This window comes from Microcaecilia unicolor, chromosome 5, assembly GCF_901765095.1.
Source record: "Microcaecilia unicolor chromosome 5, aMicUni1.1, whole genome shotgun sequence".
In the NCBI taxonomy this organism is placed as follows: Eukaryota; Metazoa; Chordata; class Amphibia; order Gymnophiona; family Siphonopidae; genus Microcaecilia; species Microcaecilia unicolor.
The window spans coordinates 106,319,210-106,607,567 of record NC_044035.1 but is presented as its reverse complement, the minus strand read 5'-3'; the positions used below and the strand labels follow the sequence as shown (position 1 = coordinate 106,607,567).

General features: G+C 43.1%; 2 protein-coding genes across 3 annotated transcripts in view; both read left to right on the top strand.

Moving 5' to 3' along the window:
• GDF2 (growth differentiation factor 2) overlaps positions 1–9,437 on the top strand; it is a 21,836-nt gene extending 12,399 nt beyond the window's left edge. Inside the window, exons 2-4 of one of the 2 annotated variants that reach the window (XM_030204852.1) lie at positions 3,082–3,474; positions 7,958–8,900; positions 9,123–9,437. In XM_030204852.1, coding sequence (XP_030060712.1) covers positions 3,129–3,474; positions 7,958–8,900; positions 9,123–9,171 — 1,338 coding nt within the window. In that variant the 5' untranslated portion in view covers positions 3,082–3,128 and the 3' untranslated portion in view covers positions 9,172–9,437. Of the gene's footprint in view, positions 1–3,027; positions 3,475–7,957; positions 8,901–9,122 lie in introns of those variants that run through there. The other variant, XM_030204851.1, reaches the window with a different exon arrangement.
• Positions 9,438–94,247: 84,810 nt separating this feature from the next.
• LOC115470194 (anthrax toxin receptor 1-like) lies at positions 94,248–232,251 on the top strand. The gene is made up of 18 exons (XM_030203156.1): positions 94,248–94,469; positions 131,663–131,734; positions 133,219–133,290; positions 142,994–143,075; positions 143,179–143,212; positions 147,774–147,853; positions 151,696–151,764; positions 153,652–153,732; positions 153,838–153,898; positions 167,185–167,283; positions 168,095–168,164; positions 185,092–185,170; positions 189,527–189,622; positions 191,651–191,686; positions 197,433–197,531; positions 200,138–200,305; positions 200,718–200,798; positions 230,583–232,251. Exons 1-18 carry the CDS (start codon positions 94,312–94,314, stop codon positions 230,811–230,813), a joined length of 1,668 nt encoding a protein of 555 aa, XP_030059016.1. The 5' UTR covers positions 94,248–94,311; the 3' UTR covers positions 230,814–232,251.
• Positions 232,252–288,358: the final 56,107 nt, after the last annotated feature.

The window sequence follows — 288,358 nt, the reverse complement described above, 5'->3', positions numbered from 1 at the left end:
GGTTGATATTGTGCATCTGGATTTTCATAAGGCATTTGACAAAGTACCTAATGAACAACTCCTGAGGAAATTAAAAAGTAATGGGATAGGAGGCAGTGTCCTATAGTGGATTAAGAACTGGTTAAAAGATAGAAAACAGATATTAGGGTTAAATGGTCAATATCCTTAGTAAAGGTAAACAGAAAGTAGTACAGTGGGCACCAAGAACTGGTATGGAGAAATAAATTTTATTGGAAGGCCCGACACAGGCTGTGTTTTGGCGATATGCCTATGTCAGGGTCTACAATAAAAAAACATAAAATATTTATATTTATATTTATATTTAAGCAATTGGCGCACTTATTTAGCTGGTTATGCTCACTAATTGCACACTGCTTCAGGTAGAACAACTGAATGTATGATGTCATCACTATTACATTTATATGATGGATTCTCTTTTTGTCATTTTACAATCTGTTTTATTTAATATTTTTAGTCACTTTCAGTACTTTTAATTTTTTAAGTTATTTTTGCATTACGTGCTTTGATGTTTTTATTATTTTTTATAAGTATGAATATAAATATTTGAATGTTATTTTATTGTAGACGATGCAGGCATATCGCTGAAACATGGCCTGTGTTAGGTCTTCCAATTAAATGTGTTCCTCCACACCAATTCCTGGGACCCATTGTGCTATTTTCTGTTGTGCTTTGTAAATTGGCTTCCAATTCCCTCTTTCCTGTTCCTTCCTTAAATGGTAAGGTTCCCCTGGGATCTGTGCTGAGACTGCTGCTTTTAATATATTAATAAATGACCTGAAAACAGGAATATGGAGTGAGGTGATCAGATTTGCTGATGACACAAAGTTATTCAAAGTTGTTAAATCACAAGAGTATTATGTGAAATTGCAAGAAAACCTTACAATTACTGGGAGACTGGGCATCCAAATGGCTGGTGACATTTAGGGAGAAATTCTATAAATGGCACTCAAAAATCAGAAAAAAAATCAGTGGTCAATGCTGATGAGCTCCCATTATAGAATAGCAGGGAGTGCCAATTTCCACAGCCAAATTTGGACTACGCCAGCTGAAAGCAGGTTTAATTCACGGTGGCACATCTCTGATATTCTATAATACTACGCACGGATTTTAGGAATGCCCTGACCCCCCATGTACCTACCATGGCCATGCTCCCTTTTAGGATGCATGCTATCCTTTCTCTAGTACTGATCTTGCTTCCATCTCTTACTGATACCAGTACATCTCCATACTTTTTTTTTGTTCTGTTCTTAATTTTGGTATGTTTGACTACCAATGTAAAGGATCTTCCTACTATTTAAGCACTCATTTTTATTTATGTATTTATTTATTTATTGGGATATATTAACTGCCTTTATAAAGGCTGTATACAGCAGGTACAGGTTAACATAAAAACTTACAATTTTGTTAACAGCATAACAATAGTAAATGACCAAATATAAACATAAATATATCAATTATGTAAACTTGGAAACAGAGAATTGAAACCTAGTAATAGGACTAAAATGAAATGGAAATATGCACATTTAACAGCACTGTAGAACAATCATATAACAGAAATATCATATAACAGAAATATGATAAACGTCAGTACAGTACAAACAGTAGTATTCTATTCGATTCTATTCCAATACTTCTATACTGCATTTAACAAGTCCACTTCTATACTGCATTATGGTACTGTGAACCGCGCTGAAGTCTTCAGCGCAGTTCACAGTACCATAACAGACAATGGAATAACATTCAAATAACATAGATATAATATGAGTTACCAAACTAGCAATGGAACACTTAATAAGCACACGTTAGAACATTCAAATAACATAGCTAGATGAGTATGATTTTCATTTGGCCTTGTATTTCCTCCTTTTCCCTGTTTTTTCTTCCAGTTCATCTGAAACAAGTATTTCACTATTCTGAGTCTGTCCGTTGCAGCAGTGGTCCTGGAACAAGGAGAGCATACACTAAGGGCCCTGTTTACTAAGCCGTGCTATAGGCGCACTGCCGTTTCAAGTGCATGCTAACGCTAGAGACACTCATATATTCCTGAGTGTCTCTAGCATTAGTGTACACTAATTGTTAGTGTATGCTAAAAACACTAGTGCACCTTAGAAAACAGGGCCCTAAGGCTCCTTCCAGAATCTTGTATTATGGATTCTAAGTCCAACCACCAGGTGTCACTGATGACCATGATGCCCTCCGCCTCTCTCCCCCTAGACGCATACACAGCATCTCCATCCCTTGCTGATCCAGAGTGCCAAAACCTGATCTGGACATCAAACTGAAGACGTTCTACGTGGCAAAGTGTAGGTCAGTCTTTGGACTGCCTTGGAGTATGTCTGTCTAACATGTATTCCCTAAAGTGCAGTAGTCAATAAAAGGCACATTTACCATCTTCTACTGAGAGATATGGATCAATCAGTGAACAATTCATGCCATCATCTCTGATTAATAAGGATAGTCTACTATGTACAAATAGCTCTGAAATGATAAACTTTTGGGGGAGGTATGAGAATGACGATTGTTTACAGTGTCATGATATCATGCCAATCAAAAGGACAGTATTCTTTCTGCAGATGGTCTAATCCTACAAGAAATCAGGGAAATTGGATGGTTCTTTATAATATAACCGAATCCAATCAGGACTGAATAAAACATCTCATTTGGCTTTATTATACACTTTTCCTTGTGGGAAAAAAGAAGCTTGGCAAATTCTGGTCTTTGAAAACCCAAATTCCTGTCATTGTTTGCAAGGAAATGATAGAAAGCATAATTAGTAATGACCTTTGTGTGAAATGTGAGTTCTTTACAGTATACAATGTCCTTCCTACTAGCCATATGTGTTTCATAATGTTTACAGAATCTTCATTAACTAGAAGACTTTTGAGATAACAAAAGGCCCGTGCATGGCAACAATGGCCGAGATAAGGAGAAGTGTCCAATCAACTGGCCCTGACAACTGACAGGAGGCTGAGACTTGAAACAGAGGGTGAAAGAACTTAGATAGTTACCATAACTGAGTCTCTTTTTCTCATTTTAAATTTCCTTTTAATCTCTTTTCAGCACAGCAGTAATTCTACTTACCTCCCTTATTTTAATCAACACAAAAAATGAACTGTATAACTTTATTTGCTGCCTTAACCGCTTTAAACTTCAGCCCTTTTTTTACACGAGGGAAACCACTGGAAAACTGGAGTACTTTATCTATCACAGAAAAATCACAGAAGTTCACTGGATATGAAGGGCACACCGAAGAGCACATAGAATTTGACTTTAACGCTTTCGTAGAGAATATGAAAGGAGATTTTTTACGTAGCCTGAATTTATCTGAAGTCCCTTCTCATGATAAGACTAAACTGAACCCCCCACAGTTCATGATTGATTTGTATAACAGATATGCCACAGACAAATCCTCCATCCCAGCCTCAAACATTGTCCGCAGCTTCAACACTGAAGGTAAGAGACTTTCCTCATAGTTAATGCATATTGCTAACTGTGCAAATCATCTGTTTATGTTGTTTGTTGATGTTCTGCTTTTATGTCCTCGCTGATTTTAAATTTTACTCCCAGAGACGGATTCCTGATATATCTAAATCTGTTTTCATGGTTGCCCAGGAGATGTCAAAAACATGTGCCTGCTATAAAATCATATACAATTAATATTATGAAAAGATAGAGGTTATACTTAGAATGGCAACAGGTATGTGCTAATCTAAATTCAGATGCATGTGATTTATTTATGTATGACATTTGTATCCCACATTATCCCAAACAAGTTCAGGTTCTATGTGGCTCACAGTTGAACAGAACATTTAGGGGTCCTTTTACGAAGCTGCAGCAAAAGGGAGACTGTGTTGGTGTCAGTGCATGTTTTTGATGCGCGCCAAAGCCCCCTTTTACTAAAGCAGGTAAAAGGCAAGGTTTTTTTTTTTTTTTTTTAAAGAAATGGACGTGCAGCAAGTGAAGCACTTGCCGTGCACCCATTTTGGGTGGGAGCACTTACCGCCATCCATTGAGTGCCGGAAATGGTGCGTGCTGGGGGTGGGAACTTCCCTTTTAGCAAACGGTAAGCCCGTGTTGGGCTTACTGCCGCTTTATAAAAGGGCCCCTTAATAACCACTCCTAGATACCTTGAACATATAGTATCAAATCTAAATAACATCAATAGTACAGTCAAATTATGAGAAAAAGAAATTGCAATGAACAGGGATAGAATACAATGTAGTCATGATTAATTGCAAACTGTAGATTAGATATTGGATTGTTGGCTGCCGTCAGTGATAAATGATCTAACCAAGTATGTTTTTAGCATTTTGCAAAATATGAAATATTTTGTTATGTGGCGATAGTTACTTAGGCAGGTAATTCCATCTCTTTATACATTGGTAGGTGAATCCAGTATGCTTTGATGTGCAATTCTGCCTATTAGGAATGTGCCCACAGAATGTTTTCAGGTCATTTTTTGACTTCTTTCCTTAATTTATGGACATTATTTCACTTTGCTTCACATATTTTAATAAAATTGTTTAAACTTATGCTAGAACATTACAATGCATGTTAATTCATAGATACATTTATTTATTTATCACATTTATACCCCACCATTTTCCCACATGTTCCCAAATGTGTGCTACATTCATTTACTGTGCTCTAAGGGACCCTTTTACTAAAACTTAGCGCATGCTAATAGACATTAACACACATTAAAGGCTAGATTCTATATATATGGCAACTAAAGAATCAGCAGTAGAAAACTGTGCTTAGCGCTATTCTATAAACCTTACCCAGTGTTAGGTGTGGTTTATGGAATACATGTAGCAGCGTCCTGCGACTAAAATTTAGGTGTAGGCATTTATGCCAACTAAAACCTGGTGTAAATGCCCACGTCTTATTTAGGCACAGTCAAGCATGCTCTGTAAAAGTTTCTGATAATTTTCAGAATGCCCATGACCCCCTCTATACCCCTCCCATGGACCTGCCCCCTTTTGAGATCCACGCGGTCTGATTTACGTGCATCACTTTATAGAATATGCTTAGCGAGTTATGTGTGTAAATCCTAATTAGTCCCAATTAGTAGCAATAATTGCTTGTTAACATCCAATTATTAGCACTGATTGGCTTGTTAACTAATTTTGTTCCACGTGCAAATTGGCTAAGCATGCTGATTTGCACACAGAACGTTAGTCACCATTTATAGAATCTGGGGGCAAATACTGTGCATTCATTTTGGGGCCCTTTTACTAAGCTGCAGTAGGGCCAACATATGAGTAGCGCGCACTAAATCGACACTACTGCCAGGGTAGCACAGTTGCCATGCAGTAGTTTCAAAGTTAGCACGCTGTTTCCCGCAGTAGAAATTTATTTTCTATGTTCTACTGCAGGGGCTTTCCTGGCGGCAATTGGCAACATGGCCACATTGCCGTTCACTGTCTGATTACCTCAGGAGTAGCATGTGAGCCCTTACCGCCAAGTAAATAGGTGGTGTTAGGGGCTCAAGCAGTAAATAGTGGCGTGCTACTTTTAATATTAGTGCATGGCCATTTACTGCCCCATTAAGAAGAGGCCTTTTTACATGCCATGGTAAAAAATTGCCCAGGGTACACTAATTTCACACATCCAAACTAGCTCAGGACACTTTTTACCGCAGCTTAGTAAAAGGGCCCTTTTATATACTAACTTATTTGGACTTTGCTCCTGAACCTTTTTCAGTAGTAGCTCAAGGTGAGTTACACTGGGTATTTCCCTGGCCCTAGAGGACTCATTATCTAAGTTTGTACCTGAAGCAATGGAGGGTTAGGTGACTTACTCAGGATCACAAGGAGCAGCAGTGGGATTTGAACTGGCCACCCCTGGATATCAAGACCAGTGCTCTAACCACTAGGCCACTCCTCCATGTCCGTTAGTGTATGTTAAACTATAGTAAAAGAGCCCCTAAATTTTTTTAAGGTGTGCTAATCAATGATTGTGTACTAATAAGTAAATATCCCTACTGCCTGAAAGGGAGACATTTTGATAAAGTTTTTCGAAGAGTGTTGTAAATGTAACATGCCTAATACAACTGATGTTATGTAACTAGCAAAGTTCTGAAAATCTATAAGGTTAACAGGGGCATTTTTGATATGTCAACTAAATCCAATTTTGAACGTTTTGCTAAAAATGTCCAAAAATCAAGAGACAAACATAGCGATTTTTGAACCAGAAAAAGTCTATCTTTTTGTTTTGAAAACGACCATTTGCTAGATGTTTTTTGTGCTCAGTGCACAAAAGCAAGCCATTGGGATACACGGGGGGGGGGGGGGGGGGGTAGCATTCTTAGTAGACTGGTCACACAGACATCCCAGCAGAGCAGTGCAGCACCCTAGGGGGCACTGCAGTGGACTTCACATAAGGTCCCAGGTACACATCTCATCGTTACCCTCTTATATCGTATGGTGAGCCCTCCAAAGCCTACCAAAAACCTACTGCACCCAACAGCTCACCACTACAATAGCCCTTATATCTGCAGGTGTCACCTATATGTGGGTATGGTAGGGTTTTTTTTTGGGGGGGGGGGTAGCTAACACTTTCCTCTATAAGTGTAACAGTTAGAGTGGAATATGGGCATGGGCTCCCTTCTCTACAGTGCGCTGTGCCAACCACTGGGCAATTCCATGGAACTGCTTGCTACTCTAATAGGCCTAGCCATAATATCTGAAGCTGTCATAGAGGCTGGCATGTACTGTTTCTTTCACATCTTTAAAGAATGGAAGGGGGTCAGTCACCACTGGAGAAATAAAGGGGGTCATGCCTTATTCCTTCCAGTGATGATTTGGTCATGCACCTTTTTGTGCCTTAGTCATGACTGAAACAGGTTCAGACCAAAACGTCTAACTTTTATCCTTGGACATTTTTGCTTTGTTTCATTATGGCAGAAAAATGTTCAAGTTTTGGGAACGCCCAAATCGCGCCCCCAATATGCTCTTGACACATCCCCATGTGATTTGGATGTACTTTAAATGAACTGCATAGAAAAGCATCTTAAAATGGGTTTTGCCAGCATTTACACCAGGTTTCAGCAGGCATAAGTCTGGCACCAAAAGTTAAGTGTGGGAATCACCGCTAAGAGCGATTCTATAAAGGGTGCATGCACTTTATAGAACTACACTTAGTGCTGATTTTTTTTCCAATGCTGAATTTTGAGCACCATTTACAGAATTCCCCCCTAAGTGACTGCAATACAAATGTGTGTTGTAATTTACTGAATATTCTTGAACATCTCACATAGGGCTGATGTGCTAACCTGTGGAAGATTTTGCAGGAATGGCCCAATGTCACATGATGTTTTTCTCGCTTTGGTGGTCTATTTGCATAATATGCATAGTTTTTTAATTTAACTTGAGCTGAATTGCCAGTGAGCTGATTTTGCATAAGTACTGCAAATGAGTGTGCATGTAAAAAAAATATCACTGCTAAAACTTCAGATAGTATATGCTAAAATGTGCAAATTTGATATCCCTTTTATGAACTTATTTGCCCTGTAGTACCTTGTCTCTTACACAATATGGTCAAATCTTTTTTTAACAGGAACAACACAAAAGTAGAGGATGCTAGAAATGACCAGCCAAGAGAGATATGATAAAAATCATATAATAAAAGCACTGGAGGTTGGACCCTTGGTGCTTTTATAAAATGATTTTTTTATCATATTTCCTTTGACTGGTCATCGTTTGTGGCATCTTCTTCTTTTGTGTTGTTCCTGTCGACTTTATGTAGAAGCATCTATCTGTTTGTGTGTTTAAAATCTTTTTTAAAACTTCTAATAGGGCTGTGCTACAGTAAATTAAAGCAACAATGAGTACCAAGGTTAACTTTGAAACAGATCACAAGTAAGTTTTGTATAGCTAGAAACAAAAGATCTTCTTTTTCTATCTCTTTTATATTCTCTCCTTTCATGTTACAGAGATAATTTCAATGATTCCTCCAGAAGAAACTACTATTGAGAAATATATTTTACTCTTCAATGTTTCTATCCCAAGATATGAAGAGACCACCAGGGCTGAACTGAGACTCCATATCTCCTGTCCAAGTGATGTTGGTGGAGTTCCTGGACTGAAAAGTAAAATAACCATTTATGATGTCATGAATGAAGACTTCTGGGACACTCAGAAAAGACCAAGGCCTTTCCTTGCTTCTGCTGAAATCAAGAGAAATGGTTGGGAGATGTTCGAAGTAACAGATGCCATCAAGCGATGGGCTAGGTTCAGCAATGGAAAAACTAAGAATAAACTGGAAGTGATTGTTGAAAGAAACATACCAAATCATTTTGACCATTCAAAACTGAGTAGGTGTGTTACTCCTGAAACCAAAAATCTGCCGCTCTTAATAGTGTTTTCTGATGACCAGAGTAATGGAACGAAAGAAAGTAGAGTGGAACTGAGGGAGATGATTGTCCATGAGCAGGAAATTGTCCTGAAAAACATGGTTAAAAATAGCACTGCTAATGAGAAGGAAGATAAAAGAGACATTGAGGAAATCTCTAGTTCTGGCATCCATCAGTCTTCATCCAGAAGTAAAAGGAGTGTTGCAACCAACCATTGCCAGAAAACATCTCTTCGTGTGAATTTTAAGGATATTGGATGGGATTCATGGATCATTGCACCAAAGGATTATGATGCTTTTGAGTGTAAAGGAGTTTGTTTTTTCCCATTAACAGACGTGGTCACCCCAACAAAACATGCTATTGTTCAGACCCTCATGCACCTCAAAAATCCCAAGAAAGCTGCCAAGGCCTGCTGTGTTCCAACCAAACTTGATTCCATATCCATTCTGTACAAAGATGATGCTGGGATACCCACTTTAAAGTATCATTATGAAGGGATGAAAGTAGCCGAATGTGGATGCAGGTAGTGTGATAAATCAGGATGAAATGTGTCAGTGCAAGACTGGAATAAAACAATTCTTGTCATTTTGGTAAATCTATACAGTATATTACTGATGTAAATGAACACAAGACTGTGATGGCTAAAAATCAAGCTCCTGAATCTAGTGGCACAAAGCATTATATGTTCAGTATTTGACTAGTATACCATAAAATGGTAAACAAAAGCATCTTGTTCTTTCCACAGTGAAGGTTGTGTCAATGATCCCCATGATGATGAACAAATGTGTGATTAATCCCACCTGTGGGTAACTGAAGTTTATAGCTAATTGATATCTACATACTAAAGAGCCATGAACAGCAAGTTAAAATTTGTAAATGCTTGTACAGTGCTATATCAAAACCTGTTTAATATTAAAAGCCAAGGTCATGCATAGGTATGCTTTAATATCTTATTTTTAACATCTTAAGTTTTAACATCTTATTTATTGTAAACTAGGCAAATTAAAATGCCCTTCTTCTGAAATTTACAGTACTATGGAATTAAATTCTATGTGCTATGGAATAGTGTTTCTCTAATTGGTTCCAGAGTATCCCCTACTCAATGTAGTTTTAGGATGCAAACATACATAATATACATATACATGCAAATCTGTCTCATCCATATTCATTGCAGATATCCTGAAAACCAGACTGGCACACCCTCTTATTTGGCAGCTTGACCCCTAGTGGTAATACCATGAGATGACAGCTAAGGGTTTACCAGTCCATTTTGAATGCAAATGCTGTCCAGGAAGTAACATTCAGCAATTGTTTCTGCTCACCACTAAACACCAGGGAAACTCCTGTTGTGGGGATGGGGGGTTGTGCTTTGTGTGAGAAGTGGCGTTTAGGGGGTGGAAGGGTTATGTTGTATGTGAGGGGGATTGGGGGATGGGAGGGCTAGTCTTTATGTCAGGAAGATTCAGAGGGGTGAAGGTGGGTAACTTTCTCTCACTAGTGGCCTCTATTAAGAGATAGTGAACCAAGAATGTACGATCTCCCCAGCTACAGCAATGCAAATTTATATTTACTATGGGAGTTAATAACCTGCAAAACTAAGGTACAGCAGCTTAGTGATTTCCATTACTGTGTTGTAAGTGATAGCATCACTTATTCTATAAAATCAGATGAGGGACTATGGAGGCAGTTCTGCAACTGTGTTACCTCCATTTAGATGCCCCGAGGCTAAGCAGTACGAGCTTGTTCTATAATGGAACCTGGGTGCCTAGATTCCATTATGAAATTCTAGCATAACCTGGTATTGGCGTGGCCAACATGTAGGCACCTGCACTTATGCCAGCCTAGACACTCATAACAAACAATATTCTGTCACATACTCACGTAAGTGGGAGACCCTCTATGACCTGCCCATACTGTTCCCTGTGTACATGCACCCCCTCCCCATTGAAAATAGCCACTATCCTGCTTATTTTCGAAGGAGATTGCCGGCCATCTTCCGACACAAATCGGGAGATGGCCGGCCATCTCCTAAACCTGGCCAAATCGGTATAATCGAAAGCCAGTTTTGGCCAGTTTCAACTGCTTTCCATCACAGAGCCGGCCAAACTTCAAGGGGGCGTTTCAGCAGGGTACAGAAGGCGGGACATGGGGTGTGGTTACGAGATGGCTGGCTTCAGCCCATAATGGAAAAAGAAGGCTGGCTCTGACGAGCATTTCACCGGCTTCACTTGGTCCCTTTTTTTTCGGGACCAAGCTTCAAAAAGGTACTCCAACTGACCAGATGACCACCAAAGGGAATCAAGGATCACCTGTCCTTACTCCCCCAGTGGTCACCAACCCCTCCCACCCAAAAAAATAAATTAAAAAGGTTTTATTTTTTGCCAGCCTCTATGCCAGCCTCAAATGTCATACCCAGCTCCCTGACAGCAGTATGTAGGTCCCTGGAGCAGTATTTAGTGGGTGCAGTACACTTCAGGCAGGTGGACCCAGGCCCATCCCCCCCTACCTGTTACACTTGTGGTGGTAAATGTTGAGCCCATCCAAACGCCCCCCAAAACCCATTGTACCCACATGTAGGTGCCCCCCTTCATCCCTAAGGACTATGGTAGTGGTGTAGAGTTGTGGGGAGTGGGGTTTTTTTTGGGGGGGGGATTTGGGGGGCTCAGCACACAAGATAAGGGAGTTATGTACCTGGGAGCAATTTTTGAAGTCCACTGCAGTGCCCCCTAGGGTGCCCGGTTGGTGTCCTGGCATGTGAGGGGGAACAGTGCACTACAAATGCTGGCTCCTCCCACAACCAAAGGGCTTGCATTTGGCCGGGTTTGAGATGGCTGGGCCCGGTTCCCATTATTGCCAAAAAACGAAGCCGGCCATCTCTGAATCCAGCGATATCTAAATCCGGCGATCTCAACATTTGACCTAAATGTTGAGGTTTGGCCGGCCCGACCGTATTATCGAAAGAAAAGATGGCCGGCCATCTTTTTCGATAATACTTGTTGGCTCCGCCCCTTTAAGGAGCAGGCCCCGGAAATGGCCGCCCCTGGAGATGGCCGGCCCCGTTCAATTATGCCCCTCCACGTAAGTTACATGGCTATCTGCAGAATAGCTCGTAGGCTTATTATCGACAATTACATGTGTATGTGTGCACACATGCAGGGCCGGTCTTAAGGCGAGGCGGCCGCATAGGGCCCCGCGCTTAGTGGGGCCCCGTGCGCGCCTCAGCTCGCCCCGCCCGAGCTCCAGTCCGTCCTTCCGTCCTTCCGTTCTCCCTCCCTCCCAACAAATCCGATGCGCGATGGCAGCGTGGTGGGGTGGTCCGCCCCGCCAGATGTCAGCGGGTGGGGGGGTGCTCCGAGTCGCTGCTCTCCTGTCACTCCTGCCTTTAAAAATGCAATTTGGAAGCGCCAAAGACAGTGACAGGCAGCACCTTGCGTCTGCCCGCCCTGCTACTAAAATCTGTTCGACGTCATTGGGCCGTCCCACATTGAGTCCCGCCCTCCTCTGAGGTAACTTCCAATTACCGCGAGGGCGGGCGGGACTCAATGTGGGGAAGGCCTGAACGACGTCGAAGAGATTTTTAGTAGCAGGGCAGACGCGAGGCGCTGCCTGTCACTGTCTCTCCGACGCTTCCAAATTGTTTTTTTTTTAAGGCAGTGAGGGTGGTGGGTGGCAGAATGGAGCTCAGCTGGTAGGTGGGTCGGGGGGGGGAGGGACTCAGATGGGAGAAGGGTGGGGGGTGGGGGTTCTCAGGTGGGGGAAGGGTAGGGTGGGGGTTCTCAAATGGCGAGGTGGAGAGGGGCTTCACGGATGGGAGAAGAGGGTGGGGAGGGGGTTCTTGGATGGTTGAAGGGGACTGGGGTTGGGGAGGGGATTCTCGGATGGGAGAAGGGGGCGGTGGGGACGGGTGGGGAGGGGACTGGGGTTCTTGAATGGGAGAAGGGGTGGGAGGGGGTTCTTGGATGGTTGAAGGGGACTGGATTTGGGGAGGGGATTCTCGGATGGGAGAAGAGGACAGGTGGGGAGGGGACTGGGGTTCTTGAATGGGATAAGGGGACTGAGGTGGGAGGGGTATTCACGGATGGGAGAAGGGGGTGGGGAGGGGTTATTGGATGGTTGAAGGGGACTGGGGTTGGGGAGGGGGTCACGGATGGGAGAAGGGGATGGGTGGGGAGGGGACTGGGGTTCTTGGATGGGATAAGGGGACTGAGGTGGGAGGGGTATTCACGGATGGGAGAAGGGGGTGGGGTGGGCTGGAACTGGGGGTTCTTGGATGGTTGAAGGGGACTGGGGTTGGGGAGGGGATCACGGATGGGAGAAGGGGGCGGGGAGGGGGTTCTTGGATGGTTGAACGGGACAGGTGGGGAGGGGACTGGGGTTCTTGGATGGGAGAAGGGGACTGTCACTGGGGTCTGAGAAGGGGCCATATGGGGCCATATGGGGCCTGGGACTGGTGGGAAAATGGGGCATGCGTGGGTCAGGTGGGAGAATGGTTCTTAAAAGGGGGCCCTAATACAAGGCATGTGGATGAAGGGGGCTGGAACTGGGGGCTGAAAAGGAGGGTAGGTGGGATAAGGGGGCTAGTACTGGGACTGGAGTCTGAAACTGGGGACTGGGGGCTGAAAAGGGGACAGGGAGAAGTGGCTGGGGGGCTGAAGCTCGGGACTGGTGGGAGAAAAGGGCTGGGGCTGAAATGGGGGACTGGTGGGATAGTGGGGCTGGAACTGGGGGCTGAAAAAAGGGGCGGAGAGAGGGGCAGATCCTGGATGGGGGAGCGAGAGGGAGGGCAAACCCTGGATGGATGGCAGAGGGAGGACAAATGGTGGATTGAAGGGGCAGAGAGAGAGAGGGCAGACAGTGGATGGAAGGGATAGAAAGGGCAGATAGTGAATGGATGGGGGGGAGAGAGAGGGCAGACAGGGGCAGATGGTGGATGGATCATGGAAGGGGCAGAGATAGAGGGCAGATGTGGATGGAAGGGCCAGGGAGAGAGGGCAGACATTGGATGGAGGGCACAGCAGAGAGGGCAGACACTGGATGGCAGAGAGAGACCGAAGACAGATGCTGGATGGAAGGAAGACAGTGAAAAGAAGATGAGGAAAGGAGAAACCTGAGACAACAAACTGTAAATAAAATATATATTTTTATTTTTTTGCTTTAGGATAAAGTAGTAATGTAGATGTGTTACTAAATGTTTATAATATAGAACATGTAAACAAGGTAATCTTTTGATTGGACTAATTTTAATACATTTTTAATACATTTTGTCTAACTTTCGGAGAACAAAACCCTCTTCCTCAGGTCAGGATAGGATACTGTAACAGTACTATACTATATTGACCTGAGGAAGGATATTTTGGCCTCTGAAAGCTAAATCTATTAGTCCAATAAAATGGTATTATTTTATTTTCTATATTTGTTTTATTTCTATTTGTTAATTTGTAAAGTGGTGATTGGTATTTGTTAGGTTTTTTTTCAAATTTAAATCTGCTGTCTTTATATTTTGCACAGTACTAGGGGACATTTTCTGTTTCTGTGGTGTTGCATTGTATGCAGAGTCTGGCATCTTGGGGGTTCAGTTTAATTTTTGTCTAAATAGAAAGTTTTAATATTACTACTTATTCTATAGTGGATTAGGGTGTATCTGTGTTTGTGAAAAAGACATGGCTTTCACTTGGCATTGACTGTGCAGGATCGACGACGATCTGTACTATTCTGTCTGGTTTCATTTTACAATAGGTGAATTGATGCTCTAGTGCTCACTGTAGTGTTTTAAGATGTTTTCCTTTTCTTTGTGTGATTAGTAGAAATGACTGCTTATGGTATGGTAGAATTGCTCTATAGGTCCTGAGTGTTTTGTATTCTCGGCATACCTAGTACTGGATTTTGGAGGGGGATGTTAAAAAATGACTGGGAGGGAGGGAGGAGGGCCTTGGAGCTGGGAGGGAGGGAGGCCCTGGAGCTGGGGGCCTTGGAGCTGGGAGAGAGCGGTCTGGGAGCTTGGAGGGAGGGGTGGCCGGCCCTGGAGCTAGGGAGGGGCGGGGCTAGGGTGGGGCCCCATCAAATTGGTCTTCATAGGGCCCCGCACTTGCTAAGACCGGCCCTGCACACATGAGTCTGATTTAGCTTGAGATCAGCAAGGGGACACAAAGAAATATTGACTTGACCTATGTTAGCTCATATGACTTTCCCCAGTATGTATCTCATGTTTGTGTAGGACATAACCACTAGTCATTAAAGACTTAATCCCGACTATAAATGTTTTGATTCCTGTTTTAATATATTTAACAATGTCGGTGCTAGGTAATGCTAGAAAATCCAAATATTATGCATTGCTGTTGATCAAATTTCCTATTTCTAATAATAGCTGAGCTTTTAAATTGTGGATGGCAGGTGCTTGCGCTTTTCATGTTCTTATCCATATTGTCCCTATTTTTACCTCTTTCTGACACATACTTGAATGATAAGAGGCGCAGTCTTCTGCCTGCAAGACATTGCTCTCTCTGAATCATTTTCTCCCCCTATCTGCTCTCATAGATAAGGAACTTCAGTGGGCTGCTGTCTTATATTTCTTCAAGGGAATCTGTGAGTAGATAATGTGAGGCCACTTTGCATTGCATGGGACAGAGCAACATTTTCAGCATAGTCAACACAGTAAATGACGACAGAGAAAGGCCAACTAATCCCATCCAGTCTGCACAATTAGATTCTTCCACTTCGGATAGATAAGCATAGAAATTCCCATGATCAAGCCAACACCAGATCCTCAGCCCCACTTGTCTTTTCTTGACCTTTGAACCTATTTCCTACTGCAACCCTCAATATCAAGCCTAAGTGTAGCCAGATTTGGTAATGCACTGGCCCAGCTTCCATCACTGGTAGACCATTTCAGGCCTTGTCATTTTCCTCTGTGATTCTTGCAAGACCAATGCTCAGTACCAGGGCTGGATTAACACTATACTGGGCCCTAGGCAAATATATATAGGTGAGACCCTCTACCATGGAGCCCCATTTCTTCTTTCCTCACTCCCATATCGAGTCACCTTCACTCCCCCCCCCCTCCCTACTCAGATCTTCTTTCATGGCCTTTCCCCCACATTTCATCTCTCCAGAAGTAGCAGAGAAAAATGTAGAGCTTAGCTGTGGGTGTGGCAGCAGTAATAGTTTGTGAATGGGCAGGGGAATAGGCAAGGGCATACATCTAAGGAAAGTAAATAAAAGCAAGAGGAAAAGGAGGTCATGTTGGTTCTCAAAAGCAGTAGCTGAAAAGATAAGGAAAAAGAGCCTTTATAACTTTACAAAAGATTGCTAAAATCTCAATCTGATCATCACCTTTTCAAGAAGATGTTGAAAACGTTCCTTTTTGAAAAAACTTACTCCATTAGTAATTCTGCTTATTAGTCACCCTAATTGTTGTTAGTGTTCTCTCCTTATTCTGCTGTAAAATTCATGTGTTGTACTTCTCTACTTTTGTAATTCATGCAAGCCACATTGTGCCTGCAATTGTGGGAAACTGTGGGGTATAAATGAACCATAAATAAATAAATTGCTGAAAGAGGAAGACAGGTGATAATATCTGGAAACGCTAAGAAAAGCTGGTAGAGTAGTCAGGAAAGCAATGATGCAAGTGGAAGAACAAATTGCCAATACAGTAAAATGGGGGGACAATACATTTTTTTTAGATATGTTAGCGATAGGAGGAACTGCAAAAGTGGCATTGTGAGACTCAGAGATGAAGGGAAGGAATATGTAGAAGCTGATAAAGATAAGACAGAATTGCTTAACAAATATTTCTGTTCTGTGTTCACAACTGAAGGTCCAGGAGCAGGATCGCAAAAGACAAACACAAATATGAAAGGAGGGGTGGTAGTCCCTCAACGATTTTCAGAGGACTATGTTCATGAGGAACTGGCTAAACTATAGCCATCGGATATAACCAGCTAAGTGCTAATTTAGTGCAAGATAGCCCATTATCTCTGCTGAATATTAGCACTTAGCACATAGCGGCTAACCGGTTATATCGCATAATATAACTGGCTATCTGTGAATATTCAATTCTTCACTGGCTAAGTTAAGCAGCCAAATTGGACCACCTAAATAGCACATCTAATCTTTGGCCGCTATAAACTTAACCAGCCAGTGCTGAGTAACAACTTGGCTGGTTAAGTTTAAGCTGGCCCCCCAAAAATGCCTGTCACCAGAAATGACCCGGAATTGAATATCCGGGCTCAGCGCTGATTGCAGGACTTAGCCGGCATGCCTCCCATGGACTGAATATCGGCTGGAAGGTGGACAAAGTGATGAGGCCAGATGGCATAAATCCAAGGGTACTGAAGGAACTTAGGGAAGTTCTTTTTTTTTATAACTTTGTTTATTCAATTTAAATGTCATACACAATTATATCACTTTGAACTACAGAATATAATCCCAACTCTTCCCTTCTTTCCCTATCCTCCCCCCTCCCTGCTCTCACCATCTCTTCCCTTTGTTCCCCCCTCCCTCCTTCACTCGTTCTTCTTTCTCTTAGAGTTATTCCGATACTAGGGTCCCAATGTACGCTTTTGTTACATACAACAGTCCTTTTATATTCTTGGTACTGTTCACATTTGTGGTATCAACAATTGGGGTGCGTCTAACTCAATCCCTGCTCGAAGTCTCCATCCTCTGTAATTATCCCAGATTTTATGGAATTGAGTTATTTGTCCATTCTTAATCGCCGTCATCTTTGACATTTGGTACAGATAGTCCATTTTGTGAAGCACCTTCACTGCCGGGGGAGAGCTTAGGGAAGTTCTAGCAGCTCCGCTGGCTGACCTTTTCAATGCTTCTCTAGAGTTGGGAGTGGTCCCAGAGGACTGGAGAAGAGCAGATTTGGTCCCTCTTCACAAAAGCGGAAGTAAAGAAGAGGTTGGGAACTAAGGCTGATAAATCTGACTTCTGTGGTAAGTAAATTAATAGAAATGCTTTTAAAACAGTGAATAGTAAAGATTTTGGAATACAATGGATTACAGGACCCAAGGCAGCATGGTTTTACTAGAGGCAGGTCAGACAAATCTGATTAATTTATTTGACTGGGTGACCAGAGAGTTGGATTGAGGGAGAGCACTAGATGTGGTGTTTATGTTTGTTTATTTAAAACTTCATATACCGCTTTTACTCAATGGAGGTCAAAGCGGTTTACAGATAAAATAAGGAATTTGTACATAAAATCTCAGAAAATGGAATGTCAATACAAAATAGGAAAGAACACAACTCAGTCATTCGTGGTGATAACAGGGGAAAGGAGAGGGGAAGGGGTGGAAATAATAGGGATACTACTTCTCTGGTCAGCTAAGTTTTTAGCAGTCAAAGAAAGGCCTGCTAATTGGGCAGCCCAATTAGGCTGCCAAACGTAGACGGCGATGTGCTGAATATTCATGGCTAGCCAGTTATATTGTGTGATATGGCCAGTTAGCCGCTAAGTGCTAAGTGGTAATATTCAACGGAGATAACTGGCTGTGTCGAGCTCAATATTAGTACTGAGCCGATTAAGTGCTATTTAACCGGCCAGGAACAGCTCCTGGACTGTTAAATAGCGTTGAATATCGGCCGGTTTATTAAATAGAGAAGCTTAATGGTTAAAGCTGGGGATGCAAGCTACCCAGTCCCAGAAGCAAAATTTTAGGCCAGTCCTGGATTTTTGACAACCCTGTTCTGATGCATTGCGGGATGTGTAGCACCAATTTCAATGGGTAGAATCAGGGACCATAAATACTACACTGAATTGAGATATAAGTTTAAAAACAGGACTGCCCAAAAATTGTCCCTCCTGAACCTGGGTAGTTTGGCAGCTCTGCAGAAGTGGGTTGAGTACCAGGGCAGTTGGGCAAGTTATTTTTATTCTCCGTTGTCGAAGGAATTCAAGATGCCAAGAGTAAACTTCCCCAATGAGTGAGATTTACTGTAGATGTGTCTGAGATATACATTTACAAAGTTTTACCTGTGAAAAAGCTATACAAATGGAAAAAGCTAATGAAAATGATACTTAGCTTTCTTTGGTGCTTGTTAAAGGATACAGACAGGGCAAAGGCAGTACTAAGACAGATTTCAAAGGAATTTTCCCCAAGTAAATTAATAGTTAGCTGGGTTAATTCCCTGGGCTGAAAACTTCCCTTCACTTAGTTTGCGCACAAAAAGCTTTATTTATATGAGACTGTCCCCACCACTTACACACATGCAAGCACTCTCGCACTTCAGGCACATGCACATGCATGCACTCTAACTGTTCAGGCACACACAGCTTCTGCTGCTCACATTCTCATTCAGTTATTTTTCCCCCCTAACCAGTTCTGCCCATCATCATATAAAGTTCTTGCATTTGTTGCCAGCTTTTTCTCAGCCTACAACAGTCCCCTCACAACTTTTCCCAATCCTTGTATGTTCCTAATGCTTCTCAACACCACTCCCTCCAAGACTTACTGGTTTCACTGGCTATCTTCCAGGTCCAATACAGAGCTGAGTTTCACCCTCCCCAGCACAGTGCAGCACTTACTATCTGTGACTAGAAGTCTTCCGACAGTCTCTGCACTGGAAGGGGGAGTTTTGAAGAAATATAGAGGGCTAACAACTACCCAGAAATGTTAAGCTATCCTTCTGGCTTCGAGACAGTTACAAATCAATATTCAGCTAGTGGCAGTCAGCGATTTTTAAAATGCTGACTATCTCCGGCTACATTAGCCCTCGGCCTCTTGATATTTGCAGGGCCACATCCAGGCATCAGCTTTGAATATCTGTCTCTCACCAAACATGCGATACCCATGGAGGGTTATGTGGAACCCATATGAGGGGATTCTTCATTCTCTCCTCCCCCAACAAAGTCTGATCCCCCCCTCACCCTCCCACCAGAGGGCCCTCTACATGCTTGACTCTACTCCCAAACACTTCACCCTGCAAAGCCCCTCCCCTCCCCATTCCCAGCAGACCCCCCCCCCCCCCCGAGCCTATTGTGCCAGGCTGGGTGGTCTAGTGGTCATTGGGACAGGAGTGAATCGCATTTCTTTCTGCCTCTAGCTACTACAGATTTTCAAAATGGTCACTGCAAACTCTAGTGGTAGTCTTGTGGTGGTCTCAGGTTTAGCTTCTACTGGTAGAAGTCACAATGTTCATTTTTACTCTAGAACTGCTAGGGGCAGGAGAGATTGAGGCCTGGCACAGTAGACTCGGGGAAGGCTTTTGTAGGATGAGGGGTGAGGGAAGGGAGTTGGTATTCTAGAGTTGGGGGGCAGAAAGGGGATCAGAATCAGTTGGGGGGAGGGAGAGAAGATCAAGTGCAGGCTGGTACCCGGAAATTATGCAGGTGTTGGCCAATATTCAGTTCTGACACTCACATAGTTAACTGGGAAAAATTAGGACTGCTATTTATGCATTCCTATATGGTTGGTTAGCTATGCAGGCATACGAACATAAGAACATAAGAGTCAGACCAATGGTCCATCTAGCCCAGTATCCTGTTTTCCAAACAGTGGCCAAGCCAGGTCACAAGTACCTGCAGAAACCTAGATCATGGCAACACTACATATAACAAATCCCAGGGCAAGCAGTTGCTTCCCATGTCTGTCTCAATAGCAGATTATGGACTTTTCCTCCTTAATTCCGCTTTATCTTTTTTGAGATACGGCAACCAGAACTGAATGCAATACATGCAAACACCAGCACTGAATATTTTCTGCACCTGCATAACTCCCAGCTCCTCCCTGACTCCACCCCTGGACCACCCTTTTTCGAGCCAGCTTTCAAAAGGTTGGTTAGTGACGGTATTCAGCTGCACTAGCCGGTTAAGTGCCACTGAATATTGGTAACTTGTCCACTCAGCTTGGGTTAAACGAGTAAGAGCTTTCCCCGCCTGGCTTAAACCATGATGAATATTGACCCCTTAATTTAGAATCTGTAGAATCCTGAAAATGTCCAGACAGTTGACAATCCTAGTCTCCTAAATCTTGAGCACATCTGACAAGGCCCCCTTAAATTTTGTGCCCTAGGCACGGGCCTAGTTTACCTATGCCTTAATCGGGACCTGCTCAGTGCAGCACTCAGACCCCCTGACATCTTTGCTATCTGTACGGGGGTTTTTTCATCAATAAGCTGTAACATAACAATGCTTTGTTATAGTTTAATTTAAAATATGTGATTTTTAAAATATTATTATTATTATTATGTACAAAGTCTTTGGTTTATGCAATATTTGCCATTTGCGTACTGTCACAATAGTATGTAGAGACTGTCTTGCACTCAAAAACACCCAGCATCTAAAGCAACATATAAGAGAGCAGTGTGTGTAGAGGCCTGTGCTAAGAACAAGACATACGCGAATGAGAGGATTTTGAAAATCCCTGTCCTTTAAATATTGTGATAGAAATATGGACAGAAAAGGTTATGCTGGGCATCAAATTGAATCTGTAGGGGAGGTGCTATTGTAGCAGGGCATAGGGAGGTGCAGATAAGAAGGCTGACTGACAGGACAGAGAGATGACAAACTTCAGAAAGAAGTCATTTTTTGAGATGACACTTGCACTAAGGGAATTCTGGAGTCTCATATACAATAACAGACTTCCAGAGGTACAAAAGAGAGAAAAGAACACTGGAACGAGTTGAACAAGAATACAGGTTAGGTCCAAGCAGAAGTGAGGAGGAAGGATAGTCTGGACAGAGAAATGGATAATGAAAATGATGCGATAAAAAATGAAAACATAGATATGAGGGGAATTGACAGACTTCGAAGGCAGGGAAAAGAATTTGAAATGGAATGAATGAGTCCTTAAAAAGTGCCACTGCAGGGGCAAACTTACAGACAGGAAAATGCTTGCAAACAATAACTTACATCTATTTGACGTCAGAATCAGATTTTTGTTTTTTTTTCAGCAAATAAGAATTTGGTATAAAATGTATGAAGAAATAAATTCCTTGTTTCAAAATTGTAAAATGAAAAATGATTGCATATTTGACTGCAGCTCAAATATTGTGGATAATTCTGGTCACTGCATCTCAAAAAAGATACATAGTAATTAGAAAAAGGTATAGAGAAGGGTGACAAAAATGATAAAGGGGATGGGACGACTTTCCTATCAGGAAAGTCTAAAATAGCCAGGGTTCTTAAGCCTGAAGAAGCTACGGCTGAGGGGAGATATGAGAGAGGTCTACAAAATCCTGAGTAGAGTGGCATGGATAGACGTGAATCACTTGTTTACTCTGTCCAAAAATACAAGGACTAGGGGGCACACAATGAAGCTACTATGCAGTAAATTTGAAACAAATCAGATAAAATATTTCTTCATTCAACATGTAATTAAGATCTGGAATTCATCACCAGAGAATATTGTAAAAGTAGTTAGCTTAGCAGGGTTTTAAAAAAAGGTTTGGGCACATTCCTAAAAGTCCATAAACCATTATTAAGATGGACTTGAGAAAATCCACTGGGATAAGTATAAAATCTCTTCTACTCTTTTGAATTCTTGCCAGGTACTTGTTTATTTATTTATTTATTTATTTGTAGCATTTGTATCCCACATTTTCCCACCAATTTGCAGGCTCAATGTGGCTTGCGTTTGCCTTAATGGTCACTGTTGGAAACAGGATACTGGGTTTGATGAACCTTCAGTCTGTCCCAATATGTCAACGCTTCTGTTCTTATGCATGGTCTTGAAAGCAATGCATACAGTGTTAATGGGTAAAGCTGAATGGCTGCCATGTTAGTCCACATGAATGCAGAGAAATTACTCCTGGGGGAATTCTGCACAAATAAAATGAAAATTCTGTGCAAAAAATTTGAAAACTCTGCAAAATTCTGCATGCTTTATTAGTAATATTTTGTGCAGACTTCCCATTAAAAGGGCTGGAATATCCTACCAGGCATGAAATCCTTCCCCCCCCCCTCCCACCCCAAATCATCACCACCACCACCACAGCAGTTTCCCATGCACCTTCCTGCAGCCCGCCACCCTATTCCCATGGCATGCACTACATCCACCTTTTTTCTAGACCCCCCACTCTTAGGCGGTCGGTGGCCCAACTGTTTGGGGAGGCTAAAGGGGGTAGGGTTAGGGGTGTGGCCAGGGGTGGAGCTTAAATCCATACTTGTCTGATAACACACAGAAAAAAAAAATAAAAGTCACAATATCTTTTATTAAATTTAGATAGATATTAGATATGTATCATATGTCAAAGAATAAAGTGGTTGCTCAAAGCATATACTAACCACAATCGCTCAACTGCAAAACACTACGCACAACTTTGTGCAAAAATACACTCAGAACCTTACTGTACCATAAATATTACACTGGGCAGAACCTAATACACTAATATACCACCCATACGGAAAATACAGACCGTCAACACTCATACGGAAAATACAGACCGTCAACAATATGAAACAAGGGATCATAATATCATGATACCTGTAGAGCCACAAAACACCCTAATTCATGTTTAATGTAGGATAAAATGCCATAAATAAGTAAATAAATATAAACTTTTAGTGTTGAGCACCTAATTCTCAAAGTAGACATATTTCAAACACTATAATGAAAATAAAATGATTTTTTTCTACCTTTGTTGTATGGTGACTTTGTTTTTCTGATCATGCTGGCCCAGTATCCGATTCTGCTGCTATCTGTCCTCTTAACTCTGTTTCCAGGGCTTCCTTTCCATTTATTTCTTTACTTTCTGCCTTTCTTCTTCATTTCTTGCCCTACATCCTTAAGTAAAAGCTGGGTCCTCCACAGACTTGACTGTCCAGTGGATCCAGCTTCTGCCTCTTTTCTTCCTCCATGTGCAGTTTTTCTCTCTTTGAATCAAATATTACCACCATGGCTGAATATCAGCTCTCCCCCGCAGGTTCAGCAAGCTCTCTTTCCCCCTCCGCCCCCCAGTCCACATCTATAATTTGTCTCCCCCTCCAGGGTCTTACATATTTTTTTCTTCCTCCTGCCTGTCTGCCCTCCTTCCCTACCCCACCCAGGACTATCAGAGCAGCACTTTCAGCTCTCTTTCTCTCCCAAAGGTTCAAGCTGAACCTTTGTGAGAGAGGTGAAGGCCTCATCTCTCTCTCTCCACCAAAGATTCAGCAAGCAAGCTCTCTTCTGCCACCCCCCTCCAGTCTCTCCCTCTAAGTCCCACTATAATTTCTGTAGCCCTGCCATTAAACGAGCCCACCCACCCCCCTGATGCACCGTTTATCCCTCGCACTCCCTCTCTTCAGTCCCTATAATTAGCGTCTCTCTCTCTCTCTCTATCCCTCTCACTCCCTCCAATGTGCTTTAGATCGCCCATCGCTGCCGGTAGCAGCACACCAACCTTATTACAGCTTGCTTCAGGCCTTCGTCCTGACGCTGATGGCATGACGTGCCACGCCTCCTCTGACCAGCCTTCCTGCTTCCGTGAGGGCTGGACGCATCATAAGGAAGGCTGGTCAGAGGAGGCGGGGCACGTCATGCCGTCAGCGTGAGGATGAAGGCCTGAAGCAAGCTGTAATAAGGTTGGTGTGCCGCTACCGGCAGCGATGGGCGATCTAAAGCACATTGGAGGGAGTGAGAGGGATAGAGAGAGACGCTAATTATAGGGACTGCAGGAAGGGAGTGCGAGGGATAAATGGTGCATCGGGGGGGGGGCGGGGAGATGAGAGAGAGAGGCGCTTGGGGCTTGCGGCTGGGGAGGCTTAGCCTCCCCAAGCCTCTTATACCGGGCACCTTTGCCCCCACTCCATCTAACCCCCCTCACTCCATCCATATTTTTCAGCCCCCATACACACTCCATCCACCTTTTTTCTGGCCCCCCACACTCCCCATCCACCCCCCCCCCCCCACACACACACACACTCCCCATCATAGGCGCCCGGTATAAGAGGCTTGGAGAGGCTAAGCCTCTCCCTGCTGCAGCAGAATGGATCAGCTGTGGAGTCCAGCTGCTCTGAGGGGATTAAATTGTTGATTTACCTCCATACTCACAGCTGGAGCTGCAGTGAAAGCCCTCTAGCAGTTGTAGAAATTGGTTTATGGTTTGTTTACCTTACTGGTGGGAAAGCAGGGGGGGGGTTGGCTGGAGGTGTCATGGGTTGCCAGGGAGATATTTAACGAGGATGACTTCCTGACCTGCACCGAGGACAGATAGCAGCAGAACGGATACTGGGCCAGCATGATCAGAAAAAGTCACCAGACAACAAAGGTAGAAAAGATCATTTTATTTTCATTATAGTGTTTGGAATATGTCCACTTTGAGAATCAGGTGCTCAACATTAAAAGTTTATATTTATTTATTTACTTATGTATGGCATTTTATCCCACATTAAACATGAATTAGGGTGTTTTGTGGCTCTACATGAGAATTGTGATATTATGATCCCTTGTTTCATATTGTTGACGGTCTGCATTTTCCGTATGGGTGGTATATTGGTGTATTAGGTTCTGCCCAGTGTAATATTTATGGTACAGTAAGGTTCTGAGTGTGTTTTTGCACAAAGTTGTGCGTAGTGTTTTGCAGTTGAGCGATTGTGGTTAGTATATGCTTTGAGCAACCACTTTATTCTTTGACATATGATACATATCTAATATCTAAATTTAATAAAAGGTATTAATTGTGACTTTTATTTTTATTTATTTATTTTTTTCTGTTTGTTATCAGACAATTATGGATTTAAGCTCCACCCTTGGCCCCACCCCTAACCCCGCCCCCTTTAGCCTCCCCAAACAGTTGGGCCACCGACCGCCTATGCTCCCCATCCAACCTTTCTTTCAGCCGCTCCCCACTCTATATTTTTTCCAGATCCCCTCCCCCACTCCGTCCCTCCCTCCCTGCACACTCACCGCTCCAGCACAGTAAGAGGAGGAGCTGCACAGTCACACATTGGGCTGCTTCCTGCTGCTCTGCTCCTCTGGGCCCGACTGCTCCTTTGAGCCTCGCGGACTTCATACAGCCACATGGCTCAAACAGGGTTGCCAGGTCTGCGGGTTTCCCGCCCAATTGGGCGGCTTTCCGTGACTCGTTGCGGGCAATTTTTGCTGGCTGCAGGCTGCGGGAAATTGGACGGCTTTTAAAAAGCCGCGTTTCGGATTTGGGTGGTTTTCAATTTGGTCCAATAGAAGCCCCGCTGAGGCTGGGTTAACACCGTCGGGGGCGGGGTTAGTGACGTCGGCGGCTACGTCGGGGCGGGGTTAAAGACGTCGGAGGCGGGGTTGATGACGTTGAGGGTATGTCGAGGGCGGGGGTTGATGACGTCGGGGGCGGGGTTTAACTTTGTGTGGGTTTTGGCGGGGAAAATTTTTTCAACCTGGCAACCCTGGGCTCAAAGGAACCATCAAGGCGGCAGAGGAGGAAGCAGCTCGACCTGTGGCTGTGCAGCTCCTCCTCTTGCCACGCTGGAGCGGTGAGTGTGCATGGAGAGAGAGAGGCAGCCAGAAACATACAGCACAGATGCTCCAACAGCAGACTGCACAGAATTCTGGATGGGAAAGGCAGATTCTGCACAGTCCATACGAGCCGACTCTGTGGGTGCTGTGGGTGCTTGAGCACCCCCAATATTGAGAAAATTCCTTGTATGTATCCAGGGAGGGGTTATTTCCATTGGGCTTAGCACCTCCAATAATTTTAAAAAGTTGGCTCCTATGGCACAGTCTGTGTCGGTGGGGAAGTCTCAGCAAATTCTGCATTGCCAGTAACACAGAATTCCCCCAGGAGTAAGATCAACAAATGAAAACAACATAATATAAGGTGATCCCTAATACTAACAGTACATTTCTTGAGTAATTTAGCAGGAGAAAATAAAACTCTCCACTTACGTTTTTCTTGTAATGTCATCTTCTGCTCTGTTCTGACTTTACAAAGGAAGCAGTGTGCTAAGTTAATCTAAAAAGGGTATCACTTTATACTGTTTTTCTTTGTTAACCTTTTTATCTGAAAGCACTACTTCGGTGGTTCTCAGCCTTGCCCTGGAGGCACAGCTAACCAGTCTAGTTTTCAGAATATCATAGGAATGTGCATGAAATTGATTTCCATATATTGGAGACCCAGTGTGTGCAAATCTAGCTCACGCATACTCATTGTGGTTATCCTGAACACCAGATTAGTGCAGGTGTGCCTCCAGGACAAGGCTGACAGCCACTTGCTGGCTATAAGCGAGCAGTTAAGTAAATACCAAGCCACATTTACCAGTCTGAGATAGTCATTCCATGTTTGTGGGAGGTAAGTTAAATTATTTTTTCACAAATATTTCATTCTAAAACAAAGGGTGATATACTACTACTACTATTTATCATTTCTATAGCGCTACAAGGCATACGCAGCATTAATTACTGCTTGATTGTAGGTAACTTGGACTAATTGCATACTCAGATTAGTTATTAACCCCTGGATTCTGTACAGGTTGCTCAAATTTGGCCATGAATCCCACATCTGTGCATAAACTAATTATTAATTAGACACTAACAATTAACAAGCATTTAATTGGCAGTAATTAGGAGTTGCATGTGGATCTCGAATCTGCTCTACACCCTATTCTATAACACGCGCCTGTATTTTATAGCATACAAATCCAAAGGGGGTGTGGCCATGGAAGAGGCAAGTGTAAAGGCTCACACTCAAAGAGGCCCTTTTACTAAAGGGTTGGTTTGTGGCAATGGGCTTGCTGTACGCCAATCTGGAACTACCTCTGGCTACCACACGACCCCGGCAGTAGTTCCCACCCCTAATGTGTGCCATTTCCGGTGCTACAAAGATTTTTTCTATTTTTGTAGTGCTGGCGCTTACCTTTGGGTAATCGATCAACACTGTGCACTGCCTGGTTACCTCCGGGTTAGCGTGGGAGCCCTTACCGCCACCGCAATGGGTGGCGGTATGTGCTCCCCCCTCCCACAGCCTCCCCTGTCGCCACCACCGCCGCCGCTTCCAGGTACCTTTGCTGGTGGGGGTACACAACCACCACCAGCCGGAGTCTTCTTCAGCGCCAGTCGACTGCGGCGCCTTCGCTGATGATCTATTTCTGACTCCTGACTCCTGCGTGCATATCCTGGCATGCAAAGGTACCTGGTGGTGGCGGTGACAGGGGAGTGTCAGCGGCATGAGGGGGTCCAAAGTGGCGGGCGGGGGGTCGGCGGGCTAAACTGTGTCCCCCCCACCTTGGGCTCTAGACCCCCCTCCCGCCGAGGTCTGGCTACGCCCCTGGCATAGCCATTTCTTTTTGAGAAAAGAAACAGCCTTTTACCCATTACAGTAAAAGGGGGCCTCAGCGCGAGTCAAAAACACGCATTGACACTAGCGCAGGCTCCTTTTTAGCACAGCATAGTAAAAGGGGCCTAAAGTTAGGTGTGAAATTTGTATCAAGATCTGCGCAGAGCATCATTTACTAGTTTAGCATGTATCATCCCAGCGCCTAACTCTGTGCACCATATATTGAATCCATCCCTAAAAGTTCCCTGTAGCAGCATACCCCAGTGGTTTTCTGAGCTGACAGCTACACCTTCTTCCAGGGTATTCCCAGCTCCTTGGTTCAGTATGACCAGAATTTATAAGGGACCAATTTTCAAAGAGCTCATATGATTACAAAATACGCAGGTCCTTTTATCATGTCTAGTTACAACAAACTTTCAAAGAGAATCTGTCTAGGTAGGTCTTTAAAAATGAGCTGGTATAAAGTATACACATTAAAATGCCCTCTTACAAAGCAGTGGTAAGCCCAACGCAGGCTACCGCATGCCAGTCTGCAGCTATCACTGGCCCAATGCAGGTGCCTGCAGTAGTTCCAGCCCCGGTGCACACCATTCCCCATGCTTGGGAAAACCGGCCCATGCTTTTTAACACAGCGCTAACCTGGCAGTAATCAGGCAGCACTGCACACTACCCAGTTACCGCCAGATTAGCACAGGAACCCTTACCGCCACCTCAATAAGTGCTGCCAATCGCATGGCCACGCGGTAAAAGCAATCTTACCGCGTGACTATGGCTATTTTCAGCCTTTTTTTCCTGCTGCAGTAAAAAGGGCCTCAGTGCATGGCAAAAACAGCCCCTGCCACTAGCGCATGGCCCTTTTTACTGCAGCTTCTTAAAGGACCCTTTAAAGCTCTCTCATACCTTTTGACTTCTATTCATGTGGGCAGCCAAGTTGGAGTGTGGAAAGTAAAATAATGTGCTTGATTTTGGAAAGTCCATCTATGCACTATTTTACATCATCAACATAAACATCCCCCAGAAATGCCTTTTTTTAACCCAGCTAAAAATGCATGCTGTGCATATTTTTAGAGGAAGTTGTCTCAGCCAGCCCACTGATTCTGGTAAATGGTTTGGTACAGTGTCCTTTAAAGGCACAAAAGAGTCTTGGCTGCATCTTATGCTACCAAGCAGTAAACCAGAGCTAAGTCCTCAACTCAGTGTCATGCCAACTGGAACTAGGAATCATGCAAAGCTAACAAAGGAAAGGAAGCCCCACAAACAGTTGTAACAGTGACACCCGCAGGAAGGCTTCAAACAGGATTCTAGAGGAAGTCCTGGAATGGTTTCTTGATTAAAGAGCGTTATTAAGATTTCCAGCTTGCATGACAATCACTTGCATGTCTTTGCCATCAGTGATTAAGCCAGGCTGTCTGGATGGTGCACAGGACCTTCCTTCTGCTGTGTCCCGCTCATGCAGTAAAAGGAAGTTCTGGCAGCAGAAGGCGACTGGAGTTGGCTGTATAGCGTAGCTTAATCATTGCTGGCAAAGACATGCAAATGGTTGGCTGTCCGCAAGAGGGGGTGTTGGAGAAGGGAGGTAGGGAGAGATTCTGGACAGTGGGGAAGGGGGAGAATGAGAGGGGGAGTGATGCTGGACCCACAAAGGGAGAGAGTGAATGAGCAATGCTGGTCCACAGAGGGAGGGAGGAGAGGAGAGAGAGATATGCTGGAAATGAAAAAAGAAAGATGTGAGATGTTGGACATGACTGGAGGGAAGGGAAAGGGAAGAGAGAGGGAGAAGTGCTACACATGGATGATGATGAAGAGAAGAGGTAGAAGGGAGGAGATGTTGCACAGGGATGGAGAACAGAAAAGATGGGAAACTAGAAAGATTTGAGAAGGAAGTAGAAAATGGAATATAGAGTTGAGCATGAAAGATCATTGTCAAAGATGGATTTAGGGAAGGGAGGAAAAAAAGAGGAGAAAAAATAAATATCAAAAAGATAGTAGGCCCTGGAAACATTCAGAGCGCAGACAGAGGGAAGCAGAACCAAAATCTGGTGGCAAGATGATTAGAAAAATAAAATCACCCAACAACAAAGGTAGGAACATGATGTTATTTTCAGTTTACTGATTGAAATGTGTCAGTTTTGAGAATGTATATCTACTGTCTTTATATTTTGCACTGTACTGGAAGAAATTCATTTCTTTCTATTTCTCTGGTGTTACACTGTGTGGAGAATTTGGCATCCTAGTGTTTCAGTTTAATTTTTATTTGTATTACTACAGTAGAGTCTTGATTATCAAATCTTCACTAATCCGACCATCCGGTATATCTGACAGACCTCCAGGGGATGTCATTGTGTCTCTTTCCATTTTCCAGCATAGCACAGAGGGAAGTTTCATACCCGAGACAATTTGTTTCAGACCCAGGACCCTGCTTTTACAGTAAAACAGCACCATTGTAACCTAGGACCCTGCTTTTATAGCCTTTGTATATACATTGTTTGAGGGGTTACCATTATTTTCCATATTATCCCACTTTTCACTTATCTGACAATGAGTCAGTGCCATTTATGTCGGATAATTGAGACTTCACTGCACTTCTAGTTTGTGGTCACATCTCAAAGCTCGACAATTTGAGCACCTAAAAATGTTATTCTGGTGCCTGGGATTCCTTGCTCCTAAATGGTGTATTTGATTACAGTGGCGTAGCCAGACTTCTGCTTGGGGGGAGGGGGTCTAGAGCCCAAAGTGGGGGGCACATTTTGGCCTGCTGCTCCTCCCACTGCCACTTCACATACCTTGGCTGTTAGAGGTCCCCAACACCTGCCAGCTAAAACATTTATCCAGTGCTGGTCTTCGCCATATTGCCTGCCCTGCTCTTCCCCTCATATCACATACTCACCCTTTTTTAATGAAATTGAGCATGTGCAAAGTGTCACATACGCTCAGTTTCACTAAAATGAGCATGCACGTGACATGAGGGCAAGAACAGGGCAGGCAATGTGGCGGAGAGCCGGAGATCAGACCTAGACAAATGCCAAACCAGGGGCCCCAGAGCCAATTTGGGGGGCCCAGGCCCCCATATCCCCCCATAGCTATGCCACTGTTTGATTATGTTGCTTCAGAAAACAGCATGTTTCCTACTTCTCTGCTGCAATTGAACTCTCTGGAAGCTTGAGCAGTGTGAGGCAGGAAGTTCAGGAACTATTGCAGTTTCAAGTCTCGCAAGACTAGAAATCACAAGACCACTGGCATTCTGCTTTCCATCCTCGCTATCCAGCATCTCTCTATCTCCCTCTTCCACTCCCCCCCCCCCCTCCATGACAGTCCTCCTAACTCTTGCTGACAGTAACAGTGATGTAAACAGGTAGCTTCCAGCCTCACCAGAGCCTTTCCTGTGCCGCAGCCCACCTCCTTTAATATATCTTCCTGTAGGCATCATATACTGTAACACAGGAAACCCCTCTATGGGGCTGGCCAACTCTACCTATTTTCATCGCTGCCACTGCCACTGTGAGCTTGCCTATATACAATTACACTTGCTCTCAAGCTATTAAACTTGTCAATGGAGCTAGAAAGTTGATCATGAAATTCCATTACTTAACAGTACACTGGCTACCCCTCTCTCCCAGGGTCACGTATAAAATTCTACTCCTAGTTTTCCACTCTTTCTCTTATGTCTCTTATTGCTCAACCCTTGCACGTAGATCCTCCCAACAGAGTGGCTTAGTGATCCCCACTTATAGACAGATAAGATATAATACCATCCAAAGCTCCATATTCACTACTACCAGCCCCACCTGATGGAATGCACTGCCTCTCCACTTATGATTGGAGACTTCTCTTGCAAAATGTAAATCTCTTCAGTGATGCTTTATCTTAGTATATTGTTCCACCTGGTCAACTAGCAGTGCTTTGACATGTTATGACTGGCATGAGACTGCAATACCCCCCCCCCCCCCCCATTATTTTCTGTGCTTTGCCGTACATTTCCGTTTAATGGTCGTATCTCCTTTTTCTTTCTGTTTATCTGGCCTTTCCTATGATGTATCACACTCATCTCTTTCTCTTTCACTCTGCTCTAATTCACCTTTCTCGTTCACTTTACCTATAGAATTGAACTTTGTAAGCCATTCAGATAGTTCCTCAATGAAAGGGGTAACAAAATACCTACTGTACCTCTCAGCTTTGGTTATAAAATTATTCTCATAATGTATAGTCTCTCCTCTTCGGAGCTTACTATCTAGTCAGCATAACCATGGCATGCAACAAAAAACAATCCAGATGCTTTGAGTTCAGAAAATGTCCATGACTGAAAAAGTGTAAGATAGCTGGTTACAAGCAGGGTTCAATGAAGGATTGATAAGTATCAAATGTGATACTGGAGCTGTAAATAAATATTTAAAAACTCTGGTTATTGTATCATTACTGCTGTTAAGTAAGGAGAAAGAAGAGGGGAGCAGAGAGGGAAGCAACCAAGGTGGTGGTGGTGGTGGTATAAAGAGCTAGGAGCAGAGAGTGAGAGTTGTACCTTCTGAGAAGAAGGGAGATCAAGCATAGGAAGGAGTTCAAGCTAAGTACAGAATAGAGAGAGAGAGAGAGCTGGGAAGGATTGACCCTGAGGAGTTAGAATCTTGGGGGGGGGGGGGGGTCAGGGATATCCAGGCCTTCTGAGGTGGAAATTCAGCACAAAAAATTCTAAATAAAGCATGCAGAATTTAAAAATATTGTATGCAAAATTTTCAAAAAATGTGCAAAATTTCCTCGGGAGTAAGAGTTTGCTGGTGTTCTCTAGCTTGCTAAAGGTTCTTCCTCTTAGTCTGGAACCACTAGGCAGGGCCCATGTGGGTAGATGTCTTTTTATGAGTGTGATGACTGTTGCTCAGCTGCCAATCACGGCATCACAGGGGCAGAGTGGCTTACTTTTATCTGCATGTTGTACATTTTTATTTTAGTATACGGATACGTTTTTGTATTTCCTAGAAATGTCCAGCTTCTTTGCTGATGTGATCCGCACTGAACCAAAAGGTATATGACAGAATACAAGTTTTATTGTTAATGTTCATGTTACCATCTGAATTCAAAGGTGATTTAATTTCTGTTTTTGGTATGTGACACAGCAAAAGGTAAAGCCAAGGCCTTCTGGCAGCCAGTCCTGATTCTTCTTGAAATTCCTGAGGATACAGCAGCTGTTCTTTGCTCCTCTGTATAAACTATTAGACAGTGCACTTGCGTTCACCACCACTCATCATTTCTATAGCACTACTCAGTGGCGTTCCTTGGGGGGCTGACACCCGGGGCAGATCACCGATTCGCCCTCATTCCCCGAGTGCAGCGCCCCCCTGGATGCAGCTCGACCCCCCCCCCCCCCCGGCGAAAGGACCCCCCGCAAAGGAACCCCCCCCCCGGGTGCATGCTGCTGGGGGGGTGCTGTGCGCGCCTGTCCTTCGTTCGTTCCATGCTCCCTCTGCCCAGGAACAGGAACCCACTGCCTCCCCCCCTAGGAACGCCACTGGCACTACTAGATGCTTGCAGCGCTGAACACAATATATGTAGGTACTTTCTCTGTCTCGAGAAGGCTCACAATCTAAGTTTATGTACCTGGGGCAATGGAGGGTTAAGTGACTTACCCAAAGTCACAAGGAGCTGCAGTGGGAATTGAACCCAGGTTGCGAGGAGCAACGCCCGCTGCATTAACCATTAGGCCACTCCTCCACTATACCAGTAGTCTTCGCTATTTTTCCAATGGAGACCACATTGTCAAAAAAAGAAGTTTTAGTGTGAGAGTCAAGATCATTGCCGGAGAGAACAGATAGCACATTGGGGGGAGGGGGGGGGAATTGTCCTTCTCCAATGATACAGCTGTCCTGAGATATTCTCCTTCAATTCAGTCAATCTGGCTGCTCAGGTACATTCTAAGTATTTTGTATAACTAAAATAAAGTCTACCCACCCCACCCCACACACATTTTTTATCCCTGTTCCCCAGCTCTTCTGCCTAGCATGCTGTCCTCCAACTCTGTCTCAGCTAGACCCCTACCAGTCAGTCTTCACCATCCTGTCTCCACTTCCACCCTCTACAAGCTGGCTCTCACTCCAGTTTTTTTAATCCTCCTATAATTGCTGTCTAAAATTGTTGGCAGTGCCACCTCTGGAACAGATATTCTATTTTTTTCTGGCACCATATGAGCTGCTCAGGGCCCAGTCTCCTGCACGGACCTCTCAGTCTTAAGCAACATGTGGCTCAAACAGAGGGCTGATGAAAACAGAACAATTGATGTGGATGTAGTGCCACTAGCAAGACTTAGAGGGAAGGGAGAAGGAAGAGTCAGGGGACCACAGGTAAGATTCATGTGGTCATCACTGGCCCCTATGTGGTCTGTATAGCCCAGGCCTTGCAATGCTCAGTCTGTCTCATAAAGCGCTGCTGGAAACGGTTTGCAATACTACAGCATCCTCTATGTCTATTTTATCATGTACCATACTATACTGCTTTGTGATCCTATCACAAAACATGAATTTATTACTACACACTGAAACTCATTTATTAGAACTCACAAATTTCCAATACATTCTATAATATAAAAACATGTATTTTGCTTATTTAGTCAAGGAGGTTTTTTTTTTTTTTAATTTCTTGGACTCACTTATTCCTTTGTTTCTTGACAAACAATATTTTTATGTCCTAGCTCCAGGAGATGCTATTTTCCTGTTATTTCCTATAAGCATGAAACAAACCTGATGAACAATTTCAAAAGAATTTTGGAAGTGCTGAAGTGCAACATTTTATTAATATAGTTATAGCTCCTCCTGCTGGCAGAAAAAGGTTTTGTCCCTGAAGTTTACAAGAAAGGCACAGAAGTTTCATGAGAGTACTGTGATTATAGACTATGGGGAAAAGGGTAGAGCACAGAGTAGCTGACACAGGCTAAGCTATTCCATATATTTTACTAATTACATGCGTAGTCTGCAATAGTCTCACTCAGAAAACTAGGGGCCCTGTTTACTAAACCGCACTGTATGCAAGCAAATGTTTTACTGTGCACTAATAATAGAAACACCCATGGGTGTCTCTATCGTTAGTGCAAGCTAATTTTTAGCGTGCACTAAAAAGTTAGCGTGCCTATAGCGCGGCTTAGTAAACAGGACCCTAGGGCTTAACTGCTGAGGACTTTCTTAACCTCACACTGTTAGACTAGACTGTTAGACATTTTCTAAATTAATTTTGTGCAAGTTATGTGATTCTAGCAAGCTTTTTGTACCATTATGTGTTAAAGGGCAGCGTATGTATAAGGAATTTTCATAGTTATACTTTTTGTTGCATATCTTTAACTAACAATCTGTTTTATTCATATATAATAGATGTTATTTCAGGATGATGTGAGTTTTCCTCCTCAATCTTAATTCATTTGCGTCACAAATACACTCTTCAGTCTGCAAGATTTAAATAAGAACATAAGAATAGCCATAGTGGGTCAGACCAATGGTCCATCTAGCCCAGTATCCTGTTTCAAACAGTGACCAATCCAGGTCACAAGTACCTGGAAGAAACCCAAATAGTAACAACGTTTTATATTACTGATCCCAGGGCATGCAGTGGCTTCCCCATGTCTATCTCAATAGGAGACTATGGACTTTTCTTTCAGGAACTTGTCCAAACCTTTTTAAAACCGAGATATGCTAACCGCTAACATCCTCCAGCACAGAGTTTCAGAGCTTAATTATTTGTTGAGTGAAAAAATATTTCCTTCTATTTGTTTTAAAAGTATTTCCATGTAACTTCATTGAGAGTCCCCTAGTCTTTGTACTTTTTGAAAGAGTAAAAAATTGATTCACGTTTACATATTCTATTCCACTCCAGGATTTTCTACACCTCATATCCCCTCTCAGCCATCTCTTTTCCAAGCTGAAGAGCCCTAACCTCTTTAACCTTTTGTCATATGAGAGGAGTTCCATCCTCTTTATCATTTTGGTTGCTCTTTTTTGAACCTTTTCTTATTTCGCTATATCTTTTTTAAGATATGGAGACCAGAATTGAACACAATACTCAAGGTGAGGTCGCCCCATGGAGCGATACAGAGACATTATAGTATTCTTGGTCTTATTTACCATCCCTTTCCTAACAATTGCTTTTTTGGGCACTGCCACACACTGGGCAGATTTTAGTGTATCGTCTAGAATAACACCTCAATCTTTTTCTTGGTTGCTGACTCCCAAGGTGGACCCTAGCACCTAGTAACTATTTATTTAGTATGATAATTGCAAAAAAAATAAAAAGGTATCTGAATAAATCAGAGCAGTGATGAAAGGTTACTGGGAACTGCTAGTTACAAAAAAGAAAGAAAGAGGGCTTCAGTGAATGGACTATGGCAAGAGATTGATAGCACAGTATAGTGGCATGGAACTAGTTTCATGCCACCGCCACCATGGTTGAGGAGGAACACAGTAGGAGATTCTCTCATAATATGTAGACTTCGGAGCTGTTTTTAGAGCACCAGTACATCATAGTTGATCAAACTTGAGTGACACTTGGATCGATCTTTTTTTTTTCATCCCTTAGTTCAGATAACGAAGCCAGTTCATTTTTTTTCTTAATTTTTCCATGTAATTAGTAGGAAAATACTTCTAGTTCACCTCTCACTAAGGGGATTAGAGTAGCCCTGGAAGTATTGACAAAGGAAATACATATGGGCACCAGTCACTCTAGAAGGAAGAAAATGGAAAGGCAAGTTCTTATATAAAAGCTACAAAGAAGGGCGATGAAAATGATAAATGGGATGGGATGACTTCCCTATGAGGAAAGGCTAAAGCAGCTAGGGCTCTTCAGCTTGGCGAAGAGCTAGCTGAGGGGAGATATGATGGAGGTATGTAAAATACTGAGTGGAGTGGTAAAAGCAGTTAGCTTAGTGGGTTACCTAGGAGGCAGCACCCAGGCTATGTGTGTCCTAGCTATGGCTCAGAGAACCTCTCCTACTTCTTTGGACGCCTTGAGAAAGAAACACCCAGGGCTCTTCGAAGCGAAGCCTGTTTATAGTTCCCCAGTTTGGTGAGGGGTCTCCTCCTATCCTATGAGTGACAGGAATGTCTAGAATCTGGTTTATTTGATTTCAGCTTAGAAGCAGGGACGCCAGAATTTTCCTCTATGTGGGCCTGGGGGCACATATCTGAGTCCTCTGCTACATACTTTAAAGGATCGCATCTGAGGACCGAGTTTGTATTTAAAGGCTCACAACTGAGAATTCAGTTTATATATGGCCTCTTCCTGTTGGCAACACTTCCTTTCCTTCTCTGAGTGCCTTTTGGCTAACCAAAAAAGATGAATAGAGAGGTCTGAGGGATATTTTGTAAGAACTCAGCAGAAACAGAGAAATCTGAGAATAGAAGACTGAACAAATCAACAAAGATATTATAAAACTAAAAAATCATAGAAAGAAATACAAAATGCATTTTTTTGGAACTGAGGACAGATGTTCTAGCAATTTATTTAGAATGCCTCAGGAACTCTTGTCATAGCAATGCTCCTTTCCCATTTCTATACTTTAATATCCTAAAACTCTTTATATTTAGGAAAGACACTGAATGGGGTATGATAGAGAGCCCATAGATATCACAAGACTTCACTCATCTTTCTTCATTCTGATAAAGATCTCAGGGGTCCTTTTACCTCAGGGATCCATTTTTAATGTGTGCTGAGGCCCTTTTTTACCAAAGCAGATAAAAAAGGCTGAAAATAGACATGGCCATGCGGTATGATTGCTCTTACCGCATGGCCATGCGAGGGGGAGCACTTACTGCCACCTATTCAGGTGGCAAGGGCTCCTGCGCTAACCTAGCGGTAACCGGGTAGCATGTGGTTACCCAATTACCGCCGGGACAGCACTGTGATAAAATATATGGGCCGATTTTCCCTAGTAGTACGGGAAATGGTGTGTGCTGGGGCTGGAACTACTGCTGACGCCCTTGTTGGGCTGGCAGTAGCACCAGATTAGCGTGCGGTAAGCTCGCTTTTGGCTTACCGCCGCTTTCTAAAAGGGCCTTCAGGAAAGCAAAATGTGGTCACAGATGGGGGGAAAAATTCTGAATTTATTTTAAAATGGGACTTGTCACTGATCATCAAACAATAAGTCGATCTAGTTTATGATAACATTAAAGGGTTTTTGGAGTCATCGTGGGCCTTGTCCCCTGTGTTCTTGGGTCAGGAGAGATTGGCTTTCTGCTTTTTGGACTTAGGTCAGGAGAACCTGAATTGAAAAGCTGTGTATTTCTAGGTTTCAAGGAATACATCTCTGTGTTTAAATTGGAACATTTTTACTTAAATAGGTATTTTGTAGTATATGGTTTTCAACTGTAACAGCTTCTGAGATAAAGGTAACCGTAAGGTCTATAGTGGTTTTTAAAACATTAAGGGCTGATTCATTCTATTTATACTGGAATCAAATTGGCTTACTTTCCAGTAAATGGTGCCAAACATGTATTGGCCACAAAACCTTCTTGTGGAGAGTGTAGCTCAAGTTTAGTCAGATGGGAACTGCAGAAATGGCTGCTGTTAAATACCCATTTTGTTGAGATTTATTGCTTTCTTGTTATTAATGATGCTATCACTGTCATTACTAGAATATAACTGCCTAAAATCCTTGAAAATAATGTTGGCCCACTTTGCATTTACAGTGAAGTTCTTGCAATTGGCCTGCTATCATGTGTCAATCTTGTTCTCTGTCAGGTTTGTCAAATACATTAAACAGTGGGGAGCCAGTGGGCAGGCACCAAGATGGCCACATAGAGTGGAAGCTCTTGAGAAGAAGCTATGAAATCAAATCGTAAACCATGTCATTTCCTTCACTTCCAGCCACCATAAGAAGCAGTGATATAATAATGGCACCAACTAAATCAGCAAAGTTGGACTTCTCAACAGCTACCACATCAGGGTGAAATGCTCCAAACAAGAATCTCCGTGCCTACAGAAAAAAAGGAGATAGTGGATGCCTTTCAAAGTGCTCTGCTCAGACAAATGGTGATGAATCCCATGAGAAAAGGAACAATGCTGGAAATGGTGATCAAATGGGGGAATTGTGTCTAATATCAGAGTAGGTGCCCACCTGGGCAGTAGTGATCATCAAACAATTTGGTCTGATATAACGGCTAGAGCGAAGGGCAGCCACTTAAAACTCAAAGTCCTGGATTTCAAACATGCTGACTTTAACAAAATAGGGGTGTACTGTACCTGAAGAAAGAGCTGAGGAAATGGGAAGACATATGAGAAGTGGAAAGAGAGTGGTCTAAGCTGAAAGGAGCTATTAAAATGGCTGCTGACTTTTACGTGAGGAGAGTAAATAAAAGTAAAAAGAAAAGGAAACTGATATGGTTCTCCAAACAAGTGGCTGAGAAAATAAAGGGAAAAAGGTGGCTTTCATGAACTACAGGAAAACTCAAGGAGAGGAACACAGGAAAATGTACCAGGAGAAGCTGAAAGAAGCCAAGAGGGAGATACGTCTAGCAAAAGCAGAGGCAGAAGAACAAATGGCTAGGAATGCAAGGAAGGGAGACAAATTTTTCTTAGGTATGTTAGTGAAAGAAGGAAGGCCAGAAATGGAATTGTGAGACTGAAAGATGCAGTTTGGGGTGATTTCATATGGAGCAAGTAAAATAGAAGGCAGTGGCACAAATGGAATTTCTCTCTGTTTTGTGAAAGCAAGCAAAGCAGGTCCCAATCCTGCAGAGAGATTTGCAAGACAGTAATAGCCACAGCTCCGAAACAATATTAGAGTGCTTGGTAAAAGCAGCAAATAGAGTCCAAATGTACTAGGATGTAACCTAATACTAAACAATAAAGTCATTTCCCCTTTCAGACCATAGTATTCAACTTATCTTTAAATACGTATCCCCTAGTTGACTCCATGTGGGGAGCAGGCATCCAATTGCCTCTCTAATATACTGTATGCAAATAACCAGTTTTTTAAAGCTTTTCCAAAATCCCATATAAAGATCTAATTTGTAGAGATCCCTGAGCTAATTTTGTTGTTATATACTATCTTTAGATTATGTTTAGTGCTGTTGATTAATAACCATTAGCACACAAATGGCAATTAAAATAATTAGTGCATTAACAAAATTGTAAGGTTTATACCAAGTTGTGCCTGCTGTACACAACCTTGGTGAATCTCTTCATAAAGATGGTTAATGTTTTTCTGAACAAAGTTGTATAGTATCATTGTAAAATGATAAATATTTGCATTTTTTAAAAAATGGTTAATAGTGTTTTGGTTGTTACAGTACCTGCAGGCCCTATAAATGTTGCAAATGGCAAAGGCCATGAAGGGAAGCAAATTCTAATTTGAGTAAATCGATGATAAATCACAGGAAGCAGTTGTTGGCATTGAGAAGTCAGCTCAGAAAGTTAAAGGCATGATCTATTGTGGACTAATAGGGAGCTTGTTGTTAAATTTAATTTGTAATAAGAAATAAGAGTTAGAGGGGCGTTTTCAATATGATGTCTAAATCCAAGTTTGAACATTTTGCTGAAAACATCTAAAAATCATGGTGAACATGGCCATTTTCAAACCTGAAAATCGGCTATCTTTTTTGTTTCGAAAATGGTCATTTCATAGATGTTTTGTGCTCGGTGCATTTTTCTTATGTGACCATTTAAAAACAAAGTCCAAGGGAAAAACACACAAAAACAAGCCATTGGGACATACAGGGGGGGCCAGCATTCTTAGTGGGTTGGCCACACAGACATCCCAGCAGAATAGTGGGGCACCCTAGGGGGCACTGCAGTGGACTTCATATAAAAGGTCCCAGGTGCACATCTCACTGTTACCCCCTTATATTGTATGGGAAGCCCTCCAAAATACACCAAAATCCTACTGTACCCAACAGTATACCACAACAATAGCCCTTATGGCTGCAGGTGTCACCTATATTATTATTGTATCCCACATTTTCCCACCTTTTGCAGGCTCAATGTGGCTTACATATAACCGTTATCGGCGTTAGCCGGTTACGGTTTGAACAAATACATAGTATGAATGAATACAAAGTGATATATGTGGGTACAGTGGGTTTTTGGTGGGTTTTGGAGAGCTCACACTTTCCACCACAAGTGTAACAGTTAGAGTGGGATATGGGCCTGGGTCCCCTTCTCTATAGTGCACTGCACCGACCACTAGACTACTCCAGGATTGCTCTGATAGGACTGGCTATAATATCTGAAGCTGTTGTAGATGCTGCAATGTACTATTTCTTTCACATCTTTGGGGGGGGGGGGAGGAGGTCAGTGACCACTGGGTGACTAAAGGGGGTCATGCCTTACTCCTTCCAGTGGTCATCTGGCCATTTAAGGTACCTTTATATGACTTAGAGGGGAATAATCGAACGTCGCCGGCGAAATAGGTCGCCGGCGATCTATTTTGGCGGCGGCGCAACAGCTGGCCGGAACCGTATTTTCAAAAAAGATGGCCAGCCATCTTTTTTTTCGATAATACGGTGTGGGCCGGTGAAATACCTTGGATTTCGCCGGGTTTGAGATCGCCACTTTTGTTTTTCCGCAATAATGGAAAAAACTGCCGGCGATCTCAAACCCGGCGAAATCCAAGGCATTTGGCCGTGGGAGGAGCCAGCATTTGTAGTGCAATGGTCCCCCTCACATGCCAGGACACCAACCGGGCACCCTAGGGGGCACTTCAAACATCTTTTATAAACAACCAAATTAGCTTCCAGGTGCATAGCACCCTTCCCTTGTGTGCTGAGTCCCCCCCAAAACCCACTGCCCTCAAGTGTGCACCATTACCCTAGCCCTAAGAGCTGAAGGGGGGCACCTACATGTGGGTACAGTGGGTTTTGGGGGGTTTGGGAGGGCTCAACATTATCCACCACAAGTGGAACAGGTAGGGGGGGGGGGTGGGCCTGGCTCTGCCTTTCTGCAGTCCACTGCAACCAACAACAACTGTTCCAGGGACCTGCATACTGCTGTCTGGGTGCTGGGTATGACATTTGAGGCTGGCATACAGGCTGGCAAAAAAGGTTTGTATTTTAATAATTTTAGTGTGGAAGGGGGTTGGCGACCACAGGGGGAGTAAGGGGAGGTCATCCCTCATGTCCCTCCGGTGGTCATCTGGTCAGTTGGGGCACCTTTTTGAGGCTTGGTCGTGAAAATAAAAGGACCAAGTAAACCCGGCGAAATACTGCTTATCGCCGGGTTTTATTTTTCCATTATCCGCGAAAGCCGGCCATCTGGTAGCCACGCCCAAGACTGCCCATGTCCCGCCTTCGCTTCGCCGCCAACACACCCCTTTGAACTTTCGCCGGCGAGGCGAAGGGAAAGCGGCGAAGCTATCACAAATGTAGCTTTCGAATATATGCTTTTCGCCGCTTTTGCGAAATCGCCGGCCATATCCCGATTTGTGTCGGGAAATAGCCGGCGATTACTTTCGATTATAAGCTGGCTAGTCATTATTGAATCAGTCCAGACCAAAACGTCCAACTTTTAGCCCTCAACATTTTTGCATTGTTCCATTACGGCATAAAAATGTCCATGTTGTGGGAATGCCCAAATCCTGCTCTGACATGCCTCCTTGTGATTTGCATGCACTGCAGACAAATTGTGTAAAAAAACGTATTAAACATGTGTTTTCAAAATAGTAATATGGATATTTTATAATATGGATATTTTTACAAGAAAAATGTCCATCTGCCAGTTTGTGTTGCTTTTTGGATGTTTTTCTGTTTCAAAAATGTTCTCTTATATTTTCTTTCTTAATATGTCTTTCAGCTTTGCTTTATTCCTCATGCATGGTTATGTGCATGCACATTTATAAATGCAAATAAATAAATAAATAACGCATGATCTGGGCTACTATTTCCTGAACACAGTAGGATTACAATAAACAACCAAACACAATTATTTTAAGATCTGGCCATGCTGCAGGTCCTTACTGAAGAACAAACAGGAGTATGGATGGAATAATGACTCTTGTAGCAATATCAGGCTATGGTGAGTGTGATTGTTGCAGTATATGTATTTGCACTGTTGACGTGACGAGGAGGGGCATAATTGAATGGGGCGCCCAAGTTTTTCTGAGGACGTCCTCGATGTCCCCCTAAAGGGGCGGGGCAACCCGTATTATCGAAACAAGATGGGCGGCCATCTTTCGCTTCAATAATACGTTCGGGGACTCCCAAATCTCAACATTTAGATCGATCTTAAAGATGGTCGTCCCCGATTTTCAGCGATAATGGAAACCGAGGATGCCCATCTCAGAAACGACCAAATCCAAGTCATTTGGTCGTGGGAGGAGCCAGCATTCATAATGCACTGGTCCCCCTGACATGCCAGGACATCAATCGGGCACCCTAGGGGGCACTGAAGTGGACTTCAGAAAAAGCTCCCAGGTGCATAGCTCCCTAACCTTGTGTGCTAAGCCCCCCAAAACCCACTCCCCACAGCTGTACACCACTACCATAGCCCTTAGGGATGAAGGGGGGCACCTAGATGTGGGTACAGTGGGTTTGTGGTGGGTTTTGGATGACTCACATTTACCATCACAAGTATAACAGGTAGGGGGTGATGGGCCTGGATCCGCCTGCCTGAAGTGTACTGCAGTACCCACTAAAACTGCTCCAGAGACCTGCATACTGCTCTCATGGAGCTGGGTATGAAATTTGAGGCTGGCATAGAGGCTGGAAAAAATATTTAATTTTTTTTTAGGGTGGGAGGGAGTTAGTGACCACCGGAGGAATAAGGAGAGGTAATCCCCGATTCCCTCCGTTGGCCATCTGGTCATTTAGTGCACATTTTTGTGGCTTGCTCGTAAAAAAAAAGTAAAGTCGCCAAGTGTTCGTCAGGGACGCCCTTCTTTTTTCTATTATCGGCCGAGGACACCCATGTGTTAAGCACGCCCCAGTCCCTCCTTCGCTAAGCTTCCGACATGCCCGCATGAACTTTGGTTGTCCTTGCGACGGAAAGCAGTTAAGGACGCCCAAAATCGGCTTTAGATTATGCCAATATGAGCGACCCTGGGAGAAGGACGCCCATCTCCCGATTTGTGTCAAAAAATGGGAGCCCTTCTCTTTCGAAAATAAACCTGACATTGAGTCACAGGATAGTAAATAAGAATAGATTTGCAAAGAGTCAAGAAGGATTAACCCAGTGGCAATGTGGCACAGCACAGGCCAAATTCTGGAAAACCACAGCTCCATGAAGAGACTGAAAAGACAGAACAATCAGCATGTATTAATATGAAAGAGTTCTAAGTAAGGCAAAATTGAGGAAAGTTTTCAGTTACTGCTTCTGTGTTGGTGTGGGTAAAGTACATATTTAGCTAAGGGCCTTCATCCTAAAAAGAGGCCACTGAAAACCGGTGCTAAATGAAAGAATCAAAGGGAGACGGAGTGCTGAGTGACTAGGAATGTTGAGCGGAAGGTCACTAAGGACAAGCGAAGGGGAAAACAAGTGGATGAGAGAAATATCAGCTGGCTAAATGAATATTAATGCAAGAATATGTGTAAAAACAGATGAGGAGAGCGAAATGTAAGTAGAGAGCAGAGTGACTGGATGATTGTGGTTTGTGTGGCTGGGAGGGGAAAGGGAGACATGCCAATAAGGAGGGAAACAAGAATGGGGAGGGAAAGAGTTACCAACGAGTTTATATGCATTTTTTGTTATCAAAATAAACTCTCCCGCCAATTACTTAAACACACCAAGTGCAGCAGCGAGTGAAGATAAAATATTGTAATGCATCTTCCTGTGTCAGTGGTTCCCAAACCTGGTCCTGAAGGTACCCCAACCAGTCAGGGTTTTGGGATATCCACAGTGAATATTCATGAGAAATATTTGCATACACTGCCTCCACTGCATGCAAATCTCTCTCATGAATATTGATTGTGGATATCCCGAAAACCTAACTGGCTGGGGTGCCTCCAGGATTACGTTTGTAAATCACTGCTCTATGTGGTGGCTCTCGAGGGCAGGCAAGTATATGGTTTGCATAATATAAGCATGTGCAGATTGTTGGTGGTGATCATCTTTTTATCAGCTTTTAACAATAGAGTAAAATAAAAGAAATCTTGTACAGTGAAGTGAATCTAGTACATATTCCAAGGGGGAAAAAAACTCAAACAAGATACTAGAAACACTCAAGTCCATCAATACTGCAGCTCCTGTTCAAGTAAAGGAGGAAAACTAAGAAAGAAAATACACAGGAAATCTTGCTAAAACACACACAGGGGTCGATACTCAAAGTGATTTAAAGTGCTTGTGCCTTCCCAGCTGCCGGTATTTAACGGCACTTAACTGGACAGCTGAATGTCAGCATTCACCAGCCATGTTCTAAGTGGCCATGTCAGGGGCATTACAGGGGGCAGAGTCAGGGAGGAGCCAGGAGATATGCAGGTGCTGGCAGTATTAATTGTCTGTACCTGCATACCTAACCAGGCATGTAGGACCACCTGTAAAGTAGTTCTAACTTTGCCTGGTTATCTATACAGGTGCTAGCACTGAATACTAACTGACACCCCCAAAATGTTTGGTATTGACCAACATATGGTTCAATGTCCTCCCCAACCTTCTACTCCGCTGGCAAGTTCTGATTACTGTCCCCCCCCCCCCCCCCCGACACACACACACACACACCCCAACAAGCCAACAGTCCCCTTTCACCCCCCAAAAATGCCCCCTCTCATCCCCCCCCAAGATGTAAATGCCCCCTCTCACCCACTCCCAGTCAGAACAGACCCCTTCCTGGGCTTACATAAATTTGCTAGTAGTCCAGCAGGATAATGGAGGCAGGAGCAAGCATCAAGCAGCTCCTGGTAAAAATGGCCACCATGACCTCTAGCAGTAGACTAGATACTGCCTCTGGTCCTATAATTTATTGGATTCCAGAAACCTCACTATTCTCTGTTTTAGAAGCGTTTCCATTAATTTATGTACCACCGAGGTCAGACTAACTGGCCTATAGTTCCCAACTTCCTTTTTACTTCTGCTTTAGTTGAGAGGGACACATTTGCCCTTCTTCAGCCCTCCTGGAAGCATTGAAAAGGTCAGACAGAGGAACCACCAGAACTTCCCTAAGTTCCATCAGTATGCTTGGATGTATGCCATCTGACCCAATTGCTTGGAACGAAATTCGAGACATGAGAAATCTGACTGCTGAAAGGTTCCTGAAGGCCTTGTTCTACTCTATATGTATAAAAAAATGACTACAGTATCTAATAGGCTGACATCTGAAATGCACACTTAGTGACGGCCGTAGAAACATGGCCCTATACACCCAAATGCTCTCCTTGGTTCTCTCCAGAACTTCGTATCAAGGACAAACTTGAAAGAAAATGGCACAAATCTCACCTAAACTAAGACATGTTCAACTGTAGAATATACATGGCAATGTAACACAAGGCTTTAACAGTAGTCAAAAACAATATTTCAACACATTGAACATGCTGTAAACTCAGCTAAGCAGCTATTTAAAATTGTAAATGGTCTATGCCAACCCCCACATCAGAACCAGCCTTCCCAGTCACAACTAACTGGCAGTAATTTTGCTGTATATTTGCCAGTAACATTAAAGGTCATTATCAGGACCTAAAGGTAGTTCCATCAAGCTTCCCACCATATCAGGAGATCATTTCCCCTCCCCCCCCCATCCAAAGTCACCTGGAATTCATTCAACCAGATAAGAGAGACAGGTCTCAAGAATATCTTGAAAGGCCTATAGCTGACATCCTGCCCTATTGACCCCTGCCCCACAAACATTGTACAGTGAGCGAGCATAGACCTCATTGAAGGGCCGCTATAATTGTTAACTCCTCTCTAGTGGAAGGACAGCTGCCAATGACACTAAAAAAAAAAAAAGGCTGTGATGCTTCCTACTGAAATACAGCTCAAAAACTACTGATCTTCTTTCTAGCTTCCCTTTCCTGGCAAAACGTACAGAACCGACAGCCTGCATTCAACTCAACAACTGGCTAAATGAATGTAACTGGATAGACCCATGCCAATCTGGTTTTCTGACCTTGGTATAGAATGGAGGCAGTTTTTATATCCCTTCTTGATCTCCACAGAAATCATGCTGGTGATCCACCTCAATACTAGTGCTGCTGGTTTTCTTGGGAGCTTTCAACACTCCATATCATAGTATCATGCTTACATGGCTGGTAGAAACAGATATTAGTGGCATAGTATTTGCATGGTTCAAATCCTATTTGTCAAACAGACAACAATCAGTTCTGTTCAGCAGCAGCACATCATCACCTTGGGCATTGCACTGCGGAGTACCATAACAATACTATAACCTATTTTATTTAATATCTACCTCAAGCTTTTAGCTGAGCTGCTTTGGTTCATGGACACAAAATTCTATTGGTATATCTATGCCATTGATGTGCAGCTACTCATGTCCACTGAACCAGATCTACCCATATCTCTGAGTAAATTGACTGCCTATCTAACAGCCACTCAGGAATAGGCAAATAAATAAATAAATAAAAATAAACTCTGCTTGAACCCAAGTAAAACAGAGATTCCGTGAGTTCTTTTTTTTTTTTCCAAATATTTTATTAATTTCCAAGAATACAAATAACAGGAAAACAATGATGGAAAAACATAGGAAGCAAGAAACGCAACAGGTGGGAAAGGGAAAAAGAGAAAGGAAAGAAGAGAAAAAAGGAGGGGAAAGCATCCAGGTGTTTAACAAATAAGTCCTTCGTACTGGTTTAAGGTGAGTTCTTAACATAAGTGGACAGGTATTTGACTTCAAATACCATTTAGGAAGTATGAACTCCTCCTAAAATCACAGCTCAGGAGTCTTGGGATACTGCTAGGCTCACTACTTGTTCACCTGCGGCAACTATAAAATCTCTCTATATATATTGAAAAGATTAATCTCTCCACAGTGGTCCATGCCATCGTCCTGTACATTGCTCAAACCAAAAAGATTTTGCACCAGCTGCTAACAGTTCAGAATGCTGTAGCACAATTGATAAAGGACTACAAGCAGCATGACCACATCACACCCTTCCTGCAAGAATTGTACTGGCTACCAGTACCTTACAGGACAAAATTTGAAACTCTATCTTTTGATTTTCATAGGCCAGAGTACCTAAAGAACAAGTTAGCCCTCTACATGCCTTTGAGACCTCTAAGGTCCTTTCAAGGAGCATCACTACCTGTACCTTCATCAAAATAAATCATACAATGTGATACCTGCCATCAAGTCTTCTCAGGCATAGCTCCCACACTCTGGAACTCTTTCCCAGAGGGGCTACACCTAACTCAACACCAGCTCTAGTTCAGGAAGCAGCTGAGAGCCTGACTTTTTTTTCTCAAGCCATTAATACATGTGGTTACTGACTATCCACTCATTCTGCATCTATAATAGATATAATCAAGATCAGGTCCTTCTATCTCATTCAACTGCACATATAAGTTGTGTTTAATTCAGCCTCCCATCTATTTATCCTAATGATTTTGTCCTACTCAGCTTCTCCATCTATATGTCTTACCTGCACTTGTCCCATCGGCTGCCTATTAAGACGTTTCATTGTATCATACTGACATCATGAACATCTTATCTATCTTATTTAATAGTTCTAGTGTGCCTATTGAGGTCTTTCATTTGTATTGTACTGATATAGTGAATATCATATGTATGTTATATGAATGTGCTTTCCATGCTGCCTATTATGATATATCATTTCTACTAAGCTATCATTTATCATATTTTAATTACATGATTGTTCTACTGTGCTGCTTAATTGTGTATATTTCTGATACTATTTTGTTACTCCCATTTCTAGGATTCGATTTACTATCTCCAAGTTTGCTTCATTGATTGTATTTATGTTTATGTTTGATCATTTCACTATTGTCAAATTGTTAAAATTGTAAGTTTCATGCCACAAAGTACCTGCTGTTGTGGCCATGGGCGAAGCTCTTCATAAAGGTGATAAATAATAATAAATAAATAATGTTAATAAAATTATGAGAATAAAAAAAAAACAGTGAGTTCCTCACTGTTGAAGAAACAAAGAAGTTGAAGTAAAGGCTTAAAGGAAACAGTTGCAACACAAAAAATTAAAGCATCTGAATCAAGCTCACAGAAGATTGTGTATAAAACAAAGAAGCATGGCTTGGACCTGTGAAAGCAATGTTTTGAATCCTGTAAGTTAAAGGAATGTTTTCACTTACAAACGCATGTAAATACGTGCAAATATGAATGTAGGGAACGGTTTGAATTCCACTTGTACATGAAGTACTTGGTGGTCAAGTGAATACTATAATGCTGAATGAAATGAATGACCTCTGAAGACAGAGAAAGAAAATCACTCACCACTAGAGGGACCAGCAAACTACAGTAAGCATCCTACGAGTTAGGAAAGAGCAGAAGTCTTTTGTACAGTACAGTGATAATCTTTCTTTTGTTGTGACACACTGGACAGACAATGCTTACTTGCATGACACACTGATCACTAAAATTTGAAGCTATGTAAAAATAAAAACCAACAACCCTACAAGTTATTTCAATTTTGATAAAAGTGATGCAAGGAAAATATAAAATATTGACCTCTACCTCCTAGTATCATCCATTGCCGTTTCCTATAATGTTTTTGGTCTCTTGCATTACACCAATGGTCTCTAATTGTTCTCATACCTCACACTAACATTATTGGCTTTTGTCTTACCTAGAATGTAAACTACACTGAACCCTGGAAAGGGTGGAGTGGAGTGGAGGAGTGGCCTAGTGGTTAGGGTGGTGGACTTTGGTCCTGGGGAACTGAGTTCAATTCCCACTTCAGACACAGGCAGCTCCTTGTGACTATGGGCAAGTCACTTAACCCTCCATTGCCCCATGTAAGCCGCATTGAGCCTGCCATGAGTGGGAAAGCGTGGGGTACAAATGTAACAACAACAACAAAAAATATTAACGGTATACAAGAATTGATTTGGTTTGATATACTTCCCATCGCAAAAATAGTGCTGCTAGGTGGTTTACAAATTCAAATTTAAAAAAAGAGGAAAAAAAGCAGGAGGCAAAGAAGGAAAAAGAAAAGATGAAGAAAATGGGAGGGTTAGAGAGTGGTGGTCTCATGATTAGATCAATGGCAGGAAAAAGGAGAGGTTAGGATTGATAGTAAGCATCCTGGAATAGCCAGGTTTTGATTTTCATTTTTAGTGTTCCTTAACCCAGTCAGTAAATCTTGAAAACCTGACTGGATTGTGGACCTCAAAGACCATGGTTGCCCAACCCTGTCTAGACACTGCAAGATACCAGAATATCACCCATTGCAAGTTGTGTAGTTTGACATGTTTTCAACAACTATATAACATGTGTAATCTCTATAACCAGTGGAACAAAACAGTGGTGATTACCACAAGTTACAATGCACTACCGCGGGGCATACTCAAGCATCCTGTGGTAGTTTTTATATGTGCGTGTGCTATTCATGCAGTAAAAAATAGTTTTATTTGCTTAGCACTGGGGCGGGTTTGGGGTGGAGAGTAGACATGTTCTGCTCTAATTGTTTAGTGTAACTACATTGCAGCACGCTAATCAATTAGCACATGAGCCCTTACCACCTAAAAAATAGGTGTTGGTAAGTGCTCACATACTAATGGGAAAATTAGCACATGGCCATTATTGCCAACATAGAAAAATTGGTCAAATCCCAACAGTACTAAGAGTGGCCTTACCACGCTGGGAATAGGGCAGGTCGATTTTTAGCGCTGCTTAGCAAAAGGGCCCCTAAGTGACTCGCCAAAAACCACAAAGTGGGGCATAATCGAAAGGGGCACCCATGTTTTCCTGAGGACATCATCGCAGGATGTCCCAGTGAAGGGGCGGGGAAACCCGTATAATCAAAACAAGATGGGCGTCCATCTTTCATTTCAATAATACGGTCGGGGATGCACAAATCTTGACATTTAGGTCATCCCTAGAGATGGTCGTCCTTAGACTTGGTTGTTTCTGATTTTCGGCGATAATGGAAACTAAGGACGCCCATCTCAGAAACGACCAAATGCAAGCCCTTAGGTTGTGGGAGGAGCCAGCATTCGTAGTGCACTGGTCCCCCTGACATGCCAGGACACCAACCGGGCACCTTAAAGGGCACTGCATTGGACTTCAGAAAAAGCTCCCAGGTACATAGCTCCCTTACCTTGTGTGCTGAGACCCCCAAACCCGCCCCCCAAACCCACTACCCACAACTGTACACCACTACCATAGCCCTTACGGGTGAAGGGGGCACCTAGATGTGGGTATAGTGGGTTTCTGGTGGGTTTTGGAGGGCTCACATTTACCACCACAAGTGTAACAGGTAGGGGTCAAAAGCCAATTTTGGGCATCCTCAACTGCAGTCCATCGTGGGGACGACGAAAGTTCAAGGGGCCGTGTCGGCACCGTAGCAAAGGCGGGACTGGGGCGTGCATAACAGATGGGCGTCCTCGGCCGATAATGGAAAAAAGAAGGGCGTCCCTGATGAGCATTTGGTCGACTTTACTTGGTCCATTATTTTTTCACGACCAAGCCTCAAAAAGGTGCCCACACTGAACAGATTACCACCGGAGGGAATTGGGGATGACCTCCCCTTACTCCTCCAGTGGTCACCAACCCCCTCCCACCCTAAAAAAAATTTTTTTTTATTTTTTGCCAGCCTCTAATGTCATACCCAGCTCCATCACAGCAGTATGCAGGTCCCTGGAGCAGTTTTAGTGGGTGCAGTGCACTTCAGGCAGGCGGACCCAGTCCCATCCCCCCTACCTGTTACACTTGTGCTGGTAAATGTGAGCCCTTCAAAACCCACCCGAAACCCACTGTAGCCACATGTAGGTGCCCCCTTCAGCCCTTAGGGCTATGGTAGTGGTGTACAGTTGTTGGGAGTGGGTTTGGGGGGGGGGGGTTGGGGGGCTCAGCACACAAGGTAAGGGAGCTATGCACCTGGGAGCAATTTGTGAAGCCCACTGTAGTGCCCCCTAGGGTGCCCGATTGGTGTCCTGGCATGTGAGGGGGACCAGTGAACTACGAATGCTGGCTCCTCCCACAACCAAATGCCTTCGATTTGGTCATTTTTGAGATGGGCGTCCTTGGTTTCCATTATCGCCGAAAACCGGGGACGACCATCTCAAAAACGACTATCTCTAAGGTCGACCTAAATTTCATGATTTGGGTGTCCCCGACCGTATTATCGACACAAAAGATGCACGTCCATCTTGTTTCGATAATATGGGTTGCCCCGCCCCTTTATGGGGCCATCCTGCGAGGACGCCCTCATGAAAACTTGGGCGCCCCGTTCAATTATGCCCCTCTAAGTGGACCGCCTAGTCAGTGATATATCAAATAAAATCAAACTTGAAACATGACTTTGGATGTTTTGCTGAACATGTCCAAAAATCAATTAGTAAAAATGACAATTTTCAAAACAGAAAAATGTCTATCTTTTTTGAGAATGACTTTTTCCTAGATGTTGTTGTTCTTAATACATGTATCTTTTGCTACAAACTGCCCATGTATGTTCCCCATCCTTATAAATATTCAACAAAAGGATCTGTGTTCAGCAAGTCTTTTATAAAATATTCTGAGAACTGTACATGTCCAGACTTGGATGTCCCTTTTCCTATCTAGATGACGTTTATTTAATTGTGTTTCATATCAACCAGCTTACCATTATCCAACTGTTTATTCACATTTTCAAATCCCAACCATTCTCTAATGGTGGCAACTACTGGTCAGGTGAAGGGACCACGGTTGCAAAGCTCCAGAAGGAGTCTCGATGGATGATTCTTGGCCTAGAATTGTAGCAATAGTCGTACAAGGTAAGTGGAAGTGAGATAACACAATAGGACACAAATACTAGGAAGGTGTGAATAAAGACTCATGGTACTCTAGCCCAATGGAAGCAATCTGAGTAAGTTTTAAATCCACAAGAAATAAACTGCTAAGCCATGAAACTTATTCTTTCATGCTGCAAAAAAGAAGGGAGGGGCCGATTCAGAGAATATGCATGTCTGGCCTGTAATGATTGCCCGCAGAAGTAAATCTTCATTGAAGAATAATGAGTATTCTCTGAATCTGCCCTACCCAGGGTGTAGCCAGAATTTGATTTTTTGGGACACTCAGGGGTGGACTGGGTGGGGGGGGGGGGCAAGCATTTCCTCTCAGTTCTCTCCCCCCCCCCTCCACCGCCGTTGCAGAATTATACCTTTGCTGGCAGGGATGCTGAAGCAGTGGCATACCAAGGGGGGGGAGGCGGTGGGGGCGGTCCGCCCCGGGTGCACGCCGCTGGGGGGTGCCGCGGCGCGCGCCTGGAATCGCTATGCTAAATTCTCTTGTTCGCTGCAGCTCAGCGAACAAGAGAATTTAGCGTAGCGATTCGAACTCGCAGCCGACAGGCGCGCGCCACGGCACCCCCCGTAGCGGCGTGCACCTGGGGGGTGTCATTTCACCTGGGGGGAGGGCGTGCTGCACCCGGGGGGGGCGCATCGGCGAGCCACCCCGGGTGTCGTCGACGCTAGGAACGCCACTGTGCTGAAGCCCCGCCTACTGAAGAGGTTTTCTGCCAGAGCTCCTGCTCATGCTGTCTGAGCAGCAAGGAAGTCAGCAAAGTGCTCCAGCCTCTGACGTTGGCACTTCTGCACATGCTCAGTTCAGTGCATGAACTGGTTTGCTGAGCATGTGCATAAGTTCCAGCACTGGCAGCTGGAGCACACAACTAACTTCCTGCTGCTCAGGCAGCACAGGCGGGGGCTTGGGCGACAAACCTTTTTGACTGGAGGTGCTTGAGCATCTGCACCAGCCAGGCATCCAGTGCCACAATTTTGAAGGTGGCCTAAGCGTGAAGTGAGGCCCCACTTCCCTGTGGCTATGTCCTTGGCCCTACCATCTTTTCTGCAGCACAAATATCTTCAGATATTCAGCCATTGAAGCTGCTCAGGCAGTTTGCAGAGTGGAAGCCTCATTAACTGTTTATCTCGCTTGAAAAGAAGAAAACAGCACCAAAATACAAGTTTGATGATAAACGTTCCAAAGATGACTTAATAACCAATGGCAATGTGGCCATGTTTCAACTAAATAGGTTGCATCGGGGTCATTAAACATTGAACTAGCTACTGTTTGCTAATAGATTGTAAGGCTGTGATTTCTGACAGCTGCTTATGTTGAACAAGCACGTTTTGTGATGATAGCTGTTTCCACAAAAGGAACATCAACAGTATGATTTTGAGTGCAACAACATTTCAATGCAGCATCTGTTTTAGCAGGGAGCTGCTGGTGCGACTAAAGCATGACCCTACAATCTTTTAGCAAATAGCAGTCAGTTTGATGTTTTATGACCCCTGATGCAACTTATTTAGGTGAAACATGGCCACATCGGGTGTTGGTTTCTAATAAAACTTTGGAGCTTTTATTTTCGGACTTGCTGTTTTTTGGTACCATTTTCTTGTCTCCATTGCTGGTGCTGTAGCACCTGTTTCTGCTTATCTTGCTTGGCATAAAACACTAACGCATCTCCTCATGCCTTTTACATGGTGGTCAGCTAGTACTATAACTCACACTTCTACTTAACCAACTAAAACACATACTAATGTTAATAAGAAGAAACGACTACAGCTGTGCCAGAGATAAATCATTATGCAGCTTATATCTCTAAGAACAGTGCTAGTTGTAGAACCAATAAATCTTCCAAGATTTACTAACTGATATTGAGTAAAATTCCAAGAATAAACTGGGTATATGCATGCTCGTTCGTGTACATGTGCAAGGATTGTATAGATATATCTGAAAATAACTAGATGTAAACTGTGATAGCAAAGTAGTTGGAAAGTTACACTACGATAGTATTTCATATTATAGTTCTCTAAATATAGTTTAAGGACCTGGTAGTTATTTTTCAAAGTTAAAACCTACAGTGAATGTTTCTACACATAGTTCTTTCATAAGGTGTATAAATTATTGCAAATTGGTGTTCATCTGAGAAATGACTTGAAACACAAAAGGAAATGAATCTTCCGTTACTGTGTTCTTAATTATGAGATGTCATGTGTCGCGACAAGTGGTGGCGTTCCCTAAAATACTCATGACAGATTGGACAGGTCAGCTTTTCCTCCCGCCGCCTCTTAAACTGAGGTTCAATGGTGTATTCTTTCTTGTGGTGGGATCGCATGTGTAGAACCAAATCTGAAGTCATTCGGAAGGAAAGATTGCATTTAGCACACCAGTTCTGAGCCGATACACCAAGAGATCTGTATGTGGGTGGTAGGAGAGTTAATGAAGGTGGATTCTGTGATCGGATGCCGGTTTTGCTTGACCATAGCTCAACAGGATATAGGAACGAATGACCTCTGCTCATATTTGCCTGCAACAGCTGAGAGTTACACACATCGCTGACAAAGCACTTGGAACCGAGAAGATTTCCATAAGACATAATATTAGTGCTGGTAATTAAGCCAGGAAGATCCCCAGGTCTTTTTCCTGAGTCAGACATTGAATGGGAGGAGCTTGTTTCAGGTCGGTCTCCTGGACTCTTGGCTGGTTTGCTAAAAGCACTTCTTTGCTCTCTGTCAGCTCGCGCTGACCACACAAAAGAGAAAGCACTGCCTGTAGAATTCACAGTTGAGTCCTTGATACTCCCTTCTTTTCCAGGCTGAAGACCTCCAACTTCTTGCTCAAAGTTCTTGGCTTTCTCATGCTTCAGTTTGTCCTTAGCCCTCCAGACCTCACTAAAAGCACTATGTGTTGGATCTGAAGAATCCTTATTAAACTGTTTCACTGAGCCAAGCCTCCAAATCGATGCAGCCAGTACATGTTCTGCAACAAATTTGTCTTTGTTGCCATGACTCTGCTCAACTCCTAGGTTGTTGGTCTTCTCCAGCAGCACCATTTTTCTGCTTTTAGCGATCTCTCCCGTTTCAGGTTTCAATGTCTTCTCTGCTGAGTAATCCAAAGCATCTTTTACAGCAGCCATTTTCACTTCAAGGTCCCTGGCAAGGCTATGAAAGTTTGTTGACTGTTGAATTAAACTGCCTCTGGCCATCCTTCTGTCCTGAGGATTTGTCCAGAGAAGGAAACTTTGCTCAGGGACACAGAGAAAGCGGATGTGGGACAGATAGGGGTTTTCCCACTTGAATTCTTGGACACATTCTGGGCATCGGAATTCTGTGGAAAGAAAAGATATTTGATCTGCTCCTGTCACATACAAAGAGGTTTTACATAAAGCAGTGCACAACTACTTCTTATTTAGAGATCAGAAGTGAATGACTACTGAAAGATAACATGGTGGCATCATAATCCATCATGGGGGCAAGTTAGGCACCAAAATGTAGTGCACTAAGCTCTAATTCCATAACAGCATTTGGGGTCACCAGATTCCTTTAGAGAATGTTAGCACATCGGCATTTATGTGTCAATATTTAGGCCCGCACACTTATGCCATGTCAATAATAGGTGTAAATGCACACATCTAAATGCAGCACTTTAGTGCGTAACTTCCGTAAGTTACACATGTAAATATGGGCCCAACCCACTCCCTGCTCATGCCCCGCCCATGTGTGCCCTCTTGCATTTACATACTAAGCGGGTTGTGTTCCTATGTTATGGAATATTGCTAGTGTGCATCTTGCACTTACACACATAACTGTAACAAACACACACACACGCAATTGCTAGGATTCTAGAACTTATATGCACAATTGGCGCCTATCTTTAGGCAACCTGTTATAGAAAGAAAGGGTATGAGTGCAGTTTTCACACTGCTTGTATTGTTGCAAGCTCACTGGATACCATTTATCTGTGGGTTTTGCTTCAGTTTTGAAAGTGAAAGCATGCACATACTTTCATTTTGAAAACTGTTTAAATAAAAAGGACCTGCAGATTTTCTGCAGGTGCTTTATCCAACTAAACGAATGTGTATACTTTGGGCAATACAAAACGATGTATAGTACAATTTCTGCCCTAACTCCATGTCGAGGAATACCTCTACTACAACAGTTCCCAAATTGTGTGCTGTGGCACCTCCGTGGTGCCGTGGCAAATTGTAAGACCCCCTACATAATTGTGACATCCATGGAATGGCTGGTGGGAATGCCCAAGCCCCGTCAGCTAAAGTGATCCATTGCCTGAGCCCTAAGCTCCATGCTGCCTGAGCAGTGAGGAAGTTGCTAATATGCTTCAGCCACCAATGTGGGCATTACTACTCATGCTCAGTTCATGTTGAACTGAGCATGCACAGAAGTGCCAGTGTCAGCGGCTGAAGCATGCCACCAACTTCCTCGCTGCTCAGGCAGCATGGAGCTTAGGGCTCAGGCAATGGATCACTTCAGCTGCCAGGCTGTAAGCTTCAGGAAGCAACGGGACATGAGAGAAGACAGTGGATGCATAATATTTGAGAGAAATTGATTGGAATTAACCCCTGACGCAGCAACGGCGAAACGGGGGATCCCCTGTCGGGTTATGTATTAAGCATTGAGAAGCGCCATTTGGAATGGACACTGCAGCATGAATATGAGCTAAGTGTTTTGGGGCTGACTTCTCTGCGAAGTAATTGTCATTTGTGCATTCAATTGATACAGTACAGATTTATAGACATAGTGGGTGGACAGACACTAATACGGGACAGTACACCTTAGAAAAATTGGTGGCTGATAAGTGATGTGGAGTTTTTTCACAGCCATATGATGGTATGCCGAGTCTAAGCCTTATAGTCCTCTGAGGGGGACTGGCTGGGCGGCGATTCTGAGGCTGTTTTTCTCTACAATTAATATAGTGTGTCCACAACAGTAACACACTGGTAGTGTGAGCCGGCTTTGGGAATTTCTATTTTGGATATATTGAGATTGAGCTTGAGTGTAAACATTGTCTTTATGTACCCAGACTTCTATGGTCTATGTCCCAGAAATGCTGAAGACCATGATCAAGTATTTTATATCACATTCATTGTTGGTTTAATCATGAATTGATAATCAGTGTGACTGTTGGGTAGACTAGATAGACCATTCAGGTCTTTATCTGCTGTCATTTACTATGTTACAGAGGGATCCTTTTGCAAAGCCACACTAGAGTTTCCGTCATGGCAAATGCGATGAAGCCCATTTAACTCCTATGGGTTTTGTCGAATTTGCCGCACCAGAATCGCTTGCACAGCTTTGTAAAAAGAGCCCTATGTTACTATATAAATCACTTAATGATTTAAGTGGTCCTTTTATAAAGCTGCGGTAAGTACTAAAACATGCTTACCTCAACAAAAAATGGCGTACTGCTGAGGCATCCCACGGAACTTTTGGGATGTAGATGTGCTACCCACATGCTAAAAAATACAATTTGGTTTTTGGCACTGGGGGCTTTTATCTTGTATGATGCTACAAGACCCTACAAGAGTCTGATAAATAATTCATGAAATTAATTATATGTGGTCAGAAAAATTGTCACGTTTTAAAATCACCATTTTGAGATGAAGGGCAGCCATCTAAATCATCACACATTAATTTAAGATTACCAAACACAAATGTAATTTCAAATTGTCATGACATGCCTAGCCACCTGCCTGGGGCTACCATGCAGCCACTTAGAGGGTCTATCCCCAGCACAGCTCAAGTCTGCCTGCACCTGCTGCTTGTGCTCTACACTAGCACCCTCCTCTCACCAACTGGGTCACAACTACCTCTGGGTGAGTCTCCTGCTCTCATGGTGTTCCGCAGTAATTTCTAGGTTACTGGGGCCAGACTCCCAGTGGTCCCACAATTTCTAGAAAGCACCAACAGACCCAACACACAAACCACCAGGTTTCTTAATCAGTCCAGACAAGCAAAGGCAATAAACTAAAATGTTTATTGCCGTGAAAAATTAGAACAATGAACAGAAAAGGTGCAATCAGCAAACAATAACAGATAATTGAAATATGGATCAGTTATAAAACTATTACTATTTAAATAGTACCTGGGGAGATCAGGAGATATTGCTGCTCACAGGTTATCAAATTCAACTGTTCACAGGGCCTCAGCAAAGAGATCTTTCTCTCTTTTCTCCCTGTCTAAGACAGGAAAAAAGCAAGTACATCCTAGCTGAATTTTGAGCTCCTGGGCCAATCAGATGCCAGAACAATAAGTTTTAAAAATAGCTGGCCACATCCCTGCAAGTTACCTCTTAACTGTGTTAACTAAAGAGGGAACAGTCATTTGTCTATAACAGCTTTAAACATAAGCATGCACCACCTGCTGGCCAAACTAGAGAAATACACTTCAAGAACTAATTGTCACGTCTGTGGCCGTGACCACCCTCATACTCACCCTGTTTCTGGGAGTCAGTGGCTGTGCTGGCTTCTGCGTGTCTCTGTGTCTGTCTCTGTCTTAGTTTCTCTCTGGCTCTGTGTGCTGATTGCCCTACTGAATCTCACCTGTGTGGGCTTTGCCTCTTCCAAGATGGCTGCCGCCTCTTCGTCTCTGCCAGTATCCAAGATGGCTCCCGCTGTTACTTTCTATGGGATGCCTGCTCTGAGTGTCAAGCCTCTGTTTGGTTGCAAGGTGATTGCTGCACCTGTGGCTCTGGTGTTGAGGGGCTTTATTAGTGATTTGGAAACTACAGTCCTGGCCTTTGCATTGCCATTTCCTCCGCAGTGCCTTAGGTCCCGAGGTTAGTGTGCTGTTAGCACCGTTTGCTTTCCTTGTCTTTTGCTCTGTGGGTTTTCTGCCCTTCTGTGTTTATTGTTCTGTGGGCTTCCAGCCCTTCTGTGTTATTTGCTCTGTGGGTCTCCTACCCTTCTGTGGGTTTTCAGCCCTTCTGTGTTTATCGCTTGTGGGTTTCCAGCCCTTCTGTGTTTATAGCTCTGTAGGGTTTCAGCCCTTCTGTGTTTATTGCTCTGTGGGTCTCCTACCCTTCTGTGGGTTTTCAGCCCTTCTGTGTTTATCGCTTGTGGGTTTCCAGCCCTTCTGTGTTTATGGCTCTGTAGGGTTTCAGCCCTTCTGTGTTTATTGCTCTATGGGTTTCCTATCCTTCTGTGTCTAGCTCTGCTAGTTCTCTGTGTTTGTTTCCTGTGTATGACTTGTTAGCTTGGGCACAGCTTTGTTGTTAGCTGGTGTATAGCTTTACTAAGTCTTCTGAGTTTGCTCTGTGTCTGTTTCCAGTGCATGACTTGTTAGCTTGGGCACAGCTTTGTTGTTAGCTGGTGTATAGCTTTACTAAGTCTCCTGAGTTTGCTCTGTGTATGTTTCCAGTGCATGACTTGTTAGCTTGGGCACAGCTTTGTTGTTAGCTGGTGTATAGCTTTTCTAAGTCTCCTGAGTTTGCTCTGTGTATGTTCCTGTGTATGACTGGTTGCCTGGGTATAGCGTTCCTATTAGCCTGGGTACAGTCTACTAGTCGTTGTGTTGATTCCTGCTGACTGCCAGAACCCGGACAGTTCCTGCTTGTCTGCCTTGCCTTCACCTCGGTGCCAGGGGGCACTCCTGGATCTTCATTCCTGCTGTTCCTGTAAGTCCTACCGGCTGCCAGAACCTGAGGGCTCAACCCGAGGGGGAAGGCAGTCAAGTGTAGGTGAAGCCTAGGTCCAGGGTGTTCCAGTTCCGCTCCAGTGTGTTCCAGTCCAGCGGGTTTCACTCCTGTATGTTCCTGTCCAGTAGGGCCACTCCAGTGTGTCCAGTCCAGCGGGCCCCACTCCAGTGCGCACCTGTCCGGTGCGTTCCAGTTCCGAGTATTCCAGTGTAGAACTCCAGTCCGGAGTTCCGGTCCAGTCTTGTCTTATCTCTACCTTGTAGGTGATCTTGCCTGCCACTGCCGCTCCACGGTAGTGGTCCAAGGACTCACGAAACCAGTGCTCCCGGGGAAGAAGCCTGACAGTGTGCCAAGGTCCTCGTGCACGTGACACTAATACAGTTTTACAGGCTTAAAACCCACTGTTTTGTCACACAAATATTACTTATTTTGCATAGATTCTTCATTTAAATTAGATGAATGCTACTGTTTGACACTGTTTGGTAATCTTAGATTAATGTGTCATGATTAAGAAGGTTGCCTGTCACGCCAAAATGGTGATTCTTAAGGCACATGACACTTTCTCTAAGCACATATATGATTGTGTGAACGAAGGCAAGGCATGAAGCCCTCATAAAATACAGACTGATGCCAGTGCAGTGTCAAAAGGAAAGGCTTTATTCTGTACAAAAAGGGGAATAAGCAAGCCTGTTTTCCTCAAAGGCTTTTCACTCTCGAGGAAGTCTGTTAAACATAACCTTGTCCCTGACAGGTTCTACACTTCAGTAAAGACTACTTTTCTTGGTTCAGGGGTCCTGCACCTTGTTCCAGAGATAGGCTAAATATACAGTCACTCCTTCTTATCTCCGAAGTTCAAGAAAACTTCTCCTACCTCCTGTAGCAATTACAGGATTCTGGGAGTCCTCTGCATTCTGATTTGGGACCTGGGTTGCCAGATGGTGAAAACTTTTACAGCTCAAGTCATATCCAAATAGCTATGTGAGGAGTGGAGGATCTCCCGATCTTTCCCTCCTCACATAGCTATTTTGGTGTTAAAAATTGTGGAGCTACTTTTGAGCATGACTTGGGCTGTAACCTTGCTTGTGTGCTGCTCAGCTTGCTCTACCTGCCTCCATCCTCCAGTCCTTGCTCCACCATATGTTGCAGTTCTCACTGTGAGCTCCTCCATGACATGCTGCTCTCTCTGCCTTGGGCTCACTCCTTGTCTTCCAGACTGTGATCAGTCATCATCAGCTGATGAATTTATACTCACCTCACCCTCCTATTGGTCAAATTTGGAACCGGAATGAGGCTTGAGATGAATCAAGCCTCATTCCGGCTCCAAATTTGACCAATACAGTGACAGTACAGAGAGCCAGAAAGAACCAGTCTTAATGGCCACCCAAAAAAAAAAAGTCCAAAAAGTCACAACCCATGACTGTCGGAAAATGCCCACAGGTAGCTCAAAAAACCGCCCAATTCAACGGGAAAACTGCTGAGTTAGCAACCCTGATCGGGACCTTCCTGATCTATTCAGCCTCAAGGTTTTTATCTGCAACCTGATCCGAGCCCCACCCCTCTGTCTCAGCATCAGACTCAGCTTCTGCCTCAGTAGACTAGCGCCACATGCCAATAGGTGGCTGAACTGCACCAGTGAGGCAGCGTGTCTAAGGAAAACCTGCCTTGTACCATCCAGTCCCTCACAACATATAAAATTAATTTCATTATTTATCAGACTCTTGTAGGGTCTTGTAGGGTCATACGGTTATGTATAATTGATCACTTAAAATATATATATATAACCCAAATCTTATTGATATTTAGATTTACTATTTTTTCCCCACAGATCGTTTTTCCCATCTGCAAACTTTGCACTTACAAAGAAGCTTAAACATCTTAACTTGATCATGAACCCCTTTATGCCAGTCATGGTATCTCTCTTAAATGGCTATTCATATGGTACACAAAGCATTCACAGTGCTCTGCCTACTCATATTCAGAGCTTGTCCTTAGCACGCCTCAGATCTGTGTCAGCAGTGTGTCTCACCATGTGATGGAGCCTTCGCCTTAATGTCTGCAAAGCCCAGGAGTCGGGACAGCTCTTCATCATACCAGACTAGGAGCTCATCATTTTTGTTGATTTTCCTAGTACTTCGAAAGTACATCTGGCTGTCTTTCAAATAAGCTTCCACGTTCTGCTCCTTGCTGTTGTGCGCTGCCTGTACAAGTCTTGCCCATGCTAATCCAGCAGAACTATGTGCTGACGCTGCATCTACCTGTTGTTGAAAACCAAGATGGAAAGACTGATTTGTTGTCATGACAGCTGAATCCTGCCTGTGTTTTCAGTAGGGAGGATGGAAGAGTTCTTGTAGGGATGTTCAAAGGCTAGACCGTTTGGTTCATTTTCAGAAAAATATGTCTTTTGTCCCCAATTTTCATAGATATTTTTAGGGCCCTGTATGCTATAGACATGCTAGTGTTTTTAGCGAGTGCTAACGCTAGAGACGCCCATAGGAATATATGGGTGTCTTTAGTGATTAGCGGGAGCTAGCGAATCTTAGTAAATAGGGTCCTAAGGGGCCTGTTTATAAAAGTGCGTGAGGGGTAATACGCGGGTAGAGTGCACCCAATCAGCACTACCACTGGGTTAGCATATGCGCCCAGTGGTAATTCTGAGTTTGGTGCACTCTGAATACAGCAGTAGAAAATAATTTTCTATTTTCTACCACGGGGGGGGGGCATTCCCAGCAGTAACTGGCAGCGTGCCCACGTTCGCACGTACTGCATGGTTACCACCATGGGTAGCACTTCAGCCCTTAACGCTAGGTCAATGAGTGGTGGTAAGGGTTCAGGCCGTAATTAGGTGCACTAGTTTTAATATTAGCACATGCCCATTTCCCAGCCCATTAAAAAATAGACTTTTCCCATGTTGCAGTAAAAAAAATGGCCCAGCGCACACCTCAAAGATGCACCCACACTACCGAAGGCTACGTTTTACCGCAACTTTATAAAAGGACCCCTTAGTTTGGTGCAGACATTCATTTTAATAACATGCTTTAGAGCAATTTAATTTGTGCAAACTGATTGTGTATGTGTTTATTCATAGGTTCACCAAAATTAAACTAATTTTCCATGCCTTAATTTTCAAAGCCTTGCTAACAAACTGAATGCAAGCTAGTGATTGCATATTCCTAGTTTCTTGCCATTGGTTATCAGCCAGTTAGTAGGGATGAGCATGTCATTTCCAGGAATGTTTATTTTATTTGTTTTCATCGGGCCATTTTTTCATCATGGGAGTAAAGCTCTTCAGTGTGCACTCTTTCTCAAACAATGCATACTATGCACACATGCACAGTGGTCCGCGCATGTGCAATAATAGGTGCCCTTTTTGCAAATAGTGTGCACTCTTTTAAAAGAGTGCGCACTATTATCGTTGAACAATAAAACATTATTTTAAAACTTATTTTCATTTGATAATGACATGCAACAACAACATGGAATATGTCATTGACATTTCCTGTACATTACATAAAAACATAAGAACAGTCAGATTTTCTTATCCACTCCTACTGTAGCCAGGATCATTTTCATGTACTTTTCTGACTCTGTGCAATTTATCCTTGTTTGGCACCCTTATTTTCTTTCTAACTCCTGCTACTCTAACTTATCTGTCTATATATTCCACCCTTCCTTACACCCTATGCTGTTTATTAAGATGTATTAATGTGTCTTGAGTTGACACTATAAGTAGCATACGATGCCATAATAATTTTCAATATTTTTACTGCTGTAACTGTTTATTGCCTATGTCCAGCATATTTTTCTGTAAAACACCTTGGATGAATTTCTTCAAAAGGTGGTAAATAAATTCTAATAAATAAACAAATGTATTGAATTTAATAACCACCTCCAACAATAACAACAAAGCAATTTATACAATCAATAGTACAACTGCATAAACAGTAAATCAATATCAGTTATGGTAATAAAGAAAAAAAGACTTCAAATTTCCCTTAGTTCCCATAAATACTGGAAAACATGTTTTAATTTTTTTAGCCAATATGACAGAGCTATTCTCCTCCCTCAGATGGTAACTGGTAGCAAAGTTTAGGCCCAATATAACTGAACAGAGATGACCATGTAGGGGTCGATATTCAACGCAATTTAACTGGCCAGAAATGACTTCTAGCTGGCTAAATTGCCTGTTTGGGGCTAACCGGTCATTTTTAGTGGCACTTAAACAGTTAATGCCACTCAAAATAAATGGTTAGTGCCAAATTCAAAACCAGCTATTTTAGGGTTGTTCCAGGGTCAGCGTAAGCACTTGATTGGTTAAGTGCTGAATCTCATTTAATCGGCTTTGTGATCAGTGACGCTCCTAAGTCGGCTGCCACCCGGGGTGGATCGCCACTGCGCATCCCCCCCCCCCGGGTGCAGCACGACACCCCCCCCCCCCCCCCCGGCGCATCAAGCCCCCCTCCCCGGGTGCATTCTTGGCTGCTGGAGGGTGCAGAGAGCAGCCGCGCACCTGTTGGCTCCACTGGAAGTAACCTGTTCCGGAGCAGAGGGAGCAGGGAACCAGCGGAGCCGACAGGCGCGCAGCTGTTCTCTGCACCCTCCAGCAGCGTGCACCTGGGGCAGACTGCCCTCACCGCCCCACCCTTGCTACGCCACTGTTTGTGATAACTGACTCCGCAAACTCAGAAGTTCCTGCCAGTGCCCAGACATGACCCGGCATTGAATTTCTGGATTTAGCGCCAGCGGGGGTCGCAAAATGCTGATCGCCGCCATCTGAATATTAACCTGTTGATAACAGCTGAACTTTCATCAAAGTGGGTAAAACCAACCAAATGTTTTGCAGGCCCATGATACTGTAAATAACCCCTACCCTAGCTAATATTTAACCATCTCTCTGGCCTCATGTGCACTTTTCTTTAGTCATCTTATTTTCAAACTCCTCTTACTCTCTTACCTATCTATGGGGTCCTTTTATAAAGGTGTGCTGAAAAATGGCTTGCGGTAGTGTAGGCATGGGTTTTGGGTGCGCGCAGAATCATTTTTTAGTGTGCCTGTGAAAAAGGCCTCTTTTTTTTGCCGAAAATGGATGTGTGGCAAAATCAAAAATGCTGCGCATCCATTTTGGGTCTGAGACCTTACCGCCAGCCCTTGACCTAGCGGTAAAGAATCTGGGTGGTAATGACCTATGCACATCAAATACCACTTGGCACGTGTCCATTACGTGCGCCTGAAAATAAAAAAAATATTTTTCAGACGCGCGTATCGTATGCATGCCAAAAATGAAATTACCGCAAGAGCCACATGGTAGTCGAGTGGTAACTCCATTTTGGAGCAAGTTGGGTACACGTAGACGCTTAAGGGCCCCTAAATGTTAACAGATATTTTATAATAGAAAACAACCAAAAATTAATGAACATCTGAAAATATAGCAATTGCCAATGAATATTAATAAGAGTAATATAAATTGTAATAGCCATCAAGAGATGAGGCTTTTTTTTTTGCATCTGTAGGTAAATCAAACACACACACACACAAAGAAAAAAAAGATGCTGAGGGTGATACATTTGGGAAGCTCAGTAGTTCTGTATATCTCTCCTACCTTAAACACATAATGGATATTTCTTTTGTCAGAGCACTTGAGAGCAATAGAAGTTATGGTATCCAAAAAGGTGCACTGAAGCATGCAGGGTCCTAAAGTAGTTCCCTCAGGAATATCATGAGTAGTATGAACAGTAGCAAACATTTCCTGAACCTGGTGGGGAAAGAATTTGTTGTCACTGCTCCAGAGAAACTTCGGGAAAGATGCAAAATCCATCATAAGCCTAGAAAAGGTAAAATATATAAAAGATTGACCCACTATACTTATTAGGATGTATAAATTCTGCATATATCTGTAATTCAGAACATTAAAAAGAAATGTACAAGTGCCATAATGGACCTGTAAATATTACAGAAGAGTATATTTACATTACCCAAGACTTAGGCCTGTATGAGGTCCAAATCATACATCTGTAAATAAGGAAGTGTGCATTTATACTAAAACATACTTTTTTAATGTTTATACCATCTTTCCACCAGCCAGGTTGTACAGTGCAGTTCATGCAATCATTACAAATAAAAAGATTTATAATCAGTAAGATCTAATTAAAACAAACCCACTTAAACCTCCTTCCCCCTCTTAACCTCCCAAGAGAGAAATTAAACTCACAGTCCTCCCATTAACTCCCCTAACATACCCCACCTTTAACAGAAGTGAGATCTCCCCCTCCACCCCTTTTTCTATCTTTTACCCATTACTCAATGGCGTCTTTGTCCCCTTCCACCTCCCCCCACCCCCAAGCCTAGAGCTCATAAGTGTCAACTGCACCATCCCTATCTGGGAAAAAGCCATGGTTGGATCCATTTCTGGTCTACTCCTGTTTCCTGAGGTAATCTGTTCCACAATTCAGGCCCTGAAATTGAAAAAGCACATCTTCTTGACTGCTAATAATAACTGTACCACAGCCTTATAAAGTAGGCAAGAGAAAATGTTTACACTAGGCACACGCATTGTAGAAATCACTACAATCTAAAGATTTTATAAATGTCACGTTTGTGACTGCTTTCCATGTGGGTACTCTCCTCGCCCGCTGGTGGCCAGAACTGGTGGCTGCTATGGACTGTTTTCTGCTGTCTTCCATGTTCCAGACTTCAGAGAGTCCGGTCCGGATTTTCCAGGTTGCCAGACTTGCTCTGCTGGTTTGTCCTTGAACAGCAACCTTACTTGGCTGGTGATTGCTGCAGCTGAATGTCAGCTACTGATGGGCTTATTAGCTTCTGTGAGCCTTGCTTGCTTTGCCTTGGTATCAAAGGTCTTCCATGAGTTCCTGTTGGTTTGTTCTAGTTTCTGCTCTGAAAGTTTGACCCTGCCTGTTCCTGGACATCTCTTGATTTCTGCCTGCCTAAAGACTCTGGTTAGTTTATGGATTACCCTTGTTTGCCGCCTGCCTAGAGACTTTGCCTGGACCTGATTATTGCTTTTGTTAGCCACTTGCCTAGAGACTTTGCCTGGATGTGATTGTTTGCTGCCTACTATTACAGTCTCTTCTAGTTATCCTGTGGTTCCTGCCTGTTATGTTCAACCTTGCTTTTTGCTTGGGTGATTTGCCTGCCACTGCTGCTCCTCGGCAGTGGTCCAAGGGCTTACAAACCTAGTTGCTGCGTTGAGAACGTGACAATAAATAAGATTATGGCTGTCTCATTTCATAGTAATATACATTACAACTGACTCCAACTGCATATGAGAACACCCCCACTTTTTTCCCATTTTAACCCACTGTTAGGCTTATTTTTGAAAGAGAAGGGTGCACATCTTTTGACACAAATCAGAAGATGGGCGTCCTTCTCCCAGCATCACCCAAAATCAGCATAATCGAAAGCCGATTTTGGGCGACCTCAACTGTTTCCCATTGTGGGGACGACCAAAGTTCACGAGGGCGTGTTGGAAGCATAGTGAAGGCGGGACTGGGGCGTGCCTAACACATGGGCATCCTTGACCAATAATGGAAAAAAGAAGGGCGTCTCTGATGAGCACTTGCTCGACTTTACTTGGCTCATTTTTTCTTACGAACAAGCCTCAAAAAGGTGCCCGAACTGACCAGATGACCACCAGAGGGAATCGTGGATGACCTCCCATTACTCCCCCAGTGGTCACTAACCTGCTCCCACCCTAAAAAAAACTTAAAAAATATTTTTTCCAGCCTCTATGCCAGCCTCAAATATCATACCAAGCTCCAGTATGCAGGTCCCTGGAGCAGTTTTAGTGGGTACTGCAGTGCACTTCAGGCAGGCGTACCCAGGCCCATCCCCCCCTACCTGTTACACTTGTGGTGGTAAATGTGAGCTCTCCAAAACCCACTGTAAACACATGTAGGTGCCCCCCTTCATCCCTAAGGGCTATGGTAGTGGTGTACAGTTGTGGGGAGTGGGGGTTGGGGGGTTTGGAAGCTCAGCACACAAGGTAAGGGAGCATATGCACCTGGGAGCTTTTTCTGAAGTCCACTGCAGTGCCCCCTAGGGTGCCCGGTTGGTGTCCTGGCATGTGAGGGGGACCAGTGCACTATGAATGCTGGCTCCTCCCAAAACCAAATGGCTTGAATTTGGTCGTTTCTGAGACAGGTGTCCTTGGTTTCCATTATCACCGAAATCAGGGACAAGATTGTTGAGATTTGGGCATCCCCGATCATATTATCGAAATGAAAGATGGCCGCCCATCTTGTTTTGATAATACGGGTTTCCCTGCCCCTTGGGTGCCCCGTTCGATTATGCCCCTCCACGGCACCTTAGGAAGAGGCCTCACAAAGCAGCAGGTTTTTCTAGTCAACCCTCATCTTTCCTAAAAGTGCTTATCATCACTAGATGTGGAACAGGGTAAGGTGCTTCATAGTCTTAGTCCTGCATCTCCTTCCATACAGGTCTACAAGATCCTGCTGTATCCAGCTACAGGTGCCTCAATGACAACACTTGTTGGGTTCTAGCCAGCACTGATGTCTAGAACCTCATCCTAGTTGGGACTGTTCTACCGTCTGGTACAATGTGTATTTCCTAAGGGATATCTCAGTAGGATAGAAACTACATGGAGAATTTACAGGAAGCATGTCTCCTTTACTGCAAAGTAGTTGAAAGCCCAAGAGGAGAAGAATAAGACATGGATTTTGTTTATTTTTAGAATATCTAATCTTTTTTTTATCCTTGTCCAGTTAACTGTGGCTTTTTTTGTTTGTTTGTTTGTTTGTTTTGTACTTTAAGATTTTATTTTTGTTGTAAGAAGAAAAATTGAAGTAATTTATTAACAGAGCGGCTGCTGGCATATAAGGTTATTTGGCCTATCCAGTGTATTCTGCCTATATTACTCGACTTCTAGTCATCCCCCTTCCTTGCCCTTATCACCACTCTTGATATTAAATTAGATCTCCCCGCTGCAAGGATATCTGATTTATACAAGCTTCTCTACCTTCAGAACCCTACTCTATTCTTTTAACTGAAGGGTATAGACAAACCCTACTGCCACCTAGCTAGACAACCTTACACCTTCCCTAGTTACCCATAAGAGTGGAATCCCTACTGCCATTACATGCTGAGTGATCATGTTATAGCTCCCTAGGAATTTGGAAGGCTCAAAGCACTAATTCCTGTAAGTCAGTTTTGTTTCATATTTTTAGCTCTACATTAACTTAAAACTCAACACCCTCCTCCCAATTTTTTCCCTACCTCTCCTCCATCTTGACCTCACTACATCTCTCTTGAAATGTATCTCAGCTCTGGTTATTTATTGTCATGGGCTGCCAGTGAGGGTGCTGTGCTGCTCAGGGGGAGGGAAGACATCTTGACTGGTAAGTTGAATACCGTCAACAATACTTGGGGGTTATATGTGATTATTACCAAGACTCTATCATGTTTGGCTGCCTATATGGTTGGCATGATGGAGACTAGACAACCAGCGTTTAAGCATGGATCACTGCAGCCGAACAGTGTGGTGGGTACGGCTCTGGCTAGTCTGGATGGATTGTGCAAGTCTTTGTCATTATTTACTATGTTACTGTGTTTTATCATCACTGCTGGTAGGCGATTTCAGGAGTCTACCACTCTCTCAAACAGGGAAACATAATGATAGATAAAGACCACCCAGCCCATCTAGCAAAGTCTATTATCCATTCCAGCTGCACACAGCATCTATTAGCTTTAGTTCCATTGCTTATCAGATAAGAATTCTCTGTGCTTTTCCCCATGCTGTCTTGAATTCTGTTACTGTTTTTGCATTCATAAGCACTACTAAAAGGCTGTTCTGTACATTCAGGATCCTTTCACTGAAGAAAGCTTCTTACAGAGTACTTTAGTAACTGTATCCCCTTGAATTTCATACTGTGATCTGTTGTTCTAGAACTTCTTTTACACTGAAAATTAATTTCTTCTAAAAAGTTACACAAACTTTAAGGAGTTCACAAAAAGTTTTTATCATGTCCCTTTTCTCATATTTTATAGAAAGCAGAGACGCAAGTATAAAGATTTAAAAAAAGGATATTAGTGTTCTGCTAGAAGGGTCCATTACATTCTTAGTATTCTTTCTAAACAATGACTGATAGAAAGAAATTATACACAGGGGGTTGAGCATGGATGGAAACAGTGAAAAGACATCAAGTGGGCTAGATGGGAATTGGGATTTTCAGAGAAATGGCCTAATGCTTTTCTATATAAGCAGCAGCTCCGCAGCATAGAAACTTTGATACAGTGAAACATAACAGTTAAGGACAGCCTCTTCCAAAAATAGACTCACATACAGTAACACACACACACGACAAACACACACATGAAGACACAAACAGGACGGATGGAAAGAAATGCCCTTTTCTGTTCCTTCTGTCTCCTGTATCTGCAACCACATATTGTACCTATCTCTTTTCTAAATAAAGTATGTGGTTCCGCAGCAGTCGATCACAATCATAGTCCTAAACGTATCTCCTCATGTCCTTTTCCACACATAAGAACTGCAGTTACGTTATTGTTCTACTGGAACACTGTTGAGATATGTATCCATCTGGATGTGAATTGTTATCACTTTTAAAATCTTCAATAAAAATTTAAAGCATTGCTGGAAGTCAGGTTTTCCCACTTTTTTCTTGTGATTTACATTTAAAAAAATCTAAGGAGGAAAAATTGGCAAGTGTATAACCATTTTGTTGAGTTTAACCATATTCACTGTAATAAACCCATTATCTAAAAATGCTAATTTGCTACTGGTTTGAGCCAATTGCAAGGACTGTCCCTTATGTACATTGTATAGCACTGGAAAGTAGAGATATGCACAGGAAAAAAGGTTTCAGGTCATTTTTGTACTTTCTGATCTCATATCCTGAGTGTATGGCCTATTTCCTGATTTTTGGACTTATTTGGTTCTTTTAATACATTCTTATGAATAAAAATGTTTAACTGTGTATTAGAAAGTAACACTCAAAAATCAAATTTAAGTACATTAATTCATAGGCTAATGCATGTTAAATTGATTTTGTTTGCACTAAACATTTAAGATACACTAACAAAATGAATGTATGATAACAAATACACATTAAACAAAAAACAACACAAAAAGGAAAGTGGAGAAAACTTGTTCAATAAAATTTAAAAAAACCTACAACACTAACTGTGCATGAACAATGTACATGTGAAATTATCACCAACTGTGATGACAAATAAGTTATTTCTTGGAAGGAAAAAAGCCTCAAAATCCAAATTGAGAGTAAATCACAACTACCCAAATGAGAGGGATGTGGGATGTTTACCGCATTGATTTAAAAAAAACTTTCCCCAAATATTATAATTCAAACAACTTGAAAACAATCTTAAACTTTAAATAATAAAATAATTTTCAACTTAACTGTGCTTCAAAGCAATTATACATAAAAAGGAAACCGAAGCGGTCTTGCTGACACTGGCCAGCGTTTCACCAGAAAGCTGAATCACGGTTTATAGGATCAACAACTGAATTTTATTTCATTTCACTGTGCTCATCAGCTGTGCCGCAAGCTAATCGATTAGTGTGTGAGCCCTTAACACCTACAAAATAAGTGTTGGTAAGTGTTCATGAGCTAATGGCCAGACGCTAATGCAAAAATTAGCACATGGCCTTTAATGCAATAAAATTGAAAAAGCAGCCACTTTACCCATGCAGAAAAATGGTCTTAGCATGCAGGAATGACTCACAGAAGGGAAAGGGAATGGGACTTGATATACTGCCTTTCTGTGGTTTTTGCAACTGCATTCAAAGCTGTTTACATAGTATAGACATGTACGGTACTTATTTGTACCTGGGGCAATGGAGGGTTAATGACCCATTTTACCAAGCTGTGGCAAAAGGGGGACTGCGCTGGCATCGGCACGTGTTTTTCACGCACCGAGGCCCCCTTTTACCACAACGGGTAAAAGGGAAGTCTTTCTTTCTTGCAGGAAATGGCCGTATGGCAAATAAAGCACTTGCCACGTGGCCATTTTGGGGGGGAGCCCTTAATGCCACCCATTGAGGTGGCGGTAAGGGCTCCTGTGCTAACAATGTGGTAACCGATTACCACCGGGTACATCCCGGCGCTACAAAAATAAATATATTTTTGTAGCACCGGTTATGACGGCTCGCTAGGGGTGGGAAGTACCGCCGGGCTGCTGCAGTAGCCCAGCAGTGCTTCCTGTTTAGTGAGTGGTAAGCCCACGTTGTGCTTACTGCCACTTAGTAAAAGGGGTCCTAAGTGACTTGCTCAGAGTCACAAGGAGCTGCAGTGGAAATCGAACCCAGTTTCCCATCAAAGTCCACTGCACTAACCACTAGGTTACTCCTCCACTCCGCACGTGCTAAAGCCACTTACTGCAGTTTGGTAAAAGGGCCTCTTAGTGAATAAACCCCTTAAAACACAGGTGTATTTTAAAGCATAAATTCTTTCTCAATGGTATATATGACTGAAGGTGTGCTACAAGAGATCCTAAATATTTAGAGTCCCTTTTGCTAAGGTGCGGTAAAAGGACCCCTGCGTTAGCCATTGAGGCACTGAGACCATCTTTACCACAGCGGGTAAAAAGGCTGAAAAAAGAAATGGCCATGAAGTTAGATTGCTTTTAACGTGTGGCCATTTGGGGGGAGCATTTCCACCATCCATTGAGGTGGCGGTTAGGGCTCCTGTGCTAACCTGGAGGAAACTGCTGCAGTGAAAAATAGGGACCTATTTTCCCTAGCGCCGGAAATGGCGAATGCTGATGGTGAAACTACCACCAGTGCCCCTGTTAGGCTGGTGGTAGTTCCGTATTTCTGCATGGTAAGCCCAGGGTGGGCTTACTGATGCTTAGTAAAAGGCTCCCTTAGTGCCTAACAAGATTTAGTACCCAGACTTAAAAGGTCTAGACTGGGTGTATTCTTTAACAATGCGCATAGATTTCAGAAATGCCCATGACCTGCCCATTCCAAGCCCATGGCCACGCCCCCTTTCTAACTATGTGACTTAGAGTTTGCGCACATCACGTTACAGAATACACTTAGACAGCTCTTCCTGTAATTAATGACAGTGTCAATAATTGCTTGTTAAGTGGCAATTATCGGCGCTGATTGGCTTGTTAACTAATGAAGTTGCGCGTGCAAATATAGAATATGAATTAGTGCTATATACAATCTGGGTGATAGTGCATAACTGCAAGCAGGGTATACACATGGGAGAGGTATGGGTGGGACATGGCTGTGTCTCCCACTTACGCATGTAGATCACAGCATACTATCATTTACATACATCCCTGTTGTATTGACACACCTGCAGTTACACCAGGTCTATGGCTGATGTGTACATTTTAGGCACGCTGATGCTAACTTACACTAGTAATTTATAATCAAATCAGCCCCCCCCCCCCCCCGATGCCATTAATGAATAGACACTCCTCATGCTTATAGAATTACCTCATAAGTGCCGGTGCTTTGAGTCTATTCATTGCACTAGGGTTTAATGAATGTCATTATTTTAGCTCTGGATAATAAATCCTTCCTGTTACTAAAATATTCAACCCAGAGCAGCACAGGGAGAAAAAACCTAGTAGAATCCATATCCTACTTTGGCCTCCAGTGTTTCTATTTGGTACAGGTAAAATTTATTATAAAAAAGGGTAGTTATAAGGATAGACTGAAAAAAAAATCTGTTTTAACTTTTCAGTTTATTCAGGAAGTGAGGAGATGTATATAGCTGTGTTGGAAGTTTGCAATACCCTGAACCAATTCCCCAAATCTAGGCTACCTCTTCATATTTTTCTCTACAATGATATTTTCAACCAACAAGAGCACTAGCCTGTACAATGCATGTTGGCCATAAAGAAAAAATACTTAAAAATGGCTAAATACATTTAAAAAGAGACAAAGCAAGAATGCAGAGGGTGAGATTTTTTTTAATTGCCGTATTTTAGCCTTGCCCTGAAGGATGTGGAAACAGTTTTTAATCTGATCCTGCCAACAGGACAATTCCAGAAACCAAGTCTAAAGACGGAGAAGAATCCAAATACCGATAGCATCAGAAGTTATTCGTGATCCAACATCTAATTCTAATCACATTACAGACAGACTTCATAGTGCTGAACACAAATTTACACAGATGCACTTCAATCCTGTGCAGAAGTAACATAATGTTCACATAAACCAACTATGACTTTTTAAATATTTTGCCTCAATGATATTCCCTCACTCTTCCACAGCAGCACCTCATTTGCACAAGCCGCATCTTACACAATATACTCACGTGCTTTGTATCTCCGTCCTTTCTTTAAACTGTAAGGAGAAAAAAAAACAAGCTATAAATGAGAAAATGTTACTTGTTATGTTGTGAGCTCTTGATGGTATCTGTATCAAAAATTAATAAAAGAAATTAAACTTCAGAGAAATAAGACATCTTTTGCCAGTAATTACACATAGCAAGCATCATTCTGGCCCAAATATATAAACAGAAATAAAGGTTAACAAATAAAACCACATATACATACATACATATCGAAATAACAATACATTTCTTGACTAGGTTTTGTGGATTTTGGCAGCTAGCGCTCACATCCTCAGGTTAGAAGAGAATGAGCAAAACAAAGCATCACCAGAAAAGATTGGTGAATCAAAATTATTCTATTGACAGACCAAAAAGGAAAAGTGGAAGGGAGCATGACCCTTAAGCTTAAATTATTAAACACATACAATCTTCTTTTTTTGAACGAACAGGATGGAATCCAATACTACTACTACTACTACTTAGCATTTCTATAGCGCTGCCAGGGTTACGCAGCGCTGTACAAGTTTAAACATGGGGAAGGATGGTCCCTGCTCAAGAGAGCTTACAATCTAAAGGTAACAAACTATGTAGTACACAATTCCATTAGAAAAAGTTTGTTGTAACAACATAGGAGGGAAGTTACAAGCACGGGCTACTGTTAAGACATATTACAGTATTTTACTGTTAACCCTCGTTATTAGTAACTAGGTCTCATTGTATAAAATGGGACCTGTGGTAAAATAGCACAAATTAGTGGTACAATAACACATGGTTAGCCACATTGATAACTATCCCTCTTAGTACTGCTACTGTAAGTACTGTATAAAATGTGCAGTAGCAGACAAAACATTACTTTGTATTAGAGCTTGACCATCTAATAAAAATATTTATTTCTATCGTCCACTCAATAACTACATTTCTATACAAGGCAATCAGAGAGTACCAGAGTCTTTCACCCAAAGGGCTTAAGCCCATCACTATTTTGTTCACACCTCTAAGGCTTGGCCTATGATGCATTCATCTGAAAGACATCAGTGTTTACTGGGTCCTCCAGCCCTCGAAATGCTTTAAACTATGGTCTATAAGATCAACATTTCCACTTGTTCCTGCCTTTTATTGGCAGAGGATCCAAATACCCAGATCCTTCTATTGTCTGTGCATCTGTTAGCCAACTGCCTTTTCTTTCTGTTTTTTTTTTAACCATTAAACAGTAGCTCTTTGGGAGAACGATAAAAAGAAGCATCGGCAGAACTAGAAGAAAGAATAAGAATGTTGTATGCTTTCGCCACTGAAAGGAGCAGTCCTCAAACACACCAGAAACTTCATCCTGTGAACTACCGATCCCATTCAAAAAGCCAGAAAAAAAACATTATCCCGCTTACATCAATGGTCAATGATTTGGGTATGAAGTAAAACTCTGCATGCATGAAGAAACTAGGATTCCTTCAGCAGTTATGTCTAAAATATGAAACAACCATAGCCACAGAAATGTAACCTTCCCATTGTGCTCCCAGTCTCTGGTGATAAATTCAGCCTTGTACTTTTGATGCCTGATTCTACTATAAACTGATGAAAGAAATCTTACCAGCTGACTTGGCTGCTGTGTTTCCAGAGGCGGTGCAGAGCAGAGCCCTTAGGAGATCATTGCTGTCAGCTGCAGAGTTAAAGAGAGAATGACACCAGGAGAATGGGAGCCACGTATTGCAAGCCTTGAGACAGAGGGTGGGAAGTGAAGGAGGATGAAAGGGCGGAGAGAGAAAAAAGGGGGTGAGATTCATTTGACTGCAACTACAGGCAAGTTTTTCGATATTTCTGACCCTAATTGTGGAATGCTATCCCTTTTGAGGTTAGGTAGGAATCAAATTATCTTTGAATTGGAGGAAACTGAAGGCTATAGGTTTGCTGAAATGTATGGGTGTGTGCGTGTGTGTGTGTGTGGGGGGGGGGGGGGGGTATTTTTATTATTTTAAGTGGCTTTATTTCATAAGCTTACATGTATACAATCATCATCCAAGACATGCACTATACAGTGAAAGCTACAGCATCATCATACAAGTTTAGAAAACTATATCTTTTCCAATATTTTGTCACAAAACATTAATTTTCTAAGCCCAAACCCATACAAAACTCCCAAACCAACCTTTCCGAGCACTACAGAACCATCCATTCTCCCTCCCCCTCTCCAGATCAACATGGCCCTAAACAAAGCCTCACCACACACAGTAGGAAGCAAATTTGGAGTCTGAAATCTCAATTTATTGTGATGCTCCAGATTATATATGCCCCACATTCTGGTTAACCAAGAACCAAATGTGTGTGTGTGTGTGGGGGGGGGGGGGGGGGGAGGAGTTTGTTGGGTCTTTCCAAAGGTAGGCAGATTTAGCTTAGCTGCACTTAGGGGCCCTTTTACTGAAGCGTGGAAAGCCCACCATGGGCTTGCCGTGCACAACCTGGAACTACTGCCAGCCCAACACGGGTGGTGGCAGTAGTTCCGCCCCCCCCACCCCAGTTTATGGCATTTCTGGTGCCCATGGAAACATCTGACAAATATTTCTGCAGGGGGTTACTCAGCAGTAATCGGGCAGTGCTGCATACTGCCTGGTTACTGTCGGGTTAGCACGGAAGCCCATACCGCTACCTCAGTGGGTGGCGCTAAGTGCACCCTCTGAAATGGCCATGTGGCAAGTGCAAACTTACTGCATGGCCATTTTGGGGGACTTTTTACCCACTGTAGTAAAAAGGGCCCTGGCATATAGCAAAAACGGCCACTGCTGTTGCACTGGGTCCCTTTTGCCGCAGCTTATTCAAAGGGCCCCTTAGCTAATGCTTAATTAGCACCCTTTAATTCTCTGTGGTACCCGGAACCCTCAAGTGGAACAAGTAACAACCTGGGTCACAGGAAACCTCCACCTCCAACCCCATATTCCATCTAATCCATAACTAACAAAATCCATCTATCTAAATCAAAATTGTATCACCCTCCAAATTTATGTTTAATTATTTTTTTGTTCTTATTTGTTTTGTATTATTTTTATTGTATGTTCCATTTTTCAAATTATGTTCTGCTTTGATACAACTGGTTTGTTGAAAGGAGAATATCAAAAGTAATCAAATCAAATCAATCAAACCAAAAGAGAAAAGAAAAGGGCGAAAGACAATGGCACAGGGAGAAGACTAGGGACAAAGTGAAATCATGAGACATGAGGGAGAAGGAGCAGATGTGATGAAGTGTATTGAAAGAGAGTCAGCAAAAGAGTGTCACAGAGAGTTAAGGGAATGAGAGGAGGGTGATAAAGACAGAAAGAAAGCGGCAAAGCGGAGGGGGGAGTGAAGAAGAGAAGCAGAATGAGATGTGGTAGTCATACACACAGATGTTGCCGGACAGTTTGGCAGTACATAGTACAAGTTCAAACCCTACAAAGAACAAAAAGGAAGAAAGCTTTTCCTATTTGAATTCATATAAGAAATGCACTCATGTTAGAAACTTGTTATGTAACAGCAGGCAGCCACCTAGCACCCTGACACTGCAGTGGATCTACCTCTTGAATCCATCCAGTCATGGACCATCATGGAATGCCCTTTCCATCCTCCTAAATCTAGTCATAGTGGACTCCTGGATGTCACAGCTAGTTGTGACAGGTCTAAGGCCCCATTGACCACTGAATCCTCCCCCTTTGCTATGAAATGGATTATATCCTAATATGGCAATTATAATAACTTAGGAACATAGTAAATGTTGGCAGATAAAAACTTGTACGGTCCATCCAGTCTGGCCAACAAGATGCCCAGAGTTGTATCTGGCACTCAGCAAAAGTTTCACTTCATCATGATAAAGCAGTGGCATCATAAACAGGGCAGTCGGCAACTTGTCTTGCTAACAACATATGGGCAGTAATATGATACAATCTTGGAACGTAATACCAAGATACTATTGCTTTCAGCCATAAGAATGTCTTCCCCTTCTCCTCCACCACTGACTAACATCATTTATTCGCCAATATCTACTTTATGATTCTACCTCTTCCCCCAAAGAGATAAGCAGCACCTCCAATCATAGCCTAAACTCTGAATGTGAGAGATTAAGTAAGCATATGTAATGTATCTCTCCCTGTCAATTTTGGGGCATAGACCATAGATGTCTGCCCTGCATCGGTTCTACTTCCAAACCAGTCGCCACTGAAGTGCTGTGAGCCATTTCGGAAAGAAGAGCTGGCATTTCCGTATACAAAAATGTAGTGTACAGACCCCTGATAGAGGAAATGCATAGATAGATGGTTGAGAACATCCAATAGGAGGGAATGAAAGATATACATGGGGTGGGAGGAGGGGGGGTTGTAGGTGGCAGCCACTAAGCATATAGGTGCTTTTGAATATTGATGTAGCTTCCCCCATAGATACAGAGGACCCGATATTCAGACTGCGGGAGGTAGCCAGGCTACCTCCAGCAGTCAGTGCTGAGCCTGGATATTCAATGTCAGCCCATTTCCGTTGACTGGCATTGAATATCATTGTATATTTTGGCCAGTTTAAATGTAACTGGCCAAGCCAATATTCAGCACTGGCCGGTTAAATTTAACAACAATTAAAATAAATAGGAATCTCACAGTCTAAGTGAGTTTTCTGTGATTTTTTGACTTTGTATAACTGATGGATGATAAATGTGGTTAGTTGGTGATTCTATGTACACAGAGTAACAGCTCCTGAGGATGCCAATTGAGCGAAACACATTGTTTGTGTCGAGCTGAAAATAAGCTGAAGCTACATGATAAACAACAAGGATTTTGAGCTGGATTAAGAGTTGAAGTTATTGGATGTGAAGAGTCCTGTTGAACTAGCTACTTGATTTCAGACTGTTGGAGCTCAGTCTTGTCCCGTGGAGGATCTAATTCCCTACAGCTGGGCAGCATCGGATGTTGAATGCCGCTGAATCATTAAGGGTTTGAACACTACGATGTTTTCCTACGGGATGATTTGACTGTTTGATGCCTTTTTGGTTTTTTGGCCTTTTGGCTTTTTATGGGCAATGAATGTATGAATGAAGTATGAATGGTTATTTTAATATGAGATTTTGATATGTGTAGTATAGAACAATAAGTTAGGTAATTAATTATTGTGTTTATATTTGTTTAATACTAATAAAGATGATATGCTAATTATATATAAAAAATATTTATATTTTCCTAATTCGTAGCCGGTTAAGTTTAAACCAGCTGAAGACATGCCTTCTTTTTTTCTGGTGATGCGCTGAATATTACTGGATAGCCAGTTAATATCATGTGATATAACCAGCTATCTGCTAAGCGCTAACTGACGATATTCAGCGGGAGATAGCTGGCTATCTCCCGCTGAATATCACCAGATAGCTGGTGTAAGTATCATTTAACCGGTCAGGTGCTGTTCCTGGCTGGCTAAATGGGGGGGGGGGGGAGTACAATTTTCAGACGTTTAGGGGGGGGGGGGGGAAGTTATGAACATAGGCTAACTCATACTATTTTAGCACAGGTCCCGTTTTATGCAATGAGACCTAGTTACTAATAACCCGGGTTAACAGTAAAATAGCCTATCTTATTGGTAACCCATGTTGATAACTTCCCCCCTTTGCTAAAACAGGCCCTTACAATGACTAGATTGCCTTAGTGGAAAACTGGCCCCCTCAGAGCAGCTACAATTATACATGCACTTCCACAACACGCCTGTTTTGGGGCAGGATTAAAAAGAGGTTTTTTTCTGGGGAATTAATAGTCTGGGGGGGGGGGGGGAGAATGTACATTTGGATTTTCAATTATGGTGTTTTGACCAAGCTCTGCCACCTATATTAAAGTATGTAGAGGCAAAGCCAGCGGTTTTCAAAGGGAAATTACAGGGGGGTTCTTACTAAATATTAGCTCATGTTATCTGCCATAGGACTCATCTTATTCCTATGGGTCCTACTGCAGATAACAAGTGTTAATCTTTAGTAAAAGACCCCCTACATCAATACTCTCCCTTTGCAAATTTGTTATGAGGTCCAAATGCACAAAAGCACCTGTCCTGCACACTTGGCTTTGATGTAGGAAATTGAAAACTATCCCTAAAGTAGACTAAAACCTTTAATGGCTAAGGGTTTAAAATATATTTTGATATGATAAGAACACTACTTTTTAGTGCAATATCTGCACTATTTATTTACATTATTAAAAAAAACTGGCAGGTTGCTAAAACAGCCTTTCTCTGCAGGATATATTTTGCAGGTACAGGGTGCAAACAGCTAGGCATTAATGCACCTAACATTTAGGCGTGATCACTTATGCCAGCCATACAATCGGTGTAAGTGTAAGTGCCTCACAGATGCACATAACTTGCAGTATTCTACCCTGCCTATGTCCCAACATAGGCGCGCGGGGCATTTTTCTCTTTACAGCTAATCTTCTTCCCAGTTGCTAAAGTACCTCAGTCATTTATGGCCCCTATTCACATTCTCTTCCTAGCCCTGTCCCTTCCTAATCTTTTCCCTCACCCCCTACCTCTCTCCGCTACAGGAACTCACTGCCCATCCATCAACTTCATCACCTCACCTTCTCTCCTACCCTCTTCCTCCCTCTTGGCTTTTAATCTCCGCCTCTTTCTTCCGTCCATTTTGCCTTCCCCATTCCACCTAAATACCTCTCGCCTTCGTGGCCACACCTCTCCTACTCTCCTCCGCTCTCTTCTACTCCTTCTCTTACTCTCAGCCGGTGACATCAATCCCAATCCTGGCCCCCCTCACCAACTATTATCCCAACTCTACAGATCTCACCGCAACCTCTCTAACCTCATCTCTATTTCTCTACTCCCCTCCTTTTCTCTGCCCTTCTCTTGCGCCCTATGGAATGCCCGCTCTATCTGTAACAAACTCGCCTATATCCAGGACCTCTTTATCTCGCGTCACCTCCATCTGCTCGCCATAACAGAAACCTGGCTCTGCCCTGATGACTCTGCTTCAGTTGCAGCCCTGTGCCATGGCAGTTATCTATTTTCACATACTCGTCGCCCTGCTGGCCGTGGGGGCGGTGTTGGACTACTTCTCTCTCCCTCCTCCAGATTTCAACCCCTTCTTCCACCTCAATCTCACTGTTTTTCCTCCTTTGAAGTCCACTCTATCCGCCTTTTCTCTCCTCTGCCTCTTCGAATAGCGGTCATTTATCGTCCCCCTGATAAGTCCCTTTCATCCTTTCTCAGTGACTTTGACGCCTGGCTTGCCTTCTTCCATGATCCTTCCTCCCCCTCTCTCATCCTTGGTGACTTTAATATTCCTGCTAATGATCCTTCCAACTCTTATATTTCCAAATTACTCGCTTTAACGTCCTCCTTTAATCTCCAACTATGCTCCACCTCCCCCACTCATCAAAATGGTCACTGTCTTGATCTCATCTTCTCCTCCAACTGTTCACCTTCTAGTTTCCTTGCCTCTGATCTTCCCTCCTCTGATCACCATCTTATAACTTTCACACTTAAATCTCCTCCCTCCCAGTTCTGTCCTATCTTATCTAATTTATCTAGGAATCTTCACGATATTGACCCTTCATCTCTATCCTCCCATGTTTCAAACCTCCTCTCTACTGTGGCACCATCCACGTCTGTCAACGAGGCTGTTTCTTCTTACAACAATACTCTATCCTCTGCCTTAGACACTCTTGCACCTTTGATGACCCGCCCTGTAAGGCGTACAAAACCCCAACCTTGGCTGACTTCTAATATCCGCTACCTACGTTCCTGTACCCGCTCCGCTGAACGCCTCTGGCGGAAATCTCGGGCCCTTGCTGATTTCTTACACTTTAAGTTCATGCTGACCTCCTTCCAATCTGCTCTTTTACGTGTCAAACAGGATTATTATATCCAACTGACCAACTCTCTTGGCTCTAATCCTCGACTTCTCTTCACCTCATTGAACTCTCGCCTCAAGGTGCCCCCTCCCCCAACTCCCCCTTCATTATCTCCTCAGACCCTTGCTGAATTCTTTCACAACAAGGTTCAAAAGATAAACCTTGCTTTCTCTACCTCACCACCTCTCCCTCCACTAATCCATTCCCCTCTCTCTCCTTCCCCTCATTCCCTTTCCTCCTTTCCTGAAGTTACTATTGAGGAAACTACACTTCTCCTTTCTTCCTCAAAATGTACCACCTGTTCCTCTGATCCCATTCCCACCCACCTTCTTAATGCCATCTCTCCTGCTCTTATTCCTTTTATCTGTCACATTCTCAACATCTCACTTTCCACTGCGACTGTCCCTGCTGCCTTTAAACATGCTGTGGTCACACCTCTCCTTAAGAAGCCTTTACTCGACCCTACTTGTCCCTCTAATTACCGACCCATCTCCCTCCTTCCTTTTCTCTCCAAATTACTTGAGCGTGCTGTTCACCGCCGCTGCCTTGATTTTCTCTCCTCACATGCTATTCTTGACCCACTACAATCTGGTTTTCGCCCTCTCCACTCAACCGAAACTGCGCTTACTAAAGTCTCCAATGACCTATTACTGGCTAAATCCAGAGGTCAATATTCCATCCTCATTCTTCTTGATCTTTCCGCTGCTTTTGACACTGTCGATCACAGCATACTTCTCGATACCCTGTCCTCACTTGGATTCCAGGGCTCTGTCCTTTCCTGGTTCTCTTCCTACCTCTCCCTCCGCACCTTTAGTGTTCACTCTGGTGGATCCTCTTCTACTTCTATCCCTCTGCCTGTCGGCGTACCTCAGGGTTCTGTTCTTGGTCCCCTCCTCTTTTCTATCTACACTTCTTCCCTTGGTTCATTAATCTCATCCCATGGCTTTTCCTACCATCTCTATGCTGATGACTCCCAAATCTACCTTTCTACCCCTGATATCTCACCTTGCATCCAAACCAAAGTTTCAGCGTGCTTGTCTGACATTGCTGTCTGGATGTCTCAACGCCACCTGAAATTAAACATGACCAGAACCGAGCTTCTCATTTTCCCCCCCAAACCCACCTCCCTGCTCCCCCCATTTTCTATTTCTGTTGATGGCTCTCTCATTCTTCCTGTCTCCTCAGCTCGAAACCTTGGGGTCATCTTTGACTCTTCTCTCTCCTTCTCTGCTCATATCCAGCAGATTACCAAGACCTGTCGTTTCTTTCTTTACAACATCCGTAAAATCCGCCCCTTTCTTTCCGAACACTCTACCAAAACCCTCATCCACACCCTTGTCACCTCTCGTTTAGACTACTGCAGTCTGCTTCTTGCTGGCCTCCCACTTAGTCACCTCTCCCCTCTCCAGTCGGTTCAAAACTCTGCTGCCCATCTCATCTTCCGTCAGGGTCGCTTTACTCATACTACCCCTCTCCTCAAGACCCTTCACTGGCTCCCTATCCATTTTCGCATCCTGTTCAAACTTCTTCTACTAACCTATAAATGTACTCACTCTGCTGCTCCCCAGTATCTCTCAACACTCGTCCTGCCCTACACCCCTTCCCGTGCACTCCGCTCCATGGATAAATCCTTCTTATCTGTTCCCTTCTCCACTACTGCCAACTCCAGACTTCGCGCCTTCTGTCTCGCTGCACCCTACGCCTGGAATAAACTTCCTGAGCCCCTACGTCTTGCCCCATCCTTGGCCACCTTTAAATCTAGACTGAAAGCCCACCTCTTTAACATTGCTTTTGACTCGTAGCCACTTGTAACCACTCGCCTCCACCTACCCTCCTCTCTTCCTTCCCGTTCACATTAATTGATTTGATTTGCTTACTTTATTTATTTTTTGTCTATTAGATTGTAAGCTCTTTGAGCAGGGACTGTCTTTCTTCTATGTTTGTGCAGCGCTGCGTACACCTTGTAGCGCTATAGAAATGCTGAATAGTAGTAGTAGTAACATATACAAAAACAGGAAAAAAAACAACCTACATAAAAATAACATATATAAAAAAAACAGAGCGTAGGGATGGGCCAAAAGACTCCAGCAGATGAACTGTAAATCACAAGTTTATTTCTGTTCTCAAGGAATAGACCTGACATAGCACCATGTTTCGGCAATGAAACACCTGCCTCAGGGGTCTTGCAAACTATAAATATAGGAACATACAAAAACATAAATCAATATAAAAAAATATAGCATAAAAACTAAACACAGGAAAGGTAAGCAACAAGAAAACTACATATCATTAAAAATTATGACATAAAACTAAAAAAAAACTGTGTGAATGACGTGTGAGGCAGGTATTTCATCTCTGAAACATGGTGCCATGTCGGGTCTATTTCTTGAGAAGCAAAAATAAACTTCTTGTGATTTACATTTTATCCGCTGGAGTCTTTTGGCCCACCCATACTCTGTTGTTTGGTTTTTTTATATATACTGCCTCTGTGTATGGTCCCTTTTAAATACATACTATCCCCTGGATTCTATAAAGGGAACTCAAGTATCCATGCCCAAATTTGGGCACAGTCCAGAGAAGCCCATTAACATCAATAATTGGCCACTGACAATCAATTATTGATGTTAATGGACACCAATTAGTGGTTACGCACGCATCTGGCTGCACACTATTCAATAAATCTGGGTGCCTAAATCCCATAATGCGCAACCCAGAAGGGGGGTGTGGCTATGGAAGGGGCATGGGCAGGTTAGGGGAACTCTCAAAAGATGTGCGCTGTGTAACTGAATTCTGGAGATCTGTGTCCAGCTTGCACGCTGGTGTAAGTCCTTGTGCTCAAAGTTGGGCACGGAAATCCCTGCTAGGTGCTATTCTATAAAGAGCGCTCCTCCTGGAGCACCCTTTATAGAATAGCGCCAAATACTGATTTTTCCTGGCATCTATTTTTTAGCACCATTTACAGAATCTGGCCCTATGTATGTTACAGTGAGAGGATATTTGCAGCATAGTGTTTAAGCTGTGTACTGGTCTGTAAGTATGCATACCCAAGCATATCTTACCGTTCTAAACTTATATGTACATAACATGCACATAAATGTTTGACCCTAGTTTATAGAATGACTTCAATAATGGCAGTGATAAGGGTTGATGTAAGTGCCATGAGTTACTGAAAGGTTCTTTATATTGCAGATTTAATTGGCACAAATGTTAGCACTGAATGTTCCTTTTTTTATCCAAACTCCCATTAATTTGAATATCATTGAGTCAAATAAACTCCTTTTTCTGTTGGCATTCTGTTTCCTCCAAAATCAGTCCTCGGCATTTCATTCACTGCCTTCAGTACTCTCAGCTTTTCCGTAACAGAACTTCCTAAACCACAAACTTTCAGCAGAACCCTGTAAGAGGACTTCCCAAATCACAAACATTCAGCAAAACCTTGAAACAGGACTTACCAAACCACAGCCATTCAGCAAAACCCTGTAACAGGATTCCCATACACGAACAAAGTGAAGGTGACTACAAATAATAGTCAGACGATGTGAAGATATCAAATGTTTATTAGCATTCAAGACTTGACACGAGCTGTGTTTCGGCCTAATAGGCCTGCATCAGGAGACTTAAGAGAATGTAAAGAAGAAAATCTGTCTGGTATTAAACACCACAATGCTTAAAAGCACACTGCCGAAAATCTATAGACACAGCGTGCAGATTGTCCCGCAATAGTCAAAGCAAATGTCGGTCGTCCCGCTATGCACACAGTAAACATCGATATGATAGTGAAAGGCACATAAGCTCTCTGACAACTTCAAAGCAGCCAAATGCTACAACCAAAATGCTACAGTTTTTATTTCGGTTGTAGTGTTTGCCTGCATTGAAGTTGTTAGAGTTTTTTATGTGCCTTTCACTGTCATATTGACGTTTACTTTGTACATAGCAGGACAACTGGCATTTGCTTTGAGCATAGCAGGACAACATGAGTGCCATGTCTATAGATTTTCAGCAGTGTGTTTTTAAACACTGCAGTGCTTAATACCAAACAGATTTTCTTCTTTACATCCTCTTAATACTCCTGATGCAGGCCTGTTAGGCCGAAACATGGCTCGTTTTGAGTCTTGGATGCTAATAAACCTTTGATATCTTCACATCATCCAGCTATTGTTTTTAGTCACCTTCGTTGTGTTCGTGTTTGTCTTTTTGGTTGCGAGGGTCTGTTCTTCTGTTTCTATGTCGATAGGACTTCCCAAACAACAGCCATTCAGCAAAACCCTGTAATGGGATGCCCAAATCACAATTCAACAAAACCCTTTAACGGGACTTCCTAGACCATAACAATTGAGCAAAACCCTGGAACAGGACTTTCCAAACCACAACCATTCAGCAAAACCTTGTAACAGGACTTCCCAGACCTTTCCTGGGTGACTCATATCCAAATGGATTCTCATGCTATCCACTATGAATAAGAAAAAATGTCATAATTCAATGACTCATTGTGAATATCCTGAAAACCCAAATGACACATTTTAAATTTATAATTTTTAAAGAAGATAAGAAAATGAGAGTCCTCACTAACCAGCAATACTACAGCAGGTTAAAGAAGCCTCTGGAAGCTATTTATTATAATAAAGTTATTTGTTGATCGTGTATTTTAAAAACGGTCATTAAAAATGCTTCTTAAAATACTACACGATGAATGAAAGTCATCTGTACTGATGATCTCTTTTGCTTATAAAACATATATAGCTCCTTACACTTGCTTAGCTGTTCAGAGAAGCCAGGAGCAGCTGATATGCAACATATCATCCGCTAGAAAAGATCGACTGTCGAGTTACACTCAAATAATCTCCACATCTGCAAAGCTGTATTAATTTTGAAGGGTGTCTTTCCCTATAAATGCATTTAACGCCTGGTAAAAAATCTTTATGAACATGTTGGCAAGTGAAATAACAGAACTCATCTGACAGACTCTCTGGAGTTTCTCATTTTCATTGCAGTTAAATCATTGTCTCAGCATTGTGGGTTTATGCTAATCATGTGCATGTGGATATGGTTTGTATGTGTAATAATATTAGACACAATTAATTTATGCTTCTGTTTTCCAAATGTTTGCATCTGGATAACACTAACAATGAAAATGTCTTCTTCCTCTGACTGTTAAGAATTGTAGATAAAAAATTTACAGGTGCATACAGAGTAACCATACTCTGCATTCATTGATGCATGGATGTGCATTCATTTGAAACATGGGAAATGTCATTTTGTTGGGTTTTTTTTAACTGAGTACAACAGGAAAAATCCTGAAATTTCAGTTTTCTTCCTCTGTGATCAATAGTGTGCACTATAATGTAAAAATGCACCCCCGAAAATGAAAAAAAAAAACCACAATGAGAAATCCAATAAGTAACACAAGAAACTAAATAAAGCAAACATGTTTAATGCGAAGACGTACAGAGTGATGCACTTGGGGGTGCAGAAATCCAAAGGAGATGTACCAGATAGGAAAGAGATTAATAAGTACAGCTCAAGAGAAGGACCTTGGGGTGATGGTGTTTGAGGATCTCAAGTGATGAAACAATGCAACAAGGCGGTGGCCGTGGCCAGAAGGATACTAGGCTGCACAGCGAGAGGTATAACCAGCAGAAGAAAGCAGGTGTTGATGCCCCTGTATGTCATTGGTGAGACCCCATTTGGAGAATTGTGTTAAGTTTTGGACGCCATATCTTGCTAAGGACATAAGAAGACTTGAAGCAGTTTAGAAAAAAAGTGACAGAAATGGTATGAGGTTTGCGTCACAAGAAGTATGAGGAGAGACTTAAGGACATGAACATGTACACCCTGGAGGAAAGGCAGGACAAGGGTGATATGATACAGACATTCAAATATTTGAAAGGTATTACTTTACAAAACCTTTTCCGGCGACGGGAAGTTGATATTACTTGAGGACATGAATTGAGGTTGCAAGGGGGGAGGGCCGACTCAGGAATAATATCAGAATGTGCATTTTCACGGAGAGGGTGGCAGATACTTGGAATGCCCTCCTGCAGGAGGTGGTGGAGATGAAAATGGTAATGGAATTCAAAAATGCATGGGATAAACACAAAGGAATCCTGTATGGAAGGCGTCAAACCAAACAAGCTTAGCAGCGATCAGGTGGCAACACCAGTAATTGGGAAGCAGAGCCAGTGCTGGGCAGATTTCTATGGTCTGTATCCTAATCAGGGCTGGACAGATTCAGCTTCAGTAGCTGGAGAACAAGGCCACTGCAGGACAGACTTCTATGGTCTGTGCCCCGAAAATGGCAAGGACAAATCAAGATCAAGTATATGTATGTAGTATCATGTCATTCCTTATTCTATGAGTTATCTTGGGCAGACTGGATGGACCACACAGGGCTTCATCTGCTGTCATCTACTATGTTACCATGGGGATCATTTTCGAAAGTGTAATAAAGCAGAATTTGGACGTATTTCTTCTCAAAACGTCCAAATCGGTATTTTTGAAACCTATTTTGCAGACACTTATCTATTCTGAAGTGTGTCAGAGGCATTTCAGGGATGGGATTAGGGCAGGCTTAGACCCCCTTTTACTAAGGCACGCTCACGTTTTTAGCACATGCTAAAATTGTGGGTGCGCTAAACGTTAGAGATACCAATGCATTCCTATGGGTGTCTCTAATGTTTAGCGCACCCACAATTTTAGCATGTGCTAAAAACGTGAGCGCACCTTAGTAAAAGATGCCCTTAGTGTGTTCCTAACACTTAGGAAGTTTTATAGCCATAATGGAACAAAAAGAAAACGTGTAGGACTAAAATGTCAATGATTTGATCTAGACCTGTTCTTAGAACGAATAAGGCACAAACAGGTGCCCTAAATGACCAGATGACTGCTGGAGGGAATCAGGGATGACCCCCTTACTCCCCCAGTGGTCACTGACCCCCTTCTCATCCCCAAAGATGTGAATACAAATAGTACTTACCAGTGTCTATGACAGCTTCAAATGTTATAGCCAGTTCTATTAGAGCAGCAAGCAGGTCACTGGAGTACTGTAGTGGTTGGTGCAGTGTATTGTACAGAAGAGAACCCAGGCCCATACCTCACTCTACCTGTCACACTTGTGGTGGAAGGTTTGAGCCCTCCAAAGCTGCCCAAAAACTTACTGTACCCACATATAGGTGACCCCTTCACCTATTACGGCTATTGTAGTGGTGTATAGTTCAGGTTGGTGGGTTTTGGAAGGCTCAGCAGACAAGATAAGGGGGTAACTGTGAGATATGTACCTGGGAGCAGTGGCGTAGGAAGGGGGGGTGTTGGCTCCGCTGGTTCCCTGCTCCCTCTGCCCCGGAACAGGTTACTTCCTGTTCCGGGGCAGAGAGAGCAAGGAACCAGCGGAGCCGACGCAGCTCCCAGTGACGTGCACTCGGGGGCGGATCGGCCCTCTTGCCCGCCCCTTGCTTCCTAATCAAAGTAAGAATGCGCTCCGGGGGGGAGGGGGAGGGTGCGCTCTGGAGGGGGGAGGATGCGCGCCGAGGGGGGGGCGCCGTGCTGCACCCGGGGGGGAGGTGCGCAACGGCGACCTGCCCCGGGTGTCGGCCGCCCTCGCTACGGCACTGCCTGGGAGCTTTTATACGAAGTCCAGAGCAGTGCCCCCTAGGGTGTCCCATTGCTCTTTTAGGATGTCTGTGTGATCAGTCTACTAAGATTGCTGGCTCCTCTAAAATCCCAATGGCTTGATTTTGTGGGTTTTGCATGTGGACTCTTTTTTTTCTGAAATGGACAAAAAAGATAAATGCACAAAGCATGAAATCATCTAGTATATGGCCAGTTTTGAAAAAAAATAGCCATTTTGCTGTTTTGAAAATGGCTACATTTCCTATTTGGATTTGGGACATTTAGCGTAAAATGTCCAAAGTCCAACTTAGACATCATTTCAAAAATGCCCCTCTATATAATTTGCACACCCCTAATATAATGTTAATATAATAATGTGTTCCAATGTGTTTTTATTAAGTATTCCATTGCTAGTATTCTAACATTGTATTATATCTATGGTATATGAATATTCTTCTATGCTATTATGGTATTGTTTGTATTGTACTGACATCATATGCTGTTATATGATTGGTTTGCAGTGCTGTTAAATGTGTATATTTTTGATACTATTTCATGATAGTCCTATTATTCAGTTTCGATTTGCCATTTCCAAGTTTTCGTCATTTATTGTAGTTATGTTTATATTTGGCCATTTGGTGTTAACAAATTTTTAAATTTTATGTTTACACTGTACCTGGTGCACATTGCCTTAGGTGACTCTCTTCATAAATGCAGTTAATAAATCCCAATAAATAAATAAATGATATAAACTATGGATGGGACAACTTCCCTATGAGGAAAGGCTACAGCAGCTAGGGCTCTTCAACTTTGAGAAATGATGGCTGAGGGGAGATATAATAGAGGTCTATAAAATAATGAGTGGAGTGGAACGGGTAGATGTGAATCACTTGCTTACTCTTTCCAAAAATACTAGGACTAGGGGCATGCAATGAAGCTACAAATTAGTAACTTTAAAACAAATCAGAGAAAATATTGAGAATGTAGAAAACGCAGTTAGCTTAACGGGGTTTAAAAAAGATTTGGCTAGCTTCCTAAAAGAAAAGTCCATAAGCCATTATTAAGATGAACTTGTTGAAAATCCACTGCTTATTTCTAGGATAAGCAGCATATAATGTATTGTACTGTTTTGGGATCTTGCCAGGTACTTGTAACCTGGATTGGTCACTGTTGGAAACAGGATGCTGTGCTTGATGGACCTTTGGTCTGTCCCAGTATGGCAACACTTATGTTCTTATGTAAGCTCAGGACTAAATAAAATATCAATCAGATAGGCTAATGGCCATCCAAGTGATCCAGATTAAGAATATCAAGTGTATTATATAACTCCTCTAAAATTGCTCCCAAACCCTATAAGACAAATATTCCACAGAACTGCTCATTACAATCTTCTTAAAGGCGATACAGTAAAATAATGCAGGGAATATATGGGAAAACCCCTCACTGGAGCAGCCATGTTTAACCTCACATCTAAATTTAAAATTATGTTTTGGAAAGCATATGTCTCTAGGTGGGCTGTTCCACTAGTATGGGGCAGTAAGAGAAAAAGTTCTTTCTTTGGTCACCTAAAGTGGAACATCCCCTTTGCAGGTAGGCTATCAGTTTAGAAAACTATATGATGACACGTAGAATTAAAAACAATCCATTTCTAATATATGTGAAATGATTTGACTTTCCATTTCACATTCCCCCTGGTTCTACATAGGTTGCTCATACTTGAGTGCTAACAACTAATTATTGGTGTTAATTAGATTCAATTGGCACTAATTTGCACTTATGTGCAAATCTGCCTATGCACTACTCTATGCTGTACGCTAAAAGTGTCTTGCAGGGTTCTTTTATAAAGTGCATTAGGTTTTGCAGTTACCATGCAGTATGTATAAATTTAATGCAGCAACTATTGGGGGTGTGCCCAGCATGTTTTTTTGCAAGTTGTGTGTTAAAATGTCCATTAAAATGCAACACCCTGGTCTCAATTTATGTGGATGCATTAATCCCATATTTCTATAAAACTCACCAAAAAATTGCATGCGCAAATATGGGCATGTGCCCAATTGAATAATGAGTCAATCAACAATTTAACAAGCAATTATTGACAATAATTGAAATAAAGATGTGCACGTATATTTAGGTGAGTGATCCACGCCTAAATTTTACACGCATCCCAGAAAAGAGGGCATAGAAATAGGAGAGCCATGGGCATTTCGGGGTGGAGCATGGACGTGAATTCCAGTTAGATGCACAATTATAGAATAAGGGAGTTCCACATGTTCCACGGACATCCGCAACATGTTTTCACTGGTGCAAATGGACATGCCTAAATTTACGCCCAACTCCTGAGCTTATGCACTATTCTGTAAACCGTGCCTAACTTTAGGCATGGCTTATAAAATAGCACTTAAGTGAAGGGGGGGAGGTTGGTGCCAATTTTTTAGGTGCAATTTATAGAATTCATCCCAAAGTAGACCCATACTAACTGTACAATTTTAAGCATGTCCATTCTCCACCCATGCCCTGCCTAATTACCATCCCTTAACACAAAATGCCCATAACATGTGAATTAGCACGTATTAACTGCTAAAATACTGCAAAACCACAGCAGCAGTTAATTTGCACTAATTTGTGCTTTAAGTGCCTAATCATTTTAGTAAAAGTAAGGGAATCATTTAGAACAGGTTTGATTTTTTTCCCTTTTGGTGCTCGATATGAAGTTAAATGTAACTCAGATGACTGTTTTTTCTACTGCAGGGCCAACAGTGTTTAATGTTTGATCAGTGGCACTATGAATTGAAAGAAAAAAAAAAGATTACCTGAGATTTTCTGAATTGCTAACCCCCCTTTTTTTGCACTGATTTATGGGTCGGCTTGGGTAGTTTTCATGAATGGGGGATATTGTTTGTCTTATTTTTATATTGTTGTTAACTACCTAGATCATTTTTTTTAGCAGATCAGTGGTTTGTAAGATTGATATAATTAACTTAATGGCTTACATTAAATTCCTGAGCAGATCCTTAAACTGACTTTCTTTAATAAAGAAGGGTACTGAATAACATATTTGGCCGAATACGAATAATGAAAAATATTTGGCAGAATATGAATAATGAGCATTGAGCATTAACTTAACAAATAATAAAAGAAGCAACCTGAAATCAGAGATCAAGTATTTATTTCAGTAGGATTTAGCACAGTAGAGCCCTGGATTAATCTACTCAAATTTAAATCACTATTTGGCTGAATATGAATATTCGGTACAGCTCTATGTCATATGTCAATCAACTTGTATGTTGTTAAAAAGTTGTTAACATATGTAGAGGGAAGTTATTACAACGAATGTGTGACACCAATTAAAAAAAAAATTGAAAATCAACCAAAACTGTTTGGCTGTGTACATCCCTTGGGGCCGGCGGTGGGGAACAAGAATATTTTGGTTTTATGTTGAAATGACCTATGAGCTTTTTCCTGCTTTCCTTACTTGTCCTAAATTAGCTCAAATTGTCTCCACACTCCCCTCCCTAAAAGAAAATACGATATTATCATAAAAGAATAATAAGATGTTTCATATATGAGCCAAGATGTCGGTTCTGCTCAAAAAAGTGGCACAATGTTATTCATTACTGTACATGCGTCATGCCTTTAGATCTTCGAATCTCGCTAGATTCAACTGATGAGCCAGCACACTAATGCCTCTAGTCGGTTTTATTGCTACAACGATTTACTGCCAAACTTAGATTTCCTTCTCTCCAGTGGGCTGTGTGCCTGCTCGCTCCCAGCTCTGCTTGTAAGAGGGAAAAAAAGAGAAAGAAGGTTGAGCCGGGTCATAGGCTCTGCCCAGTTCAATGGGAGCCTTTCTTGTCCTGGATTTCAGAACATACACGTGGCAAGCTAGTCCTGGCTGCTGCCTGCTCGCCTCTCACTCAGCCCTGCTTCCTGCTCTAGCTCTAAAATTTTGTATGCCCCCTTTTTGAACATAGAAACCTTGGTAAGCTTGTAGATACTTTCAATAATATCAATCAGATTTCAGTGCGGAAAAGAAGGGAAGTTGCGAATCAAACCACAATTGGAAGAACAAAGAAATATTTGCAGTAAACGAGTATAACAATCCCGGGGACCGATGTTATATGCCCTGGAGCGCGTTTAAAATATTTCCTTTCTCCACAACAGGAAGGTTAAGGTATCTGTAATTTAATCTCTCTCCCCCACCCCCACCCCCGGTTCCTTATCCTCCTCTACTCTTTCCTCCTGGACCTTCACTGTGAGGGGTCCCTTTATAGCAGCGCACTGAGAAACCGGAGACGGGATCGGCACTTGGATCCTGCTGGCCTCAGAGCATCGGGGAGGGGGGAAAGAGGCGCGATCGCCCCGCCTCGCAGTGACCGCTGCCACCGTCCCCGGGGCCCGCAGAGCCCTCCATAGCCCCCTGGCTGCTGATGACGTCAGGGCGCGCAGGAGCTGCTGGCTCCACACTCCCCTAACTCCTAGTTCAGGGCTGCCGAGTGCAATGCGCTGCGAGCTCCTGCAGCATCGTGAGCTGTAAGCCCCCCCTGGAAAATGGCGAGTCCCCGGCCTGGCGTGGCCAGCTGGACTCTCTGCTTCTTTCTCTTAGTAGCAACCTTCCAGCCGGGCTTTGGCCAAAAGGAGGAGGAAAGTGAAGAGGGGAAGGAGAGATCGTGCCATGGAGCCTTCGACCTGTACTTTATCCTGGATAAGTGAGTGGCTCAGGATGCTCTCGGCCGCCCTCCTCTATCTCTCTTTTTCTCTCCTCTCCTCTTTTGCACTTTCTCGCCAGTCAGTGGAGGGGGCTGGGGTTAGTAGGGCCACTCTACGGGCAAAGAAAGCAGAAGAAAGGAACGCATTTCTCGGAAAAGCTAAACGTGCAAAGTCTAAACACTGGTGCTAGTACATAAGTGTCGGTCTATAGAAATATTTTCACTCTTTACAGTCCGATGGCATGGACCAAATTTGCTCAAGAAAGCTCATTGTTTGGCTGAGGCATATTTCGAGATAATATTTGTTTTGAATATACGTATCTGCTACGGTGAAGGAATTTGCCCTTTTTGTGACTTGCAAGTGCCCAACACTTAGGGCTCCTCTGTACGCGAGCGGTACAGTGGATGGTCCAGGTTCGCTTGTATGGAATAGTATTTACAGTGCCTCCTCTGTTTATTACAGTATTGTGTGCACGGTTTGGGGTGTTGAATTTCAAAATGTTTGCATTTTTCAGGGCCTACTTATGAAACTGACTTGTTGACTAGTTACGGTCTTACAGTTTTTCCCAAGAGGCTCTGTTGGTGCTTCCTGGTCCTTCCTTCTGATATTCAGTTGTCTCCCACTTAGCAAGGAGCATTTCCTTATTTCACTCAATTGTTAGGGAATTTGGATTTTAGCACATAGCTTTCCCAATAGCTCAGGTACAGTAGGAATTTTTCTGTTCCTGAAGGGCTCATAATCTAACTTCCTACCTGAGGGGATGGCGGGTCATGTGACTTTCCAAATCACGAGGAGCTACAGTGGGATATAAACCAAACTCTCCTAGTTCTTACTACTTCTCAGTGCTTCTCAGCCCTGGTCTGGAGGGGTACTTAGCTGTTTTCAGGATTGCCATAATGAATATGCATGATATATATTTGCAAAGAATGAGTATCCAACCTATGCAAATTTATCTCATTCATTTTCATAATGGGAATCCTAAAAAATCTGCCTGACCAGGTGTGCCTCCAGGAGAGGTCTGAGAAACACTATCTTAGATTTATGATCTGGCAACCTGATATTTATTCCTAGAGGTGGCAAAACCTGATGTGTGAATGCTGTTTGAACTATTCACAGTGGGACTGAGGTGGAGAATTTATGAGGTAGAGAGGAGGGAGAGAGTACTGGTGGATTATCTGCATGGGTCTGTTTATGTTATTACTGATGCTGCTTAGTGATATGCATTTGCTAGTGCATATCCGGCAGCTTACACACTGTATAGGGCATTGAAAATTGATTGCACGCTCAAATCTATGGCTAAATGTGTGTGCAATTTGCACATGTTAAACAGTTCAAACATGCATAGCAAAAACATTTTAAAATGAATTTGTGATACAAACCAACCCCCCCCCCAAAAAAAAAAAAAAAACATTGGAAAAAAATGTGCTAAAATCCATGTTTTGACCATCTACATCTCTTGCTGTTTTATGTAATTTTCTGTAGCTTATTTAGAGCTTGATTCTGTTTAGTTGGGTGAACAATCAAGATTAATAGAAGAAATAAATTGTGCCTTACAGGATGTGGGTGTGTTTTTAAATATGTGTGTGTGTGTGTGTGTGGTATTTGGGTGCAGTTCATTGTTGCTCATATACATGCGGCATTACAGGGTCAAAGTTTGACGCAGAGGAGGAGGAGGAGGAGGATGATATCTGACCCACTCCCCCCCCCCCCCCCCCCCGCCACACACAGCTGGTAGTTTTTAGGCAGCTCTTTTTTCTAACTCCAGCTGCTTCTGGCTTGGAAACCACTGGCTACAGCTCTTTTCCTGCTGAGCAACCAAAAGTGTGCTGGTGACAAGATATTGTGAGGCAGGCTGAAACACTCCACCCTACAACAGCATGCTGTTCTGTGGAAAATGATTATACCAAATAAGTGCAGTAGAATCCGGGATTAACACATTTTAACTTGGGACTTTCCCACATACTAAGACCAGATTTAACATGGCACTTCGTTAGGTTCTGGGGTTGTTTTTATATTTGCAGGTTGTAGACTAATATTCACATTAGCACGAGAGATCTGCAAAAAAATTAATGTGGGAGTACTTACTGCCTCCTATTTAGGAATCAATAAGTGCTCTGCATTAACTCTGCATTATCCAGTTAGTGTGCGCTAATCATAACGTGCCGATTGGATAACACAGGAATGTCTACTCTCTGTCAATGACATGCCCCTCCCCCAATTTAAAAAAAAAATCTCTAACCCACGTTTTTGTGGTAGCCTGTTGTCATGTGCTGACCGCACATTAATCCCCTAAGCCTATAAAAGTTGCCAGAAATTGGGTACATGCTCAATTTACACATATAATTTAATTAAATAACAAGCTAATTAGTTCTAATATTTGGCTTTTTAACAAGCAATTATTGGCACTTTTAGATTTAACTGGAATTTACACATTTAAGTTTAGATGTGGGATCGATGTCTAAATTTTATGCATGAGTAAAAAAAAAAGAGGGTGTGGAAATGGGAGGGTCATGGGCAGGATAGGGCGTTCCTAGCATTTATGCACATTGTTATAGAATAAGGAGGGCTATTCGCTAATTTTGGCATGTACATTTGCATCACATTTCAGTTAGTGCAAGTGGATGCACCTAAAGTTAGGCGTGAGTCCAAAGCATAAGTGCTCATCTATAAACCACACCTAACTTTAAGCGCAGCTTATAGAATAGCACTTTTTTTGGCACCATATATAGAATTCACCACTAAGGGCCCTGTTTACTAAGGTGCGTTAGTGTTTTTAGCACGCCTACACTTAGGGCCCCTTTTACTAAGCTGCATAAGCATCTATGCGCACCCAACATGTGCCAAAATGAACTTACCACACCTGACAAGCACGTAGCTCTTGCGGTAATTTCATTTTTGGCGCGCGTCTGCAAAATATTTTTTATTTTTCTGCCGTACATAGCGGAAGCACGTCGTTACCGTACAGATTCCTTACCGCTAGGTCTATGGCTGGCAGTAAGGTCAGACACCCAAAATGGATGCGCGGCAATTTTCATTTTGCCGCATGTGCATTTTCGGAGGGAAAAAAGGCATTTTTGGTACATGCACTGAAAAATATTTCAGCACGCGCCCAAACCCCACGCCTACACTACCGCAAGTCACTTTTTAAACCAGCTTAGTAAAAGGACCCCTTAGTATGCACGCTAACCATGTAGGCGCCTGTAGGGATATTGTAGGCACGTACATGGTTAACGCGTGTACATGGGTTAGCACATGTTAAAAATGTTAACATGACTGTAATGCTGCGTGGAGGGGCATAATCGAACGGGGCGCCCATCTCTAAGGGCGCCCATCTCCGGGGACAGCCCCGGGAAGTGGCGGAGCCAACCATATTATCGAACAAGGTGGGCGTCCATCTTTCGTTTCGATAATATGGTCAGGGGCCGCCCAAATTTAGGTCGACCTTAGAGATGGCCAACCTTGGTTTTCACCGATAATGGAAACCGAGGACAGCCATCTCAAAAACGAGCAAATCCAAGCCATTTGATCGTGGGAGGAGCCAGCATTTGTAGTGCACTGGTCCCCTCTCACATGCCAGAACACCAACCGGGCACCATAGGGGGCACTGCAGTGGACTTCACAAATTGATTCCAGGTGCATAGCTTCTTTAGCTTGGGTGCTGAGCCCCCCAAAACCCCCCCCAAAACCCACTACCCACAACTGTACAACACTACCATAGCCCTTAAAGGGTAACGGGGGCAGCTAGATGTGGGTACAGTGGGTTTTGGAGGGCTCCCATTTACCACCACAAGTGTAACAAGTAGGGGGGATGGGCCTGGGTCCGCCTGCCTGAAGTGCACTGCAGTACCCACTAAAAACTGCTCCAGGGACCTGCATACTGCTGTCAGGAAACTGGGTATGACATTTGAGGCTGGCATAGAGGCTGGAAAAAAATTATTATTATTATTATTATTATTTTTAGGGTCGGAGGGGGTTTGGTGACCTCTGGGGGAGTAAGGGCAGGTGATCCTCGATTCCCTCCAGTGGTCATCTAGTCAGTTTGGACACCTTTTCAAGGCTTGGTCGTGAACAAAAAGGGACCAAGGAAAGTCGGCCAAATGCTCGTCATGGCGGCCCTTCTTTTTTCCATTATCGGCCGAGGACGGCCATCTCTAAACCACGCCCCCGTCTCGCCTTTGGTACACTGCCAACAAGCCCCCTTGAACTTTGGCCGTCCCTGCGATGGAAAGCAGTTGAGGACGGCCAAAATCGGCTTTCGATTATACCGATTTGGCCGCCCTTAGGAGAAGGACGCCCATCTCCCAATTTGTGTTGGAAGATGGGTGCCCTTCTCCTTCGAAAATACACTGGTTAGTAAACAGGGCCCTAAAGGGTCCTTTTACTAAGCCACGGTAAAAAGTGGCCTGTAGTAGTGTAGGCACGGGTTTTGGGTGCAAGCCATTCCATTTTTCAGCGTGCCTGTGAAAAGGCCTTTTTTTTCTTTTTGCCTAAAATGCAAGTGCGGCAAAATGAAAATTGCCACGCGTCCATTTTGGGTCTGAGACCTTACCACCAGCCATTGACCTAGTGGTAAAGACTCATGCGGTAACCGGACGGTAATGACGTATGTGTGCCAAATGCCACTTGGCGCATGTCTGTTACATGCGCCAGAAAATAAAAATTATTTTTCAGACGTGCGTATTGGGCGCGCACCAAAAATGAAATTACCGCAAGAGCCACGTGGTAGTCGAGCGGTAACTCCATTTTGGTGTGATTCCCATATACTGCCCTGCCGCTGGCACCGGTCTCTTCACTACTGTGTCCTGCCTCTGAGAAAACAGGAAGTGATGTCAAGAGGCAGGCCACAGTGGGAGAAGAGGCTGGTGCTAGTGGCAGGGCAGTGTATGGGAATTGCTGCCACTGCCGCCTTTTCGAAAATAAATAAATAAGGTAAAGGGTTGAGGAGGGAGGGGAGAGTGCCACACCTGGAGCGTGCCGTATGAGGCCCCCACCTCGGGTAGCTTAATGGTAGGGCTGCCACTGTACACACGTAGGGAGCAATTTCACAAGGGCACCTATGTGAAATGTCTAAAAGAGAGCTCAGTTCCCCCTGGATTCTATATAAGATGCCCAGTTTTGGGCATGTGCCCAAATGCATTTATAAATTAATTCAGTAACAAGGTTGGGCTCTAACAACCAATTATTGAAGTTATTACTGTACACCACCTTCAGTGAATTCTTTCAAAAAGGCAGTAAATAAATTCTAATAAATAAATTGACACCACTTATGCTTTGCATGTGCATTTCACTGTGCACTATTATTTAAGGCATGGCACCTAAATCTACTAATGTGTAACTCAAAAAGGGGCGTGGCCATAGACATTTCAGGGACATTCCAAAAAGTTGCTCGCATACTTGCAGAATACTGCCTTAGCGTGCCTAACTTGGGTGCCAGCATTTACACCAGGTTTAAGCAGGTGTAAGTCTGCATAGGAATCAACGGTGTAAATGGTGCAAACCCTTTATATAATAGCACTTACCTTGGCATTCTATATATCGCGCTGAGATTTCCAAGCGGAAATCGAAGTGTGGTGTATAACAAAGCGTCTAACTTAATTGGTTAACAAGCTAATCAGCGCCGATAATTTGATGTTAACAAGCAATTATTAACACTAATTGGCATTAATTAGAATTTACAAGCACTACTTGCTAAGCACATTCTGTAAAGTGTGCGTAAATTCTAAGCCACGTAGCTGAAAAGTGGGCATGGTTATGGACGTAGAATGGCCAGGTCGTGGGTATTTCTAAAACCTATGTACATGGTTAAAGAATATACCCGCTCCACGCCTAATTTTGGTGTTGAGATTTACACTAGGGTTTAGTTGGCTTAGTTGACCACACCTAAATTAATCACGTGGACCAGTGCTTGGTGTATTCTATAAAGTACCCCTAAATCAAAGCATACTTTATAGAATATGCTTCGATTTCCACTCAGAAATCTCTGCATGATATATAGAATCTAGCCCTTAGCGTCTATTCTTTTCAGCATCCATTTTTGAGTGCCGTTTATAGAATCTCCCCCCCCCCCCCGTGCTTATTTTACAATAGTCTCTAAGAACTATCGTTACACCTGCTCCGAAGAAGGTTTAATTGGGTTTCTATACTCTATGCATGTAGACACATGTTTTAAAACAGTTTTCTTCAATGCAAGGTCTGGTGACCAATGGTAGCCCCTGGAGACCTCTGGAGTGGCCTTCATCATCATTCTCTTTTTTGCTGCTAATTTTTGCCTCTCTACCTAAGTTCATGACAGAAAGGGAGAAGTGGATGGGAGAAAGAGCCACATGCTTGAAGGAGAAGGCATTTCTCAGTAGATAAAGAGAATGCATTTGGAAATGCCCACCACCTTGAGGACATGCTGGTGAGGTGGATGCCATTGAGACATGCTGGTCAGCAGTATTGTGATCCTGCATGGGAAGATATTTGGTGGCTCTCATTAAGCTCATTTGGATCAAAAGTGACTCCAACTTGAAAATTAGTGACCATTATTTTATAAGATAATGAATGTACACTCCCCAGCTCCTTCCCCCACTCCCTGGGGAATGACTGTACATTGTGCATTTATAAGTAAGCATGATCTTGTTGGCGCATATCCTTGTCTGCCTGTATTTGGCCGTTCAGCTTTATAATAGTCATTTACCGCCCCCCCCCCCCCTTGTAAAACATGCCTTAATGTGGAAAATGCTTTATAATTACCACCAGCAAAGGCAATTTATAAAAGCTGCTTGCCCAGGGAAATGAAGCGTTTGAAAATAGTTCACCCTCTCTGTAGGTAAAAGTATGCCCAGATGGTTCTTCCAGTTGGTGTGACTGTCAGAACCCCTTTAGTTTTGCTTTGACTGCAGTTGCTGTGTGCCTCCCCCAGAAGCCAGTGCCTTTGGTGACTTTCTAATATGCAAAGTGGTTCAGTTAGCTATCCTTATTTTCAAAGGAGAAGGGCGCCCGTCTTCCGACACAAATCGGGAGATGGGCGCCCTTCTCCTAAGGGCGGCCAAATCGGCATAATCAAAAGCCAATTTTGGCCGCCCTCAACTGCAGTCCGTCGCAGGAGCAGCGAAAGTTTAAGGGTGCGTGTCGGAGGCGTAGCGAAGGCGGGACGAGGGTGTGGTTAACACATGGGCGCCCTCGGCCGATAATAGAAAAGAGAAGGGCGGCCCTGATGAGCATTTGGCCAACTTTACTTGGTCCATTTATTTTCAGGACCAAGCCTCAAAAAGATGTCCGAACTGCCAGATGACCACCGGAGGGAATCGTGGATGATCTCCAAATACTCCCTCAGGTGTCACCAACCCCCTCCCACCCTAAAAAAAAACATTAAAAACATTTTTTTGCCAGCCCTATGCCAGCCTGAAATTTCATACCCAACTCCATGACAGCAGTATGCAGGTCCCTGGAGCAGTTTTAGTGGGTGCAGTGCACTTCAGCTAGGCGGAACCAGGCCCATCCCCCCCCCCCCCCACACTTGTTACACTTGTGGTGGTAAATGTGAGCCCTCCAAAACCTACCCGAAACCCACTGTACACACTTGTAGGTGCCCCCCTTCACCCATAAGGGCTATGGTAGTGGTGTACAGTTGTGGGGAGTGGGTTTTGGGGGGGATTTGGGGGGCTCAGCAACCAAGGGAAGAGAGCTATGTACCTGGGAACAATTAATGAAGTCCACTGCAGTGCCCCCTAGGGTGCCCAGTTGGTGTGCTGGCATGTGAGGGGGACCAGTGCAGTACAAATGCTGGCTCCTCCCACGACCAAATGGCTTGGATTTGGCCGGTTTTGAGATGGTCAGTCTCGGTTTCCATTATCGGCGAAAACCGAGGCCGGCCATCTCTAAGTCCGGCGATCTCAACATTTAGGTCGACCATCTCTAATGCTGAGATTTGCCCGGCCCCGACCGTATTATCGAAATGAAAGATGGACGCCCATCTTGTTCGATAATAAGTTTGGCTCCGCCCCTTCCCAGGGCCAGCCCTGGAGACGGGCGCCCTTAGAGATGGGCACCCCCGTTCGATTATGCCCCTCCACGTCACCTTGGCAGAATAGAGATTAGATGGCTCAGATGAATGGTCACAATATGACAGAGAGGCATATTTTCAAAGCACTTAGATTTACAAAGTTATGTAACCTATGGAACTTTGTAATTCTATGGGGCCCTTTTACTAAGCTGCGTAGGTACCTACGCGTGCCCAACGCACGCCAAATTGGAGTTACCTCCTGGTTACCGCGTGGCCCTTGCGGTAATTTCAATTTGGTGCGCATCCGCTACACGTGGCGCGGCAGCTGCGCATGTCAAGTGGCATTTGATGCGCGTAGACCATTACCACCTGGTTACTGTGTGAGACCTTACTGCTAGGTCAATGACTTGCAGTAAGGTCTCAGCCCCCAAATGGACGCATGGCAATTTTCATTTTGCCACACGTCCATTTTCGGCAAAAAAAGGCATTTTTTTTGTAGGTGCACTAAAAAATATTTCTGCGCACACCCAAAACACGTGTCTACACTACCGCAGGCTATTTTTCAGCGCACCTTGGTAAAAGGACCCTTCAGTGCTTTGAAAATGAGCCCCATAGTCTTTTACTTTTATGTGACCAACTCAAATACCAGTGAAAGTGGCTTAAGTGAAATGAGATGGGAGCCTCAGTCCCGTCCAAGGGAGCCATAGCATGGATGTTACACTCTGGTTCCTGTTCAATTGCTGTGAATCTGTGAATTCCGCTGCATACTTTCTCACTCAGGGTACAGTGAGATAGAGACACTTTGGCTGAGTGTTTCATTGTTTTCATGTGTTACAGAGTCCCCTGTACACAAGTTGCAAATGCCATTCTAGCTCTGTGGGTACTTGAGTACCCCCTATATTCAGAAACCTCCTTGACTGCATCCAGGGAGGGGTAATTTCTGTTTATTTATTTATTTATTGCATTTGTATTCCACATTTTCCCACCTTTTTGCGGGCTCAGTGTGGTTTACAATGATGGAAATACAATTTGTTACAAATTGGTTATGGATTACATTGTGCAGAGTTATGCGAGACAATCAAAGTGTTGTTAAGGAATGTAACAATGGAACACAAACATTGAAACATTGGAAGGAGACAATGGGAGCTTAGAGGGCAATATTAAGGCATACAAACATATGGTATACATATTTCTGTGAGTAAAGGTATAAGTGATGTGAGATTACGGGGGATGAGAGTTCAGAAGTGGATGTATGATGCATTAATGAACAATAAGTGTGGACTTTATGTGTTTTGGCTCTTTCCGTAAATTTTTTCAAAAAGATGGGTCTTCAATAATCTGCGGAAGGAAGCTTGCTCGTGGATCGTTCTTAAGTTGCGCGGCAGTGTATTCCAAAACTGCGTGCTCATGTGAGAAAAGGTTGACGCGTGTAGCGTCTTGTATTTCAAGCCCTTGCAATTGGGGAAGTGGAGGTTGAGGAAAGTTTGGGATGATCTTTTGGCGTTTCTGGGTGGTAAGTCTATTAACTCAGACATGTATGCTGGGGCTTTGCCATGAATGATTTTATGGACTAATGTGCATACTTTAAAAGTGACGCGTTCCTTGAGTGGAAGCCAGTGTAGTTTCTCTCGTAATGGTTTTGTACTTTCATATTTTGGTTTTCCGAAGATGAGTCTGGCTGCTGTATTCTGGACTGTTTGAAGTTTCCTCAGTGTTTGCTCTTTGCAACCTGCGTATAGTGAGTTGCAGTAATCCAGATGGCTGAGTACGAGGGATTGCACTAGGATGCGAAAGACAGATCTTGGGAAGAATGGTCTTATCCTTTCAATTTCCACATGCAGTAAAACATCTTTTTAGTTGTGTTGTTTGCGTGAGTTTTGAGTGTTAGATGGCGGTCGATAGTGACTCCAAGGATTTTTAGCGTTTCTGAGATTGGAAGGTTTAGTTTTGGTGTGTTTATAGCGGTAAATTCCTTTGTGTTGTATTGGGAGGTGAGTATCAGGCATTGAGTTTTTTCTGCAATTAATTTCAGACGAAATGCATCTGCCCATGTGTTCATGATGTGTAGGCTTTGATTGATTTCATTGAAGATTTTGTTAATGTCTTGTTTGAAAGGGATGTATATTGTCACATCATCAGCGTATATATTGGGTTTAGCACCCACAATCATTTTGAAAAATTGGCCCTAAGGGGGCTGCCACCTTTGTGATGGCTTTTTGGCAGACTTCTTGTGGGATGGTTTGTCTTTGCCTTCCTTGGTCATCTTTACCCCCTGGCTAAGGCCGGGTACTTATTTACCAACTGAAAATGGATGGATGGCTGAGTTGGCCAGAAGCTGGCTACCTGAGAGAAATCCCAGGGTGGGATCTAACCACACGAACTATAGATGCCCTCTCCACATTGCACAACACTATGTTGTAAATTTTAAGCTACTTTGAACTGAAATTTGTTTTTGGATAACAGTGGGATACAAGAACACATAAGTAAATAAAACCCATGTTGTGGGTATTGCAGGCAAGCAAACTATCAATTGAACCACAAGGTCTATGTGACACTGTGGTAGCAGGTATGTCTTGCACAGCAGTAGAGGGGTCTATTTTCAGCCCACCGGCAGTTAGTGTTTTTTGAATGCTGGTCACTGTGGGCTGATTTAGACAAGAAATTCAGTTCCACGCCATATCCAGCATTTGATATCTGGGTGCCTTACATAGCAAGGAGATTAAACAGCAGCAACAGCCTGAGCAAACAGATGTGCTTTCAGACATTTTATGAATTGAGTTATTGAAGCAATTTTGCTCAATTTAAATGGAAGAGCATTCCAATGAGTAGACCCTTCCACATAAAAAAATCATTTATTATATGTGGGTATTGTATGTGGTCCTACTTTCCTGGATGGTTATCCAAGCACCGGCACTGACAGTCCTGGATAATTCCTGTCACTGCCTTTGCTCCAGCCCCGGACATCCCTGGCACTAACCAGATAATACAACCAAAATTCAGAAACCTCAATAATTTTTTTGTATTTTACTTAAATCGACAATTTAAAATACTAAATGTATAATATAATAAATATTGTGAGTGCTCAGTTTTTGGTGCGTTACACTGACCGGAGTCATCTCATTTGCAATACCACCAATCCACCATCATAACCACTGTCCATTCTTGCCTACCTATACTGATTATCTCTCATATATCTCTTCATTCACAAACCAATTTTTGCTTCAATATTAGGTAGTTGAATTTTATAAACAGGTCCACTTAGCTTTAAACGGTGTGCTGTTCCTGGTGCAGTGGTATACTGCTCCCGGTCAATGATGAATTTAGTGTACCGCTTTTCAATAATTAAAATTCACATTTCTGAATGATTCTTATGTTCTCACCTCTTGTATTCTCAAATTCTCATTTCTTGTGTTCCCAACATGATCTGTATTTCGCCATTACTAGGCGTCCTCAGGAGAACTTATATGTCAGCTAACCAGTAATGGAGCCCAACTCTAGCCAAGGTAGCTTACAAGAAATAGAACAAGACCCATAATCTAGTATATTTTATTGAGACTAACCAGATAATGCCATAGCAGTTAGATATGGGGAACCGGCACAATATGAAACAGATATGGTGGACTGTTGAGTTAGTCATCGAGCACACAGCACTTGTATTGTGATGCATACAGATGATTGGAGGTGGCGTATTTAATCAGCCAACGGAGGGTCAATAGACATACAGTGTTTTTCCATGAAGAGCAGTCATCCAGTGTTTATGTGGAAACACCTTTACAGCGTCCAAGCGGAAGGCGTGGCGTCTGTAGGAAAAGTACTATCTAGCTGGCAGGACTGAGTTCTGATCATTTGTGCATGATATAATGTATAAGTATGGTAAAACATATGTAAAATAAGAAACAGCATAAGTATGTAGTATAAAATGTAAAACCAGTTGTTTTGTATTCAAATACAGGTGGTGCAAGGTGAGTGGAGGAATGAATGTGTGAGGTTTTAACATTAGGTAGCAGTGCTGGTGAGGTTAGTGGGCATTGCAATACAATAAAACGTTTTTGTGATATGAAAAAAATACTGGAGTCTTTGTGTAATAGACCCTTTTACTAAGCAACATAAGCATCTCTGCGCGCCCAACGGGCATCAAAATGGAGTTCCTGCTCGACTACCGTGTGGCTGTTGTGGTAATTTCATTTTTGGCGTGCGTCTGATACGTGCATCTGAAAATAACGGATGCGTGCCAAGTGGCATTTGATGCACATAGATCATTACCACACAGATTCTTTACTGCTAGGTCAGTGGCTGGCGGTAAGGTCTCAGACCCAAAATGAACGCGTGGCAATTTTGATTTTGCCGCATGTCCATTTTCGGCAACAAAAAGGCCTTTTTTTACAGGCGCGCTAAAAAATGGATTGGCGTGCGCCCAAAACCTGCGCCTACACTACCGCAAGCCATTTTTCAGTGCACCTTAGTAAAAGGACCCCATAATGTTCAGCAGCATATCATATTAAGACCTAGTAAATATCATATTAGGACCTGGTCAACAGGAGTTAAATGGGCCAGGAGCAGCTCCTGCCTGGTTTACTCCTGCTGAATATCAGCTCCACTGTATATATTTTGTTCATTCCTTCTGTTAAAGGTCATGACTAAAGTTTATTTTGGAGCACTCTGTTTTCGGCTTGCTGAAATTTACTTTACTCAGAGTATGAGCACAGTTTAGTGGTTGCATGTGCTCAGTGAGTAATATCACATTCTAGCAACGTTAGAGGGCTGCTTGGTTTAAGGCAGGAAACTGTTTTGTTTATTAATGCTTATAATAATTTAAGTCAGCATTTTGGCATAGCTGTTGACCACTTCCAAAATACTTAGGAATGGGTATCTAGAGCCTGATACAGTGCTGCATACTACAGAGAGCTGGAGATGGGGAGTGGACAAGGGGGATGGGTGGTGTTAGTTAAGTTGGCTCAGCTCACGTTTGGCTCTTAGATCCAACCTAGAAGCTCAGTTGTGCTCTGGCTCAGAACGCTTATTAAGCCTTCTGGGTCTCCCACTCCTAAATAGCAATGCTCCAAACACTGAGTTCTCTGGAATCCCATTTATCATTTTGAAGGCAAATGTATGAAAGGATTATTTTTTCCCATTTTGTATCTGTGGGAAAACTTGATTTGCGCTTCTGGTCCTTTATTTCAGTGAGAATGTACGCCATTCACGATGCCTACCAATGATTTCTTCCTCATAACTTTGTCCATTTTGTATTTTAACAGAAACTAAACAATCTTAATATATTTTATCCATTTTATATTCTGTATTTTAAATTTGCTGGCAGGACCTCTTGCTGCCTAACTTCTGCTAATTCTTGTCCATTCTCTATGATTGACCAGCTCCTATTTTATAATAATTTACATTGTGCTCCCTGGAACTGACATTAGGCTAAACAATTTCATGATTTATTTACTTTTGCAATAATATGCCCCTTTACAAGTATTCCAGAGCCTCTCCTACTTTAATAAGTCAGTGATACAAATTTGTTCCGAGCTATTGCAGAAAAACCAAGAGCAGGGATTGTGTGATCATTTGTTCCCCACAGAGTTCTTACTAAATCTTGCATCAGCTCTTGCTTTGGACTGATGGATTTAACCATTGTTCCCTATAGGCTGAGCAGGAGTGTTCCAGATGAATTGCTGCCAGTAGGTGGTGGTGCTTCAATATTGTGTTTTCAATTGCTAGAGACAGGCAGGTTCCCTGTAGTCCTGCAGAGCTTGCCTATCCCTCACTATTGAAAATGTGATAATGAAACAGCACCTCCCACTGACAGGATTTATTTATTTATTTATTTATTTAATTTATTGCATTTGTATCCCACATTTCCCCACCTCTTTGCAGGCTCAATGTGGCTTACAATGTGTTATTGTTAGTAGATAGTAGAATAGGAGATAACTGTTAGTGGTAAATGGAGAGTAGTGTCATCGAAGATTAAGCAAATGAGAATAAGTAGAAAACATATTGTTAATAGGTCTAGATCGAGGTTCAAGCAAGTAGGAATGAGCAGAGGCATTGTTGATGACAGGCAAGGTTGCTTCATGTTACATTTCTAGTTGTTGATCTTGTTGGTATGCCTTGTTGAATAGGTGAGTCTTCAGGGATTTCCGAAAGTTAGGATGGTAGGTGGAGGACTCCTGCTCAGATTAGAGGGAACAGTGGATGTAACACTATAACTTATTCAGGTTGAATGATGTGATAGTGTTTTGTCATCTCGAGTGCCAGTATTCTATGCTATATCCGTGGAGTCTTAACAATGACGTCTTACATGTGGTGTCCTCACAACATGTCATGTCTGAATTACTAGACAGGAAGCTAAGAACATTCATAGGAGGCGATTTGTTTTCATCAATCTTATTACAATTAACCAAAACAGAAACTTACTATAGATTAAGGGTGTCGGACTGATTCTGGGACACTAAAGGAATCCTACACACTGGAGACTCATGATGCAGGACACAAGGGGATATATATGAGATATGGTCTATTTTTAAAAAATATGGAAGAGATGAAAAAGGACCATAATGCTAAATAACACAATTCAAAATGAATCAATGCATGCACATGCTCTGAAATAATACAATTATATAAATTAAATTATGAAATCTGTGCATTTTCACAAAGAAGAGCTATTGGTTCCCATATTTTAAGCAGATTCCTAAACTCTATTAGATTTTTCTGCTAATTTAGCCTCGTATTTGTAAATGAGACATACGGAATTCCACCAAAAAGTTAAAAAAGTTTACTGTTACCCTTATACTCCTTTAGAGCTATATATACTATATTATAGAGCTTACTTTGCTCAAAACCTATTTTGAGACATTTTCTATGCAGTCCAAATCACAAGGGGGCGTGTCAAGGGCATTTTAGGGGCACAGTTTGGGTGTTCCTTACCCTTGGATGTTTTTCTGCCATAATGGAACAAAACAAAAATGTCCAGGGCTAAAACCTAGACATTTTGGGCTAGATCTATGTTAATAATGACTCAGGGGCCCTATTACTAAGGTGCACCAAAAAAAATGACCTGCGCTGGTGTAAGCGAGTGTATTGGACGCATGCAGATCCATTTTTCAGCATTCCTGCAAAAAAGGCCTTTTTTGGCCAAAAATGGACGTGCGGCAAAATAAAAATTGGTGCGTGCCCATTTTGAGCCTCAGACCTTACTGCCACTCATTGACTTAGCAGTAAGGTCTCATGCATTAACCGGGCGGTAATCGTCAGCGTGTGTATACTGCCAATTACCTCTCAGTTAGCGCCACATGGTAGAAAATAAAAATTATTTCTACCATGCATTTTGGACGCTCATCAAAATTAGAATTACTGCCTGGGGCACGCGATAGCCAGGCGGTAGTTATAATTTCACATGCATTGTACGCGCTTAAGCACCTACACACCTTAGTAAAAGGGCCTCTAAGTCACAAAAAGGTGCCCCAAATGGCCACTGGAGGGATTAAGGCACGACCCCCTCCCTTACTCCACCAGTGGTCACTGACCCCCTCCCACCCCACTTCAGATGTGAAAGAAACAGTACATACCATGCTCTATGACAGCTTCAAATGTAATGGCCAGTCCTATTAGAGCAGCATCAGGTCCCTGGAGTAGCCTAGCAGTCAGTGCAGTTCACTGTAGAGAAAAGGACTGAGGCCCATAATCCACTTTGTTACACTTGCAGTGGACAGTGTGTCTTCCAAAACTCACCAAAAACCTACTGTACCTATATATAGATGATGCTTGCAGGCACAAGGGCTATTACTACAGTTGGGTACAGTAGGTTTTTGGTGGGTATTGGAAGAGACATTGTCCACTACAAGTGTAACAGAGTGGGTTATGGGCCCGGGTCCTTGTCTCTACAGTGCACTGCACCGACTGCTAGGTGCAGTGCAATATAAGGGGATAATGATGAGATGTGTACCTGGGACCTTATGTGAAGTCCACTGCAATGCCCCCTAGGGTGCCCCACTGCTCTGCTGGGATGTCTGTGTGGCCAGTCTGCTTAGAATGTTGGCCTCCCACACATCCCAATGGCTTGATTTTGTGTGTTTTTCTTTTGGATGTTGTTTTGAAAATGGTCTAAAAAGATAGATGTACTGAGTACAACAACATCTACCAAATGGCTATTTTTGAAAAAAAAAAAAAAAACCAGATAGGCATTTGTCAGGTTTGAAAATGGTTCTGTTCGCTACTGGATTTTTGGATGTAACCTGGTATTTACATGCATGAGAATTTATGCCAGCCATAAAGCTGGTGCAAGCATTCATGCCCAAATGTTGGAGATGCATGCATAATTTGCTGTTTTGTTTTGTTTTTTTTTAAGTTGCACATGTAAGCTGGGCCCTTGTCCAGGTTTCACCCATATGTACGTCCCCCCCCCCCCCCACCTTCTTGTAAATATGCATTAAGGGGCTCTTTTACTAAAGGGTTGGTGTGCGGCAACAGGCTTGCCACATGCCAATCCAGAACTACCGCTGGGCTACCGCAGGAGCCCGGTGGTAGTTCCCACCCCCAGCACATGACATTTCTGGTGCTACAGAAATATTTTCTATTTTTGTACCACTGGGTTAGCATGGGAACCCTTACCGCCACCTCAATGGGTGGTGGTAAGTGATCCCCCCGAAATGGCCGCATGGCAAGTGGTTCATTTACCGTACGGCCGTTTCATTTTGAGAAAAATTACAGCCTTTTACCCGTTGCGGTAAAAGGGGGCCTCAGCACATGTGAAAAACACACGCTGATGCTAGCGCAGGGCCCCATTTACTGCAGCTTAGTAAAAGGATCCCTATGTAAGTGATGTAAATAAGGGTCCTTTTACAATGCAGTGGTAAAAGGTTGCCTGTGGTAGTGTGGGTGCATGCTGGGCCACTTATTTACCGCGGCTGGGAAAAAAGGCCATTTTTTAATGGGCTGGGAAGTGGGCGTGTGCAAAAATTAAAACTAGCGCATGCCTACTTACGGCCTGAGCCCTTACTGCCAGCCATTGACTTAGCAGCAGTGGCGTAGCTACGTGGGGCCACGGGGTCCTGGGCCCCCATAGATTTGGCCCTGGACCCCCCTGCCGATGACCCTCTCGACCCCCCCCCTCCCGCCGCCAACCCTCCACCGCCGCCTACGTTTGCTGGCGGGGGACCCCAACTCCCGCCAGCCGAGGTCCTCTTCTTCCGTTGCAAGGCTTCATTCAGTTTCTGAGTCTGACATCCTGCACATTGTACGTGCAGGACGTCAGACTCACAGAAACTGAACGAAGCCTTGCAGATCAGCTGATCTGCAAGGCTTCATTCTGTTTCTGTGAGTCTGACGTCCTGCACGTTGTACGTGCAGGACGTCAGACTCAGAAACTGAATGAAGCCTTGTAATGAAAGAGGTGGTGGTGGGGGTTGGGGTCCCCCGCCAGCAAAGGTAGGCGACGGCGGCAGGGGAGGGTTGGCGACAGGAGGGGGGTCGAGAGGGTCGTTGGCAGGGGGGGGTCAAAGTTGGTGGTGGTGGTGGCGGGGGGGGGGGGGGGTCGGCAATGGTGGGGGGGGGGTCGGCGGCGCCGGGTGGGGCTAAAATGTGCCCCCTCACCTCGGGCTCTGGACCCCTCTCCCACCAAAGTCTGGCTACACCCCTGCTTAGCAGTAAGAGCTCACGCGCTGCCACGCTGCCAGTTACGACCGGGAACGTTCCCCACAGTAGAAAATAGAAAAATATTTTCTACCGTGGGTTTCAGCACACGCCAAACTTGGAATTATTGCTTGGAGCATGCGCTACCCAGTCGGTAGTGTCAGTTTGGCATGCACTATCCTCGCGTATGCAATGGGTGCTGAGCAGTCCCAATATTGAGCAAGTGCCTTAATTTTGTCCAGAGAAGAGTAATTTGTGTGGTATTTAGCACTCCAAATCATTTTGAAAAGTTGGCACCTCTGTTCCTAGTCGAACTACACTAATTTTTTAAATCACAACTTCATACAAATAAATTATCTTGAAGACATCATAATTAGGGACATGTTTCATTTTAAAATATGATTATCTACCCGCTTACCAAACCTGTGCAAATCTATGAGATCACAGAGGCAATCTGCAGTATATCTGCAAAATCCATATTGGATCCTCAAAAATTCCAAGCAGCGTCCTCCCCGCCCCCCAAACACACAGACACAGATTTCCCTTGATCTGCATGGGTGCCTTGGAGATTTTCTGGACACAGTGCAGCTTTTTTTAATCTATTTTAGATTTGTACCCCCAAACCTTCCATATTTACTGGGAAATCTCAGATATGTTTTCCTACTGGACTGGGGGGGGGGGGGGGGGTAGACCCTGCATTCCCCTATCAAATTAGAACCAGACTCAACTCCATCTGCTTCAAGTTAGGAGTATTCAGACTCCAGGCAAGAGACAGCTCTTCAGCTTTGCAGTATGCATTTGTTTCTGCTAAGAGGTTTAATTTTTTCTTCACCTTCATGTACTCTTGCACAGCAGGTAATTAAGGACTTGGGGTGGGGGAGGGAGGGGTCTGTTAGGCTGTCAACACAAACCTGCTCCTAGTAGCATAGAATGCTTTGGAAATTAATTATGCAAGATGAAAGGGGGAGAGAAGAAAACCAGAAGGCAGCATTTTTGGTTAGAATAAGCAAATTAATTTTGACTACGAGCACCTACAAAGTTAAGGCGCCTACACTATGCGCCTTATGCCTAATTAATTTTCAAAGCATTCTATGCCACTAGAAGCAGGTTTGTGTTGACAGCCTAACAGACTTTTAAGGTGCCTATACTGTTTAGGCGCCTTAAAGTTAAGGCGCCAACAAAGGTAAGGCGCCTACACAATGTAGGCGCCTACAAAGTTAAGGCGCCTACACGGTGTAGGCACCTTAAAAGTTAAGATGCCTACACTTTGTAGGCACCTTAACTTTGTAGGCACGCATAGTAAAAATGAATTTGCTCATTCTAACCCAAAATGTTGCCTTCTGGTTTCTTCTCACCCCCTTTCATCTTGCATAATTAATTTCCTGTGCTATGTCTGTTGACCATTCCTTACAGCAATGACTGGCAGGTACTGTAGCAACATATAGGGGCTTACATAATGAAATAAGGACAAAATGTTCTAGCAAGTGCACAGCCTAAAGCGAAAAGGACTGCTTCTAAATCCCTCATACCTCTTTTTAGGACTGAGGTCTTTCTAGCTTTACTTCATTAGTGCAACTTTTGATTCATTTTATTTCTTTGGTACCGCATACAGTTCAAGCTTCTCCTACTAACCTACAAATGCACTCGTTCTGCAGCCCCTCCCTACCTCTCTACCCTCATCTCCCCCTACGTTCCTACCCGTAACCTCCGCGCTCAAGACAAATCCCTCCTTTCAGTACCCTTCTCCACCACCGCCAACTCCAGGCTCCGCCCTTTCTGCCTCGCCTCACCCCATGCTTGGAATAAACTCCCTGAACCCATTTGCCAGGCCCCCTCCCTGCCCATCTTCAAATCCTTGCTCAAAGCCCACCTCTTCAATGTCGCCTTCGGCACCTAACCACCATACCTCTATTCAGGAAATCTAGACTGCCCAAACTTGACATTTTGTCCTTTAGATTGTAAGCTCCTTTGAGCAGGGACTGGCCTTCTTTGTTAAACTGTACAGCGCTGCGTAACCCTAGTAGCGCTCTAGAAATGTCAAGTAGTAGTAGTAGTAGTAGTAGTGGTAGTGTACACCTGCCTTTTACCCTTCTTTGTGCTTATAGAAATTATCTATAGAGATCAAATTTTAACTCTGGTGGGCTTAGACCATATTTTTAATAAGAACTGTCTTCTAAAGTTGCTCCTCCTTCCCATCAGAAGACAGAACCATTAGTTATGATAATTGTTGAATAATGAAAAGTGGAGAAATGCTGTTTCCAGTGCTGTCAATCTGAGATACTGACCATGCACTAAAATCACTGGAAATGAAAAGCCTTTGGCTCAATGAACCTTTCCCCACTAGTAGAACAATATGCTAAAAAAAAGGATCATCCAGCTGTATTTTCATATACTTTCTTTTAGATTTCTGTACTTCTGTAGCATTTGGCAAAAAAGTTTGGTATGAGCATTTTTCTCAGTGCATGTAATAGTAGCTATATATAAAAATGTCATCATTTTTTCAGCTTTTCACAGTGAAAACAGCTGTGATAGTACACTAATTTAATATTATTACAGTAGAACCCCAATATAATGTTCCCCATAATTACACAAATCCGAATATAATGTAATCATGTTTTGGTTCCCAATTTTTTTTTTACATACAGATCTGTCGGTAGTGTCCAGCTACACCGGGGTGGGGCCCATGGGCCCCCCCCCCCCCCCCACGACTAAATGAAAACCACTCCAGCCAATATCTAGCTATGCTGGAGTGCTACCCCATTTCCTGCATGAAAAACCCCTACATTAAAAATACTCCAGCTTATGCCTACCTATGCTGGGGTGGGCCTGGGCCCACCCCAGGTGTGAAAACAACTTTGGGTGAGCTCTGTCTGCGTGACTGAAGGCTGCTCTCGGTGCTGGTCTGAGAACAACTTCGGGTGAGCTCTGTCTTTGCGGCTCAAGGCTGCGCTCAGTTCCGGTGTGAAAACAACTTCAGATGAACTCTGTCTACCTGACTGAAGGCCACTCCCATGGAGAAACCATCTCGTAAGCGGAAATCTTTCACTACTCAAGAAAAGTTATCTGCACTCAGTCAACTGAACTCTGGTAAGCAACAAACTAATCTGGCCAGAGAGCTTAGCATCAATGAATCTACTCTAAGAAAATAGACCATGCTAGATACATTGTGTACCGATACAGTATTGAATGTTCCATTAATGTTGCATATACAGTAGTTCAGCCATAATGCTCACAGTTGTGTGAGTTCTATCTTGGTTTGTAGCAAATAAATCTTTTGCAGCAGATCAGTTTTTGGTTCAATTGTGTTCATATTCTTTTCTCCCTACTAGAATGCAACCCCGCATTTAACAAAGTGATATTTTATGGATCATAATCATCACGTTATAACGGGGTTCCACTGTATTATTTTTTGAATTTAGCTCCCACCTTCTCCAGTAGTAGCTCAAGGTGAGTTACATTCAGGTACGCTAGATATTTCCCTGCCCCTGCAGGGCTCACAATCTAGTTTTGTACCTGAGGCAATAGAGAGATAAGGGGTCCTTTTACTAAGATGCACTGAAAAATAGCCTGCACTGGTCTAGACGTGTGTATTGGGTGCACGCAGATCCATTTTTCAGTGCACCTGCAAAAAAGGCCTTTTTTTCTGCTGGATGTGCGGCAAAATAAAAATTTGTGCGCATCCATTTTGGGTCTGAGACCTTACTGCCACCCATTGACCTAGCGGTAAAGTCTCACGCGTTAACTGGGTGGTAATCGTCAGCATGCGTACAATGCCGATTACCACTCACGCGCCAGAAAATAAAAATATTTTCCGGGGCGTGTCAAAAATGAAATTACTGCAAAGGCCACATGGTAGCCGGGCGACAACTCAAAATTGACGCGTGTAGTACGCGCGTACGCACCTAAGCAGCTTAGTAAAAGGGCCCCTAAATGACTTGACCAAGATTAGAAGGAGCAGCGGTGCGATTTGAACTGAGCTTATTTGCATGGTTCATGAGGTGCTTCATCTGTCTAAAGAGGTGTCTCCTATCTCCTGTAGAGCTCAGTTTAAAGTTTTATTCCTGGGGGAATTCTATACAACCGTGCAAAAAAGAATTTATCCAGAATTATCCTGGGGAAAAGATTTTATCAATGTATCTGAAGAAAAGCCTTATGCAATAAGATTGAGGTCCTCTGAGCCCACTAGAAGAGGATGAGCAGAAGCAGCTTAGTATGACAATTTAAAGAGCCAGTTCCATAGCTCATGGAAAGAGTTGAAGCTGGTGCAATGATTGTATTTTCAGCTGCACATGGGGAGAGAAGGAGGAGCCTGTGTAGCCAACTGACTTCATAAGAGATGGCTCCCAGAGGCAGCAAAATAATAATAATAAACATAGGAGAGGAGCAACTGGATGAGGTGCCAAAAGTCAAGAGAACAGAGGAAATAGGGATAAGGAAGGGGTTTAGAGAGTTTTGTGTGTGTAATCTTAGAGTGAAAAAGAGAGGCAGTGTCAACTCAAGAATACTGGACTGGGGGCAGAGAGAGAGAGAGAGGGAGCTGGGATCAGAGAGAACTGGGGCAGTCAAACTTGAGGTTGGAAGTTAAACTCAGAGGGGGAGAGAAAGAACTGGGAGTTGAGGTTGACCATGGAGACAGGGAGCTGGAATATTTGAGCTTGAGAAGAGAGAGGGGGGGATGATAGGGACAAGCTGGGGAACCGACGAGTGCTTTGTGATGGTAGTGGTGGTGGTGGTGGTAGTGGTGTGTGTGGATGTGTGTGTGTGTGTGTGGGGGGGGGGGGGGGGGGGGTATTGACGACATCAAGCCTGGAGAGATGAAGGGAGTAAGTGAGAGTTAGTAGACAAAGATATGGTGGTTCAGTCTGGAAGAGGGACATGAAAAGGAGAGGTCTGGGTCTTGGAGGAGGCAATTTTATAAACTTTTTTTTTTTCTGTGTGCAATGCCTGTTTTAATGCAGAAATGGACTTCTAAATATTCAACCACACATGCCTAAAAAGTATTCTGTGGATTCTATATAGTTCACTCATTTTGGGCGCAGATCCCAGATGCATGTGTAAATTAATTAGTTAGGTGTTAACAGTTAATTATTGGAGTTAACTGGAGTAAATTGTCACTTAATTGGCAGTAATTTGGAGTTAAGAAAGAATCTGGCCTATGACCTATTCTATAGCATGTATACCTAAATTTCATAGCACTCAACTAAAAGGGTGCATGCCATGGAAGGGGAATGGGCAGGTCAGGAGTATTCCTAGAAATTTGAGAGGACATTGCTCATACCTTATCTATTCCCCTCCCCAGCAGCCCACCATAAACCTCATATCTTCCCTGCTCTCCAGACCTCATTATCTCTCCTATGTCCCTGTTATGGAGCTCATTTCAGGTGAAGTGTGGCCAGGTCCAGCAAAGGTAGTGGTAGTAGCAGGCATTAAGCATGCACTGGCTTATTTCCCAAATTTACTGCCTTCTGTTGCTGCTTTCCTCAGGTCTAATCTCAGTATAAAACTTCCTCCTACTTGGAAAGAATGGAGGTCCATGAAGTCAAGCACAGAGGGAATAGAGGTCACAGTGCATCTGTTTCTTTTCTGTACAAATGTAAGGGGTAATAGGAGAAAGACAATGCCACGGCAGTAGAAAGAGAGGTTATCTGTCCCTGGCCATTCCTTTTTCCCACGTCAGTGGTTCTACTTCTACAGATTATTAGCACTAAAACAAATCTTTTGAACCTGCCTTAAAGGAAATGGTTCACCACCAAACAAGGGATTTGAGAGGCTGATAAGCCAATTCCTGATGGTCGCTTTTAGATGAATTAAAGACATGGTGGCACTGTTTTTTGCTCCAGTTGCCCAAGTGTTTATGAAACTAGGTAAAAGGGAATGTGTAAGTCAGAGAGAGTTTAAACCGTTGCTACTGAATTATATTGCTTATCCATTGACTGTTCTTTATGACAGGGTTTATTTAATGAAAGTGGTTAGGCCACCAGTGTTATTGGGAAACATGTGTTTCTGTTTAAGGTAGCCGCTGTAGATTATTTTTCAGTAGATATTCCAGGAAAGCTGTGTTGTTTTTTCTATGGTAAGTAAATATGGTCAGTTATTTGTAGTTTTAGATTTCAAAGAGCAGTAAAAATTACTGTCAATGCCTAATGAAGGAGAAATGTGTTTAGTGTTCATTCTGCTTGAATTAAATGTAGTGACGCATTTCTGTTGTTCAGAAGTGTCTTAAAATAATACTATCATTTTTAGTATGCAGTTTGATTTTGTACGTACAAAAAGCATCTTTTGTTGATTTTTTTTTCTGGTTTAAAACTAGTCCTTGACGTGGAATCTAGTTATCTGAGATTTAGGAGTAAATGGATTTCATTTGAAATTTGAGATATTTTCATAAGGTCTGTTTTAGGTAATAGGGTGCCACTGCATATGAGACTAATTAAGAGTATTTGAAAATCATAAGTAATTAAATATTGCCATACTGGGTCAGAATAAAGATCATATCTCTTGGTGTCTTTTGCTGATAACACCTCTCCTCATGAATGGGCATTTTGATATGATGTCTAAGTCCAATTTTGGATGTTTGCTAAAAATGTCCAAAATTCAAGTGGATATATAAAATATAGCTATTTTCAAAACAGAAAAAGTATATATTTTTTTTTTTTCAAAAATGGCTGTTTGCTAGATGTTTTTGTGCTCTGTGCATTTATCTTTTTGGTCCATTTTCGAAAAAAATCCAAGTGAAAAACACACAAAATCAAGCCATTGGGATGTAAGAGGAGTCAGCATTCTTAGTAGACTGGCCACACAGAAATCCCAGGAGAGCAGTGGGGCACCATGGGGGCACTGCTGTGGACTTCAAATAAATGCTCCCAGGTACACATCTCATTGTCAGTGGCGTAGGAAGGGGGGGTGGTGGGGCGGTCTGCCCTGTGTGCACGCCGCTGGGGGGTGTCGGCGCCTCGCTGGTTCCTTGCTCTCTCTGCCCCAGAACAGGTTACTTCCTGTTCCGGGGCAGAGAGAGCAAGGAACCAGCGAGGCGCCGACACCCCCCCAGCGGCGTGCTCTCGGCGGATTGGCCCTCCCACCCGCCCCTCACTGCCTTCCAGGTATGTTCTCGCGGGCTAGCGGGCGGGGGGGGTGTTGTGCTACGGAGGGGGGAGGGTGCGTTGCGCTGCACCCGGGGGGGGGGTGCGCAGCGGCGACCCACCCCGGGTGTCAGCTGCCCTCGCGACGCCACTGCTCACTGTTGCTCCATTATCTTGTCTTCTGAGCCCCCCCCCCAACCCACCTAAAACCCACTACTGCCAACTGTACACCACTACAATAGCCCTTATGAGTGAAGGGAGCACCTATATGTGGGTACAGTGGGTTTCTGGTGAGTTTTGGAGGGCTCAAAGTTTCCACAACAAGTGTAACAGATAGGGGGAGGTATGGGCCTGGGTCCACCTGTCGCAGTGCACTGCACCCACAACTAGCCTACTCCAGGGACCTGCATGCTGCTCTAATAGACCTGAGTATAACATCTGAGGCTGGCATACAGGCTGGTAAGTAATGTTTTAAATCACAGTTTTGGGGTGAGAGGGGGTTAATGACCACTGGGGGGAGTAAGGGGAGGTCATCCCTGATTCCCTCCAGTGGTCACCTGGTCATTTAGGGCACTTTTTTGTGAGAAAAATGTCCAAATGCAGATTTATGCCACTTTTTGGACGTTTTTCTCACAGTGAGCCCTTGAAGATCATTTTCAGAAAAGATGGACATCTATCTGTTGTGTTCGAAAATACTATGGATGTCCTGTGATTTGGACGTCCTTTTTTGATTCATTTTTCAAACAAAAGACATCCAAATGCAAGCTGTCCAAAACAGAGCAGTGGTTTAATGGTTAGTGCAGCAGGCTTTGATCCTGGCAACATGGGTTCAATTCCCACTGCTTCTCCTTGTGACTTTGGGCAAGTCAGATGCCCAACGAGCATTTTTGGATATGACATCTAAGTCTGAATTTGGACGTTTTTTGTTAAACGTTCAAAATCAGAACAGGAAAGGTAATTTTCTACAAAAAAAGTCTATCTTTTCCTTTTCAAAATGCTGTTTGGAAAAATGTTTTGTGATTTGGAGGAGAGGTGATCCCCGATTCCCTTCAGTGGTCATCTGGTCATTTGGCACACTGCTTGTGTGGAGTAAAGGAGTAGCCTAGTGGTTAGTACAGCTGATGTTGATCCTGGGGAAGTAGGTTCAATTCCCACTGCAGCTTTTTTTTGTATAAAAACAGGTCTAGCTCAAAACGTCCAAGTTTTAGTCTAGAACATCTTTGTTTTGTTCCATTATTGCTGGCAGATGTCCATGTCTTAGGAACGCCCAAGTCCTGCCCTAAACTCGCCCCTGGCTTGCCCCTCTTGAAATTTGGACGCCCTTTTGACGGACTTCAGAGAAAGACGTCCAAAAATAGGTTTTGATAATGATTTGGACGTTTCTATGAGATAAACAACCAAATTCTGACATGTCACTTTTTGGACGTCTATCTCTTTTGAAAATGAGCCTGATTGTGTATCTGGATTTTCAAAAGGAGAAACTGAAAAGTCATGAGATAGGAGGTAATGTTCTATTATGGATTAAAAACTGGTTAAAACTGATAGAAAATAGAGAGTAGGGTTGAATGGTTAATATTCTCAATGGAGAAGAGTAGATAGTGGGATTCCCCAGGGGTCTGTGCTGGACCGCTGCTTTTTAACATATTTATAAATGATCTAGAGATGGGAGTAACTAGTGAGGTAATTAAATTTGCTAATGACACAAAGTTATTTAAAGTTGTTAAATTGTGAGAGGATTGTGAAAAATTACAAGAAGATCTTAGGAGACTGGGCATCCAAATAGCAGATGACGTTTAACGTGAGCTAGTGCAAAGTGATGCATATGGGAAAGAGGAACTCGAACTATAGCAATGTGATGCAAGGTTCCACATTAGGAGTCACCGACCAGGAAAGGAATTTAGGTGTCACTATTGATCATACCTTGAAACCCTTTGCTCAGCGTGTGGCAGCGGCTAAGAAAACAAATAGAATGTTAGGAATTATTAGGAAAGGGATGGAAAACAAAAATGAGGACGTTATAATGCCTTTGTATCACATTTCAAAAAAGCTATACCACTGGGGGAATAAGGGGAGGTCATCCCTGATTCCCTCCAGTGATCATCTGGTCATTTAGGGCAATTGTTTTTCTTCCTCCTCCTCCTTGTGACTCTGGGCAAGTCACTTCACCCTCCATTGCCCCATGTACAAATAAGTACCTGTATATATTATGTAAACCACTTTGAATGTAGTTGCAAAAATCACAGAAAGGCAGTTTATCAAGTCCCAATCCCAATCCCTCTCCCTTTCCCCTTCTATCACCCAATCTCCCCCCAGCAAAAGGACCATAATCAGAAAAACCCCTCCTCCCATCTACAAATTCTGCAGCCTTTCCAACAAAATTTGATGATAGTCCTCAGACTACAGAAAGTTAAAAGATATCTACATATGAAAAACTTTTAGATATGTGTGCCCTTATATTTGCAATAAGCCTAGAATTTGAGAAATTTCTTCAGGCCATTTTGTTTGATGATAGCTTTGGGCAGTAATAGGCCCATTTTATTGAACTGGATCTTATGATTCTTTATATTACATTTGGAGTTTATGTTGGTAATGTATTTTATTATATGACTGTATTCAATTTTTTCTTTTTCATTGTAATCAGCTATGGTTCTTTGCAAAGAACAGAATATTAAGTCAATAAATCAAATCAAATTAACCCCAACAATCCAATCACTCATTCAGATCATCCAGCACTGCATAGAGCACAGTCTTCATACTAAGTCCTGGACGAAAGCCAAACTATGCCTCATCCAATTTATTCTCAGTTTCCAGAAGATTATGTATTTGGAATGCTACTAAGCTATTATTTTAACCAACCCTGGGAGATTGACAATAGCCTATAATTCCCCAACTCTGTACGATCACCCCCAATCTATTTTAAAATTGGTTTAATTACTGCACATTTGGTTGCTTCTGGCATTTATCCCTCTCTTCTTCATTAAAAAGATGATTAAATATAAATGGTTCCCACCACCCTTCTGGCAAATACTTCAAAAGCTATTCAGGGCATGGATCCAGGGAACAATCTCCCTTTGCCACCCACAACATTGTTTTTTGTATCTCTTCCTTATTTGATAAATAAAACTCTTCCCAACTATCTATCCTATCTTCCTCATCTCTTTCATCATATGGGAAAAAGAGTCCCCAGTGGCCACAATCTTGTCATTACAAAAAAAAAAAAATCATAAAATGTATCATAACTTGGATCTACCACATCAGAATGTTTTCCCCCTCAGTTCGCATATTACAACAAAAGCATGCAAGATCTGATTCCTTAACTGATCTCTCTTCTGACTGTGCACACAAGCTCTATACTCTAAAAGATCCTGCTTCCAAATGACCACAGATCTGGAATTCTCGTTTTCTGCTAGAAATGTTCAATCTGGTACAAGATTGTTTTAATTTCTACTGGTCTGTCTGCATGTGTCATAATCCGATATCCTTGCCCTAATATTTTATCCTTGAACTGAAACATTCAAATATTAAATAATGCACAAGAAGCAAACATGTTTTTAGTGGAAAGAAAGTTCTAGAATAAGAGATCCTGGTATGTCTCAAAGGGGACAGACTAAAGAATAGCGTTAGAAAATATATCTTCACACAAGATGAATGAGCTGGTAGAGGCAAGAATAGTACCATTAAAAAAAAAAAGATGGAATATACACAGAAGGGCCACAGTTATAAGGTACGTTTTAGAATCCTTATCTGCCATCATATGTTTTGGTGAATTTGCATGTCTTCACTACTGCACAAAACAGGAAAAGGTTCTGTAGAAGCATTTCTCTGCATTTTCTCCAGAATATTTGCAGAAATGTAATTTACTTGCACTTAAATAAATCTGTGCCGTTTCTAATTTGACACTGCAAGTTTTTTAAAAAATGTTTATCTCTTTCCCTGATGCCACAAACATATGTGCAAATGAAAGTATTAGAATTATTTATTTTATTTTTGTTACATTTGAATCCCACATTTTCCCACCTATTTGTCGGCTCAATGTGGCTTACATAGTCCCGGAGAGGTGTTTGCAGACTCTGGTGTGAACAAATACAATGTGATGTTGTGGTAAGATAAAGTTCATGTGGTAGAGCCACATTAGGAATCGTAGACGGAAGAATTGTGTGAATAAATATGACTCACTGAGGAACAAACTTTGGGCCCTGTTTACTAAGGTACACTAGCGTTTTTAGCGCGTGCTAACCATGTAGATGCCCCTGTGGGCATCTACACTGTTAGCTGGTGCTAATGCTTACTGTTTGCTAAAGATGTGTGTCTCTAGCACGGCTTAGTAAACAGGGCCCTTTGTAAAATTATATTACAAAAATAAAAATAATACTATTAAAAAAATGCATGAATAAAAAATAGTATTAGGATACCAAGAGCCTTTTAAAAAAAATAAATATCTCTTTCTAATCATATCAGCCTTCAAGAACGTTTCTGACTAAATAAAGAGGTAACCATTAGGAGATCTGTTCATTTGGGTATTTTATTTTCCTACATTGTGACTTTATAATCTTGTGTGATGCTAACACGGCACCAAAATATTCCACAGACAGGAGCGCTTCATTCTTATCACATTTATATATCTTGTAAGTGTGACACAAAAGTGACTGCTACTGTTGAATAATGTTATTTTATACTGAGGTTGTTTGGTTTAATATTGTGCTAGCATGGTTAATACCATGATCTTGAAAAACTCATTGTTCTCATCTGTTAAGTCTGATTAATTTCCTAATTACAATTAGCCCTTCTCTCAGTCAGTAGCATTAAACTGTTTCTGAAACATGTCCCTTGGGTGCTGTGTAGTGGGATATAAAACATGGTATTCCAGTGATTGATCTGGCACATGTTTTTGGTACAAAGAGCAATTGTGTGAGGCAGTTCTGTAGCTAAAGAGCCACATACAATGCTGCAATTCTGTCACTGACATTGATTGATACAGGGTCTATCACTGAATGGGTGCTCACAGTTCTAGGCATAGCTATGTATTCATTCAAGACAAGGATTTTGTTATGGAACTCTAGAAATTTGCCTTTCGAATTGAATCAAATTGATTGAAAAGAAGACATGGTGTTGTCAGTGAAGATGGTATTGATGAACATGAAAGTATTGTCTTAATAAAATCATGTCGGAAATAAATCGGTATAGGTGGAATAGTATAGTACATGTTAATAATGATATGAAAGCCAGATATAGGTATATCTCTCTCTCTCTATCTCTCCCCATTATTATTGTATCCAGGGGCGGCTCAAGGCAATCTGCTGCCTGGGGTGAGGGATGAGCTGGTTCCCCCTCCCCCATCTCAGCACTCTTCAGCTTTTCATTGCTTTCCCTCACCTCAGTCCCCCACTGCCCATCTCTCTCTCCTTCCACAGCATCTCAAGCTCTCCTTTCTCTCTTCCTCTTATCCAGCACCTCTCCCCCTCCTCCTCTGTCCAATATCTCTTCCCTCACTCTCATTCTCTCATCCCCTCATCCACCCCAGCTCCATCCCTTTTGTTCATCCCCTCCCCTTCTTATGTCTTATTCCCCTTACTTAGGCTCACATTCCCCCTTTTACCTCTCACCTATATTACAGTTTATCTGTTGCATCCTTCGTAGTCCTTTGCCTCTTTTCCCCCCTTTCCCCAGCAGCTATTGTCTCTGCCTCTTCTCCTACACTTCTTTCTCTCCTTCCCCAGCATCCACTCACTTATCTCCTTCCACAATATGTATTTACCCTATCTTTCCTCCACCTTATCCCCAGCATTCATCTCTGTTCCTCTGTTTTCACCTTCCCCTACATATGCCCATGTTTCTCTCCCTTCCCCCCAATATTTGTCTTTCTCTTCCTTCTCTCACCACCACCACCCTCCTCCCATCTTAGTATCAGACCCATCTCCAGACCTCAGCTTCTGTCTCCCACCTGCCTCCTTGTTAGCCCCCAACCCCTTTTTCCCATCTCCAGCATCAGTCAGGTCTCATAACCCCCCTTCTCCTACCTGCCAAGTGCCACTATATCTTCTGTGGCTGCTGGAACTACCTAGGAGTTGAAAGCAGAGAACAAGTATTTACTATATCTCACACAAAATAGGAAGTAGATTCTGATTTTAGTAGCTACCTGGTGCCGGCAGCTATAGTGGCTGGAAGAAAAAAAAGGAACTTCTGACTCTGCAGTGGATTTAGTGGCACCAGGACAGACAGAGTAGAAATGATCAGCTGGCACAAATTTTGATGGGCAGGGTCTCGCAGGCCAGGAGTAGCACCCGTGTGCCCCTCCCAAATCATAGATGCCAAGGGCGGCCCATCCCAAAAAGTGAGATTCACCATCACAATGGACTGAGATTGAAGGCCAATATATCTGGGGTATAAATTTGGGCAGAACTACATATTGTGACTATCAACCTTTTTTCAGTCAGGACACACCTGATGGACAATGTTTGCATGTGTGACATATTGCATAGATGAACCTCACAGACCTTTGATGAGACACAGTACAGCAATTCATATGAGTTAATTGTAAACATGTTCTGCATCCTCAAAAATATCAACCTCCCTACAATAAATGCAGATCAGAACTAGAACATTTCTCCATGGAAGTCACCATACAATAACAACAACAAATCCTGATTTTCATGTCATCTGAGCAATAGCAACACAAATCTTTCCACTACTAGGTATATTATAAAACACAAAACCTGAAAAAAAAGCCTAATTCAACATATAAGTAGAAATCATGTCATTCAACAGTAGCACTAATCCTATGATTCAAACAGCTAAAACCCTACCTATAAACAGGCGGCACTGCAATTATTACTGTGGGCCCTAAAACACCAATACACCTACTACAGGTAAAACAGAACAAGTGGGAATGCTACAGATCTCAACACTACAGAATACCACATCTTAATTACATGCAAAGGACAGACAGACAGACTCACAAAATACAGAACAAGGGATCACCAATTATAAATGGAAATATGAAGACAAAAATTGAACTGGGAACCCCAAGAAATCAAACTCTGGAACTCATTGCCTGAGGATGTGGTAACAGCGGTTAATGTATCTGGGTTTAAAAAAGGTTTGGACAAGTTCCTGGAGGAAAAGTCCATAGTCTGCTATTGAGATAGACATGGGGGAAGCCACTGCTTACCCTGGGATTGGTAGCATGAAATATTGCTACTATTTGGGTTTCTGCCCGGTACTTGTGACCTGGATTGGCCATTGCTGGACTAGATGGACCATTGGTCTGACCCATTATGGCTATTCTTATGTAAACTCAATATGTGTTGCAACACTGGAGAAATAAAAACATAAATTATTATATTTTGTACTGAATACAATACAAAGACATCTGCGATGAACATTTCCCAAAGCTAACATATCTCAATTAATAAATTCAAACTAAACCACTTTTTTCTACCTTTATTTTCTGGATGGTTTCATGTTCCTTTACATTGGTCACAGTTTCTGTTTTCCTTTCTGTCTTTTATTCTTAGTGGCTGCTGTCCATTTTTCTTTTCTCCTCTCTCCTCCTTTCTTTTTCCCTCAAACCATCTGTCTCTGCCATATTGATCTTTCCTTTATGGCTCTTTCCTTCCTTTTTTTTTCTGCCTCTGTCCACTCAAATTTCACCCTACTCCTTTCTACTTTTCATCTACCTATCAACTTTCCATCGCCTTCTCTCACCCCCTAGCTCTCCCATTTGACATCTCGCCCCTTCCCCAGCCTCCTATTCCCATTTATCTTTCACCTATTCCCCATTACCTCTGACTCACTATTCTCTTCTCACTCATCTCCTTGACAACCCCCTTGGCCTTTCCTGCATGGTTTCCTCCTTTCTTGGTATCTCCTTTCCCTATCTCTTGCTCCACTCTTGTAGCCCATCATCTCCTCCTTTCTCTCTCCTTCCCTCACCCCTTGAAGCCTCACATATCCCTGTCCCATATCTGTTCCCTTCTGCCCTATAGTCTAAAGAGAATCCACAAAAATATGGAGAACTCAATAGATCCCACGGTGCGTGAAATGTAAAACAAAAAAGGTGGGAATATAAGCCAGGCTCTCCAAAGAATGGAACCAAAAATTGTTTAAAAATCAAAGTTTAATATTTTCAAACAGATAAATATACCAATAATGCATAAGAAATGACTCGACACAACGTTGTGTTTCGGCCAAGGAGGCCTACATCAGGAGTCTTATGGAACTGGTTAAAATAAGATGTCAAAGGAATCTCAAATAGTAAATAGAGGATTCCAAAGGATCTTGCAAAATAAATATATAGAAAATATATAGTCTTAAAAAAGACCGTTGTACAAAGTGAGCCGTCTGACTGACGCAGTGACGCTGAAATCACTGCGTCAGTCAGACGGCTCACTTTGTACAACGGTCTTTTTTAAGACTATATATTTTCTATATATTTATTTTGCAAGATCCTTTGGAATCCTCTATTTACTATTTGAGATTCCTTTGACATCTTATTTTAACCAGTTCCATAAGACTCCTGATGTAGGCCTCCTTGGCCGAAACACAACGTTGTGTCGAGTCATTTCTTATGCATTATTGGTATATTTATCTGTTTGAAAATATTAAACTTTGATTTTTAAACAATTTTTGGTTCCATTCTTTGGAGAGCCTGGCTTATATTCCCACCTTTTTTGTTTTACCCTTCTGCCCTATCCCATTGACCAGCATTTCTCTTTCTCATCTGTCATGCTTTCCCATAGACCAGCAGCTCTCCCTCTTTCTTCCTTCCCTTGAGTCCAATTCTCTCCCTCTTTTTTTTCCTTCCTTCCTCCCATTGTCCAGCATCTTTCATTCCATCCCCTTCACCCCCCAATTCCAAGATGTCTCTCTCTCTTCCCTTCCTGCCTCCTGTTGGGACAGAGAGGAGGGATGGGGAGATGTTGGAGGTCCAACATCCCTCCCTCCCTCCCTCCCTCCCATTATCCAGCATTTCTCTCTCTCTCACCCAGTTCAAACATCTTGCCCTCTTACTTCCCTTACTGACTGCTAGCCAGCATTTCTCCCTCCCCTCCCCTCCAAACATCTCTCCCTCTGACTTCCCTTCCTGCCTCATGTTGTCCAACATCTCCTTTCTCCCCCCTTCCCTTCCACAAGCACCTTTCCTTCTGGCTTCCAGCATTTTTCTGATCACCAATCCTCCCCACATACACCCTCCTTCTTGCTTCTCTTTCTGCCTTTCATTTTCCAGCACCTCTCCCTCCCTCCCTCCCTCCCTCCCTCCTTCATCTCCAACCCCCATTCAAACATCCTTCCTTCTCACTTCCCTTCCTGCCTCCTCTTGTCCAGCATTTCTCCCTCCCTTTCCTCAAACCTCCCTCCCCCAAACATCTCTCTGTCTGGTTTCCCTTTCTACTTCTTGCTGTCCAGCATTTGTCCCACTCTCTCCCTATTCAGACATCTCTCCCTCTCTCCCTCTCTCCCTGTCTTCTGCTGCTCACCATCTTTCCCTCCCTCTCATCTGCCACTGAGGCCAACATGTCTCCTTCTCTCATCCTCTACCCCCCACCATTCTAACTTCTCACCTTCCAATCCTTCCCCTGCATCTGAGAGCCATCATCTTTCCTTTTGCTCCTATCCCACCCCACCCCCGCAGTCTGATACCTTTCCTCTCCCTCCCCCTCCCGCAAGTGGTCCAGCAACTTTCGAACTTCTCCCCCACAGACAACTTTTCCCCCTCTCAAACCCCTTCCCCCGATTTACCTCCGCTTGCTTTGCAGAGGTTGTCAGGCGACTGCAGTGATTCACATTCGCTGTCTGCCACCAGCCACTGTGTCTTCTCTTTACTGCATCCTGCCCTGTATGATGCATCTTCCTATTTCCTTAGGGACAGGGTGCAGTAAAGAGAAGACTCCTTAGCAGGCAGCGAATGTGAATTGCTGCCACTGCCTGGCAACCTCTGTAAAGCAAGTGGAGGTAAACTGTGAGGAAAGGGTTGGAGAGGGGGAAAAGATGTCAGACTGTCTGCGGGGAGGGGGGGGGAGGGGGCACTCTGAGGCAGCTTCTGCTCTCTACTGCCACTCATTTGTTTCATTGTGGGCTCTTTGTGATACTGCTTTCTGTAAAGCGCTGCTTGAGGCCTCCGCTTCAGTTGGCCTAATTATAGGGTCACTCCTGATTATATCTTTCTCTTTGTCTCAGAGAGGGCGTAGTGGGAGTAGGAGGGAGGTGATGAATGAAGAGTGTTCATGTGTGTGTGTCAGGGATTGGGGATGTACCATCCCCCTGAATTCCTCTCTTACCCTGTGTTTTCTAATATTCTTCTCAGCCTTGGTCACTAGACAGAAGGTATTTAGAGGCCCCTTTATGGGGTGTGGCAAGCCCACTGCGGGTATGCTGCATGCCAGTTCAGTACTACTGCCGGACTACTGCAGGAGCCTGGTGGTAGTGCCTACTGCCACTGTGGCCATTTCTGCGCAGTGGGGGCTGGCACTACCACCAGTTCTGCGCGCCCCAGTTACCGCCGGGTTATCATGGGGGCCTGTACCACCTCCTAAATAGGTGGCGGTAAGAGCTCCCCTGGGAAATGGCCACATGGCAATAGGTTAACTTACCGTATGGCCATTTCCTTTAAAAAAAAAAAAAAGCCTTTTACCCGCTGTGGTAAAAGCGGGCCTTGGCGCATCGCAAACCCATGCGATGATGCCACTGCAGGGGTCCTTTTACCGAAGCTTGGTAAACGGATCCCTTAGGTTGGTAGTTGCAGAATGGTAGAATAAACTACCGGAGGAACTGAAAAATATGTTGCCAGTTATTGGATTTGGAAAGGCCTTAAAATACTTCTTGTTTCCTAAGGAAATTGCTTAAGGTCTAAACTGTTTTGTTTTAATTATAATAATGTTATATTTTTGTTGGTATGTTTTTATTTGCTTCAAAAATTGAACATCATTTTGATTGGCATGTCCAAGAAGAGGGTATAAAAAGTTTTGTCATCAATAAATAAATAAAATAAATATTCTCTCAGCAGTAGTATGAAACGGTGCGCTTGCTCAGTATGATTCTACAATGCAACCTATATAACAAAGTAATAATTGTCTATCCTTTGACACACAACAGTGGAACTGAGAAGATATGACAAAGATAGATTCAGAAATGGAATCAGTATGTGTGTTCTTGCTCTTATTTACCCTTCTTTATTATGTTCATTACACACGCTATCAATAGGTGCACTGTCTGTCTGAATGTGAATGTTTTCAGGGTTCCTCCCTGTACATTTTAGTTCAGTCAGTTGCATGAACTCTCCATTTGAAGCAGCCAGCTGACATTTTTTTTTAGTATGTAAAACCAGTGAGCTCAGCTGCTCCTCTGTTCAGTGTTTCACCAGTGTGAAATATCTCTCAATTTGCTATCCCTAGCACCAAATATGCCTCTTGATATTCTCTGCCAAGCAAAGTTGCATGTAACAAACAAACAAGCACAATACAATACATTTTAAGTAAACACATTCTATATGTTTTATTCCAACCCCCCCCCCCCCCCCCCCCCATGTGTGAGCATTCAAAAATTCAGGGGTCGATATTCAAAATGATTTAACTGGGTAGAAACAGCCACTCAGCAGTTAAGTGATTTTTCCCGATTGCCAGAGCCCTTTGTACCGCAGCAAGTAAAAAGCCTCCAGACACACATGGTCATGCCCTAAGAGAGGGCTCAGAGACTTCCAGGTCTCTCAGCTGAGTGAAGCACTGCCAAAAAAGACGTTTTTATTATTAAGGGGTTAGAATGACGGCCAAAATGGACGTTTTTTATGGATGGGTGTCCTCAACTGCACTGTCCTCTGGATCGAGCCACATCGGAGGGGGTGAGCAGCGCGGTGTCTTCGGGGGGGGGGAGGGGAATGACAGCCAAAATGGACGTTTTTTTTAAAGTGGAGCGCTATTTTTTTTTTGTTACTTTTGTTGCAGTTTTTCAGTCCCGCGCAGCCCCAACGAGAGGTACAGACCTTTCATTAGATTTTCCAGCGTTAAGGCAATCGGAAAAGGTTAGTGCATCTCATTACAATAGGGTTTCTACACAATTTGCTCATCTGCCTTCCGTTTTCGTTAGCTGCTACCGTCATTGGAAAAAAGTCTTCAGGGTTTACTACTTGCTCGTTAATGGTTTGTTAATGGCCCGTCAATGGCTCCTTAAGTTTAGTGCATCTGGCTTTAGCCAGCTTCACAAAAACCTGCTATTCAGTGAAGCCTGGACATGGCCCGGCATTGAATATCTGGGAATGACACTGGTGGTGGTAGGCAAAACACTCACTGCCGCCAGCTGAATATCGACCCCTTAGTGTATGCTCACTACATCTGTAGTCCATCAAGAAAATAGAAAATTAAGTTTTATTCCATTATCAGTATTTCATTTTGTATTGGGAACTATTGTCTGTTTTCTTTTTGTTGCCTCTGAATTCTGTGTGTTTAACTTCTATAATCTATGTCACTTCTTCCTTTGTTCTTTAATATTGACTTATTGAATTCATGTCTAGGTCTGGAAGCGTAAGGAACCATTGGACTGAGATTTACTCCTTTGTGGAAAGTCTTGCTGAGAAGTTTATCAGGTATGTTAATGGACTGTGAGCTCCATTTTCCAAACTGAGTAAAGGAAATGCTGCTGCTTCTTGATTTTGCTTCTACAGAATTCCCAGGAAATGCCTGAAGATATTTAACTTGTTGATTTTTCTTTCATGCTGCCAGTTTGTGTGTGAATAAGTTGTGTGTGTGTGTGTGTGTTTGTATGTCAGTGTGTGTATTTTGTGAGTGTGTGTGTGTGCGCACGTGAGTTTGTGTATTTTGTGAGTGTCTGTGCGCATATGCATGTGTGTGTGTACATGTGTGTGTGCGCATGCGTGTGTGTGTGTGAGTGTGTGTGTTGATTCAAGGGAGGGGTTACTTTAATCAAGTTTATGCTAAAGCTAAGTGTTTCTTTGAATTATTTTTTAAGAGTTTTTTTTTAAGTGACTTCTGCACATTATTTTTCACAAGTTTACACTTAATATCATGCTCAATATGGACCAATGAGGAATGTGGTGATTGGCTAACATAAAAGATGGTGTAGCCCACCATCTGAGGATACATTTTCAGCAAGTATGATTTGGAGAGGTTGGTACTTTATTGTATTAGTGACTTTACCTTTCATTTAAAGAATTTTAGGACAGTGTACCACATATTTTAGTGCCTTTTTCAAAATACACAATTTAAGGATTTTTGTTGTTGTTGTTATTGTTGTTTGTTTTGAGCTGGCAATTTCTTTCTTCTCCTTTATACTTTCAGCTAAATTGGAACCAATGCCGGGATCAGGAGCCATCAACCTTCATTCTCAACTACTCCTTTTCCCCTTTTTGAGACTCTTTGCCTCCCCCCCCCCCCCCCCCCAACATACAAAGCACTAAGACTTTGTGAGTCTAAGTGCTTTGAAAATGAGTCCCCTAGTCTGCTCATTTCATTGCTGGTCCTGGTCCAGAGTCATGAACAAAAGCTTCTTCCCATAGACAATGGAATACTGTTTTGTTCAGGTGGGGTTTAAGAAAACCAAAACTAAGTTCTTTAGTTGCTCGTGCAGTGTGTGGCAAAATATTGATAGGGCCATAGCCCCGGTGACCTACCCCATTCCTCTGCCTGTGCTTCTTCATGAACCTTTGGAGTCATGGACCCTGAATTCAGTGATTAGGTGTTACTCTTAAGCAATGACCTCCCTCTGAGCCTGACCTCCCTTTGAGCCCTAGCCGACCCAGAAGCAGAACACCTGACTCAAAGGACCTTCTATATGGCATTGCATAAGACTTGTTGACTGATCCATCAGGCTGGCCTAAATATGTAATCTGATCAGTGTCTGAATTTAAGAATCCTGAATAATGAAAATTGCAGCTCTGGTGGGGATAAGGGCGCAACTTGGCCTTTCGCATCAGCACTGATTTTTGCTCAGTTTGAAAGTAGAGTTTTTTTGTTTAGCTCTAGTTTGTTAGTTTACTAGAGATGTTGCTTTTCCTTTCATTGATTTGTTCCTGACATTGCCTTCCATTTTCTCTTGCTGTTCCTGGTTTAGCCCAATGCTGCGCATGTCTTTCATAGTCTTCTCATCCCGAGCAACTACCATTATGAAGCTGACTGAGGACAGGTAGGGATTTGAAAGGGAGGGGGGGGGGGAGGGAAATTGCCTTATTTTATCTACATTCTCTTTCCTTCTTGAAAATTGAAGACCAACAAAACATGTGCGCCATTTTAGAAAAGTTGTGGAATTCTGAATATAGATGTTTTTGCCAAAATGTCTAGAGCCTGTGACATATTTTACAAATGCTGAACGTAGAAGTGTATTGTAAAATTGTCATATCTCTGCCCTCAGACCAAGATGTCAAAAACATGTGGCACGTGAATGTCAATGTCTCTAACCATTGCAGTGTGAAACATATAAACAAAGAAGTATATGCAAGGGTGCCTATGAAGCTGAAAAATGCCCACAGGAGCTCACACCATAATGCCCTGCCCCCATAGGTCCCTACAGCGTCCCTGGTGTTTATTCAGTGCCTTTAGGGGAAAATGTCTAGTGCCACCTATGGCGGCAGTATAAAACATATAGGAGTATGTTTACTAAGGTGCGTTAGCGTTTTTAACGCGCCTGTAAATTTAAGACGTGTTAAATGCTAAAGTGCCTATACATTTCTATGGGCATGTTAGCGTTTAACACACGTAAACCATTTATGTGCGTTAAAAACGCTAACGCACCCATAGCGCTGCTTAGTAACATAGTGCATGCAAAACATTCTGGAATGCTAAGTGTTTAGCACTGCAAAAATGTTTATTTATGTAGATTTTGCTCACACCTTTTTCAGTAGTAGCTCAAGGTGAGTTACATTCAAGTACAGCAGTGAGATTTAAAGTGAGCACCCTGGATGTGAAGCCCAGTGCTCTAACCACTAAGCTAATCCTCCACTCCATTCTAAAGTGCAAAACATTTAGCTCTCCCACATAGACATTTTTGCAATGCATATTTAAACATCGTTCTTGCCATTTTACAATCTCTGGCAGAAGGTGCATGGGAAGGTTTGTACTGGCTTCAAACCAGTAGTTCCTGCAAGGGAAATTTCACCTCAGAGGAGGTGGACATGTATTGGGGAGAAGTGCTGAAACCAGCGGCGTACCAAGGGTGGGGCGGTGGGGGCGGTCCACCCCGGGTGCACGCTACTAAGGGGGGTGCCGCGCGCCTGTCAGCTCCGCTGGTTCCCTGCTCCCTCTGTCCCGGAACAGGATACTTCCTGTTCCGGGGCAGAGGGAGCAGGGCACAAGCGGAGCCGAGAGCCGCGCAGCTGCTCCCCGCAGGTAAAGATGCACCTGGTGGAGGAGGGGGGTTGATGCACCAGGGGTGGTGTCATTTCACCAGGGGAGGGGTCGAGCTGCACCCGGGGGGGGGGGGGGGTGCGCATCGGCGATCTGCCACGGGTGGCAGCCGACCTAGGATCATCACTGGCTGAAACACTCTACACATTTTTTTTGTTGTGACAGGGCAAAGGCTCAATGCCTACACTACACAAAAGACATGGGTTGGGATCTGGAATCTGGCCTTTGATCTAGTGGGTCACCAACTTCTTCTCCAGAGGCTATGTAGCATAAGGATTTAAGGTTTAGTGCATGTCTGGCTTGCATCCTATCTTAGTAATAGCGCTTATCGTGTGCTGTGGAGTACGAAGTATTCCCCCATTTTTTCCCTTCCTAGTGGGGTGACACAGGGCTTCCCTGCCTGTGCTTTTGTTATTTATCATTTTTATGACACCATTGGCAAATTTGATTCAATTATTGGGGTTAATACTTACATATATGTAGATGATATTCAGATGTTGGCTACCTTCGATTGTGATGACATGGAGACACTTTCACAGTTGAATTCTCATTTTTCTGCAATCTTCACCTGGTTACAGCTTAATAGAATGCAGCTGAACATGGTAAAAACAAAGATGATGTTTTTTTTTTAACAGGAATCCTCAATTTCAGGTTAGAACCGAGCTTCAGGTCTTGGGAGTTCTGACATAGATCTTGCGTTGTCTGTATGTCGGTGTGCTATCTGAATCTGGGATGGACATAGAGAACACAGGGCTGCAAGTGGCACACCCCTGTACCACCCCATCACCTCTGCTTGACCTAAACTTTTTAGTGGCTTACATGTTTAGTCCTGCTCTTCTGTAAAATACCAGCTTATACATTTTGGCCACAAAAACGTATAAGTGTTGGGAGTGCACTTGTAAAATGACTGCCTTAACATTTTATGTGAATTTCTAGTTATGCAGGCCCTATTTTCCATACTGGAGAGTTCTAGTAGTCATAATGGTTCAGGACAAAGCCCAGCTTCTTTGCTGAATCTGATACCTGGTATTGGACTGACATAAAAAAAAGGTCTAACCAAAATTTTAGACATGAGGTTTTGGGGCATCGTGAACTTTCAAAGGAATCTTATTGATTCAAAGTTGACATACAAGATGATCTTTGGCTAATTCCTTTACTGATATATATTAATTTTTGTATACCACTAGTATCCCCTATCCATGGTTCAGTGCAGTTGACATTCTAGGTGAGACAAAAGCTGATAATGTTAGTGTGAGGTATGAGAACAATTAGAGACCATTGGTGTAATGCATGAGACCAAAAACACTATAGGAAAGGATAATGGTTGATACTAGGAGGCAGAAGTCAATGGATTGTTATGAAGCAGTCTTTGGGAAGAGAAAGGTTTTTAGCCTCTTCCTGAATCTAAGGTAGCTGTTTTCTGTTCTGATGGGAATAGGTAGAGAGTTCCATATTTTAACTCCAAGTACAGGGAATAGAGAGCTGAAAATCTTCTGATTTTGAATTGTCTTTTGAAACAGTGACGCTGGCATCAGTTGTTCCTTCACTCTGTTAGACTGGACCAAACATAGTGAAGCAGTCTTAGCAGTTCAGAGGTGAAACCCTGTAAGATTGAAAAATTAAACAAGCAGCTTTGAACCTGAGTCTTTCTGCTATGGGAAGCCAGTGCAGTTTGTTAAGATGAGTTGAAACACTAGTAGATCTATTTAATCAGTATATTAGTCTAGCAGCTGTATTCTGTATGATTTACAGTTTTTTCTGATATTGACACAATACCAAGAAATAGAATGTTACAGTAATCCAAGTGAGGTAGTACTAACATTTGAACTAGTAGTGCAAAGGCTTTTTGGTCAAAGAATGATCTGACTAGATGTAGCTGTCTCATTTTGAATAGCGTTTTCTTCCATAGCTGGTTAATATGGGAAGAGAAGGTGAGTGAAGAATCAGACCCCCTATTACTCTGGTTTCAGACACGACTGTAAAGCTTTGACTGTTGGACAAAGATATTGATGATGTGACCTCAACTCCCTGATTTCAGAACCACAGGACCTTGTTTTTTTGTGCATTCAATTTCAGTTTATTGGTCAGAGCCCAGGTGCTAACAGCAGTTATGCCATTCACTACAGAAAGAGTTGTAACTTTGTTTGATGCTGTCACTGGGAAGAGAAGCAGGATGTCAACCACGTAGAGTAATAGTAGTTCATTAAGACCCAGGTGTATTGAGGAAGGGATGACATAAAGAGATTGAACAGGATAGGTGGGAGAAGAGATCCCTGTGGGACCCCACAGTTAGGGAAATGGGACTTGATATACTGCCTTTCTGAGGTTTTTGCAACTACATTCAAAGTGGTTTACATATATTCATGTACTTATTTTGTGCCAGGGGCAATGGAGGGTTAAGTGACTTGCCCAGAGTCACAAGGAGCTGCAGTGGGAATCGAACTCAGTTCCCCAGGATCAAAGTCCACTGCACTAAACACTGGGCTACTCCTCCACTCCAGTAGTTGGAAAGTTGGTTGTTTTGCTTTACAGAATAACTTCAATTTGAAAGGCATTCATTGAACCATTTGATCACAGTCCCTGTTATTCCTATCTGATCCAGGCATTTGAATATCAATGTGTGGTCAACTGCACTGAACGCCACCAATATATCGAATTGAAGAATTACTTGGTTGCCTTTGCATAGGTTTGTTTGAAATATGTAGTTAGAACTAGCAGCAATGTTTATGTATTATGTGATGATCTGAAGCCAAATTGTGATCAGTGTACTATTTTGGGATCTTGCCAGTGGATTGGCCACTGTTGTTTACTAATGTAGGTTTCTAATACTTTAGTAAAAAAAACAGGTATGCTTGCCACTGGATGGTAGTTTGCAGGCAGTGTTACATCTTGCCCAGATCCCTTCAACATCAGAGTGAGAACAATTTTGCCCATATCAGGAGGAAGAGAGCCAGTTTTAACAGCTCATTAATATCGAGTAACTAGTTTACTGCTTCCATAGGGATAGATTTGAGTAGGTATTGAATAGAAAAGGATGATCATGTCACCCCATAATTGGAAGCTGCTGATCTAGTTTCGTATTTTGTATAAAATACTGTTTCTGGTGCATAGGATTTCCCGGGGGGAGGGGGGCACCCCAGAATTTTATCATCTTATCTGATTCCTTATATTCCATCTCGATCCCTTCGTTCTGTTCAACAGCATTTCTGGTTGGTACCGTCCAAATGTAACTAAAGACATATGGAAAAAAATCTTTAAGAGCAAGTCCGCTGCTTTTTTTACCCTGCCTTGGAGATTGAAGAATACCTTAACCGGGTGGATATATGTGAAGCGATATCGGACTGTCAGTTTCTTTGAGCCATGCTTCTGAGATAAACAGAAAGTCCAGATCTGAAGATTCTAGCAGATTCCTGAGTAAGAGAGCCTTGTCCCTCACAGACCTGGCATTGATTTAAATGGAGGGGACAAGAGTGAGCTGAGACTTCTGTTCCAAGGGGGAGACTTGTTTGGATAATTTCAAAAGGCAACAAGTTTTTTTAGGCAGTCGAATGTTAGCCATTTGGTTCTGGTCTGTAACTATAGTAGTGTTCTGATGGTATATATTAGTACTGTCTAGCAGGTATCTGACTTTACAGTTAGGGTGTTTCTTAGTGTTTTCTAGATGGATTATAGATTATGGGGATAGTATTTGGCACTAAATTATCTGGTAGGTTAATGCCTGACCTGCTCAAAATGGCTAAGCAAATCCATGTGAGCCACTACAGGGTGATAGTTTTTGGAGCTAATTTAAGTCAGTCTGGCTTAGCGTGCATTATCAGTCCTTAATGTACGCTGTTAAAGACTTCAGAACAGAGTCTTCCCTGAGGGTAGAAGAGGAGAGGTCATGGTGTCTCAGGAGCTCATAAGATGGGGAGATGTGGATGTGCCATTGTGGCAGACTCCAAAATGATGCTATGACTCGCTGGTTCCTCTTTCAAGCTGCCATTCTTCTATAGTCAGTCTTGCAGCACTGTGGGAGAGTTTAGACCGTGCGAGAGGCCACAGTGTAGCTCTCATGTTATAGAATTGTCAAATTCCTTTGTTTGCTGTTTGAATTATAGTTACCAATACAGAGCCGAGCAGGACAGGTATTTGTAAGATAGAGGAGTGTAGTTGACCTTAAGCACTCCTTACGTTCCCCTTTCAAGCTGCTCCTGTGTCACAATCTATTTTCAAAAGATGTTTTACAACACTCATGTCCTGTAGGAGCTCTGCTAGATGTTTGTAGTCTGATTGGTTTTCCTGTCCAGAAAGGAACTTCCTTGTACTATCTGAACGGTGTTACACACCCTTAGAAAAGAGCTTATGCTTTATTGTGCTGAAAACTGCCCCTACACTTGTGGTGATCCAAAACTACATATACAAAAATATGCCCTCTTTGGAACTTCAGTCAGTGGTATCCTTCAAGTCAAGATTCCATTAAGAAGATCCTTTAGATTAGCACCGGCAGAGTACAGGCTCTAAATTTAAACAAAAAAATACTGTTAACTTTAGTTTTTATAAAATGTTTGCTTAAGTGTCACCCTTTTTTATGAACTTTTCCATTGAAGAGGCAGTTTTCAAAACAGGCAGGTGCGAACTCCGTGGGTTCTTTTACCGGTGGATTTTGTAAGAGTTATGGAAAGTAAAGTACACATGTAGCATTTCTGATTGAGACTTGCTTGAAAAAAAACAGCAGAAATTTTCAACTGCTCTTTCTATGCATATGTTTTACAAAAACATATAATTAAGGCTTCTGTTCTTACATGTTTATAAATTGTAAATGTAGGTGTTTATTTTCCAGCTAATTAGTGGTCCATTGAGGGTACAAATAAATCAGTGTTTTTTTGCTCCAGAGATACAATTGCTGATTTACCATTTTCTGGTGGAATCAAGTTTTGAGGCAGCAAAAGAGTGGAAGACACAAGTTCCAAGTACAATATACAGGGTGCGCTAACAAGATGTACCCGACATGGGCCGTGTTTCGGCACACGTGCCTTCATCAGGGGTCCTGTCAAATCAGCAATGAATCTGTACAATTGTGCTGATTGTAATCACAACTGTCGATATTTACATTGCAGGGTGTTTTGCGCTTTTCACGTGAGGAGACGCTGTCAGCTTTTTGCCAACGACATTAGCCCTGCAATTTAAGTATTGACAGTTGTGATTACAATCAGCACAATTGTACAGATTCATTGCTGAGTTGACAGGACCCCTGACGAAGGCCTGCAGTTTAGTAAGTTTCAATAAACTATAAACTATCACTTGTAGTGAAATCAGATCCTACATTGGTCTCTGTTTTCACAGGAGCAGCTTCTCACTCTTTCATTAACCAGTTTTACTCTCTTTTTTTTTTCTGGTTTCTTGCTGCTTTTTTTCACATTGGTTGTCAAATACCCGGGCACCACAACGATTGCACTTTAATGAGGGTCTTATACAGCAGTATAATTGTTTCAGGCTGCACACATTTTCTCACTTCATTTGGGCCAACACGTTGAAGTTATGATCTAGTATTATACTTTGATTCTTATTCAGATTTGTTTAAGGGAACACTGACTGACCCATGCTCTCTAGTTTTCTTTGAATGTCATTGTGTTCTGGAGCCATCATCTCTCCTAATTACATTTAATCTTATTGGCCAGTGATCAGTCCCGCTTTCCAGCTTTTCTAAATCATTTTACACTATGAGCACATTCTGTGGAATATTTACTTCTTCCTCCTCCAACTTTGTGGTGTCCATAAAACTGAACCATGACTTCAAGTCTCTAATTAATGGATTAAAAAGTAGTAAAGAACTAAAGATTGTGCTGTTCTCCTACTTCTCTTGCACACTCAGAGATGCCACCACTATTGCCCTTTCAATTAGTTGTCTGTCCATTTGAAAGTTTTAGGTTCATCCCCCACTTTCTAGTTTAGAAAGTAGCACAATCCATCTTGTGGAAAATGATTGTTTTCTTTATATAGCTATGTGGATAAAGGAAAGTTAAACAAATTGTTAAACTAACATGTTAGTGTAGCGTGTATGGATCTGGATTTTAAAGTTCTGATGTGGATTTGAGGTCCTCATTTACTCAACTACATTAATGTGTTAGTGTGCATTAACCATAGTTAAGCACATACTGTGAAGATCCAGAAAAAGTAGAGGCTGACACAACTCTCAGGCAGGGAGAATTCAAGTTGAAATTCTTTATTAGGCATCGAAGCTGATGACCCAACATGGGCCAGTGTTTTGGCGGGAAACACCACCTGCATCAGGGGTCACAAGACTTAAAAAGTGAGTTCAACTGTCTCACTTTTTATATATTCCTCTCAATATGCCACACAGCCAAAAGCCGTATGAGTACCGCCAAAACCAATGCTGTTCAAAAAAAGCTGTCATCACAATGACGTCCCGTCATTTATAGGTACCATACAGAGACAGTTGATCTCCCTTTTTAAGTCCTGTGACCCCTGATGCAGGTGGTTTTTTCCGTCGAAACACTGGCCCATGTCGGGTCATCAGCTGTGGTGCCTAATAAAGAGTTTCAACTTGAATTCTCCCTGCCTGAGAGTTGTGTCTCCCTCTACTTTTTCTTCATCTTCACTGCTTCCTGTAGAGGACATCTTCCTATTTCCCTGTTAAGCACTTACCCACAGATTCTATAAATGGCACCCAGATTTTGGCACACAAAATTCTGTGCAAAACTGAGATTCTCACATAAATAAATTAGTTAATGAACTGTTAAAAATCGGTAATTGGCTGTTAATAATCAATTATTGACGTCAATTGGCTGTAATGTGAATTTGCTTGTGGATCTGTCTGCACATAATTCTATAAAGATCCATGCTCCAATCCTCTTGTGTGCAACCCAAAAGAGGGCATTCCAAAGAATTATACGTAGTGTTATAGAATTGGGGGTTGTGCATCCAAGTTGTACTGCAGAATTTACACCATGTAGCACCCTTTATAGAATAACGATGAGCACAAATTTTTCCCAATGCCTACTTTTCGGTGCCATTTAATGAATTTGGTCCTTAGAGGGCAATTCTATAAGTGGGCACTTCCATTTAGCTGCCATGATGCCGCACAGTGAGAGTCTATTCTATAATGGCATCAGGGCACCCAGATTCCATATTGAATACTCACATAATCTGGTACAAGCATGCCTTACATTTACATACCTGCAGTTAGATCAGCCATATACCTGGCATAACTGCAGTCACCTAAATGCAGCAAGGTATGCAAAGCTTACAGTATTCTGTACACATGAATGCAAATGTGGCACCCAGTTAGGGCTCGATTTTATATATGGCACCTGAGAAATCTGCACAATAAAAAAATATGCCTAGGCATATTCTCTAAAGTACAACTACATTTTATAGAATAGTCTTAAATTTCCACACAGTATATAGAATAACGCCGAGTGGCTCGCCATGCGACCAAATTTGGTGATGTCCATTTATGCCATGTTTTACTTGACATAAATCCCAATGCCTATATTAGACACAGAGCGGGTGTATTTTATAATAGTGCACATAGATTTTAGAAATGCCCATTCCACGCCCACAACCATGCCCCCTTTTCAACTCTGCAACTTTTAATTTATGCACACCACATTCCAGAATACGTTTAGCGAGTTATGCGTGTAAATCGTAATTAATGCCAATTAGTATTCATAATTGCTTGTTAACATTCAATTGACAGTGCTGATTAGCTGGTTAGACAATTAAGTTGCATGCATTGTTATAGAATACGCTTCGATTTCAACACGGAAATTAAGGCACAATATATAGAATTTGGAGGTTAGACTTGATCTTCACATGAGTAAATAGGCCCTTTTGAGAATACTGGAGATTGTATTCGTTCCTTATCCAGGTGTGCCCTTGAGTCAGGGTTAACTCCCAGTGATCACACAAAGAGGAACCCTTAACCCCTTTACTTGAAATTGAGAAGTCAATAATAAATGAACTCAATATTCATGAATCTAGACCCAAGGCTTTCATGAGGAGCCAGAACTTACAGATTTTACTAATATAGAAATAATTCCCCAGCACCCTCAGTTCTGTAGGGAGACAGTTATACAAGTTTAGACCTATAAGTAAAAAAGGATTTTGTCTCAGCTCCACCAGTCTAATTTCCCTAGTAGATGGAAGTGTAATAGCTCTTCTTGAGAAGATCTATGTTCTCTATCTGGAGCATAAGATAAATGCCAATCTATCAAGTAGCTGAGCTTTTCCAAAGAACATAGGGATGTGCATTCGTTAGAATGCATGTTAGCACAACTTCATCACAAAATTTGGTGTGTACAAGATCAATGTGACACTTCCCTTCCAATGAATGCATGTATAATTGCAGGCACAAAAAAGTTCTAATATGTTTTACAAATTTTTCTTAAACCTGGAGTTAGTGTGTTTGAGATTCTCTGCAGGTTTCTGTAAGATTATAAACTACAGAACAGTAAGAACTATTTGCAATGCATTTTTTAAAGGGAAGCCATAAGAAGAGGTCTGGAAATTCTTCAGCGTGAAGTGCCTGGAGGAGACACTTTCATGCGTGAAGGATTTAAAAGGGTAAATATCACAACTACATTTTGATTTTACATATGAATCAAGTTCTTCAATTCTTACTGTGCTGCTACTCTACTTTAACATATTTTAAAATGTTTATTTACAGGCAAATGAGCAAATTTACCATGAAAACTATGGAGGTAAGTACCAGCATTATATTTATAGCTCAAGAAACAATTTTCTCAAGCATTTTGGCCTTCGGTTAGATTTTTTCCTTATTAAAGAGGTTTAACATGCATGAAAAAGTGCATAAAGTTGTCCCTAATATGAGCTATAAAGTTACCTTCTGATCACCCATCAACCTTCCTTCCTCTCACATGCTGTGCCCACATTTTTCCCATTCAGACTATAAATAGAAAATATTTCATGATATGCTTCTCATTTTTAGTATTGCCTTCTTGTGCAGATTCAGGTTTGATTTGAGTGTATGTGTGTGTGTGTGTGGGGGGGGGGGGGGGGGGGGTGAGGTTGGCTTCTGAAAGCTGGTCCAAAACAGGGTATAACTGAGCAATTGATAGGAACTATTCTATAAAAGAAACTAGGTCCTTACTTTCCTATACAGAATACTAGCATAACTTGTGAGATATGCACTTACCCTCAAATTCTTTAAAGGATGCCCAAAATTAGGCACGCAATTGAATGTGCAGGTATAGAATATAGTCCATTATGCATATAAACTAATTGGCTTATTTGATAACTATAAATAATTGTCCTTAACAAACACTAATTGGCAGTTACGTACCCCTGTTCTATAACCTGTGCACCTAAGTCATCTCACATGCAACTCTAAAGCGGGTGTGGCCAAGGGAGAGGCATGACCAGGTCATGGGCGTTCCCAGGATTTAGGTGCAGAGTTATAGAATACTTAACATAATAACATAAGCATTGCCATACTGGGATAGACCGAAGGCCCATCAAGCCCAGCATCCTGTTTCCAACAGTGGCCAATCCAGATCGCAAGTACCTGGCAAGATCCCAGAACAGCAAAACAGATTTTATGCTGCTTATCCTGGAATATGCAGTGGATTTTCCCAAATCCATCTTAATAATGGCTTATGGACTTTTCTTTTAGGAAGCTAGCCAAACCTTTTTTTTAAATATTTTTATTAGATTTTAAAGATACATCAAACAAAAAAGAAAAAAAAACAGCATGTACTATAGTACAACAGAATTAAATACACAAAGCTGAGTCCAGACCGAGAAGTTAATCCGTAGATGAAAGAAAAAGGTCTAAAGTTCTCCATTTTTGAAGACCAGTTTTGTGGCCAGGAATAGAATTTAATGCGGACTGCTCATATTTTTTGTATAGTAGAATCCAGTTCCACCAAACAACAACGTTAACTTGAGAGTTGTCTTTCCAATGCAATATGATCAGTTTCAATGCAACTGAGACCAAGAAGTCAAACAGTAATTTATCATTTTTAAACCCTGCTAAGCTAATTGCTTATGCCACCTTCTCTGGCAATGAATTCCAGAGTCTAATTACATGTTGAATGAAGAAATATTTTCTCCAATTCACTTTAAAAGCTTCATTGTATGTCCCCTAGTCCTAGTATTTTTGGAAAGAGTAAACAAGCGATTCACGTCTACCCGTTCCACTCCACTCATTATTTTATAGCTCTCTATTATATTTCCCCTCAGCCATCTCTTCTCCAAGCTGAAGAGCCCTAGCCACTTTAGCCTTTCCTCATAGGGAAGTTGTCCCATCCCCTTTATCATTTTAGTCACCCTTCTCTGCACCTTTTCTAATTCCACTAATATATCTCTTTTGAGATGCGGTGACCAGAACTGCACACAGTATTCGAGATGCAGTTGCACCATGGAGTGATACAAAGGCATTATAACATTCTCAGTTTTGTTTTCCATTTCTTTCCTAATAATTCCTAGCATTCTATTTGCTTTCAGAGCCGCCGCTGCACATTGAGCAGAGGGTTTCAGCATATCATGAACACGCCTAACTGATAGTACTTAAGCATAATCATTTACACCAGGCTTTGGCAGGCGTAAATTCTTGTGTCTAATTAAGCTATTGTTCTATAAAAGCAGTTGCATTCGGAACTGTCTTAATAGGTTTCGCACTAAGCACTCATTATCACGGTACCTACCTTTGGATGCCATTTACTGAATCTACCCCATACTACATAGATGCAAGCACTTTTGCCAGCCAGAAAGCTACATGTAAGTTCCAGAGATATGCATGTGTACCATTCTGTAAGTTATGTGCATAACGATGCACTCTGCCCTGACTCCACCTCTGGTTATACCTACCCTTCAACCACGCACTATAGATGGTACAGGGCAGGCATATTTAGCACGTAGATACATATTTGGCATATCTGTGCACACATGCATGTGTATGTAGTGATATTCAAATGATTTATGCATGTAGATGATTCCTAACTGTAGACATTTTAGACTTATCCCCAAAATGTATGGTTTGTCAATCAAAAGGTATCATCTGATATTTCTTGTTTGTTTTTGTTAATCTCTATTTCTGTACATTCAACTGGACTAACATGGGAATCACAGTATAGTGACTTTGTTAGTTTTCATTCCTAAGTTTGGTTCTTGCCAGATACATTTTTACAGTTCCCATGTTTTAAAATGAAATCTTATAGCTCTGCAAGCATTTGGAATGTGAGATCATTCTAGCTGTTGTGTCTGTGTGACCATGTAGAAAAATGTTGGATGTTATACAATAGCTATTAAAAATGAACTGTTTTAGGTTAGATGCTGCTAAGAAAAGAAATGCAGTCATAGTCTAGGAAATTCAGCAAGAATTAGGCTGTATTTTTTTTTTAATCCCAGAAGCATAAAAACATAAGAATAGCCATACTGGGTCAGACCAATGGTCTATCTAGCCCAGTATCTGTATCCAACAGTGGCCAATCCAGGTCACAAGTACCTGGCAGAAACCCAAAGAGAGGCAACATTCCATGCTACCAATCCCAGGGTAAGCAGTGGCCTCCTCATGTCTGTCTCAATAGCAGACTATGGACTTTTCCTCCAGGAACTTGTCCAAACTTTTTTTAAACCCAGTTACGCTAACTGCTGTTACTGCATCTTCCAGCAAAGAGTTCCAGAGCTTAACTATTCGTTGAGTGAAAAAATATTTCCTCCTATTTGTTTTAAAAGTATTTCCATGTAACTTCATTGAGTGTCCCCTAGTGTTTGTACTTTTTGAAAGATTAAAAAACCAATTCACTTCTACTTGTTCTACAGCATTCAGGATTTTATAGACCTCAATCATATCTCCCCTCAGCCATCTCTTTTCCAAACTGAAGAGCCCTAACCTCTTTAGCCTTCCCTCATATGAGAGGCGTTCCATCCCCTTTAAACATTTTGGTTCCTCTTCATTGAACTTTTTCTAATTCCACTGGGCCTTATATTCAGCAGGAATTATCCAGGTAGCAGTGGCTCCTGCTCACTGAGACCAGACTCTGATTTTCAGCTGCATTATGGGCTAGATTCAGTATATGGTGCCAAAAAATCAGCACTAAACAGTATTCTATAAAGAGTGCCTAAGGATGGGTGCCCTTTATAGAATAGCTCATAGTGCCGGAATCTGCCCTATCTTTGGACGCGAGGATTTACACCAACTGAAACCAGGTGTAAATCCCAGCATGCAAATTAAGCACGGATCCCCCTAACTCTATAACACTGCATGTGTTTTAGTGGAACGCCCATGACCCACCCATATCCCTCCCATGTTAACGCCCCCTTTTCAAATCCATGCAGAAACACTTAGGCGCTATTCTATAACTGGGCACACAAGTGTAGTTCCACACAGATCTGGAAGTGGAAAACAAACCAACAGATCGGTATAATATCCAAGAAACTTTATTGAAGATACCGTATGTAAGATAATTGGGCAATTATCTTACATATGGTATCTTCAATAAAGTTTCTTGGATATTATACCGATCTGCTGGTTTGTTTTCCACGTTGGATTTTGCAGATCGTCTGCCTTGTTGTTTTCTGGGTTCCACACAGATCTGCCATTTTTGGCCCACTTCAGTGTCTTGCTTCTGTTATAATGCTTTTCCGTGCCAATCTTTCAGCACAGAAGAAGCACATATTGTTAGGCGTCATATATAGAATTCTCTAGTATCTAAATAACACAGCTGAAAATCGTTACTGACTACCGAGATAGCCCAAGGTGGAGCCAAGGTAGTCATCTTATACCTGGATATTCAGTGCTGGTATGTGGGTATCCAGTAGGGTTGCCAGCTGGATCCAAATTTGCATGACTGGGTTTTTCCTGTCCTGGGTTTACTCCATTGCATGTAGTTCTGATATGCCCATTGCATTCCTTCAGAAGAGCAAGACTACAAGTCCCTGCATGCAGTGGGGGTAAACCCAGGGCTGGATCAAATTTGGGTGAATCTGGATCCACTTGGCAACCTTGGTATCCAGGTATAGTCCAGCACGTGTCTGGGTATAACTTTAAATGTCACGATAAGCATCTGAGGTCAGTACTGGCTGCAGGATTTAAATATCTGGGGGACTAAAGGTTTTATCTTAAACATCTGGATTCTGTATTTATAACATACTTGAGTGTTTAGAAACATTTTAGTTTGAGATGTCAGTGAGTAGTGCAAGATAACTTTTTCTTTAGAGTGTTTTCTTGTTGCAGAAAGATTTATTATATGGAACATTATTACTGAGCAGAGTTCTGACTATTATTTCACAACAATGCAGGAGTCCGGGCAGCCAGTGTGATAATTGCTTTGACTGATGGGGAACTTCAGGATGATCAGTTTTACTATGCTGAGCAAGAGGTAAGCCCTCAAAATCCTTACAAATCCTGAATAAGGCCACGGGCTCCATTGGCTATCCTTACATGAAGAATAAATGTCAGACTGAGGAATCCATTTGGTTGATTCTAAAGGTTTGAGCAGCTATTTTAGGATGGTTTGGGGAATTAACTATGCTTTAGGATGAAGAATTTTAATTTGCCCAAAACATTTTTCCATTTTGCTCTTCCAAACTGACTTTTATTCCAGTGCATATTAATAGGAGTTAAAAACCTCTCCCTTTTTTTTTAAATTCATTTTCTGGACCTTTATTAGATTTTCAAATACCACAGTAGTAAAAATAACTGGAAGCAGAAAATAAAGATACACCAGCCGATATTTAAAAATATTTAACCCCTCCAGGAACTGTTCAGGCGATATAGCCTTAAGCTGGCTAAGCTCTAATATTCAGCGTGAGATAGCCAGCTGTCTTGGCTGAATATTACTGCTTAGCAGCTAGCCCGGTCACCGGCTATGTCTTGCAGCATATCTGGTTACTGTGACAATATTCATTGGCTGACCAGCTAAGGTTAGTGGCCAGAGAGACCCTCATGAATAGCAGGTCTGTCATTGGCTGCTATAACTTAGCTGGTCAGTCAATGAATATCGGCTTAACCAGCTATGTTTTTAGTGGCCAAAAAACCCTGGAAATTCAAGTCAGTCACCGGATACGGCCCCAGCATTGAATTTCTGGGTTCACTGTCAACCGTGAGAGTTAGCCAGGCTCCCTCCCATGGTCTCTATATTGGCCCCATAGTAATAAACTCACAGAGAGGGTATTCCTTTTCTGTGGGTAGGATGTGCAGTTCTCCATTAGGGGAAAGGGAATGGGACTTGATATATTGCCTTTCTGTGGTTTTTGCAACTACATTCAAAGTGGTTTACATACTATATACAGGTACCTGTTCAAAAAGGCATACCCTACTGACCCAACTTAAGTTCCTGAACCCAGCAACACAACGAATCCAAAGCTCGTAAAGAACACTATATAACTCTTCTTCTCTACGATTTCCTAATACCTCTTTCCACAATAACATCACCTTGTATTTGTTTCATCACCGGAGGTGGCTAATGCCTCACGGTACTATGTAAGCCACATTGAGCCTGCAAATAGGTGGGAAAATGTGGGGTACAAATGTAACAAATACTTATTTGTGCCTGAAGCAATGGAGTGTGAAGTGACTTACCCAGAGTCACAAAGAGCTGCAGTAGGGAATTGAACTCATTTCCCCAGGATCAAAGTCCACTGCACTAACCATTTGGCTACTCCACAACACAGCTAATATCCAATGACTGCATACACATCATCTCTATTCCCTTCTCTGTATTCATAGAACTCCCTCACCACTGAAGATCCTAGTTTAACTGCCCCCCCTCACCAACAACCATTCCTCCTATCAAGTCCCATTTCCTTTCCCCTAATGGAGAACTGCATATCCTACCCACAGAAAAGGAATACCCTCTCTGTGAGTTGATTACTATGGGGCCAATATAGAGACCATGGGAGGGAGCCTGGCTAACTCTCCTTTACCCTGATTTACCCCACCCCTAAATCCGGAAATATGACCTGCTAGTGTTAGTAAAGTGAGACTACCACTAGGTGCATTTCTGCCCATGGACCACTGGACTACCAAGGCACACAGATTCAGGTACAGGCACAGGAGTGAGGTGAGAGGAACTTTTGGAGGTTGGGGGGTTCATCGGGGGGGGGGGGGGAAGGTGCTTGGATCGGGGGGGCTGGGGCTTCATTGGGGTGAGGTGGAGCCAGAATCAGGGAGTAGGGATGTGCTTTGGGGGTGGGGGGTTAGATCAGGGATTATGGATGTGCTTCAAGTGGGATTGGAGATGTGCTTTGTGGGGGGAGGGGGGAGAATCTCTGACAGCCCTGTCTCCTTCCCAGGAGCATCAGGCTGCAGCTTTGCAGCCCGATGTTCCCGAGCCATTGGAATAATGCTGCTTGCGAGGTGGCTCACAAACAGCGTTATTCTTTTACCACGTGATTCAGCTACCTGAGGGACTGTTATACTGCAGGTTGCTGAATCCCATGGTACATCAAGGTGCAGAAAAAGCTCAACTTTTACTGCGCTTTGATAACTTCCTCCCTTTAATCATGTAATTCAGACCAGGACATCATACTGATTATAACTGCCACCTGTCCTTACAAAAAGTAGATGTGATACCAAAAGATGTAAGTCCAAAAGAAGAAGAATATACCCTCAGATAACTAGGTTTTTCAAGTGTTGTTTACTTTGCACGTATAAAGAATCTACAATGCAAAACAATTATCCCTTCACCCCCCCCCACCCCCCTTGCAGCTCTCACCTGTCAATACTCCACTAAGACCAACAGCATTAACTAACAGTTGCCTTTTGACTAAGCACAGTTTCACAAAAAAATGTCCCCAATTTTTTTCCCCTTTGTGCAAATTTTTCCTATGCACAGCAGTTATTCTTTCCATTTCACAACTGTAATGTAGCTTATTCAACTACTTAAGAGTGGAGGGGCAGTCTCCATTTTCCAACAGGTTACAACAGTCAACTTAGCCATGTTTACATGATAATAAATCAGTGATTGTTTGGTCCTGCACTGGCAGGGAGCTGGATGCCCAACCAATTTTGCAAGAAATGTTGAACTGCTTTCCAAAAAATCTTCACTTTCCTACAAGACCACCAAATATGTCCCATAATGCCCCTCTCACAACGACTCAATAAAGAGGAGAGGTGGCTGGGTACATATATTGGAGTCTGACTGGGTTTAAATACCACCTATGCATCATTTTGAAACAGTTTTCTTGTATATTAGTGTTAATAGATATCTTTGTCTGGGTTCATTCCATCAAGTCCCAGTCTCAGTCTTCATATGCCACTCCCAACTCACTTTCCCATTTAAGCCTATGTGTTACACTAAGTCAGTGCTCTTCAATGCAATTCCCAGAGGCCAATGGCGGCCCCTGGAGACTTCTGGGGTGGCCCTCGCCATCATTCTAGATTTATTTTCTGCTACTCACTGCTTCTTTACCAAAGCTCACAACAGAAAAGAGGAATGGATGGGAGGAACAGCTGCATATTTGAAGGACAATATATTTTTCAATAGATGAAGAGAATGTATTGGAAATACCCACCTTGTTGAGGATACACGTAATAAAAAGTTTGAAGGGGGGGCTGGTGGGTAGATGTCATTGATACACACTGATCAGTAGTGTTGATGCCTCCCATGGGAAGATATTTGGTGGTGCTCCTTCAGCTCATGTGGATCTAAAAATGGCTCTGACTTAAAAATGAGATACTGCACGTGGTGGTTAGTATACTATTTTGAAACCTGAAAGACCCAGTGGCAAACTTCTTTAGGACAACTGTAGCTGCAGAAAGGGGTTCCATATTTTCTCAGATTTATTGAGTTTTCCTTTCAGATACCAAGTTAACTTTTCTGTCTAATTTCCCAAACCTTTCTAAACATTATGCTCTCAAAGGCTTGGCCTCTCATTTTCAAAATTTAGCAATAATACATTTTACAAACAGTAATAGACTCTGACCAAGGCTCATAGCTATGTGGGTATTCACTCCCAGAAGATATCCCCTCCCCCCCAAGATAAGTTTAAAATATCCTGTATTTCTAGCCAAAACGTCTGTATTTCTGGGCATTCTCATAAAAAATGAAGGACCCTTCAACTCCACAACCCCTCCAACTCTCTATAGGAATATTGGGGTCCCATTCATTGACCTTTAATGGAATCAAATATAAACAAAATCTCTCCTCCCTACCTAGTAAATTACCCTGGATATGCAGAAGCAGCTTGGTGTGTAATTTTAGTGCTTCCTTTTCTTTAGGCTAACAGAGCACGAAGCTTAGGGGCCATAGTCTATTGTGTTGGAGTGAAGGATTTTAACGAAACACAGGTAATGTGTTCTTGTGTGTCTTATCTTTGTGCAGACTTTGGTTTTGAATTGGGGAGGGTGGGAGAGGAAGAAGATTTGGATTTAGCTCATGCCTTTCAGTAGTATCTCAAAGCAAGTTATACTCAAGTACTGTAGGGGTTTTCCATGTCCCTGTACGGGGAAAGAGTTACGGATACAGGTGCGCCAGCACCCTGCCCTTTCCCCCAGGCCCTTCACCATTGCTGCTGCCACCTCCCCCACCTCTGGGTCAGCTGCCATTTCTGCTACCACATCCCCGCTTCTGCTTCCACAGCACTGACTGAGGCCTACCTCCACAGGTCCTCATGCCAGTGCTGCTGCGCCCCACCCCCTCTGTCATAAGGAGCAGATATGCAGTGCTGGAGCATGATCGTGGCACCACAATAAGTCAGATAAGTGTGTTGCCCCCTAAACGGATCCAAGTGACATGAAGATTGCTTGTGCTGAAGAAAGCTGATTACTTGTTCATGCCTTGAGACAGCTGAGATAGTGAAACTTTGGCCACAGTCAGTGTGACTGGTTCATGGAAATAAAAAGTGCATTTTGTTGTCTTTTTTCAAGACTAAGCTAAATGTTTGAGGGGCACTTTTACTAAGCCACCTAAGCATCTACGCCTGCCCAATGCACGCCAATTTGGAGTTACTGCCTGGCTACCATGTGGCTCTTGCGGTAATTTCATTTTTGGCGCGTGTCCAATACATGCATCCCAAAAATAATTTTTATTTTCTGCCGCGCGTCTGCTATGCATTCCAAGTGGCATTTGACGCACGTAGGTCATTACCACCCAGTTAACGCGTGAGACCTTACCGCTAGGTCAATGGCTGGCGGTAAGGTCTCAGACCCAAAATGGACACGCTCCAATTTTTATTTTGCCACACGTCCATTTTCGGCAAAAATTTTAAAAAAGCATTTCTTTCTGTGCGCTGAAAAATGGATCTGCGTGCGCTCAAAATACGCGCCTACACTACCGCAGGCCATTTTTCAGCGCACCTTAGTAAAAGGACCCCTGATATCTTTATGACTTTGTCACGTTTGTTTGAATGGATCCAGTTGAAATTGAACTCAAGTGGAGTCGTAGCAATTTTTGTGAAAGGGTATTTTTATGCCTCTGAAGAAATTTAACCCTACAAAAGTCCTTTTCACCCAGAAAGATTATCAATATGGGTGGAGGCGAAGGTGCTGAGGCTTTTTCCCTTTCACACTTTTTGCACTCCATGAGGGTTGATATAGCTATATAAGTACTTTTGCATATTATGGTCATCTGGTCATTTAGGGAACTTTTCTGTGGCTTAGTCGTTAAAACAGGTCTAGCTCAAAATGTCTTAGTTTTAGTCCTGGACATTTTTGTTTTGTTCCATTATGGCTGAAAAATGTCCAGTTCTTAGGAACACCCAAACCGTGCCCTTAACATGCCCCCGACACACCTCCTTGAGATTTGGATGCACCGCAGACAAACTGCATAGAAAAACGTCTGTATAATGGGTTTTGAAAATACTGATTTGGATGTTTTGGTGAGAAAAATGCCCAAATTCTGCTTTATGACACTTTTTGGATGTTTTTCTCTTTCAAAAATGAGCCCCCCAAGAATATCAGTGGGATTTGGTCCCTGGCTTCCCTGCTGCTCAGGTCACTAGTCCTCCGCTCCTACAACACACCTAGGTTTAACATTTTCTTAATGACATTTTCTTTAAAGCTTGCCACAACATTTTGTTTGAAAAAGCAATAGGAGAACTGGGGTAAGATCAGGAGAAGATGAAATAAGAATGTGTCATTATAAAATGGAATGTGGGGTGTTGCCGTTGCTATAAAGATTGTTCAAGTGAGGTGTGTAGGCTGGTTTTCAACTGCTTGTACAATGTTTTTTTCTAGTTGTCAACCATTGCAGACAGCATTGACCATGTTTTCCCTGTGATGGGTGGATTTCAAGCTTTAAGAGGTGTTATTGACTCTGTAAGTGATGAAAGATTTACTATGCTGTTTAGTTTAAACTTGAATCAAACAATGAAAACCTGCCCAACAAACATTTGCAGTTCCTATCTTTGTTTTGCTTTTTAGATTCTGAAGAAATCATGCATTGAAATATTGGCTGTTGAGCCCTCCAGTATATGTGCAGGAGGTGAGATTATGTTAAATGTACAATGACAGGGCCTGATTAACACTATATTGGGTCCTAAGCAAACATACTTTTGTGCCTTCCCCAATCCACTATGGAGCCCCATTTCTTTTCCTCACATCCTCCATAGTCAGTCCCTCCCCCTCCCTCTCCCTCTCCCTCTCCTTCCCCACACACAAATAAACAGGTCTTTATTTGTGTCCTTCCCCACACCTCACCTCTCCAGAAGTAGCAGGGAAAAGTGAAGAGCTTAGTTTATACGTTTGTGAGTAAGCATTGGCTTTGGCCAAGCATAACGATTAGAGCTAGAAAGCTGCTGTTATCCAGTCCCAAGAGAGAGATTTTAGGCCAATCCTGGTCTTTTGACAACCTTATCCTGCTGCATTATGGGATGTGTGCACTGATTTCAGTGGGTACAATCAAGGTCTACAAATGTCACACTGAATTGACACGTACAGAGCTGCCAAGTTACCTATTCCAGGAAGGAAACCTTTTGGCAGGACCTGGTTTTAAACTTACCTCCCAAAGCAGTGTAATATTTGTATTCCATGGTTTTATTCATTGATATCAGTGCTGCATGTCCCATAATGCACCAGGATGAGGTTGGCAGACATCCAGGGCCGGCCAAGAAGTCTCTCTCCTGAAGTGGGTAACTTGGCAGCTATGCATGTAAGTTCAAGAACCGGACTGGCCAAAAAGTCTCCTTTCTGGAACCTGGATTTCATGGCTTCTCTGGAGCAGTTTGCTGAGAGCAAGCCATTTTCACCTTCTATTGCCACTTGTTTAACCACAGATGCCAATAGTGGACTGACCAAAGAGTGAGATTTACAGGCAATGTGTCTGAGGTATAAATGTAACATTTTAGATGTGAAGAAAACTTCACAAATGGAAAAAGCAAAAGAAAAATTATATTTAGGTTTCTTTGATGGTTGTGAAAGGATATAGACAAGAGTGCAGGCAGTATGAGGACAGTTTTCAGAGGAACTTAGCCAGGTTGAGAAGCAGCCAGTTCGTTAGTTTTTCAGATGTGTCTGATTTAAAGCAACTGAGACACTCAATCTGTTAAGTGTGGAATTGGGAGTAACACATGCATGATTTGACAGCATCATTGCCTTGATTACGCTCATGGTGCGTAGAGGTGATTGAAAGGTTTAGCTGAATTTGCCATTCTGCTGGTTACATCAACTTCCAGGTGTGGATTGGAGCAGTCAGCATCTCATCAGACTCAGAAAAGCAAAGCCGACAGCACAACCAGTGCGCACCAGCCTCAACCCACCCTTTCATTGTAGGGGATCTCAGTGCTGACCTTTTCCCCTTCGGTGTCTTGTCACAATCAACAATGTATTTTATAACACTAAGTAGGAAAGAAAGGATGCTGTCATAGCCAAGGCTGGGAGCAGAATAAGCCATTTCAACAGGTTACTAGCAGAAGAGATCCCTGCTACAAACTTTCTGAGGGAAAACAGAAAAACATAACCATTTACAGTCACGTATGTTATCATTAAGAGCAGCTGCCCTGGTAACAAGTTTTCACATGTTTCTGCGGTTTCGTAGCTGACTAGGTGAAGCTGCAGTGCTAGCAGACATGGAATGCTTAAACATGCTCGAAACAGATGAACCCTGCAGACACTACTATTATGGGTAACAATTTCTGTTAACCTAGTTTTCGCTCAGAATACATTTTCAGTTTTACTTTTTTTTTTTTAGCTCACTTCTCATTTTGTCTACTCTCTCAAGAGTGGTGCAGGTCTTCATGTCTTTTCCTTCTAAACTTCTCACAATGGGGGGAATTCTATAAATGGTGGCCAATTGTGGGCTCTGAACAAAAAACGCACTCAGTGCTATTCTATACACAGTGCTCCGATTTAGGCGCAGTTTATAGAATAGCATGTACTTTGGAATCCATGCCCGACTTTTAGGTGTGAGCATTTTCACCAACTGAAAGCTGATGCAAATCCTGGCGTGTAAGTTAGGTGTGAATCCCCCAAATTCTACAATACTGCGCAGATGTCTAGTGAATGCCCCTGACCCTACTACTACTACTACTACTATTTAGCATTTCTATAGCGCTACAAGGTGTACGCAGCGCTGCACAAACATAGACCCACCCATGCCCCATCCTGTAGCCACGCCCCCTTTTCAGTTACACGCTATAGGATTTATAAATGTATCTTTATAGAATAGTGCTTTGCAAGATGCACACGTTAATCCAAATTTTAAGCCAATTAACACCAATAATTGATTGTTACCCAATTATTAGTGCTAATTGGCTTGTCAATCAATTAAATTGCACATGCAAATTAGGCATGCACCCAAATTTGCATGTGCAATTTTTAGCGCCATATATATAATCTGGTCCAATATCACTTATACAGGTACTAACAGGACCAATCGCTAGGCCACCCCACTACTCACCTTTCTCCACTCCAAGTGAATTCTGTTTGCCACTGTTCTCTATTGTTTGTTATTTAACTAATTTCTAATCCAATCCACCACTTTGAGATCCTCCCCAGCCTGTTCAGTTTATATATACACCTCTTGCATGGGACAGTATCAAAGGCTTTGCTGAAATCCAGAATAGACCACATCTTACTCCTCAATCTAACCCTGTTGCCCAATCAAAAAAAAAACCAAAAAAAAACAATTTTATTTGACAAGATATTCTTCTAAGTTTCAAGACCAGTCTTCACAACAACCAAAGGTACAGCAAAGTAAGAGAGGTCTTTGAAAATAGGATAAGATACTTGACTTGCTCAAGAGAGGATTCCAGTCTACTAATCTGACTCAACCAGATAGGAATAGTCTAAATTATGAGTGCCTCATAGTTTATTTCACTGGCTGCTATCTTAATCATTTTGAATTGAATTGGGGGGGGGGGGGGGGGGGTCATTTTAGAAGTGGTGTTTATTGAGCAGAAGAATTTTAGGCAGGTGATCTGATTAAGGAGTGACAGGCCACAGAAAGGAAATGAAAAACCTCTGGAATTTGGAGTTTTAGACCAGGAAAGAAGAAAACGCTTTGGCAGGAAGTTTGGTTGCATTTTCAGGAGTACTTCAGGTCAGCTGAAGTTTATTCTCCTTGGCCTCATTTTTAAAAAATGTGAATGTGTGCAAAAAAAATCAGACAGTGGTGTAAGTCTTTTACAGTCTAAAACACCACGTATATTTATTGATGGCATCATAAAAGATTCTCGGGAATTTTAGATCAACAGTTTTGTGAATGTTTGTTTCAGGGATTTTCCAGAACACAAACCTATTACATTCTGAATGGTATGCACAAAAATAGGTTTGGCAGAGCTCCCAGTTCCGTAACTACCTCCCCTGAATTTATTTATGCCTCAACAACAAACTAAGTTGGTCACTGCCCACCTCCCATCCAATGCATATATTTGCTTCTTTACATCATTCCTAAATTAAGATGTTGTGAGCGTGAGTGCTTGAAAAAATGAATATGTGATCCTTTCCCTTCAACTGTTTGCAGAAGGTTTATAATTATTTAGAATACAATGAGAAAACTTTTCAAAACAAACTCAACAGAAATCCCTGTAGACAGTGAATGAGTTAACTCAATAGAGGGTCCTCAAGCCCCTCTACACTCACAGCACTGGCATCTTTGGCACATAAAGGGCAATTTTATAATCTAGGTGCCACACTTACATGCCAATGGTATGCACAATTTTCTAGAACAGTCATTCTAAAACCTGGTCCTGGAGGCACCCCAGCCAGTCAAGTTTTTAGGATACCCACAATGAATATTTATGAGAGAGATTTACATCCACTGCCTCCACTGGTTTGGGAACCACGCAGGTATGTGTGCACTTTTTTATTTATTTCAATATTTAGCCTGTCCTCCCAGTAAAGCCTAGAACAGGTTACAAATCAAATAAATAAATAATCAATTAACAACACAAAATTAATGCAAAATAAAACATGATCCATTATCAACATAAACACAAATAAGAATGAATAATAATAAAAATTTCATAACCTTAATTAAAAAGTACAGTTTTAACAGCTTTCCTAAACCCCAATAAATCATCAATAAATCTGCAAAAAGAAGGAAGCTCATTCCAAGAAAAGAAAACAACTAAGTAAGAGTATGCACAGGAACATGCTTGTTCAAAATGAAAAGGTCTAACTAATGGAGGAACAATCTGTCTCCTTGATAATACAAAGGACTATTACGAACATATTTGGAGATCTTTTCCAAAAAAATACCCAGAAGCCAGCCCATGAAAAATTTTATATGCAAGAAGCAACAATTTGAACATGGAACATTTTTCAATAGGTAACCAGTGCAAGGGAACAAGAATCATTGTAATATCATCATTATGTTTTTCTGGACCTGCTGAAATCGCTTTAAACTCTTAGATGTTAATCCCCAAAACAAAGCATTACATTACAGTATATGCAGAAAACAATTTTGCCAAATCAGATTGAGAAAAGTAAAAACGAATTTTACTACGTTGGCAAAAGTAATAGAAATAAGTACTAACAATACATGAAATGTGGTTTTCAAAAGTCAAACCATAATCAAGTTCACCTAAACTATGGTCTTGATCTTTTGCTATTAAAATCACTCCATCCCATGATGAAATAAGATTACAATTTGTGCAGATATGTCTATGGATCCATACAAGTTCAATCTTTGAAGAGTTTAACTGTAATCTATTCATAAAAACATAACAATAGCTATACTATTGGTCCATCTAGCCAAATATCCTGTAGCCAATCCAGGTCACAAGTACCTGGCAGAAACCCAAATAGTAATAACATTCTATGCTACCAATCCTGGGGCAAGCAGTAGCTTCCCCATGTCTGTTTCTATAGCAAATTATGGACTTTTCCTCCAGGAACTTGTCCAAACCTTTTTTAAACCCAGATACGCTAACCTCTGTTACCACATCCTTCGGCAACGAACTCCAGAGCTTAACTGTTTGCTGAGTGAAAGAATATTTTAAAAGTATTTCCTTGTAACTTCATTGCGTGCTCCCTAGTCTTTCTACTTTTTCAAAGAGTGAAAAATCGATTCACTTCTACTCAATCTATACCACTCAGGATTTCGTAGACCTCAATCATATCCCCCCCCCCCCCCCCCAACCATCTCATTTCCAAGCTGAGGAGCCCCAATCTCTTTCTCATATGAGAGGTGTTCTATCCCCTTTACCATTTTGGTCACTCTTCTTTGAACCTTTTCTAATTCTGCTATATCTTTTTTGAGATACGGTGACCAGAATTGAATGGAATACTCAAGGTGAGGTCGTACCTTGGAGTGACACAGAGGCACTATGGTATTCCTGGTTTTATTTACCATGCCTTTTCTAATAATTCCTAGCAACTTTTCCTTATAACCCTTCAGCAATGTCTCTCACAAATATATTAAACAGAATCGGCCCCAGTACTGACCCCTGAGGCAATCCATTACTCACCTTACTTTCCTCTGAGCAGATTCCATTTACCACTACCCTCTGCCGCCTGTCAGTCAACCAGTTTCCAATCCAGTTTACCACTTTGGATCCTAAATTCAGCCCTCTCAGCTTATTCAGTTGTGGTTCTTAAATGTTAGGCATGCTGCTACTGGGTTATGCTAATATTCTGTAATGAAATCTGGGCGCCCAGGTACCATTACTGAATAGGCTTCTACCATGCAGCCTTGAGACACCCAGTTATACAGTTGTCCCCATAGAGGGTTAGAAGGGTTGTTATAACCACAGCCAATAGAATAAGTTCTCTTAACTGTAGTCTGAAGAATATTTGGAACTAACCAGGATTATCAATTCATGTGTCAGGAGAATATTTTCTAGAATTTGCTAATGGCATGGTCATTAATTAGTTATGAATACCCTTCACTTCATGAATGAGCACAAAAAAAGGCAGAACTCTTTATGTTTCCTGTTTGAGGAAGTCTCATAAAATCTAAAATAGACTGCCTCGTTGACCTCAGTTGTAATGGCAAAATGTCATCTCATGGGAAGGCACAGTGACAGCAGGAAGTAATCTTATCTTCAGCTTTAGAAAATATAGTACTCTTCCTTTCCTTAGGGATGAAGATTATATATTCCTACTGCTATTCAGCACTACACTATAGTTTACATTGAAATAAATATTAAAAGATTTCTAATATAAAATGACTCCTGTGAAATAACATCACCACTCGCTTTCTTCCAGCTGTGGTATGCTGTATCAGTCAATCATAAGAACATGAGTTGCCGTACTGTGTCAGATCAAGGGCCCATCTAGTCCAGTATCCTGTTTCCAACAGGTAGCAGTCCAAGTCACACCTGGTAGACTCCCCAAAAGTTGCAAGATTCCATGCTATTTAACCCCAGGGATAAGCAGTGGCTTCACCAGGTCTACCTTAACAGTTTATGAACTTTTCCTCTAGGAATTTGTCCAAGCCTTTTTTAAACTCCAGCTACAGTAACTGCTTTAACCACTTGCTTTGGCAATCAGTTCCAGAGCTTAACGATTTATTGAATGAAAAAAATATTTTCTCCTAGTTGTTTCATGTTTAGATCTCTTTATTAATCAACAAGCATTTTATATCAATAACAATCCATGACTGAACTAGTTGCAACGCCATACACCAAGCCATGATGTAGCACAGATGTTAACATCTAGTTTATTTTCATATTATATATATCTTTATCCTCCCACTAACCTTTCCTTCCCTAACCTCTCCTGTACTAAATTGTTATATAAATCCTCTATGCAAGCTTATCTTCCTTTCCATGTCCTTAACCCTCATCCCCCCCCCCCCCCCCCCCCCCACACACACCCTTTAACTCTCCTGTAGAAATCTAACTCACAAGGCCTACATCCATTTAAGCTTCTTCTTCCACTACTACCCATAGGGGAGATTATTCGCCCTATCACCCATGGTTAAAAAAACATTAAGGGCCAGATTCTATAAATGGCATTGAAAATTCATTGCCAATAAAATTCAGCGCTCAAAGCTATGCGGGCACTTTGGGATGAGCACCCTGTATAGGATGTGATGTGTATAGAATAGTATTGAGCGCCAAATTGGGTGCTGAATTTGGTGCTCACCTTTGGGTACTGAATTCTGCACTTATCTTTGGTCATGAGGATTTACACCCAGCTGAAACTGGGTGTAAATCATGGTGCACAAATTGGGTGCATGTCCCCGCTATTCTGTATCACTCTCTCGGATTCTACATAGCAAGCTTAGCGTTCCACGCCAAAATCTAAGCATATTGTATAACAACACGTGCAACTTAATTGGCTTAACAAGCTGATCAGCTTTGTTAACAGCATGTAAGCAATAATGAGCACTAATTGACAATAATTAAAATGTATGCGCGCAAATCGCTAAGTGCATTCTCAAATTCACAGCGCCTAAATTTGCACAGGCAAAAAGGGGTGTGGCTACGTGCGGGGAAATGGGCATTCCAAAATTTATGGTCACTGCGCCTAAATGTACATGCCAGAATTTACGCCATATTTTCATTGATGTAAATGGAGGGACATAGATTTAGGTGCTAGGATATCAACTAAGCATGTTCTATATACCGCACCTAACTCTAGGCACTGCTTATAGAATACGCTTAGCAGTAAATATTTTTTGCATGGATTTTCTAGGCACTCTATATCAGTGGCGTTCCTAGGGGAGCGGAAACCCGGGGTGGCGCCCCGCCCCCTGGGTGCAGCGCCCCCCCCCCCCCCCCCGATGCAGCGCAGACCCCCCCCCCCGGCGAAAGACCCCCCCTGCGAAGGAGCCCCCCCGGGTGCATGCCGCTGGGGGGGGGGGGGGTGCTGCAGCGCGCACCTGCTGCGAGTTTACTAACTTTGCTCGTTTGCTGCAGCTCCCTCTGCCCCAGAACAGGAAGTAACCTGTTCCGGGGCAGAGGGAGCTGCAGCGAACGAGAGAAGTTAGCGAACTCTCGCAGCAGGCGCACGCCGCGGCACCCCCCAGCGGCGTGCACCCGGGGCGGGCCACCCCCACCGCCCCCCTTGGTACACCACTGCTCTATATAGAATCTCCTCCCTCCACTGTGTGCATCTTTTGTGAATGCCCCTCCTATGGACCCACCCTCCAGTATGATCGGTGTCCAAATCATAATTAGTGCCAATTAAGTGCTTGTTAACTCCAATTGGAGTCTATTAACTAATTATTTGGGGTTGCCCAAATTGAGGCTCCCTTTATTGAATTTGGGAGTAAGTATATAGCGTCTAATCCTAGGTGATAATTCTTTGATATATGGGTCCCAAATTAGTAAAAAGATCACATTAAATGGGTGCACACTTTTTGAGTCTGTACATTTTAGAGCATAAGAACATAAGTATTGCTGTATTGGACAGATCGAAGGTCAATCAAGCCCAGCATCCTGTTTCCAACAGTGGCTAATGCAGGCTACAAGTACCCGGCAAGATCCCAAAACAGTATAATACATTTTATGTTGCTTATCCTAGAAATAAGCAGTGGATTTTCCCCAAGTCCATTTTAATAATGGCTTATGGACTTTTCTTTTATGAAGTTATCCAAACCTTTTTAGACCCCACTAAGCTAACTGCTTTTACTACATTCTCTGGCAATGAATATCAGAGTTTAATTACATGTTGAGTGAAGAAGTATGTTCTCGGATTTGCTTTACATTTACTACTTTGTAGCTTCATTGCATGCCCCCTAGTCCTAGTATTATTGAAAAGAGTAAACAAGCAATTCACGTTTACTCGTTCCACTCCACTCATTATTTTATAGACCTCTAATATATCTCCCCTCAGTCGTCTCTTCTCCAAGCTGCCCTAGCCACTATAGCCTTTCCTCATAGGGAAGTCGTTCCATCCCCTTTATCATTTTTGTTGCCCTTCTCTGTACCTTTTCTAATTCCACTATATCTTTTGATGTGCTTATACAGTCATGCAGTTTTATATAAGAACTTCTGGGGTGAATTCTATATATGGTGCAAAACAAAATCAGCACCACTAAAAGCGCTATTCTATAAACCACTTGTTTCTGGGATAAACAGTATGGAATATTTTGTACTTTTTTGGGATCTTGCCGAGTATTTGTGGCCTGGATTGGCCACTGTTGGAAACAGGATCCTGGGCTTGATGGACCTTTGGTCTTTCCCAGTACGGCAATACTTATGTACTTATGTACTAATTAGGCATGATTTATAGAATAGTGCTTATGTCTGTGAATCGCTGATAACTTTAGGCGTGGCCATTTGCGCCAACTGAAACATGGTGCAAATGTAGGCACGTATCCCACCTCATTCTGTAACAATGCACATAAATATTAGGAACGCCCCTATTCCACCCATTATCGCACCCCCTTTTTGAACTCACGTAGATCCTGTACCTAAATTTACGCGTATATATTTCAATTAATGTAATTAGTGTTATTAACTGGTTGTTAATGAGCCAATTATAGTTATTGCTCATGAAAATTGGGTGCACACCCAAATTTGCACATGCAGGGCTTCTTTTACAAAGCCATGCTAGCGATTCCCGCATGGCAAGTGAGAGGAAGCCCATAGGAATTTGTCATACCGAGAATCAGTAGTGCAGGTTTTTAAAAGAGGCCCGCTATTTTTAGCGAGTTTTTTTAGAGTTTGGGGGTCTGTGGGTTAAACAAGCTTTATATGCAAAAAAAAAAAACCAACCCAACCTATATAAAATTATCCTCACTTTGCAAACTTATGGAAGCAATTCTTAGATATAGATTGCATAAGTAAAACTATGTCACTGGATGATGTGATGTAGTTTATATGGTAAAGAAAGGGTCCATAGGTCAAACAAATTTCTAACTTACTTATAAACCAAAACAACAAAGTGAAAAAAACTACAGTCCACAAATTACTCAGGCGAAGATTACTGTATAATCAACTGCACAAAATATCTTTTAATTGTATGTCATGATTATACATTATCCTTCATCTCAGTAATCTGTGGTGAATGATGTATAAACTATGGGGGGGGGGGGGGGGGGGGGTTCACTTTGCTGGTGTTGAATATTGTTTGACCTGTGGATCACTTCTTTCTGCTGTGTAGCGGTATCTGAAATCATTTACTAGGAGGTGCATTTTTGTCTAATTTTCCTTTGTGGTGGCACACATTATTTTATTTAGGGCTCCTTTTACTAAGGTGTTCTAGTGGATTTAGCACCAGTGGCGTAGCCAAGGGTGGGCCCGGGTCTCTTCAGGAGAACCATGAAGAAAAGGGCAGCAGCATACCAGGGTACAACCGTAGAAAGAGAGTGCTCCTCAACCCGCTCGCTCTGGACTTAGGGATGAAAGAACAGAGCCAAGAGAACAAAAGGAGACAAAAAGAAAGAGTTGAGAGCCACACTGTGGAGAAAAGATCCCCATGGTGCCAAGTAGCAACAAAAAGAGCAGAGACGAATTCAAACTCCAGCAATGGAGATGTTTCTCACCAGCCACCAAGAGGCTACGGCAAGAAAAGGTGCCACAGGAATGGTAGCTAACAGGCTTGACAAGACAGCCTTGTCTAGCAATCTAAACTGTGGTTTGCCACAGCTGTCGAGAAGTTACTATATCCAACCCGCAGAAAAGAGCTAGGGTTGACCGACAAGGTGAAACAGTGCCCAGCAGACAAAAGTAAAAATACGCTCCACAGTCAGAGACTGAACTGTGCTCAAGGGACAGAAACGAAGCTGCGCTCATCAAGCAGAGTAGGATCCGTGCTCAACGAGAACAAACGGATTTGCACTCAGAGCACACAAAACTGAGCCACGCACCACAGGCACAGAAAGAGTTGAACACCTCTGACAAAGATAGAAATGTGCTGAACAAGCAGAGAAAAAGCTGAGAGTAACAGACAGAGGATGAGCAGTGCACCATTGAAAGAGCTGGATATTAGAGGTACCTGCAGAACTGAAGCTGCGGCGTTAGGTTAATCAAATTAATCTGTATAAGAGGCAGTTTATGACACTGTTACAGATAGGATCCTTTCCAGGAACTTAGGAGAATTTGAGAGGAAACGTTTAAACAGTCTTACTTCTAAAAACTCAAAAATAGCGTATTTAGGGGGTCTTTCACTAAAGCTTAGCTCGAGTTATCTGCAGCACGGCCCATAGGAATAAAATGGGTGCTGCTACAGATAACTCGATTTAAGCTTTAGTAAAAGACCCCCTTAGTTTGCAGTAACTGTGCATTAATTGCCACAATTAATGAGTGTATCTTTAAAACCTTAGCTTTATCTGTTGGGTATGGTCCCCTATTACAGTGTTTCCTAATTCCAGTCCTGCAGTACTCCTTCTCAGTCAGGTTTTCAGGATATCCACAATGAATATGCATGAACTTGTTTTGCATACACTGCCTCCATTATATTCAAATCTCTTTCATGCATATTCATTGTGGATATCCTGAAAACCAGGACCAGACTTGAAGAAACACTGCCCTAGTACAATCCCATTCAATTGATGTAGATAAACATTAATAGTATTGTAGATAGTGTGGTACAGTTAGTTTCACCTATTCAGGTAACTAACTGCTACTACTACTACTACTACTACTACTATTTAGCATTTCTATAGCGCTACAAGGCGTACGCAGCGCTGCACAAACATAGAAGAAAGACAGTCCCTGCTCAAAGAGCTTACAATCTAATAGACAAAAAAAAATAAAGTAAGCAAATCAAATCAATTAATGTGAACGGGAAGGAAGAGAGGAGGGTAGGTGAAGGCGAGTGGTTACAAGTGGTTACGAGTCAAAAGCAATGTTAAAGAGGTGGGCTTTCAGTCTAGATTTAAAGGTGGCCAAGGATGGGGCAAGACGTAGGGGCTCAGGAAGTTTATTCCAGGAGTAGGGTGCAGCGAGACAGAAGGCGCGAAGTCTAGAGTTGGCAGTAGTGGAGAAGGGAACAGATAAGGAGGATTTATCCATGGAGCGGAGTGCACGGGAAGGGGTGTAGGGAAGGACGAGTGTGGAGAGATACTGGGGAGCAGCAGAGTGAGTACATTTATAGGTTAGTAGAAGAAGTTTGAACAGGATGCGAAAACGGATAGGGAGCCAGTGAAGGGTCTTGAGGAGAGGGGTAGTATGAGTAAAGCGACCCTGGCGGAAGACGAGACGGGCAGCAGAGTTTTGAACCGACTGGAGAGAGGAGAGGTGACTAAGTGGGAGGCCAGCAAGAAGCAGATTACAGTAGTCTAAACGAGAGGTGACAAGGGTGTGGATGAGGGTTTTGGTAGAGTGCTCGGAAAGAAAGGGGCGGATTTTACGGATGTTGTAAAGAAAGAAACGACAGGTTTTGGCAATCTGCTGGATATGAGCAGAGAAGGAGAGAGAAGAGTCAAAGATGACCCCAAGGTTTCGAGCTGAGGAGACAGGGAGAATGAGAGAGCCATCAACAGAAATAGAAAACGGGGGGAGCGGGGAGGTGGGTTTGGGGGGGAAAATGAGAAGCTCGGTTTTGGTCATATTTAATTTCAGGTGGCGTTGAGACATCCAGGCAGCAATGTCAGACAAGCACGCTGAAACTTTGGTTTGGATGCAAGGTGAGATATCAGGGGTAGAAAGGTAGATTTGGGAGTCATCAGCATAGAGATGGTAGGAAAAGCCATGGGATGAGATTAATGAACCAAGGGAAGAAGTGTAGATAGAAAAGAGGAGGGGACCAAGAACAGAACCCTGAGGTACGCCGACAGGCAGAGGGATAGAAGTAGAAGAGGATCCACCAGTGTGAACACTAAAGGTGCGGAGGGAGAGGTAGGAAGAGAACCAGGAAAGGACAGAGCCCTGGAATCCAAGTGAGGACAGGGTATAGAGAAGTATGCTGTGATCGACAGTGTCAAAAGTAGCGGAAAGATCAAGAAGAATGAGGATGCACCCTAAGCTGTAGCCTTAACAGTTAATGTGTGGTAACAACCAATGTTTTAACTGTAAGGCACAAGCCCTGCCTATTCTCTAGCCATTCCATGCTAACTGTTAAGAGTGGCAGTAAGTGTGCTTTCCTGAATGCACATTTGATTTATTTAGGTGCCTAGAAATGAAAAGGGCATGCAAATCACTTGCACGTATACATTTCTACAAATTAATGCATGTACAATTGATTGTGTGCATGTTAAGTTCTTGAGTACATAGAGGGCCAGATTCTATAAATGGTGCCAAAAGTTCAGCTGTTAGTGCGTGTTTACTGCTTTGTTAACAGGTAATGTAGCTTGGTAAATAGGCTCTTTATTATACACAGGTATGTGCTGATATATGGGGGTTTTTATATATAATGTGCCGTGGTTACTCTTTTCTTTGAAATATAATGAAAATTCTGTAGGTGTTCATTGATTCATTGCTTTTACCTCTACAGAATCCTTCCAGGTGGTGGTAAGAGGAAATGGATTTTATCATGCGAGGAATATTGATCAAGTTCTTTGCAGCTTCAAAATAAATGACACTATCACAATTAGTAAGTGAATATAGTTCAGGAGGAGGAGAACTGGCCAGGAAATTGGGAGGCCAATGCACTATGGGGAGAAAATCTGCATGAAAATGAAATGGTTATTCACACAGTGCTGGGCCATTTGCACAAAATACAAATGGTTCCTATGTTAATTTTCTTTTTCTATAATTTGTGAATATTAATATTTAATCACAATGATTGTAATCAGATATCTAGAAATCAAATTAATCAATTAACATCAAAGCAAATATTCTAATACTCTTTAGCCCACAATAATTGGGACCAAGAAAGAAAATAAACCCAAGAGGAAAAAGCAAACCAAATACCTTTAAAGAGGGGACCCTTGGCGGGTCGGCAGCAGCTGGTTACAATGTTAATTTTCTGGTAAAAAATATTTACAATAAATCACCAACTTTTTTGCAAAAATATGTTAACTATACCTTTCTCACAGGAGATTGGGCAATTGTGTGGTTTTGAGCACATTAATAAGGTAATCACTAATAAGCTGTTTTGCTGTTTGGCATTTTTGCATACCAATCCATTTGCATATTAGTATATTGGCCTCCTAAAAACTGCTGTGTGGAGAAGCAGGTCTTTACTTTCCCTCTCTGTTTTTAATGTCACATATTGCTTTCTCTCATAACACACTTCTCTGTGGTCTCCTCCAATAGTTCTTCCCTGTTAGTCAGGGTTCGTGATTTTTGGCTTCTTTCTTCCTATATTGCATGGGACTTTCTGGGCAGTTGAGAATGCTATATACACATTGAAACAGCGAGTGCTTAAGGTACTGCACTACAATCTGAGTTTGTCTTTTCAGGTAAAAAACCATCTGTTATTCAAGACACGTATTTACTTTGTCCTGCCCCAGTCATTGAAGATGTTGGACAGTAAGTACTGTTATACATTTTCTATAAAACCTAAAGAAATTGTGCACCTATTTAAGACCAATATTTTAAAGACACACAAGTGTTAAATAGCATGGGTGGAATTGTATAAAGCTGCTCAAAAATGGACACTGGAAAGGTTTATTGTTAAGCACTATTCTATTAAGGGCACGTGCCCTTTATAGAATAGCGCTTGTCGCCGGTTTCTGTTCCCAACTCTGGCCGCCAGACTTAAGCCTGCTGACATCTGGTATAAATCCTGTCACCTAAGTTAGACGCGGAGACCCATTATTCTATAACAGTACATGCAACTTTTTGGAACATCCATGGTCGGCCCATAGCCACAACCTCTTTTGGGTTGTGCGCTCTGGGATTTAGTGTGCAGCCAGATAGTGCACGCAAATCCTAATTGGTGCCAATTTATGTCAATAATTGGTTGTTAACATCCAATTATTAATAGTTAACAGCTTATTATCCAATTACGTCTCACAACCATCTAGGCAGCGTGCCCAAATTTTGGCACCCTATATAGAATCCAGGGGATAATGTGTAACCACATTGCAGGCGTAGTTCTAGAGAATGACATGGGGATGGGGACCTGCAGTAACTGCGGGGATGGGGCGGGGACAGATTCCGCGGAGACGGGGTGAGGATGGAGACAGAACCCACGGGGATGGGGACAAACTTTGTCCCCGTATCATTTTTACTTTGAAGCCTGTTAATGAACTGAACTGTTATTTATGTTTGAGTGATGCCTACAACGATATTTTGATTTTTTTGGAAAAACAAGCAAACATGCAGGCCACAACTATCAAAATCTGCATGGGGGATCCTGTACGTCCTGCTACCAGCACATCTTCTAAGAAGATATCTTCTGTTGCAGGAAGGACTGTGGAAGACAAGAGAGCTAGATTGAATCCTGAGATTGATGATGACTTCTTTATTCATCCACAGATTAAAAAACTATAACAGTGCTTCACAGGGCATATTTTTCCCCTCTAGAGCATAAAGAACGGGTTGTATTTTATACCCCTAGACATTTTAACGGTGTGAATTAGGATTTCTTGGTGTAGTAGAATTCAGCTATTGTTGGGGTTGGAAGGGTAGAGGGTGGTGGTGGTGGGAAGGAGGGCTATTATAGCTGCTCGTTGTTATTATTGTTTTCTATTTGTAATTTATACATAATAATTGCACAGTATATTGTTCCTTTTTATACTTTAATAAAAAGATTTAATATAATAAGTGTTTGAGGCTTCTGCAGATGAGGACAGAGCCCAAGAGGATGGGGCGGGGATGGGGACAGAACTTCAGGCTCACCCCTGACGACTCTGCCTCAGTCGCGGCCCTATGCCACCGTAGTTATCTTTTCTCCCATTCTCCCCGCCCAGTTGGCCGCGGTGGCGGCATCGGGCTACTACTTTCGCCCTCCTGCAGTTTTCAACCTCTCCTCCTACCACAGTCTCACTGTTTCTCATCCTTCGAAGTCCACTCCATCCGTCTATTCTACCCGCTGCCACTCAAAGTTGCAGTCATTTACCACCCCCCTGATAAGTCCCTCCCTTCCTTCTTTACTGACTTCGATGCCTGGCTCTCCGTTTTTCTTGAGCCCTCATCCCCATCCCTCATTCTTGGTGATTTTAACATACACACTGATAACCCTTCTGATTCATACGCTTCTCAATTCCTCACTCTAACCTCCTTCATCAACCTCCAACTGAGCTCCACCACCCCTACTCACCAATCTGGCCACTGTCTTGACCTCGTCCTCTCTTCTACCTGCTCACCCTCCAATTTCTGCGCCTCAGCTCTTCCTCTCTCTGACCATCACCTGATCACCTTCACACTTCATCACCCTCCCCCTCAGTCCCGCCCAATACTAACCACTACTTCTAGGAATCTCCAGGCGGTCGATCCTCCTACTTTATCCTCTAGTATCTCTGATCTCCTCCCTTCCATCATGTCCTCCGAGACTGTCGACAAGGATGTTTCCACTTACAATGCCACCCTCTCCTCTACTCTTGACGCCCTTGCACCGTCCATCTCCCGTCCCATAAGGCGTACTAATCCCCAGCCCTGGCTGACCCCTTGCACCCGATACCTTCGCTCCTGCACCTGATTGGCTGAACGCTTCTGGAGGAAATCTCGCACCCATACCGATTTCGTTCATTATAAATTCATGTTTACCTCCTCCCAGTCCTCCCTATTCTTCACCAAACAGGACTATTACACCCAATTGACTAACTCCCTCAGCTCTAACCCCCGTCGTCGCTTCGCCACCCTTAACTCCCTCCTCAAAGTGCCCTCCGCTCCCACCCCTCCCCCCCTCCCCCCCCCCCCCCCCCCCACTCTCTCCCCAATCACTGGCGGACTACTTTCGCGACAAGGTGCAGAAAATCAACCTCGAATTCACCACCAAACCATCTTCTCCTCCTCCTCACCCTATAACACACTCCCTCAACCAACCAACCCAGGCCTCCTTCTCCTCTTTTCCCGATATCACCGAAGAGGAAACCACCTATCTTCTCTCCTCTTCGAAATGCACCACCTGTTCCTCAGACCCCATCCCCACCAACTTAACACCATCACGCCTACTGTCACCCCCTCCATCTGTCATATCCTCAACCTCTCTCTCCACTGCAACTGTCCCTGACACCTTCAAGCATGCAGTAGTCATACCACTCCTCAAAAAACCATCACTTGACCCTACCTGTCCCTCCAACTACTGCCCCATTTCCCTCTTACTCTTCCTCTCCAAGATACTTGAACGCGCCGTTCACAGCCGTTGCATTGATTTTCTCTCCTCTCATGCCATCCTCGATCCGCTTCAATCCGGCTTTCAACCCCTACACTCGACGGAAACGGCACTATCTAAATTCTGCAATGACCTGTTCCTTGCCAAATCCAAAGGTCACTACTCCATCCTTATCCTCCTCGACCTATCCGCCGCTTTTGACACTGTCAGTCACAACTTACTTCTCACCACACTGTCCTCACTTGGGTTCCATGGCTCTGTCCTCTCCTGGTTCTCCTCTTATCTCTCCCACCGTACCTTCAGAGTACATTCTCAGGGTTCTTCCTCCACCCCCCATCCCGCTCTCTGTTGGAGTTCCTCAGGGATCTGTCCTTGGACCCCTTCTTTTCTCAATCTACACCTCCTCCCTGGGTTCCCTAATCTCCTCCCATGGGTTCCAATATCATCTTTATGCTGATGACACCCAGCTTTATCTCTCCACACCAGACATCACTGCAGAAACCCAGGCTCTGCCCTTTCTGCCTCGCCTCACCCCATGCCTGGAATAAACTCCCTGAGTCCATACGCCAGGCCCCCTCCCTGCCCATCTTCAAAGCCTTGCTCAAAGCCCACCTCTTCAATGTCACCTTCGGCACCTAACCATCATACCTCTATTCAGGAAATCTAGACTGCCCTACTTGACATTTCGCCCATTAGATTGTAAGCTCCTTGGAGCAGGGACTGTCCTTTTTTGTTAATCTGTACAGCGCTGCATAACCCTAGTAGCGCTCTAGAAATGTTAAGTAGTAGTAGTAGTAGTATGGGGTGGGGACGGAGACAGGGCCTGAGGGGATGGGGCGGGGATGGAGACAGAACATGTGGGGATGGGGTGGGGACGGAGACAGAACCCACTCGGACGGGGCGGGGATGGGGACAAACTTTGTCCCTGTGTCATTCTGTAGTCACTATGCCTGTCCTGGATCAGGTGAAAGGTCCACACTTATAATTTTACGATACACCCATAAATTGCTATATTGAAGAACTTTTGTGAAGGGAAGAGGAGGGGGACTTGGGTGTGATCATACGTCATGATCTTAAGGTGGCCAAACAGGTAGAAAAGGCAATGTTGAAAGCTAGAAGGATGCTTGGGTGCATAGGGAGAGGAATGGCTAACAGGAAAAAGGAGGTGATAACACCCTATATAAGACTCTGGTGAGTCCATAGGGTGGCTACTAAAATGGTCGGTACTCTCCATCATAAAGCGTATGGGGACAGACTCAAAGATCTCAATATGTATACTTTGGAAGAAAGGCAGGAGAGGGGAGATATGATAGAGACAGTTAAATACCTATGTGGTGCTACAATTATCCAAACGTGACAGAGATCTGGGTCTTCCGGATCTTAGAGCCTATGCAATAGCTAGTCATTTGTGCTGTGCTCAGGATTGGATATACCTCACTTCAGAATTTTGTGATGTGGCTTACGAGACTGAGATAGTGGCCTCATACACCTTAGATTAGGTGTTGCATGCTAAATCTGCTAGACTGCTTTGAGGCGCCATATCCTGGTGAAGGCATTGAGATGGGCTTGGACTGAAGTCTGCAAGAAATTTGGTTTGCATTCCCATTGCTCCTAATTTTTGCCAATCCGGGGTAATGTGGATTTTCAGCCCAAGTTGCTGTTGGACACCTTTATTAGGTGGCAAACTCAAGGGATATTTTTACTGCAACATATGGTAGATGAGTATGAGCCAAAGGTGTTGTCCTATGAATGGTTAAAGCAGGAGTATCATTTGAGACAGGCTAATTGGTACCTATATTTGCAGTTACATTATATACATGGCCTGTTTCGAACTAATTCAGTGGATTTCACAATACATGTACTTTTACACAACCTGGGTAAAGGTGTATTCAGGACGGGTTTTTGTCAGAGATTGCACAGAGTTACAATTTTTACACTTTCAATGGAAACATTTACTCTTTCAAAAAGTACAAAGATTAAGGGACATGCCATGAAGTCACAGTGCTTTTTTTGTGCCGGTACGCAACGGTACGGCGTACCGGCACCTTTTTTTTTTTTGCTCCCCCCGCCCCGTGAGTCCATGTCCCGCACGCAGTGCCAGCCCCCACTTCCGGCCGCTGCTGCTTCTCCTGTTGAGCAGCAGCGGCCGCTACACAAAGAAAAAGATTTTTTAAAAAACTTCAAACCTGGCTGAAACGCGGCACCCTGGCACTGTAGACAGCCATTAGGCATTGGCTGTTGCCCCGCAGCCGCTCCTCCTCTTGCCTCTACGTCACTGCGCTCCTCCGGGGTCTTCCTCCAGGGGCAGTGACGTAGAGGCAAGAGGAGGAGTGGCTGCAGGGCAACAGCCAATGCCTAATGGCTGTCTACAGTGCCGGGGTGCTGCGTTTCAGCCAGGTTTGAAGTTTTTTTTTAAATCTTTTTCTTTGTGTAGCGGCCGCTGCTGCTCAACAGGAGAAGCAGCAGCGGCCGGAAATAGGGGCTGGTGCCGCGTGCGTCGCGACTTCGCGCCGTTCGCGGGAAACTTGGCAGGGAGAGAGAAACCAACAGAGGGAAGGATTGGGGAGAGAGAGAAAGAGGGAAAACAACAGAGGGAAGGATTGGGGAGAGAGAGAAAGAGGGAAAACAACAGAGGGAAGGATTGGGGAGAGAGAGAAAGAGGGAAAACAACAGAGGGAAGGATTGGGGAGAGAGAGAAAGAGGGAAAACAACAGAGGGACGGATTGGGGAGAGAGAGAAAGAGGGAAAACAACAGAGGGAAGGATTGGGGAGAGAGAGAGAGGGGGGGAAACAACAGAGGGAAGGATTGGGGAAAGAGAGAAAGAGGGAAAACAACAGAGGGAAGGATCGGGGAGAGAGAGGGGAAAACAGATGGAAGGATGGGGAGAGGGGAAAAACAGATGGAAGGATTGGGGAGAGAGGGGAAAAACAGATGGAGGGATGGGGAGAGAGAGAGAAAGAGGGAAAACAACATGGAAGGATTGGGGAGAGAGAGAAAGAGGGAAAACAACAGAGGGAAGGATTGGGGAGAGAGAGAGAAAGAGGGAAAACAACAGGGAAGGATTGGGGAGAGAGAGAGAAAGAGGGAAAACAACAGAGGGAAGGATTGGGGAGAGAGAGAAAGAGGGAAAACAACAGAGGGACGGATTGGGGAGAGAGAGAAAGAGGGAAAACAACAGAGGGAAGGATTGGGGAGAGAGAGAGGGGGGGGAAACAACAGAGGGAAGGATTGGGGAAAGAGAGAAAGAGGGAAAACAACAGAGGGAAGGATCGGGGAGAGAGAGGGGAAAAACAGATGGAAGGATTGGGGAGAGAGGGGAAAAACAGATGGAAGGATGGGGATGGGGAGAGAGAGAGAAAGAGGGAAAACAACAGAGGGAAGGATTGGGGAGAGAGAGAAAGGGAAAACAACATGGAAGGATTGGGGAGAGAGAGAAAAAGGGAAAACAACAGAGGGAAGGATTGGGGAGAGAGAGGGGAAAACAGATTGGAAGGATGGGGAGAGAGAGGGAAAAACAGATGGAAGGATGGGGAGAGAGAGGGAAAAACACAGATGGAAGGATTGGGGAGAGAGGGAAAAACAGATGGAAGGATGGGGAGAGTGAGGGGGAAAAACAGATGGAAGGATGGGGAGAGAGAGAGAGAGGGAAAAACAGATGGAAGGATGGGGAGAGAGAGAGGGAAAACGGAAGGATAGGGAGAGAAAGAGGGAAGATGCTGGATGGAAGAATGCAGAAAGAAATAGGGGAGACACTGGAAAGATGGGGAGAGAAAGCAGAGCTGCTGGATGGAAAAGGGGAATAGAGAAAGACTGGAGAATAAGAGGGAGGGGCATGGGGAGAACAAGGGTGAGGAAAAGATGAAAAGCCACAGGTAGATGAAGGAAATTAAAGAATGGATAGTAAGAATGAATTAAATCTGGACAGAGAGAGAGCCTGAAAAATATTGAAGAAAGCAAAGAAAAAGGGAGACAAAAATGACAAATGGCACAGAAGAGTTAAGCGAAAACAAAGGAAAAGAGAATCACAGACTGGGACCAATATGAAAAGAAAAACAGTCACCAGACAACAAAGGTAGAAAAAAATCATTTTATTTTCATTTTAGTGTTTGTAATATGTCCAATTTGAGAATTTACATCGGCTGTCTTATTTTGCACTGGGTATACTGGAGCTGTAAGAGCTTACAGAGATTATTTATAATGAAAAAAAAAGCACGTTATTTTTTTCTCCTATAGTACTGTAATATTTTCAACTAGTAAAAAAGCCCCATTTCTGATGCAAATGAAACGGGGGCTAGCAAGGTTTTCTTCAGAGTGTGCATGTGAGAGTGTCCCTGCCCTCCCCTCCCCCCTCCGAGTCCAGTCCTTCAGTGTTGTTTCCTGCTGTGCTGTGTTTGTGTTACAGAGAGAGTGAGGGCATCTCTCTCCTCCCCCATCTGAGTCCTTCACTGTTACAGAGAGAGGGATTTCATGCTGTGCTGTTTTCCTTCACTCATGGGGAAACCGGATATCTCTGGCGCTTCACACTTCCGGCTGGAGGCTTCATAGAACGTTGGGGTTGCCTTTTATATATATAGATGATGTCTGTTTATCTGCGCCATGGCTGGTATAGGGGGTGTGGTTAATGTGGGTGTGGCTATCATAGGGGTGGAGCCATATGTGGTGACCCCGCCCATAATGAGTACCGGCACCTTTTTTTCTACAAAAAAAGCACTGTGAAGTCATATACTGAAACAAGAAAATATTTTGTCATTTACCATATAGCTAATCTCTGGAACTCCTTCTCAGAAGATGTGGTAAAAGCACTTAGCATAGCTGGGTTTAAAAAAGATTTGGATAAGTTCCTGGAGGTAAAGTTCATAAACTGTTATTAAGGTAAGGGAAAGCGATTGTGTATCCCTGGGATGGGCTATCTCTGGGATGGGCAGCATGGAATCATGATAATTTTGGGGATTCTGCCAAATACTTGAGAACTGGATTGGCCACTGCTGAAAGCAGGATCCTGGACTAAATGGACCTTTGGTCTGATCCAGTATGGCATGTCCTATGTTTTGCAGTTCTTCACTATCCCTGCATACTGGGCAACTTTAGAAGGAACTCCTTGCTCCTTCAGTGCCTAGAGGTAGACTTAGCCAGGACCGCTGAGAGGGGGGGCAGGGGGGAGTTAAAATTCCTCCAAGGGGGGCCCGGGCTCAGGCCTGGTGCCATCAAGCTTCTTCCTGCCTGCTTCTGGGTCTGTCCTCCCCTACTCCTGTCTGCTGCCCAGGACCCAGATGATTGCATTAACGCAATATTGCATTACTACAATCATCTGGGTCACAACTCCAGGCATGGACAGGAGCAGTGCAGGAGAGGACAGAGCGAGGGAGCAGACAAAAAGGCGGGATGGCGGCCTGAGTGTGGGGGAGCGGAGGCGCAGCAGGGGCGGGCCAGGTGGGAGGGCGCACGCATAGCGGTCCAGTACTAATCCAGGCCCGGCTGTGTCTCTTTGTGGCCCTGGACTCAACATCCCTCTTGCAATCCTCCGGTCACCAACATGTAGGGTTGCAGTTAGAGGCCAACAGAAACTGTTTTTTTTTTTAGTATTGACTGAAACCAAAACTGAAGCTGCAGCCAAAATTTATCACCTGGTTTTGGCCGAAACCGATTCCGAAAACTAAAGTTTGATTGTGTGAATGTGAATCAACGAGGCTTATGGGGATTGTCAGAGCTTGCAGTCAACAGCTCTCTCCTAAACCCACAGGAGATTATTACCCTCCAGTCCCAGGAACTGTAAGTACAGACTGACAACTGGGAGAGTCATTTTAACAAGGACTTCTCAACAAGTCTGGCACGTTTAGGTTCCCAAGTCAATGCAGATGTAGTTAAATATCCTCTGAGACAGGAATTTTGTGAGAACGTTAAAAAAAAAATCATAATAACCAGCTTTTTATGCTTACCCAAACTGTGCACAAGTAAGAAGAGAAAGTAGCATTGAGATGTTTCCTGTTTTGTATTTAGTTATAAAACTGATTAAGGGCAAGCATGATATAGATTCTTCCTAATAGGGTAAAGGAGTCCAGACACTGGTCTAGACTGCAGAGATTGTACCAGTGTGATGCACAATCCTGAAGAAAAAAAACTCATTAATGATACTGAATGCGAGGACTGTATGCTCTGAAAAATTACAATCAAGAGCAATATATTTCTCAAATTATTTTCTAATATGTTAACTTCATTTCATTGAACTATCATTTCCGTACTATAAACGGACCAATACTTGTGCTTGAAAACAATCTTTAGGTTCCCTTCTCATAGAATCTAGCTTCTGCACATCACAAATTTGATTAAAACGCTGCATTTTCATCCTACCCAAAAGAGCCTGGAAATTCTTCAGAATCACCCAAATAGTATCAAAGCCAGTGTCAGGGTTGGGGAAGTTGGACTTTGTTGAGGTTTGTCTCTACCTGTGCTGCGTAAGCGTAGCACAGGTCCTTGTCGACAGTTGCTGACAGACCCACCTGGCAGAGTCCGGGAGCTGGAGAAGGTTGGGCCGGACTTGAACTGGCTGTAGCGTAAGATTAGGCAGCACCTAGCAGACTGGCTGGAACTCAACTGGAACACTCTAGAGGTTGGATCTTAAAAGAGTTCTTGGGCGGGCTGGCTGGAACACGACTGGAGCAGTCTAGAGGTTGACTCTTAAAAGAGCCCTTGGGGATAGAGGAGTGAATGCTACCTGTGCAGCTGGTAGCGGCAGGTGCCAGAACTAGGATCGCAACACTGCCCAGTGACCGGTACCCAGACAGGACTGGGATCATTAAGAGTTTGTCTCTTAAAAGAGCCCTTAGGTAGAAGGAAGACAGGAAGGCACACAGGACTGGACAAGACAGGAACAGATGGACAGGACATCAGGAATAGGACAGGACAGGATCTAGTCCATAGTGGAATTCAGGGCATGGTACAAGAGGTAATGGTGTTGGATCCGCTGTGAAACAGTGATCAAAACATGATCAAATTTGAGCTGATATCTGGAGTGAAGTCACTAATGAAATCTATTGTAGCAGCATTTAATTTTCGAAAGGGTGACTATGACAAAATGAGGAAAATGGTTAAAAAGAAACTGAAAGGGACTTTAAATCAGGCATGGATGTTGTTTAAAAATATCATTGTGGAAGCCCAGATCAGATGTATTCCACGTATTAACAAAGGGGGAAAGTAGATCAAATGGCAGCCAGCATGGTTAAAAGGTGAAATGAAAGAGGCTAATATAGCCAAAAGAGTATCCTTCAAAGAATGAAAAAAGGATCCGAATGAAGAAAATAAGAAGCAACATAAGCAGTGTCAAGCTAGATGTAAAGCACTGATAAGGCTTAAAGAGAATATGAAGAAAAATTTGCCATGGAGACAAAAACTCATAGTAACACCTTTTTTAGGTACATCAGAAGCAGCAAGCCTGTGAGAGAATTCATGGGAACATTAGATCATGAAGGAGCAAAAGGGGCACTCAGGAGGACAAGGTCATAGCAGAGAAACTGAATGAATTATTTCCTTTTGTCTTTACGGAAGACGACGTAAGAGATCTACCTGTACTGGAACTGGTTTTCAAGGGTGACCAACTTACTTAACACCATCTCTCATACTGTCACCCCCTCCATCTGTCATATCCTCAACCTCTCTCTCTCCACTGCAACTGTCCCTGACACCTTCAAGCACGCCGCAGTCACACCTCTCCTCAAAAAATCATCACTTGACCCTACCTGTTCCTCCAACTACCGCCCCATCTCCCTCCTACCCTTCCTCTCCAAAATACTTGAGCGCCGTTCACAGCCGCTGCCTTGATTTTCTCTCCTCTCAAGCCATCCTCGATCCGCTTCAATCCGGTTTTCGCCCTCTACACTCAACAGAAACAGCACTCTCTAAAGTCTGCAATGACCTGTTCCTTGCCAAATCCAGAGGCCACTACTCCATCCTTATCCTCCTTGATCTATCTGCCGCTTTTGACACTGTCAATCATGATTTACTTCTTGCCACACTGTCCTCTTTTGGGTTCCAGGGCGCTGTCCTTTCCTGGTTCTCCTCCTATCTCTCCCACCGAACCTTCAGAGTACACTCTCATGGATCCTCCTCCACCCCCATCCCGCTCTCTGTTGGAGTTCCCCAGGGATCTGTCCTTGGACCCCTTCTTTTTTAAATCTACACCTCTTCCCTGGGCTCACTGATCTCATCTCATGGTTTCCAGTATCATCTCTACGCTGATGACACCCAGCTGTATCTCTCCACACCAGACATCACCGCGGAGATGCAGGCCAAGGTTTTGGCCCGCTTATCCGACATTGCTGCATGGATGTCCAACCGCCATCTGAAACTGAACATGGCCAAGACCGAGCTTATCGTCTTTCCACCAAAACCCACTTCTCCTCTTCCTCCGCTCTCGATCTCAGTAGATAACACCCTCATCCTCCCCGTCTCATCCGCCTGCAACCTCGGAGTCATCTTCGACTCCTCCCTCTCCTTCTCTGCGCATATCCAGCAGACAGCCAAGACCTGTCGCTTCTTCCTCTTTAACATCAGCAATATTCGCCCTTTCTTCTCTGAGCACACCACCCGAACTCTCATCCACGCTCTCATTACCTCTCGCCTTGACTACTGCAACCTACTCCTCACTGGCCTCCCACTTAACCATCTATCCCCCCTTCAATCCATTCAGAACTCTGCTGCACGTCTTATATTCTGCCTGAACCGATATACTCATATCACCCCTCTCCTCAGGTCACTTCACTGGCTTCCGATCAGATACCGCATACAGTTCATGCTTCTCCTTCTTACTTACAAATGCACTCAGTCTGCAGCCCGTCACTACCTCTCTACCCTCATCTCCCCTTACGTTCCCGCCCGAAACCTCCGCTCACAGGACAAATCCCTCCTCTCAGTACCATTCTCCACCACCTCCAATTCCAGGCTCCGCCCATTCTGCCTCGCCTCACCCTATGCTTGGAATAAACTTCCTGAGCCCATACGCCAAGCCCCCTCCCTACCCATCTTCAAATCCTTACTCAAAGCCCACCTCTTCAATGTTGCTTTCGGCACCTAACCTTTTACCTTTCAGGAAATCTAGACTGCCCCAGTTTGACGACCCCTACTTGTCTGTCTATACATTTGTCCTTTAGATTGTAAGCTGTTTGAGCAGGGACTGTCTTTCTATCTTAAATTGTACAGCGCTGCGTAACCCTAGTAGCGCTTTAGAAATGTTAAATAGTAGTAGTAGTAACTGAAAGAAATCTCGCTGAACCTGGAAGTCGTACTGAGCCAAATTAACAAGTTAAAGAGTGATAAATCACCTGGACCAGATGGCCTACACCTCAGGGTTCTGAAAGAACTCAAACATGAAATTGCTGATCTGTTGTTCAGCAATTTCATGTTTGAGTTCTTTCAGAACCCTGAGGTGTAGGCCATCTGGTCCAGGTGATTTATCACTCTTTAACTTGTTAATTTGGCTCAGTACGACTTCCAGGTTCAGCGAGATTTCTTTCAGTTGTTAAAATCATCCATAGTACCTGAAGATTGGAGGGTAGCCAATGCAACACCAATTTTTAAAAGGGGTTCCAGGGGTAAACCAGGAAATTACAGACCGTAAGCCTGACTTCAGTGCTGAGCAAAATAGTGGAAACTATTATAAAGAATGCAATTACAGAACACATTAACGATCTTGGTTTAATGGGACAGAGTCAGCATGGATTCATCCAAGGGAAGTCTTGCCTCACCAATTTGCTTCATTTATTTGAAGGCGTGAATAAACATGTTGATAAAGGTGAGACAGTTGATGTAGTGTATCTGGATTTTCAGAAAAGTCATGGGATAGGAAGCACGTCTTTCTGTGGATTAGGAATTGAAAATTGGACACAAAAGAGAAGGTAGGGTTAAATGGCCATTTTTCTCAATGGAGGATGGTGAATAGTGGAGTGCTGCAGGGATCTGTACTGGGACCTGTGCTATTTATCATATTTATAAATGATCTGGAAAACAGAATGATGAGTGAGGTGATTAAATTTGCAGATGACACAAAACTATTCAAAGTTGTTAAAATATATGCATACTGTGAAAGACTCAGAGAGACCTTAGGAAACTGGAACACTAGCCTGCTTAATTTCGAAAGGAGAAAAACGCCCATGTTCGGGAGATGGGCGTCCGTTTCCCGTGGGCGGCCAAATTAATATAATCGAAAGCCGATTTTGGTCGTCTTCACTGCAATCCATTGCGGGAACGAATAAAGTTGATGGGGGTGTGTCGGAGGCATGGTGAAGGAGGGACTGGGATGTAATTATCGGCCGAGCAGAGATGGGCGCGCTCGGCCGATAATGGAAAAAAGAAAGGCGTTTTTAGCGAAAATCTAGGACACGTTTTTTGGACACTTTTTTCTCACAAACAGGTCCCAAAAAAGTGCCCTAAATGACCAGATGACCACCGGAGGGAATCGGGGATGACCTCCCCTGACTCCCCCAGTGATCACTAACTCCCTCCCACCAAAAAAAAAACACTTGCAAAAACCTTATTTCCCAGCCTCTATGCCACCCTCAAATTCCGTACCCACCTCCATGACAGCAGAATGTGTTCGATCCTCTCACAGCCTTTCCCTGGGTCAGATGTGGCTCTCGGGTGCACTGCAGGGTCACATCAGCATTGCATTGTGGTGGGTGTAGGGTATTGGGCTCCGTGATTTCACTAGCTTGTGTTACAGTCTCACGTGTTGGTAGTTGGTAGGCTCTTCTCCCATGGTGCTTTTCCCCCTGCTTACTGGGTCAGAATGTGCCCTGTTTTGTTTCCGGTAGTCCACGAGGTAGTGGCCATTTTTGTAAGTCCGTTTTAGATCCCTTTCGTGTGTTAGCCACGTTACAGAACTTAGTTCTTACCTAGAATGTTGCTGAAAGAGGGCATTGTACACCATTCTGCCAGCTCTGACCTACTGCTAATCTTAGTACCAGGGAGACTCGTTGCCAGTGGGGCACAACCTCTGATCTGCAGTTAACTGTGAGTAAACGCGGTTATTGAAATAAAGGGCGTTTTCAGCGAGATTAGTTTTACGGTGTGAACTGCTGTGCCAAGGTTATACAGCAGCAACAAGTCCTGTCCCTGGAGCACTTTTAGTGGGTAATGCAGTGCACTTCAGGCAGGCAGACCCAGGCCCATCCCCCCCTACCTGTAACACTTGTGGTGGTAAATGGGAGCCCTCTAACCCCCCCCAAAACCCACTGTACCCACATGTAGGTGCCCCTTCACCATTAAGTGCTATGGTAATGGTGTTGAGTTGTGGGGAGTGGGTTTTGGGGGGGGGATTTGGGGGTCTCAGCACCCAAAGTAAAGGAGATATGCACCTGGGAGGTAATTTAATGTTTTTTCCTATTTTTTAAAAGTGCCCCCTAGGGTGCTCGGTTGGTGTCCTGGCATGTGAGGGGGACCACTGCACTACGAATCCTGGCCCCTCTCACGACCCAAAGCCTTGGATTTGGTCGTTTTTGAGCTGGGACGCTTCGGTTTCGATTATCGCTGAAAAACGAAAACGCCCAGCTCAAACACGCCCACATCTCAAAAATGCCCACATCCAATGCATTTGCCTGGCACAAACCGTATTTGCGAAACTAAAGATAAACGTCAATCTTTTGCGAAAATACGGTTCGCCCCACCCCTTCACGGACCCGTTCTCGGAGATGGACGTTCTTACACATGGGCGTTTGCGTTCGATTATGCCCCTCCACGCATCCAAATGGCAGATGAAATTTAATGTGGACAAATACAAAGTGATGCACATTGGGAAGAATAATCTAAATCGGAGTTACCTGATGCTAGGGTCCACCTTAGGAGTCAGCACCCAAGAAAAGGATCTAGGTGTCATTATAGACAATACGTTTCTGCCCATAAAAATACGTTTCAGCAGCCATAAAAGCAAACAGGATGCTAGGAATTATTAGGATGGGATGGAAAATAAAACCAAGAATATTACAAAGCCTCTATATCTTACCTTGAGCATTGCATTCAATTTTGGTCATCATATCTCAAAAAAATATAGCAGATTTAGAAAAGGTTCAAAGAAGAGCGACCATATTGATAAAGAGGATGGAACTCCTCTCATATGAGGAAAGGCTGAAAAAGTTAGGGCTCTTCATCTTAGAAAAGAGATGGCTGTGGGGGGATATGATTGAGGTCTACAAAATCCTGAGTGATGTAGAAGTGAATTGATTTTTCACTATTCAAAAAGTATGAAGACCAGGGAACACTCAAAGGCATATTTTCAAAGCACTTAGCCTCCCAAAGTTCCATAGAAACCTATGGAACTTAGCCTCCCAAAGTGCTTTGAAAATATGCCTCTCAGTGAAATGACATGGAAATGCTAAACAAATAGGAGGAAATATTTTTTTCACTCAAAGAATAGTTAAGCTTTGGAACTCGCTGCCGTAGGATGTGGTAACAGTGGTTAGCATATCTAGGTTTAAAAAAGGTCTGGACAAGCTCCTAGAGGAAAAGTCCATAGTCTGTTATTGAGATGGACATGGGGGAAGCCACTACTTGCCCCGGGATTGGTAGCATGGAATGTTGCTACTAATTGGGTTTCTGCCAGGTACTTGTGGCCTGGATTGGCCACTGTAGGAAGCAGGATACTGGGCTAGATGGACCATTGGTCTGACCCAGTATGGCTATTTTCCTGAACCGTGTGAGGAGTGTGACAGCCAATATATATATAATAATTTAAATAATGAAAGACCATATTTTATCTCCAAGCAAAATAGCCTTCACACACATGGACCTCAGTTAATGAAAACTGAAATTAAAAGCCACAGTGCTTTTATAATGGCTGACTTTGCACCACATTTGGAGTGACAGCTGGAGAGAGGCTAAGTCCTAAGTAGCTTGTGATCCCAAGTTTACAGACTTAAATTCCTGCTAAACCTTTCTTTCAAAAGCATTTATTTGGAGCATTCTATTTACATATAAACTACTATGCAAGATCATAACTGTATTACCTGCAATCGCATTACAGAAAAAAAAGAATGCAAAGAGTAGTTCCGCCCTCCTCCCAGACTACCTTACAATCCTTTGTGGTCTAATGGTGTAGTGAAGGCATGAGTGATCCCCAGTCACTGTTGCCCATGTCAGCTCTATTCTCAAAATGGCTGCTGTAATCTCTTGCAGCAGTCTTGCAAGCTTGCCACTAGAGGTCATAGCAGCTGTTTTGAGAGCAGAGCCAGTATGGGCAGCAGCAATTGCGGATCACTCCTTCCCTGACTTCACCCCTAGACTGCCAGGGATTGTAAGATAGGCCTGACGGGGAAGCTTACAGCTGGGTAGGGGGGGAAGGCAACTCCTGTTTGGAGGAGAGGAAGAGGGAGGGAGGGAGGGAGACAAAATAGAACAAAGCACAAATTTTCAGCTTCCTCTGAAAACACAAGGTCAGGTTCAACCAAAACCATGGCTGTATCCTTTTGACCGAAACCAAAACCAGGCAGAAAAAGGATTTTGGGCCAGTTTCTGCACCATAACCGAAACTGAAATTCGGTCTATCTCTAATTGCATTGAATTGGACAAGTCCATCACTGACTTAGAATTTGGATATAAATATTTTTAGTTGGGACCACAAAGACCCTTCAGAACTCAAACGTTAAGTACACTGTTAAGCACAGACATTTACCTCTCAACTGTGGATGGAGAAACTTTGCAAAAAGGTTTGTAAAACAAGGCAAAATCCCTGGTTGGTCTGTGGAACTACAATGCAGATCTTCAGGAAATCCATTGTGAGTTTTCAAATCACTGGATTTTCAGCACATTTTAGTGGATTTGTATTAGGTTTCCCCATATTACGCAAGGTTTAGTTTGACAGATCTTCCCAGATGATTTCAAGAAAATCCTGGTTTCCTTTTGAACTTGAAGGTGGTTGAAATCTACCTGATTTGAGCTTCACCTTGAACAGTTCATACCTCCACACTGTCAACTCACACTCACTGGAAGTGAGACATCCTCGTAGAAGTTCAAACATTCTCTTATCTACCTCATTTACTTCTGTAGACCAGAGGTCGTCACATCCTCACATTAAATGTTTTGCCATTATTGATTGACTCACTAGGTGAAGAGCCATGCAGTTGTGAAATGCCATCAGTACATTACAAGATGTGAACTTTCCATTAAAGATATTTCTGCATTCATTTTTTCCATAGGATAGTATTTCTCCAAGTCAGCATGAACAAGGGTCTGACATTCATCTCAAGTTCTGTCAGTATTACAAGTACAAACTGTGTAAGTATTTTATCAGTATTGCAGATAAAAATCATGTTAAGATTACCTGTGTGTACACTGCAAGAATTTATTCAGCACTTCACTGAAGGCTATGTGAAAATATATCTCAATCTTATGATGTACTGCTAGGGGTCAGTCTGGGGAGTGGGAGTGAAGCACTGGGTTAACAACTAGACAAAGCCTAGTTTAAGTCCCACTGTGGCTCCTTCTAATATTGGGCAAGTCCTTTAACCCTCAATTGCCTCAGCTATAAACTTACCCCCCCCCCCCTTTTTTTTTTTACAAAGCCACGCTAGCAGCTGCCAGTGTGGTAATGCCGACACAGTCCATTCAAAATGAATGAGCTGTGTTGGCATTACCGCACAGCATCCGCTAGCGCAGCTTTGTAAAAGGGGTGGGGGGGGGGTTGCATTGTAAGCTCTCAAGGGTAGTGAAATATGTATTGTGCATGAGTGTAACTCGCCTTGAGCTACTACTGAAAAAAGTGTGATCTAAATCCAAATATGACACTGTATGAGAAAACTAAAGATATCCAGTGGGTATATATATACCTCATTATACATAAGTAGTAGTAGTAAATGTGCACTCATACAGGTTAAACAGCTCTCAGTATTAAGAAAAGACATTGAACAATTGCTGTATAAAACAACTTCTACTTATCTACAGAGCAGACATAGATGCTTGCCAAGACTTTCTTAAGATGATTATCAATAAAGAACATTTATTCAAAGATAGACAACATGAGGCTAATATTCAGCAGAGAAGTTTATTGCCAATAACATTAACCACATCTTCAGTGGTCTTCTCTTCACCAGTTTAGTACTGCAGCTGAAGATTACCAGCCAATGTTATCTATATAAATTTATTCAAATAACTTTAGGCCTGCTATTTGTGCAGTCCAGCTTAACCAGTTACGCTTTACTGGGCAATGCTTAATAGCAGTTCAGAACTGCACCCCTGGAACACCCCAAGCTTCTCCTTTCCTTAACTGGGTAGATTTTGTCCAACCTCCATTCAGTGGGGTGGAATTTTCCCAAAGTTACGCATACAGATCCTCTGAATATCGGCCTTAATAAAATCATGTTATTTGAACCCAATTATTGATGTGTAGTATAATACTCTTAGTAGTGTGCTCAAAACTGATACAACAAACTATGGCATGGAAGCTTTGGAAAGGAAGGATCAATCTTCTTTAAATAACTAAGATTGAAAGATACAACCCCCAGTATAAAATTACTGACTGCTATTTTGATTATGGACAATTTCCACATACAAATGATTTCTGTTTTCCATCTTCCAACATGAACATGACATTAAGAAGGTCTTGCTGGGTTATGCAGCTTTACTTCTCCTAGCAATGCCTGGAATCTTTTGAGTATGCTTGTCTAATTTAAACATTAGGAAAGGGTATTCAAACAGCCATAGACATGAAATGGCATTTTAGAAAGAGCATGAGGAGGGGAATGCGTATGTCCAAGTAAAGATGTGTGGAATTCGCATACTACATGTCTCAGCCCCTCCACGTCCAGGAGAGCAGCAATTGTAGAAAGTTGGACATGGGGGAAAAGACGTACTCCCCCCCCCCCCCCCCACACACACACACACACATACAGAGATATGGGACAGCTTTCTAAAATTGCTGCTCTCTCTACCAAAGATGCTGATCCCAGCACCCCTCCCCAGCAGCCAACCCAATCCCCCTACCAACACAGAACCCATGTATCGCAAACACAACCCCCTTTCCAGGAAAAATCCCCCTATGTCACAAGCACAAACTCCCTGCCCACCAGCACAAAATTTCCTGTGCCAACCTGATCCCCTTCCCCCCACCAACACGGAAACTCCTCTCTCTGTAGGGAAGGTCCCTACATGCAGGCGTAAACCAAACATATAGTAGCCTTCCCCAGGCTCAATTCACCCCCACCCCCAGAATCCAAGGCTCTCGCAACTGGTCTTCTGGCCAAAAGTCTCCCCATACCTCACCCTCCCACCCGAGTCAGTCCCTGGTCTTACTGGGGTCCCTAGTGTCTGGTGAGGCAGGAGTAGTGCCCACTCACCCCCATCAGGCTTTAAAGTGGCCGTTGAGACCAGTCTCTGACTGCCACAGTGTGATACTGGTTCATTGTTGGTAATGGAAGTTTCGTACTGAGTCTGACGTCGCAGCACGTTGATGTCCTGCACGTACAACGTGCTGCGACGTCAGACTCAGTCCGAAACTGGAAGGGATGCAGGCAGGCAGTTTTCAATAGCACGAGGATGGAAAAACTTCTTAAAACAAGACCTCGGCTGAACTGGCGGAGGTTGGGGGTTCCCCGCCAGCTGAAGTAATATTTTTAAAGGCACCGGACCAAAGGAAGCGGACCACAGCAGGGGTAGGTGACGGCGGTAGGCGGGGGAGGGTTGACGGCGGTAGGGGAGGGTTGATGGCGGTAGGGGGGGCGGCGGCCGGGGGGGGCTATAATGTGCCCCCTCACTCTAGCCCCTGCCCCCCCCTATCGCCGAACCTCAGATACGCCCCTGGCCAGGAGGAATTGGGGATGGTGATGCAGGCTGGGGAAGGGGGTGATTGAAAAGAGAGGGGTTGTTTCAGGGGGTGGGAGGGGGATTGGAGGTACTAAAGCCACATATTGAGAGTTATGCAGATCCTGGCTGAATATAGGTCAGGACTGCATAAGATCCGGCGGCCAGTGCTGGTGCAATTAGCACTGATTCAATGCTGGTGCCTGGACATGGCCTAGCATTGAATATCTGGGGCCAATTTAGCCAGCAACACTCAGCATTTAAAAAAAATGCTGACTAACGCCGGATGAATACCAGCCAGAAATGTGTTTAACTTTGTACAGTGTAGAGGTTGTCTTAGCTGCTCTTCATTTAGGGCAGTGGTTCTCAATCCAGTCTGTGGGACACACTGAGCCAGTCAAGTTTTCAGGATAACCATGATGATTGTGCATGAGATAAATTTGCATAGAATAGAGTGGATATCCTGAAAACCTAATTGGCTGGGTCAGTCCCAAGGACTTGGTTTAAGAACTCCTGACCAGGGGTGCGTACACTTTTCCACACAACTGTATATATTCGTAGGCATGCTTTAGCTTGCCTCGGTGGTGTGTATTATTTTGGTGTGTTCCTTGTATTAAACACTTCCTTCTCCTTTCACAGAAATTCTGTTTCTTTTTCTGCCACCTCTTTTTCTGTCTGAGTGATAATGTGCCGACTTCCTCGGCTCTTGTCCTCACCCGATACTCTCAGTTTCTGTACAGTAAGTTTCTTCATTTTATTCTACCTTCAAATCTCTTCAGACTTTCTTCTATGGTTCTTATACTCTCCCTTTCATTTATATGCTGTTCTCTCCTTTTTGGGAAAACGTTTGCAGTAATGTTTTCATGATCTGATCTTTCTTCTAATATCATGAAATACAGACCACATACCTCCAGTAGTCTATTGAATATGAAATATTTACTTGCTCATTACATAAATGGAAGGGCTTACAGTCTCTGACTGCCACAACGTAATACCAGTTCATTGTTGGTAATGGAAGTATTATTTAACATCTAAGTTGCATTCTGTGGCCTGTGTGAAGTTTGTTTGATGTCTTAGCCCAGTTTTGAGAGGAAAATTGCCCACATTATGTGAGACCACCATCATCATGGGGCCTGGTTAGTCAGCATCCAGCCTGAAAGTTTCCTCAGAGTCTGCATTCTTTTCACATCTCAGCTTCACCCTCCCCCTCCAAAATGGAATTAAAAGATATTTGCAGAGGTTCTGCTGCTGCTGTTTACCATTTTTGAAGAGAAAATAAGAGATTTCTTTTCTATTGTGCTAGTATGATTCCCCCCCCAGCAATAATTTGGTTATGAAATTTCTGGGGAAAAGTGTTGATATATTAAAATCCATTGTATGTAATTTTCTATATCCCTGAAGACCAGCCTTCCTCTGGCTTTTCCAAATAGCTGGTGTGAAAGCCAAGGCCCCGCTGTTCCCAGGCATCTTTCTGAACTGGCAAGCAGATGTGTGTTCAGGACTATTCAAATGATAAGGAGCATTGGACTCTTCTTATTTGCTATCAGAAATGTACAGACCCATAGGGCTGCATTTAGCGGGGGGGGGGGGGGGGGGGGGGGGGGGGGGGGGGTCTTTGTGCCTATTGGAAGAATTGATGTTAAATTAGACCAACAGCACCAAACTATCAGTTATGCCAAAAATATTACGTTTATATTAATTAGAATATGCAATGTACATTTCAGACTCATAAGGGTTAATCAGGTCTGACTCCATTTCCTTTTCTGCCTTATTGCTGTTGAGATCTTCTGTTCCAATTTAAAATGTGAGTTTGCTGATTTTCTCAATTCTTTCCAGCCCACAGGAATTATCCTTTTCATTGCACTTTTGGTGCTGTTTCTTTTGCTGGCTCTGGCACTTCTGTGGTGGTTTTGGCCTCTTTGCTGCACCGTGGTAAGTTCTGTGAGCATTTTTTTTCATGTTGTTTTATATATTTCTAACATTACAGATAACCATCAGCTAAGGTTTTCTTCCCTATTCTGTATCTGTGGAGAAAAGCAGCTGCTGAAGAAAAGTAATACCTATTTTTAACTACTATTGTCTGTAAAGTCTGATTATTTTGAAGATTTTTAGGAAAGGTAATTGATAAACTAGGGATGGGCTGTCATTTACAATGGAAAGTCAAATCATAACTAAAAAAAAACCACCTATTCTCTGATACCTTTGGTTTATCTGCATTCTCTTGAGACCCCTCCCTTCTTTCTCCTCTCCATTTATTTTATATTAGTATTGTAAACTCTGCAGTAGCCATGCTGGACCTCGTGCGGTATATCAAGCCTCTGGAAATAAATAAATAATTAAAATGTCAATGAGCTATCCCATGTTGTTGCGTGTCATTAAAACCTGAAAATGAGGAGGAAAAACATTAAAATTCCTGCTATTCATTTGCCAATAATAATGTTCACTGTTTGGAAAAAGGGTGCATGCTTTCTGAACCAGTGCACACTCTTTTCTTGATAGTGTGTCATTGCATATGCACAAAGCATCGTACATGCACAAACGCTGCATATGCGCATGCTGTCAGGGAAGGAGGGTGCACGTTCAGAAAAAGTAGGTCCTTTTTCCAAACAGTGCGCCCTCTTTCAAAAGAGCGCACACCAGTGGCGTACCAAGGGGGGCGGTGGGGGTGGTCCGCCCCGGGTGCACGCCGCTGGGGGGTGCCGTGGCGCGCGCCTGTCAGCTGAGTTCACTAACTTCGCTGCAGCTCCCTCTGCCCCGGAACAGGTTACTTCCTGTTCCGGCCAGGGCAGAGGGAGCTGCAGCGAAGTTAGCGAACTCAGCTGACAGGCGCGCGCCGCGGCACCCCCCCCAGCGGCGTGCACCCGGGAGGGTGTCATTTCGCCAGGGGTGAGGTGTCATTTCGCCGGGGGGGGCCCACGCTGCACTCGGGGGGGGGGGTGCGCATCGGCGATCCGCCCCGGGTGTCATGCAGGCTAGGATCGCCACTGGCACACACTCACCCCCTGATTCTATATATGGCGCCTAGATTCAGTGCATAACTTAATTGGAGTAAGAAGATAATTAGCATTTTTAACAGCACTTAACAAGCAATAACGAGCACTAATTGGCAATAATTGCAATTTATGCGCAGAAATCTCTAAGCATATTCTATAAAGAACTGCACCTAAATCGCAAAATGTGCAGTTCAAAATAAATGTGCGTAGTTTAAAGGGGGCATGTTTATGGGCGTTTCACAGGCATTCAAAAATTTACATGTGTAATTACAGAATACAGGTCAACGTGCCTAGATCTACACGCAGGGATTTACACCAGGTTTTTAGATTTAGGCACCACGGTATCGACTGTGTTTTATACACCGTGCCTAAATTTTATAGAATACGCTTAGTTCCGCGCAAACTTTTTAGATGCCATACTACCACTACTACTACTAATCATTTCTATAGCACTACTAAATGTCCGCAGCGCTGTACATGTCACATACGCCATAAATAGAATCTGGCCCCCAACGGCTTTGTTCCGAAGACATAAAAAATGGCTAATGAAAACAATCATGATGAACATTCTTGAAAATGACACAGGAAACAACACAAAACAAAATATTTCTGGCTACCCATTCCTATTGTAAACTAGGTAATGATAGTATAGTTGTTTCAGTCTATGACACTGCCATAGACTTGGACTTGGATAGACTGCACACACCATAGGAATTTTGCATGGTAACATCTCTACCTCTTATCTCCTGTGCTGTGTGTTCTGTAAAATGTGAAAAAGGAACAAGTAGGGAAAGAGACCTCCTGAACGCTAAAATATCTTGAGTGTGATAGGGATGGGAGTAGAATGGAGATCTGGGTCTCCTAATATTAAGTTGATTATTGGATAACACAAAATAAAGATGTGTAATGTGTATTAGATAACACAAAATAAAGAATTGTTATTTGTGTTACCTCATAAATGCTTTAGGTCATCAAGGATCCACCACTTCCACCACCTGAAGCAGTAAGTAAATGTTTGTTTGTTTGTTTGTTTGATTTTTTAATTACAATCAAGGGTATTATATACTTGGGGTTCATTTTCAAAAGAGAAAAATGTCATAAAGCACCGTTTGGATGGATTTCTTCTCAAAATGTCCAAATCGGTATTTTTGAAATCTGTTTTGGAGGTGTCTATCTATGCATTTCGTCTGCAGTGCATCCAAATTACAAGGGGGCGTGTTGGGGGTGTTTCAGAGACGGGATTAGTGCATGCCTAACACTTGGACATTTTACACCAAAACGTTTAGGGTGAAAACTTCAATGTTTTGGTCTAGACCTGTTTTTCTAACGATTAAGACACAAAAAGTTGCGCTAAATGACCAGATGACCACTGGAGGGATTTTAGGGATGACCCCCCCCCTTACTCCCCCAGTGATCACTGACCCGCTCCCACTCCCCAAAATGTGAATAAAAATAGTACTCACCAGCCTCTATGACAGCCTCAGATGTTATAACCAGGTCCATTAGAGCAGCATACAGGTCCCCGGAGTAGTGTAGTGGTGGGTGCAGTATACTGTAGACAGGTAGACCCAGGCCCATACCTCTTCCTACCTGTTAAACCTGTGGTGGAAAATATGAGCCTTCTAAAACTCACCAGAAACCCACTGAATGCACATATAGGTGCCCCCTTCTCCATAAGGGCTGTTATAGTGGTAGTGGGTGGGTTTTGGAGGTCTTAGCAGACAAGATAAGGGAGCAGTGGTGAGATGTGTTCCTGGGAGCATTTTTCAAAAATGGCCTAAAAAGATAAGCGCAATAAGCACAAAACTTTGAAATAGTATTTTTTTTTTTTTTTTTTAAAGATAGGTGTTTTTCTTTTTTTGAAAATGAGTATATTTCCTATTTGGATTTGGTACTTTTAGCACAAAATATCTAAAGTCCGATTTAGACGCACAATCGAAAATGCCCCTCCACATAAACAATACACTTTTGGTCATTTCAAAGGAATGATGGGCTAGAGCATTGTCTGGTTGGTCGGCCCTAAGTTTCACTTCCTCAATATCTTCTCTGAATATACACTCTCCAGTGCCTTCTCCAGAAACTGGCCACTGGTACCTCCTCTAGAACAGCTGGCCTGTTTTCTTCTGGCACTACGCAGTTCTCGCTGAGTTTCAGCCAAGTGGTGCCTGACCTCCCACACTGTTCTCACAAGACTGAGAGCTGCACAGGAAGTTTGGCACTGCACAGCAAAAACTCACTGAGAGATGCTGGAAGAAAACAGAGCAACTGTTCTAGAGGAAGGTATCAGAAGAAAGCATCTAACCTAGTGAAGGGTAATTAGCAAACTGGAGAAAGAGCTGACAAGGACTTAAATGCTATTCTATAAACTGCGCCTAACTTGAGGTGCAGCTTATAGAATAGTGCTTAAGGGGGGGAGGGGGTTGGCGCTGATTTGTTTTAGGCTCGATATAAGGAGTCCACCTCTTTGTGGCCAAGCTGTTCTCAGCAGAGAAAGCACCAAAATTGTTACTACAAAATTCTCGTCACATGGTGACATGGAGGGTGATTTTATAAAGCTGTGCCTATGTTTATGCACCAGTCTCCCGATATTCAAAAGTGTTTAACTGGTTAGGATTGGTTCCTGGCCAGTTAAATGCCCCATAACCGCTGAATATCACCGGAAAATGGCTACCAAATAGCCGATTATATTGGCCAGCATAACTGGCTATCCACAGATTTTCAGCCCACTTTAGCGGGATATATTTGCCTACGTGAATATGTCGGATATCTTTGACCGGTTAGAAGATAACCGGTTAAGTGTGAATATCGACATGGCCGGTTATCGTCCAACTGTCTAAAAAGAACCCGGATATTTAATGCCGGTCACCGGAAACTGTCCAGCATTGAATAGCTTTGCTTAGCAGTGACCGCAGGTGTTAGCAGATCTAACTCCCGCGGTCTGAATATTGGCCCCCAAGAACATACCGATTCTGTAAAGGAAAATAGGCACCTACTTTTTTTTAATAGAATACTAGCATAATAAATGATTGTACTTAGATTGTTAAAGAATGTACATGTGTAAATATTCGTCCCACCCATGTTTTGCACAAGCTGTGCCAATATTAAGGCTTACCTGCAAAGTAAGCGTCATCAAAAATTGCCAAGTACTTACAGAAGAGCACACGGCCTGAACATGGTCATTTATGTTTATATCCTCCAGATTCTATATATGGCGCTCAAAATTGCATGTGGAAATTTGGGTGTGCGCTCAATTTTTCCACACACAATTTAATTGAATAACAAACCAGTTAGCACCGATCATGGGGCGCTAATAATTATCGATGCTAATTGGGAACAATTTGAATTTACGCACACATCTTACTAGGCTTATTCTATAAAGATGCGCGCACAAATTCTAGTGTGCGGATTTGAAAATGGGGTGTGGCCACGGGAGGAGCATGGGTAAGTCATGGGCATTTCAAGAATTTGCACGAACTGTTACAGAATACGCCTGATCAGGGTTAACACTAGGTTTCAGTTGATGTAAATCCTCATGCCTAAAAGGTTGGATCCCAGCGCTAGGCTCTATTCTATAAACAACACCCAACTCAAAGCGCCGCATATAGAATAGTGCGTAGCATTTATTTTTTTCGGTATCGATTTTTCTGGATTCTATAAAGGTTGCCCAAATTTGGACGCAGATCTCAGATCCGCATGCAAACAAATTAGTTAATGAGCCATTAACAATCAGGACTTACACATGGATCCATAGGAGCCAACTTTTCAAAATGATTGCGGGTGCTTAATTTTTTTTTTTTTATAGGTGGTGCATTTCTCCCCCTCCCCTCACCCCCCTCTCCCTCTCTCTCCCCCCTCTCCCCCTCTCTCCCCCCTCGCGTCCCCTCTCCCCCTCCCCTCGCCTCCCCTCAGAGTTCCAGGCCCCCCTCCCTCTGCTCAGAGTTCCAGCCCCCCCTCCTCAGAGTTCCAGACCCCAATACCTCCCTCCCTCCTTCCTCAGAGCTCCAGACCCCCCTCCGAGTTCCAGCCCCTCCCTCCCTTCCTCCGACTCGAGTTCCAGCCCAACCTCTTCTCCCACTCCCACAACAGTCCTTCGCCTGCCCCTCGCCTTCCTGCATACCGCCCATAACTTAAAAGTCATCTTACCGGGGTCCCGGCGGCAGCAGTAGTGAAAGGTGAGCACGAGCAGGCTCGGTGAGTCGGCGCTTCAGCCTGCCTTCCCTTCTCGTTGCTCTCAGTTCTGCCTCTGGTTCCTCCCTTGCGGAAACAGGAAATGAGGGCGGGACCAGAGGCAAAGCTGAGAGCAACGAGAAGGGAAGGCAGGCTGAAGTGCCGACTTGCCGAGCCTGCTGGTGCTCGCCTTTCACTACTGTTGCCGCCGGGACCCCGGTAAGATTACTTTTAAGTTATGGGCAGCATGCAGGAAGGTGAGGGGCAGGCGAAGGACTGTTGTGGGAGTGGGAGAAGAGGTCGTGCAGTGGGCTGGCTCCTGGGGAACCTCCAGTTCCAGCGGAGAAATATTGGGGGTGCTTGAGCACCCACGGAGTCGGCGCCAATGCATGGATCTATCTATGCACTATTCTATCACGCAACAAAATCAAAGAAGTGGAAAAAGCCAACCCAAATGTCCAGGTTGATCAAAATGTATTCTTCAAAAAAAAAAATGCTGATAGAACAACCCAACACGAGCCGTGTTTCGACAAACACAGTCTTCGTCAGGGATATCTGTCAATTCAGCATACAATATGCTGTCTTTTTGGAATTGCCAAAATAAAGTAAAACATAGAAAGATGACCATCCGAACATGTCAGGAGATCACACTGCACACCTAAATCATCTTGCACGCAACTCAAAATGGGGATGTGGCTGGGGGAAGGACATGGGCGGACCAAGGGGCATTCCCAAAATTTTGATGCAGTGTTATAGAATAGGGTCATTTATGCGTCCAACTATCATTAGTTGCGCACTCGCATTTACACCAGATTTCAGCAGACATAAGTCCTCATGGCCAAAGTTGGGCGAAGGAATCCACGCCAAGCGCTATTCTGTAAAGGTTGCTTTGAGCTAAGTGATTTTTTTTTTAAATTGGCACTTAGCAAAGATTTTAATGGCACCTAACTTTACTGGCACCATTTACTGAATCTGGCCCTATATGTCTACATAGCTGCATACATGACTAGAATGCTGGCATTTATGTGCATTCTTGCCACCTAATTGTAGGCAGTTCCTCATAGAATTATGCCCATACAGAGCAGTTCTATATACTGCGCCATAAGATAGGCGCCAATTAGGTTTCTAACTTTGGACACCAAAATGGTAGGTAAGCACCAAAACTAGGGTAAACAGCAGTTAGATGTCTAACTGCACTTAGGGTCTCTTTTATTAAAGGGTTGGCGTGCAGCAACAGGCAATAGTTCCCACCCCCAGTGTGCACTTTTTCCAGTTACCGCTGGTTTATTTTCTCTCCCCCCCCCCCCCCAAAAAAAATGGCTGTGCGGCAAGTGGTTCACTTACCACACGGCAATTTCTTTTCCAGCAAAAAAAGACGGCCTTTTACCCGCTGCGGTAAAAGGAGGCCTCAGCGCACATCAAAAACCCACACTGATGCTAGCGCAGGCACCCCTTTTTACCACAGCTTAATAAAAGGACCCCTTAGGCGCTAATGTATAAGATAGTGCCTAAGTGCTTTAACGTGTAACTGCAAGGGGGGTGTTAATGTGGGTGGGGCATGGGCAGATCACAGGCACCAAACGTATAGAATACTGTAAGTTGAGCATCTGGGTTCCAGCACTGAGTCGCTGAGATCTACACCCGCCTTTTACATGGGCGCTTCAATATTGACTCCCAAATGCCAACTTAGGCTCTCTTCTGTAATGCAATCTGGATGCCCATATGCCTTAATAGAATACTGTACTAGCACATAGCTTTTAGGCATCTAATTTTTTATGAATGGTGCCAAAAATTCAGCATTTAACACTGTTCTATAAAGGTGAAATTCAGCACTCAACTTTGGGTGCAAGGATTTACAGCAGCTGAACCCTGGTGTAAATCCTAGCGTACAAATTAGACACAAATCCTCACTGTTTCGTAACACTGTGCACATCTTTTGTGAACGCCCCCGACCCGCCATGCCCCTCCCATCACCACACCCCCTTTTGAGTTGTGCGCCATCCAATTTAGGCACCAGTTGTTACAGAATAACACGTAGCCATATTGGCACCCAAATCATAATTAGTGCCAACTAAATGCTTGTTAGCTCCAATAATTAAATGATTTGAGCCCATTAAGTTATTATTTTGGGCGCTGATCTGGGATCAGCACCCATATTTGAGCGACCTGTATAGAATCTGGGGGAAGTGTTTGTTTTTGGTTATATTCGTTGCTGTTCCTGGAGAAAATCTAATCTGCTTCTCCTTCATACAGTAAATGATTGTCCTTTGTGTGAACGGACTTTGCTACTTGCTTGGTAGAACGTAGATCTTCACACACACACAGAGCTCCTTCTGTTCTCCTGGATGCAGATTCTGGGCTGAAGGTTTGTGTGCAGCTGAGTATAAATAAAGGTCACCCTTAACAGAAAAATGGCTTCTAACTGATAGGTTGCAGCTGTGAGCACAAGAGTCCTTTTTATGCTGTCCTTGCATCTGTACAGTGTCGTCTTCAGAGCTGATGCCTCAGAAAGTGCTAAAATATTGCTAATACACCATGACGCTTGCATCTCGTAGAAAATTATGTCTTCTTCTTTCTCTTAGGAATCTGATGATGAGGACGGACTACCAAAGAAAAAGTGGCCAACTGTAGATGCTTCTTATTATGGGGGCCGAGGAGTTGGGGGCATTAAACGAATGGAGGTAAAGAGTTTTCCTGCGACAATGGAAATTATCTTATGATAATTTCCGTTTATTAAGAGAAATTCCTTAAGGAAATACATTGATTTTATGTTTTGTTTTGTTTGGGGGATTTTATATTTTTTGTTTTGATACAAGAAATATTTTCTTTCATTTCAATTTGTTTAGCTTATGCTGAGCCACTTCTGCCAGCACTAAGAATATTTTAGGATATGCAAAAACCATTTACCCCCATATTCTATATATATGGCACAAAAAATTGTGCATGCAATTTACTTAAGTAACAATACAATTAGGGCCTTTTTCTACAAAGTTTATGCTCCTAAATTTACACACCTAAAATTTACATTTCTAAATTTATGAGCATAATTTATGCTCATAAATTTATGCTCATAAATTTAGGAGCGTAATTTTTGCTCCTAAATATATGTAGGAATATAGATTACATTCGTAATTTAGGAGCATAAATTTAGGAGCATAGCCTTTATAGAATAAGGCCCTTAGCACCAATAATTGGGTGCTAACAATCAATTATTGGTATTAATTGACAATAATTTGGATTTACACGTGCATCTTGCTATGTGCTATTCTGTAAAGACGCACGCGCAAATCTTTTAGCAGAAAACTGAAAAGGGGGCATGGCCATGGGAGGGGCATGGGTGGGTCAGAGGCATTCACTAAAGATGTGAGCAGTATTATAAGATTTGCGGGATTCACGTCTAATGTATGTGTGAAGATTTACACTAGGTTTTAGTTGGTGTAAATCCTCACACCCAAAGTTGGGTGCGGATTCTAGCGCTTGGAGTGCCATTTACAGAATAGCACTCGGCATGTATTTCTGGGTGCCATTAACTGAATTTAGTCCTTAGTCTGCACTTACATGGTTTTAGCATTTAGCATACACTAATGATTTTAGCACCCATTAAATGAGCTGGAGGAGAGGCCTAAATGCATGTGTCACACACATGCTTGTGCCTGTATTTATCTTTTTTCAGGGGGGAAGATTGGAAGGAGGGGCTGTTCTAGGGGTCGGGAGAGGAGAATGAAAGCAGGAGCAGTTCTAGGGGTAGGACAGGGATCAGAAAAGGGGACAGTCAGAACTGCTCTGCCGCTACCTGGAGGCTAACCTGGCACCAGCCAATATTCAGACCGGCACCTGGTTACCTCAGCTGCTAATGTTAACACAGTTTTTTGCTATCCTAGCTTTAATGGCTTCCGTAATTAGTTAGCACTCTGATTATGACTGCTAAATGGTTAAGTCTCAGCTCCTCCCAGGCTCTGCACAATCTCCACCCCATGGATCACCACCAAATCAGTATTTTTGAAACCCAATTTGCAGACATTTATGCAGTTCATCTGCAATGAGTCCAAATCTAAAGGAGGTGTGTCAGAGGCATGTTAACAGTGGGGTTTGGGCCTTCCTAAGACTTGGACATTTTTCAGCCATAGTGGAACAAAACAAAAACGTCCAGAACTAAATCTAAGACATTTTGGTATAGACATGTTTTAATAATGACTAAGCCACAAAAAAAGTGCCCTAAATGACCAGATGACCACTGGAGGAATAAAGGAATGACCCCCCTTACTCCCCCAGTGGTCACTGACCTCCTCCCACCCCCCAAAGATTTAAAAGAAACAGTACATATCAGCCTCTATGACAACCTCAGAGGTTATGGACAGTGCTATTAGAGCAGCAAGCAGGTCACTGGATTCGCCTAGTGGTCATTGCAGCGCCCATATCCCACTCTAACTGTTACACTTGTGGTGGAATATGTCAGTCCCCACCAAAAACCTACTCTACCCACATATAGGTGACACTTGCAGACACAAGGGCTATTGTAGTGGTGTGTAGTTGGGTACAGTAAGCGTTTAGTGGGTTTTGGAGGGCTCACCATACTATGTAAGGGGGTAAGAGTGAGATATGCACTTGGGAGTTTTTATGTGAAGTGCAATGCAGTGCCCCCTAGGGTGACCCACTGCTTTGCTGGGATGTCTGTGTAACCAGTCTACTAAGAATGCTGGCATCTCCTACATCCCAGTGGCTTGATTTTGTGTGTTTTTCACTTGGATGTCTTTTTTATTTTTTATTTTAATGGACCAGAAAGATAAATGTATAGACCACAAAAACATCTAGCAAATGGCCATTAAAAAAAAAAAAAAAAAAAAAAGATAGGTGTTTTGCTGTTTTAAAAATGGCTATATTCCCTACTTGAATTTTAGATTTTTATGCAAAACGTCCAAAGTCGGACTTAGTAGTCATATCGAAAATTCCCCTCAACGTTAGCATGGCATGTCCTCAAACTGATAACTCTTAATTTGGCAAACTTTTGTTTACAAAAACGTTTCACAGTACTGTGCATAAAAGAGGAAAAAATACTCCACCATTTATCTGAACAGGCGGACAAAAAAAAAAAATCACACTGGAATTTGTAAATATTCTTTCAAGCCAAAATGATGTTGTACAGATTCACCATCCCTAACAAGAGCCCCCTATATACATATCGAAACAACTACTAACAGTACTTTGAGATATAAAGAGAAATTGTATACAAATTATAACAAAATTGTATACAACTTATAACACATGTACTAATATTAATATTAATTAGGTAAGATGGGGTGATAAAGGTTCAACGGAAGAAGGTGCTAAACTAGAAAAACCCAAAAATGCTGTTATCAAACTACCAGAACAAGAATATGAACCTTGGGAGCCCAAACCTAAAAAGTACTCTCCACAGAAGGTACCGCTGGAAAGGAAATGGTACACTCCAATAAAGGTAAGTATTGTTGGTTCTATGGATTACTAGAGCTCAACAGTTATTTAATTACTCACTGTTTCAGCCTGGGATAAACATAAAGGAATCCTGTTCAGAAGGAATGGATCCTAAGGAGCTTAGCCGAGATTGGGTGGCAGAGCCGGTGGCGGGAGGCGGAGATAGTGCTGGGCAGACTTATACAGTCTGTGCCAGAACCGGTGGTGGGAAGCGGGGCTGGTGGTTGGGAGGCGGGGATGGTGCTGGGCAGACTTACGCGGTCTGTGCAGGTACAAATCAAGGTAAGGTATACACAAAAGTAGCACATATGAGTTTATCTTTTTGGGCAGACTGGATGGACCATGCAGGTCTTTTTCTGCCATCATCTACTATGTTACTATGTTACTAAATATTTGCAATGAACTCAATTTTACAGGGTAAACTTGATGCTTTATGGGCTCTCTTTCGACGAGGTTATGATCAGGTATCTCTGATGAGACCCCAGCCAGGAGAAAAGGTAAGAGACAGGTGGAAACAAATATTCCAAATTTGAATTTTATTTCATTTATATTTCTGAAAACATGTGGAGTGGCATTTTAGAATGGAGTTACAAATTGGAATTGAGACTTCCAAGTTTGCAGGTGTAAAGTTCCGCTAGAATTTTAGAACAGGATTTCCCAACATTGAGCCTGTTCTAAAATACATGGAGAAATGGATGACTGTGCACCAGTTGCATGCAACAAGAGTATCCATTTTAGAACAACTAAAATATCAACAGGACCAAAACAGGCACATAAATGTTTATATTCTGAAATGCCAATGTATACGTTTGTGTGGTAAAACATAAAATATTTTTGTTAGCCAATTTAGAAACATAAAAGTTTATTGTTCAATATCCCTTTGAATTTCACATTCAGGGGAGACAGCGACGACTGAGGGATTAAGGGGGTGACCTCCTCTAATCCCTGCAGTAGAGCACTACACAAAATGAGGACCTTTCTGAAACCTGGACAACCCAAGTAGCAGGTGTAAATCGATCTTTTGGAACATAGATATGCATTCCCCTTCCGAAATACGGAATATACATTTAATTTTTTAGCTTGGCTTAATCCCACCCAAAAGACGCCCAGGCCATGTCCCTTTTGCCGTATGCATACATTTCAGTTTTATTGGTTTTGTAAAATTGTGAGTTAGACATCTATGCAATATAAACATCTAAACGCCAATTTACACACATTTAAAAGGTGAATAGTGCTTCTAAAATAATCACTTTAGTCCAGTGGTTCTCAACCCAGTCCTCAGGACACACCTAGCCAGTCAGATTTTCAGGATGCTCCCAATGAATATGCATGAGACAAATTTGCATATCATGGAGGTAGAGCATGCAAATCTATCTCATGCATATTCATTGTGGGTATCCTGAAAACCTGATTGGCTGGGTATGTCCCGAGGACTGGGTTGAGAACCCCTGCCTTAGTCCAAAGAGATGTGGGTATCCTGAAATGAATGAATGAATAGTAATAGGCAGTCACTAAGGGTACTTTGAAACAAGCAGAATGATCTTGGGGTCAAAATGAATCAAATCCTCATTAATGCACATTTATTTCTGGTACCATTGCAACACTGCGTATGGGATCAGACACAGTGGAACCACTTTGGGAGGGAAAGAAAGCAGAAGCACAAGCCACTTTACCAATTACATTGAAGTAAATCACAAGCAAATAAACAAGTCTTTCCCTGCCTTCTCCCAAGTCCCATGGCTCATGATATCAACAGCTCAGCAGGGAAAATAAAGAAGGCACCAGCAGAGGAGATTGGACAGGGAAATGCTGGACCATGGAGGATAAAGGAGGGGAGAGGGGACGGGGAGATGCTGGACCATAGGGGTGGAGGGGAAAAGAGAGGGCACAGGGAAATTCTGTACCATAGGAGTAGAGCAGACATTGAGGGGACAGAGAAATGCTAGACTAATGGGGTGGAGGAGAAAGGGAGGACAAGGAGATGCTGGGTGCAAGTATAGGAGGAGAGAGGGGGGAACTGGAGATGCTGGGCTTCAAGTGTGGGTGGAGAAAGAGAAAAAGAGAGGAGATGCTGGTATACAAGGGTCTATGGAGGAAAATCGAGCAGAAATGATGGGCATGGTGAAACCATGTGGGGGAACTCATAAGAGTTGTCAAGGAAATAAGTGAGAGGAGGATGGTGAGTACAGAAGATAGAAGTGTAGTAATGGTGAGTGGGTAAAATAGAAGGGAATAGGAAGCCAGGGAAGGTGTGAGACAGGAGAAATGAGAGAGTTAGGGGTGAGAGGAGGAGATGTAAAGTTGAAAGGTAAGTGAAATATAGGTGGAAGATTGAAGAGTGAGAGGGTGAAATTTCAGTGGGCAGACAGAAAAGAAAGAAGAAATATATCAGAGACAGATGTAATGAGGAAATGGAAGAAAACAGGAGGAAAGTGGAGAAAAGACAAATGGAAAGCATTCACTGGAAAGAAAACTGAAGACAGGAAATCAGAAAAGAGAAACTGGGGCCAACATGCATGCAAAAATAAACCCAGACAACAAAGATAGAAAAAGTGTTTTATTTTTCATATATTAAATTTAATGTTAGCTGTGGGAAATGTGCATTATGGAAGTTTTTGTATTTTGTTCAGTACAAGAGGAAATGCATTTCTGTTTTTATTTATCCCATGTTGTGGTACCATTCCTATTTTGTCTTATAGAGATTCCCAGTTCAATTTTTGTCTTCATATTTCTTTTTCTAAATTGTGATCCCTTGTTCTGCATTTGGTGAGAGTTTGTCTGTATTTTGCATTTGACTGAGTGGTACTCTGTTTGCATGTAGTTTCTGTGAAGAGATCTGTAGCAGTACCACTTGTTCTGTTTTACCTGTAGTAGGGGTATTGATGATTTAGGGCCCAATATAATATTTATAGGGTGGCCTATTCACAGATAGAGTTCCTGCTGTTTGAATCATAGGCTTGCTATATGTTTGTTGAGTTAGGAGTTTTTCAGGTTTTGTATTATTTTACAATATTCCTTTACTGAAGACATTTATGTTGCTGTTACTCAGAAGGCACGAGAATCAGAATATATACACGCTTTTGTATGGTAACTTCCGTGGGAAAATGTGCTAGTTCTGATCTGTACCTGTTGTTGGGAGGGAGATAGGGTTTTTGTGGATGCAGAGCATGTTTACATTTAATTCGTAGGAACTACCATACTGTGTCAGACCAAAGGTCAGTGAAGGTCATGTGTGCAGTGTATCACATAAGTGGGGATCGTCCATCAGGCATGTCCTGGCCTGAAAAATAGATGAAAACTATTACCCTAAACCATGAATCCAAAGTTCAGGTGGCAAAGTCACCAGAAGTATATTTGCAAATAGGAGTTTTCAGTACTTTATAGCTATTTGCATTAAAAAAAAAATGAATATAGGGAAGGACCAGAAAATTGGGAGAGTGACTTCGATGCAGGAATAATGCAATCAATAGAGTAAGAAAGAGGACAAAGAATCATTAGAGCAATCAGTTTTGTTGTTAGTGATATCTATAATACAAAATACACCACAGAGACTAGTAAAAAAAAGCCCCATTTCTGATGCAAATGAAACGGGGGCTAGCAAGGTTTTCTTCTGTGTGCATGTGGGAGTGTGTGTGTCCCTGCCCTCTGCCCTCTCTCCCTTCCCCTGTGCTGTCTGTCCCCTCCCCCCCTCGGAGTCGAGTCCTTCAGTGTTAAGTTTCTTGCTGTGCTGTGTTTGTGTTACAGAGATAGTGAGGGCTTCTGCCCTCTCTCCCCTCCCCCCTCTGAGTCCTTCACTGTTACAGAGAGAGCGATTTGATTTCGTGCTTTGCTGTGTTTTCCTTCACTGTTTGTGTTACAGAGAGAGTGAGGGCGGAGCAGACACTCATGGGGAAACTGGATATCTCTCCCCCTTCACACTTCCGGCTGGAGGCTTCATTTAGAACGTTGGTGGTGTCTTTTATATATAGAGATTCTTATTTCACAGTGGCATATAGGAGGCAATTCTTTGACAGGGCGCCAACATTTAGGCACTGTATTTGTGCGGGCAGTGAGTCTGTTCTATACGAACATATCTGCATGTAAGTGTGCTTATAGAATACTTGCATAAACTGGCATAGGTGCACCTATGGCTTCTCTCTGTGTCTCTGTTTTACCTCTCCCCAGCCATGCAGCATCTCCTCTCTTTCTTCTCCCCAGCTATGCAGCATCTCCTCTCTTGCTCTTTCTCTTCCCTCTCCCCAGCCATGCAGCATCTCCTCTCTTTCTTCTCTTCCCTCTCCCCAGCCATGCAGCATCTCTTCTCTTTCTCTTCCCTCTCCCCAGGCATGCAGCATCTCCTCTCTTTCTTCTCTTCCCTCTCCCCAGCCATGCAGCATCTCATCTTTCTTCTCTTCCCTCTCCCCAGCCATGAAGCATCTCTCCTCTTTCTCTTCTATTCCCTCTCCCCAGCCATGCAGCATCTCCTCTCTTTCTCCTTCTCTTCCCTCTCCCCAGGCATGCAGCATCTCCTCTCTTTCTTCTCTTCCCTCTCCCCAGCCATGCAGCATCTCTTCTCTTTCTCTTCCCTCTCCCCAGGCATGCAGCATCTCCTCTCTTTCTTCTCTTTCCTCTCCCCAGCTATGCAGCATCTCCTCTCTTTCTCTTTCTCTTCCCTCTCCCCTGCCATGCAGCATCTCCTCTCTTTCTTCTCTTTCCTCTCCCCAGCCATGCAGCATCTCCTCTCTTTCTCTTCCCTCTCCCCAGCCATGCAGCATCTCCTCTCTTTCTTCTCTTTCCTCTCCCCAGCTATGCAGCATCTCCTCTCTTTCTCTTTCTCTTCCCTCTCCCCTGCCATGCATCATCTCTTCTCTTTCCTCTCCCCAGCCATGCAGCATCTCCTCTCTTTCTCTTCCCTCTCCCCAGCCATGCAGCATCTCATCTTTCGTCTCTTCCCTCTCCCCAGCCATGAAGCATCTCCTCTCTTTCTCTTTCTCTTCCCTCTCCCCAGGCATGCAGCATCTCCTCTCTTTCTTCTCTTTCCTCTCCCCAGCTATGCATCATCTCCTCTCTTCCCTCTCCCCAGTCATGCAACATCTCCTCTCTTTCTTTCTTTCTTTCTTTCTTTCTTTCTTTCTTTCTTTCTTTCTTTCTTTCTTTCTTTCTTTCTTTCTTTCTTTCTTTCTTTCTTTCTCTTCCCTCTCCCCAGCCATGCAACATCTCCTTTCTTTCTTTTCCCTCTCCTCAGCCATGCAGTATCCCCTCTCTGTATCTTTCTCTTTCCTCTCTAATGCAGTTCAGCATCTCCTCTAACCCCCCCCCCCCCCCCAGTCATCCACCATCTCTCTCTTTCCCTAGGGATGATGTAAATTGGGGTGCCTAAATGCAACAGTTATGTGTGCAATTTACAGTATTCTGAAAGCAGCCCGCATAACTGTTTTCCAAATGTATGACACACCCTTGCCCCTCTCCTATGAATGCCCTTCTTGCATTTATGCACTAAGCCATTGTAGCACATAATTACAAAATAGGGGTTTGGCGTGCTACTGCATGAAAATAGTGCTTAAATTTAGGTGACCTGTTGTAGAATGAGGGGAATAGTCATCTGTGTTGCCTTTATAGAATTGGCTTTAAATGGTGACCCCTGTATGCAAATTATATAAAATATCAGGGCCAACATTCATCCGGCTTCAAGTTCTAAATCCCGTGGAGAGGCATAATCGAAAGGGATGCCCACGTTTTTCTGAGGACGTCCTCACAGGATGTCCCCGTGAAAGAGCCGGGAAACCCGTATTATCGAAACAAGATGGACGCCCATGTTTTGATAATATGGTCAGGAATGCCCAAATCTGGAAATTTAGGTCAACCTTAGAGATGGTCATCCTTAGAATTGGTCGTTTCTGATTTTCGGCGTTAATGGAAACTGAAGACGCCCATCTCAGAAATGACCAAATCCAAGCCCTTTGGTCATGGGAGGAGCCAGCATTCATAGTGCACTGGTCCCCCTCACATGCCAGGACACCAACCGGGCACCCTAGGGGTGTGTGCTGAGCCCTCCAAAACCCACTACCCACAACTGTACACCACTACCATAGCCCTTATGGGTGACGGGAGGGGGGCACCTAGATGTGGGTACAGTGGGTTTCTGGTGGGTTTTGGAGGGCTCACATTTACCAGCACAAAAGTGTAACAGGTAGGGGGGGGGAAATGGGCCTGGGTCCGCCTGTCTGAAGTGCACTGCACCCACTAAAACTGCTCCAGGGACCTGCATACTGCTGTGATGGACCTGAGTATGACATTTGAGGCTGGCATAGAGGCTGGCAAAAAATATTTTTAAAGAATTGTTTTGAGGGTGGGAGGGGTTAGTGACCACTGGGGAGTAAGGGGAGGTCATCCCCGATTCCCTCCAGTGGTCATCTGGTCAGTTTGGGCACCTTTTCATGGCTTGGTCGTAACAAAAAAAGGACCAAGTAAAGTCGTCTAAGTGCTCATCAGGGTCGATTATGGGTTGAGGACGCCCATGTGTTAGGCACACCCAAATCCCGCCTTCGCTACGCCTCCGACACGCGCCCCAGGAACTTTGGTCATCCTTGCGGTGGAAAGCAGTTGGGGACGCCCAAAATCGGCTTTCGATTATGCCGATTTGGGCGACCCTGAGAGGACACCCATCTTCCGATTTGTGTCGAAAGATGGGCGTCCTTCTCTTTCGAAAATAAGCCTGTTTGTAAACTATGTATAAATTTAACTTGGAGGTGCATAATCGAACAGGGACGACCATCTCTAAGGGCGCCCATCTCTATGAACGTCCTGGCGAAGGGGCGAGGAAACTGCTATGATCGAAACAAGATGGACGTCCATCTTTCGTTTCGATAATACGGTCGGGGGACGCCCAAATCTCAACATTTAGGTCAACCTTAGAGATGGTCGTTCTTAGGTCGTCCTTAGAGATGGTCGTCCCCGGTTTTCAGCGATAATGGAAACCGAGGACGCTCATCTCAAAAATGACCAAATCCAAGGCATTTGGTCGTGGGAGGAGCCAGCATTCGTATTGCACTGGCCCCCTCACATGCCAGGACACTAACCAGGCTCCCTAGGGGGCACTGTAGTGGACTTCAGAAAAAGCTCCCTGGTGCATAGCTCCCTTACCTTGTGTGCTGAGCCCCTCAAACCCACTCCCCACAACTGTACACCACTACCATAGCCCTTATGGGTGAAGGGGGGCACCTAGATGTGGGTACGGTGGGTTTTGGAGGGCTCACATTTACCAGCACAAGTGTAACAGGTAGGGGGGGGATGGGCCTGCTGTCATGTAGCTGGGTATGACATTTGAGGCTGGCATAGAGGCTGTCAAAAAATGTTTTTAATTTTTTTTTTAGGGTGGGAGGGGGTTGGTGACCACTGGGAGAGAAGGGGAGGTCATTCCCGATTCCCTCCAGTGATCATCTGGTCAGTTTGGGCACCTTTTTGAGGCTTGGTCATGAAAAAAAATGGACCAAGTAAAGTCGACCAAATGCTCGTCAGGGACGCCCTTCTTTTTTCCATTATCGGCCGAGGACGCCCATCTCTTCAGCATGTCCTAGTCCCGCCTTCACTACACTTCTGACACGCCCCCATTAACTTTGGTCGTCCCCGCGACGGACTGCAGTTGAGGACTCCCAAAATTGGCTTTTGATTATGCCGATTTGCGCAACCCTGGGAGAAGTACGCCCATCTCCCGATTTGTGTCAAAAGATGGGCGCCCTTCTCTTTCAAAAATGCCCCTGATAATCACTCAGCTGGGCTTTCTGGGCTATATTTATTTGGGTAGCAGTGTTAAAGGTTCTGTATGACAGGCCTTTTCAGTAGATTGGTCAGGCACAGCTGTCTTCATCAAATAAAAACATTATTTAGCAGGATTCCATCCAATATCTTTCCTTCATACCGATGCTTGGGATTAAATCAACCTAGAACACAGTCTATCCTTTGTTTGTTAAGAGATTAAGAAACATTTGGAATATTATTATCAGAACAAGGGTTCTTTTTTCTTACATAAATCACCATTATATATAGGAAAGAAAAAGAAATAAAACAGAAGTTAATTAAAATGGAGTGAACTAAAGATTGCATTTTTGTTGGGGAAAATATTAGAATATACAGTATCCATCTGTAGAATCACATACTAAGGATCAGTCTGCACAGAGTGAGAGAATAAAGATTATCTTTTGAACACAAAGTCACCAGGTCGGGGTACAGGTGAGTTTTCCATAAGATGGTGCTATGCCCCTGGCACTTTCTCTCAGTGCTTGCCTGTTCAACCGTTGTGCAACCCAAATGTCTATGTAAAAATTCCTGCCAAGGCAGGAGGGGCAATGGAGAATCTTGGGTTCTGGGATAGGTCTTACCAGAGCAGTTAGAGTAACAGAGCTAGACACTTCTGCACTGCCGCAGACATGGAGGTGCTGATACTGAAAGGGAGATACCCAGGTAGGAGATGGTCCTAACTGGTTATTTCACTCTGACTGAGCCAAACCCAGATATTCAGCAGCATATACCCGGATAGTGCCTCTAAGTATCTGGACAGACTGTCTCAGCACTAGCAGGGCATTTCTGGGACAGTCCAAGCAAGGATTCTGGGTGGAGCCAGGAGTTAATAATGAGCTGAACTAAACCAACTTAATCCTAAACACGCTAACTCAATTAATATAGAGTGTGGTATCCATTCTTTTTTCATTTTAAAGTGGAGAAAAATAGACCTCAGAAGTCACTGCATGGCGATACTGTGCTCAGTGCACTCAAACGCCAGCATTGCTTGGACTCCGTTTTTATCACTGGTCACAAAAAAACTCCACTTATATGCAATGAGATATATATGGGGTAAACTATATCCTTAAACCCACTTCTGAATCGTGATACTCAATCATTATAACAAAAATACTGATGTTACTTAGCTTTCAATCTTGCCCAACGGGGCTCTCCGTTTCACTATGCAATGTAAGCTTCCTCAGGAGGCCAAGTAACTGTTGGCAAATCACGATACCTACAATCAAGAGAGCAATACCACACAAAACTTATTCAATGTGAGTGATAGCTAAAAAAAAAACAGTATATGAAAACGCATAAATACTAACCTTACAAAATGGTGTCCCATACTCATGTGACACCAGCAGTGAAAGCAACGACCGGAAGAAGTATTACGATATTTATAGCCCCAATTGAGCTGGCAAAACTTAATTAAAGAGAAGTATTCTATTAATACATCGTTAAGTATACTTCAGAAAAATGTTATCAAATAAACTTCAGACAGATTCAAAAAAATTCAAAAAAATGCAGACCATTCAATTTGTGAATTTAAACCCCGTGGTTCTAAAGACTGTAATGAATAAACCCACTTCTGTTACTTTCTAATCAAGATCTTGTTTCTATCCCCTCCCCGGATGTTATGTGGAACATGATCAATAGCAAAACACCTCAAAGAGTCAAAAGTGTGTCCTTTCTCCTGGCAATGCGCTACTACCGGAGCACCTTTCTTGTTCAATTTAATACATGAACGGTGTTCCGTGATGCGATGATGTAACCGGCCCACATAAAATTTTTGACAAGGACAAGTGAGAATATATATATGACATGTGTTGATTGACAATCAGTATGAAAATGCAATTGATAAATTTTACCATCTACAGGGTTTCTAAACTCAGTCACTTCATAAGTAATACTGCACATTTTGCAGTGTTGACATTTCTTGTGTCCCCCCCACTTCACTATGTTGAATCAAAGAAGTTAGATTGGCAGGACTACCAATCTCTTTTAAATTGCGTGTTCTAGAGAAGGCAATCCTAACCTGTTGATCATGCAAAATAGGATGGGTTTGCATAATGGACCAATTTCGTTTAATGATGTTCCTCATCCCATCTCCACCTTTAAAAAATTGTATTACAAAGGTGTTGATATTATTACAATCCATCAATGGTCTTGAAGAACCTTGCAGCAGAAGGTCTCTATTATTGTGTTTTGCCCTTTTATACGTTGTTTTAATCACCCTGTCAGGATAACCCCGTCTAGCTAGATCTTTCTGAAAGTTCCTGGCACACATCTTGAAATCATCCTGATTTTCGCAGACTCTTTTAAATCTTAAAAACTGCAAAAAAGGCAGACTATTCTTCAATTTTATAGGGTGACAACTTTGATATTGAAGAAAAGTATTTCTATCAGTGGACTTTTTGTAAATCTTGGTATTAAATTTATGATTGACAATGGTAACATCAATGTCTAAAAAATGCACATTCCTAGTAGAGGATTCATGTGTAAATTTGATGTTCAAATGAGCCACAGCATAAATTGAGTTAGCGATGTCAGATCTCCATACCAAAGTAAAAAAAACGCCATCGATGTAACGTTTCCACATGGCTATATGCTGATTGAAAGCAGAATTATTTAGCCATGTCTTTTCATACCGTGCCATAAATCAATTGGCAATTGAGGGGGCGAAAGTTGCCCCCATAGCAATGCCCGAAATTTGTAAATACAGTTCCCCATTGAATAGGAAATAGTTGTTAGTGAGTGCAAGTTCCGCTAATTGTAGCAAAAATTGTGTTGGAATTCTGTGTGGTCTAATTCTAGTTTCCAAGATCTCAAAAATAGTGTCCAGTGCTTCAGTCTAAGGAATTGACGTATATAATGCTGCTATGTCCAAAGTTGCTAGAAGCATGTCCTCCTTAATCAAATGATTATGATCATTCAGTACAGTCAAAAAATGAGTACTGTCTTTCACATAAGAAGGGCAACTGTTTGCAAAAGGTTTCAAAATTATATCAATGAATGAAGATAATGCTTCTAAAACTGAACTCCTAGACGAAATAATCGGACGACCAAGTGGAGCTTGTAAACTTTTATGTATTTTAGGTAATGCATAAAAAACTGGTATCGTCGGATATTCCCTGTTCAAAAATTTGAACTCCTTCATTGTTAGAAAACCTTGTTGTAAACCCAACTCAGTCAGATGTTTAATATTACTCAGAAGATCTACAGTAGGGTCAATGTCCAATTTGCGGTAAGTGGTCCTATCCGACAGTTGTCTGTTGATCTCATTGATATAAGAATCCTGATCCAATACCACAATGGCACCACCCTTATCGGCTTGTTTTATCACCAAGTCCGTTCTACCTTGTAAACCATGCATGGCAATCCTTTCCTTTTTACTGAGGTTGTCATGAAACCGCCAATATTCCTTACTGAAATGGTCATCAATGTCTCTTAATACAAGGGTGCGAAAAGCCGAATTAAAGGGTCCATAGGGATAGGAGGAGTCCAGGTCGATTTCGGAGCTATGATAGAAGAATCATACATATTCTTTTTCCCAGCAAAAAAGATTTTTAGTTGTAGAGTCCTCAAAAATTTTTCCAAATTGACCCTGAACTAAAACGGGTTGTAATTGACAGCTGGCACAAACGACAAACCTCTGGATAGTAAGCTAATTTCTGTACTGGATAATGATTTGGAAGATAGATTAATTACTTCCGACGTGATCCTCTCTGTGTTCTCGTTGAAAAATTGCTTCTTCCTCTGTTTCTTGTTTGTCAACCTGTTGTGCGATTTTCTTGATTGGATCCTAAAAAAACATCAGAAGACCCACTACTGCTTGAACTAGAACTTGTTGCTGCATCTCTAAAACCAACGTGTTTGGGCTGAGTATAGGAACTCTCTTGACGTTCTTTCCACATCCATGGATATACTCTACCATCTTGATAATCCTTATGGTCTCTGGATAATTTTTTGAACTTTAATTTCTTGATGTTGTCTTTAAATTTATCCATAGACTCTTTAAAGTGAAGATGTTGTTGATCGAAATCATCCAGTGATATTTTCTACTTGATGTTGACTAATTCCTTGTCCAAAATTTCTTTGTTGTGTTGCAACACTATATTCCTTTTCTCAATGATTAGTAAAATTAATAGGGTTGAGCACCAACATTTATAAGCCTGTCGTCCTACAGGATCCTAAATTTAAATCTATAAAAAGTTGGCACAGTCAGAGGTAGGATCAGGTTGGAAGAAGAAAGGCAGGTATCACTGATTTTCAGTGCCAGCACTTGGGCGCCAAATCTATGCACTACTAGAATAGCCCTAATTCTAGTTGCCTAGATTTTCCCTCCTCATGGATTTTAAAATAAATTTGAACTGGAGGAGGCTGGCAGACCCCCAGGAACCCTCTTATCTCCTCCTACTTTAAAAATGTGAACTTGGGACTAACAGTATATCTGAAGCATTCCCCTTCCTTGTCACTGCTTCAGATTCCCCTCCCCCCTAGGTAGACTGTATTGGTCCCAGAGCAGAGCCAATCTGGCATAGAAGTCCCAAGGCCATGGGGCAGTCTTTCTGACTTGGAAGTCTCTTAACAGAGCTTTTCTGTCATGGGGGCCTTAGTGTAGAGTCTCTCTGACTTAAAGGCTCCAGAACAGAGACTCTGGTGAAAGAGTCCTGGGTCCAAGGGTCTCTGACCTCTTTCCAATGAAACAATCTCGCTTGCTTGAAGGTCCTGGATTAGTCTCTCTCTGATTCCAGCATCCTAGTCTTGAGACGTTACCAAACAGCCTCTGAATTTTTATTTTTACATTTATGCACACTTCTTTGCTTTAGTACCAATTTCAGTGCACATTTTATCAATAAGAACATAAGAGTAGCCATACTGGGTCAGACTAATGGTCCATCTAGCCCAGTATCCTGTTTTCCAAACAGTGGCCAAGCCAGGTCACAAGTACCTGGCAGAAACCCAAATCATGGCAACACTCCAAACTACAAATCCCAGGGCAAGCAGTTGCTTCCCATGTGTGTCTCAATAGCAGACAATGGACTTTTCCTCCAGGAATTTGTCCAAACCTTTTTTAAACCCAGATATGCTAACTGCTGTTACCACATGTAATGTAGATGCACTGATTAGTGCAGAAGTGTCTGCTCTCTGCCCCCCCACACTCCCTCTGTGATAAGCACTCGGTTTGGTGTGTCATTCTCTCATTATCTTATTAAATTGGTAGTAGATATTTTTTGTATCCTTATTTTTATTAGGTTTTAACAAGATCAAAAAGATATACATTCTGAATCAGGGTTGACACAGTAGTTAAACAATGAGCCCAACCATTGGTCTTTTTCAGGTTACAGATAGCCTTTAGCAGCCCTGGCAAATCACTGTGTAATGCTCTAAAGGGTTCAGTGGTCTCTCAAGTATCAATAGTGAAAGCTGCAGAGCACATGATGGCTCTCTTATCATTTGTCTTCTTTAGACCTTGGAGACTTCTAAATTGTGCTTTTCTTTCTAATCTTTCTTGGGTCAATTAGTTCCCTAAACAGGTCAGTCATTAAGGACCCTTCTCCCTGAGAAAGCTAGCATTCAAGCCTGTGAGTGATCCTTCTCTGTCACTCTCCACAGCTTGAGTATTGCACACAATTGTATTGGCAACTTGTAAGAAACGAAGTTGGTTTAAAGTCAGATCTAATCCGTTCCTCAAATTCTACAAAAGAATAAGGAAGAAGACCACATTGAAAACCTATGAAATGTCTCTGATTTTCACCAGCAGTGAACAAAATTACACATTATCTCCAATGGTGAATCAGACAGATTTCCTGAATAACCAGTATTCAAATTTACAAATACAGACAGCTTTAGGTTTTATGAGTACAATTTCAGTAGGAAACCAAGCTGCAAAATTAGATCTACGCTTTTAAACCAGACAAAACAAACTGATTTGCAAACACAAGACATCTACCTACACTGTATGTAAACATAGGGGACCTGGTATTCAATACTATTTAACTGCCAGGAAGGGCTTCTGGGCATTAAATAGTGTTTTAGCACCTAACCGTGGATAATCAGCAGATATTATCTCTACCTGAATAACCGCAGTTAGCAGCTAGCCACTAACCGGCTATATCACACAACATAGCCAGTTAGGCGTGAATATTCAGCACAAAACTGGCTATGTTTAGCATATAAAGTAGATCCCATAAATTGCAGGCCTGTCATTAACCACTAAGCACTTAACCAGTTAGCGCTGAATATCGGCTTCACCGGTTAAGTTGTTGCAGTCAAAAATGAAATCGGATATTCAGTGCCGGTCAACGGATATGACCAGCATTGACTATCAAGGTTTAATGCCAGCAGAGGACAGTAAAAGTGCTGCCTTCCGCCAGCTGAATATCAGGGGGGAGGTTTGCTAAGCTGCTAGGTGTGTGCGTGAGCCCTTATATGTTTCTAAAAGCTGGCATTTTTATTTTAGTTACATTTGTACCCTGCGCTTTCCCACTCATGGCAGGCTCAATGCGGCTTACATATTGTATACAGGTACTCATTTGTACCTGGGGCAATGGAGAGTTAAGTGACTTGCCCAGAGTCACAAGTTGCTGCCTGTGCCTGAAGTGGGAATTGAACTCAGTTCCTCAGTTCCCCACCCTAACCACTAGGCCACTCCTCCATATAAAAAATTAGGGCTGTTAACAGAGTGAATGATACATGTGCTCTTTAAAATAAATACTGAAATGTGTGTATAAAGTGCTCAAATATGCCTTCAAAATGCTCCTCTCCGCATGAGACCTCCTATAGTATCTATGCTGCCAAAAGTACGTGCCTATTTCAGGCAGCTAAAAACCCTCTTAGCTGAATATCGCTGACTTAGACGGGCTGCCTCTATTTTAACTCATGTAAAAGGGCCTTAACATCTTAGAAAATTTGTCCCAAATAGACGTGTCATAAAAGATCCACAACCTGCTTATCTCAGTGCATTTGTAGAGAAAGTGCTGCTTTCCTCAGTGAACCCTGACATGTTCTCTGGAGAAGCTACAAGGTTCAGCGGCAGAAAACTACAGGCTGACTTTTCACAAAGGGGGAAATTCTAAAACAGCACCTTGAGTCAGGCATGCCGATGCTGCACACTGAGCGCCTGCCCAACAGGTGTGTTAAGAGACACTTCAGCTGTCGGGTACTGCCTCTGGTCACCCTGCATGAATGCCAGGAACACAGTCCGTTCGTAATTCAATTGCAGACGGTTGACTGTCCGTCTCCGAACAAGTGTCTTGACACTGCCGGAGTCCACTAGTGCTTGTAATACACAATTCCTACTTTTTTTTTTTGTTACATTTGTACCCCGCACTTTCCCACTCATGGCAGGCTCAAAGGCTTACATGGGGCAATGGAGGGTTAAGTGACTTGCCCAGAGTCACAAGGAGCTGCCTGTGCCACTCCTCCACTTTCTGGATGGAAAGCTTGTACAAAATTGCAGTTGTGTGTGGCTACCAAGTTCACATCCATGGCATCTTCAGCTGGATCTTGGCAGTCCGTAGCAATATGACCTCTTCCCCCACAGCTGAAACAGGTGGGGCAGTCAGGACCCTGCGACCAGGGTAAGGGAGAGTAGTACGTTTGTGGGGATGAGGGCTTCCATCACTCCAGCCTAGGAGACTGCAAGCTTTATGTCACCTGGGAAAGGGATCTCTGCTGGGCTTCCATAGATCTTTGGGAGGCTTGTTAGTGCTCCCATTGCCTCTGTACTACTTGCTGCAGCTGCTGCTGGCCTTCCACTAGGGCCTGGAGTAGTCTCTCCATGTTTTTGCTGTAGCAACCTCATCCAGAAACATGCACTAAGCGAGGAAAACAAAAATAAAAACTGCCTGTCTGGCACTAACTGTACATCCCTCCCTAACTAGAGCAAGGCTAACCCCTTTTGTTTGGTGTCCTGGCATAGTATCGTTGATAGGCCCAGAGCCTCGGAGGTCAAGGATCCAGCTTCCTCGGGCAGGATAAGCTCCAAATCCCACTGCTGCCACAACATGTGATGCTATGAGTGAAGGTTGAGGGCAGGCCTTCAAAATAACACAGCCAGACAAGGTTGTTAAAAAAGGCAAGCAAGCACTTTGTTCACTTAATCTGAAGTCTGTTACTTCACAGGATCAGGTAAAGTCTCTTAAATATGATGAAAAGTCTCAATATGAGCCTGTGGCCAACAGGGCCTAAACCACAGTCTGTAGCATGTGACTGCCATGTCCCAAACACAGTTTGTAAGCTTCTTTCTCTAGGTTTCCAGGTCTGGCACCAGTCAGACCTCAGAACAAGGCTTCCAAGTCTTCAAATCAGACAGGTCACCGTAGCTAAATGTATTTCATAAAGGCATACGCTGGGGCTTCAGTTCTTCCTTCGCTGGGCCTGCGTAACCCCACTCTGGCCCTGCCTTTTATATTTCCTGGTTTTTGACCTTTCAGCTCCACCACCTTCCGTCTCACTTCCTCTCTGGGCGGGTCTAACAATTTTAATGTGGTTCAGAATACCTGAGAGACTACTCAAAGGTGAGGGGCAGTGTTTTATACCCCCCCCCCCCCCCCCCCCCCCAGTATAGCATGACAGAGTTTGAGTTGTGCTTCTAGAATGATGGTCCAAAAACTTCTAAAGTATAGGAACAGTGATTTGATGCGTTGAGGTATTGTTTAATATAGCCTTTATAAAACAGACAAAACACTGAGCACTTTTTAGACTTTATAGGTTCCCTGTTGTAAAATTATCTCCTTTATGACTACAGTCTTGTATTTTCTTTCCAGCACCATTTTCAAATGTGGCCAGGGTGAAAAGCACATCCTTGTAGTTTCCTTTAAATCTAAGGTGTCAACAGTTTAAATGTCTTTCTCATTGTGCAGAGGAACCTGTTGGCAGCAGATGATATACTGTGCACCAGACAGGCTGGCAAAAGGACAGATAAAATGGTCCCTGAAGAAAAGGCCACAAAGTTTTGTTGGCTTTGAAAAGGTTTTTTTGTTGTTGTTGGTTTTTTTTTCTTCTTCTTCTTTTGCTTTCAGCAGCTCACACAACAAATCCTTGGTGGTCTATGAGGCCATCCTGAACAATGCATCTCAATTGAATAAAACATGCAGTTGCTGCAATCCAGTAATGGCAGCTTTGAATAGTTCTGATTGATTTGGCTAGAGTCAAGGGGAGGGTAAATCCTGCTGCTTCTGTATTTGTTCACTGAGAAGCCAATTTGGTGAACAGCACAACAAGAGACGAACCAGTGGATGAGCATATGGAAAGCAAAGTGATTGTCCTTTACGCAACATGCAGATGTGAGCTGAAGTCAAGGCATAAACTCCATATGTGGCGTTACTGACCCTCGGTTAGTCCATGAATGGTGATGAGCTCTAGGTCAGGCCATTTGAGAGCTGAAAACTACAGAATTTGTAATGAAACCAGATAGAAATGAATTTATTCACAGCAAACGTTTCCTAGGAACAATAAGCACCTACCAACTGTAAAGCAAGAGCAGACAGCTGTCATTGTGATTGTCATTATTGCCTTATCATATTGCACCGCATTGACATCTTCATTTACAAGAATTAACATGTGCTGTGCTTATGGGACAAATAAGGGCATTTTTAGCCCAGTAATGTATCTCTAACTGCCAGCCTCCTTTTAACTAGTTGCAAGGGAGGAGAAGGAATGAGTTCTGCTTAAGAAATCATTATGGCGTGATACCGCACACCCAACAACTGGGAACCCAGAGTCACAGCAAACAGATACTCCGCACACAGGGTTTCAAGCTTCAAGTTTAAGTTTTATTTCCATTTGATATACTGCCCCTCAGAAAAAAAAATGATCTAAGCAGTTTACATCAGAAATATAAAAGCCAGAAAGAACTACAGTTAAAATACAGGAAAATACAACGTTTGTGTGCTTGCAGATCCCCCCTCCTACACACACACACACACACCCACACGCACACTCACTCTCCATGCAGCCAAGCGGAACATAGACAAGTCAAACAGGATAGCATTTAAGAGGGATTTTACCTTACAGAAAACCAATGGGATAGCATTCCACAATGATGGAGCTACCAATGAAAAAATAGAAGAACAAGTGGATGCTAAGCAGAAAAGACGACAAGAAGGAATGACAAGAAGCGCCCACTGAGGAGAACGAAGTATACGAGGGGAATCGTATGAGGAAAGTAAATTATAAAGAAAAGACTATTCTGGATGAACAAATTTTGTAGACCAGTAAAAGTATCTTGTGTGAAATCCTAGATGATACATTATTCAATGTTCTTGTTTCATCAGGGGGGGGGGGGGGTAACTTGATTTCTACGTGAAGCTCCATATAACATCTTAATAGCAGTGTGCTAGATCAGCTGCAAATGAGAGATATCACATACGCAAAGACCTAAACGGAAGGAGGCGTAGTGGCTGGTTCAAATCCCACTGTTGCTCCTTGTGATCTTGGGCAAGTCACCTAACCCTCCATTGTCTCAAGTACAAAATTAGATTGCAAGCCCTCCAGGGACAGAGAAATACCAAGTGTACAAATGCTGGGATAAATAAGAATGAAACTAAACTAACACAATACCAGCTAGACCTATCCTGCACAATTGCTGTAAAAGTAAGTTGTGATTTACTAGATCAAATGCACTGGATAGATCAAGTGACATCAGAGTAGCTGTCTTCCCCTGATCTAAATTAGCCTTTACACAATTAGTCTTACCCAACAGAGTAGTCTCAGTAAAATGTGCTTTCTGACACGCAGACTGATAAGGATGAAATGCATTAGTGGTGTCAAGAAATTCGTAAAGCTCTTCTAAGACAAACTTCTCAGTAAGTTTGGATAGAATTGGAAAATTGGATGTGGGATGATAATTAAGAACATAAGAGTAGCCATACTAGGTCAGACCAATGGTCCATCTAGTCCAGTAATATCCTATTTTCCAAACAGTGGCCAAGCTAGGTCACAAGTACCTAGCAGAAACCCAAATCATGGCAACACTCCATACTACAAATCCCAGGGCAAGCAGTTGCTTCCCATGTCTGTCTCAGCAGACTATGGACTTTTCCTCCAGGAAAAGTAAACTCCGCTCGCTCGACAAATCTCTCTTGTCGTCCCCCTTCTCCTCCACTGCTAATTCCAGGCTTCGTTCCTTTTCCCTCAAGGCACCTTATGCCTGGAATGGACTTCCTGAGCCTGTACACCTAGCTCCATCTCTGCCTGTTTTCAAATCTATGCTGAAAACCCACCTTTTCACCACTGCTTTTGGCTCCTAACCACTACTCAATTCCCCTATCCTTGTTCCTTCTCACCCAGTACTTTCCTCGCCCTTAATTGTCTTGCCTGTCTGTGTTTTTAGATTGTAAGCTCTATCGAGCAGGGACTGTCTCTCTGTGTCAGGTGTTCAGCGCTGCGTGCATCTGGTAGCGCTATACAAATGTTAATAATAATAATAATTTGTCCAAACCTTTTTTAAACCCAGATACATTAACCACTGTTACCACATCCTCCGGCAAAGAGTTCCAGAGCTTAACTATTCGTTGAGTGAAAAAATATTTCCTCTTATTTGTTTTAAAAGTATTTCCATGTAACTTCCTCGAGTATCCCTTAGTCTTTGTACTTTTGGAACGAGTAAAAAAATTGATTTACTTCTACTCGTTCTACACCACTCAGGATTTTGTAGACCTCTATCATATCTCCCCTCATCCGTCTCTTTTCCAAACTGAAGAGCCCTAACCTCTCTCTCACCCTTCTTATGATCTTTAATTTTAGGGCATAAATAAGCCACTTTCCAAGAATCTGGCACCATGCCCCAAGTCAAAGAAGAGCCAATCATATCCTGAATAAAAGGAAGGAACATAGAGACAAACGTATTTAAAAGCCGCAAAGGAATAGAGTCATATGGGGCAGTAGTAAGTTGAAAAGAGGTAAGAACATGATGAAGTTCAGTCAATGAAGGAACCTGAAAGGCAGTAAGAAAATGCCCCCCAGAATTCACTGGGGAAAGAAAGAGGGTCTTTCGAAGTTGACTCGAGACTAAAAGCTTGCACCGCTCAAGAAGTAAAATAAAGTTGTAAATCAGCAATGTTTTGTTGGGAAAAAAATCTGCCAAAGCCTGGACAGAAGGTAATAATGTTACTTTCACAGATGGGTTAGGCACAGTAAGATTATGAAAAATTTGATATAGTTGAGCCATAGACGGGGCAGAAAAAATATGCGCTGAATAATAAGCCTTTTGGGCAGTAACTACCTTTCTTTTATAGTAAGTAGTTATCTGAATTTAACCCTCCCAGGAAACCATGGAGTGGTCATTGCGCCATTTACGTTCTCTCTGGCACATTTGCTGCTTCGGTAAAACAGGTTCTGGCAAATACCAGGGTTCCTTCTTTGAGGCCCTAGGAAGAGTCATTTGAAGAGGTGCGAATTTGTCTAGAGTAGCAGATGTTGCAGAATTCCACAAAGATAGTTTCTTATTGAGTGACAATAAAAAAAAGTATATAGATCTAATGAAACGTCTGATGACAGTGCTTCCTCAGTAATAAGATAAAGCAGCCCGGTGTAGCTTTCTACCAAAGCATGGCACACGGGAGCAGCAGAAAAACAATGCCAGTATTCAAACCGTAGGAAAGAGCCCTGCTAACTCCCGTGGTTGGCATTCAGTCCAGATATTCAATGTAGGGCCATTTCTGGTCACCGGCATTGAATATCCAGTTTATTTTTAGCTGGTTTAAATTTAATTGGCTAAGTTGATATTCAAAGATAGCCAGTTAGCTATAAACTGGCTATAGATATACCAGCTATCTAAGTGGCCTGATGTGACCACTTACAATAGCCAGATATGGATTGACTATTCGGGGGGATAGCTGGTTATATCATCTGATATAGCTGGTTATCTCCTAGGCACTAACTGGGGATATTCAGCGGGGGATAATCGGCTATCCTCCACTGAATATCACCGGATAGCCGGTTATGTAATATAAAGGAGACCAAATAATGTTCTTTCTAAAGCAGTGGTTCCCAAACCTGGTCCTGGAGACACCCCAGCCAGTCAGGTTTTCAGGAAATCTACAATGAATATTCATGAAAAGGATTTGCATGCAGTGGAGGCAGTGCATGCAAATCTCTCTTTTTAATATTCATTTTGGATATCCTGAAAACCTGACTGACTTGGGTGCCTCCAAAACCAGGTTTGGGAATCACTGATCTAAGGCAATGGCAAAGTCGAAAATCTATAAATACTATAAGTACTAAATCTATAGTGTGACCCATAATATGGGTCAGCTGGCAAACATACTGATGAAGCTGAAGTTCTTGAAGAAAAGTTGAAAAGGCACCCATAAGATTTTCAGATAAATCATACATATACAGTATATTAAATAATAATAATTGGTGTTCTTAATGGCTTGCATTTACTTGAGGTCAACTTGGTAGATATGAAAAGTGCATGCCATTTATAGTCAGTATTTTGTTAGTGCTGAGAAGGTATATTTCCAAAAATAAGTCATCTTGTAGGTCTTTGGATCCATGCCCTATTGGCCTTTAATCCAGCAACACAAGCAGTCTTTTTACAGCTATTTGGCAAATAGTTAATGCATCTCTAAATGAGGGCTGCTTATGGACAGGTTTCACAAGGACAGTTTTCTCACCAATTTGAAAGAAAAGGAGCATAATATGGGACAACTTAGCAGGTTATCATCCAATCTCTACGTGTAATTGACCTTTATTTGGAATGATTTTTTTTAACAATGAGTATATGGATGAAAACAAGGTATTGAATTCTTTACAATCTTGTTGCCATGGGGAACATGACACTGAGACATTCTTATTGTCCTCCATAGATTGTTTGATGGGGGGTATAGATGCAGGGAACTTCTTTGTGCTCATTCTGTTGGACATATCCTTTGCTTTTGATATGGTGAGTCACATAATTCTGCTTAAGTGTTTGCAGACACAGCCTGGGGTTGGTGTTGCTTGGTAGACGGTTGCCTGTGCATAAAAAAATATTTATTTGGATAGGACCAGGACCGGCAGCTGTAAGCAGCTTTATTCTTCTCCACACTCTCACTCTCTCAATAAGCCAGTCCATTTTCAAGGCTTTTTTTTCTGAAACGACTGTTACTTGAGTCTGTTCAGGCAAACAAATACAATGTGGCAGAGGCCTGTATAAGACATGAGACAACAAGATGCATTGAAGTCCCAGTAAAAAACCATGTGCAATTAGATCCACGGTAGAAGTTACCGATTTCAACATAACGAGCGATGGTCAAAGGAAATAGCATTTTATTCTGATGAATTAAAGTCCCGGTAATGCATTTAAATCCACTGTAGAAAGGGTGCTAGCAAAGCTCCCAGTAAGTGTCACTGTTAAATACACTTGTCCAAGAAAATTGCATCATAGGCGTGCATCCAAAGTGTGTGTGAAAAATGTTAAGGCATAAAGCGCTGACATGGTGAACTGTCACAAATGCACTTTGAAAGCCCATGGTTTTTACCTGTCTGCTGTTTGCCATGCTATCTTTTGTGGTGGTGTGGTAATCCTCACTTTTGTGCTTTGCTTTGCTGTGGAGTATTGTGTTTTCACATTTTTCCCCACAACTAGCCACATTTTAAAGACACAGAAAACAGATGCCAACATGTGCTTCACATTCGGGTTTGCCTAGCACATGCAAACAGGAGCTGGGCTTACTACGAAACTCTTCTGCGCGTGCACCGAGCATATCCCCCTCACCCCTCTTTGTTTTGCTTTAACAACATGCATATGATTTGCATGCCATTTCCTTTGAGCATTTGCAAGCTACTTTTCAGCACTGTTCCAGCGGTATGGTTTCTGCGTTGTTGGCTTACCGCAGGAGTTCTGAGCATCGGGGCATCAGAGTCTCAGCACTTCTAATCTCTAAGACTACCAACATTTGCTTATTTCCGATCTGACGAAGAAGAGCAACCTTTGAAAGCTAATCAAGAAATGTATTAAGTTATGTCCAATAAAAAAGGTATCATCTTATTTTCTTTTCCATGTTTTATTTTGTTTTATTTCTACTGATTACCTTTAAAAGTGGACTAACACGGCTACCATACCTCTCTACTCAATCTCTAAGACTGTAAGTGCCAAACCCCTTTGACACCTACCTGATAGTAATAGCTACACTGTTTTAGAGAGGAGTTTATAGAGAGTATTCATGTATTCTTATCAGTAGCAAATGAGAGGAGATAAGAGACTTTTTAAATAGTTTGAGTGAGGCCTCTGCCAAAGTAACTGTGCTGTTGTCATTGTGTCCCCTTTATTATGCTGATAAAAGACTTTAGTAAAGAAGTTGGTTCACAACACATTGAGGTAGTGGTCTGACTTTTTGAATGAGTGAAGAAACACCATTCCCCCTGTTTATGAAGCCACGCAGCATTGCCAACACAGCCCATTCAAAGTGAATGTGCCATGTCTGCAGTACCGCACCACCAGCCGCTAGCACAGTTTTGTAAACAGAGGCCTTGTGTGGTAAGTACCTCCAGCCTCCTGGTCCTGTTCCCAAATTAACAAATTACTGTTTATGTATGAGTGTTGCTCTGATCCCAAGCACATACTAAACAGGCACCTAGGTGAATTCTAAAAACCACCAGTTATATATGTAATTTATAGCAGCTGTAAATGCCAACAATTAAATGTACTGACTTGCACGTCAATGTGCTTTGTGAAATACATTCTGCACATGCAAACCACAGTACCACACATCTGCTTTATACACCTGGAAATATGAACACAGCCAGCATTTTGCCATCTTTGTAAAATTATGATTGCGGCTGCAGTTTGCACGTGTACAAACTTGCAAATCATGAATAAGTGTTCTAACTGCCCAAAACACTGCAGCCAAACTCATATTTGGAAAAGCGAAATATGAAAGCGCCAAACCCCTTAGAGAAAAACTGCACTGCCTTCCACTAAAAGAACGAATTATGTTCAAAGTCTGTATCCTGGTTCATAAAATTATTCATGGCGAAGCCCCATTATATATGTCAGACCTAATAGACTTACCAACCAGGAACACAAAAAGATCATCGCGTATATTCTTGAATCTCCATTACCCCAGTTGCAAAGGACTTAAATATACATCAATATATGCATCTAGCTTTGCCTACATCAGCACACAACTATGAAATGCACTTCCAAATGCCATAAAACAATACACGACTTGATAGCCTTCCGGAAATTACTAAAGACCAACCTGTTCAAAAAGACCTATCATAATGATCCTTCATAAATGACCTGACTTCAAAACTCTACCAGAACAAGATAACATTGAACTCTTTATACTTGTTTACTTCAATTACTTTGTCACTAAATGAACGTTATGCATTACTCCCTTATCTCTTAACACCTGTTATGAACTGTTTATACAATTCTTTAATTTATTTTAATACTGTTTGTACCCTAAACCTTATAGTAGTAGTAGTAATACCTTGTATTTCTCATTCCGTAAAATGGCGACAGCCACTACGGCTTTATGTAAACCACATTGAGCCTGCAAAAAGGTGGGAAAATGTGGGATACAAATGCAACAAATAAATAAATAATAAATAAAAATGAGCTCCTTAGTTTAGGTCTGCTGAATAGCAAACTTTAACAAAATGAATAGTGCAGTGCCACTAATCGTATTATATTTATACTTAGTGCTGTAGACTACTCTATAAAATCATTTTAACATGTATGTAGCCACATGTGTGGACAAATCACTTCATAAAATGCTGACCAGCATAAAAATATGCCCTTTATGGTAAGGATGCGCACTGTCACCCAAATTCTGTATATGGCGCCTAAAGTTACACATGTTATATTGGGCATGTGCCCAATTTAGTGCACATAACTTAATTGAATAATGAGCCAATCAGCACTGATAATTAGGTGATAACAACCAATTATCGGCACTAATTGGCCTTAACTACGATTTACACATATATTGTGACGCATAACGTACATGTAAATCCTAATGTGCGTAACAATTTGGGGGCATAGCTAGGGGCGTTCTGGGGGGTGTTCCCAAATTTTATGCACGTACATGTATAATTGCGCTTAACTAGGCCTGTTCATAGCCAGCCTAATTATAGGCACCTAGACTTAGGCATAATTAGGCGCTAAACGCAATTCTGTAAAGGATGCATACCCCTGATAGAATTATGATAAGTGCATTAAATATTTGGTGCCAATTTTTAGGTGCTACTTATAGAATTTGGCTGTTTGCCAATAGGCATGTACAGGGGCAGAGTTTGGATGGTGCATGGGCGGAGCATGCCGAAGAAGAAACAGAAGAATACCTCTACGTAGATGAGAACAGTTTCCAAAAGAGAAGAGGGTGACTCATGACTTCTCACGTGTAAGGAGAACAATCTTTACTCAAAGCACCAAACTTGACCTGACACAGGTCCATGTTTCAGCAGAAAACACCGCCTGTACCAGGGCTCTGAAGATCTCCATTTCCTTTTTATGCAAATCTTAGCATAGGCTAATGTATTCAGTATATTTTAGGGCTTACAGTAAAACCTGTTGTTTTGAATCTCACCCAGCCTAGCACATTCCACAACATTTTGATGGAAAAAGGGCTAGGCTGTGAGTCTGTGTCTAATTTCAGACATGAAGGGCTTGGGTTTTCTTCCATCACATTCAGGACACTCAGCGCAGTCTAAAGCGCTATCCAGTTGAGCTCATTGAGTTTGCCTGGAGCAATGCAGGAGACAGTAATAGAAAACATGTTTTGTTTTATGCTCTACAATACTGAGAAAACTGAAAGTAATCGTACTATAAACACAGATACTTTTCCAAACATAAAATTGCGTATTGTATTATATTAAAAGCTCTTTTCCAACTAGTCACTAGATTATCTGATACTTCCCATCGATTAGATGGTGCTATAACTCCTACAGCTGTTGGATTGGCAGCTGATTTTCAGGATAAAAACTAGAGCCATAGTTTCAAATGTAACACAGACTGAAAGATAAGAGGTTACAACTAGTTCTTTTGAAATAGTGGCTGATAGGAATTGGACAGATTTTCTGCCTATTGATTCAACATTATTTTTAATCACTGTTCTATCAATATTCTAAATCACGCTGCTTATTGGACCCTTTTCCGCCTTCTTTGATGAATACACCTCCTTTTGAGTTTCTGATTATGTTGTTTGATTGGATTCAGTATTTGCTTATGTTAGGACTCTTTCCAGAAAGATTAGGAGAAATTATAATAACACCTATTTTGAAGGATTTGAAAGAGTCTAGTAGTTTATTTATTTATTACATTTGTACCCCGCGCTTTCCCACATAATGCAGGCTCAATGCGGCTTACATAGTAATTTGAAATACAAAGTCATATAATAGAAATTTCAAAACATTATAAGTTGAGCTTGATAGTGTATGATAAGTTGAGCTTGATAATGTATGATTAGGATAAGAGAGGGTAGACAGGATAGGATAGTATAATTTGGGAGAAAAGGGGTAAGGAGGGATAAAATAAAGGGGAGATGGAGACGAGAAGGATGGGATGAGTAGAGGGGGAATGGGGAGGTGGGGTAAATAAAACCAATAGTTCAATTTCTAACTACAGACTGGTCGTATCAATACCTTTTTTCATTAAATTGATGGAGGGCTTAGTTTGTAATCAGCTTAATTCATACTTGATGCAACATGATATTTTCCGATTTACTCAATCAAGCTTTCAAACATGGCATAGTACAGAAACATTTATTGTGTTCATTTATGACACTGTTTAGCACATACTATATCAAAATGGTAAGGGTTTAATCCTACAGTTTGATATATTGTCAGCTTTTGATCTGGTGTATTATGATATTTTGCTTCTGAACTTAATCAGAAGTATTGATGGTAATGTATTGAAGTGGTTTAGAGGATTTTTGGTTTCTTGGTCATATAAAGTAAAATGCAATTAAAAGTTATCGAATAGTTGGAGAAATCCTTGTGGTGTCCTGCAGGGATCTCACTAACTGTGAATATAGTTAACCTACAGTAAAGAATTTTTCTGTGTAGCAGTTGTGTGGAAACATGTTGGAACACTCCTACCAGTTACTGTGCAGGCGTTGCGTGTACTGCACATAAATGTTTACAATTAACACCTAGTCGGTGCTACAAGAAAGATAGGAGCATAAATTTAGGAGCATAACTTTTATAGAATAAGGCACAAGGCCCACAGTATACCATGAAAAAGGGTCAGCAGGATGGACAGGAGAAATGGAAATGGACTTAGTTCTCAGACTCTGAAGTGAAGTGGTAGCTTGAGGCAAAGAATACAGAATTCAATGCAACGAATGCAAAGAATTTAATTTATTTTGGCAAACTGACAAGAGGCTAGTGTGTTCGCTGTGAAAGATCCTGAGGGAAATATCTACCTAGTAGATTAAAATACCCAGGCAGGAAGTCTATACAAAGGAAAGGCAGACACACTGAGAGAAGGAACCACATTGCCACTAGAAATACACTTTGGAGTAAAGTTGTGCCAGAGGGCTGTATGTTGGTTGGGCAAGTTAAGTGTCCAGGGTCCACAGTAAAGAATCCAAGTTGATAACTTAAGGTTATAAGCTAAGTTCTTTAATATGCAGAGAAAAACCAACCAAGGACTGTAGTCAGAAACTGAGAAGATGACAGGGGAAGTTAAATGGCTGATTAAAGCCCATAGGCTGTAGTCTGTAACATAGAGGGTCAGCGTGGAGTATATTGAAAGCCATTTCAAAAAGCTCAGTCTCTCTCTCTCTCTCTCTCTCTCTCTCTCTCTCCTTCCCTCCACTTTAGAAAGACAAGTAGGCACCTACTTGTCTTTATACAGTATTCTTCACTGTGTTTTTATATTGCTTATTTAATGATTGCATTGTGTGTGTTTTTCTTTTGAAGATGCAAGCTATTAATTTTTATTATGTTATTTTAGTGTGGTAATCTACCTTGAACTCTTGTATGGTTAGGTACTGTAGATAAAATGTTCCAAAATTACAATAAAATAAAGTAAAATGAACATGTTAAATATACTTATAGCTCACATACACACAGGGAGCAGATTATATCGGATGTTATCCATGGATTTTTCAAGCATCTCTAATTTTAGGTGTCTGAAACTATTGTAACTTAAGCCAAGAGCAATAGCAGTGCAATAGCCCTCAGCCTAAAGGCATTCTGTTGTTTAATGAGTCAAAATTGTGCCTGCTGTATAGACATGACCCCTGAATTCATACACAGTGAAACTGGATTTAGGCTGAAGATGTGGTTATTGTCATCCTTGCTGCAAAGACTATGAACTGGTTAAACAATATGTCACAGCTCCATCTTTGTAGGTTAGCTGTGAGGGTTACAAGCTCAGCAATATGTAGATAGATGAGGCAGGACAATGGGGTAGTATTTACATACTTTATTGCTGTTCTGACCCGCCTTTGGTGCATGATTCCTGATTTAAGAACCATTGCTATTCTGATCAAACTAGAAATAGTGAGAAGTGGATTAAAAGGGGAAAACCCCTGAATAGTTGTGAATGAATGCTCATGGCACCAGGGTACAATTACTGATTCCAGCTGAATCGGAAAAAAAAGGAGGAAGAAGGAACTAATATCTAGCCCCCCACCCCCCCCCACCAAAAAAAAGATCCTCAGAATTTTTTGCTGCAGAGATTGCATTTATTCATGTTTCTGAAGTATAAAGTTTAAAGTGAATAGGGATATAATTTAGCTGAAATACATTATATATTTTAAACAAGCCTCCCATCCACAAATATTTAGCCTATGGAAGTCAACCGTTATAAAACTACTGACCACTGTGGGCTGAATCTAACCTGAATATTCAGTAGTGAGGCCATGTCCATGCATTTGTATTGAATGTCCGAGTCTGCCACGGATCTGGAAGTTATATGGGTGCCAGCCAATATTCAGTGCTGACACCTGCATAGCTTTCAAGGCAAAAATAGGACAGCTCTTTCTGCAGCCTTATCTGCCCAGTTAGCTATACGGACACAGGCACTGGATAAGGCCTGGTGCCTACATAACTGCCAGCTCAACCCCTACTCCATCCATGTGCCGTGCTGGCACTAAGAGCTAGATTCTATACATCACACCTAAAAAATCGGCACAAAAAAAAAAATACGCCTAGGCGTATTCTATAAACTATGCCTAAAGTTAGGCAAGGTTTATAGAATATGCCTAATGCCTGCCCCTGCGACTGTAAATACCCACGCCTAAGTTAGGTGCAGAGCGGGTGTATTCTGTAACACTGTGCATAAATTTTAGGAACACACACGACCAGCCCAAGCTCCTCCCATGGCCATGCCCCCTTTTGAAATCCATGTGGTAGAATTTACGCACACCACTTTATAGAATACGCTTAGCGAGTAGTGTGCATAAATTCTAATTATTGTCAGTTACTTAAGGGTCCAATTATTGGTGCTAATTAGCTCGTTAAACAATTACGTTATGCATGCAATTCAGCCCTGTGGCCAGAATTGCGTAGAATTTGCTGGTAACTGCACAGTTATCAGAGGTGATATTTAGCGGCACAGTGCAGTTCAGGGCCACTGATTATCTGGGGACAGCCCACTGATCAGAGTTTAAAGTGAGCAGAAGACTCTCTTGCCTGCTTAATCCCCCTTCGGTATCTTTATTAAGGATATTAAATATAAATTTTGATATGTATGTTTATGTATTGTGATAATAACCCTAGGCCCCAGTCCCTTCAGTCCTTTGATCAAGTGCACCACACTCCCAGCTTTGTAGTTCCCCCAAGTTCAGGTCAAGGCCACAAAGTGATCCACTCCAGGTTTTCTTTCTTTATTCCAGCCAGGTGATAGTCACACAAGTTCAGCAAACTAAAGGAAAACAATAAACCCACAGTGTCCACCAACCCAAAATCAGTCCTGAGAGTCTTTGTACCCTGTACTGTTCCATGAAGAGTATCTGGTTCAACTTCAAATGTTCCCCACAAACTTCTTTCAGTGGTCTGCCCCTCCACTTTGAGGGCTGGCAGCTCTTCCTACCACTACAGCCCTGTTCTCTCTGGGGCCTACCACAAATGCCTTTGCGGTACCTGGAATTCTATGGAATTAGCAGGCTTCCCATTCCCTCTCACCGCCCTCTGCATCACATCCAGAGTTAGAGTTGCATTTCTCCCTACACTCCATAACCTCTGAGCAGGAGAGAGTGACACCTTCCTCTTCCCAGGTCCTCTCTGCCCTTCTGGCTCAAGCCTGTCTATTTTTAGCATGGGATGGGAATGGCTTCTCCTCCCAGCTTCCCCTCCTGATGATTCTTGACATATTGCTTTTTCCACCCAGGGGAACTGAACTTTATCATTGGGGCTCCCCCTGGCTGCCAAACAGGGTAGCTTCAACTCTACCTTAGGAGGAACAATCCTACTCCTTTCTTCCTGAGGGTATTCCGTTTTTTCTTTCCCTCCCTTAGGTCTAAGGCCAGAAGCTTTATCCCTGAGGGTTGTTTCACTGGGAATCCACCCTCCAGAAGGGCTTTCTGGGATTGCCTCATCACAATATGCGTTACTAATAATTATTTTTATTTCAACAGGGCAGATGCATGAACTTCACAAGAGTAAAGTCAGATGGAACTTCATCAGCTCCTATCTACTCTATGAAGCAGCAAACCAAGGAAAGTATCCACCTCGACAACCCACCAAAACGTCAGGCTCCTTCCCTGTCAATGCACTCACCTGTCAGGCAACCACCTCCGGGACCTCCTCCTTCCCGAACACCTCCTGGACTGCCTCCCTCTCGTCCACCACCAGAGCCCAGAGCGTGAGGCTCTATGGCACCGAAATTTAGAAAGAGAATTTGCTTTGCTGAGTTCAGCATATTTATTGATTCTTGGGGATTTTTTTTTTTAATTTTTAAAAGTAAAATAAGAAAAGTTAGATTTGTTGCTGGTCAGCAAAAATTATCACGTTCTGTGGTAGCAAAGATTATCTTCTCCATGGTGCAGACTGGTGCTGTGTTATGTTTGGCATGCCATTCAGTCAAAGCAAAAAAAAACAAACAAACCAAAAAAATGTCTTGCCATGCTTTCTACATGTTTCCCAGTACAAAATGGATCATTTTCAAATATCATTGGGGCCTCAAAGTTAAAACATTCATAGTGGGTTATTAAAATGTAAAATGTAACACATTTCTTTTATTCTTATGGGTATCTGCTGAGGACTAATATAATTGGGTTACTATGCAATAAGGCTGAAAACAAAATCTGTATTTTGTTTGCAATAATTTGTATTTATGTCACAGTATTCCATGCAGAGGCGTAGCTAGGTGGGGCGTCAGGGGAACGACCGCTCTCCCAAATGGACTTCTGACGGCAACAGCATCTATTTTTCAGGCGGTCCATCATACCGACGTGGTGTGTGCGTGCACCTACATAGTCCGCTCTCCGCTGCCCCTGGCGTCACAACCTGGCTATGCTTCTAATGCCATGGCAAGGTTAACCAAGTTATAGGGCTGTTTTTGCGAAGAGCAATTATTTATATCACATAGCATAGGGCTTGGTGATTAAACCCAGAAATGCCTCATTGGAAGAAAAGAACTATAGGTTTCAGCCGGTGACGGTGAGCGTTTTGCTCACTGCCGATGGAGTTATTCTCAGATATTCAAAGCCGTGAAGTCGATATTCAGCACAAGCAACCATGGGACTAGCACATTAGAATAGGACAGACTTTTATGTGGTCCCATTTATGCGCTAAATCTGGCTGCTTAAGGGCTGAATGTCAGTACTTAAGCAATACCAGTATTTAAGCGACCAAGTGCTAATTCTGCCCATGGAACGCCCCCAACATAGCCGGCTTTGAGTTAGGCACTAGTTGCAAATTTTAGCAACGCTTAGCCTGTTAAGTGCTGCTGAAAATTAGCAGCTAGACCCGACTAAGTAATTTAACTGGTCAGTGGCCGGCTAAATCACTTTGACAATCAGACACTATGATACCATGAGTGACAGATAATTGGAGATTGAAGTCCAACTATTTCATGATAAAAGTTCTCCTCTCTCTCATAAAGAGCAAAAAACTGAGTTATTTTAATGAGTGCTAGAGTGTGTCATCTCTCTCCATCCCTCTTTGTCCCTTTCTCTTTCTAACCCTGGAGATAATCATAAATAGCAGCGAACGTTTGTTTTCCTAAATGTTGAAAATGCATTAAAATTTAAGACTTGTGTGGCAATTTTGTTTTCCCTAGGACAGGGTGTTCTCAACCCAGACCTCGTGATACTTCTAGCCAGTCATGTTTTCATGATGCCCCCAATTAATATGCATGAGATAGATTTGCATGCACTATCTCCTTTGTATGCAAACCTTTCTCATACATATTTACGGTGGGATCCTGAAATCCTGACCGCATAGTTGTGTCCTGACTGCATAGTTGAGAACCCCTGCCCTAGGAGAATTAGGATAATTCTCAGGCTTCATAGAAGCATAGAACATGACAGATAGAGACCATACTGCCCAACCATAGCCCTCAGTCAACTTTAAAATACCTTCCTTCTCTTCAAAAATCTACTGTAGCTGTCTAAAGCTTTCTTAAATGTTGATACTGGCCTTGTCTTCACCACCTCCACTGGGAGGCGGTTCCATATGTTCAATTTGTCTATCGACATATTTATTTGGATTATTTTTAAGGCTGACTCTTTTACCAGTATCTTATGCATGCCCTTTCATTCTTGAACTCCTTTCTCCTATATATTTGTTATTTAAATGTCTTTATCATATCTCCCCTTCTGTCCTTTTTTTCAAGAATATATGTTTATAGCTTTAAGTCTATCCCCATATATTTTATGATAAAGACCATTCACTATATTAATACCTGCAGCAACCTGAAATGACTCCATTCTTTTGTACACAGCATTCTGATTTAGGTCTCAGCAGAGACTTACACAGAGGCATATTACCACAGTTTTCCCACTGCTACTCCTTTTTCTATACTCCAACCATCCTTCTGGTTTTTGCTGTTTCCTTATCTACCCCTTAAAATCATTAACATGATCACATCCAGTTTGGGCTCTTTATTCATGAGCAGAGAAGCTTAATCCCTATGTGATACTGCTCCCTTGATTTATTTGCAGGCCACCTTCATGACCCTGCCTTTGTAGTATTAACTCTTATTTGCCAAGTTGTAGATCATTCCTCACTAGATTCCTCTTCATATCTTCCACAAAACGACGAAATTCTTATCTTCAAGCCACAGTCATTTATGCAGAGGCACTGAACCAAAATCAACAGTGTGGGCAAAACGAGAAATAACGCCATAGGAGAACGCCCCAGAAGAACGCAAAATTAGCAGCGTGGCACGCCAACGAAATCCGAGACAACAGACGAAAACCGAGACAAATGTTTTGCAAACAAATTCGACAAAAAACAAAAACGGCGAAATCCGAAAACGAAAACCGAGGTTTCACTGTAGCTCTTCCACAGTATTGGCTACAAAAAAAGGTGAGCAAAGCTAAATCATGGACTGATTCCTGTGGCCCACCTCTGGTGACTCTGCCCCCTTTCCTTGATGTATCTCCCTCCCCCTTTCTGCTACCTTTATTGCTTCGCACTCAAACAGTTTGTAACCCAGTCAGTCACAATAGGGCCCATACCTAGGGTGGTCAGTTTATTTATAAGTTGCCTATGTAAAACTGTGTCAAAGTCTTTGCAGAATTCCAAGTACACCACATCTAGCACTCTCTGATGTAACTCTGTGGTCAAAGAAATTGAGCAGATTTATCTGATAAGGTGTACCTCCGGTAAAGAAACATTCTGCCACTTGTCTTGACATCCATTGTTTTCCTAAAACTGTACTATGCTCTGTCTTAGCAACAGTTCCATAAATTTACCCACTAGCAAGGTTGGGATGAAAGAAAGGCAGGTCTATTATGACAAGGAATCAAGCTCTTACTTCTTTCTTACTCCCCACTGTTTTTAAAGATGCAAGTGGTAAATGAATGCTTAGATTAAGAATAGCATGAGTTTATCATGTTCTCTTATTGACTCTCTGGGTTACGATATGCCAATCAGATTAGATGGAGACAGCCTCCTTAATATAGGAAAAATGGGAGGAAGACTATATCCAGACTTCCTTGGTGGAGTACTGTGACCTATGGGGGCATTTACATTGCAAATAATTTATAAAATAATCCAAATATTTACTACAAAGGTAGACCCCCTCCAGCTCCAATTATAGAACCAAACTATTATATGGGTTGTGCAAGACAGAGTTCCAATTTATAATTAAATACCGAAGTGTGTGGTTAGTGAGCATGCAAAGAGATTGAGAAGTATTCTGAGATCTAGCAAATCTGTACTAGCATGTTTGGCATGGGGGTTTTTTGAGCATGTGGCTGTGGGTAAATAGAGTGATTAAGGTGGAGGAGAAGGCATTTTTTTCCCCCATAAGATGTCTTATGTGTATGGTGTAAACATGAACAAAGGTCTATAATTATTTCTGTCATTTCTAAATCATGGTTTTGTTCTGATCTTTCTCATGCAACATGAAGGTTCTGATATGTATACACCTCTTTCCAGGCCCTTTCATGTGGCACCAGACACAAGAAGACAAATAGCTTTAAGACATAAGGTGGGATGGGTGAAATAAATCAGTCAACTAAGGGAAGGATACAAACCAAGTCGCATACTTTTATAATGGCGTAAACACAAATTAATTTTGTGTATGCTTTATTTTTGTGGAGATAAAACCAGTAGGTTAAAGAGCAACGATTTATTGACTCTCTAGTAATAATAAGAGTTCACCACATATTAATAATATTATAAAGGGACATGAAACTGTGAGAGATTATTTTGCATTTGTAGGAATGAGGTCTAGTGCCGCGAGTCAGTTAAGTTGAAAGGAAGCCAGACCATCTTTTAATTGCTTGCCAGCTATCTCTCTGTTTATCAGGAGAAAGGCAACATATATTATGTCTGTAGTCTGTTTTGCAGGATAGAAATGAAATATTCCGTTCTAGCCAAAAGCATGGCTATCAGCTTGTCCCTAAATACATCATTATGTTTTTCAATCTTGGATTCTCCTCAGTGTTTCTCTAGCACTGTATACATTCTGCAATCTGATTACAGACCCTGTTCACAAATCTGCTGTGGGCCATGCTAACCACCACAGGTTAATGTATGTGTTATTTAATGTAAGCCTTGTTCTGGCTGGTGAAGCCTGTTTACTAATCCCCTCATTCTGTAACCTTAACACCTAAATGTAAGAGCCATGTGCGTTCTAAGGGACAATTATATAGACTGGCACCCAAATTTAGGCACTAAAATGCAGAGCAGTTCATTGCAGTTCTATAACGGCATCCCATTATTGAATACTAGCGTAAACTGGCATTGACACATGAAAATATGCAAGTACCCACTTATGGCAGATCAATGGCTGACACCAATATGAGTGTGTAAATGCAGCAAGCATGTCCCACCCAAGCCTTACCTATGTCTATGCTCCCTTGCAGATGCACACAGTGCCTATATACATTAGCACTTGGGGCAAGAACTCGTGTGAGTGGCAAGTAAGGTGCCATTCACATACGCATGTGGCATCTAACCGCTGGCGCGCATTTATAGAATTGCCCTTCACAGTTATATAATACTAGCAGTTACATACTCAGCAGTATTCTATAATAGAGTATACACACAAGGGGGCATGCACAGGAGTGGACACTTAGGTAGGGCATAGGCATGCCATTTATGAGGGTAGGTTTTAAATTGCTTGCATTTATATGCTAAATTGCTACATTTAGGCATGCACATTTACACCCAGTAATGATATGGTGCAAATTTTAGCACTTAAATGCCAACTTACGCTGGTATTCTTACATTTTGCATATCCGGTACGTTTTAATTATTTCTTTTATTTCTAATTTTTTGATATCTAAAGTACCTTAATTATAACAATATTTTGTTCTTCTCATACTGTTTATAATGATTGTCATTGTGGAATAATGTAAGCCACATTGAGCCTGCAAAGAGGTGGGAAAATGTGAGATACAAATGCAGCAAATAAAATAAATAATGGAATCTAAGCGCTTAGATGCCACTACAAAATTTGTGCTCAGTGCATTGCATTTTGGTGTCCAACTTATAGCATTCTTTATAGAATTCTGGCATCTATTCTATAATGCTGTGTGCAACTTTTTGGACTGCCCCTGACCTGCCCATGCCCCTCACGTGGCCACACCCATGTTTGGTTTGCACACTATGGGGGTCTTTTACAAATGTGCGGTAGCGTTTTTAGCGCACGTTAATGATTGCGTTAAACGCTAGAGATGCCCATAGGAATATATGGGCATCTCTAGCGTTTAGCACATGCTTATTTTTAGCACATGCTAAAAACGCTAGCGGGCCTTTGTAAAAGAACCCCATGGGATTTGGGCACCCAGCAAAATAGAATAGCATGCAGCCAAATGCACACACAAATCCTAATCGCAGTGGCATTCCTAGGGGGGCGGACACCCGGGGCGGCGCCCCGCCCCCCGGGTGCAGCGCCCCCCCTGATGCAACGCGGACCCCCCTGGCGAAAGACCCCCCCCACGAAAGAGCCCCCCGGGTGCATGCCGCTGGGGGGGGTCCCGCAGCGCGCGCCTGCTGCGAGTTTACTAACTTTGCTCGTTCGCTGCAGCTCCCTCTGCCCTGGAACAGGAAGTAACCTGTTCCAGGGCAGAGGGAGCTGGAGCGAACGAGAGAAGTTAGCGAACTCTCGCAGCAGGCGCACGCCGCAGCACCCCCTAGCAGCATGCACCCGGGGCGGACCGCCCCCACCGCCCCCCCCCCCCTTGGTACGCGCCACTGCCTAATCGGTGCCAATTAACATCAGTAATTGGTTAGCATCCAGGTATTGATGGTTAACAGCTCGTTAGCTAATTAAGTTGTGTGCATATCTCGAGAGTACACCCAAATTTGGGTGCCCAAATCTGTACATCATATACAGAATCCAGGGGTGATTATTTTCCTTGATTACCATTACCTCACTACATGATATCCGAGGAGAAAGTTATTGGATCCTTGTTTATTCCAGAGGAGTTATTTTTTGCCATGAAAGGGGTGAGTTGTGAACTTTTTATGTGGCCTAACATGTTTAATGATTATTTTGGAAAATAATTCATTCCTAATGATTTAGTTTTTCTGTTTATTCTGGGTTCTTTGGAAACATTTGAACTATTGTAATTCACCTAAAATAGTTGGATTGCAAATTTACAAAGATAGAAGGTGTAGATTGAGAAAAAGGGAATAAGAGAAGAAAACAGAAGATAAGAACAGAGAAGGAAAAAAGAAAGAAAGAGACAAAGAGCTGGAACTGGCATTTTCTTTTATAAAATAGAACAAAGTTCTAAATGTATTCATTTGGAGGAGGTCGATAAGTTTTCACTTGCCAATATTTTCATCCATTTATATTCATTTCAAACACGTGTCTGAACTTTTATATAACAAGCCTGCTTCTGTAAATAGAAAGAGTTTAACATGAAACAACAGAAAAATTCTGCTTTTACTGCTGGACAGTTAGAATAATTTATTTAAAGAGGGTTCATGATATATATTGGTGGCTCAGGACCCCTGCATGCAAACGTTAGGAAGCACTGCTAACAACATAATGTTTGCTCTAATGTTATGCAACCAAGTCGGGGTGGGAGACAGTTTTGCATTTTGACATTTATAGCAGTATTCATGGATAGGTGCTTCTTAGTACAGGCAGTGCATAGGTGTGCAAATATTATATATAATCCCAGAAACTCCATCACAATCAGACTTAAATAGGTACTGTAGAGACAGCATCTAGGAGGAAGGTACTAATAGGTAACAGTGGAAAGAAGGGAATTGATTTAATGTTGAGCATCTTATGCCTGCTCTATAAAAGATATGCGTTACTGTAGGGATTTGACGTTTGGTTTTAAAGGTAAAACTATCTTTTATATATAGTATTGTCTGTAATACGAGGAACATCTTTGTGATTTCCACATTATTATTGTATACTCTGATCTTCCTTTTTCTGAGACTTTTCCAGCAATACCTAATATGCAATACATTGACATTACTGTATTTTTTACCAGTTTTGAAAAAAGCAATAAAATATGCTGATGAAACCCTGCTTCACTCTGAGAAAGCTTGTCATAGTGTTTTTTTAATTGCATGTCTGGCCCCAGCTGCATTCACTGAGACCACTAAGGGGCCCTATTACTAAGCTGCGTAGGCGCCTACCCGCGCCCAGTGCACACCAATTTGGAGTTACCGCGTGGCCCATGCAGTAATTTCATTTTTTACGTGCACCCGCTACATGCGCCGGAAAATATATTTTATTTTCTGGCACGCAGCAAAAATCGGGCGGTAACTCCGACTTGACATGCATAGGCAATTACCACACAGTTAATGCGAGAGACCTTACTGCTAAATCAATGGCTGGTGGTAAGATCTCAGACCCAAAATGGACATACGGCAATTTTGATTTTGCCGCACGTTCATTTACGTCAAAAATTTTAAAAAGGCATTTTTTTGCAGGTGGGCTGAAAAATGGATCTGCTCGTGCCCAAAACCCATGCCTACACTATCGCAGGCCATTTTTCAGCGCACTCTAGTAAAAGGACCCCTAAAGCAACTTTGTGGTTCCCCGTGTGCCACTGAGTATTTTTGACTGAACATGGAAATGGAAATGGAATTTATTGAATTGAAACAAGCTTCTATTTTTTTTTTTTTTGTCCTTGTTTATTTATTCAATACAATATAGTGAACAAACCAAAATGTAACAATATCAAACAGTTAGTTGATTCACGTTAGCTAATTAAGTTGTGTGTATATCTCGGGAGTGCACCCAAATGTGGGTGCCCAAATTTGTACATCATATATAGAATCCACACAAATAACCATTTTGAGCCCAGGCACCTAAATCCTGCCAAGCAGGTGGATTTGTGTAGTACATTTTTGCAGTTGGGCAGGTTAAGTAGTAGGTAACCTCTGGTTTGCATTTCTTGGTGATAGTTTGATCTTGTCTAGCATGTAGTCCGATGACATGCCAAACAGTATTTTGAAGATGATTGTGCTAGTTTTTATGCTAGCATAAGGTCAGCATCGGCTCGCCCAAGTGTAAGCACACATAATGGCAGGCATAAGTTGGTGTGCCTAGGTGCACCAAGTGATGCTCATAGTTTAGAGTATTCTATAAACTACACACCTAACTGGGAAACACACCCATGCCCATCCATGCACTGTAGAAAAAGACCAAGGAGAACTCACTCCTCAAAGCAAATGATGTTTTCCGTTACATGTTGGTGGGAGAGTTTTGTGTTTGAAGTCAAAGCAGTGGATTTGTTTACAGGATCAAGACCTTGTTGGTTTACCTTTGCATTTGTCTTTTTAAAGACAGATTGCAATTGTTTATCTTTACAATATCCTACTGAACATTGTATTATTTTTTCACCAGACCCCTGATGCAGGTTGAAATATGGGTCCATGTCAGATCGTTGTTATTATAATAAAGATCTTCTGCCAACCTCCACCCACGCTCTGCCCATATGTATGCCCCCCCTTGCAGTTAGGCACTATGGCACTTAGGTTCTACCTTATAAAATACTGCCTATTGCACATAGGTGCCTGTTGATTTAATGGTGCCTTTGATGCGTGTAAGTGCCGCCTTCCTCTAGGTGCCACTTTATAGAATTACACCCCCCCCCCCCCTCCAACTAAAGTTTGTAGGTGGTTGTACACATGAGCAGAGTCTGGGCAGAGTATCACTCATGTAAATACTGTAAGTTACACATGTATCTCTGCAATATAGGTGCACACCCTTTCATCAGCTGGAGTAGGTGCCTACTTTCCATAATAGAATATGTGCCAATCAGATTCTTTCTGAGCACCTGTACATAGGCACCTGGTTATAGAATTACCACCAGGGGTGTAGTTTTGCTGGAGCTGTGATAATGTGTGTTTTGTAAAATACTTAGGTACATGTGTAGAGTACATGCACATATTTATACCAACTTTGGAGCAAGTATAAATGAGTGTGTTAGTATTTGCACACTATTAGGGGGTCCTGGGAGCCTATTTCATAAAGACACATAGGTGCACATATTGCCTTTATAATACAAGCATAAAACAGGCGCCTTTGTGGACCCCTCACATAAAATCAGGCCCTATGAGGGCAATTCTATAAAGGGCGCTAAAGGTTAGGCAGCTGAAATCTAGGCACTAAGGGGTCCTTTTACCAAGCTGCAGTGAAAAAGGCCCTGTGGTAGCAGTGGGAGCCATTTTTGCCGTGCACCAGAGTCCTTTTTACCACAGTGGGTAAAAAGCTCCTAAAAATGGCATGGCCATGCGGCAGAGTTAATTTATCTTAACCTTATGTCACTTTGGGGCTCATTTTCGAAAGAGAAAAACATCCAAAAAGTGTCATAAAACACCATTAGGATGGATTTCTTCTCAAAACGTCCAAATCAGTATTTTCAAAACCTATTTTGCAGACATTTATCTAAAAGCATTTCATCTGCAATAACATCAAAATAACAAGGGGGCGTGTTGGAGGCATTTTGAAGGCAGAATTAGGGCATGCCTAATACATGGAGGTTTCAATGGAACAAAACAAAAATGTCTAGGGTGAAAACGATTTGGTCTAGACCTGTTTTTATAATAAATAAGGCACAAAAAGGTGCCCCAAATGACCAGATGACCACTGGAGTGAATCAGGGATGACCTCCCCTTACTCCCCCAGTGGTCATTGACCCATTCCACCCCCCAAAAAATGCGAATAAAAATTATACTCTCTAGTCTTTATGACAGCCTCAGATATTATAGCCATGTCTATTAGAGCAGCATGCAGGACCCTGTAGACAGGTGGACCCAGACCCATACCTCCTCCTACCTGTTACACTTGTGGTAGAAACTGTGAGCCCTCCAAAACTCACAATAAACCCACTGTACCTACATATAGGTGCCCCCTTCACCCATAAGGTCTATTGTAGTGGTGTACAGTTGTGGGTAGTAGATTTTGGGTGGATTTTGGAGGGCTCAGCAGACAAGGGAAGGGAGCAATAATGAGCATTTATATGAGCACGCAGCAGTGCACCCTAGGGTACTCCATTGCTCTCCTGGGATGTCTGGAGGACCAGTCTGCAAAAAATGCTGCCTCCCCCCCCCCCCCCCCCCCCCCCCCCGCCTGCATCCCAATGGCATGATTTTCACGTTTTTTCCCAAAAATGGCCTGAAAAAATAAACACACAGCACAAAATCTTGTTGAAAATGGCCATATTTCCTATTCAGATTTGGCATCTTTAGCACAAAACATCCAAAGTCCGACTTAAACATCACATCGAAAATGCCCCTTCATTTCATCAGTTCAAATCCACCAATCACAATGATTGCCATTCTATTATATTGTTTAAACCACCAGGGAAAACAGTTTCTAAAATAAAAATCCACTATTGTTCACAATAATTCAGGGCTTGATCTCTATTAACTTGATAAGAATTAGACACATGATCTATGGTAGTTCATTTTATATCCTGTATAGATGTTATCCTACTTTCATATTTCTACTAGTACTATCAATATATATCAGAGAACATAGATAAGAACATAAATGATATAACCTGTTTTGTAATCCATCTGGAACTTACAGCATATCACTCTACGCCTATGAGGAGGAAACCACTCTGTCCCCGTAATCGTATATTGACAGCATATACAGCTCTCACAAGGATGATGTACAACATTTGTTGGCTCAATTAGATGAATTTCCCTCTTCAATCCTAATAATTCTTCAATGTTTTTGCCTCCTCTGTAGTCAATTAGAGGTCGTTCATTAAATACTGAATGTATAGAGAGCACTGGCCAATAAGAACAGCCATACTGCGTCAGACCAATGGTCCATCTTACCCAGTATCCAGCTTCCAACAGTGGCCAATTCAGGTCGCAAGTACCTGACAGAATCCCAAATAGTAGCAAGATTCATGCTACTGATCCCAGGGACAAATAGTAGCTTTCCCCATATCTAGCTCAATAACAGACTATGGACCTTTCCTCCAGGAACTTGGCCAAACCTTTTTTTAAGCCCAAATACACTAACCGCTGATACTAAATTCTCTTGCAATGAGTTCCAGAGCTTAACTATTTGGTGAATGAAAAATGTTTTCTCCTGTTCATTTTAAAAGTAGTAAACACAAAATAGGAGTGGGAATGTGAACCACACTATTCCAAAGACTGAGACCAGACAAAATGTCTAATGATCAAATGAACAAGAAAACATTAATACATTTTGTTCATTTGATCATTAGACATTTTGTCTGGTCTCAGTCTTTGGAATAGCGTGGTTCACATTCCCACTCCTATTTTGTGTTTGCTACTCCATGGGATCTACTGAGTTCTCCACATACGTGGATTCTCTCTACATTTTAAAAGTAGTACCATATAACTTCTTTGAGTGTCCCCTACTTTTGTTCTTTTTGAAAGATTTAAAAATCAATTTACATTTACCCATTGTACTCCACTCTGTATTTTGTAGACCTCTATCATAACCCTCCTCAGCCATCGCTTTTCCAAGCTGAAGAATCCTAACCTCTTATGCCTGTCCTCATATGAGGGGGAGTTCCATCCCCTTAATCATCTTGGTTGCTCTTCTTGAACATTTTTCTAATTGTGCTATATCTTTTTTTGAGATACAGCGACCAGAATTGCACACAATTCTCAAGGTGTGGTCACACCATGGAGTGATATAGAGGCATTATAATATTCTTTGTCTTATTTTCTATCCCTTTCCTAATAATTCCTAGCATTCTGTTTGCTTTTCTTTGGATGCCGCCACACACTGGGCAGAAGATTTCAGCATATGGTCCATGATGACACCTAGATCTTTTTCTTTTTCTCTTAAGGTGGAATCTACCATCAAATAACTATGATTTGGATTATTCTTCCCAATGTGCATCACTTTGCACTTGTCCATGTTAAGGGCCCTGTTATTAAGGTGTGCTAGCATTTTTAGTATGTGCTAAAATTAGCACACGCTAACCATGTAAATGCCCAAAGGAATATTATGGACATGCTAAAACGCTAACATGCCTCTAGCACAGCTTAGTAAACAGGGCCCTAAATCTCATCTGCCATTTGGATGCCCAATCTTCCAACTTCCTAAGGCCTTCCTGCAATTTTTCACAATCCACACGCGTCTTAACAGTTTTGAATAGTTTTGTGTCATCTGTGAATTTAAATACCTCACTTGTTCCCATTTTCACATTATTTATAACTGATCCTACATACACACACCCTCTTGCCAGCCACTTGGCTACTTATTTTAAACAGAAAATAGCTAAAATCAGACTACAACTTAAAAATACCCCTTCATCTATAGACTATTTCCTCTAGTTACATGATCCTTTACTGCCTTATTCTCAAGCAGATAGAATCTGGTCTATTTTTCATCCAATCACTACTGATCAGGTCAATCATGCGTTACACAAATATGCAAATTCACGTGGAGGGGCATAATCGAACGCAAACACCTATCTCCATGGGTGTCTATGTCCGAAAACAGGTACGTGAAGAGACGGGACAGAACGTAATTTAAAAAAAAATGGACGTTTTTGAGCTGGGCGTTTTTTGTAGCGATAATGGAAACTAAAAACGCCCAGCTCAAAAGCATCCTAATCCGAGCCATTTGGTCATGGGAGGGGCCAGAATTCGTAGTACACTGGCCCCCCTGATATGCCAGGACACAACTGGGCACCCTAGAGGTCAGTGCGGTGGACTTCAGAAACAGCTCCCACATGCATAGCTCCCTTACCACGGGTGCTGAGCACCCACCCCCCTCCCCCAAAACCCACTACCCACAAATGTACAACACTACCATAGCTCTTAGGGGTGAAGGGGGCACCTACATGTGGGTACAGTGAGTTTTGGAGACCTCCCATTTACCAGCACAAGTGTTACAGGTAGAGGGGGGATGGGCCTGAGTCCACCTGGCTGAAGTGCACTGCGGTACCCACTAAAAGTGCTCCAGGGACCTGCATACACGCAGGCCTCTAGGACTTGTTGCTGCTATATAACATTGGCACACCAGTTGACACCTGAAGACTAATCTCTCCGAAAACGTCTTTTATTGGAATAAGCACGCTTACTCACAGTTAACTGCAGATCAGAGGTTGTGCCCTACTGGCAAAGAGTCTCCCTGGTACTGAGATTAGCAGTAGGTCAGAGCTGGCAGAATGCTGTACAATGCCCTCTTTCAGCCACATTCAAGGTAAGAACTAAGTTCTGTAACGTGGCTAACACGTGAAAGGGAGCTAAAACTGGCTTACAAAAATGGCCACTACCTCATGGACTACCGGAAACAAAACTGGACACACTCAGACCCAGTTAGCAGGGGGAAAAGCACCATGGGAGTAGAGCCTACCAACTACCAACATCGTGAGCATTTAACACAAGCTACTGGAATCACGGAGCCCAATACCCTACACCCACCACAATGCATTGCTGATGTGACTCTGCAGTGTGCATAACAGAAAAGGTGTCACACTCACCCGAGACCCACATCAGAACCAGGGAAAGGCTGTCACAGGATAGAACACATTCTGCTGTCATTGAGGTGGGTATGGAATTTAAGACTGGCATACAGGCTTGCAAAAAAAAGTTTGTAAAGTGGGTTTTTTTTGGTGGGAGGGGGTTAGTGACCACTGGGGGAGTCCGGAGAGGTCATCCCCGATTCCCTCCACTGGTCATCTGGTCAGTTGGGGCACTGTTTTAGGACTTGTTCGTGAAAAAAAGGGCCCAAAACCGCGGTAAAAACGCCTTTTTTTCGATTATCAGCTAAAGACGCCCATGTCTCGGCCGATAACCACGCCCCAGTTCTGTCTTCACCACACCTCCAACACGCCCCCGTCAACTTTACCCGTTTCCGCGACGGATTGCAGTTGGAAACGCCCAAAATCGGCTTTCGATTATACCGATTTGGGCGCTCACGGGAGAAAGACGCTCATCTCCCAATTTGGGTCGCTATATAGGCGTTTTTCTCTTTCAATTATAAGCAGGATAGTCTGCTTGATACGTGCCCTACTTATCTCCAAAAGACAGCTCCTGATTTATTCTTACATCATTTGTCCTCAAATCTTACTTTGATGTTGTCTCAAGTTTTCTTTCCCTCTGACAATGGCAATATTATTTTGACTCCTATACCTTAAAATACCCAAACTAATCTAAGTTTAGTTTCCAACTATAGACCAGTAGCCTGAATTCCTCTTATTGTTAAAGTATCTCCAGCTTCATGCCATTTTGCACAGCTCACAATCTGGTTTTAGGTCCTCTTACAGAACAGAAACTATGCTTACCACCCTCTTAGCTAACTTTAGGAGAGAATTAAATTTTGGCAACAAAATATTGGTACTTCAATTTGATCTATCCAGTGCCTTTGATACTGTTGATCATAATATTCTTTTAAATATTCTTGACTATTACAGAATCTGTGGAGTTGTCCTGAAATGGTTTTCTGGCTTCTTAAGGTCTAGATTGTATCAAGTCAAAGAATCAGGTGTACTTTCTTCCACTTGGTCTCCTGGATGTGGGATCCCTCAAGGTTCCCCTCTTTCCTCCATGTTGTTTAACATTATGATGATACCTCTTGGTCATCTTTTCGACATGCATATACTGGCTTTTGATTTCAAACTAAAATTTAATACAGATAAAACTAAGTTAACCCTCACCATCCTTTGAATCTTAGTAACTTTATTATTAAGAACAAAACCTATTCCCTTGAGTCATCAATGAAAATCTTGGGAATCACAATAGATCATTTCCTCACCCTTGAAAACCAAGTTCTAAGTTCACCTTGAGTGTATTTCACTCACTTTGGAAGCTAAAGAGATTGAGGCTATTTTTCTCTAAATCTGTCTTTTGTACTTTGGTTCAATCCCTTGTCCTCACCAGATTCGAGTATTGCAATTCCATCTATGCGGGACTTAAAAGTGGTCCTCTCAAAAAATTATAAACAGCTCAAAATACTGCTGCTTGTCTTATATGTAGATTTCCTCACTTTGCCAAGGCCACTCCTCTTTTATATGAGCTGCATTGGTTACCAATAAGAGATAGAATATCTTTCAAATTATGCGTTTTCATTCACCAAATTCTGTTTGGTCAACCCCTATCATATATGAGTAATCTTATTGAATTACCCCTCGTAATGATGTTTCATCATCTAGAGAATATCTTGTCTTACGTTTCCCTATCTATAAGAATGTGATATATAAAACAATTCATTCTGCTAATTTCTCCTATCAAGGCACCAAAATGTGAAATTCTCTTCCTAAATCAATCAATTTTACAGATGATTACTTAACTTTTAGAAATCTTCTAAAAACACGTCTTCAGTCTGGCCTTTCTGAATAGAAAGAACTCTATTTGAATTTTACTTAAGTACATAAGTATTGCCATACTGGGACAGACCACAGGTCCATCAAGCCCAGCATCCTGTTTCCAAAAGTGGCCTATCCAGGTCACAAATACCTGGCAAGATCCCAAAAAGTACAAAACATTTTATACTGCTTATCCCAGAAATAGTGGATTTTCCCAAGTCCAATTTAATTTCCTTTAGGGAGCCGTCTAAACCTTTTTAAAACTCTGCTAAGCTAACCGCCTTTGCCACATTCTCTGGCAACGAATTCCAGAGTTAAATTACACGTTGAGTGAAGAAAACGTTCTCCAATTCGTTTTAAATTTACTACTTTATAGCTTTATCGCATGCCCCCTAGTCCTAGTATTTTTGGAAAGCGTAAACAGACGCTTCACGTCTACCCTTTCCACCCCACTCATTATTTTATAGACCTCTATCATATCTCTCCTCAGCTGCCTTTTCTCCAAGCTGAAGAGCCCTAGCTGCTTTAGCCTTTCCTCATCCCCTTTAGCATTTTCGTCGCCCTTCTCTGCACCTTTTCTAATTCCACATCCACACCCTTTTCTTAATCTCGTTTCCCATCTAGTCCTGCCTAATTATGCTCTCACCTATCCACCCTTAATTATTTGTTTGTCCTTCAGATAGTCTAAATCCCTGATTACTTACTGCACATATATTAATTTGCTTCTTGAACTTATTGTAATTTGTGTTATATTCTGTAAGTAGAGGAGTGTGGTAGCCGTGTTAATCCACTCTTAAGGTTATCAATAGAAATCAAACAAAATAAAACATGGAAAAGAAAATAAGATGATACCTTTTTTATTAGACTTAACTTAATACATTTCTTGATTAGCTTCTGTACATTATTATTATATTCTGTACATTATTATGTTTTATTCACTTTATTGTTTGTAAACCACATTGAACTTTAGTCTATTTCAGGCTAATGTGGGGTATAAATGTCATGAATAAATAATAAATAAATATGTTAAATAGCACTGGTCCAAGTATAGATCCCTGAGGCACTCCACTATTGACCCTCCTCCACTGAGAGAATTGGCGACTAAACCTTCCCTCTGTTCTCTATCCATCAACCAATTCCTAATCCACAACAGAACTTTGCCTCAGCTCCAGTCCCGTGGGCTTTTAATTTTCTCAGGAATCCATCATAAGGGACTTTGTCAAATGCTTTCCGAAAATCTAGATACACTAGATCCATCGGCTCACCTTTATCCACATGTTTATTCATGCATTCAAAGAAATGAAGCAAAATGGTGAGGCAAGACTTCCCTTACCTGAATCCATGTTGACTCTGTCCCTTTAAACCATGTTTGCCTATGTGTTCAGTGATTTTGTTCTTTATAATTGTTTCCACTATTTTGCCCAGCATTGACTTCAGGCTTACCAGTCTGTAATTTCCTGGATTGCCCCTGAATTTGTTTTTTTTAAATAGGCATTACATTGGCCACCCTTAAACTCCAGGTGCTACAGATGATTTTAATGACAGGTTACAGATTCTAGCAGCAGATCTGCAATTTCATATTTGAGTTGTTACAGTACCCTGGATTGTATGCCACATTTATGCATTGATTGAACTACCTATTAAGTAATAGGGGAAAATGGTAAAATACATATTAATAAATCTTCTTCTAACATATATGATTGATCTTTAGGTAGCAACAGTAATGCTCTGTTAATGCATAAAGTTCACTTAAATGCTTGTTTCACCATTCACCTTGGATAACCATGCTGGATACATTTTTGAGCCATTATCATTGCACGTTTTTAAAGTTCTTCCAAAGATGCAACAAATCCTCCACAAGTAGAAGAGCTAGCTAATTAGAGTACTAGATTTCAATTTGTAAAGGTGACAGCTGTCAAAGCTCAATAAATTGTTTTGATCCACTGATTTCTGAAATAAAGACGTTTCAACCATGTTAGCTTTTTTATAAATCCAAACATCTAAAAAATCAATAGTCCACTGACTTTGCGAATGCCTCCAATCAATATGGCTAGAATTAAACACTCTGAGAAACTCAGTGGTCTCCGTCATAAAGCGTATGGGGGGGACAGACTTATAGACCTTAATATGTACACTCTGGAATTAATACGGGAAAGAGGGGGATATGATAAAAGACATTTGGTCCTGTCTGTCCTGATTTAGATTGTAAGCTCTTTTGAGCAGGGACTGTCTTTTCTTCATGTTCATTTCTGAAGCGCTGCGTACGACTAATAGCGCTATAGAAATGATTTATAGTAGTAGTAGTAGTAAATATCTCCATGGCATTAATATACAGGAGACGAGTTTATTTCAATTGAAAAAAAAACCTCTGGAATGAGAGGGCATAAGATGAAGTTGAAAGGATTTAGGCTCAGGAGTAATCTAAGGAAATACTTTTTTACAGAAAGGGTGGTGAATACATGGAATAGCCTCCTGGTTGAGGTGAAGGAGACAAAGACCGTGTCTGAATTCAAGAAAGCTTGGGACAAGCATGTGAGAACTTTTAGGGAGAGCAGGAGATAGTGGATGGTGTGAATGGACAGATTTGGCCTTCATCTGTGTTCAGGTTTCTCTGTTTCTAATTCTGGAAATACTTGTAACTGGACTGAGTGAAGACAATATAGATAAATTTAGGTGGGTAGATAGTTTTAAAAATTGTCCTGTAGAGGGCATCAAACACCTGTCTATTGGCAAATGCACAATGCAACACTAGAATATAAAGCATGCCTGTAAGATTGCATTCTCTCATGCATAAAGAAAGCTTTATAACTGATGGTAAGGGCTCAGTCCATAAATAGGCACACACTAGTTTTAATTTTTGTACACACCAATTTCCCAGCCCATTAAAAAATGACCCTTTTCCCAGCTATGGTAAAAAGTGGCCCAGTGCACACCAAAAAGACGTGCCCACACTACCGCAGACCACTTTTTACCGTAGCTTTGTAGAAGGATCCCTTAAGTTTAAGTTAAATCACAACAGGGCATCTTTTTACAATTTCCTTTTATGAAGTTCCTGGAAGCATCAGCATTATTCTACCAACCCAAGGCTGGAAAGCCACTGCATGATGCTTCCAGGCACTTGAGATTCATTAAATGTCCTATTTCAATAGTATCCTTCAAGGATACACCACATCGAACCATGTGCTCCTGGGTGACTGTCTTAGTTTAAAAGCTGCACTCTCTCCTTTGTAAACATTAATGCCAGTAGCCTGGTTCCTTCTCGGTTAAGGTGGAGTCCATTCACAGATTACAGGAGAAGCAAGGAGCTATCAGGCAGCTTTAAAGCTCCAGAAATAGTAATATTGGAGAGTAAAACCGGTGCAGGGTGGACTTATACAGTCTGTGCCCTGATCGCGACTGAATAGATATGGATGGGCTTGAATGTAAATTTTAAGGGGCTTCGACGTTAACTTCAGAACTTTTAGTACAGGAACAGTGCTGGGCAGACTTTTATGGTCTGTGCCCTGAGAAAGGCAGGGACAAATCAAACTCATTTTACATGGTATGTAATAGTTTAATTGTAGTCCTCAGTGTGAAGCAAACTGCCTCCTTGCCAGGCAGGCAGCTCAAGAAAAGATGGTACAGACTAGAGAGATGTGATTCCAAAGAGAGGGAATCAGAAATAAGAAGGAAAAGAGATCGAACAGAAAAAGGGGGAGGCTCAGAGTTCCAGATAAGGCCTATGTTGGGGGAACAAGACTAGAGTGGAGAAACAAGAAGCCCCAAAAGAAAAGTGGCAGAAGCAGAGAATTAGAGGACATGCTTTTCTGAATGAAGAAAGAAAAACCTGGAAGTACCACAAGACTTCTGCTGGAGGTTGCGGTGGCCATTTTTGATTAGTTTAACCTGTGGTTAAATATTATTTTGCTTATTTGAAGAGGAAAGCTTGTTTCAGGCATGGGGAGAGGGGCCCTCAGGGCAGCCCAGAAACAGTCCACAATGGCACTGAGACCAATATATAAGATACATTGTTTAAAAATATTTTGATGGTTGTATATGGTTATAACCTTAAGCATTCAGGTGCCCAGAGGTCCCAAATTGGTGCTGTGATCTTCTTTGAAGAAATTTTTATATGTAAAATGCTTTAAATTGTGAGTTTCTCATTGTGGGTTTATAAGAGGTTTAAAAGTGCAGATTTTTAACATAGTTCTCCAAATCATGTCTATAAAGTGTTGTATGATGTTAAAAGTGAAAATGAGGGGTTTCTTTAGGATAATTTTGACTGTTTTAACTGTATTTGAGCTGTGCAGGGCTCACTTTGGCAAGCCCTCTTCTACAGAGATTTGCATATTTTCCTGGTTGATTCATGATCCTGAGAGGAGGTTTACTGGTACCAAAGTAAAATATCTTATTTCTTGCAGAACCTCTGATCTGATATATCTGTATATATCTGATATATCTGTAGTTTCTCCCTGCTGTTCCGTCCTTCTGCTCCAGCTTGTTCCGGTCCGCCTGATCCAGCCTCTCCCTGCATGTTCCAGTCCGCCTAATCCAGCTTCTCCCTACTTGTTCCAGTTCACCTGCTCCAGCTTCTCCCTGCTTGTTCCAGTTCATCTGCCCCAGCCTGTTCCAGCTTGTTCCAGTCCGCCTGACCCAGCTTATCCCAGCTTGTTCCAGCCCGCCTGACCCAACTTGTTCCTGTCCGCCTAATCCAGCTCGTTTCAGTCCGTCTGCTCCAGCTTGTTCCAGTCCGCATGATCCAGCTCATTCCAGTCCGTCTGCTCCAGCTTGTTCCTGCTTGCTCCAATCCTGCTGCCCTGCTCTCTTCTGCTCTAAACTACCCCAGCTTGTTCCAGTCCTGCTGCTAAGTGCTTTCCACTGCACTCACCTGTTCCTGCCTGCCTGCCTGCTAGCCAGTCAATCAACCAACCTCCAAATGGAACATCCAAATGATTTCAGCTTGTTCCAGTCCAGCCCATTGACTTACCTGCTTATCTGGCCATCAACAACCTGTTGCTGAGCTCTCCACCGCACTCACTTATTCCTGACTGACTGCCTCCCTGCCTCACTTCTTGCTAGCTTGTCAGCCCATTGTCTTACCTACTCACCAGCTCACCTGTTTCTGCCTGCTTGCCTCCCTGCCTCCCTCCCTGCTAGCTTGTCAGCCCACTGACTTACCTGCTCGCCAGCCCATCAACTTCTTCTCAGCCCATCTACCAACCTACCTACCTCAGTCACTACTACCTCAGCCACTACTTATGGCACCTGTACACATTCCCTTCCTTGCCCTATCCCTTCCTAATCTTTTTCCCCTCCCCTTACCGCTGTCTACTGCTAGATCTCACTGCCCACCCATGTCCTCACCAGTCCTACTCACTACTGCAATACCCTATTCACCCCGTCCCTAACCACCTCACCATCTCTCTTGTCCTCCTCCTCCTTCCTAGCTCTCAAATTTCAACACTTCCTTCCTGCCATTAACCCATCCCCATTCCTCCTAAGTGCATCCCGTCTTCATCGCCTTCGTCGGCCTACCTCCCCCACCCTCCTCCGCACTCTCTTGCGCCTCCTCCTGCTATCTGCAGGAGACATCAATCCCAATCCTGGTCCCCCCCGCCTGTCCTCGTCCTATCCATGCAAACGATTCCGGGATGTCTCCAATCTCGTCCCTATTCCCCTCCTTCCCCCCTCTTCCCTCCCCTTCTCATGTACCCTGTGGAATGCCCGATCGGTCGGCAACAAACTTCCCTTCACCCACGATCTCTTCATCTCTCGCTCCCTTCAACTGCTCGCCCTAACTGAAACCTGGCTCTCCCCGGACGACTCTGCCTCAGTCGCAGCCCTATGCCATGGAGGTTATCTCTTCTCCCACACTCCCCGCCCAGTTGGCCGTGGTGGAGGCGTCGGGTTACTACTCTCGCCTTCCTGTAGTTTCCAACCCCTCCTACTACCACAATCACACTGCTTCTCATCCTTTGAAGCCCACACCATCCGCCTATTCCACCCGTTGCCACTCAGAGTGGCAGTCATTTACCGCCCCCCTGATAAATCTCTCCCTTCCTCACTGACTTCGATGCCTGGCTTTCTGTCTTTCTTGATCCTTCATCTCCGTCCCTCATTCTCGGAGACTTTAACATACACGTTGATGACCCATCCGACTCTCATGCTTCTCAGTTCCTCACTCTAACATCCTCCTTCAACCTCCAGCTATGCTCCACCACCCCTACTCATCAAAATGGCCATTGTCTCGACCTCGTCCTCTCCTCTTCCGGCTCACCCTCCAATTTCCACGCCTCAGCTCTTCCTCTCTCTGATCATCACCTGATCACCTTCACACTTCTTCACCCCCCCTCAGCCCCACCCAACATTAACCACTACTACCAGGAATCTCCAGGCTGTTGACTCTCCCACTCTATCCTCTAGTATTTCTAATCTCCTCCCATCCATCATGTCCTCCAAGTCTGTCGACAAGGCTGTCTCCGCTTACAATGCCACTCTCTCCTCTGCTCTGGACACCCTCACACCATCCATCTCCCGTCCCACAAGGTGCACCAATCCCCAGCCCTGGTTGACCCCTTGCATCCGTTACCTTCGCTCCTATGCCTGATCTACTGAATGCCTCTGGAAGAAATCTCGCACCCATTCAGATTTCCTTCACTACAAATTCATGCTATCCTCCGTCCAGTCCTTCCTATTCCTTGCCAAACAGAACTACTACACCCAATTGACCAACTCCCACAGCTCCAACCCTCGTTGTCTCTTCGCCACCCTTAACTCCCTCCTCAAAGTGCCCTCTGCTCCCACCCCCTCCTCGCTCTTTCCTCAAGCACTGGCTGACTACTTCCGCGACAAGGTGCAAAAGATCAACCGTGAGTTCACTACCAAGCCACCCCCTCCCCTTCACCCTCCAACCCTCTCCCTCAACCAACCAACCCGGGCCTCTTTCTCCTCCTTCCCTGATATCACCGAGGAGGAAACCACCCGCCTTCCTTCCTCCTTGAAATGCACCACTTGTTCCTCTGATCCCATCCCCACCAACTTACTTAACACCATCTCTCATACTGTCACCCCCTCCATCTGTCATATCCTCAACCTCTCTCTCTCCACTGCAACTGTCCCTGACACCTTCAAGCACGCCGTAGTCATACCTCACCTCAAAAAACCATCACTTGACCCTACCTGTCCTTCCAACTACCTCCCCATCTCCCTCCTACCCTTCCTCTCCAAAATACTTGAGCGCACCGTTCACAGCCGTTGCCTTGATTTTCTCTCCTCTCAGGCCATCCTCGATCCACTTCAATCCGGTTTTTGCCCTCTACACTCAACAGAAACAGCACTCTCTAAAGTCTGCAATGACCTGTTCCTTGCCAAATCCAGAGGCCACTATTCCATCCTCATCCTCCTCGATCTATCCGACGCTTTTGACACTGTCAACCATGACTTACTTCTTGTCACACTGTCCTCTTTTGGGTTCCAGGGCTCTGTCCTCTCCTGGTTCTCCTCCTATCTCTCCCACCATACCTTCAGAGTACACTCTCATGGATCTTCCTCCACCCCCATCCCGCTCTCTGTTGGAGTTCCCCAGGGATCTGTCCTTGGACCCCTTCTTTTTTCAATCTACACCTCTTCCCTGAGCTCACTGATCTCATCTCATGGATTCCAGTATCATCTTTATGCTGATGACACCCAGCTGTATCTCTCCACACCAGACATCACCACGGAGACCCAGGCCAAGGTATCGGCCTGCTTATCCGACATTGCTGCATGGATGTCCAACCGCCACCTGAAACTGAACATGGCCAAGACCGAGCTTATCGTCTTTCCACCAAAACCCACTTCTCCTCTTCCTCCGCTCTCGATCTCAGTAGATAACACCCTCATCCTCCCCATCTCATCCGCCCGCAACCTCGGAGTCATCTTCGACTCCTCCCTCTCCTTCTCTGCGCACATCCAGCAGACAGCCAAGACCTGTCGCTTCTTCCTCTTCAACATCAGCAAAATTCGCCCTTTCCTCTCTGAGCACACCACCCAAACTCTCATGCACGCTCTCATTACCTCTCGCCTTGACTACTGCAACCTACGCCTCACTGGCCTCCCACTTAACCATCTATCCCCCCTTCAATCTGTTCAGAACTCTGCTGCACGTCTTATATTCCGCCAGAACCGATATACTCATATCACCCCTCTCCTCAGATCACTTCACTGGCTTCCGATCAGATATCGCATTCAGTTCAAGCTTCTCCTTCTTACCTACAAATGCACCCAGTCTGCAGCCCCTCATTACCTCTCTACCCTCATCTCCCCTTACATTCCTGCCCGAAACCTCCGCTCACAGGACAAATCCCTTCTCTCGGTACTTTTCTCCACCACCGCCAACTCCAGGCTCCGTCCATTCTGCCTCGCCTCACCCTATGCTTAGAATAAACTTCCTGAGCCCTTACACCAAGCCCCCTCCCTACCCATCTTCAAATCCTTACTCAAAGCCCACCTCTTCAATGTTGCTTTCGGCACTTAACTTTTATACCTTTCAGGAAATCTAGAATGCCCCAATTTGATGACCCCTACTTGACTAACTGTACATTTGTCCTTTAGATTGTAAGCTGTTTGAGCAGGGACTGTCTTTCTATGTAAATTGTACAGCGTTGCATAACCCTAGTAGCGCTTTAGAAATGTTAAAGAGTAGTAGTAGAAAAGATTGGTTCTGATTTTTATATTCACCAAAGTGTTCTGAGCTTTAAAAGGAGTTTCCATGTAGTTTATTATTAAGTGGGAGGGAAGAAACATTTGAGTTGTAACTTTCCTTTGTATTTATCCCTGCATTTATACATTGAGGTGTATAGATTTCTTGCTTGCTGTGCACCCCTGTTAACCAAGATTCTGTAGAACTTTTATAGTTTAACAAGTCCTTAAGTAAACCACTTCTTGTGGAATAAACATATTCTGTTATACTTTCAGTTGGTCATCTTTTCATTATCCTTTATATAATAACTTACAAAATTTTCCTTTGGAATGTAACACCTTTTCTCTAGATTTTCACTAACTTTTGGAACTTGAGACAAGGTTAGTTTGTTAATAAAGCTTTTTCCGTTTACTTTACATGAGCACTTAATCTGAGGTAACGTTGCAGGCCACCAGTGATGCACTTAAATCCTATTCAGGTAGATGTAGGACAAAGTCAGCTCATGGGCCTAGGGGGCTTACATTAAATGGTGTCACAGACAGGATAAACCACCTTGCTTAATGCGTAGGCATGCGCCTACCTGTAAATGTTTAGCATATTGTGGAGTGTTTACTTCTGTGGGGTTGTTTCTGGCTAATTTCTGGATCTCCCTGAGAGCTGTTTTTAGATCTTTTTACCACCACCCCAAATTATTATGTACCAGCCACCCACAATTTGGAGTGATAAAAGACCAAGGCCACATATGAGAAAAGCTAATTTTTATTATTTATCAAAGTACTGATACAGTCAATAGTTTCTCATGGGAGGACAGCACTGCTACACGTGTGTTATCTGTAACCGTCTCTCCAAAGTATTGTTCTGATTCAACTGCTTATATACCTTTATTTTAAACAACGCTTCACATAGGTTTAGCAAGTTATATTCCTCAAAGATCATCCTATTTTCTTTCAACACCATCTGTTTCCCCTCAGTTTCTAAACCACATTTTTTGTCTATTGTAATTCCTCCTTTCTCATACCTGCTTGCACAGAGGAATGTCTTATCAGATCATGAGTTTCTGGTTCACATGATTATCAGTTTTTGCCCTTTGGCCCTGTTCCAAGGTGCATGACCTATGCTCATTATTTACAGGGCTGGGGTTTCCTTTTAGCCACAGAATGGAGAGATGAGGAAGATGCTGGGGAGAAGAAAAGCCAGTGCTGGAGAGAAAATGCAGATCAGTACCACAGACGGTAGAATAAGGAGTCCAAGAGATTCTCTTCCTGAGATGACCCCAGGATGAGGCCTAAGATCTGCTATAAGTGCGGCCATGAAGGACACATTTGTCGACACTGCCAAGCTGAGTGGGCAGTGGAGGAGGCTGTGGAGGATTCCTGCTTTGAAGAAATGAGGGAAATGCCCAATCACTTAGAAATGGTGAACAAGATGGTAAAGTGGACCAAAGATTTGCAACCAAGGTATGACAAATACATCAAAGAGAAATGTTTAGAGGAGATGTTGGATGTAGTAAGAACCCTGAAAGAAGCCTATGGAAAGAAAGAAGATGAGGAGGAAGAATTTTCCTGGGAAGCAGGAAAGGATACCCTTTACAAAGTTCAGGTAGAAGCTTGGGATGAAGAGCCAGAAAGAAAGTGTTACCAATTCTGATTATGAGGAAGAGGTCATGGTTTTCCCTGTCTACCAAGTGTTTTGGTTGGTGGATGAAAAAAAGCAGAAGAGAACAGAAAACTCTACTTGGAGATGAAAGGGCATCTTGACTAGGGTCGTAGCCAGATGGCCAATTTTGGGTGGACCTGAACCTAAGGTGGGTGGGCATGGAGTTCATCCCCCCACCATTTGCTTCTCTCTCCAGCCCTCCCAGCCCACAAGCCCCAAATATTAAATACTTGAGCTGGCGGGGATCCCCAAACCCTGCCAGCTGAAGATTTCCTCCTCCTCCTCAAGCAGCCAGCACTCTTCCAAATAGCAGCCAGCAGTATTTGCTTCAAATTGATGCTGCTGCTGGCAGGCCGTGCATGCTCAGTGCCTTTGCTTGTGCAAAAACTGAGCATGTGTAGAAGGGCCAGTCTCAGCCTCAGATCAAGGCTAGTGCTGCTGGCCGACATTTTGAAGAGTGGGGACTGCCCAAGGACAGAAAATCTTCAGCTGGCAAGGTTTGGGGATCCCCACCAGCCACAGCAAGAGTGCCACAATTTTAGGTGGGCCTGAGTCCAAAGTGGGTGGGCCCTGGCCCACCCAGGCCCACCTGTGGCTACGCCACTGATCTTGACAAGCAATCACAAGAAGTTAAAAAGCTGGAAAGAAAGCAGCAAGAGCAAGTTGGGACTGAGGCTGTTTTCTCTGAAGGGGCTGGAGAGTGGAGCCCTTTTGTAGAGCTTGAGGCTTGGTCAGTAGTCAGTAAAGAATCCACGAGAGGCATCAGTGGAGATATCTGACGTAGAAGAAAACTTTGAACCAGTGAAGTCCCAGGAAATGGTTGAAATGGCAGATACACCAGTCAGCTTCAATGATAAGAGAGGAGTGCTGAGGGAGTACATGCAGCTGACAAACCTGGCCATCACCAGCTGGAACAATTGGAGGAAACAGAGCCAGAGAGAAAGGCTCCTGAACAAGCTGAGTTGGAAAAAATTGAGGAGGAACTTGTGGTGGAAGAAAAGCATTTGGAATGGCTAATTAAGCTTTTCCCCTTGTCTTTACATGAGCACTCTGTCTGAGGTAACATTGCAGGCAATCAGTGATGCACTTAAATCTTATTCAGGTACATGTAGGACAGAGTCAGCTCATGGGACTAGGGGGCTTACATTAGGAACTGCGAGGGGCAGGAGGAAGTGGGGTTCACTCTTTCCCCAAAGACCATTAGACCACCAGGGCTGGTGAGTAGGCCTGAGGAGGCCTTTTGGGGCTCACGGGTGGGGGTAAGGGTGGGAGGGGGGGTCATGAGAGGAACTGTTGCCATTGTGTTTATCACAGATTATAATATTCTTCTTACATGCTCTTTGTAATGCTTTTTTTACTATGTAAGCTGCACTGAGCCTGCTGTATGTGGGAAAGCGAGGGGTACAAATGTAATAAATAATAATAATAAATCAGAACATAGTGCTTGGGGCAGGAAGGGGCAGGATATATGACTCCACTTATGCAGGTCCCGGCTAAATACTGGCTGGGACCAGTATATGTTTCAGCAGCCAGAAGCAGTTCGGTTAGGTTTGGATATTCAATATTGGTTCCCACACATGGCCCAGCATTGAATATCCAGAGCTAATTTAGCTGGTGATGGACAGTATTTTAAAAAATGAGCATTAACAGGCCAGGGCTCTCCTTCCTGTATGGGTAATAGTTGTAAGGCAGGACAAGCAGTTTACACCTCTTTTGGAGTATGACTTGCCTAGTAAAATGGCCCGACTGTGAATTGATACGTTACACTGCTTAAAGGAGAGCATGAGCCATAGTTTCCAAAGTGAATGGGAAGAACGAAGCAGCGAAGACAAACAGAATGGAAAGGAACTAGAGGAACTGTGACTGCTCATAGATGGTTATATCTGGTTACCTCACCGCTCCTGTTATATTTGTTTGGAAATGCGGATGTATTTTCTGTTTGTACAATGACTTCATTATTTAAAGGCAATCATTATTAAATGAACTGTGTGGCAAAGTAGACACTCAGACTAGGAACGTAAACATAGCTCTGATGTCAACAAGAGGAAGGATGGGAGTGGACAGGCAAAATTTATGGTGAGCACCACCTCCTGTCTTCCCTCCCCCTCCTGAAAAACTCAATACACATAGCAAAGCAACTTCCAAGCCCTTTCCAGCTTAAGCCAATCTTCCTCCCTCATGGAGGAATTGGGCAAATTCAGCCCCTAGAAACTTAAAAACTCATCAGTGCATTAAAGCATCCATCATGACTGACAAAGCCCCCAGGAATTCAACTGGCTCTTCCCCTGGAGTCATCAGAGTTGAAGAAGCCATCTCAAGTAGTCTTGAAGATGCATAAAAATAGCGTCACAGGAACTGCTGACAATGTCCTGATAGACTGGCTCTTTTCCATCTATATTAAGTTAGTGTGTCCTAGTACTTCATCCAGCTGAATCTCTGTTTAGCACATTACTGGACCATGTCTCCAAAAATATCAATAATCCTTGGCTATAGCATTCCGGGAATGTGGGAGGAGGAGTTGGGGGCACTTCAGCCTGATCCCCACCACTAGCAGGGGGCTAGTTGGGTTTGGGGGTAACCTTAGTGGAAGCAAGTCTTGTGGGGCGTGCCCTAGAGAGTCATTTGATTTGGAGGGGCCATATGAGACTAACCAGTGTCGACCCCTGTATTATGAGGTCAATAAATATTGGCTTGCAGTTTGGTAGCATGATGCTCCCAGGCCACTGGACTAATACTGCTTGTGAGGTGGTTCACTGGCAATGTTAGTCCTTACCATGAAAGTCAGCAGCTTGCGGTACACAGATACCACTGGTTAGTGACTCCCACAGTAAATCAAGGTATGGTAAAAGTCTCGTCTTTTACCACACCTTGATAATTTGACCCCTAAGTGGGTTTCCTCTATTCTATTCCAGATGTTGTTCACATCAAGACAGCAACTTAGCACATCTAAAACAGGATTAGAAAGCTTATTTAATGCACTCCCATTTTCAAATGTGTAATATATTATCAGAAACCTGACAATGCATTATGGGGGTAATTCTATAACATAGATACTAATATGTATGCACCAATTACATGTGTAAATAATAATGGTATTTAAGCATATATGCATATAGGTGCACATATGCATTTAACTGCCCAAAACTCCACCTAAGCACTGTTCTGAAAATACTTGCTTAACTTATAGGGAGTGTACACAGGGATGGGGCATGGGTGGGACAAGGAGGGGCTCCCACTTATGTGCATAAACTTACAGAATACTGCAAGTTACATGGATACCTGCTGCGCTCAAACCTAATTATTAAGAGCTGGATTCAGTAAACAATGCCAAAAATTAGGCGCCAGGGAAAAATGCATGTTCAGTACTATTATATGGGCTGAATGCTCTTTATAGCATAGTGCTTAGTGCGCATTCCACTGCTGAATTTTGGGTGAGAGGAATTACACCAACTGAAACTTAGTGTAAATTCTGGCACACAACTTGGACACGCTGCTCCCAAATTCTATAACACTATGTAATTCTTTGGAATGCCATGTCTCACTCATGCCCCTCCCATAGCCACACTACACTCCCTTTTGGGTTACATGCAAGATGATTTGAACGTGGATCCTTATAGAATCACATGTAGCCAGATCCATGTAAAAATCCAAATTAGAGCCAATTATTGATTATTAACTAATTAATTTGTGTGCAGATCTCAGGATAATGCACAATTTTGGGCACCCAAATTTGAGCACCAGTTATAGAATCTGGGTGGTAAGTGTGCATATACCTGGTTCCACTAGTATTTTATGAAGGGAAATAGGTGTCTATGTTCATTTATAGAATAGGCTCCTATCAGGCACTCCTTTATATAATTGCCTTCTATATTCTGGAGCAGTGGTTCTCAACCTTTCTTCTGTTGTGATACACCTGACTGACAATGTTCATGTATGTGACACGCCAAACACTAAAATTCACAGCTAAACAAAGCACGCCTAAATATTTCATTGTTTAATTATAAATTTAGTATGAATTTGCTCACCCCCATATCAAAAAGCTGCTTGCAACACATCAGTCCTAGATTCTCACTTGCCATGCAACAAAACAAATATATATTCAGATTCCTGTGTCACTTCAGTAATAGCAACACAACATACCTCCACTGCCAGATACTGTGAAGCAACACAAAAACCTGCAAATATGCTACTCAGAAACTATATGGCAAACAGAACCTATGGACAGCAAACCTGGAGCACATTCAGTTGGGGCTGAAGGCAGCAGTTATTATTGGGGGTCATGGGGAAGCAGAAATAGAGACCAGTTACAAGGACTTCAAGAACCTGGCTCTCAATTTTGCTGGTCTTCCCAGCTTCCAGGCAGTGAGGGTTGTCAAGGAAACACAGGCTTGCTGTGTACACCAAAAGATTTGTGACTCACCTTCCATCTATTGGAGACGGACCAGTGTGTCCCAATACACAGGTTGAGAACCACTGCGCTAGAGAATAGGAGTGCCCTTAAAACTAATGTGAAGGGAGTTTGTTTGGCTTTTCCAAGATATATAAAGCATGTAAGTTACCTTTTTCAAATATGGTATACAATTTTTCTTATTCGCTGAACTAACCAAATATCTTTTGCAATTGTTCTAAGCCCCAAGGTTTGGTGAATTAACTCAGTTCTTCTTTTGATTTTTATTTACTTCAAATCTTGCTGCACAAGTACAAGAACATTTTGGATTAAACATAATGTAACATAAAATGAATTAATTTCAACAGAAATATCTACCTCACACTTTGATAATATCTCTTCATCCAAAAACCTGAAATAGATTCATTTAAATAGATGGGGGAAAAGGTGTTATGTTCACGATAAGTGTGCAGGTATGCTTGGAAGTGTGCTCCAATAACCCTTTGTAGTGGCATAGAAGTAGTCCTGTGGCAGATAAAGCTTATGATATGTACAAATATACAAATAAAGCAATAACTTGCTTTATAATGTTAAATCGTCACATATAATGGATACAAATCTGTATTACGACCTTTTGTTTCGGAAGTGCCACTAAACTCAACTTCACTATACCTGAAAGTGGAGCATAGCAAGTATAATGACTGGAATCATCTGGGAAACTATAGAAATGTGATCATTCTAAATATATCCTATATAATAATTCCAGTGGCGTTCCTAGGGGCGCTGACACCCGGGGCGGATCGCCGATGCACCCCGCCCCCCGGGTGCAGCGCCCCCCCCCCCCGGAACAACGTGACCCCCCCCCCAGTGAAATAACCCCCCGGGTGCAGCGTGACCCCCCTGCGAAAGAACCCCCCCGGGTGCAAACTGCTGGGGGGGGGGTGCTGCGCGCCTGTCAGCTCTTCGTTTCCATTCTCCCTCTGCCCCGGAACAGGAAGTAACCTGTTCCGGGGCAGAGGGAGCATGAAAACGAAGAGCCGACAGGCGTGCGGCAGCCCCCCCAGCGACGTGTACCCGGGGCGGACCGCCCCCCACCCCCCTTGGTACGCCACTGAATAATTCTCACCTCCAATGTTCTATTGGTCTTGCTGCCTGTGTTCGTGACTTCTTCGGAGTTGGTCTGCTAGGCTCCATGGCACAGGCTGACGTTAGCAAACGCATTGTGATGTCAACATCAGAACCCGGGGTAAAAAAAAAAACATGCCTCACAGCTGATCCAACCCCCCCCCCCCCTCCCAAACTGCCATACAGCTTGACAGCAACACAAAAAAAAAGACTCGAGCCTGCCTGGTGCCACTGACGCGCTCAACAGCCACCCTCCCGAAACACCTGGGGGGGGTGCAGAGGGAGCAGGGAACCAGCGTAGCCGACACCCCCACAGCGGCGTGCATCTGGGGCGGACCGCCTCCACTGCCCCGCCCTTGCTACGCCACTGGTCAAGGGGAAGATGCTGGATAGAGGAGTAGAGAGGATAGGGAAGACAGGAGATACTGTATCAAGGAAGGATGGAAAGAAAGCAAATATGCTTGCTCATGGAGAGAAGGGTAGATAGTAGACATGGTAGGAGTAGGGTGACAGAAGGGAGATGCTGAATTGGGATGGTGAAGGGAGAGGGAGGGAGGGAGGGAGGGAAAGACCCTGAAACTGGGAGGGAGGGAGGGAGGGGGGACCCTGAAACTTGGAGGGAGGGAGGGTACGACCCTGGAACTCGGAGGCAGGGAGAGAGGGAGGGGATGACCCTGGCACTCAAAGAGAGGGAGGGAGAGGGGGGGCGACCCTGGAACTGGGAAGGAGGAGGGACCCTGGAACTCAGAGGGAGGGAGGGGGGCCCCTGGCACACACTCTCATTCTCACACATACACTCTCTCTCACACAGACACACTCGCACCCAGTCTCACTCTCTCTCTCTCTGTCACACACACACACTCTCGCACATTCACTCTCTCTCTCTCTCTCTCTCTCACAGAGTCACTCTCACACACACACACTCTCTCTCTCTCTCTCTCTCTCTCTCTCTCTCTCAAACATTCACACTTCGAGGAAAACCTTGCTAGTGCCAGTTTCATTTGTTTCAGAAACGGGCCTTTTTTTACTAGTGTCATTATAAAGAGACACAGCTTAATGGGAAAAAGTCCGCATGAGCTCAACAAAGGCAAGTTTTGCCTTAATCAATGTATTCATTTTTTTGAAGGTGTAAACAAACTAATGGATAATGGTGAGCCAGTCAATGTATAGTGTATTTGGGTTTTCAGAAGGTGTTTGACATAACCCCTCATGAAAGGCTTCTTAGGAAATTAAAGAATCACGGAATAAGAGGCAATGCTCTTTTGTGGATTGCAAACTGGCTAAAAGACAGGAAACAGAGAATAGGACCAAATGGTCAATATCCACATGGAAAAGGATGACTAGTGGAGTGCCCTAAGGATCTATACTGGGACCTGTGCTGTTTAACATACTCATAAATGATCTGGAGATAGGAGTGACAAGCAAGGTGATTATTCAAAGTTGTTAGAGCAGCTGAGGACTGTGAGGACTTGCAGAAGGATCTTGGATGACCAAGGAGCTCATTTTTGAAAGGGAAAAATGTCTAAAAATGGCATAAAGCAGCATTTGGATATTTTTCTCACAAAAACGTCCAAATCAGTATTTTCAAAACCTATTTTTCAGACATTTTTCTATGCTTTTTGTCTGCAGTCCAAATCTCAAGGGACGTGTCGGAGGCATGTTAAGGGCGGGATTTGGGCATTCTAAGACTTAGATGTTTTTCAGCCATAATGGAAGAAAACTAAAACATTTTGAGCTAGACCTCTTTTTATAAAGAATAAAGTACAAAAAGGTGCCCTAAATGACCACAGGAGGGAATCAGGGTTGATCTCCCAATACCCTCCCAGTGGTTACTTACACCCTCCCACATCTCAAAAATATGAGTAAAGATGTGACTTACAAGCCTCTATGATAGCCTCAGATGTTATATCCAGGTTTATTAGAGCAACATACAGGTCCCTGGAGTAGCTAGTGGTCCGTGCAATGCACTATAGAGTGGGGGGACCCCACGTCCATATCTCCTTCTACCTGTCACACGTGGTGGAAACTGTGACCCCTCCCAAAGTCACCAAAATCATACTGTACCCACATATAGGTGCCCCCTTCATGTTTAAGGGCTACTGTAGTGGTGTACAGTGTGTATGTGGGAGGGGGGGGGACAAAATATTAGGTTCTGAGTTAGGAGTCACTAACCAAGAAAAATATCTTGGGGTCACTGTGGATAATATATTTAAATTTTCAGCTCAGTGTGCTCAGACTGCTAAAAAAAAAAGTGAATAGTATGTTAAGGATTATCTGCAAATGGAGAGAGAACAAAACTGGATATATCATTATGCCTTTGTATAAGTCACTGATTTGTTTCTCCTCTTCCAATTCCCTCCACCCCCCCCCCCCCCTAACACCCACCCAATTTGAGAATGTGTACAGTTCTGGACATCTCATGTCAAAAGGTAGATGCAAAGGCCTATAGTCAGGAGGACATAAATCATTCAAAACAGGACCCCATCATCCTTCAGCCTGGCCTCAACTTATAAAGGTGAGGCCACTGAGAGTCTCTGGAAAGGAACTCTGGGAAACAGTTAACATTTTGAGCCTGCTGGGTACTTGTAACCTAGACTGGCCACTGTCAGACATAGGATGCTGGGCTTGATGGACCCTGGTCTGACTCAGCATGGCTTTTTAAATGTTCTTATGAGGATTTTTCCCAAGGAGAATATTTATATATAAGGTTTATTTTTGTCTAATTAACATTGGCAGGTCTTGTCACTCTGATTAACGAGTCTCCTTGAGCTTTTTAATGAATAATTTATAGAAATTATATGCAAGAAAATATAGACTCTAGGGAATTTGAAATTTCAGATTGTTGTAGCATTCAGCTGGATAAAAAAGGGATAAATTTAGACATCTAGGAATTCTGCTTCCCCTCTCCCCCCCCCCCCCCCCCATCCCCAAGAATAGCTGTTCCCTGTAATTTGCTTCCATTCTTCAGAATCCTCACATTCAAAGAATAGTTCTGATGTGGGTATCTCTCCAACATCCTCTTCAGTAAAGACTAAAGAATTAATTTGGTTTCTCCGTATGACCTTATCTTTTCTAAGCATCCCTTTACCATCTGTTTATCTAGTGAGCCAGTTGATTCTCTTGCAAGCTTATTCCTTCAGATTTGCTTGGCTGCATTCAGAGTTGAGGAATAGCTCACTGGTTAATGTAGCAGGGTGAGTAACAGGGGCACGAGGGTCCAAATCTCATATCTCCCGTAAGTGTGCCTTCAACCTTGGGCAACATATTGCATTCTCCTTTGCCTCAGGTGCAAACTAAACTTTCAAGCTCTTCAGTAAGAAGGAAATAACTGCTCTACCTGAATGTAACTCACTATGAGCTAGGACTGAAAAGATGTGAGATTTAAAAAAACTAAACAAAACAGTGGGGTCTATATTCAGCAGGCATAGGGAACCCAGGGCAAGTGACCTGTTTGCACCCCCTAACCCTACCCCTACACATAAAGAGATGATTATAAAGCTGTACATGCTTAATGCATATTTTTATGAAAGTATAGGTGGTAGATTTTCTCCAGTGCAGTGATTACACAGAGCTGGGACAGAGTTGTGAGATGTTACTCAGGCAGGTCTTTTGCAGTGCCCCCGAGCAGGTGTAAATGTCTGCATCTACAGTGCTTTCCAGTGGGGCAATTTTATTAAAGATGCACAGGTGCAAATAAAAGAGGTACATTGTAGGTGTAGTGTGTCTGCTTTCTTTGGGAGGACAACAGGTAAGGAAGTCATCTTGGTAGTGAGGTAAGGTGAACCAATTCAGGATTAACACTGGCAATATTTTGAGAGCCATTGCCCCCCACCCCCACATGCCCAACTCAGAATATGTCTATGTCTACACAGTCTAAGGGGCCCTTTTACTAAGTTGCAGCATGTGCTTCCCGTGTGGTAAAATGCACTATGTTCAGCTCTCCCGCAGTAGATTTGGGATCTGCACATGCTTACCACATGTGCTAAAAAATATATGTTTTATTTTTTAGTACTGGGGGTGTATTCGGGGGCAGAGAGTAGGCATGCCCAGTGCTAATCGGTTAGCGCAGCTACATTGTCATTTGTCAACCGATTAGTGGTTAACATGTGAGCCCTTATTGCCTACAAAATAGGTGTTGGTAAGGGATCACACACTAATGTCCACACACTAATTGGGAAATGTGGCCATTTTATAGCCACACTAAAATTAGCCTCTGCGAATGTGGACATCCACGTGCTAGTCATTTCACAGGCCACTTTTTAGTGCAGTTTAGTAAAAGGGCCCCTAAGTGTCCTGTTATAAAATTACTCTCTCTATTTTTCAAATAGCAATTTAATTATGTGTCTAAATTTCTTCTCCCTTGACCATTCCAAAAGAACACATTTTTGGAAGACAGTAACCATTTTGATCACCCTGCCCACATGCTAATCAGAAAGTGAGCAAAATGGAAAAAAAAATCCCAGATATAAACCCCCTGCTACTCACCCAGAGATTCCTGGGAATCTGAAAGGGAACGTAAATTGACTCAGAAATCCTGGAGATGCTGGATTAGATCTGATGACTTACCTGCTCTGCCAATAAAGGGCTGATGAAATGCAGAAAGGTCAGGCCACTGCTCAGCTTCATGGTATCATTCTCATCTTTTTCGCTGATATATTTATCTGAATTATAATAGTTTAGTATACAACACATTATAAACAACTTATACAATACTAGAAATTGCATACTAAAGTGCATCATGTATATGCTGACATTTACACCTCCTTTTAACCTGGCGTAGTGGGCACACCTAAACGTTGGTGAAGTCCATGAGTGATGCTTAACTTCTTGGCTAAATCAGTGTTTAAAGGGAGGTCGGTTTCCAGCATACTGGGGTGAAATCGTTCTGACATCTATTCCTAAAAATGCTGTGGGTAATTTGCAAGTTGCTAGCAACTATCCCCCGTGGCCTCCATACCCCTTTTTGTGAAGCTGTTGCTGCGGGGTGCTTCAGGGCTCCCCACTGTCATCATTATTATTTAATGTATTACTCCAACTACTGCCCGTTTCCAGCGATTGGATTACTTCACAGAGTGATATTGCCAGTTACATCTTGCTTCCACTTTTAGTTTTTACTTTTAACTTCAAGCATCAGATGTACAGTAACTGAGTAAAAGTAGAAAAAATTGTGAAATTATTACTTTAGTAAAAGTAAAAGTAATAAATGTTATCCTGTACTTCTTTACAAGTAAAAATGACAAAACTTTTGCTTAAGTACAGTAACTAGTTACATTTACTTAGGGATCCTTTTATTAAGCTGCAGGAAAGAGGACCCTGTGGTAGCAGTGGGGGCAGACCCCCTAAAAATGGTCATGCAATAAGATAACTCTTACCACATAGCCATGTGGCAGGGAGCTCTTACTGCCACCCATTGAGGTGGCGGTAAGAGCTCACACAGTAACCTGGCGGTAACTGGGCACCATGTAGCAATGCCTGATTACCAGCAGCTTACTGCTGCGCTAGAAAAAAAATTTCTGGAGCACCAGAAATGTTGCACGTTTGACCTGGAACTACTGCTGGCAGCCGCATTGGGCCGTTAGTAGTTCAGTTTTAGCGTGTGGTAAGCCTGCATTGGGCTTACTGCCGCTTTGTAAAGGACCCCCTTAGTTACTATACAACTCTGGTTACAACCCTAAAAATAAAAGGCAATAAGGAACCTGCACGGAGCAACAGTTACAACCCTAAAAGAGGGAGTGGGGGAAACCTGCAAAAAGCCATAGGTACAACCCTTGTGACCTTTCTAGGTAGACTAGATGGGCCATGCTGGTCTTCATCTGCCATCATGAACTATATTACTACTTGCTTTAGTAGTGCATCTATCATATAAATTAGTGAGCAACTGCTACTACTACTACTTAACATTTCTAAAGCGCTACTAGGGTTACACAGTGCTGTACAATTTAACATGGAAGGACAGTCCCTGCTCAAGGAGCTTACAATCTAAAAGACAAATGTACAGTCAATCTGATAGGTCAGACAGATTGGGGCAGCCTATATGTTCGAAAGGTTAGGTTCCGAAAGCAGCATTGAAGAGGTGAGCTTTAAGCAAGGATTTGAAGATGGGTAGGGAGGGGGCTTGGCGTAGGGATTCAGGAAAATTGTTCCAGGCATAGGGTGAGGAAAGGCAAAATGAGCGGAGCCTGGAGTTGGCAGTGGTGGAGAAGGGTACTGAGAGGAGGGATTTGTCATGTGAACGGAGGTTACGGGCAGGAACGTAGGGGGAGATGAGGGTAGAGAGGTAGTGAGGAGCAGCAGACTGAGTGCATTTGTAAGTAAGGAGGAGAAGCTTGAATTGTATGCGGTATCTGATCGGAAGCCAGTGAAGTGACCTGAGGAGAGGGGTGATATGAGAATAACGGTTTTGGCGGAATATAAGACGTGCGGCAGAGTTCTGAACGGATTGAAGGGGGGATAGATGGCTGAGTGGGAGGCCAGTGAGGAGTAAGTTGCAGTAGTCGAGGCGAGAGGTAATGAGAGCGTGGACGAGAGTTCGGGTGTTGTACTCAGTGAGGAAAGGGCGAATTTTGTTGATGTTGAAGAGGAAGAAGTGACAGGTTTTGGCAGTCTGCTGGATATGCGCAGAGAAGGAGAGGGAGGAGTCGAAGATGACTCCGAGGTTGCGGGCAGATGAGACGGGGCGGATGAGGGTGTTATCAACTGAGATAGAGAGTGGAGGAATAGGAGAAGTGGGTTTAGGTGGAAAAACGAGGAGCTCGGTCTTGGACATGTTCAGCTTCAGGTGGCGGTTGGACATCCAGGCAGCAATGTCGGATAGGCAGGCTGATACCTTGGCCTGGGTCTCCGCGGTGATGTCTGGTGTGGAGAGATAGAGCTGGGTGTCATCAGCATAAAGATGATACTGGAAGCCATGAGATGAGATCAGTGAGCCTAGGGAAGAGGTGTAGATAGAGAAGAGGAGGGGTCCAAGGACAGATCCCTGGGGAACTCCAACAGATAGCGGGATGGGAGTGGAGGAAGATCCATGAGATTGCACCCTGAAGGTGCGGTGGGAGAGATAGGAGGAGAACCAGGAGAGGACAGAGCCCTGGAACCCAAATGAGGCCAGTGTGGCGAGAAGTAAATCGTGATTGACAGTGTCAAAAGCGGCGGAAAGATCGAGGAGGATGAGGATGGAGTAGTGGCCTCTGGATTTGGCCAGGAGCAGGTCATTGCAGACTTTAGAGAGTGCTGTTTCTGTCGAGTGGAGAGGGCGAAAACCGGATTGGAGTGGATCGAGGATGGCATGAGAGGAGAGAAAATCGAGGCAGCAGCTGTGAACGGCGCGCTCAAGTATTTTGGAGAGGAAGGGTAGGAGAGAGATGGGGCGATAGTTGGAGGGGCAGGTAGGGTCAAGTGATGGTTTTTTGAGGAGAGGTGTGACTATGGCGTGCTTGAAGGTGTCAGGGACAGTTGCAGTGGAGAGAGAGAGGTTAAGGATGCGACAGATGGAGGGGTTGACAGTATGGGCGATGGTGTTAAGTAGGTTGGTGGGGATGGATCAGAGGAACAGGTGGTGCATTTCGAGGAGGAAAGAAGGCAGGAGGTTTCATCCTCAGTGATCTCAGGAAAGGAGAAGAAGGAGGCCTGGGTTGGTTGGTTGAGGGAGAGGGTTAATGGGTGAAGAGGAGGTGATGGCTTGGTAGTGAACTCAAGGTTGATCTTTTGCACCTTGTCGCAGAAGTAATCAGCCAGTGATTGAGGAGAGAGTGAGGGGGGAGTGGGAGCGGGGGGCACCTTGAGGAGAGAGTTAAGAGTGGTGAAGAGACGACGAGGGTTGGAGCTGAGAGAATTGGTCAATTGGGTGTAATAGTCCTGTTTTGCAAGGAATAGGGAGGAGTGGAAGGAGGATAGCATGAATTTATAGTGATGGAAGTCTGAATGAGTACAAGATTTCCTCCAGAGGCATTCCGCAGATCGTGCATAGGAGCGAAGGTAACGGATGCAAGGGGTCAGCCAAGGCTGGGGATTAGTACGCTTTGTGGGACGGGAGGTGGATGGTGCGAGGGTGTCCAGAGCAGAGGAGAGAGTGGCATTGTAAGCAGAGACCGCTTTGTCGACAGTCTCGGAGGACATGATGGATGGGAGGAGATTAGAGATACTAGAGGATAAGGTTGGAGCAGGTGGGCTGGAACAAGCTAGAGTAGACTGGAGCAAATTGGAGCAGAAGACAGCGGTATAGCAGGACTGGAGCAAACTGGAGCAACTGGTTAGGGCACAGGATTCCTTCTGGTAAATGAATTTTATTCCTTTACTCAGAGTACCTTAAGGGTTTTCCATTCATGGGATTATTTTTTGGGACAGATTGTGAAAATAAAATGTAGACTTCACCAGGATATTGTCACCTAGTATAAGGCAAGAGGTGGACTATTGTTTTGATTGCAAGGATCAAAATTAGTAGGTGGCCCAGTCTGGGTATTTTTGGTTCTGATCTGTTTTTTTAATATAGATAAAAAGCTAAACCTTCATTTCAGGTTCCAAACATAGATTCATCTGCCCTTAAGGGCTGTATAGAATGTCACAGGCTGAATTTGATCCTGTGGTGGCCAGCAATTACAGAGACACTGGCTGCTGTGGGCAGAAAATGAGCCAGATATTCATGCCAGGCCTATTTTGGGCACTGGCATTGAACACCTGGGTCTTTGGCAGCCTCCGGAAGTTATCTGGGAGCAGACTGATATTTAGACTGGTGCCTGAATAACTGACTACCATTTTTTCTGTCCAAACTTTATCTGGGCACCTACCTGCTTAGTGGACTGAGTCCCAACTCCACCCTGAAGGAGGAAATATTTTTTCACTCAAAGAATAGTTAAGCTCTAGAACTTGCTGCTAGAGGATGTGGTAACAGAGGTTATTGTATCTGGGTTTAAAAAAAGGTTTGGACAAGTTCCTGGAGGATAAGTCCAAAGTCTGTTAATGAGATGGACTTGGGGAAGTCACTGCTTGCCCTGGGATTGGTAGCATGGAATGTTGCTACTAATTGGGTTTCTGCCAGGTACTTGTGACCTGGATTGGCCACTGTTGGAAGCAGGATACTGGGCTAGATGGACCATTGATCTGACCCAGTATGGCTGTTCTTATGTTTTTATGTTCTTATGAAAGCACCAGTGTGTTTAAACACTTATCTCTAAGCAGCAGCAAAAGCTTGAGCAAAAAGAGATACTTTCAAATATTGGCGAAAATAAAGAAGCGAAGTCATACTTCATAAATTGAAAGGTAACAAATTGTTTCGCTCACTGAAAGCAGGCCTTTGGTGACTCTATATAACCTCAGGCCGATCACAAATCCCTGTGACAGCGACGATACATTTGGATGTCTGCCTTATCAACTTTTGAATGTAAAAATTAGAAAGATCGGTATTCAATTAGTCTAATTTGATGAAAGAAAGGAATATCAAGTAAAGGTTTATTTGAAGAATGCAAGGTTCGAGAGGGTCAATAGATTCTCAAAGAACTAGCAACAGAAACTGCAACATCATTGCTCAGAGCCTTAAAAATCAACATCAAGACTTTAAATCTGATCCCCCATTGAATGGGCAACCAATGCAACTCCTTACGTACTGGTATAATAAGAGAAAAATGAGATGTATGTGTAAGCAAGTGAGCAGCAGCATTTTGAGCAATTTCTAGGAGTTGAATCCTACATAAAGGTAAACCAAGATATAAACCATTGCAGTAATCAAAGTTGTGATTACACACTGTAGCAGAGTTCTAAAACTGATAAATAGTGTCAGCTATAGATCAGTGTAACTATGGGCACTTAAATATGGCAGTTGCACCACCTGTAGATCAGCATAACTGTAAGTGCTAATATGGGGCAGTTACACTAGCCATAGATCAGTGTAACTGTGGGTGCTTAATTCTGGCAGTTGCACCAGCTACAGGTCTGGCATAACTGTGGGCGCTTAAATGTGGCAGTTAAACTAGCCATAGATCAGTGTAACTGTAGATGTTTATATGTGACAGTTATATCAGTCATAGATATGGCATATCTGTGGGCACTTAAATGTGGCAGGGATATGTATAATTTACAGTATTCTGTAAGTTATAGACATAAGTGGGAGTCTTGCTTATGCTTCTTCCCACCCCCCCCCCCCCCCATATATGCCCTCTTCATTTTTGCACCATGCCCCTCACACACTCTTACAGAATAGCACAGAGGTAAATTGCTGTCACTTAGGTACGAAACTGTAAACTTAACTGCAAAAGTGCTGCTACACGCATCAAATGCCACTTGGCACATGTCCGTTACACGTGCTTGAAAATAAAAAATATTTTTCAGACGTGCATATCGGACACACGCCAAAAATGAAATTACCACAAGAGCCACGTGGTAGTCGGGCGGTAACTCCATTTTGGCACACGTAGACGCTTATGCAGCTTAGTAAAAGGGCCCCTAAAATAGAAATTAGGGAGAAAGATAACAATTCAATTTTAAAATAAATAGACCCATGAAGGCAAAAGATAGAAAAGAAATATTACGCTAAATAGCATGAGAGGGTAGGTGGTGAACATATGTAGACAATTACATATGTGAGAATTCTGCAACCATTTACATGCATAAGTGGCCTGCAAATACGGACACACAGTTATAAAATTGTACTTCTTATGCCAAAGCTATCCCTCACCCAGTGCAAGGCACCTGCCAATCTGAATACTCCTGCAGGCCCTTCCTCATCCCCAAGATAAAACAGGCAACAGAACTATGTGAAATTGGGGTTGGAGGCATACAGCTGTTATTCTCTTCACCATCTGTTAGAATAGACTGGACTTATTATTAAACTATTATTTAATATTTGAAGAGAAAATTAAGTAGTGGATTGTAATCTTGGAACCAGCGTTCATATTTGTTAATTTAATAAACAAATAGTCCACAGTCACAGGACTTTAAAAACAGTTGCAGGGTAAACAGTGAACTCCTTCCTGTTAGAGGCTTAATTTATGAATTCCTTTTATTGAAAAAAATCTCTCCTTAGAACAATAAATACATTTTATGATACAAGCAATAACCGCATTGAGAGGAAGTACAGATGCATTTAATTTCTTCATTGGAAGAGGGACATAAATAATACATTTATTTTGTACACTGTAAAATACTAAGAGTTCAATTCACTTCCAGTCTTTTGTGCTCTGAAGGACAAATACCAATGGAAATTGTGGTAAGAAGAACCACTGTGAGATGTGCAAATTCATTAAAAGTGCTTGACTAATAAAAAATGAAATTTGGGTTACAAAGGAAGTGTCATCATAGATGCTCCATTAACATCCTCTGCCCACCCATAAAGCTTTACACATTTTCACCCCTTTATTCTACAGAGCTGTAAAAAGCTAGAACTGAAAGGAGTTTCTACCACTAAACTTTGCACAGAAACAAAATTATGTATGTGCATTGGTAAAAGTGTAATGTGCATGATAAAACATCATTTAACAGGTATTACATTTTAATACTCACAAGAACCCCAGTAACATTATTGTCCCTAGCACAGGACCACAAACAATTACCTTTAGTGGTGTTAATCTAGAATGAATAAGGTAGAGAATGTGTTCTGTTACAGAAAAACTGAGTACCTGATGCTAGAAAACACCACAACCTCTTTCTAGTTTAGAAATTATAATTTCCCAAGTGTACTCTTATGTGCTGAAAGTCCCCTGGTGGCTACTGCCCAGCATTATAGACCTGCAGTTAGAACACTAAAACTTTGCTCCTGAGAAAGGCTCAAAGACAGTTTCCCCTTATAGCCCCCTGTAACCTCAGTCTCTTCAGCTGGGTTTCTCCTTCAACTCAAGGTGACCATTCCTCATTTATCATCATTTCTTTGAATTCTTCTGTGAAACATCATTGGGGAAACAGGTCACATTTTTGGTACCCCTGAGGTGCCCCCCGTCACTTTTCTGGGGAATACAACACTTGTTTCTCAGCTTTCACAAATATGCAAATTAGATACACTAGATGCAAATCCACACTATTAGCATCCCTGATCCAGTCTTGTGGGGAACAACTTCTTTCCCCCAACAGTTCCTCTGGCTTTCCTCAACTGAGCCCACTTATTTGGGAGACCAGGGTCTCAGTTTAAAACAGCCGCCTCCTATGGATAGGACTTTCCACTCTCACTCTAACTTTACAGTCCTGCCCTCCACTCCATGGCTGTTAGTCCAGTTCAATTAGTAGTCAGTGCTTTCTGGCCCAATCTTCTTTCCATATAGGCTGTTAAAGCAGTGTTTGTTGTTAGTTTATAATATCCATAGTAAGGTAAGTATCTTCTTGGTTTTTAGAAGGCTGTTTCAGCAGGTTTTTCCTTTCTGGTTTCATCAACTCAGGGCCCCATTTTCTCTTTTTGGAGGGTGCTCTTTATAGCTTGGCTAATAATCTTTCCCACCTCTTTAGGCTTCTCACTCTGGTTCCAGAAAGGTACAGGCCCAGAACTTTCTCTGCCTTTCACTCATCTACCCTGAGAGTTCCCCCTGGTGGTCTCTTCCAGGAAGGGCAGGTCCTATACCATGAGCACCCCCTAGCTGTCCCTTCAGGTCATTATATGGACATACCCCTTTTGGCTTCCTCTACTGACCAGATCATGGTATTTTCCAGAATTTTCCCTGGGACAGTGCCCTCTGGCAGCCTCCTCAGGGTAGGGCAGTCCTGTGTTTATCATAGGATATATCTTCAGTTGGTATCTAGAGACATCCTAGAAGACTGAAACAGCATCTTTCTGTGAATTAATAGGGGATGTGAGACATTTTCACCCTTCTCAGTATAAATCAATAACCCATACACAACTTCTTATTAGAATAAACAATTTTATTGGTAATAAACAGAGGCCACAACTTCAATTCAATGGTGATAACGATAGGAACCCGAGCAATAAACATATCAAACAATATACAAAAACCAGGCATCCAGCCATAGCCAGCAAGCTCATATTATACTTTAACACAGTTAAGAAAAAAACTCTTAACCTGCCATACCAGGAAGAGCAAGGGTCTAGCCTAGACCTCCAGGCCTGATCTGGTGAGCAAAGGCCTAACACTGACCACCCAGTGAATGTTAAGTCCCCACTTCAAAGGACCTCCTTTGAAGATACTTCTGATACTCCCCCCCCCCCCCCCCATACCTCACCATAAAACAAAGCTGCAGGCCATAGGCGGTCGGTGGCCCAACTGTTTGGGGAGGCTAAAGGGGGTGGGGCTAGGGGGTGGAGCCAGGGGCGGAGCTTATAGCCAAAATTAACACAGAAAAAAATAAGTAAAAATAAAATAGTCACAATTAATACCTTTTATTAAATTTAGATATTAGATATGTATCATATGTCAAAGAATAAAGTGGTTGCTCAAAGCATATACTAACCACAATCGCTCAACTGCAAAACACTATGCACAAATTTGTGCAAAAACATACTGAGAACCTTACTGTACCATAACACTAGGCAGACCCTAATACACCAATATACCACCCATATAGAAAATGCAGACCGTCAACAATATGAAACAAGGGATCATAATAGCACAATTCTCATGTAGAGCCACAAAACACCCTTTTAGGGTGGATAGTGTTCACAATGAGCTCCTTTTATTAACAACTATATGTAGATCCTTCAAGAGGTAGTGTGTCATGATTTAGGCTCTAAAACCCTTTTTGATGTTTTGGTGCCACCTCAGTAATGCCAATACACAATCTCTCCACTGCAAAACACTACACACAAACTTGTGCAAAAACACACTCATAACCTTAGCAAACCATAACAACACTAATTCTAAGGACAGGATGAGCTACAACCTTATGTGTGGAAAAGCAGCACTGTAATTACACCCGGCTCTAAAACACCAGTACACAACCTAGTGAAACAAAAAAAAAAAAAAAAACCCCAAAAAGGGCTGTAAATACTACACACTAGTAGAATACTGCACCTTGATTACACATGAAAAACACATGACACAACAGATATGAAGGCAAAACTGGAAAGTTACCTCAAGACTCAGACTCAGCATGCAGCAATACTAGAAGAATTGAAACTTACATGCAAAATATCACAGATGCACATGTCCAAAAGCTGACATATTCCAGTTAATAAATTCTGAATAAAATACTTTTTTCTACCTTTGTTGTCTGATCATTTAGTTTTTCTATTCGCTTTGGTCCCAGTGTCTTCTTTCCATTTGATATTTTTTTCTCTCAACATGTCCACCATCCTCCTGTGTCCTTATGCGTCCTGTCTACCATCTGTAGCCCTGTCCCTATCCTTTCTCCAGTTTCAGCATCTGCCCTCAAAGTGTTCCAATCCAGCCCTTAAATTCAGCAATTTGCTGAATGTCTCCCCTCCCCTCCATCCATGTGCATCAACTTCCTCTGTCTTTCCTCCCCTCCATCCATGTCCAGCATTTCTCCTCTCTCCCTTCCACTCCATCCGTGTGCATCTCCTTCGTTTGTCTTTCCTTCCCTCCATCCTTGTCCAACATTTCTCCTCTCTTCCCTCCCTTCCATCCATCCATGTCTTTCTCTTCTACCCTTCCATCCAGTGTCATCCCTCTTTCTCTCTCAATCCTTCTACCCATTACCCTCTCCCAATCCTTCCATCTATTGTCTCCCTCTATCTCCCCTTCCTTCTAAACAGTTCTCTCTCTCGACCCTTTTCCATTCAGCATGTCCTCTCTATCCCAATCCTTCCAGTGTCTTTCCTCTTTCCCTTCCTACCCTTACGTCCAGTGTCTTCCCTCTTTCTGCCCCCTCCTTCCAGCATTTTCCCTCTTTCTCCCTCCTTTCATTCAGCATTTCTCCGTCTGACAGCTAGGGTCTCCCCCAGTTTCTCCCCAGCAGCTTCTCTCTCTCTCTCTCCTGCCCATGTCCCCTCTTTCTCTCCCCATCTTTCCACTAATCTCTCTCTCTCTCTCCTCTTCCATCCAGCATCTTCTCTCTGGCTCTCCCATGCTCTCTTCCATGTCCCCTCTTTCTCTCCCCATCTCTCTCTGGCTCTCCCCTGCTCTCTCCCATGTCTCCTCTTTTGCTCCCCATCTCTCTCTGGCTCTCCCCTGCTCTCTTCCATGTCCCCTCTTTCGCTCCCCATCTCTCTCTGGCTCTCCCATGCTCTCTTCCATGTCCCCTCTTTCGCTCCCCATCTCTCCCTGGCTGTCCCCTGCTCTCTTCCATGTCCCCTCTTTCACTCCCCATCTCTCTCTGGCTCTCCCATGCTCTCTTCCATGTCCCCTCTTTCTCTCCCCATCTCTCTCTGACTATCTCCTGCTCTTTTGCATGTCCCTAGCTCTCCCCTGCACTTTTCCACTTTATCTCTCTTTCCTCCAGCGTCCTCATGCATCCCACCTTTCTCTTCCCTCCCCTTCTTGCTTCCATCACTCTCACTCCTTTCTCCACCCCCTTTTCCCATTCCCTGCCATTGCTTTCCTTCCTCCCTCTTCCCCTTAGATGTGGCACCTCACATCTTCCTCTCTCCACCCCTTTCCCTTTGGTCTGGCAGCTGGCTGGCATGATGCATCGCTTCCCCCCTCCCCCGGACTAGTTCGGTATCGCTCTCCCGCTCCGCTCCTGTCATGTCTTTGAACTTCGAGGCTTCCTTCCAGTAGCAGCAGCAGCAGCAGCATCGGCAATGATGTAAGCGCTGCTTTCAGCCTGCCCCGGAAGCACTCTCTGTACAGTTTCCCGCATAGGAGGGACGCTGTCCAGAGATTGCTTCCAGGGCAGGCTGAAAGCAGTGCTTACATCATTGCCGATGCTGCTGCTGCTACCGGAAGGAATCCTCGACGTTCGACGACGTGACAGGACAGGAGCGGAGGGGGAGAGCGATACCGCAGTAGTCGGCGGGAGGGGGGCAGTAAAGATCGCAGGTCCACACACCAGTCGGGGGGGGGGGGGGGAAGGGAAGGAGATGTTCAAAGCAGCGGGAGCTGCACCCGGCCGGTCCGCCCCGCCCTTGCTGCACTTCTGGCTAGCCTCCCCAAGCCTCTTATACCGGGCGCCTATGCTGCAGGCCGTAAAACCTGCTCAATCACTTCTTGAAAATCATTGAGAAGGAGATTCAATCCAGTGCCAGATGTGCACCCCATCACGCCCATATAATCCTTGACAGTTGACATTAGCCTAAGAGTGTTGTATTTGAAAACCATTTCGAAGAAGCAACCATTTGGCCACCTGTCTGTTGTTTTTTTCTGACACCAGAGTCCATCTTCTGTCGGTGACATAGCGTGACCATGGAATAATGTTGGACAACACAAAACAGGAGGATGGGAACCACTCTAAAACAACTGCAAATCATCCTTAATGACATTCACAAGTTGGCTGGTGGAAAACCTATTTATGTCATTACCACCTAGATGGATCAAAAACAAGTCAGGTTACTTATGTTGCTGTCTGAAGCTCTCCAGTAAGGGGATCAAGTCATGCCATCGCATTCCCTGGTCACCCCACCATGACATGCAAACACTGTGTAAAGCCAGTTCCAGGTGAAGTCCATAAGGACAACTCACCGCCCTCTGACCTGTCCAGTGGATGACGGAATGGCCAAGAATCCAGACCACATATGTACTCGTGAATCCTGAAAAAGAAACAACCAATAGCCACATTGAATAATTCAGCATTTTCTAATATATTTCTGAAAACCCCCAGATTTCCATCTACTCAAATGCCAAATGGCTTTCTGACCCAGACCCAGATGCACAAAACTTTAATGACCCTTTAATGACCCTTTAACGAGGACATTTCAAACCATAGCATGCATTAAAGTCCATTTTCCGACGACGCTAGCAGCTAATGAAAACGGAATTCAAACGAGTAACTACCATTCTAATGTGGACAGTTCGGAATGCACTAACCATACCGACGATTGCAACGAATCATTTACCGTGAGAAATTTAACGTGAGCTCAGACCTGTCATTAAGGCCTGAGCTGTCATCTCCCCGCTTCCCCTGCACCATAAAAATCCAAGCGCTACCAATAAAGAACGACAAGGTGGATACAGTACTTCATAGGCTTCCACCTGCATCAATACAAAACTAAGCATGCATCAAAAAAGGATCAGGAGGGGGAAAAAGGCTCTCGTCAGGAGCGTCCTGTATGGACGGCCTTGCCCCCCCCCCCCCCCCGAGGTCACCGCTGCTCCCCGCTTCTGCCTGTATTAATAAAAACAAAACTCAAAGGTTTATCAGCCCTGGTCCCCCTCCCTTCCTGTGTCTCTGTTTCTCCTTCTCCCACAGCTCCGCCTCCCGCCATCCTCCGCCCCATGCCCCGCCCCCTGAGGTCATCACCGCTGCTCCCCCCCTCCACCGGACCCCCCCCCGCCTTAACGGCCCGCGCAACGCCTCTCACCTCTGTGTGAAGGCGCTGCATGGGCAAGAACAGCTGATCGGCGATCACTGCTGCCTCCTCCGACGTCTCTCTGTTCTTCCTGGGCCCGCCCTCCTCTGACGTAAGTTACCTACATAGGTTATCTATGTAGGTAACTTACGTCAGAGGAGGGCGGGCCCAGGAAGAACAGAGAGATGTCGGAGGAGGCAGCAGTGATCGTCGATCAGCTGTTCTTGCCCATGCAGCGCCTTCACACAGAGGTGAGAGGCGCTACGCGGGCCGGTAAGGCGGAGGGGGGGTCCAGTGGAGGGAGGGAGCGGCGACAACAACCTCAGGGGGCGGGGCACGGGGGCGGAGGATGGCAGGAGGCGGAGCTGTGGGAGAAGGAGAAACAGAGACACAGGAAGGGAGGGGGACCGGGGCTGACAAACTTTTGAGTTTTGTTTTTATTAATACGGGCAGAAGTGGGGAGCAGCGGTGACCTGGGGGGGGGGCAAGGCCATCCATACAGGACGCTCCTGACAAGCGCCTTTGCCCCCTCCCGATCCTTTTTTGATTTATGTTTAGTTTTGTATTGATGCAGAGGGAAGCGGGGAGCCACGTGTTTGTGTTTTTTGTTGTTGTTGTTGTTGTTGTTTTGACATTTGTGGCATGTGCAGAGCAGCCAGCATAACGCTTGGCTGCTCTGCACATGCTTTAGGGGCCGATTACCGATGGGGATTATGAATCTTTGATACATTGTACTTTTCAGTACCGCACCGAACATGTGCAACTTGTTTTTTTGGTGCATTCTTCGTTTTTTCAAATTCGGTAAGCACTTTTACATTTTAGATTTTTTTACGTTTGATTGATGCATCTGGGCCCCAGTCCCACACCGATGCAAAAAGAATATGTAGTGTATTTAGCAGGATCAAGCCTGAGACGGCACACCACCTGTCTATTATGGGTATTATGCATGCCTGACATCCTACTTTGGTTCAGGCTCTGAATTGACAGTAAAACTGACAAGGCCCAATTCTAAGTGACTTTCACCTGAACTCCAGGGTGAGTCAAGAACTCATGATGTGTCGAGATACAATGTCACAAGTGGAGGTGCAAGAAAATAGCTGACCACAGTGTCACAAGCCATATGAGGAAGAGTGGAGGTGCAAGAAAATAGCTGACCACAGGGGTTTAGTAATGTGAGTTAGTGACAGATGACAGATGTTCAAGAGGAAAAAAGAACAATGTGGAGACTTTTTCCAAGATGGCGTCTGAGGCAGACGTGCGTGTTTGCAGCTCCTGAACGCCAATAGCTTCCTCGGTGTATTGGACCTTCCTGGAACCCATTATGGGGAAAAGAAATGGGAAGCCCTCTGCACTCACCTCCTTGAGCCAGTTGGAGCCTTCCACGATGCGCCAGGGGACATTGGATGCGATGGTGCCACGCACGCCGGGACTCTCAATGAGCGCTTCGATGATTCCGACAGGATTGCCGGAACATAGCCTGGAGGGAATCTCTTTGAGTCCTCCCTCTCACGCAGCTCCTCCGAGACCCGGGGGTGTAATGATGACGCCGGTGGAACAACACCAAGGGGTGCCCGGTGATGGATTAGCCCTGGTGGTTGTAGTAGGAGGCCCCGTCGCCACCTCTTCTCCTGCGGGGATAGCTGAGCAGTCAGGGTGGACTCAACCTGTCCTGTCCCTGAACTTTGCCAACGCAGGAGACGCCAACGAGGAATATCAGAGGGCAAATTAGACCAGCTGTAGTTACCCTTGAAATGTTATGGGATGTTATTCAAGGCATGAACGCTACTCTGAAACAGATTTCTAATTCTACACAAGCGGAGTTGACGGAGATTAAGTCGAACCAGGAAAATTTCACGGTCAGGCTTGGAGCCCATGACACTAAATTGGAGGCTCTGGACAATGAGGTACAAACTTTGAAAAATTTTCCCTCTTTAGTTTCCAAGGAAAAAATTATACAGTTTAGGAAAATTGATCATTTAGAAAATCAACTTCGAAGAAATAATTTAAGAATATTGAATTTCCCCAAGACTCCTTTAATTTCACCCTTGGAAATGTTTAAGAAGTATTTGAAGGATGTTTTGCATATTCCTGTGGAAAACATTCCACCAATAACTAGGATACAATATATAGCGGGTATTCGTGCTGAAGTGGGGAATACTCCACAAATGAACTTAACAGAATTTCTTCAGGACTCACTTGAGATAATAACGGAAAGAACCACCATGCTAGTGACTTTCGCATTTGAACTTGACCATAATAATGCGTTTAAATTATATTTCCACCATATTAATGAAGATTTCTTAGGCGCAAAAATTCAAATATTTCCGGATCTGTCCAGGGATACTCAGAAAAGGAGAAAAGCGTTTCTACTTTTGAAATCTAGGCTGCTTAATATAGGAGGTTCCTTTCTGCTTAAGTATCCCTGCAGATGTGTTGTATCGTTTAATTCCCAGAATTATATTTTCTTTGAACCTGAAAAACTTCTTGAGTTTGTTACCAGTAAAGAATAGTGAATCACGCTTTGAATATTAAGCTATGCATCGGCTGCGCTCAAAGAGATGCCTTCTGCCTTTGTTTTCATTGATTTAATTTCCATATACATATTACTTTGATCTTGGACAACAATATTGTGGTCTAATAGTATTGAATATCATTTTTTCTTGTTAAAGCTTTATTCATTATGTTTCTTATTTCCTGAGTTTATGTGTATGCATGTACTGTATGTAAAAGAAAATTCATAAATAAAAAATTAAAAAAAAAAAGAACAATGTGGTTTCACGGGTAGATGAGAAGGCTTACAAGAAATGTTGGCCTCTTCATTATCATACAATCAATTATCTGTAACCAATTAATTAACATATAACCTATCATATGTGACCAATTAATTAACATATAGCCAATTACCTGTAACCACAATATTATCATATGCTACTGAAATTACCTGTATAAAAGTGATTGTACCAGGATACAGCCAATACTTTTGTATAAGCAGTTCTGTACTCTCATGAGAAATTCTAATTTGTTATCTGTGCTTGGTGAGTAATAAACAATAGCATTTCTCATTCTAATGTAGCCTTGGTTTACTTATTCCACCTATTAGGAGGTGGCTAGTCCATACAACTTTAGTAAGGGATATATAAACCTAAATTAATTCATTGGTGAACCCCAAACGTGGGGGGGATCATTGATGAACGACCCTCTGGTCGACCCTTTTTGGAGTCCCAATAAGGAGTATCCTGATGTGAGGAGTCGCGACCCTCCAGGTACACTCGTGGTGTTGGTGGATCGAGTTGCAGGGTCCCCAGCCCGAGAAACTGTTCTGATAAGGATGAAACATGGTTTGTCTAACAGTTTAAATTTCTACTAAACTTTCGTGTACAAATTTAAGTGAATCTTTAAGCGCACATATACTGTTTAAATTTTAGTGAATCTAGTGAATCTTATATAGTGAGAGAAGCTACAGAGTTAGACATTATGGCTATTACACCACTTGAGACTGTGGTTAAGGAACTTACTAAATTGTATGATAAATGGTACAAATGGAATAAAAAACAGAATGATTTGTGTTGGCCCCCAAAAGGTTCCTTTGATGTGAACACATTGCGCAGATTAATCCAATACGAGTCCTTTAAAAAAAGTAAATCTCGTCTGAAAAACCTACAGGCCCTGAACAAAAGGATCTTAGTAGGTGACAGGAAAGCAGAAAAGAATTCCTTACCTGACTCCTCTACATTTCCACCTCCTCCACCAGTGGGTCCAACGGCACCTCTGGCCCCACCACCATACAACAATTCACCTAAACCAGATCCTACCAAAGTTTTGGCACGCTGCGTCCTCCTCACCCCTCCCGGCAGGCTAAGTCACCAACCAGCCTTTCCCCTGCCGGGAGCCTCCCCTCACCTTCTGCGTCCCCACGCGATCGCGGCTGGATGCAAAACAACAGTGCCTCCTTTCTCCAACCGCAGCTCCCCCCTCAAACCGGTCCCAAAACTGCGCACGAACGCCCAGAGAGCCCGGGCCCATAGGGACGGCCCTGGCCTCTGCAAACCACCGTCGGCAGCCACCACCACCCCTAAACAGGGCCCGAAGACTCCGGGGAAACCCGGACAACATCAAGATGGCCGCGGACAGACGGCGGCACCACCCGAGTGGCCTGCACTGCCTCTCCATCCTCCGGGGACTCTCTGGAACCCCCCACCCAGGTAAAATAATTTAATTTACCCCCCCCCCCATATTACACCAGCAATTCTCCTCTATCTCCTGCTCTCCTCTCCATCCATTTCCAGCATTTCTCCTCTCTTCACTCCCCTCCATCCATGTCTAGCATGTCTCCTCTCTCCTCTTCCCTCCCCTCCCATGTCCAGCGATTCTCCTCTGTCCCCTGTCCTCCCCTCCCATCCATGTCCAGTATGTCTCCTCCTTCCCTGCCCTTCTCTCCTATCCATGTCCAGTGATGCTTCTCTGCCCCCTGTCCTCCCCTGCCATCCATGTCCAGCGATTCTCCTCTCTCCCCTGCCCTCCCTTCCCATCCATGTCCAGCAATTCTCTCTTCCCTGCCCACCCCTCCCATCCATGTCCAGCGATTCTCCTCTCTCCCCTGCCTTCCCTTCCCATCCATGTCCAGCAATTCTCTCTTCCCTGCCCTCCCCTCCCATCCATGTCCAGCTATTCTCCCCTCCATGTCCAGCAATTCTCTCATCCCTGCCCTCCCCTCTCAGAGCCGTGCCTAGGGTCTCTGGCGCCCCCCCCCCCTGCAGACTATCAGTTGGTGGTGGCGGCAGCAGCAGCGGTGGCGGCAGCAGCGGCGGTGGCGGCGGCAGCAGCAGCAGCGGCGGCGCCCCTCCCCCTCCCCCCCCCCCCATGAAAATGATCGCTCACCACTTGCCACACTGACAGGAATTGTCAGCAATATTCTTAGAAACAAATTGCTATACATTGCAAAATAAGATAGCAGATGTAAATTCTCAAAGTGGACATATTCCAAACACTAAAATGAAAATAAAATGATTTTTTTCTACCTTTGTTGTCTGGTGACTTTCTTTTTCTGATCATGCTGGCCCAGTATCTGATTCTGCTGCTATCTGTCCTCTTAACTCCGTTTCCAGGGCTTCCTTTCCATTTATTTCTTTCCTTTCCTCCTTTCTTCTTCATTTCTGGTCCTCAGCTTCTGCCTATTTTCTTCATCCATGTGCAGTTTTTCTCCTCTCTTCCTTTTCCCTCATTTCATCTCCTTCATCTCTCTTCCCTCCCCTCTATGTCCAGCAATTTCTCCTCTCTCCCTGAGCCCTGCCCTCCCATCCATGCTCCTCTGTCCCCTGCTCCCTCCATTCATTCCTATCCAGCAATTCCCCTCTCTCCCTGAGCCCTGCCCTCCCATCCATGCTCCTCTGTGTTGGATTATTTGTAGTAAATAATTAGCAGATTTTATACACACAGCTTCAGCTTTAGAAATGTTAATTTCTTTTCTTCATCTCTCTCACATACACCCCAGAATAATTCACTGCTGAGTCACTTTAAAGTTGAAGTAACAAAACATCTGTTTACTCACAGTTTTAGTCAGATTTATATTCAGCAGGCTTATATATACATAATACTATACATTTGGATTATCAGCTCTTTCCATGTGCTTAGATGGTAATGGATGCTCACACACCATAGATCCTCAGCTTAGGAGAGACCATTAGAGCTCCATGTGCTGTGCCTAACCCCACAGGAAGTTGCATGGGTGTGACCTCTCTAGGTAATTGACATCAGAGGTCACAGAGTAATCACAGAGAAAAAAAAAAAAAACCATTGCTGACAGACAATGCATGTAAAACACAATACATTATTCCAACACTCTGTCCCCCTCCATTAATCCCTATCCAGCAATTCCCCTCTCTCCCTGAGCCCTGCCCTCCCATCCATGCTCCTCTGTCCCCTCCATTCATCACTAATTCCCTATCCAGCAATTCCCTTCTCTCCCTGAGCCCTGCCCCTCCCATCCATGCTCCTCTGTCACCCTCCATTAATCCCTATCCAGCAATTCCCCTCTCTCCCTTCCATGACCCCCCCTCATATCCATGCTCCTCTCTCCCCTGTCCTCCCGCTCCCATGTCCCAGTTGGCCTGGCCCGCCCTCTTCTCCCCCCCCCCTTCGCATCCATGCTCCTCTCTCCCCCCTGCCCTCCCGCTCCCATTGTTCAACTGCCCGCCCTCTCTCTCCCCCCAACATCCCTTTTCTTTTTTTTTCTTTTTAAATTTACCTCCGTGGCGGTCCAGCAGCGCAGCGTCAGTAAAGGAGGCGGTGCTCCCGACGTCTCTAGCCTTCCCTTCGCTGTGTTCCGCCTTTTTCTGATGTCAAGGAAATGACGTCAGAAGAAGGCGGAACACAGCGAAGGGAAGGCTAGAGATGTCAGGAGCACCGCCTCCTTCACTGATGCTGCGCTGCTGGACCGCCACGGAGGTAAATTTAAAAAGAAAAAAAAAAGAAAAGGGATGTTGGGGGGGGGGGGAGAAGAGAGCGGGCAGTTGAACAATGGGAGCGGGAGGGCGAGCGAGGTGAGCATGGTGCGGCGGCGCCCCCAGTGGGCGGCGCCCCCTGTCATGCTTACCCCGCTTACCATGTTGGCACGGCCCTGTCCCCTCTCATCGATGTCCATCAATTCTCTCTTCCCTGCCCTCCCCTCCCATGATGTCCAGCGATTCTCCTCTCTCCCCTGCCCTCCACTCCCATCAATGTCCAGCGATTCTCCTCTCTCCCCTGCCCTTCCCTCTCCTATGTCCAGTGATTCTTCTTCCCCCAGCCCATCCCTCTCCCAGCCCGTCCTCCTTCTCCACTGCCTGCCAGCAAAGCGATAGAAAGGCTGCCAGTGTCGGACTCAGCAGCACAAATGGTGCAGTGATTGAGAGAGGCCTGAAACTCAGCCTGTGCATCTCAAAACTTGAGGCCCAGGCTTCATTTTGCGGCCTACCGGAGCTCCCTCACATTTGCAGCGGTGTGTCAGCCACGTTTTCGGGTGCTCCTACTGCTCTCAGCCCCAGGACGTGCTCCAGTCCCAAAATGGGAACCAAAAACACCAGAGCAAGCCTGGGGCAGCCCAGAAAATGCTGGCCACCAATGAGGAAGCCCCTGGAGGGCCAAAAACAGCCCAAAAACCGTCAGACCCACAAGAGGGTCACAAAAACGAATGGGGCATAATCAAAACGGCCCCCAAAGTGCCAACCAGACCCCGGAGCAGCCCAGGATGGCCCAAAAGTCCACCGGGACCACCCCGGAGCCCAGGTAAGCCCCTTTAAAGGGGACACATATTAATTTTTTTAATACCACATTTACATCATTAATAAGCATCCATATGCCCCCAAGGCATGTGCAAGTGCCAGCTACCAGTTTAGACCTGAGTCTAAACAAAGGGGCAGGTATAAAACTAAATCAACAACCCCAATTCCTGCCCTCCTCCCTGTGGCACAAAACAACCCCTCACCCCTGACTCCCAGGCACATATCTTCACCCCATACTCCCACACTCCTATAGCAATGATCCGCCTGATCCCCCTCATTCAATCCACACACCCCCAAGACTCAGAATCAGCAGGAAGATCCCCAATGCACTCGAACTCTTCTGCCAGCTCCTACCAGGTGTTTTCCTTGGTGGCTAGTACAGAGCAGAAGCAATCCCCTGATGCTCCTACCCTGTCAGTGCTTAGGTTCAAAATGGTGCATTTGACTTCCTAATTGTACTGCTAGTGGTTAAGAAGCCAAAAAAAAAGTGATGAAAGCACCTTCTGAAGCAATTATAGCTATCAGTCTGTAGGGGATAAGTCTAAAGCAACATTTCTCACTATAATTTGTCGATATTCGACCCATCTGTTCTACAAAACCATTCAAGCTCTGGCCAGATCCTCTGAGAACGTTGACAGGAATCAATTTTAAACGTGTTACAAGTACTTCTTTAGCTGCTTTCCCCTATCTCTTTTCTTCATTGGGCTTCTGAATATATAAAAATAAGCTTTGAAGTTTTCTCTCCATGAATATTCTCCCTTTGGCTTTCTTTAAACAAGTAAGATTTTACTTTACAATTTCATTTGCATTATTTTCATTTTCTGTTATGCAGCAGAGCATTTAACTTGCAGCACAGTGCCCTCTGCTGCAAACTGTGAAAGAAAAAGAATAACGAACAATGCTAGCAAAAGAAAGAAACACACACACACCACCACCCCCCACAAAAAAAATTGAATTGTGATGTTCCCAAAAGTTAATTTATTTGATTGCTTCAGATCACACCTGGTACAAACAGGAAACTACTAACATGGCAGAATCAAATAGAGGAAACTGGTATGTCTTTGGCAAGCATGTCAGCTAGATCAATGGTTTATAAATCCATTTTGGCAGACCCCAACAAGTCTGGCTATCAGAATGTTCACAGAGAGTATTCATGAGGTATATTTGTGCAAATTTTTTCTAAAAATCAGTTTTCTTTACATCTTTTAATAATCCTGAAAACCAAAGTTAATTAGAGTTCTTGAAGACTGGATTTGAAGACCACTGGGTTAGATTATACTCATGCAGTGAATACTTCAGGTCGGATAGAGAGACTGCAGCAATCACATGAAATTAGAAGGTGTGGCAAAGAAACATCTGGGGTCAACATGCATCATTTTGGAAAATAATGCCAAGGTTCTGGAAGCGAGTAGAGATCACATTCCTTCCCCTATTAGACCTCAAGGGAAACGCGAGGAGAGTATGGGAAATAAAGGTTGAGTTTCACTAGGGGTGTTGAGTTATTCTTCCAAAGAGGCAAATGAAGCAAGACTTATCAGAGCAATTTTATCAGATAGTTATTTATCACATGCGATGCGGGGAGGGGGAACA

Excerpts from the sequence above, each read along its gene's own strand:
- LOC115470194 (XM_030203156.1), top strand. The coding sequence starts at position 94,312 with ATGGCGAGTCCCCGGCCTGGCGTGGCCAGCTGGACTCTCTGCTTCTTT. Across the intron at positions 167,284-168,094 it reads AAATGACACTATCACAATTA|GTAAAAAACCATCTGTTATT; the intron begins GTAAGTGAATAT and ends TTGTCTTTTCAG. Across the intron at positions 168,165-185,091 it reads GTCATTGAAGATGTTGGACA|GATAGTATTTCTCCAAGTCA; the intron begins GTAAGTACTGTT and ends TTTTTTCCATAG.